This window comes from Capricornis sumatraensis, chromosome 12 (genome assembly GCF_032405125.1).
Source record: "Capricornis sumatraensis isolate serow.1 chromosome 12, serow.2, whole genome shotgun sequence".
Classification (NCBI taxonomy): Eukaryota; Metazoa; Chordata; class Mammalia; order Artiodactyla; family Bovidae; genus Capricornis; species Capricornis sumatraensis.
In genome coordinates this window covers 33,805,169-34,093,526 of record NC_091080.1, presented here as the reverse complement: position 1 = coordinate 34,093,526, position 288,358 = coordinate 33,805,169, and the positions used below count along the sequence as shown (strand labels likewise).

General features: G+C 37.6%; 2 protein-coding genes across 14 annotated transcripts; both read right to left on the bottom strand.

Annotated features, from left to right (window-relative positions):
* Positions 1-13,818: 13,818 nt before the first annotated feature.
* POSTN (periostin) lies at positions 13,819-48,605 on the bottom strand. Of its 8 annotated transcripts, XM_068984321.1 has the most exons (23): positions 48,469-48,605; positions 47,086-47,184; positions 43,888-43,952; positions 41,681-41,838; positions 38,855-39,019; positions 37,832-37,978; positions 37,154-37,295; positions 35,809-36,021; positions 34,852-34,986; positions 33,219-33,367; positions 31,045-31,181; positions 30,347-30,477; positions 29,701-29,831; positions 29,499-29,601; positions 29,324-29,391; positions 28,287-28,332; positions 25,337-25,417; positions 22,646-22,735; positions 21,871-21,960; positions 20,964-21,041; positions 20,496-20,579; positions 15,787-15,828; positions 13,819-14,581 (listed from the first exon to the last, which is right to left on the bottom strand). In XM_068984321.1, the coding sequence occupies exons 1-23, from the start codon at positions 48,585-48,587 to the stop codon at positions 14,544-14,546; spliced, it is 2,511 nt and encodes an 836-aa protein (XP_068840422.1). In that variant the 5' UTR covers positions 48,588-48,605; the 3' UTR covers positions 13,819-14,543. The 8 variants fall into 8 exon arrangements, with proteins under 8 accessions (XP_068840422.1, XP_068840425.1, XP_068840426.1 ...); XM_068984324.1 differs by lacking the exon at positions 20,496-20,579; XM_068984325.1 differs by lacking the exon at positions 22,646-22,735.
* A 47,672-nt stretch (positions 48,606-96,277) lies between these two features.
* On the bottom strand, positions 96,278-239,832 carry TRPC4 (transient receptor potential cation channel subfamily C member 4). Of its 6 annotated transcripts, XM_068984288.1 has the most exons (11): positions 239,455-239,832; positions 199,981-200,499; positions 149,719-150,055; positions 128,717-128,856; positions 118,258-118,571; positions 110,918-111,113; positions 107,991-108,185; positions 98,920-98,961; positions 98,707-98,796; positions 96,865-97,006; positions 96,278-96,609 (listed from the first exon to the last, which is right to left on the bottom strand). In XM_068984288.1, exons 1-11 carry the CDS (start codon positions 239,830-239,832, stop codon positions 96,278-96,280), a joined length of 2,685 nt encoding a protein of 894 aa, XP_068840389.1. The 6 variants fall into 6 exon arrangements, with proteins under 6 accessions (XP_068840389.1, XP_068840387.1, XP_068840388.1 ...); XM_068984286.1 differs by having other exon boundaries at positions 96,278-97,006; positions 107,976-108,185; XM_068984287.1 differs by having other exon boundaries at positions 96,278-97,006.
* Between the last annotated feature and the right edge of the window lie 48,526 nt (positions 239,833-288,358).

The following is a 288,358-nucleotide window of genomic DNA, read 5'->3' as shown; positions in this document are numbered from 1 at the left end:
CAAAATGTATTTTAAAACCATCATCTTCTCTTAACGTTCATTACCACTACCTTTGTTCAAGCCACCAGGATTTCTAATCCGAATTGCCTCAGTAGCTTTCTGACTGGTTCATTTTCCCTTTTACAGTATTGTAGATTGTATGCCAGATGTTCTTGCCTCGACTCTATCCACAGAAAGCCTTAATGAATCTTTGCCCCCATGGTCTGCTTTTATAAGGACTTCTCTTGTGGCTCAGACATTAAAAGAATCTGCCTGCAGTGCAGGAAACCCAGGTTTGATCCCTGGGTCTGGAAGAGCCCCTGGAGAAGGGAATGGCTACCCACAGCAGTATTTTCGCCCAGGAAATCCCATGGACAGAGGAACTTGGTGGGCCACAGTCCATGGGATTGCAGAATCAGACACGACTGAGTGACTAACACACACACACACACACACACACACACACACACACACACACACACACACTGTACTTGTCTTCAAAATAGAAATAGTACCTGCTTTTCTTGTACCTTCCTTTTTGTTAGTTGGAAGAAATATTCCCTAACTGTCTTTACTTCTGCCTTCAAAAGCATCACCAATCATTCTTTCATACTTGGATGGAGTACATGTAAATATATTAGAAAATGAAATTAAATAGCTAAAAATATGCCTTATAGTAAAAATTTTGTAACATAAAAGTATAATTTTATAACTAAAGGTAATTATTTTAAAGATATTTTCAAAAGTTTTATTTTTGCCTCAGTTCAGTTCAGTTCAGTCGCTCAGTCGTGTCCGACTCTGCAACCCCATGAATCGCAGCACTCCAGGCCTCCCTGTCCATCACCAACTCCTGGAGTTCACTCATCGCATCCATTGAGTCAGTGATGCCATCTAGCCATCTCATCCTCTGTTGTCCCTTTCTTCTCCTGCCCTCAATCCCTTCCAGCATCAAAGTTTTTTCCAATGAGTCAACTCTTCACATGAGGTGGCCAAAGTACTGGAGCTTCAGCTTTAGCATCATTCCTTCCAAAGAAATCCCAGGGCTGATCTCCTTCAGAATGGACTGGTTGGATCTCCTTGCAGTCCAAGGGACTCTCAAGAGTCTTCTCCAACACCACAGTTCAAAAGCATCAATTCTTCGGCGCTCATCCTACTTTACAGTCCAACTCTCACATCCATACATGACTACGGGAAAAACCATAGCCTTGACTAGATGGACCTTTGTTGGCAAAGTAATGTCTCTGCTTTTGAATATACTGTCTAGGTTGGTCATAACTTTTCTTCCAAGGAGTAAGCGTCTTTTAATTTCATGGCTGCAAATTTTACTCAAATGGATCCCTGCTGTATATTATTTGTAGTAACCTGTTGTGTAACAGATTATTCTATCGTTTTTCTGATCATTCTTCCAGTTTCTTCAAAAAAATTGTATCAAAACCTCATTTGCCTGGATATTATTCTAATAGCCATAATTTAACTGTTCTCTTGAAGTCTGAAGTGAAGGTTATTTCCTCTATATTACTATAATATATATCTATAATATTATAAATGAACCTGTACCAAACATTTTAACAAGTGTTTAGTATTGTTCTCTGATTATTTTCATCAAATAAATTATTGCAGGCTGAATTACTGGGCCAAAGTATTGGGATGGTTCTAACTCAAAATGATCCCTAGGAAAGCTGGTCCTATTTATGCTTTTACCACCAGAATATGAGGGCACCCAGGTGAACTGTCATGATACAAGTGAGAGAAAACAACCCAGTAAAACCATCTTGCACAGAATGTTAACATGGTTATAAAATAATTTGTGACTTCTGTAATAGAATTAACCTAGTTATCAGAAAATTAGCTATTGTGTTAGGTATGTGGTGACCATAAGCCATAGGTTTCAGTGCTAATTTTTAGGGAAAAAGTCTAAAACTCATTAGAAGCAATAATATCCTATCAAGCAGATACTTGCTGAAGTGAGTCGCAACTTGTGACATAATACAGATTTGGTAGTTCTTCGGAAATTCACCTCTGGTCAATAAGGTAAATTTCATGTTTTTGATGATGAGGGTTGAAAATAAATTCCAACAAGTATTTTCTAAACTAGAAGAGATCGTTTCCTCTTGAAACTACATGATATAATCTATTAAAATATCTTATAGCTGGAAGGATAAAAGAAGTTGATAGTAATTTTTTTTAGATCACCTGGGTATAAATAAAGAACCCCTAGGTATGAAAAGGACTCAATAAGGCCTTGATGATTTTTCATAATTAATGTATGTTTTCATGTGGTTCTTATATTTGGAGGGGTGATTTATGTTCTAAAAGATTAAATTTTGCTTTAGAAGATATGAAGCATAATTCTTAAATGAATGTGAGAATGAAGAAAAAGTTCCGTGGCTCACATTTCCTTCCCTGAATCAAGGAAGCCTGTTTAGAAAAAAACAATGAAGGCAGGTACAAAGCATGTCAGGTAAAGAGGCTGTTGCTGTATAGGATAGGGGCAAACTCTACAGGGACAAATGGGGGAGGAACTATGGAAACCTCCAGCATATTTCATCTCCTCCTTTGAGAGAACTTTGAATTATCATTAATCCTTTCCAATTTTACCTAACCATATGAGTTAAAAGGGTACCACACTATCAAGCTCCCTTGTTGCTCATCCAAACCTCATCCTCTCTGCGAAGCGTGGACTGTCCTGATTACTCCCCTGTGTTGCCCTGCTCTTTCTCTGTGACTTTAGCCCCAAAGTCCCCAACATGTTGCACACTGTTGTCACTGTGGGAGCTTTTTGTTGGGAGAAGTTATGTGCATTCTTCTTCCCACATTGTCCTGCCCACAGGGACTGGTCCAAAGAGTGAGCACCTCTCATGGAAGATCAGTTGGTCTCCTTCCTAGGCACTGAAATATAAAACCATTCTTTCTTCTGCAGCTTCTAGAGTAATATTATCAGTAACCATGTTCCATACCATGGGTACAACCAGAAGCAAAAACAAAAATCCAGTACAAGCTGGAGCTTATTCACGTTGAGTTTCTTATTCCAGTTCCTAAGGTTTTGGTCTGAAACTCTTTCTTTTTGAAACTTGCAGGCTATTTATTTATATTTACTAGTATATAAACTAATAATTTTATTATAAATGGTCTTTCTGTTGTTTATAAGCTAGTAAATCTTGAATAATATACACATGAAAATTAAAAAACGCTTACTCCTTGGAAGAAAAGTTATGACCAACTTAGATAGCATATTCAAAAGCAGAGACATTACTTTGCCGACTAAGGTCCGTCTAGTCAAGGCTATGGTTTTTCCTGTGGTCATGTATGGATGTGAGAGTTGGACTGTGAAGAAGGCTGAGCACCAAAGAATTGATGCTTTTGAACTGTGGTGTTGGAGAAGACTCTTGAGAGTCCCTTGGACTGCAAGGAGATCCAACCAGTCCATTCTGAAGGAGATCAGCCCTGGGATTTCTTTGGAAGGAATGATGCTAAAGCTGAAGCTCCAGTACTTTGGCCACCTCATGTGAAGAGTTGACTCATTGGAAAAGACTCTGATGCCGGGAGGGATTGGGGGCAGGAGGAGAAGGGGACGGGGGAGGATGAGATAGCTGGATGACATCACTGACTTGATGGACGTGAGTCTGAGTGAACTGTGGGAGTTGGTGATGGACAGGGAGGCCTGGCGTGCTGTGATTCATGGGGTCGCAAAGAGTTGGACACGACTGAGCGACTGAACTGAACTGAACTGAAAAAAACTAAAAAATTTAGTTTAAAAGTAATATAAAATATTCAATTAGAAAATGTGAGGGCATAACATTTAATTTTTTTCCTAACTCCAATTTGTAGTGATCTATAATATTGAAAGAAATGGCATACTGCATTAAACTTAATATCATTTTGAATTCTGTGTTCATGCATTTGTATGTACTCTATCCACAAACCAATCTAGTATTTACTCTCAGGAATAAATAACAACTGCAGTATTTTAAAACTAAAATTTTACAAACTTCAGAATTGTCAGGAGCTCGTGTTTGTGATTGGGTCTGTGTTAGTGACATATGTTTCATAACAGGGCCATCATTTTTGCCAAATGTAATTGTTCACTAACAATACACTATTAAAAAACAAATAATCTCTCAAAACCCCCAAATGGTAATTTCAAAGTAATATTTTTGTGTAAACTTTTCTTTTTTCTGAAGGAAAAAACATAGGCCATCTGGAGTTCCCAAAACTGGGTTCAATCTGACATTGATCATGAATTTTTTCACTCTATCAACAGAAAAATGAGGAATAAGATTCGGCGGGAAGCCAAGGTCTTGTACATGGGAAGAACTAGTATACACAGGATCCCATGATGGTTTGACTAATATAGAGAGACTATGAAGGAGAACCTAAATAAAACTTGTAAACTCAGATATTTTCCTATGACTAATAATGACCAACAGATGTGTGCAGATGAACAGCAGCTTGGAAAGATTCTGAGACCACTTCTTCCCTCCAGATGTCTTGTTTACAGCCTTAATTGTCTAAAAATGGCTATTAAAGATGGAGAGAAATTGGACTAATTCACAACTGGAAGCACTATAACTTTGATTTAGTGGAAATTGTTGACAAGTATTCAGTAAAATTTTGAGCAAATAAATACATTTATTTCAATCATCATTCATTAAATATAACCTATGAGAAATCCACCTACGGAAAAAAAGTAGCACTTTCTCTAAAATCTGAAGTTTTGTAGGAAAGTTGGCACAAATATGTAGCTTTATGTTTGCTGAATGAATGAATGCAGGAGAGATACAAGGTTGGCTATAACATGACAAAAGAGAGATTCCATCAAAGTCATATAGGAAATCAGAACAGGAAGAGAAATTTTGCTGGGCAAATCAAGAGGGGTGCCATGGACAGTAGAGGACTCAAGCTGAGCCTTCAACATGAGGAGGAAAGAAACATAAATATTTAGGAGTAGTACAGTCAAGTTGGTATATCTAGTGTTTGTCAAGGCTAGTGTGAGGTTAGGTTAATTTGAAGGGCATTGTGTATGCCTGCATGAAAGTTTAGACTTCCATAGTTAATGAAAGTGCTCAAAGTTGCTAAGCAATGGAGTGATGCTGTCAGAGTTGAGTTTTAGGAATAAAAACATTTAAAAATTTTAAATATGAACTAAGACAAAAAATGCTAGCAGTAGGATGCCCAGTTGAACAACTAATGGTGTTCAAGACCAGATTCAGGGAAAACTAAGAAGAGAGATTCAGTCTATCAAATCATTTAGAGCTCAGACTATAAAGCCATACTATGTGGACTCAAATTCTATTTCTGCTTCTTGCTAATCTGAGCAAATTATTTAAACTCTCTGTGATCCAATGTCCTCTTCTCTAAAATATGGAAAACAATTATATCTCCCTCCTAGAATTGTCAGGAGTATTTGTACAAAATGCTGAACAGGTTCTGTCATATAGTAGTGCCAAATAGGTGTTATTTATTTTAAAAATCATTCTTATTATTGTATAACTTCTGGTTTCCAGTAGAAATGTCAGATTGTCTGGGAGGTGGTTGCTTATAAGTATGAAGTAGAAAGTCATAAGAGAGCTGTTGTGAGTTCATTGAGAAAAAATATATATTAAATATAACCAAGTGATGAGCGAGAAAAGTGGAAACATTAGAAGAAAGGCATGAGATGATGACACAACAGTGAAAGAGGCAGTGAGCATATGACCAGAGAGGCCAGAAGAATGAAACAAAGGATTCATTCAGAGCAGATGATGTAAGGCATTTTGGGAAACTAAGTCCGGGAATTAGAGATAGCTACTGACTATCCCCCCTTTAACGTTCATCTCTTGTGCAAGAGCATGTCTATCTTCTTTAAGATCTGCAAAGCTCCTAGTTGAAAATACAGGTAATTAAGGAGAGTACACTTCATCATGACCCGTAATTTTTGCTTTTTTTGGTAATTATATTGTCTATACCAGCCCTTATGTAAGGCAATGATGATATACACGTGGCTAAAACATAGATCTCTTTCTTGATCAGGAAGTGTGAATGGTGTGTGTCATGCAGACTCTGGGATGAGAAATTACAGCATGGAAGTGTGTTGTATGGTATGTGTAGTGTAGGCAGAGGAGGTTGAGTGAAGCAAAAAAAAGCGTGTGTTCAAAGGAAGAAATTAGAAGGATATGTGAAGAGAAGACATTGCAGGTCTAATATGAGGGGAAAAAATGAGAGGAAAGGCAAGAATAACTAAAATCATCACGGACTGTAATCAGTGATAAATAAATGATGCAGTGAGAAGGTCCATAGAAGTCTGAAAAAAAGTTGTCTCTGGCATGTGTAGGGATATGTGACATGTGTTTATTATGTATAGTATGTGTTGTGTATCATGTATAAGGATTTACATGTTCCTTCATTTACATACAAATTCCATTAGCAATGTCTTTTCAATAATGTACACACATATCCATTTAAAAAACATTTTCTGATTATAAAAATCAATGTTAGAAAGTGTATACAGCATAGAAAATGATGAAGGGTTTATAAAATATCTGTAAAACTAATTTTGTTGATATTTTGAGGAATTTGTTCTAAAAATTTTTGCACTTATTGTAAGTAGATTTATTCACAAATTCGCTATTGAAAGCTTAGTATGGGAAAAGCCCAGGTGTAGACATTAAGGACCTAGCTGTGGACAAAACAGATAAGATCCCTACCCTCACGGAGTTTATATTCTAGTGAGGGAAGGGGAATATATAATAAACATTAAATAAAGTATCAATAAATTCTGTAGTATGTTTGAGTCTGATAAATGCTATGGGAGAAAAAAAATACATAGGGTAAAAGAGATGTTAAGTGCTGTTCTTTTCCTACCCCTTGAATTAATTTTTCTAATACAGTTCTTATGTTTGGCAATAAAACTGCTTAGACACAACTGTCATAGAGAAACAAGACCCAGGGATTTTATTTGCTTTTTACACTCATTTTCCTGAAGACGTACTTACACGGTGGCTAAGAAGATGACGAACACCAGAGAGCAGCTTTGGGTCTGCAGAGATGACAATGTAGTAGTTATTTTTGGTTGCAGCAGGTTCTCTGCTGACTTTGATGGCTGTGTACTTGGACCCCAGAAATCTAAGGGTGTGAGAAACGATCATTATATTATAGTAAAAGATAAGCAAATAGAAACTGTGGCACAAATATTTGAAACTCAGATGTTGGTGATACATAATGGACTGAAGAAAAAATTTAATTGAACTCTCCTAGAACAGGATAAATCATGATTTCAGTTTTTTAAAACCAAATGGTGTATTTTTCTGCCGTATAAAGAAAAAAATCCAAATTGTTTTTATAATAGTGACTTAACCTAATAAACAGTTTCTAAAGTTTAACTGAATTAAGTTGGGACTAATGTTCAGGAATAATTAATTGAGGAAGGACTTATTAAAATTCCTTCAACTAAGCTGGATCCTTAATTTACACATTGTTTATTGACCTTGTTTCTGTCCGGTTTTTAAATTCGCATGGAATATATCTTATATTTTCAAGCTAATTATTCATACCAACCCCTTGAAGGTAGTTGTAATTATGGAAATTTTTGATCTATCTTTCCTGAAGTTCCAGAATTATCTTGTACATTTCAGATGTTTTTCTGTGTTTTCAAAACTTTTTCTGAGACCGCATTTAAGTTTAAGAAATCCATTAGTTAATGACTTTATCGCTGTAAATGGAAGTCATCTAACAGCCTTATTCACATATGGTCTAAGTTTTTCAAGTGTTGTTTTTGGAACCTAGGTTGGCTAGAAAATTACTAGTCTTTTCTCATCATATTGCGTAGAAATCTCATCAATGAATATTTAACAGATGTTTTGTAAGACCTTTTGGAGACTCTCAGAAGTGAAGACAATGAGGCTATTTTCAGTTACCCTAAATAAGTGCTTAAAACTTTAAGAAATACTGTTCTCAGTGTTTGTTGCTGTTCAGTCGCTAAGTCATGTCTGACTCTTTGTGACCCCATGAACTGCAACACGCCAGGCTTCCCTGTCCTTTACCATCTCCCTCAGTTGCTCAGACTCATGTGCATTGAGTCAGTGATGAATGAAAAGAAATATATGTTAAGATGAACATAAAAAAGAAATCTCAATAAATAAAATTCAGCTACCATTTTCTCTTAGTTCTTGGTGTGTATGTGTTAGTCACTCAGTCGTGTCTGACTCTTTATGACCCCACAGACTATGGCCCACCAGGCTCTTCTGTGCATGAGATTCTCTAGGCAAGAATGCTGGAGTGGGTTGCCATTTCCTTCTCCGTAGACAGTTCCTTATCAGTGTCTAATATATGAGTGCATATGCATAGCAATGATAGTAGCTATAAGAGATTTCATCTTGAATTCTTTTCCTGTTACTCAGGATAGGTCTGTGTGCATCCTATCAACACATTTCCATCTGGCTCTTCTTATGATTAGCATCTTCCAGTTGGCTGCTCCTATTTAAAGTTATAGTTTATGATTATGAAATAGAATTAATATAACTAAATTAAATTAGAGTAGATCTTATACTTACAGGGGAAAAAACGAAAATTTCCAAAAAATGGTATTCAGGAATGGGGCCTGGGCATCAGGCAACAAATGTCAGTGATGCATCAGAGTCAGGAAACAGGCAAGGTGAGCTCTGTGATTGTTGCAGAGTTCTCTTCTGCAGGTTGCAGTGCAGGAAGGGAGAGCCTACGGGGGAGACTGGCTGAGTCATGGAAGTGATGAGAGGGAGCTGACTGTACAGGGAGACCAAGAAAGCTAGCGTTCACAGGACAGAGGACATAGCTGCACAGAGAGAGAACTTGAGAGAAATGCAGAGGGCTTCCACGAGTATTCAGCAGAGTAATCATCAGCATGTGGTTAGAAATATTAGAAAATTTTTGAAATAATTATTAATTTTAAATAATAATTATTAATCATGGTATATTAGAAAACTAATAGAGACCAGAGGTGAGGAAAACATTTGAAAAGATTAGCAGAAACAGTATCTCACATTCACAAGAGCCTAGAAAAACACCCGTTCCCACCAGCCAGATTGGAAAACCTCATAATTCACTGGGCACCGAGACAGTGCTCAACAGGACCATGGCTACATGACACTGAATAATTAGCCTCAGACTATGTAGATCGGGCACTGCCTAGCAAATCTTAGGAGCAAGACCCAAATAGATTAAACTGTTTCCAAGATGTAACTATATCCTGGAACAATATTCAAGAATATTTGTAAGAATGCAAAATATCTAGCACCCAACAAGAAAACAGTACAGTGTCTGAGAACCACTCAAAGTTTACTAGGCATGCAACAAAGCCAGTATATATGGAAAATAATGAGGACAAAATTCAACCCATTGAAGTGACTCAGAACTGGTGCATTGTTCCAGTAGCAGAGGACTTTGAAACAGTTACTATAATTATATTCCATATGTTCAAAAAGTTATGGAGAGACATGTGAGATATTAAAAAAAAGGCCAAATTGAACTTTAAGAGATGAAAGCTGTAGTTTCTGAAATGAAAAATTCAGGGAATAGATTTAGGGTCAAATTGCACATTGTGAAAGAAAGGGTTAATCAACATGAAGGTATGAAAGTAGAAACTCTCCAAAATAAAAGCACACAGAGAAAAAAAATAATTAAAACATGCAGAACAGTGAACTGTACAACAACTGAAAAGTAGTCTAATACATGTAATTAGAATGCCAGAAAGGAGGGGACAGAATAAAAACATTGATACCGGTTAAAAAAAATAAGGTTTGATAAAAATTCTAAAATCACATATCTAAGAAACTCAATACATCCTAGGAACAAAAACAAGAAAAAACCACCCCAATGCACATCATAATCAAAATTTTCAGAAACACTGGCAAAGAGGGTAAAAAGGGCATGTTACATACAGAGCAAATAAAAAGAAGACAAGCAAGAAAACAGTGAAATAGCATCTTTAAGTCAGACACAACTGAGTGACTGAACTGAAAGCATTATAAATAAAAAACAGTCAGTCTCAAATTGCTTATGTTGCAAAAATAGTTTTCAAAAGCAGAGACAAAATAGTGATTATTTTTAGACAGAAAAATTCAATTTATCACCTGTAGATCTGCACTAAAAGAAATGTTACCAAGGGGAAAATGATACCAGATGGAAATATGGATCTACACAAAGGAACAAAGAACGTAAGAAATCATCACTACACTTGAAAATAAATATTTTTCTTATTACTTCAATTTCTTAAAAAAAAAACTGACCTTTAAAACATACTTAGACAGAAAATTAGAAAGTACTTTGAGTAGAATAAAAATTAAAAAGTGAAATTTTATGAGATATCATTAAGCAGTACTTGGTGGGGGAATTTATACCACTCAGCTATGGTATTAGAAAAATGAAAGTTTCTATGTCAATGACTTCAGCTTCTACCTTAGAAAACTAGAAAATCAAGATCAAAGTAAAATCGGATAAAGGAGAAGAAAGATAGCAATAAAGATAAGAGTGGAAAATAGTGAAATAGAAAATAAAAACACATTACAGACAAACATAGGAAATAGTATTTTAAACCTATTTTAATACAGTCAGTGTGACATTTCAATTAAGATAGGCAAAGATTAATGGAACAGAATAAAAAGAATAGAGAAAATAAACAGAAATATATCCACAAATATATGGATTTTTGACAAAGGCATAAAAGCTGATCAGTAGACAAAGGATAGTTGTTTTTTTTAATTTTTTTCAGAAAATGGTGCTGGAATAATTGGCTTTTTATAGGAAAAAAGAACCTTGATTCAAATCTTGTACCACAAGCAAAAAGTAATTCAAAATGGATAACACATCTCAATGTAAAAGCTTAATCTAATAAAACTTCTGAAAGAAAACATACCAGAAAATTTTCATGACCTTTGGTTAATAAGAGATTTCTTAGATACAACACCGTGAAAGATAATAGGTAGAATCCGTGAAAGCAAAAAAAAAGATAAAAGATAAAGTAGGTGTTGGTATCTTTAGAAACAATGTTAAGAGAGTGAGAAGACAAGTCCCATATGGGGAGAAAATATTTACATATTATATAGCTGATAAAGGACTTGTATCTGTGATATATTAGAAACTCTCAAAACTCGAGTAATTTTTTTATTTTTGTAAATAAAGCAAACCAGTTAAAATTGGCGAGCTCCCCTGGTGGCTCAGTGGTAAAGAATCCGCCTGCCAATGTAGGAGACGGGTGTGACCCCTGATCCAGGAAGGCCTCACATGCTGCAGAGCAATTTAGCCTGTGCGCCATAACTACTGAACTGGCGCTCTAGGGCCCGGAAACCAAAACCACTGAGCTCTGTGCCACAACTTCTGAAGCCAGCACACTTTAGAGCCCATGCTCTGCAACAAGAGAAGCTCCCCACAATGAGAAGCCCGTGAAACACAACTGGAGAGTAGTCCCCGCTTGGCACAACTAGAGAAAAGCCTGTTCAGCAATCAAGACCCAGCACGGCTATAAATAAATAAATAAATTTTTAAAAAGAAAAAAATAATAAAACTGGCAAAAAAGTTGAACAGATACTTCATTGAAGAAGATATATAAATGTTAAATAAGCAGATGAAAAACTTACATCAGGGAAATGCACACTAGAACCACAATGAGATCACTATACCACTCTTAGCATAGAGACAATTAAAAAGATGGGCCATGGCAGGTGTTGGCTAGAGAAATGGGAACTCTCAGATATTTCTGGTGGGAGTGGAAAACAATAGAATGCCTTTGGAGTATGATTTGCCAGTTTCCTAAAACTTTAACCATACATCTTTCCTATGATCCTACCATTTCACTCCTACATATTAATGTAAGAGAAAGCCAGAAAAGGAAGCCGTGCATACTATATGACTCAGTTTATATAGAGGTCTGGAAAATGCTGTTATCTGTAGTGATGGAAAGTAGATCAGTGGCTGCTTGGATACCATAATCTCAACAGGAATCCCTATAGAGCTTTATTTCTCAAAGTTAGTGTAGAAAACCTTGTACACCAGACTTAACTAGAAAGGGTTATTTTAAAATTCAGCTTAAATTCAATGCTACTTACGCAGAGGATGGTTAGAAAAAGAGCTGAAATCAAGCAGTGCGGAGTAAGCACAATTTCAAAAAACAAGTGTTTTATTTTATTTTATTTTGTTTGTTTTATTCAAGTTGTGCTTGTTGGGTAATGAACATGTGGTAAGCTGAGTGATCGCCTGATGTAAGAGTACAGTGCAAAAGAAATAAGAAAAGTGATACAAAGTCCTTGAGCCTCATGTTTTTCACATAGAACTGGAGATAATACAACTCTTCAGAATTTTTAAAGGAATAAATATTGTATATAAAAGCATATACTATGCTGAAGTTTCCATTTGTAGAAAGTGCCCTGGTAGGATATTTATTCATTATTTATCTATTTTAAATTCTTATTTTGTGGTTTTAAATGATTTACTTTCATACAGTTTAACCTTATGTCATTTTACTTGTATTGTTATTTCTATTTTATCAATAATTTATCTTTAAATTTTATCTTTAAATATATTGACATGTATCAGTTGGCTATCCTTTACCAGAGATATGCTAGATTTTTGTACATATGTTTAGCAAATACTATTTTTATTTCTTCTATGGTACAAAAAAAATTTAAAAAGCAGGGCCTTAGAACTTAAAGGTGCCAGTCTTTAAAAAGACCTCAAGTTCATCTCTACTGTCTATGATGACCATGTTCAAAGGCAAACTCTGCATGCAATACTCAGCTCATTATCAAAAGCAAACCCTGAAGGGAGTGAAATGAATGAATCCACGTACTCTTTGTTCTATGCAGTCAACCTGTGATCTTCCAGAAGGTTAGTTAACAATATGCTGTCTGGTTAGAACTGCCATTTATCTTGATATTAGTTTAGTATATTCCACCAGCGCCACTTTACATAACCACCTCCTTTGAACCATTTTGGTTAAGTCATGGCAATGGTCTGTCCAGCTGAAATCAAAGTCCAAAGATATCTATCTGAGTACTCAGTTGGTAGGACATTTTATTTCTTGGCAAGAGCTCTTAAGTGCTGTGCATAAATCTCACCACTGTCTAAACTAGAAAGCATTCTGGAAAACCCATGCTATCTAGCAATTCTCCAGTCAGTGGCACTGTTAGAACTTAACACCTCACTTCCTTACCTCAACTGCTGCTCAAAGAACCAAAGCTTTTCAGCTACTTCAGATCTCTCCAGGTCCTTTAGTATAGTACTCTAGTACTGAGCCTCTGACCCAAGAGATATCTTTGTTTTGGTTTTCCTCAGTTTTACAGTCTTTTGATTGCTAAATTCAACACATGGTATAATTTATTAAGCTATGAAAAGTTGGTTTCTCAGCAGTATGGATTCTGATCCCTACCTGCTCTTATGTCTGGTCTAAGATAAGGATGACATTTATTGAGATCTGAGTAGATCAAACAAATCTCTTTATCATTCTCAGAAAACAAATAGTTTTCTTCTTCTCTTTTGTCATGAAATGGACTCTTATGTGACTTCAAGTCTTCATTAAAGACATCTCTTTGGCTCCTTCTAAGTTAGCCTAAGCCTAGGAATACTTAATTGAAGTGTTTGTGTAGTGCCGTTGATTCTTCTCTAACAGTCCATGGTACATTGTGGGTTACTGGTTTGTCTTTTTGCCCTTTGAAAACAGTAGTTGTCTCATTCCTCTTTTGAATCCTCACAGCTTAGCACAGTTCAGGGGGTATATTATACACTCAGTTGATGTTTAACTTTTGCTTCACTGTGTAATGGCTATTTATGTATTATAATAGTTTTAAAAATTCAAAAAACACTAAATTCATTCAATCTCCTTTAATGAGTATTTGTTATATATAAAAAAAGAGGTATAAAGTCCTGTTCCCAAGTCCAAACCTCTTATTAACTTAAACCTTGAGTTTTTTTTGAATTACCCATTTGAAATAATTGTCTTTATACCTGAAAAATGGATTTATCAAAATGTTTGAGATAAAAAATATGTATTGCAAGAAGCATAAGACAAACATTTCAAGAGTACAAAATTAGTTGTAGAAATAACATAATTTGCCAGTAAACCCACATTTTATTAGAAATGTGCAAAGCTTTTTGGTGTAAAATTTTGGTTTTTTCATTTTAATACTGAGCACCCATTTTTATTTACCCATTTCCCACAGAGAGGTAACTCCTTGCATGCATTTTATCTCTCCATATGTAAATTCAAGGTTCAATCTTCTCAATGGGATAACAGGTCACAACTCAGAGATTTGAATTGTAATGAATCCAGTGACAAGGATTTTCTCTCATGGATTCCAAAGTCAGCTGGAACTCTTCATGTCAAGATGTAAAAGTCTGTAAGGTGTTACGTTTCCCTCAGATTCTATCCCACAGGAGGCTAAACCCACATCTCCCTCATGTTTCTCATTCAGAAAGAAAAAATAACTGCATTCAGAATTGTTCAACAATTGCTCTTTTGTCTTGGCTCATTTCTTCACATCAAAGTGGCTTTCATATTTTTCCTTTAAGACCGGATTGTTGGTTTAGGGTTGTATAAACTTTGTTGTCTGCTGTCTGGATTTTCACTGAGGACGATCTTCCCTTGATCGTCTTCTAGATGCTGATTAGGAAGAAGGCAGAGAATATAGATTGTAAATAGGATGAAATTATAGTGTTTAACAATATGATATTTGACTCATGTGTATGGGTGCATGCTCAGGGGCTTCAGTCATGTCTACCTCTTTGCAACCCCATGGACTGTAGCCCGCCAGGCTCCTCTGTCCATGGGATTCTCCAGACGAACACTGGAGTGGGTTGCCATGCCCTCCTCCAGGGATCATCTTGCCCCAAGGATCAAACCTGCATCTCCTCTGTTACAGGCAGATTCTTTATCACTGAGCCATCAGCAAAGCCCATTTTATGCATAATTATATCTATAAAAGACTATTATTTCTTATTATAATAAGTGTTAAACTATGTTTTCTTAATAATATTCTGTTTATGATGAAACCAAGTCATCTTTTGATTGAAGGTATATGAACATAATAAAGTTATGCTTTATTTCCTTAGAAAATTTGGATGATTTTTGCATGTTTAAAAGAAATCCATGATAAAGTTTTCACTTAAAAATTATTTGTACAATCGAGTCTTTAGTTTCAAATGTCTATATTGGACTAGATTAAAATCAGATATGCCTATAAATGCATTTTATAGAAAAGCCTTGCAATTTCTTTTGACTATTAGTATGTAATTCTAAGTTCCACAGAGGAAATCTTTGATATTTGATTGTACCAGAATATAAGGTATCCTAAGTGGAAGATGAGAAAATGCACGTAAATGAAGTTATAAAAAAAGTTATAGTGCATAGGTGATATATACATGTATATAACCCACACATTATATCAACATTTTGTACATAGATATATTAATCATTTTCTATAAGTGTGCAGTATATATAGCTTTGAATTTATTTTTGTCTCAAACTGCAGCCTCATCTTAAATTATTTAATAGTTTCACAGAGTTCCAGTGTATCTGCAACTTATTTTTACTCAACTTTGGTATTTAAAGATTTCTTTTCAAATTAACTCTACTTTAATCTATCCCAGTGATTCAATATATTTAACAGTTTACATGAGTATAATTTTCTTTCCATTGATGTTTGCTTTTCTTACATTTTATTAATAGTGAGTAATATGAAAGACTTATTTTCTGATTCATATCAAAATACTTTGCTGAAAATAAAGTGTATTAAAATACTCTCCTTTGTTTTGTCTTAATGTAACAGGTGTGCCACTTATGCAAATCACCATAATCAATATATTTACCTTGAACTCTTTTGTTGGCTTGTATCTTTCTCACAGGTGTGTCTGAAATTAAACAGTTGTAAGTTAAAAATACTTTGAAATTATGACTAACATGAGACAGGAAAACACATTTTAGCAGAAAAGTGTGAAGTTTTAAATAAACATCACTTAAACCTATAGATTTTCTCCTGGAGTAGTGAGACTTTGGCATTGGCCACAGACATTTGTCTTCCTTATATCATAATGAATGTTTACTATTTTTGCAAAACATATTGTTTTATTACGGTATGTGGAGCCCCAGATGGTGTTCCATTTTTGCATGGAGTAAGTGACTTACATGACTTACTTTTCATCCTTTTTATAAAAGGCATCACTTTATGATGAAAGGATGTCTAGCATCCTATGAAGTTTAGCAGAAGTATATTCCCAGAGTTATGCACTCATTTTTTTCCTAGTCATTCCTATTTGTGATATATCAGACTTCTGCCTCTGTAAAATTCTCATTGTAACTTAATTTTGATTAACTTTTAATATGTGAAGCATGCCAATAAGCAATTCAAGAAGTTTGTACCAATTCAATTCCTGAATTGAATTCCAATCCAAAAGACCATTTAAAAATTAAATAGTTAAAAATGATAAGAGCTCATATTTTAGAATTTTAACTGTTCATAACAATGCAGTGTTCATACAATGCTGCTGCTGCTGCTAAGTCGCTTCAGTCGTGTCCGACTCTGTGCGACCCCATGGACGGCAGCCCATCAGGCTCCTCCATCCCTGGGATTCTCCAGGCAAGAACACTGGAGTGGGTTGCCATCTCCTTCTCCAATGCATGAAAGTGAAAAGTGAAAAGGAAGTTGCTCATCATACAATGCAATATTTTGCAAAATATTTCCCAGTTCTCCATTTTTTCTTTTAACTTATTGACAAGACTACTTGGTCAACTGAAATTCACATTTTCATTCTGTGGTTGGACATTTGAGATCAAAGAATAAATATGGTCCCTATAGCGACTTTGCTTCTCTGCTTACCTTCTTTATTTTTTTCTCCAAAGTTTGACTTCTCAATTTTTATATATTATCTGTACTCAACAATGAAATCAAAATTTTTCTGTGATATATAAATATATTTTTTTCAGTTCTCTGAAATCTCATAAAAGTAAGACATGAAACTATGACCAACAGTATTTTTGGCTATATAATGTCAAGAATTAAAAAAAAAAAAAAGAAATATTAAGTATTTTTTGGAGAATTGTGTTTCTGTCTACATAGCACATTTCCAGCATGTCTTTTTATTCTGCCTGGATATAAGTTACATAACCATTTATCATATGCATTAATACTATAGTAAAATGTAGAACTAGGGAAAACCTCCTCAGATTGGATAGTAGGGGAGAGTTTAGGTGAGATAGAAAAGTCTGAATTATGAGTATGCTCCAATTGATATATTTCCCTTAACTTCAGTTTTATTTGGCCACAAAAAAAAATGTCAAGAAAAGATGGAAATATTGTCAAGAAAAGATGGAAATCATTGTATAAAATGGACTTACTAATTCCAAAGAGCACTTATCATGCAACTTAAAACAAGATTTCAACATTACTTTTGAAAACAAGCACTTACACTCAATTTTCTTTTATAAATTTGGCAGCATCTGATTAATGCACATCTAATTACCTAACTTGTTAATTTATCACTATTTGGCTATGACAAAATCAAAATAAGAAATATTCACTGTGGCAAACAAATATCTCTTGAAGAAAAGCTTAATTAAAATGCAGAAAATCAGATTTTCTCTCAGTGGCTCTCTACAATTTCAGACTGAATGACACTTGTATGTTGTGTTTAGAGAAGCAAAAGTGTTAAGGTAAACCAGTCATTGGAATGATCCCACGAAAATGCCCCTCCCCACCATGTTTCCTTAAACACACAAAGTGTTTCCACCCAATTATCTGCAAGATTGTTGTATTTTTACATAGCTATGACTCTGTAAATTTAAAGTAGAGCATAAAATATTACTTTGTTGACCATGTTAGTGTGAATTGACATAATCCTGATAGTAGCTAACATCACTGAGGACATTATTATTATGCAGTGAACATTATTCCAAGTGCTGTCCATATATTGGTTATTTTTATGTAGGTAACATTACCATCCCCTCTTCCCAGGTTAAGAAAAGAAGGCAGAAACACATCAGTTTACTTAAGTTCAAGTTGGAGCCCAGATTGAAAGCCAGACCTAGGACCTGATCCTCTGTTCCGTACAGAGGCCGTAAATCTTCAAATGTTATACTGGCAGATTTATCAAAACCTTCTCAAACAGCTTTTTGTTGTTGTTCCTTTCTCCATAGCCTAATTTTCTGCAATTTTCCCTTAATTACTTCAGTAGTTTCAGTAAATGTAGTTCTATTTAACATAAGAGTGAACAACTGTACACATTTTTGAGAAGAATTTTAGTTAAGGAGTCTGAAGTATTTAAATAACAAATCATAGTATTAGTACCCAATTGACCATTTAGCCAAGTTTATAAACATGAACTAAATGATTGAGGAATACATTCAATTCATCAAAATGTACTGTATGTACCATAAAATGAGCAGTTCAGATAGAAAACTACAAGCTTTGAGATGAAGACCATAGTTTAGCTATAGATCAATATTCTGAAAGAAAAAAAAAGCCTATCTTGCCTGACATAATCTTTATTCACACCAGCTTCACTGGTGTTTCTTGGGATCTAGACAAGAGGACACTTGTTACTCAGTGTTGACCCAATGGTTTTACAGGGCTGGAAAAAAGAAAACTAGAATGTCCAGTTAATGTCCAGGTATTAGTAACTATACCACTTATATTGTCTTCCTTACGAGAAAAGAATCCTTGGAAATGTTTTGATAAAAATTTATGCTGTGGCAAGGATTTACTGTATAGCACATGGGACTCTGTTCAATGTTATGTGGCAGCCTGGATGGGAGGGGAGTTTGGGGGAGAATGGATACAGGTATATGTGTGGCTCAATCATGTATATTTACGGCACAGCTCTGCTGTGTATGCATCCGTAACTATCACAACTTTGTTAACTGGCTATACTCCAATATAAAATATAACATCTTTTAAAAAAACTATTAAATTTATGTTGTGACATTGACAAAATGAATGCTTTATAAGTATGTAGAGAAACCAAACACTGGAAGATTAAGGAGTCAACCTCTGGGATGAACAGAAACCAGAATTAAACAAGGATTCTATTTCTATTGATTAAAATTAGATGATCTTATTCTTGTAACAGGTATTATCTTCTTTTGGCCGAAGTTATTCTTCAAAACTCAGTTCGTTGTTTATAATGGACTTGATAACAGGGGCGTATTGAAGGGGAGGAAAACATACTTACCGGAAGTTTAAGTCTAAATAAATTAAAGCAATATATACAAGTGCAACTACTAGTTGGTTCATTCTCTAAAAAGCACTGCCATTCTACAAAGCTGCTTACTATGGCAAGGACTGAAAAAAAAAGAATTCAACTTAATTTTCACAATATCTGCCTTTCTTCACTCAAATCTCCACCTTTTTTCTAGTAGAGTGTAAGCATTTAGATGTAGGTGAGTAAATTTTGTATTATAGCTTATAGGAAACTGGTTCTACTGTGGCTTTGGGAGTGTCATATACTCCCAGTAGTCTGAAAGGAAGTCTTGTATTTTTCAGACACACATTTTTCTATTGAGGGGAAATTCAATCATTGGTTCAAAAAAATTATTTATTTTTACTATTGCTGAACAGTATCAATATTATGTAAGAGACTCTGCTTATGTAAAAATAAAGAATAATTGCTAAATAGAGATACAGTCCCAAAAGAAATTACAAATTCTTGGACATAGTACTATAATTTTTAAAATTTTAAGCATAAAAGCTAATGGGAACCATACTTTGGATAAACACTAAACTTAAGTTGTGTTTCTTAATTCACAGTATATTTCAAAGAACATATTTGATTTTTCTAGAAAATTTAAATTCTTGTTTCTCTAAAACAATTTAAGTAGTTTTTTGTTAATAAAATGAATTAGAAATTAGTTTAGTCAAACTTCTTTGTGTAATTACCATTGAGAGCTTGTGTAAGATTTTGAATTCTTTTTCTTCTTTCCTTTTAAAAGTAGGTCCTTTTAATGCCATAGAGAACATTCCATATTTTAAAGATTAAAATTAATTTCATATGCAAAATAATTTACAGCTCCAGGTATAGATTATCACTTGAACTGTTAGAAGAAACAGATAACCCATTCCTGAGAATGTAGTTTTGGAAAATAAAATTGCTAAATGCAATTTTTTTTTGCTAGTTCTATGCACTTAAAAAAATTCATAAACATGCCTTTTATTATGGTTGTGGGGGCAGTGAATACATTTTTTAAAATAGAAAAATTATTTCAATTTGGGCTTCTTTTAATAATTACCAATTTTAAAAGCATCCCTCTTTCACATACTAAGAATATCCTTACAGTTGTCTGTATCAGAGCAAAAAAATATTCATTGCTCCCCACTGAACTTTTTAAAGACTGTTTAAGCTAGTAATTCTTTCTTTATATCTCTTACTTTAACCACCATTGACCCAATCAATCTGTTAAGACAGACTTGAAGCTGTTTTTTAACCTAATTAAAAAACAAACAAACCTGAATGGTCAGTCTTTAAAAAGCTGAAGAACTCAGTTATCAGAACCTGTTAAGTGGGTTAGTTGTTTCCCTTTTACTAACCTCCCTGAAGCAGTCTTTTAATTTCTTCATCTTCAAATAAATGACCATCACCACCTTCAATGAATTTGGTGACCTTGGTGACCTCTGAGAGGATACATGTTTACAGCAGAAATTGGTTTATGTAATAAAAGGGCTGGAGATTTGATGCGATACATAATGGCATCTGCCAAACAATAAATTCCAGACCAACACTTGGTTCTTCTTGGTTTTAAGTGCTATTTTTTGATAAGCCAATTTTCTTACAAAGTTGTTGAACAGTATATAACAAATACAGAACAAACCCATCAATATGACTATCATCTGAGTTTCATTCCCTATCTTTGGATTTTTGTCTTGTGTTGGTATGGAACTAGAACAAAGGAGTGAGATAGAGAAGAAAATGTAAAAGGCCTCAAAGATTATATTAGAATTTGATATAAATAGATAGCTTAAGAAAAGTCACATTCTTATTTTTCCAGACATACTGACCTTCTTGCAACAGTTTCTTCAGCGTTTCTTCTGTTTCTCCACCTGTAGTTGAAATCCTAGTGTATTTTATTTCAGGACCTAAAGGAAAGACAGTTTACAAAAATACCTGAAACAAGGGTAGGTACACTTCCTCTGTAACAGTTAGATAGTGAGTAATTTAGACTTTATGGGTCATATGGTTGGTGTTGCAACTATTCAACTTTTCCCTTGTAGTGTGAAAATAGCCATAGACATTGTATAAATGAATGGTCACATCATGTTCCAATAAAACTTTATTTACATAAGTATTAAAAGATGGCATGGGCCATAGGTGCTGACTGCTTGTTTAGACAAATACTTGTAAAATAGCTGAATTCAGAATTTTATGCTAATTCATTGGTGGCAGACTAATACAGAGGTTTACTGAAATTATTTATAAATTGTTTTATACTAACTTGAATATAGTTTGGTGTGTAGACCTTAAGATTAATGGAAAATTCAAAGGAGGGAATGGTTTTTCTTTTAGGATTTAGTAACTCAATAAATAGCAAAGTGAAGAAAATGTATTATATAATACATATGTGTATTCATAATAAAAACACATGCTTATAGATTTGCTCCCAAATTTCCAATTCAGGAGAAAACATAGATTATATATTTAGAGTTAGTATTATTTCTACCAAAAAAGAAATGAATAACTTCAAAACCACCATGAAAATGACTTAAGCTTCTTTAGTAATTCTTATAGAGATATTTTAGGATTAAATGTGATTTGCTCTTTGTAATCCAAGCATAGTTGCCTGGAGCATCCCATGGACAGAGGAACCCGGCAGGCTACAGTCCATAGGGTTGCATTGAATGCACACACACACACACACACACACACACACACACACAGAGTGTTCTATAGTATTGAATTAAAGACTACCTGTAATGATTCGTTCTTCCCTTGTTTCTTTTTCAGTTATTTCCACAGGCACTCCATCAATGATCTTGGTGTATTTTTTAATAATTGGCTCTAAATTGGGGAAGAAAAATGCATTTGATTTGTCCTCGTATGGTGTGTAAATGGCCATAAGCTAGACATTTAATCAAATGTATTAAATGTACATTTGATTAAATGTATTTCTCACAGTAATACCATTTAGAAATCAATCATAATCATTTGGAGAACATATCTCAAATAAATTCAGATAATAGAGGTAGTAGTCATGTCCTGAATCTTGGGTAAAGGAGAGAGCCAACTGTCAAGCTAACACTCCATGTCATACTTGTCTCCTGACTGTGCAATGAGCATTTACAGAGAATCCAAGGAATTGCACATCATTAGAATGGGAACCTTATAAAAAGTCCAGGCTGTGGCTTATTAATCTTATAGAATTTTCATTCTTTCTTCTAGGACCAACATGTTATCTGGTATTGGTGTGATTGTTTTCATTATATTCATAATCATCCTTGCATACGCAGAGTAAAGACGGTTTTGTTGGACCTGGTGATTTAATGGTAAAATCGAATCCAACTAGATCCATTAAAAGGTAAACTATATTTTAATTGATTGGCTAATAAGAATCGATAACTGACAAAAGCTTTTCACCAATGTGTATAAAAGTCAAGAGAAAACATCAGATATTCAACATATTTAAACCAGCACAATTTCAAAATGTTCACAGTGATCCTAAATAGGCTAGGGAAACAGAACGCACCTCCATGGATCACTTCAGTTACCGTTTCACCTTCTTTAATCAGTCTGAATTCAGGATCACCTTCAGTTTTGACCTTTGGTATTGTGCGTCCTGAGGCGTCGTTTTAGGAGACAAATTATCATGTTAATGCAGTCCTTTAAATTTACCAGAACAGGAAATTTATTTCAACACTGGTGTTGCTGAAATGTCAAAGTACTTTGAGGTTTTATGAAATTGGTTTTAAATAGTTCCCATTGTCTTCAGATTGAGTAGTATTTAGGAGAACAAATGACTCCTGGGTCTATTAGTGTGCTACTAAAATGAATTTCATCAGCTTTAGAATTTAAACAAATGTTTAATTGATCCATTTATTCATAGTTATAAATTCTGTTCACACAAAATGTTATATATGACTATACTTTGTGAATCACACAGTATGTACAAATTTCAGTTGCTCTAATGATAGCTAGTGTAGATCTTACTTTACCATACTGATGTCTATTACTTGCTTTTCTTATTACATTTTAAATTTAATTTTTAACTACTCTGTATCTTATATTGTTATCTAATGGGCATAACTGAACATCAAAAAAGCCCAACTTTATGCCTACCTTTAAGATACAATTTTCAGGTTTTATGGGAAAATGGGAGTACTTACCTTTTCTATGTGAATGCTGCAAATATTTACTAATTAATAGTTAAACAGTCCTTCAAATGCAAAAGTTGTGTTACATTTGACTTGCAAAATGATTTTGCTCCAAGAGAAAATCATTTTGAATGTTAGAAAGCTGATTACTACATTACTACATAGTAATTAGATGAGAAGTTCAGTACATTTAACTCATATAGTAACACCCTTTAACAGTTGAATGGAGCTATATTTCCTTATCTTTGAGAAGGTTTATTTGTTTGTCCAGAAATTGTCAATGTACACCATTACCCAGAATTAAATAGTCTAGGAAGATCTAAAATAATGAAACAAGAGTACAGCTGATTCAAACAATAAGTATTTCACACCATAATATTTGATCTATGGGGTCAAGGGACATTGAGTATCAAAACATAAGGCCAAGTTTTTAAGGTGTGGAAACTTCAAAGGGAAAGAACAGCTAAGGAGTTTAAAAGCAGGAAGTGAGTTAATAAAATATCCAAGTAAACATTTCTTTAGAAAAGCCTCAACTAGCATTTGAGAAACATCCTCCACCCTTAAGTTCTATGAAGGCAGGAATTTACTACCAAAAATTTTTTTTTCATATTTACTCTGGTGGGGACCTAGGAAAATACCCAGCACAGGATTGGTACAATAAGTATTTATTGAATTGAATTTCAGTTGATTTATTCCTAATTCTAAAATTTGGTTAAGTACCTTTTCTAAGAAACATCCTAATATATGTAGTAAGAATTCAGGAGTTACCAATGAATCAGCAAAAGTTTAAACAGTGAGAAGGAAATGCCAATAGCAATCCTAGGATGACAAAATTATAGATGGCTGCCAAGGCAAGTATTAATATTTGTCTCCCTCATTATGTTATACAAAGGCAAATTTCCAAATTTTTTAACTTAAGAGTTGTTAATGCACAGGGGACATGATCCCATTTTTCATCTTAGTTCCCTTCATAGGAGGAACCCAAGTAGAGTTGATGCTCCATTGTGTTCCTAATTGAAGAAACAGTAATACAGTAGAATCCTGTTCACAAAGACTGGGAAGATAGATAGGTTGAAAGAAGCTTGAAAGAAAAGAGATGAATCTTGGAAAACAAAAATAGTGCATCTGAATGATTTCTACTGAAGAAGATGTGTGCAAGTGATTATACACAATTTTAGGGAATCTAATTTTAAAAAAATAGTACAAGAATTTTAAAATTAAGGACCATTTTATTTTTTCATTAAAATGATCAAGAAATATTTTCTAAACAAAAATTTCTGTGATTTAACTTCTTAAAGCACCAAATTCTCTCTCTCTTTAAACAACCTAATTTTATTTATTTTAACTTTATTTTTTTGGCCATGCTACATGGCTTGCAGGATCTTAATTCTCCAAACAGGGATAAAGCCTGGGCTACCACAATGAAAACACTGAGCCCTAATCACTGAATATCCAAGGAACATCCATCTTATATATGTATACATATAAGAATATATAATACTATATATAAGAATATATAAAATATACACACACATTCAAGGCTGGAATTAAGGATTCTAAGGTTTGATTCATTGTACCAACTACTTATTTCCTCCGTTCCTAGTGGTTTAATTAAAAATTATATCATGTGTGGATGTACATTTTAAAAGTTTTCTTCAATATACAGCTTCTGTGCTCTCTGAGTCTGTTGAATAAAAAGATATGTGCACTTTTTTGGAGCACCTTCTAACAGTATGAAAGAGATTGATATGGGGAGACTGGAAACACAGCTATAAAGAGTACAGGTGCAGGGAAGAAAGCTCAGTTTAGCGAGTATCTGGGTACTAGTGCTAATGCAATGGCAAATTAAGTTCAAATGAAATCAGATACAAGCAAATGTACTGAAGGTATTAGGAACGCACATTTACTCTTCTAAATAAACTTGCATTCTGCATTCTGCTGTTAAATGAGCATGCCATCGATATGGAGATATTTAGCATGTTAGTTTCAAAAAGAATGTAGATACATTCATAGAAATCAGTCTATTACATGGATTTTTAAGGAACCATGTATACATTGATTTTTACCTTCTGTTTTGATAATAGGCTGAAGACTGCCTTCAATCACTTTAATTTTTGGTTCCACAACTTTGGTTATAATTTTAGTTGCTGAAAGTATAGAAAGTGGAACATAAATGATGCTTACATAAAAACAACCTGAATGAAATTGTCTTTTTTTTCCCCTTTGGTCTTTGTTGGGTACTGAGGTAGCAGATGTGGTAATATGTTCAGGCAGTCATATACAGGAAATAACTCATAGTAATTATCTAGTATCTTCTCTTGTCCAGATGAACTCTGAAGTCCAGTGACTTTGATTTGTTCCAGTGAAATATATACTTTCTATGTGAGGAATTCTACCTAGAAATCTACAAGTTTGAACTGCAGCACTAAAGCTCTTTACCTTCTTTTGTACTTCTTGAAAATACTGGCTGCATAGCAACAAAGACAAATAAACATGATTAATCTCATACAATTCATAGTATCTTAAATTGCATTGTTGGGTTCTTTCTCAATTAGAAGACATTGAAAGAAAAAGACTTGAAATATTTTTCATGCATTTGATGACAGTGATATAGAAAGGAAAATTAAAAAAAAATTAGTTCAGAATACTTAAAAATGGAATTTTTCAGTCAGCCAGCCGTGAGCTCTATGCAACAAATATGATATGATCATATATTTAAATATTTGTTACAGGCTAAAATGACTATAATTTTCATCATCAGTTTTAAACTGAAAGCTAAGTATTTTGAATGTATGTTATCCACTCAACTGAAATAATTATGTGCAAAATATATTTAAAATAGTAGCCAACCATTTGGTCAGCTTTTGATTGCATAGATTAATTGAAAGTGTGCCTATGGAGTCAGATACCAGAGCTACTGACTTTTTATCATTTCTAATTACAGCCTTAAAAGATGGAGTCATTAGATAAGGAACTAAAGCTGTCTGTGCAGTTGTAACAGACTGTGTTGACACACTAGAGGCAAGATGTTAGTACATTTGGATTTCTGTCACATTTTCACTTCAGGTGTTTGAAATTTGTATCTGTGTCAACTCTTTGAATTCATATGGATTCCAGGGCTTAATTGTGACTGTTTCAGTTCTTTCAGATTTAACATGTTGAGATCTCAAATTATGAAACTCTGAAATATATCAAATTGGTGAGCCCAGTTATCCATTCCACAGGTGGTCTGGCCAGAGAGAAACCTTTCCATGAAGGTCTCTGCTGCTACTATCAGAATGGGTTAATTAGCTTTAGCTTAAAAATACACTTCATGTTAAGGAACTTGAAGTTTAGAATATTTATTTGGTTCCTAGTTCTGCTTCAGTTTTGCTTTTCTGAATACTTAAATAGTTTTGACAGGTCAAAGGATGAAGATTAAATACTGATTTTATTCCTCTCCACCTCAAATGTCATATATTTGGCAACATATACTAGAGAGCATTTTTCCCCCATACAATTTAATATGTAAGGTATTTGGGGGACAAGAATAGTACATAATAAGACAAAGAAATTTTAGAGACAGGTCAATAAAGGAACATGAAAATGGAATTTTTGGTTTAATTAGTCTCAACCTTCATCTCAACTATGCTTCCAAGTAACAGCATACACGTCAGAGAGGAGTTAAAGCAATATTCCACATCAGCATGTAAATCTCAGAGCTCTTTCAAGAGCTGTGAGTAGGTAGACAAGATTCATTAGACTTGCATAATTTCATAAAATGTAGATTATTCTCTCTGAGTAGGTATCCAATGTAAGTAAAGGAAAATAAAGGAATTATAATATTTTAGGTCATTGTAAGCAAAATAGTGCATTGATACATAGAGAAAATGGTGAACCTCTCATGGATAAAGTAGGGAACTGCAGTGCAGGCATAATTTTTATGGAGGAAGATGACATAGCATTTCTGATGAATAGAGCTCATAATGTTTTCTGATTTTTTTAAATAAAAAATATCTTTAACAAGACTGTATACTTCCAGACTGGAATTTAAACCATGTGGAAGTATAACTATTTCCAACTAAATCTTTGAAACAGTGCTGATCTGGCCTGATTCTAGGATTGTCCATGTCAATATCACATACTTGAAATCAGTAAGAACAGCAGACATTTTGTTTTGCTCCTTACATCATCTTTATGCCTGTTCCATATCTGGTGTAAATCTTAAGGAAAATTTTCTTAATTGAATAACAGGATGCTCACAGTATAAAATAGAACAATTCTAGCCAAAATAAATGTACAAATGGGTGCAACGCTTTAGCTACTGATATGTTTTGAGTGTTGAACTGTAGAGTCAAAACAAAATGAAAAAGAATTTCTGCTTTGAAAGCTGCAGTGGAAAAGAGGAAAAGACAAAGAAAGAAAAAACTACACTGAATAAGAAATACTATGAGTTAACATTTATGCAAATGAAATACCTTTACCATGGTTAAGAAATAGAGGTTTAATTTTGATAATCTGGTAGAGTCAGGAATAAAAGAAACCTTGGAATCTAGAAACTCTAGGTTTATCACCTGACAATGTTTTTGTTCCTTCATCCAATTTTGAATGGGGAGAGTTTTTTGAACCACCAGCCCATAAACGTTAGAATTCTCTGACAGTCTGCCCTTAAATAGCTGAGGTCTTGAGAGTGGAATGAGCTAGAAATGTTTCAAAAATATTATTTCTATTTCCACACATTTGAATTTTCAAATAGCTCTGGAATTCATCTTAGCTGTCTTTTTCCTATATGTTTGTATGACTTTCTCCCTTGCATGTTTGCCATGCTAACAATTGAATCAAGCTGTGAGTGAAGAAGTGGTTCATTGGAGGTGAAAGGTCTCCTCCAGACTGCAAGCCCTGTTTCAAGTGGGATGAGTTTTGCCATTGTTTGGAATTCTAAATACCAGATTATCAATCATCTCAGTAAACACAAAATTATTTTCTTTTTTTTACATCTTGCCACATATATGTGACAAATATTCATTATGTACTTACTGTAGACAGTTATGGGGATTTCTTTGAAGGTACTGCCACGAACAAACTGAAAATAAATATATTTAGTAACATGAAATGTAGTCGTTGCACTAACATGAAATGTTGTCACTGTATTAACAAAATCGTGGCACCATGATTTTTAATTCTCACTAAAGAAGTGAAACTACCATTACATTTAGTAAAAAATGAAGTCTTCATGTCACCTTCAAATTTCTTGCTATTGGGAAGACGGCAAAAATGGTCGGATTTGTTACTCAGAGTTTTAAAAATTATAAAATAGCAAATCCCAAATTAAATGTTTATTACATAATATTTCATATGTTGTCAGGCACTTTAACCCTACTGATATTCAACCCAGTGTTTATTCCCAAATATTCCTTTGCCTTTAATTATTGTGCTGTGTGCTTAGTCACTCAGTCATGTCCAACTCTTTGCAACCTCATGGACTCTAGCCCACCAGGCTCTTCAGTATATGGGGATTCACCAGGCAAGAATACTGGAGTGGGTTGCCATGTCCTCCTCCAGGGGATCTTTCCAACCCAGGTCTCCTGCATTGCAGGCAGATTCTTTACCATCTCAGCAGCTAAGGAGACCCTAACTATTGTAATTAGTGGCTATCTCTTACAAGTAAATATCTTTCCCTTATATTCTGTAGCAAAAATATTTGATGATAGAAAAATTATTGCTTTTATCTACATGTCCTATCTTCCCTACTGGATTGTAAAGTATTGAAGAAATGATCCCAATGGTGTATAATCAACAGAGAGCAATGTAGTCAGGGTATACTTACTTATTAATGTATACATTTCTAGTTTTTTATGTTAAACCTGCAATATCTGTTAAGCACATTAGAAACATATGCAATAGCCAGGCTCCTCTGCCCATGGAATTCTCTAGGCAAGAATACTGGAGTGGGTTGCTATTTCCTTCTCCAGGAGATCTTTCTGACCCAGGAATCAAACCCAGTTTTCCTGCATTGCAGGCAGATTCTTTACCAACTGAGCTACAAGGAGAGCACTATGCAATGACATCTGTACCTTAATTTGGATGTATTTGATCAGTTTATTAAGTATTTCTAGCAGCTGATCATTTCCAACAGGTGTGTCTGCGAAGAGGAATATAAAATGAATATTGTGAGAATCAATGAAATAAAAATCTAGGTTTCTATTGAAAAAGATTTATTTTTCATTAATCAGTTCAATAATTACCAACCTGCTGGATAGAGGAGTTTATCTACGACATGAATGACGCCATTTGTTGTCATGATGTCAGATTCTTTTGATTTCAGTTCATTTACCAGAAGTGTATCATTTACCTGTTAAAACAGGGGATAATGTCAATGGGAAATTTAATGAACATTAGGATAACTGAATACTGGATTAACACTCTCATAGATATATTCTAGAGAACTTACTCCTTTCAGATAGATTTTACTTCCTTGTGTGGTCTTTAAAATGTTAGTAACGCCAGGTTCAAAACCTTTTCCAATGAAAACTCCTGGTGTCAGGTGATAAAGGATGATGTTTTGAAGAGCATTTTTGTCCCCTAGGAGAAAAATATATATATTTATTTAATAATATGTCATATATTTTGACATTTTGATATTATGACGACTAAGGGGAAAATATTTCTTTGTAATGATTTTTTTCCACTCTGTAATTTCTCATAATGTCATTGTTCTCTCAAGGCAGTAACAATGCTATGTCAAAACATAGTCTCTTCAGTCAGTTCAATCAAAATATTATCCAACTTACTGGAGGAAAAAAAATCAAATTATTTTTTTGAAATTGTGACTATTTCCTTCTCTGTCACCTCACTGTGTGGCCTTTAATAGAGATGACATAAGTGATTATCTAGCCCCACAACATGACAGTAAGGAGTTATTTGAGAACGCTGATGAGGGAACCTCTACATAGTCTAAGTGGAATAAGAAGAGGAAGGCTAGCCATGAATATGAAAGAGGGAACTGTGGGGGGCCGACATCTAGGTAGGAACACTTGAGGAAGAAATGAGATCATGAAATCAAGGGGCAAATATATCTGGTGTTCACTTCTACTCACGAATCAGAATTTCCTTTTCTTCATTAGTCATTCCCTTAAAGGCATCATTGGTTGGTACAAATAAAGTCCAATCTCCAGGCTGTGTTAGGAGCTCTTTCAAGTCTGCAGCTTCAAGTAGACTGAGGAAGATGCTAGGCAGGAAGGACATGTGTTTATTAGATTTAGTCTAGGTAAGCCTACAGACCATGCCTGAAATACAGCAGAATCCCTTTACGTGGAAAAATAAGAAAATGACTCATACACTTTCATATGTTTCAAATGCAATTTACTGTTAAAGGTTTATCATGGGGAAATTATTTAAATATGTGTATGATTTTTAAATTTCCAAACCTCTGTTTTTCTCCTGTAACACTTGATGAAGTCATATTTGGTAACACAATAGAAGCATTTGTTCATTTAATATTCTGCAAAATAGTCTTTGCTAATACATACTACCATTTTTAAAAAACATAATTATAAAAAATTTGCAAGGAGTAGTTCAGTCTATTAGATTGGTTTTTGTTTGTTTTTTACTCACCAAATCATATTATGGAAGAAAACTAGTGTTAAGAATATATTTTAATTTTGAAACACTTGTATAAGCTTCTTATTCTAAATTGCATTCTCAGCAATACTGAATACTGAATGCATTTTGGAATACTTACTGTGAAATAAAACTATGTCAAAAGGTCTTATTCTCTTGTGGAGGTGAAGCTTACCTGAAGCGCTTATCCTGTTTCAGTTTTTCATGGAGGGATTTCTCTGCTGGTTTGATGATCTCTCGGAATATGTGAATGGCACCATTTCTTCCTTGCTTGCTTCCTCTCACCATGCATGAATTTTCAATGCAGACAGCCTAGCAAAGGAAAGAAAGATGCAACTGTGCATTTCCTTATTTGAAATTCCCTATGTGGAAGAAGCTCCCTAATAAAATTTCTGGATGGTTTCTTCTGAAAGGTCTCTAGGCTTATGATGCCAGAGGAAACGGTTTCTCTCCTCTGTTTTTAATGACTTGTACCATCTGATCTGGGCTTCCCTGGTAGCTCAGCTGGTTAAGAATCTGCCTGCAATGCGGGAGACCCTGGTTCTATTCCTGGGTGGAGAAAAGATCAGCTACCCGCTCTAGTATTCATGGACTTCCTTGGTGGCTCAGATGGTAAAGAATTTGCCTGCAGTATGGGAGACCTGGGTTCGGTCCCTGAGTTCGGTAGATTCTCTGCAGGATGGCATGGCAACCCACTCCAGTATTCTTGCCTGGAGAATCCCTATGGACAGAGGAGCCTAGTGGTCTGCAGACCATGGGGTTGCAAAAAGTCGGACTCAGCTAAGTGACTAAGCATAGCACACCATCTGACCTCACTCATCTTATTCAACCAGGTTTTCTACTACTAGGCAAGCTACTATATGTGTAGGAAAGGTAGTGTTGTCGATTATTGTTGTTCAGGTGCTAAGTTGTGTCTGACTCTTTGCAACCCCATGGACTGCAGCACGCCAGGCTTCCCTGTCCTTCACTATCTCCAGGATATTGCTCAAACTCATGTCTATTGAGTCAGTGATGCCAAAGCAATTCCATATAATTCTATTTCTGTATTTTCTGTCATTCCTCTCCAGGTTCTACTCATTCTTTCAGACCCTTTCTAGTAAATTTCTTTAATCATGAAGTTCAGTGACTTCACTGCCTCTTGTGATCTTTACTATATATTACTATGGTGTGGCATGTGTGTGCATGATTAGTTGTGACCAACTCTTTACTACCCCATGAACTGAAGTCCACCAAGCTTGTCCGTCCATGGAATTTTCCAGGCAAGAATACTGGAGTGGGTTGCCATTTCCTACTCCAGAGGATCGTCCCAACCCGGGGATCAAAAACGCAGTTCTTGTGTCTCCTGCAATGGCAGGCAAATTACCAGTGGCACGACTTGGGAAGCCCATATATTTCCATATATTGCTGTATTTTCTATGCAAATATTTACTATATTGATAGTAAAACCCTATCAAGTATAAGCTAAGTTATTGGTTAAGTTATAGCACTTTGAACAAAACTAATCTTTGTATATGTATCATTTAGAATGCAGCACATTTTCTGTTTTGTTTTTGGGTTTTTTTGGCCTGTACCACATAACACGTGGGATCTCAATTTCCTCATCAGAGACTGAACCCACGCCCCCTGTGTTGGAAGCACAGAGTCTTAACTACTGAACCACCAGAGAAGTCCTTTCCGTATCATTTAAAAAGTGTCTTGACCTTGTGGACCTATGGTATGAAAACGCTGTGAGTCATGTTTGGTTCCAGGTCATCTTTGACTTCTCATGAATTCTTTTTACCTGTAACTGCAAGGTTGCCTGGAAAGAAACTGAATAGCACCACTTGTCAAACTGTAATTTTGATAAGCAATATCTTCTAGAAACTTTTCCTCAGATAAGGCACATTAGAACCATTTTATAGAGATCTTTATGTGCCTATAAAAGTTTACCATGAAACTCATTCAAAAGAGATTTAGTTGCTGAATGTTGACGGTACAGTTGAAGATCATCCTAAATATTTGACTCAGTATAAAAATTACCATGTAAACAGTAAAGTTCAGTACTCTATGAAACGAAAAGCTTATTTGAAAGGGGTTTTAGTTATTTATGGGATTGAAACAATGCTTTAAAAAAGTTATTGAGGATGAAACAAATGCAAATTATCAGAATTATTAATGCATAGCACTTTTGTATACTTTCCTCATGGTCTTTTCAAATATGCTACTCACTTCTCTGATCTTCCTATGAACTATTAAAATCATATTAGTAAAATTCTGAGGGACATTTGTTATAAGGACAGTCTTTGACAAGGGCGTATCTTTGGACATGTAGGCCAGTGTGGATATTTTATCTCGTTCTGGTGCACTTACTGTACGGTACACGAAGACTCTGAGCTGTTTGCCTCCAATGGTCTCAAGTTTCTGTCCATTGTAAAGCTCATTAAGGCCAACTTTTACTTTCAATATATGATTCTGTAGAATTAATTTAAGAAGGCGCTGATCCATGCTCAGTGTATCATCTATAAGTAAATTCATTACAAAAGAATGTTATTTTATTTAGAAAGCACTACAGTTTCCCCTGTAAGAGAAAATCATGAAAATGGAAAATCCCTAATATTATCGATCTTAAGGATCCTACACTTATATATGAGTTGACTAAATACTGAAGGCTAGAAACTCTATGCATCATGAGCTATTTCATCAAATGATTTCATGAGTCCAAGCAGTCCAGACAATAGGTTACATCTCAGTGAGGGGCTACATGGTTTCATGTGGTTATTGATAAAGGTTAAACTTTAAACTCTAAGGCTGGCCAAGTCTGATGTCCATTAGTCACATGAAAAACAACTAGTGAATCATTTGTAAATTTACTTTAATTTCTGGAGAGAGAGTTGGCGAATCATGCAGCCTCTTTAAAGTTGGCTTGATGTCAACAAGTTACAGACCTTATTATTACAAAAAGGAAAAACAGCATTTTTTAGAATTTGAATTTTCTTATTAATAACTTTCTATGTTACAATCTAGTATTTGGAAAAACATCAAAAATAATGATGATTATTTTTTCATTGTTAAATTTTGCCTAACAATTCACATATGTCTTTGTCATTTTTTCTGGAAAAGAAAGTAAGGTTGTATTAATCTAACCATAGTCTTTTAATAGCAGTATAAGGTCAAATACTTGTAATAATAGTTTACATCCTAATATAGAAGTATATCATATTCTCCTGTTTTTATTTTCTCATAATTTGATACCTTACTTTCAAATCCTGAGTTGCAAAATGCACCTATGTATAATGCTGGTGTTAAACAAATCAAATTTATTTTTCTTAAGATCTGTTAATGGACTCAGAGGGAGAGGGAGAGGGTGGGATGATTTGGGAGAATGGCATTCTATCATGTATACTATCATGTAAGAATTGAATCGCCAGTCTATGTCTGACGCAGGATACAGCATGCTTGGGGCTGGTGCATGGGGATGACCCACAGAGATGTTATGGGGAGGGAAGTGGGAGGGGGGTTCATGTTTGGGAACACATGTAAGAATTAAAGATTTTAAAATTAAAAAAAAATAAAAATAAAAAAAGTCCAAAAAAAAAAAAAAAGAAAGAAAACTAGATCCCACATTCTGCATGGTGTGGCAAAATAAACAAATTCTTACTATAGTCCTACAAAGTAAAAAAAATAAATAAAATAAAATAAAATAAAAAAGATCTGTTAATATATCCATTATGTGTGCTGGGAATATGATCAGGTTCACAGAGAAACTGAAGACCCTTATCACAAAATTTCATTTCCTGTAGGCCATTACCTATTATAATGAAATGTTTTGAAATAAAGGGCTTTTTAATAAAAACAGTACTAATTCATTGTATATGTAGCCAGTGAAGAAACTAATCAACACCTCATAAAAGATCTATTATTTATTAGCAGACAGTCACAGTGCAGGAAAAAAAAAAGGTGTGTAGGGGTGGGAAGAGCTGGAATGGCAGTGGCCGATACATACCAGAAAATGCGTTATTCACAGGTGCCAGCAAAGTGTATTCTCCATCTGGCCTCAGAGCAGATGCCAAGCCTAACTGGGCCACAAGGTCTGTGAAAGTGGTTTGCTGATTTCCAGCCAGCTCAATAACTTGTTTGGCTGTAAGATAAACCACGACCATTCAAACAATGTCATCGTTGTTACTACTATCATCATGAAATTAGTAAATCAGTCCTTGGCTGTTTCCATAAGCTATTTGCTGTACTAGCAATGTGATAAGAAGTCCTGCCTTTCCCTAGTAAGAAAGTTCTAGCTCCCCTTTTGTTTTGGCAGCGGGAGGTGGGAGGGTGGAGGGGTTAATAACCAAAGAATTTCAGAAGGAAAATATCTTTCTAATTTCATGCTTTGCAGTTTTATTCAGTTCTCTATTGCTCATCCCTTGTCTCTCTGCTCTTGTGAGGGCCATAGCTCTTTCATTTATCCAAAAGTAACCATTTGGTTTTATCTTTCCTTCCATTTTCAAGAAAAACTCTTGCACTGTAAGAATCTTTGATGATATTAGATATTAGGAACTCTGGAAAGCCAGAGTCTATTGCACTGGAATGACCATGACTACACAAGCTACCTATTTAGGACTCAACTCACTGTTAGTTGTTGTTATTTTTTTTTTTTAATATTTTATTGAGGGAAACATCAAACATATACAAAAGTAGACAGAATAGAATGGTAAACTCTTATGTAGCCATGACCCAGCTACAGGAATGCCCATTTGACCAGGGGTCAGCAAGTTATCACCTAAGAGCCAAGTCCAGCCCACTACTTGTTTTTATAAATAAAGTTTTATTGGACCACATCCCTGTTAGCTTTGTTTGTGCTTCACATGGGACTCCTCATACTGCACATTTATTTCCCATAGGCCTATACTTTAGAATCATGATTGATAAACAGCACTAGGTAGAAGAATGGGAAACTGTTGCTCACCAGAATCAGGAACCAGGACCTGATCAATCAAATGGATGACACCGTTATTTGTCACAATATCTTTTTTGTTCACCATTTTTATTCCATTCACTGTTATGCTGTCACCATCACATCCTATCTCAATGGTGTTTCCTTCCAGGGTCTCAAAGACTGCTCCTCCCATGATAGCCTCTGAACACTGCAGAGTGTTTAGAATGTGGTACTTCATGAGAGCTAGAGGATGAAGGAGAAAGAACATGCTTTCAGATCAAGGAAAATAGCATTTGACCCTTAACAGATGTCTTTCACTGTGGAACCAAGTATTCCTCAGAAATAGAATGCATATATAAGACCTAAGTACTGACCTAAGGGTTTAAAATTTTGTTTGTTCTCAGAATGGTTTTTTCTCATCAATTCTCCAGTAAAATTAACTCAGTTTGGTAAGAAATAAGCAGAAAAGAAGATCAACTGCATGAAATTATTTGTACAGTTCTAGACAATGTGTTAGATCAAGTTCCATTTATGATAAGAAAATAATTTCTGATGGAAACTCAAGAATAATTTCTCCTTTCAGAAAGCCTTCAAAGTTATTTGTTAGTGATACCTGTTGCAAACACCTAAGTAGTATCTTGCTTTAACTACTCATGACAGAACAGCTGAACAGGCATACTTTATTTTATTGAGCTTCACTTTTGTGTACTTTACAGATAGTGTGCTTTTTTCAAATTGGAGGTTTGTGGCAGCCCTAAAGACAACATCTAGAAAGTAACCAAAGCAAAGATGGTTTCTTGGAAGACTTCAGAAGTGATCTGTGCCTAAACTCTATTATGTCTATATTTTCACCAAAATATCTCATCATAAATTGGTTAAGCATGTTTACAGTAGGCTGCATAAGAGAAATGTGCTAGTCACAATTTAAAATCTAGTTGAAACTATCAATAAACAGGGAGTCTGGAAAGAAGCCAAATTCTGTGTATGAATAAGTAGTGACCAAATTTTCTCCCCTAACTTCAGTGTAAATTTAGAATTAAAACCATTGAATAATATATATATAATATTAAACTTGGATGTTCTAATATTTCAACACTTTCTAATTCTTTTTAATGCCTGCTACTTATTTACTTGAAAGCAGTGCAGAAACATGTGATCTTTAGTGTACCCCGAGTACTTAATTACTTGGATTATTAAATTAATTATTTAATTACTTTGTCTACTCTTTCAAAGATTTTTATCGTCTGCCTCAAAATAAAAGTTTTTCTTTGCCTTTGCTTATCAAAAATAATAGCATTGGCAGGACTTAATCTCTTTTTCATTTCCTTTTCTTGGAATCCTGGGAGGCTTCTCATAGACAAAGACACTTAAGTACCTTCTGAGGCCACTTTATCTCCCATGATCCTTTCTAGAACTCCTCGTGGAAGTTTCTCAAAAGCTTCATTGGTAGGAGCAAAGAGTGTGAAGTGACCATCTCTCCCAAGTGCCTCCAATATATCAGATGTGATGGCAGCTGCCTGAAACACAAATGTGCTTTTCAGAGGCTTGTATGTTGCAAATTCAGAAAAAAAGTTACAAGACACTCAGTCTAGGCTGACACCAGAGAGTTGACCCTATAGAAAGCTGTAGAAATTATATCTTACTCTTGTTAGATCTTTAAAAAAAATTATTTTTTTTGCACAAACAGCCATGTTATTTCAAACTTTCTACAAACTGTATTTTAGATGGGAAATTCTGCTAATGCCTGTGTGACTGAAGCAATATCCAGCAGTTAGTGTAATAACTGATAGACACATTCTAAATGTGTTCAGTATACTTCAGTCACATAGCTCATCATTCTTTATTATGTCCACATAAATATTATTCTTTCATATGAGAAGATGAGTTCTTCTGTGTAAAATGAAAACCTTTTCAAGAAATATACTGCTTATGTGTCTGTTAGAATTGACAGTCTTTTGTTAATTAATAGCTTTTTATTATTTTTTTAGAATCTGATGGAGAAGAGGAGAATTTCAGTGGTCCAAAACAATCTGCTGTTACTTCTTGGACATACCCTAAAAGATGAGAGCTCATCTTCTGCTTCAATGAAGTCCTGAATTGAGGTACCAATTTGTGTAAGGACACGGTCAATGACATGCACAACGCCATTTGTTGCAATCTGGTTCCCATGGATGATTCGAGCACAGTTCACAGTGACAACCTGCAATTATTTGGGAAAATCAAATTGCAGAAATCACAGCTGTCTGTTGATCATTGAGACTGCAAGCCCATTTCCCATGTCTCAAGTTTATTGGTAAATGTAACATGAAAGAACTGACATTCTGAATACAAATGCTGAGGATGGAGACTTACAAATTACTGTGTCTAAAAAAAAAAAAAAAAACAAACCCAAAACTAAGAGAAAATGGAACCAGTTGAGAACCCAATTGTACTTAACATGTCTAGAAACATAAGGCAAAAACATTTTTTGAACTATTGTTTTTATTGCTCACTTTCTTTTATAGAGATAGTCATACACTATTTCTAATGTAGGCCAAGTTCTGAGACAGAAACAATTATTACATAAATGTAATCAGTTCTATTTCAGTGATTTCCTGAATATTGCTTCATCACTGATCCTTTCTGTCCCTGGAAATCTGACTACTGGAAGAGCCCCATGACCTTGCTGGAAGTTTCCCACAATGACTTTATCAAAACATGCTTATCAAAACCCACAAAAATCTAAATTAGTGTAGTCGCAAGGGGACGAATAAAAGAATTCTCATTCTCTGATTATTCTTTGATAAATTCTTATTCTTTATTTTTCTCTTATTATTAATTATTCAAACACATCAGCTAATAAAATTTCCCTTTGTAGAACATCTAAGTCTACTGTCAACAAACTGTCAATTTAATTTCTTCCTTGCCAACACTCATTGGTAGAAATCAGTCACTGAATTGGAAATTCACATGCTTTACATGTAAGGAAAAGTTTATTCACCGACATTTTATTATTTCTGTAAACCTTATATAAATGTCATAGAAAAAATTAGGGGCAGTGTTATTGATCAATGTACTTTTTATTACATAAACTTACCCCATTAGGATAATGGTTAATGAAGAGCCCCAAGTTGTTATACATTGAAGGGATAATCATGCCATTTTTCAAGTCCTTGGTCAACATTCTCTTATTAACCATGTGGCTATGTAAAGCATTCAGTAATTCAACATTCACATTGCTCTCCAGACCTCTCCGGATATCCTAGGAAAAATTGAAATGGCAGAAGTTTATTTTATTATAGTTAATTATTAAAATGCCTGTAATCACACTGTTTCTACTCTCTTATTATTGTCTCATTGAATTACCCAGATGGTCAAAACAAGTTGAAATAAATAACTTAAAATTATATTATTTCAACTGATTAAGAAATTTTATAAGTACAGGTACTCAGTAAAGTCTTTCTGATCTTACAGAGTATTTGGACATTTTTAGAGTCAAAACAAAAATTTTAATGAATGTATTGATGAGGAGATGCTCTTGCTGTCAAGGCTTAGGCGGTATGAAATGATCAGATATTTAAAATTTTAGGGTGGAAAAAATTTTAAATGGCATTATATTTGCATACATACAGTATTGTAATTTTAATGTGTTTTATGTTTATTCTATAACATTCAAGAATTCAACCATTCTGTACCTTTCATTTATTCAATATCATATCATACTGTACTTGGTGTTATGAGAAATACAATGATAAGTAAGGTGAAATCTTGATCTTTGAGGTACTTATCCTATGTGTGTGCATGTTAAGTCACTTCAGTTGTGTCTGACTCTTTGAGACCCTATGGACTGTAGCCCACTAGGCTACTCTGTCCATGGGATTCTCCAGGCAAGTGGGTTGCCATGCCCTCCCCCAGGGGATCTTCCTGACCAAGGGATTAAACCTGTGTCTCTTGCATCTTCTGGATTGGCAAGCAGGTTCTTTACCACTAGCTCCACCTGGGAAGCCCACGGATGCTATAGCAGCTGGTAAATATAAGCATGATTAGATAAAGGACAGACGGAGGAAAAAATGCTTTCTAGGTCAAATGAAAATGGCCAGCAATTCAAAGTTTGGAGACAGGTCTTGCAGGATAGGTAGATAGGGTAGGAATGTTGTAGTGATCTTTCTAAGTCCAACTGCTGGCAAAGAAAACAGAAGTTGTCCAGTGTGGTTTTATGTTTCTCAGATAATAGGGAGAAATTTTAGAAAAGTGCATGGGACAATGACATAGAAGACTTTAATTCCCAAGCAAAGAGTAAATTAAACTGGCAATAGAGAGCCACTAAGCCCCTTTTGCGGCATTAGAATACAACGATTCGCCCGGGCTTTAAGAAGGTTAATCTGGTGGCAATGTGTAACAGAAGGAGAGTATTACGAGGATGAAAAACGAGCTGTGGATGACTAATAGTAGTTTCTAAGAACTGAAGAGGGGAGAAGTAAGGATGACTCATAATTTTAAAGTTTGAACTCTGAGATTGGGGTTGCCAGTTATGGAAACAGCAGAAAAGCAGTTTTTGATGGGGAGAAAGTGGCATCTGTTTTGGATAACAGTTTGCTTAAAGATATAGACGGTGTATCCAAGGAGAAATATTAAGACAGGTGTTAGAAATATTCTCCTGGGGATCCAGAAACACAGACTTCATGGTTCTGTGCATTAAGTGAAAGCTGAAGCCATCTGAAGTGCATATGAACTGCAGAGTAGAGTTCCTAGAAGAGGCTTTAATAAAACCCATTCTTAAGACGAGGAAGAAGAGGAGTCTGCAAAAAGGGCCAGCAAGATGGTTAGAGATTTGATCAAAGACAACCAGAAGAGGGACAGTTCTGTATTTGTAAGCAAGTAACCTCACAGTTAATGTATCAAGGTAAAATCCCAAAGAATCTACCTAAGTTTTACTAAATACTATATGACTCATGAGTTTGAGTAAGCTCCAGGAGTTGGTGATGGACAGGGAAGCCTGGTATGCTGCAGTCCATGGGGTTGCAAAAAGGTGGACATGACTGAGTGACTGAACTGAACTGACATGACTCTAGTAGTAATTTTCAGTTCATCTTCATATCAAGTAGAAAGTAGGAATATATTTCTATACCAGTTATATAGATCTGGATATTGAGTCATAACTTAGTGTGCTATAGATCAGACTATGCATAGAAAAACCTGAAAATTAAATGCATAATTTACAACCCTTCATTTAAATATCCATACACACTTATGTCAGTCTTTAAACAGTCATATGCATTTATATACAATTAAAATGATAAATATATATCTAATAGAGCTTATTAAAAATAACATTTCAAGAGGCTTCTTAACTTGCCTTTCTACAAGATACATCATCTAAAATTACCTATAATTCTCCACAACCAAAAGGGAAAGAGAAAAGGCGTAAAATGGAATAATAATAAGTGCTTGTTCAATCTACTGTTGGTTTGCCTTTTTTGTTATTAGTCCATGAGCCTGCTGGGCTGTTATTCCATTCACAGAGGTACTAAAATGATTTGCTCCATTTTTGTTTGTTTTTTGCATGTTCATTCATGTCCAACTCTTTGCGACCTCATGGCCTGTAGCCCGCCAGGGTCCTCTGTCTTTGGGAATTTTCCAGGCAAGAATACTGGAATGGGTTGCCACTTCCTTCTCCAGGGGATCTGCCCAATGCAGGGATCGAACCCGCATCTCCTGCACTGGCAGGCGTATTCTTTACCACTGAGCCACTTTTTCCTTACCCTCAATTAAGGAGCATCCTTAATACCCTCATCCTTTTATGTATCATCATATATGCACAACAAAAAGATATACAATTTCTATTAATTTCTAAGTTAATAAATCAATTGAAATAATGTAACAATAACAGAAAAAGTTATATTCATTAAAAATAATGAATTACAGAATCCAGGTTGTCCCAAGCTTCGTTACTCGGTGCGAAGTAAGTGAATGATCCCTTTCCTTCAATCTCCTCCCTCAGTTTTGAGACATCAGAATAGTGCTGTGTGGTGGTAGCTCCCACAATGCCCAGGGTTCCATAAACATGGTCAATAGGCATCACTGAAATAATCAAGAGATGAATAAGTACTTAGGAGAAAATGTCAAAAATGTTATTTTACAATTATTTAACCTTTACAAGAAGTCCCTCAAGATATTTAACTGATGATTTTAGCAACACAAGTCTGTGAATCATCAGTTTTCTATGAAAGTTGCCTTTTGAACGTCAAATGATAAAGTACTATTGTTGTTGCTGTTGTTTGATCACTCAGTCCTGTCCGACTCTTTGTGACTCCAATGAATTGCAGCATGCCAGACTTCCTTGTCCTTCACTATCTTCCAGAGTTTTCTCAAACTCATGTCCATTGATTTAGTGATGCTATCTAACCATCTCATCCTTTGCCATCCCCATTTTGTTTTGCCTTCAATCTTTCCCAGTGTTAGGGTCTTCCAGGCTCCTCTGTCCATGGAATTTTGTAGGCAAGAGTATTGGCATGGGTTGCCATTTCATACTCCAGGGGATCTTCCCAACTTAGGGACTGAACCTGCATCTCTTGTGTCTCCTTCATTGGCAAGCAGATTCTTTACCACTGGTGCCATCTGGGAAGCCCCAAAATACTTATCCTTCATGTTGAAGGTCAAATAATTTTAAATTATTATCCTAGTTTAATGTTTTATCTATTTAGTTGTCAAATCTGCTATGTCTATAAGGGTTCAATCACAATTATCACTAAGTATGTTTGATCATTTCATTGAAAAAAATTTCCTCACTTCTCTCTGAGAGTGGCCAAGGTAATAATTTTTTTCATGTTGGCTTAAAGCTCCTAAGTAGTATAATACTTGTAGGCATAAGGACCATAATTATACAGATTTGGATCCCTGAAAGAAATATGTAGACCTACTTCTTTTCATCATAATTTCAGGAAGAAAATAGATTAAAATATCTAACACTTCCAGAATATATCTCCTGAACTTCAGAATGAAAATTAATATGTGAATGTTAGCCTTTAGGTTGCGTACAGCCAACTTACTCTTCATGACCTTATTTGAAGTTTAGTATGACTTGGATCATATCACAGGAGAGATGATTCTCATCTTTGTGACAATAGAAAGAACAGGTATGCAATTAGTATTAATTTACTAATTATTAATTTACTAATTATTTGTAATTTAATTATTACAAAATCAGGATTTAAAGACACCCCAACAGAATGGGGAAAATGAGTCCAAATTTACAGGTTAAATGCCACAAACAAATTCCTGTGGAAGACTTGATTCGATAGTATTCATATAAAACAGACCACTAATCTGTATTAATTAATTAAAAATTCAACATGAGCTAATGGCATAACACGGTTACCAATGACATCAACAAAAGTTCAGGAGCTCCCTACACTGACATATTTGTCTTAATATTCTCTCCACTGCCTGGTCACACATGGGTTGTAGACACCAGTTTTGGATCCCAATTAAAAAAAAAAAAATGACTGGATTAGAGGTTTTCCATGGGTTGCTGTCCATGACAGTAAGGGCTCCAAAGTCTAGATCCCATTCAAACTGTGGGTGATGAGCCCACAGAAAGGAAGATTCTACTGGGGAAGAGAGAGTAGCTGGAGGAAGGGTGTGATGACTTGTGTTAAATATTTGAATGGCTGTCATCTCAAAGAGGAAATAGATTAACTATTTTTTCTCAAGTTGGCGAGTTACAGGAAACCAACTTTCAGTATGAAGAATCTTATAAAATCAGAGCTGTTGAGCGGTTAAATCAGAAAAGATTTGCCAAGGTTGCCAAGTAGTCAACCCACGTTTCTAGACAAGTTCAAAGAAAGGCATTTTGTAGTGAGGATCTTTGTCTTGAAGGAATGTTGAACTAATTTAAATTTGGAATATGCGTCTGTTGTCCAGCATCCAGTGTACAAGATGTATGTTATCATGCTTTACTGCCATGATAAACTAGTGATTAAGATATGGAGAATATATCTTGGATTTATCATGGTGCTAAACACACACACACACACACACACACACACATTGGCTTCTCTAAAAGCTAATTCAACTCTTTTTCCTCACACAAGACAAAATTTTCATTTAATTCTATAATTGATACATTACCTGCTGGGCAGCCTTTCATTCCTTCCATCCTCATATAACCAGGGCAGCATTCATATAACACAGTCCTATACATTGGAAGAAAATTAATATTAAAATGGAGGCACTGCATAGGATACATTTTGACTAAGTTAGCAAAACATATCATTTATTGCCATGACTTATTGATAATTTAGATATCAAGTTTGTTGTTCTTCTGTTTGTTTATGACATTGTTGTTTAGTTGCTAAGTTGTGTCTGACTCTTTGCAATCCCATGAAGCAGCAGGCCCGGCTTCCCTGTCCTTCACCATCTCCCTAAGTTTGCTCAAACTCAAGTCCATTGAGTGGGTGATGCTACCCAACCATCTCATCCTCTGTTGTCCCCTTCTCTTCCTGCCTTCAACCTTTCCCAGTATCAGGATTTTTCCTAGTGAGTTGGCTTTTCACATCAGGTAGCCAAAGTATTAGAGCTTCAGCATCAATCCTTCCAATGAATATTCAGGATTGATTTCCTTTAGGATGGACTGGTTTGATCTCCTTGCTGTCCAAGGAAATTTAACGAGTTTTATCCAGCACCACAATTCAAAAGCATCAGTTCTTCTGCGCTTAGCCTTCTGGATGGTCCAACTCTCACATCCGCACATGATTACTGGAAAAACCATATCTTTGACATTTTTTGACATTAAGGTAGTTATATGAGTTTCATTTCTCATTAGCCTCATGGCATGGTGGAAAAGTTCTAGGATCGTGAAGCCAGGAGAATGAAGTTTGGTTCCCAGTTCTACTGCCTAGTAGATGTGTGACCTTGAGCAAATCATTTACTATATTTCTGTCAACTGATACATAAGTTCTTAAAGATGACTTTGGAATTTTTAGCAGCTGCCAGCAGATGGCAAATCAGGCATTCTTCCTGTCAATATTATTGATTTCTTTGGTTATTTAAAACTAGCTACTAGCATTTACATTTATTCCAGAGCACAGATGTCAATGTGTTTGTGAAAATGAAGTTAACAGAAATAAACTAATATAATTAATCAAAGAAGACATGTTATATTTCTGATAAAAAGCCAGACTTCAAAGCAGGAATTTTTTTTAATGGAAAGCAAGAAGGATTCTTGGCATATGCCTTGTACAAGACTTGGCATCTCTAATATATTTAGAGGATTAAAGCAAGATTATATCAGATTTCCTTAACTTCCAGGAAGGGTGTAATAAAGACTTCCCTTAAATGTTTCAGAAAGCAGGTCCTTTCTTATGTAGTTAGTGTGCATTCCAAATAAGCTTCATGGTAATCAAGAATATAAAGAACAAAGGGAGAAGAATCCAGAGCTTTGGCATTCCCAGCTGGGGCCTGACCTAAATCATGGCCAGGATCCTTGTAACCACTGACTTACATTGCAGTTGTGTCAATGACTAACAAGTCTAGCAGATGTCTGCAAACTAATAGGAATAATGTCCTGGTCAAGAAGTAACATTAGTTACAATTATATTAAGCCAATGTGTGGGAGCAGGCAGCAGTGTCCTGTGGGGTACTAAACTTGATTACTATGGAGAGTCCAGCTAAGGCTGTATGTTTTGAATACATGATTCTTAGTAGAAATAAAGATAACCCTACTCATTTTAAATAGTATCTGTTCATACCTCCTTTTCCCACCAGTGTATATCCAATTTGCTTAAAATAATTTAAACTTAAGGATGACTAATATTATGAATTAGAGTTATTTAATTTCACATTTGTTCATTCATTTTACCTTCAGAGCTTCCCTGGTGGCTCAGACGGTAAAGCGTCTGCCTACAATGCAGGAGACCGGGGTTCAATCCCTGGGCCGGGAAGATCTCCTGGAGAAGGAAATGGCAACCCACTCCAGTATTCTTGCCTGGAAAATCCCATGGGTGGAGGACCCTGGTAGGCTACAGTCCATGGGGTCGCAAAGAGTTGGGCACGACTGAGTGACTTCAATTTCTTTCACTTTCTTTACCTTCAGAAAATGAATTAAATTCACATTTCTTAGGTAAAGCATTGAAGACTCCAAAAGGTGATGTGATTTAGTATTTGTAACCAATATTATTAAGTTAGGAATATATTTTTAACAATACCCTAATGCTTTCACCTATTTAGGGCATCTGAAGTTTAACAATGATGTGTCTCCCATATTGTGGTTCTCAGGGTATCCTTCACTGAAGGTGGGGTCCAAATTAATAGGAAGCAGGCAGGAGCCATTTCCACTGTTTTCTTGACCAAGGATGACATCTCTGACCTTTTTGATCTAATAATTTGTTCTGTCTAGAACTCAGCTCCTCCATCTTAAAATGAAGAACTTGCCAATATGTATTAATTGATTAAACCAATAAGCTATCAAGTAATAAAATATGTTTTCCAATTTTAAGTTAATCAGTGAAACAGATCACTAAATTGGGGAGTAATCATCTTTTTTGGTTATTGAAATAGTAGATATAGTGGTGGGCTTCCATTATCACCTTTGGAGACTCTGAGAATCTGACAGTTTGGGATGGAGTGACTGGATTAAATGAAAAGATGAAACTTGAATCTTTTCCAACTTTAATCTTTGATGAAAACTCTGGGGTAAAGTGAAGTATTTTAGATAATTTCTAAATGACTGGAGGCAAACAATCTTACCTTAAAATCCTGATTTTTCAGATCAATCTGTTCCTCTGGCCCACTTTTTAATAAAATGAGAAAACTGAGATAATGAGGTTAATTGACTTCCCCAAGATAAAAAAAGCCAAACCAGGAGGAGAAATGACATAGTCAAACCCTCAGTGATTCCATTCAAATTCTCTGTGATTCTATACCAAGTCACATGGCCAGTGGCCATTTCCTTTTCCAGGGATCTTCCTGACCCAGGGATTGAACGTAGGTCTCCTGGATCACAAGCAGATTCTTTACCAACTGAGCCACCAGGAAGCCCCAAGATAAAAGAGGCCTAACCAGGAGTAGAAATGATATAGCCAAACTATTACAGTGATTCTATAGCAGGTCACAGGGCCAGTGCCATAGAGTCAAGGAAAAAGTTAGTTTTATGAGTACAGGGAGAAATGCAGGGGAAATTTCTTTATTCACAGTGATCCTTTTTTTTTTTAAGCTACCAATTTTGGAGAGTATTTTCAAAAGAACAGTGTCTGTTTCTGTCCAAAGAAAGCCATGGGCATTGCAGTGTTGTCTTTGGAACTGGCACATTAAAGAAAAGATGAGACTTACGTTTTTTTTCCACAGATGGCACCTTGATACCAGTTCCTGCAGGTACTGAAGTATTTCTTTTTGGTGCCCAAAATCTGTTGAAGGGCACAGACATTTGGACTGGAAGACAGAAGTAAGGAAAGAACATTAATGTCATAACATTAACAAATAGTTTTTCATATCTGTAGGTCAGGCAGTTAAAAACAAAGAAAGAAAAAGAGAAAGTTAATATGTGGCTTAGATTTTCAAAGATGTGACTCCAGTCATGGGCAGATCTCATTCTTGATCCAATCCTACTGAGTCATTAGAAAAACTAACTGTGAGAGACAGAGAGGAAATTGTACACTTCTGGGAATACAATGCCAGTATTTCAGAAGTTAATCTAATAGATTTTAACAATATGTTTCTTATTACTTTTAACAGTAGGTAATGCCCTGACCCTTTTAAACCAAACGTGTACTCACGTAGGGCATGGGAGTGGCTCCAGGGCCCTGGAACAATGACAGATCAGACAGCAAAATAGACAAGTTTTACTAAGTCCCAAGATACTGTACTCTGTAATTTTCTAGGTAAGCAATCACAGAAGTAAATGAATGCTAAGATTAACTTAAATAATATGGCTGCCCAAAGAAAAATTTATTTCTTTGCCTGGAAGTAATTAGATTAAAACATTCTCTGCCAGAATTTTAAGTGTTTTTCTCCCTTAAAGAGATGCGAGTCTTGTTTGCTCTGTAAGGCAAGGGAACTTGGAAGCATGATGAAAAATTCCTCTGAGACATAGGCAGCAGTGCCAAGATCCATTTCAAAAATTAATACTAAATGCTTGGTTAAGTTACTAAATTGTCTGATAACTTTAAGAAACTCTCAATAGTAGTTTTTTCTATGAAATCAAGTTATTGCAAATTTTACAGAATGCAAAATTTAAAAGCATTCTTAAATACTTCAAAAAACTTCAGAAAACTTGTTACATTATCTATTGTGTAATTTTCATACATAAATGAAATTTTCCCTAAGATAATGTGAGATATTTCAAAGTTATTTATGTAATGAGAGCCTCTAGCTACAGATTCTTTAATTTTGAAAACCTCATTCCGGAAATTTAGAAGGAAATAAAACACAAATAAACTGAATCATAAAGAAATGCCCCATTAAATGTTGCTAACTAGACTAAAATCTTGCAATGTTTCATAAAAAGCAATTATACACAAATTATTTGACAGTAATTCTGAAAGTTTAAGACATGTACATAAACCACAGATTACTCATTTGTTCCTTTTTCTTATTACAAATAAGTAGAAATAAAACCCTGAGGTATAAATAAGAAACTTTATGTAGAACTATACATACAACAAGCTAAGGGGGTGGGGGTAGGGAAAGGTTTATAAAATCAAACCACTGACTTACCCCTGATCCCGGCCCCTGATACGGCTGTGAGCCAAGATCTTGTCATAGTGACCATTGGCATTTGCAGGGTTAACAACCAGCAGCAGGAACAGAGAAAATACTGGTAAGAAAGGAATCATCTTTAGTCTCTCCGCTGCAGTTAGCTCACGAAGAGAACTGGCAGTGGGCTTTGGAGAGCTCAGAGCTTATATACATGTCAGAGTTCTGGGAGGGAGCTCTGTATCAACCTGGGAATCTGAACTCTCTCCAAAAGGCATCAGCAACTTCAAGTTGCCAGCTAAAATCCGCTTTTGTCAGTTGTGTTAACTGAGCAAACTGAGCCTCCTTTTTCTTCTCACTCTCCAAAAGATATTTATTTTTGTATGATTTATTTTTCTCTTTATTTTACTTCCTGACTCATTTCAGGTTCATAGTTCCATCTTATTCATTTGTAATTTAGAGGGCTTTTATGGGAAATGATTTCATTTAGACGTTAAGGATCATTCTGTAATCCATACCTTTCAGAGTCCCTGTCCCCATGCTCAATGAGAGCATGATTGGATCTTATCACATCTTGTCATACTCAGTTCACAGCCGAACTGAAAGGTTATTATTTTTCACCAGTAAGCAAAGGTAAATGTAAGTCTGATAATCACAAGGCAGTAACGACTGCTGATTAAAAACAAATGTTGTCTAGATACAAACTTTCACAGAGTATGAGATTAGAATTTTAACTTGATGGTGAAACATGTAGGAGGGATCATATTTTCACTAAACTGGGGGGATACGTCCCATTTCACTTCTCCTTTCAGATGTCAAGGCATAGATGGAGTTAACACACATCCAGTTCTGGCAAGTTGCCCTAACTTTTGAAATGAAGCAGCAAAGGAAAACCATGTGTGCTTTGTTGTTTTTTCCTTACATACAGGGCATGATGTTGACCATTTCTGGAGAGCACATCTATTGGTAACCACAGGGCAAAAGCATGCCCTTTTGGAAACCACTATTACCAATCTAACTGAAAGGGAATAATGCAATATGTGTTAAGAAACAAGGGCATTGCCGGAATTCTGCTTCTTCTCTTTTACAAAGAGTAACTAAAGTCTCAATGTTACGCAGTGCATTTCCTAGCCAAGAGAATATCCACCCTCACCACCCCATATATGATACAGGAAATGTTCAGAACGCTTTGGATGAAAGAAATCTGAACATCAGAAGTCAAAAATTACCTGCAATAACTGCAGTCTCCCTGGATAAACAAGTCACACATTATCTTAAAGTAAAAGTGTAATTCAAATACATTCTTGTTGCAAAGTATTCCCACTATAATGGTCCATCAGAGTTGATTTCCCACTGGCAATGTAGAGAAATCTGAAAATGAAACTGTGTTGCCCAATTGGATAGACTTTTAAGGGGGACTGGAATGGGCCAGAGAGGATTCCAAGGACCAGGAGAGTTATATTAAGCTTGCTATAGGATTTTGTCTTGGGGCACTGAAATAATTCTGCAATGTGCTGCTAGTTTATTAAGAAAGCATACAATAAAATAATAAATTCTAAAATATGTTTAGAGGCTTCTTTTCAATTTGAAAACCTTGATATTAAGGTATAGAAAATGCAAGAGCAGTTCAGAAGGAGAACTGGAGAGAAGATGGTTAGAAGTAAATTATATGCTTTCCCTGGTCCCTTGTGGGAAGGAGAATTAATCTATCACTTATGTTCCTCTGAATGGAATTATTTTAATTTTAATGTCACTGATTTGCTTTACACAGTAGGTTTAAATAGTAGGTGATCAGTAATTGTTTATTGAATAGGATGGAAAAGCTTTTATGAAAACAAGTTCTAATATCAATATATTAGCTATCAGATTATTAATAACATAGTTATATAAAAGTCTTCAATTCTAGACTGGTGAGGCATTATAATGTAGATTGAGTATCTTAAGATATAATGGTGGAGTTTTGGAATTATAGAGAAACAGATCAAACTCAAAATACAGAAACCTCTCCAACATCATCACTGTAAATATTAGTAGTCATCACTATTTACTGAGATGTTCTCTGCGATTAATACAACCCTTTTCATTTTAGACAGCTGTAACTGTTAATAAGCACTTTTGTGATGAAGCTGAAATCTACTCATATCCAGTGGGGTTGGACTGGAGAAGAAGGACTGAGGTGTTCAGTGGAAGATATAAACTTGGTTAATATGTATCAAGAGTAAAAGAGTTCTTTAAATCTGGTTCAGGATGATAACACATAGACTTATGAAGATAGGTGTGAAAGCAAAATTAATAATATTCTGTTGTTACCTACTTTCTTAACAGTGCCTATAAATGGAAAATATATTGATTATTTTCAAGAACAATTTTGAAGTATTTGTTCCTGTGACCACAATTTTATCCGTGGGAATCAATGGCTTCCATTCATCCTGATTCCTTCAGTGGCACAAATGGACAAATAATTGCATGAAAAAAGTCGTGAAAATGGAAAGGCATTTGTATTTCAAAAGGCGACTGTTCTCTTCTGAAAGGAGTTAGAGATTTACTTTTTTGTAAGAAGCATGGTATATGTTCATATTTTAAAAAGAGGGTTCTTAAATCTTTCTTTTCAGAGTTTTGAATAATTGAGTCTTAAATGTAGCCATCCTGAGCATTATATTTGGAACTTGTAAAAGTCCCATGGACGTCAACACATGTTAGCTCTCAACAAATATTTACATTCAGGATGAGTAATGCCATCAAAGAGGATCTTGAAAATGAGGACCAGATTGTACATCTAAATTACATGTAAATTTAGAGGTTGGAGAACATTCCAAGAGAAGGAACATTTAGGGTAAAAAAAAAGCACTGCAATTTAAAATGCTGAGCTTATCCCAGAAGTGTGATATTGTAAGACATTATATAGTGGGAGGAAGTCCAAGCAACTACTTTATCCAGCATCCTGGCTTTAAGGAAGCTAATAATGGAACTGTGGTCCATCAACAACTTGGTGTAGGGTGAGGGAAGGAAATAGTTTCAGAGAATGGGAAGAAAACACTGTCCAAGCTGTAGAGAAAAGATTTTAAAATCTTGAGAGCAACACAATTCTCTCCTTTCAGAGAAGTCACTAAGGGTTAATCTCTTGCTTTCTCTCCACACAGGAACCTTATTCTTCTGTTTCATGAAAAGATCCTGCCCCTGTGTTGGCTACATAATTTTATTAGCAGTCTGGAGGAAGATTGAAACCTTGGCAATTGTCTGACTTTCAGGGTTGCAGAGTTTGACCTGGAAATGTAAGTCATTACTGAAAAAGAAATGATTTACAACCAAAGAAAAATAATGTGTCTGAAGGAGATGTTTGTTTCTATCAGGATGCTAATTTACTGGCAGTTTGCAAATCATCAGGTGGGTCATTGTAGAGGCCTTGTAACCTCTGGAGACTGTGATGTGATTAAAGTATTGTGCTTATTATCACCAGCATGTGAAAAGTGTTAGTCGCTCAGTCGTGTTCTACTCTTGGCGACCCCATGGACTGTGGCCCGCCAGACTTCTCTGTCTTTGGAATTCTCCTGGCAAGAGTACTGGAGTAGATTGCTATTCCCTTCTCCAGGGAATTTTCCCAACCCAGGGATGGAACCTGGGTCTCTCACTGCAGGTCGAATCTTTACTGTCTGAGACACTAAGGAAGCCCTATCACCAGCCTGTAACCAACATTAAACTTATTCTGCACGCTCTAGTATTGGACATGGCCTATGGATTCAACAAACCTAGACACTCAAGCCAAGAGCAGGTTTTTAAAAAACAGAATATCCTTGGTATTGCATGATCTGGAGTGATCCAATAATTGAATCGAATTATCCAATAATTTAAAATCTCATCTTGTTTTCTTTTTGTGTGTGTGTGTGTGTGTGTGGAATCTTGATGTTTCTTTAGTACTGCTTTTCTTTCCTATTGGCTCATTTGTAAAATACCAGTAATAGAACTTACTTGTAAAACACCTTAAGGCTTTGAAGCACCTTAGCTTAAAAGGACTTTCTTGGGGACCTAATTCTCAGTGTCCAAGCACATTCACCACTGACGGGTACAGCCTTCCTTGGTACCTGGGTTTGCAGCCTTGTAAACTGAAGTTCTGACAAAGACCCCAGAGATGTTACTTCCCTCAAATGAGAGAAAACATTTTCTGAAAGTGATTAGATTATGCTGAACTCAGTAGAAGGAATTCAAATTAAGCCCCAAATTAAATTTTGAAATTTTTTCCTCATTAAAACACTCACACGACCAAAATAAAATTGAACATTAATGGCCAACTTAAAAGAGGTCAGAAGGGCAGTATTATAGATTCAGATATTGATGGCTAACACCTTGTAAAGCCTATAAGAAAGGTCACCTCCCCAGCCATCCACCCATTGGGTTTCTTCCAGTGGATTTCTTCCTCTACAGATCTTTGCCCATAGATCTTCAGGCATGCCCTGGCCAAACATTTTTAAGATAATGAAATCATATTCCAAGAAAGATATGACTTAACCGGATCCCAAAGAAAGCATTAAATGACCTCTCTTTTAATGTTAATTCATCTAGAAATCAGTTGGCTTTCTGTGGTAAATGTGGACAGTGTGCTATCTTTTTATAAAAATGTACTTAGACCTTCATTTCCTTTAAAAATCTGTCAGTGACAGATTTTGCTCCTATACTAAGTAACCATTGTTTCACTATTTGTCCTTATTTAAGCTCCAAACTTTTGGAAATTTTAAAATGGGAGTGTATTAGCAACACTTCTTATTACCAGTATTTACTTGTATTTCTCTGGAGACATCTAGTGGAGAAAGTGCAGTATATGTTTCCAGAAGCACAGATACATTTTGATTAAAATAATAATTAATATGAACTGGACATAAAAAAAATCTTAAACATTTTATGTGCATTTCAGAATGCCAGGCAACTAAAGATTAGCAATGATCTCTTACATAAAATATTTTCAAGCTGATTTAGATTGACTGGAATAAATGATGTCAAATCCAGATAAAAAGGGAAAAATTTGGTCTTGTGTTTGTATGTATATGTCTGAAGAATGAATCACTTCATTGTTTTTTTAATCTGAGTTTTTGTTGTTGTGCTACAGTGACATAGACTAGTGACAAGGATAAGAAATTGTGATGGACTTTTCTATGTCAGGTAACTGATTGGAAATGATCGATTCTGCAGTTTATTTTCAACTGTTGGTTCCTCCTCATGTTTCTTGCCTGCTTGATGCTGTTGACAGGTGCCTTTGATCTTTTCTCTCACTGAGATTTGAACTAAGTCCTCATTTCAGAGATAGTTAAGACTCTAGTCATCATCTGTCTCCCACTTACAGATAACTTCTAATATCCTTTTAGACCAGATTGTGAGATGGAGGGATGGATAACTGCTGCTGTTGAAAGAACTCTGTATACATCCATCACTTAAAGTGCTAGAATTTCAATGTCCTGTCTGGCATATGTGTTCTCCTAAAAGAATGGTCTGAATTACGCTAACACCATCATTCACGATAATCTGTTTATCACCTCCTTTTGTCCCTCTGAAACAGAAATATTTTCAGGCCTCATATTTAGCCCTCTGTCTGCTGATATCTCCTCCATTTATTTGTCCATGTTGACATTGTCCTCAAGTCCTCAACTTCTGTGTCCAGTGTTTGTAACACATTGCCTATATTCTCTCCCTCTCTCCATACCTGAGAAGTTTCTCGTACTTCTACCAGGAAAACAACCAAAGTTGAGTTACTTCTCACATCCCTTTCTCTTTCTGTCTTTTTTAACGTATTTATTTGTTTGTTTGGCTGTGTCACGTCTTAGCTGCAGCAAGTGGGGTCTTCGTTGGGTCATGCAGGATCTTGCACTGTGGCGCTTGGGCTCTCCAGTTGTGGCACGTGGACTTTCCAGTCATGGTGCGTGGGCTCAGTTGCTCTGAGGCATATGGAATTTTAGTTATGCAACAGGGACTGGACCTGAGCCCCCTGCATTGCAAGCAGAATTCTTAACCATTGGATCATGAAGGAAGCCCCTACTTCTCATTTTTCTTTTTTTATTTTTATTTTTATTTTTACTTTATTTTACTTTACAATACTGTATTGGTTTTGCCATACATTGACATGAATCCACCACGGGTGTACATGCGATCCCAAACATGAACCCCCCTCCCACCTCCCTCCCCACAACATCCCTCTGGGTCATCCCTGTGCACCAGCCCCAAGCATGCTGTATCTTGCATTGGACATAGACTGGTGATTCGATTCTTACATGATAGTATACACATTTCAATGCCATTCTCCCAAATCATCCCACCCTCTCCCTCTCCCTCTGAGTCCAAAAGTCCGCTATACACATCTGTGTCTTTTTTGCTGTCTTGCATACAAGGTCATCATTGCCATCTTTCTAAATTCCATATATATGTGTTAGTATACTGTATGGTGTTTTTCTTTCTGGCTTACTTCACTCTGTATAATCGGCTCCAGTTTCATCCATCTCAACAGAACTGATTCAAATGTATTCTTCTTAATGGCTGAGTAATACTCCATTGTGTATATGTACCACAGCTTTCTTATCCATTCATCTGCGGATGGACATCTAGGTTGTTTCCATGTCCTGGCTATTATAAACAGTGCTGCGATGAACATTGGGGTACATGTGTCTCTTTCAATTCTGGTTTCCTCGGTGTGTATGCCCAGCAGTGGGATTGCTGGGTCATATGGCAGTTCTATTTGCAATTTTTAAAGGAATCTCCACACTGTTCTCCAAAGTGGCTGTACTAGTTTGCATCCCCACGAACAGTGTAGGAGGGTTCCCTTTTCTCCACACCCTCTCCAGCATTTATTGCTTGCAGATTTTTGGATCGCAGCCATTCTGACTAGTGTGAAGTGGTACCTCATTGCGGTTTTGATTTGCATTTCTCTAATAATGAGTGATGTTGAGCATCTTCTCATGGGTTTGTTAGCTATCCATATGTCTTCTTTGGAGAAATGTCTATTTAGTTCTTTGGCCCATTTTTTGATTGGGTCATTTATTTTTCTGGAATTGAGCTGCATAAGTTGCTTGTATTTCAGTTGTTTCATTTGCTATTATTTTCTCCCATTCAGAAGGCTGTCTTTTCACCTTGCTTATATTTTCCTTTGTTGTGCAGAAGCTTTTATTTTTTTTTTTTTTTTTTTTTTTTTTTTTTTTTTTTTTTTTTTTTTTTTTTTTTTTTTTTTTTGGGTTTTTTGTTTTTTTTTTTTATTAAATTTTAAAGTCTTTAATTCTTACATGTGTTCCCAAACATGAAACCCCCTCCCACCTCCCTCCCCATAACATCTCTGTGGGTGATCCCCATGCACCAGCCCCAATCATGCTGTATCCTGCGTCAGACATAGACTGGCGATTCAATTCTGACATGATAGTATACATGATAGAATGCCATTCTCCCAAATCATCCCGCCCTCTCCCTCTCTCTCTGAGTCCAAAAGTCCGTTATACACAGCTGTGTCTTTTTTCCTGTCTTGCATACAGGGTCGTCATTGCCATCTTTCTAAATTCCATATATATGTGTTAGTATACTGTATTGGTGTTTTTCTTTCTGGCTTACTTCACTCTGTATAATCGGCTCCAGTTTCATCCATCTCATCAGAACTGATTCAAATGAATTCTTTTTAACGGCTGAGTAATACTCCATCGTGTATATGTACCAAAGCTTCCTTATCCATTCATCTGCTGATGGACATCTAGGTTGTTTCCATGTCCTGGCTATTATAAACAGTGCTGCGATGAACATTGGGGTACATGTGTCTCTTTCAATTCTGGTTTCCTCGGTGTGTATACCCAGCAGTGGGATTGCTGGGTCATAAGGTAGTTCTATTTGCAATTTTTTAAGGAATCTCCACACTGTTCTCCATAGTGGCTGTACTAGTTTGCATTCCCACCAACAGTGTAGGAGGGTTCCCTTTTCTCCACACCCTCTCCAGCATTTGTTGCTTGCAGATTTTTGGATCGCAGCCATTCTGACTGGTGTGAAGTGGTACCTCATTGTGGTTTTGATTTGCATTTCTCTGATAATGAGTGATGTTGAGCATCTTTTCATGTGTTTGTTAGCCATCCGTATGTCTTCTTTGGAGAAATGTCTATTTAGTTCTTTGGCCCATTTTTTGATTGGGTCGTTTATTTTTCTGGAATTGAGCTGCATAAGTTGCTTGTATATTTTTGAGATTAGTTGTTTGTCAGTTGCTTCATTTGCTATTATTTTCTCCCATTCAGAAGGCTGTCTTTTCACCTTGCTTATAGTTTCCTTTGTTGTGCAGAAGCTTTTAATTTTAATTAGATCCCATTTGTTTATTTTTGCTTTTATTTCCAGAATTCTGGGAGGTGGATCATAGAGGATCCTGCTGTGATTTATGTCTGAGAGTGTTTTGCCTATATTCTCCTCTAGGAGTTTTATAGTTTCTGGTCTTACATTTAGATCTTTAATCCATTTTGAGTTTATTTTTGTGTGCGGTGTTAGAAAGTGATCTAGTTTCATTCTTTTACAAGTGGTTGACCAGTTTTCCCAGCACCACTTGTTAAAGAGATTGTCTTTACTCCATTGTATATTCTTGCCTCCTTTGTCAAAGATAAGGTGTCCATATGTGTGTGGATTTATCTCTGGGCTTTCTATTTTGTTCCATTGATCTATATGTCTGTCTTTGTGCCAGTACCATACTGTTTTGATGACTGTGGCTTTGTAGTAGAGCCTGAAGTCAGGCAAGTTGATTCCTCCAGTTCCATTCTTCTTTCTCAAGATTGCTTTGGCTATTCGAGGTTTTTTGTATTTCCATACAAATCTTGAAATTATTTGTTCTAGTTCTGTGAAAAATATGGCTGGTAGCTTGATAGGGATTGCGTTGAATTTGTAAATTGCTTTGGGTAGTATACTCATTTTCACTATATTGATTCTTCCAATCCATGAACATGGTATATTTCTCCATCTATTAGTGTCCTCTTTGATTTCTTTCATCAGTGTTTTATAGTTTTCTATATATAGGTCTTTAGTTTCTTTGGGTAGATATATTCCTAAGTATTTTATTCTTTTTGTTGCAATGGTGAATGGAATTGTTTCCTTAATTTCTTTTTCTACTTTCTCATTATTAGTGTATAGGAATGCAAGGGATTTCTGTGTGTTGATTTTATATCCTGCAACTTTACTATATTCATTGATGAGCTCTAGTAATTTTCTGGTGGAGTCTTTAGGGTTTTCCATGTAGAGGATCATGTCATCTGCAAACAGTGAGAGTTTTACTTCTTCTTTTCCAATTTGGATTCCTTTTATTTCTTTTTCTGCTCTGATTGCTGTGGCCAAAACTTCCAGAACTATGTTGAATAGTAGCGGTGAAAGTGGACACCCTTGTCTTGTTCCTGACTTTAGGGGAAATGCTTTCAATTTTTCACCATTAAGGATAATGTTTGCTGTGGGTTTGTCATATATAGCTTTTATTATGTTGAGGTATGTTCCTTCTATTCCTGCTTTCTGGAGAGTTTTTATCATAAATGGATGTTGAATTTTGTCAAAGGCCTTCTCTGCATCTATTAAGATAATCATATGGTTTTTATTTTTCAATTTGTTAATGTGGTGAATTACATTGATTGATTTGCGGATATTGAAGAATCCTTGCATCCCTGGGATAAAGCCCACTTGGTCATGGTGTATGATCTTTTTAATATGTTGTTGGATTCTGATTGCTAGAATTTTGTTGAGGATTTTTGCATCTATGTTCATCAGTGATATTGGCCTGTAGTTTTCTTTTTTTGTGACATCTTTGTCAGGTTTTGGTATTAGGGTGATGGTGGCCTCATAGAATGAGTTTGGAAGTTTACCTTCCTCTGCAATTTTCTGGAAGAGTTTGAGTAGGATAGGTGTTAGCTCTTCTCGAAATTTTTGGTAGAATTCAGCTGTGAAGCCGTCTGGACCTGGGCTTTTGTTTGCTGGAAGATTTCTGATTACAGTTTCAATTTCCGTGCTGGTGATGGGTCTGTTAAGATTTTCTATTTCTTCCTGGTTCAGTTTTGGAAAATTGTACTTTTCTAAGAATTTGTCCATTTCTTCCACATTGTCCATTTTATTGGCATACAACTGCTGATAGTAGTCTCTTATGATCTTTTGTATTTCTGTGTCGTCTGTTGTGATCTCTCCATTTTCATTTCTAATTTTATTGATTTGATTTTTCTCTCTTTGCTTCTTGATGAGTCTGGCTAGTGGTTTGTCAATTTTATTTATCCTTTCAAAGAACCAGCTTTTGGCCTTGTTGATTTTTGCTATGGTCTCTTTTGTTTCTTTAGCATTTATTTCTGCCCTAATTTTTAAGATTTCTTTCCTTCTACTAACTCTGGGGTTCTCCAATTCTTCCTTTTCTAGTTGCTTTAGTTGTAGAGTTAGGTTATTTATTTGACTTTTTTCTTGTTTCTTGAGGTATGCCTGTATTGCTATGAACTTTCCTCTTAGCACTGCTTTTATAGTGTCCCACAGGTTTTGGGTTGTTGTGTTTTCATTTTCATTAGTTTCTATGCATATTTTGATTTCTTTTTTGATTTCTTCTGTGATTTGTTGGTTATTCAGAAGTGTGTTGTTCAACCTCCATATGTTGGAATTTTTAGTAGTTTTTCTCCTGTAATTGAGATCTAATCTTAATGCATTATGGTCAGAAAAGATGCTTGGAATGATTTCGATTTTTTTGAATTTATCAAGTTTAGATTTATGGCCCAGGATGTGATCTATCCTGGAGAAGGTTCCATGAGCACTTGAAAAAAAGGTGAAATTCATTGTTTTGGGGTGAAATGTCCTATAGATATCAATTAGGTCTAATTGATCTAATGTATCATTTAAAGTTTGCGTTTCTTTGTTAATTTTCTGTTTAGTTGATCTGTCCATAGGTGTGAGTGGGGTATTAAAGTCTCCCACTATTATTGTGTTATTGTTGATTTCCCCTTTCATACTTGTTAGCATTTGTCTTACATATTGCGGTGCTCCTATATTGGGTGCATATATATTTATAATTGTTATATCTTCTTCTTGGATTGATCCTTTGATCATTATGTAGTGGCCTTCTTTGTCTCTTTTCACAGCCTTTGTTTTAAAGTCTATTTTATCAGATATGAGTATTGCCACTCCTGCTTTCTTTTGGTCTCTATTTGCGTGGTATATCTTATTCCAGCCCTTCACTTTCAGTCTATATGTGTCCCTTGTTTTGAGGTGGGTCTCTTGTAAGCAACATATAGAGGGGTCTTGTTTTTGTATCCATTCGGCCAGTCTTTGCCTTTTGGTTGGGGCGTTCAACCCATTTACGTTTAAGGTAATTATTGATAAGTATGATCCCGTTACCATTTACTTTATTGTTTTGGGTTCGGGTTTATACACCCTTTTCAGTTTCCTGTCTAGAGAATATCCTTTAGAATTTGTTGGAGAGCTGGTTTGGTGGTGCTGAATTCTCTCAGCTTTTGCTTGTCTGTAAAGCTTTTGATTTCTCCTTCGTATTTGAATGAGATCCTTGCTGGGTACAGTAATCTGGGCTGTAGGTTATTGTCTTTCATCACTTTAAGTATGTCTTGCCATTCCCTCCTGGCCTGAAGAGTTTCTATTGAAAGATCAGCTGTTATCCTTATGGGAATCCCCTTGTGTGTTATTTGTTGTTTTTCCCTTGCTGCTTTTAATATTTGTTCTTTGTGTTTGACCTTTGTTAATTTAATTAATATGTGTCTTGGGGTGTTTCGCCTTGGGTTTATCCTATTTGGAACTCTCTGTGTTTCTTGGACTTGGGTGATTATTTCCTTCCCCATTTTAGGGAAGTTTTCAACTATTATCTCCTCAAGGATTTTCTCATGATCTTTCTTTCTGTCTTCTTCTTCTGGGACTCCTATAATTCGAATGTTGGAGCGTTTCATATTGTCCTGGAGGTCTCTGAGATTGTCCTCGTTTCTTTTAATTCGTATTTCTTGTTTCCTCTCTGATTCATTTATTTCTACCATTCTATCTTCTATTTCACTAATCCTATCTTCTGCCTCCGTTATTCTACTATTTGTTGCCTCCAGAGTGTTTCTGATCTCATTTATTGCATTATTCATTATATTTTGACTCTTTTTTATTTCTTCTAGGTCCTTGTTAAACCTTTCTTGCATCTTCTCAATCCTTGTCTCTAGGCTATTTATCTGTGATTCCATTTTGATTTCAAGATTTTGGATCATTTTCACTATCAATATTCGGAATTCCTTCTCAGGTAGATTCCCTACTTCTTCCTCTTTCGTTTGGTTTGGTGGGCAACTCTCCTGTTCCTTTACCTGCTGAGTATTCCTCTGTCTCTTCATCTTGGTTATATTGCTGCGTTTGGGGTGGTCTTTTTATATTCTGGTGATTTGTGGAGTTCTCTTTATTATGGAGCTTCCTCACTGTGGGTGGGGTTCTATCAGTGGCTTGTCAAGGTTTCCTGGTTAGGGAGGCTTATCTTGGAGTTCCGGTGGGTGGAGCTGGGTTTCTTCTCTCTGGAGTGCAGTGGAGTGACCAGTGATGGGTTATGAGACATCAAAGGTTTTGGAATAATTTTGAGCTGCCTGTGTATTCAAGCTCAGGGGAGTGTTCCTGTGTTGCTGGAGAATTTGAGTGATATGTCTTGTTTTGGAACTTGTTGGCCCTTGGGTGGAGCTTGGTTTCAGTGTAAGTATGAAGGCATTTGATGAGCTCCTATTGCTTAATGTTCCCTGAATTCAAGAGTTCTCTAATGTTTTCAGGTTTTGTATTTAAGCCTCCTGCTTCTGGTCTTCAGTTTTTACAGTAGCCTCTAGACTTCTCCATCTATACAGCACCGATGATAAAACATCTAGGATAAAGATGAAAAGTTTCTCCACATTGAGGGACACTCAGAGAGGTTCACTGAGTTACAAGGAGAAGAGAAGATGGAGGGGGTAGTTAGAGGTAACTGGAATGAGATGCGGTGAGATCAAAAGAGGAGAGAGCAAGCTAGGCAGTAGTCACTTCCTTATGTGCGCTCTATAGTCTGGCCCGCTCAGGTATTTACGGAGTTATACAGGGAAGAGGAGAGGGAGGAAGTAGACAGAGGTGACCAGGAGGATAAGAGAGAGGAATGAGAAGGAGAGAGACAAATCCTGCCAGTAACCAGTTCCTTAGGTGTTCTCCACTGTCTGGAACACACAGAGATTCACAGAGTTGGATAGAGAAGAGATGGGGGAGAAAAGAGGCAGAGGCCACCTGGTGGAGAAAAAGGAGAGTCTATAGGAGAAGAGAGTGGTCAAGCCAGTAATCTCGCTCTCAGGTAAACTTGGGTCGTGAAGTTTGGGTTTTTAAATGAACATAATTGACAACAAAAACCTAAGAGCAAAGGTTGAAAATCTGTTTTTGAAGACAATGGTCTGCTTTTCTGGTTGCCTGCTGTCCTCTGCCAGCCTACAGAGGTTGTTTTGTGGAGTTTGCTCAGCGTTGAAATGTTCTTTTGAGGAATTAGTGAGGGAGAGAGTGGTCTTCCCGTCCTATTCCTCCGCCATCTTTATGAAGTCTGTGTGCAGAAGCTTTTAATTTTAATTAGATCCCATTTGTTTATGTTTGCTTTTATTTCCAGAATTCTGGGAGGTGGATCATAGAGGATCCTGCTGTGATTTATGTCGGAGAGTGTTTTGCCTATGTTCTCCTCTAGGAGTTTTATAGTTTCTGGTCTTACATTTAGATCTTTAATCCATTTTGAGTTTATTTTTGTGTGCGGTGTTAGAAAGTGATCTAGTTTCATTCTTTTACAAGTGGTTGACCAGTTTTCCCAGCACCACTTGTTAAAGAGATTGTCTTTATTCCATTGTATATTCTTGCCTCCTTTGTCAAAGATAAGGTGTCCATATGTGTGTGGATTTATCTCTGGGCTTTCTATTTTGTTCCATTGATCTATATTTCTGTCTTTGTGCCAGTACCATACTGTCTTGATGACTGTGGCTTTGTAGTAGAGCCTGAAGTCAGGCAAGTTGATTCCTCCAGTTCCATTCTTCTTTCTCAAGATTGCTTTGGCAATTCGAGGTTTTTTGTATTTCCATACAAATCTTGAAATTATTTGTTGTAGTTCTGTGAAAAATATCACTGGTAGCTTGATAGGGATTGCATTGAATTTGTAAATTGCTTTGGGTAGTATACTCATTTTCACTATATTGATTCTTCTGATCCATGAACACGGTATATTTCTCCATCTATTAGTGTCCTTACTTCTCATTTTTCAACTAACATCTGTCTGCTAGCCTCAAAGATTGAGGCTGCTTTAAAATAAACTGATTTTCTCCACTTCTCCAGATATCAGTCTTATATAATAACTTTCCAGTTGCAGAGACTGAGCATTTTTACTATTGGAGATTCTTCTTTCTCTCCCCCTATATCATGAGATTTCCCAATTTCCTTGTTCAAATTTCCTCAAAAATGTCACTTCTCTAAATGCATGCATTGCAGAAGGTTTTTACTTGCTATAACTTTCTTATGTGCAAACTAATCTTGAGGTACTGCGTTAGCACTGTAGGGGAACAGAAATGAAAAGACCTCCTATTCTCCTTGTTTAACAAATGCCATTTTTATTCTTGTTCCCAGAGATAACCTGTAGTTGTGGAAAAAATGGAATTAGACAAGTCTTAGGACCCAAGATTATATCTACATGTACAACTTACACAAGGGTTTGGACATAATAGTCTCCCAGGATATAACGAACTGCAAAAAATGACCTTATTAGAATGAGTTCTGGAGGGAAAAGTCATTCGAGTGTTATAGAGACTAATTCTATGGTTCTTATTCAGATTTAAAAAAATAAGGCTTATAGTAGTTGATGGCAGCTTTTACCTTAAATGAGAAAAGAATTTTTTATTAAGTCTGCTTTTCATTTTCATAGACACACTCATAATTGCATATTTTTTACCTGTAGCAAGTCATTTTCAGTTTAAGTAAGTGTGAGTGCTCAGTAGTGTCCAGAACCCATGGACTATAGCCCACCAGGCTCCTAGTCCATGGACTTTTCCAGAAAGTCTTAAATATGCATGTGTGTGTGCATGTGTGTGTGTGTGCACATGCATGCTCACACTCAGTTGCTCAGTTGTGTCCTACTCTTTGTGGCCCCATGGACTGTAGCCCACCAGGCGCCTCTGTCCATGGGATTCTCCAGGCAAGAATACAGCAGTGGGTTGCCATTCCTTCTCCAAGGGATCTTAAAAATAACAATAGTAGCTATTTATTATAATGAATATATTGATGTACATTGGCAGTGTTTGGAATTCACACACAAAGTAAAATGTGGGAGAGAAACTTTACTTGGGTGGGAGTTGATAGTGCTGGTACAGTAAGAAACTTTAATAGCCAAGCAGTAAAAAAAAAAAAAAAAATAGAGGCTGTAAATTAATATTTCTTCAGTCAGAGTATTTCAGTCAGTTCAGTTCTGTAACTCAGTTGTGTCCAACTCCTTGCGACCCTATGGACTGCAGTACGCCTAACCTCCCTGTCCATCATCAACTCCTAGAGTTTACTCAAACTCATGTCCATTGAGTTGGTGATGCCATCCAATCATCTCATCCTCTGTCATCCCCTTCTCCTCCTGCCTTCAATCTTTCCCAGCATCAGGGTCTTTTCAGATGTCAGTTCTTTGCATCAGAAGTCTCAAAGTTTTGGAGTTTCACCTTCAACATCAGTCCTTCCAAAGAATATTCAGGACTAATTTCCTTTAGGATGGACTGGTTGGATCTCCTTGCAGTCCAAGGGAGTCTCAAGAGTCTTCTCCATCACCACAGTTCAAAAGCACCAATTCTTTGGCACTCAGCTTTCTTTATAGTCCAACTCTCACATCTATACAGTATTTGGGGAATTTCAATTTTAAGACAGATTATGTTTTCAATTGTATTTAAACCCCTATCAGCACATATTTTTACCATGCAGCAGTGACTTTTGTGCCAGTGATTTTTTTTTTTTTACACCTTTTCTCCCCTTAATCTTACAAGCTTTATACCCAAAGGTTAATGGGTATAATGAAAGAACAAATCATTTGCCCAAATTGACCCACATTTTGGACATTTCTGCTTTGGCAAAACCCCAATTGAAGGGAGGGAGCTCAGTTAATTTCTCTGGGAGTTCCAGTTATCTAGCTCTGCCTAACACACCATTCTGAGCTTGCTGCTGCTAAGTCGCTTCAGTCGTGTCCGACTTTGTGCGACCCCATAGGCGGGAATAGCAGTGGATTTCTCTGGGTCTGGGAATTCTCACAGTGCACAGTGAAGATCCATCCTGCTGTGCTGTTGGCAGTTTCAGCTGAGGAGGCCAGAATGGCTGGTCAGTGGCTACCAGCCGCCACCCGGAACACCTTGTACTGAAGGAGGCTCTATTGCCAAGATGGTGTCTTCACTTGGAGGTCAAGCACTTTGGCAAGGTGGGCTGGAAGGCTGAGCTCAGCTGGCACTGTCAGCTGGAGCATCTCCCCATGGCCTCTCCAGTTTGTGGTGGCCTCAGAGTAGTTAGACTTTGTACATGATAGCTGTATGATCCAACTAACACGCATGTTTTTTAATGAGCTGACTCTGAGCACACACGATGTTCAGTCACAGTAATAATCACTGAAAGTGTCACAAGTCAGTCCAAACGTCAGAAGACGGCTCATAGACAACACCCTTCAATGACAAGAGGATAAAAATACTTGTGGTAATGGGAGAATAGCATTAGGCCCCGGGACTTCTGGTAGACCTAGAAATGCCTACAGAGTCCTCTAAACAGTAGTGAAATCAGATCATGTATGTGGAAGAACTATATACCTAATAGCTTTATTTCCTATTTTATTTTTTGAAAATCATCATGCCGATCGTGCTTTAACTTTCCATACTCCTGGATTACAGTTCTCTTTAGAATTTTGAAGCTTGGACTAAATAGCTTGTAAAACACCTATCCACCGAGGAAGGAAATGGCTTTGAACTTTTGAAAGGACGTGGGTTTTAATGATGGAAGAAAATTTAGAAAGTATTTTTGAAATCAGGATATGGAATTCTAAACTGGGTAACTTTAGTGTTCATGTATCATATTGCAGATTTAACTGCCTGACCCCTAGTGGTTGCAACCACTTTTTGCAACTGTAAAGGAGATAAATTTCCTTCAGAGTTTGTTCAGCCTTGACTAATTCCTTTGAGATTTTATTGGCAAAATAACAAATCCAGGAGGTAGCAGATGAAAATATTTTGGCTATAATAACTAAAGTCCTAAAAACTGACTTTTAGCTTAACTATATATTCAGTGCTGACCCTTTAAAAATGTGAGGGTTTTATAATTATATAGGGAAAAAATATTGTGACCATTCCCCAGCTAACTTGGGCTCTAAAGTACTGTTATATGAAATGTCTAGATTAATGCTTGTTGACTCTAACTGTACATTAGAATGACCTGAAGAGCTTTTTAAAAGTTCAGGTAGCCAGACCACCACCCTAGAAAATAAATAAATGAATAAATACTTTCCCAAGAAATAATAATAAACAGCCAGGATTGGCAGCCACTGGTTCAGATGTTCTGACACAAAGTGTACTAGTTGGGTTTTGTTGTTGTTCCTTTTAAGTTAATCAAAGAAATGCTTTCAGCTTCTAATTAAGTTAGCATATACAAATCACTTGAAGAGATGAAATATTTAGAAATCAATATTTTTTTAGATGAGTTCAAAATAAAGCAATTAGATGATTTTTAGGATTGCATTTGATTCAGATAATGTTATATCAACACACACGGTTAAAATGGGGGAAGGTGAGATGGATCATGTCTGGGGTTTGACTATGGACTGGAAGTGATCCAAACTATCAAATTTAAGGCAGAGAAGAGAATCTGAAAGGCTGAGTAGGAAAATTCTTGCTGGATATGTTCTCAGAGATGAGCAGAGACACTCTTTCCTTCTCTTCCAAATTCTTCATCCTGCTAAAGTCATCCACTGTCTGATACAGCCTGAAACTTTACATATATGAAAGTTTTTTTTTTTTTTTTAACAAATTCATCTGTTAAGATACAGCTCTGAGAAACAGGAGTAAAACTTTGATCGATCATCTTCTAAATGTAAAAATGAGTTTATTTCTGCTGATTTCAGATCTTGGTAAGAAAAATTAAGGAAAGCTGTAAAGAAACTTATGACTGGCACCATGTTGACCCCTTAGCAAAGATTTCTTATTTTTCGTCTTTTATTCCTTTCCATAACTTTTGCATTGGATCTTTCTTCTTTCATGGAAACTTATACATTACTGTTAAAATTTAAAAGGAGATTTAAATATTAATGAAAGTAAAAAGACAGAGTAAAGAAATTAAAAACTTAGAGATGAGACAAAGAGAGAGACACTGCTGTATATATACTTTAAAGAGGCTGCTACTTGGGAGTCAGATGGCCAGGGTGGAACCCTTTGTTATCTCGTCTTCAGCAATGAGATCATTGGAAAATTGCTTAGCATCTTTGTGCCTCAGTGTCCTTAGCTGACTAATCAGCTAATAATATCTGTCCTTTCCCCCCTCAGAAATATTTTAGGAGTTATTTTTAAAGTAAGAGAGAGTTTTAAGGTAAATGTTCAAATAGAGTAAATTCTGTGCCTTTTCAAGGTTGATGGAAGTGAATAATACTCAAAAATGCCAATTCTGTTTTTACGTCTAGTGAGACCTTCAAGAGACAGTTGAATTGAATTGAATTGAAGTCTCTCAGTCGTGTCCGACTCTTTGCGACCCCATAGACTGTAGCCTATCAGGCTCCTCTGTCCATGGGATTTTCCAGGCAAGAGTGCTGGAGTGGATTGCCATTTCCTTCTCCAGGGGATCTTCCCAACCCAGGGGTCGAACCCAGGTCTCCTGCATTGCGGGCAGACGCTTTACCATCTGAGCCACCAAGACAGTAAGAGACAATTTTTTTTTTTCAGCCTTGATAGGCATGGTGATTGAGCTCAAGGAACTATTTTGCTGTAGCAGCAAAAATATCAATGAAAATGCCCAGAGTTATTTTTGAAGTGGGATTGTGTGTATTGGTATGATTTTATATTGTACAGCAGGTGAGGAGGATTTAGAGTCAGAGGAATAAGACACTTCTTGGGGGGAGAAAAATACACAGAAGCACCTACTCAGCCTACTCAGATAGTCAACTCAGGGGACATAGAGGAAGAGCCCAGGTATGGAGGAGAAAGTACAGGTCAAATGCACAAAAGACAAAGTACTAGATGCATAAGTTCTCTGTTAGGGTTGTATGATCCTGGCATGATGACAGTGGGATGCTCAACTGACACGTTTTCAAAATGCAAAGTGTCCACATTAAAAAGAAGAAGAAAAAAATATATATTTATACACATTTAAGAGGGCTTTCCTGGTGGCTCAGTGGTAAAGAATCTCCCTGTCAATGCAGGAGACGTGGGTTCGATCTCTGAGTCAGGAAGATCCCCTGGAGAAGGAAAAGGCAACTGACTCCAGGATTCTTGCCTGGGAAATCCCATGGACACAGGAGCCACGGAGTCACAAAGAGTCAGACACGACTAAGCGACTAACACTTTCCAGTATTCTTGCCTGGGAAATCCCCATGGACAGAGGATTCTGATGGGCTTAGTCCAAGGTGTTGCAAAGAGGCTGACACAACTTAGCGACTGAACAACAACCACAATATACACATAGAAATACAGTTCAGTAATGCATCGGAAATTATACAATAATTTACATATTTGCTTGTCAATAAATGTAAGTTGAATTTTAAAGAATCCTTTTTAGTATTTTGTCTAAAAAGATCCAAGATATTTATCTGTGGATACATGGTTTGGTTTTTGGCTGCCAGGAGACATAAATAGTTGAGAATAACTGAAAAGTAAGGTGTACCTGACAGGATTACTATTCTGCTGATGTGCCCAGAAAAAGCAGCTATGCTTTGTATCCCTTTGTAACATGTGAAATGCACAGTCCAAGAAGGAACTTCTGATTGTTTGGTACCATGACTTTGAGGGTAACGCTTTATACAACCTCATTATGACAGTTGCCTTCCATCGTAGCTTAAGAATTCTGTTTAAAGTCTTTGCAGGACTTATCTATATGCCACTGTATTATATCAAGAGAAAATGAATCCTGAGAGTGTGTCAAGATCTCTGTTGCTATTTCTGTTGGGGATCATGTTACCATAGAAATATATTCCCTGTGGCTTATAAAAGACTTATTTTGCTTAAGTGCTATTTTTATTTTATTCAAAATGAAATAGAGATAAAAATTATAAAAATATTTCTCTTTAGCCTTCAGCCTTAATGGTAATTTCAGTTAAAAGGATAAAAGTAATCAATGCATATCTCTTTCTGGCAATTTTCTTTTACCACGTGTTGGCTCCTTGGGCCAGCATCATCATTAAAAGGATCAGAAGAACGGAAGTTAGTACCGGTGTGTCTTTTGTCTTCCTTTTTAATTTGTGGCTTCCTGAGTAGCAGCAGGATCAATTCCACTACTCACATTTGGTCTAGAGTTCAAGACTGATGATTCCACACATGCACAAGAGGATATAAAGACATTTATTACTTATGTAAGAAGGCTTTCTCTGGAAAGTAGGGCTGGCTCCCCACAAGGCTCAAAAGTGATTTGAGAGTAGGAAAGGGAGACTGCTATTTTTTTAAAACCAGAAAGTCATTATAATTATATATTTCAAATTTTTCCACCTTGAAATTTTTTAATTTAAAAAAGTTTATTATTGGAGTATGATTGCATTACAATGTTGTGTTAGTTTCTTCTAAAGTTCCTCCCATGTTCTGTTTTATTATTTTCTTTTTTTGAAAAAACCCATCCCACATAGTGTTCCTCTATTATAGAAACTCAATTCATTGCTAATATATGTGTGTGGCAGGAAAAATGTACAGTGTTTTGTTCTATTTTATGTACGTACACATTACAAATTTACACAAATAGTACTTTCCTACAGAGAGTGAAAGTGAAGTCGCTCAGTCATGTCCGACTGTTTGCGACCCCATGGACTGTAGCCTACCAGGCTCCTCCGTCCATGGGATTTTCCAGGCAAGAGTACTGGAGTGGGTTGCCATTTCCTTCTCCAGGGAATCTTCCCGACTCAGGGAGTGAACCCGAGTCTCCCGCATTGCAGGCAGATACTTTACCGTCTGAGCCACCAGGAAAGCCCAAGGGCAAAAGGCTTCTTCAGAACATGTCTGAGAGGGTGGAAGTTTTAATTTTTTGCCAGGAAAAAGTGTGAAAAGGGGGAGAAGACGGTTCTTACAAATTGTAAAGCAATCAAGAATTTTGTGTGTTCAGATTTCCTACAGATGTGTATTTTTCACTCAATAACATGTTTTAAAATCAATCCATGTAGCTCTGTGTATATTTAGCTTGTTACTTCTGACAGACATGTAACATTCAATCTTATAGGATATCACAGACACCCATTCCCTTAGTGACAATATCTAGAAATCTATTCTTCAGCCAATCTTTTTTTATAGAAATAATTTCTGTTCGTTTATTCTCGGCTGTGCTGGGGCTTCAGTGCTGCATGGGCTCCTCGTTAGCTGTGGTGCTTCGAGCTGTTGTGCTCTACAACAAGAGACGCTGTTAAGGGGCACAGGCTCTGTAGTTGTGGCACGTGGGCTTAGCTGATCCATGGCACATGGGATCTTCCCAGATCAGGGCCGAACCCATGTCTCCAGGATTGACAGGCAGATTCTTTACCGCTGAGCTGCCAGGGAAGCCCCTACACTCTATTTATAACGTCCTAGGCTACCACTCTGTCCCCAAACCCTCAGTTGAAAATAAACATGTTTTGTTCCCCAAGGATCTATCAGTGTGTATGTGTAAGAGAAAGAGAGAGAGAGAGAGAGAGATTTTGTCATCTTTCAACCTCTTTCTTGCTTCTGGGGCATCTGTAAGTTGAGTTCAGGCAAGATCCACCAGGCTATGTCCATTTATCATTTCTGCAACTCAAAGAACTTTCAAGCACTTTACCTCACTTGATGCTGGTAAGTCTGTAAGTCAAGTGCTATGATTAACTCTACTTTATTGTTAAGGCAACTAGCTCTTGGTGAATGTAAGTTAGAATAAGACTTAAATGATGGAGTTTGAAGTGATAGTTCAAGTCTTCTGACTTTGCACACTATTTTAGATGAGCCAGAATAAACCACTACCAACCAAATTGTGATTAGTGGGCCCCAGGTTGTGATAAACTTTTCACTAGATCCCTGGTGTTTAGTAACACCCAGAACAAATTCTACAAAGAGATGAAATATGATGAGTTATTGCCTGTTGGTTGGTTGGTGCTGGTGCTCAGTCATGTTCAACCCTTTGCAAAGCTGTAGCCCACCAGGCTCTTCTGTCCATGGATTTTCCAGGCAAGAATACTGAAGCAGGTTGCCATTTCCTTCTCCAGGGACTTAGGGATCATTTCCTTCATTTCCGTTTTGACTTAGAGATCAAACCCGTGTCTCGTGCATCTCCTGCATTGGCAGGTGGATTCTTTACCACTAGCGCCTCCTGGGCAGAATATGAATTCATTCTTAAACTTTCTGAATTTGACTTGGTGTAAATGTCATGCCAATCATACATGCTATGATCTAAGGGTGATTTTAAAATTAGAGCTATGAGCTCTTAGCCAACTACAATGTCACCTCAGGTTCTGAGAAACCCCAATCAGGTCTCATATACAGCAAGTTCTAAAATATAACATGCAATAAGTATTAGGTTCTAGTCATATAATTCTTCAAGGCTGGTCGTGTAGATGGGACTTAAGATGCTGGCTTAGGAAACTGGAAACTTGCATTCCAGAGTTGTTTCCATCTCTAACTTGCTGTGTAACCTTGTGAATGTAATTTCACTTCACAAAAACTCAGTTAAAATTAGAGTGCTGGAGAGGATTTGAAAGTTTCCCTCCAACTTGGAAATTCTCCAGCTAATACATTGTTAACTTAGGTGAGATACCAACCCTTACATATTCCTCTGAATAGGGAATTCCAAACAATAATTTGTATCTTCCTATATGTTGGTACAAGTCAGAAGTGTGATGCTACTTTATGTTTTTGACAATGAATTTTTATAAATGTCAACATCTTCATGGAAGCTGGAGGTGATGAAGTGTCATCTGCTTCTTCATACGAGTCTGAGATTCCTTTCACCAGCAGCAACCTCACATTTAAGCTCTGGGTTCCCATCAGCTACCATGGACAAAAGAAAGCAGGGATGAGAAGCTCAAAGCAGGTAGGATGTAAAAGAAGCATGGCTAAGCATTTGTTTTTAAGAGTAGAGAATGGATGATGCTCTTCTATAACATCGAGCAGTTATTAATATGAATTCTACCAGGTCTGTGACACTGGCAACTGTTTAACCTTTTACCCCTCAGTTTCATCACCTTTACATATCTAAGTGTATTATTTGGATGCAGTTATTTACACTTGTTTATTTATTTATTTGGCTGCACTGGATCTCAGTTGGGGCATGCAGGATCTTTCACTGCCACACACTGGCTGGGTAGTTGTAGGGCACGGGCTTATTCACTTTGCAATTCATGGGATCTTAGTTCCTCAACCAGGGGTTGAACCTACGTCCCCCGCAATGGAAGGTGGATTCTTAGCCACTGGACCACCAGGGAATTCCCTGGGTATATTTGATGTGAGCATTTTTGAAAGATCTGCAGAGTCTGAATCACATTTTTTGCTTTTGTTATATTTAGTATTACTATTTGCATACAGGGAATTTCATGATACTGATGATCAAAGAGAATGGAAAACTTTTTTTATTTAAAAAATTTTTATTTTTACTTTATTTTGCTTTACAATAGTGTATTGGTTTTGCCATACATTGACATGAATCAGCCACGGGTGTACACGAGTTCCCAATCCTGAAACCCCCTCCCACCTCCCACCCCATATCATCTCTCTGGATCATCCTCATGCACCAGCCCCAAGCATCCTGTATCCTGTATCAAACATAGACTGGCGATTCGTTATTACATGACAGTATACATGTTTCAATGCCATTCTCCCAAATCATCCCACACTCTCCCTCTCTTTAAAACTCTTTAAAAGACTGCTGCACTGAACTTACGAGTTTGTAGCCATTGCCGAACATTTCCCCATTGGGAAGAATTACCTCTGATCATCTCCCCTGAGCTGGGAGCCAGGCTGTGGGTACTCCCTGCCTGTGTCACAGACATGCATATATCAGTGTACAAACTCACACTCAAATACATGTTCCAAGGTCAGTATCAGTTTGAAGTCATCCTTGGACCACTCTCTTTGTGATTGGAGTTCACAGTCCCCCTCTCCCTGCCAGTCCCTCAGAAGCAAAACGTTTAGGACCTGGACACAACATATTATGTCTCTTCTGTAAAAATTCCCTCAGAGATGCCCCTGCTTCTTGACAGGGAGTGAGAGGTTGGAAATAAACAGGTTTCTATTGTAATAACCTGTGTTAGAAGAGTTAGAACTTGTGATGATTGCCATTATTTCTCTACTTGAGTCCAGTCAATAGAGCCTTCTTATATGAGAAAGGCCATCATTTATCCTGAGAACTAGCAGGCTGAGTAGGTAAGAGGATGCTGGGTAAGAGCAGAGAGGCATAAACAAAGGGCATCTGTGCCTCTATTTGTTCTCTTCCAACCAGCCAACAACCAGTTCTCTTCAGTAGCTGAAATCTTCCTGCAGAAGGTATGGCACGAATACAACAGTCACTGTATTTTAGATTCAGGTAAAGGCTGTGTGTCAAAAATTTCATGACAGAAATCTTGAAAATACAGCACTTCAAAAATGCAAACAAAAGCAGCATTTCTTAACTTTGCTCTCAAATCAAATGTTTACAATAACCCTTTGTAAGACATCATGTTATGACAATAGACTCTCCCTGACTTTGTGGTGAGGCACAGTGTCTCTCTTTTATTTTTTTGTACACAGAGCTGATTTTGCCTTCTGTAACTGTTGACTTTTCATCTGCTGCTATTATATTCATCATTACACAATAATCAGTTGACTGAAATCTTTATCAGAGTCTACAGTTATTATTGTTAGTGGTGACATGAATCCATGAGATCCATGAATCCATGAATCCATGGGAGCTCAAGAAAAAAGACAGAACAAATATGAAAAGTTAGGGTAGGCATAGCTTGTTAAAAATCCCTGTGCATTATTAATGGAAAATGCAGTCATCCTTATGCATCTTTATTGAAAAGTGTACTTAATGCCACACCACCCTCCATTTTTTTATTGCATAAATCACTTCTGGGGCTTATTTCTGGGAGCATTTCTCTAGACTCATGTGGTGAATCTGCAAGTCTACATTCTGTGGAGGCAGAAAGCAAAGGAAAAAAATCTTTCTTCTTCTTTGTGTTTCTATAGTGGTTCTGTGACAGGTTATCCAATGTGAGAGGAAACAATTACCATGATGGTGATCATATGTGTATGGGATAATAGCTTACTAATCATAATTTCCTCATAACTTTATTTTTAGTATAATGTTCACATATAAATGCAAACAACGTAACTCCAGCTAACAGAAGCATGGAGACTTGTAAATAAGAAGGAACACCTTCTCCCTCATTTACCATGACTGTAAGAATCAGCCCAAATACAGTTTTCCAAAAATCTGCCTTTCTTTTTACTGTCAAAAATAGTGATAGAATCAGAAGAGCATTGGCTTTGGGTTTACAAATAACTGAGTTCAAATCTCAACTCCACTACCTTTTAGTTATGAATCACATGGAAAGATCATAAAAACTCTGTGATCATCAATTTTTGAGTAATATTATGGGAACGGAGTTTATCACATCTGGTTATTGTGACAATGATAAGATGAAGTGTTTATCCCATGAAATATTGATTTTTCTTCAACTTTCACCTCCTCTTCCTCCCCTTCCTTTGCTGCCTCCTCTTCCTCCTCTTTCTCTTTGAAATAAGGTGCATATGTTAGAATATTCCCCAAATACGCATTTGACGCAAAGTGCTAAACTTTCTCAATCTCTTCTTCCTGCAAAACTTATTCATTAACAACCTTTATGAGTTACATTAAAGGAAATAGGTGTGAAAATGTCTTGGTATAAGTAGTGTCCCAAAATAGATTTCTTTTCTTACTTTCATTTCTTTGTTAAATTGCACAGCATGGGAACAGTGGCTGTGTGGTGCGGGAGTGACTGTGAAGAGATACCCTATGTCCAAGAACAAAGTAGAAGCTCCAGAAGATGGTAGGAGGGGCAAAATCGTGTTTAGAATCAAGACCCATACCTGCCAGAGATGCTCAGAGGGCTCAAACAAACCTTCTGTGCACCAGGACCCAGAGGCCCACAGCGACTGAGACAGAACTGTGTCTGAGTGTCTCCTGTGGAGGTGCAGGTCAGCAGTGGTCTGCTGCAGGGACAGGGGCTCTGGGTGCAGCAGACCTGGATACGGCATAAGCCCTCTTGGAGGAGGTCACCATTAATCCCACCGTAGAGCCGCCAGAACTTACACAGACTGGGAAAACAAACTTGCTGGGCACAAAGAGACCCTTGTGTGCACCAGGACCAGGAGAAAGGAGCAATGACCCCACAAGAGACTGACCCAGACTTGCCCGTGAGTGTCCAGGAGTCTCCAATGGAGGCTGAGTTGGTGGTGGCCTGCTGTGGGGCTGGGGGCACTGAGTGTAGCAGTGTGTGCATAGGACTTTTTGTAGGAGGTCACCATTATCTTCATTACCTCCACCATAGTTTGCTTGAGTGTGTGAGTGAAGTCGCTCAGTCGTGTCCGACTCTGCGACCCCATGGACTGTAGCCTGCCAGGCTCCTCCGTCCATGGGATTCTCCAGGCAAGAATACTGGAGTGGGTTGCCATTGCCTTCTCCAGGGGATCTTCCCAACCCAGGGATCAAACCTGGGTCTCCTGCATTGGAGGCAGACACTTTAACCTCTGAGCCACCATAGTTTGGTCCCAGTAAAATAATAGGGAGGGAACACAGCCCCATCCATTGACAGAAAATTGGATTAAAGATTTACCCAACATGGCCCTGCCCATCAGAACAAGACCCAGTTTCCCTCCAGTCAGTCTCTCCCATCAGGAAGCGTCCATAAGCCTCCATGAGAAGGCAGGCAGACTGAAACCCACAATCACAGGAAACTAACCAACCTGATCACATGGACCACAGCCTTGTCTAACTCAATGAAAACTATGAGCCATGCCGTATAGGGACACTCAAGATGGACGGGTCATGGTAGAGAGCTCTGACAAAACGTGGTCCACTGGAGAAGGGAATGGCAAACCACTCCAGTATTCTTGCCTTGAGAACCCCATGAACAGTATGAAAAGGCAAAAAGATAAGACACTGAAAGATGAATTTCCCAGGTTGGTTGGTGCCCGATATGCTATTGGAGAGCAGTGGAGAAATAACTCCAGAAAGAATGAAGGAATGGAGCCAAAGCAAAAACAACACCCAGTTGTGGATGTGACTGGTGACGGAAGTAAAGTCTGATGCTGTAAAGAGCAATATTGCATAGGAACCTGGAAAATTAGGTCCATGAATCAAGGCAAATTGGAAATGGGCAAACAGGAGATGGTAAGAGTAAGCATCAACATTTTAGGAATAAGCAAACTAAAATGGACTGGAATGGGTGAATTTAACTCAGATGACCATTATATCTACTACTGTGGGTAAGAATCCCTTAGAAGAAATGGAGTAGCCATCATAGTCAACAAAAGAGTCCAAAATGCAGTACTTGGATGCAGGCTCAAAAATGACACAATGATCTCTGTTCATTTCCAAGGCAAACCATTTAATATCACAGTAATCCAAGTCTATGCCCCACCAGTAATGCTAAAGAAGCTGAAGTTGAATGGTACTATAAAGACTCACAAGACATTCTAGAACTAACACCCTAAAAAGATGTTCTTTTCATTATAGGGTACTGGAATGCAAAAGTAGGAAGTCAAGAAACACATGGAGTAACAGGCAAATTTGGCCTTGGAGTACAGAATGAAGCAGGGCAAAGGCTAATAGAGTTTTGCCAAGAGAACACACTTGTCATAGCAAACACTATCTTCCAACAACAGAAGAGAAGACTCTACACATGGACATTCACAGATGGTCGATACCAAAATCAGATTGATTATATTCCTTGCAGCCAAAGATGTAGAAGTTCTATACAGTCAGCAAAACAAGACCAGGAGCTGACTGTGGCACAGACCATGAACTCCTTATTGCCAAATTAAGACTTAAATTGAAGAAAGTAGGGAAAACCACTACACCATTCAGGTATGAAGGTCAACTCCCTATGATTATACTGTGGAAATGAGAAATAGATTCAAGGGATTAGATCTGATAGAGTACCTGATGAACTATGGATGGAGGTTTGTGGACATTGTACAAGAGGCAGGGATCAACACCATCCCCAAGGGAAAAAAAATGCAAAAAGGCAAAATGGTTGTCTGCGGAGGCCTTACAAACAGCTGTGAATAGAAGAGAAGCAAAAGGCAAAGGAGAAAGGGAAAAATATACCCATTTGAATGCAGAGTTCCAAAGAATAACAAAGAGAGACAAGAAAGCTTTCCTCACAGATCAATGCAAAGAAATAGAGGAAAAACAATAGAATGGGAAAGTCTAGAGATCTCTTCAAGAAAATTAGAGATACCAAGGGAACATTTCATGCAAAGATGAGCACAATAAAGGACAGAAATGGTATGGACCTCACAGAAGCAGAAGATATTAAGAAGAGGTGGCAAGGATACACAGAAAAACTATACAAAACAGATCTTCACAACCCAGATAATCATGATGGTATGATCACCAGCCTAGAGTGAGACATCCTGGAATGTGAAGTCAAGTGGGCTTCAGAAGCATCACTATGAACAAATCTAGTGGAGGTGATGGAATTCCAGTTGAACTATTTCAAATTCTAAAAGATGATGCTGTGAAAGTGTTGCACTCAACATGCCAGCAAATTTGGAAAATTCAGCAGTGGCCACAGGACTGGAAAAGGTCAGTTTTCATTCCAATCCCAAAGAAAGGCAATGCCAAAGAATGCTCAAACTACTGCACAATTGCACTCATCTCACACGCTAGTGAAGTATGCTCAAAATCCTCCAAGTCAGGCTTCAACAGTATGTGAACCGTAAACTTCCAGATGTTCAAGCTGGTTTTAGAAAAGGCAGAGGAACCAGAGGCCAAATTGCCAACATGCATTGGATCATCGAAAAAGCAAGAGTGTTCCAGAAAAACGTCTACTTCTGCTTTATTGACTAAGCTAAAGCCTTTGACTGTGTGGATCACAACAAACTGTGGAAAATTCTGAAAGAGATGGGAATACCAGACCACCTGACCTGCCTCTTGAGAAATCATATGCAGGTCAGAAAGCAACAGTTAGAACTGGACATGGAACAACAGACTGGTTCCAAACAGGAAAAGGAGTACATCAAGACTGTATATTGTCACCTGCTTATTTAACTTATATGCAGCGTACATCATAAGAAACCCTGGGCTGGAAGAAGCACAAGCTGGAATCAAGATTGCCAGAATTATCAATAACCTCAGATATGCAGATGACAACACCCTTATGGCAGAAAGCAAAGAGGAACTAGAAAGCCTCTTGAATGTGATAGAGGATAGTGAGAAGAGTTGGCTTAAAACTAAATGTTCAGAAAACTAAGGTCATGGCATCCAGTCCCATCACTTCATGGGAAATAGATGGGGAAACAGTGACAGACTTCAATTTTGGGGGCTCCAAAATCACTGCAGATGGTGATTGCAGCCATGAAAGTAAAATACCCTTGCTCCTTGGAAGAAAAGTTATGACCAACCTAGACAACATATTAAAAAGTAGAGACATTACTTTGCCAACAAATGTGCGTCTAGTCAAAGCTATGGTTTTTCCAGTAGTCATGTATGTTTGTGAGAGTTGGGCTATAAAGAAAGCTGAGTGCTGAAGAACTGATGCTTCTGAACTGTGGTATTGGGGAAGACTCTTGAGAGTCCCTTGGACTGCAAGGAGATCCAACCAGTCCATCCTAAAGGAAATCAGTCCTGAATATTCATAGCAAGGACTGATGCTGAAGGTGAATCTGCAATACTTGGGCTCCCTGATGCAAAGAACTGACTCATTTGAAAAGACCCTGATCGTGGAAAGATTGAAGGCAGGAGGAGAAGTGTACGACAGAGGATGAAATGGTTGGATGGCATCACCGACTCAATGGAGGTGAATTTGAGTAAACTCTGGGAGTTGATGATGGACTGGGAGGCTTGGCATGCTGCAGTCCATGGGGTCACAAATAGTTGGACACTACTGAGCAACGGAACTGAACTGAACTGATTGTAAAAATGGTGATTTTCGAAAACCATTGAGTGTTTATGCATTTGACCATTTCTAATTCTTTGACTTATTGATAGAGAAAATTGGGGTGGTTGGTAAACTTGGCAGTATGAAGGAATATTTCAAACTTTATTATACAATATTTATTAGGTATATTCAAATATCCTAAACACTATTCTAGGCACCAGAAATAGAGTGAACCAGATGGATAAATCTCCTGCCTTATGGAGTGGAATTTTAGAGACAATGAGGCAGAAAACACACCGAGAAGCAACACATAAATTAATGGCTAGGAAAAAGTTTAGATAGTCTAGTGATTTTTTTAAAGTATTATAAAAATTGAGAGCTGGAAAATACCGTCTTATAAAAGTTGCACTGGATCCATTAATACCTTTTGAATAATCTTATGTCACTGTCTTAATGAATCTTTTTTTCTTTCCTAGTTTTTAGCAATAATTTTTAAGGCACTACAAATGATGATTTCAGTTAATGTTTTCACTCAACAAATGAATAAATCTAGTACTCTTGCCTGGAAAATCCCACGGACAGGGGAGCCTGGTGGACTTCAGTCCATGGGGTCGCAAAGAGTCGAACACGACTGAGTGACTTCACTTCACTCACTTCACACTTTATCACTGGAGAAGGAAATGGCACCCCACTCCAGTATTCTTGCTTGGAGAATCCCATGGACAGAGGAGCCTGGCGGGCCATGGTCCATGGGTTGCAGAGAGTTGGACATGACTAAAGTGACTGAGCACGCACTACTATTTAGGACTCCTGGTTAGATTCCTTAAAATTTTTTTTTATTAAAAAATATTTTTAATTGCTGCTGCTAAGTCATGTCAGTCGTGTCCGACTCTGTGCAACCCCATAGACGGCAGCCCATCAGGCTCCCCCGTACCTGGGATTCTCCAGGCAAGAACACTGGAGTGGGTTGCTATTTCCCTCTCCAACGCATGAAAGTGAAAAGTGAAAGTGAGGTTGCTCAGTCGTGTCCAACTCTTTACAACCCCATGGACTATAGCCCACCAGGCTCCTCTGTCCATGAGATTGTCCAGGCAAGAATACTGGAATGGGTTGCCATTTCCTTCTCCAATAGTTAATTTAGTTAATACAATGTTGTGCTAGTTTCAAGGGAACAGCAAAGTGATTCAGTTATACATATAGACTCTTAATAAAACCTATTACATGCCTGCTCACTTGAGCTCAGTTTCTCTCAGAAACACAACTAATCAAAGAGGAGTCTGGTTTTTCCCAGGAGGTATAGTAATTTGAGTAATGTCTCCACTTTCTTCCCAAATCCACCAGGAACTTAGAAAAATCTGTTATTTAAGGAAAGATTTCAACACACTGGAGCCACCCTATTTTTCAATCCTTGTTATAGAGTTAACTTCCTTTTATGTTTTTCTTTCCAGTCATCTTTTCTCTCCCATAATTTCTCCCTCAAGCTTTTCTATTTTAAATTCTGGAGCAAATATTTCTTCATTTATTTCATGGGGAATAAATGAGTTTAAAATAATCACCCACTACTTTAAACATAATGTCCACTAATTTTCACCTCCTGAATCCTTGGTTCTCACCTGAGGAAACCACTTCCCTGTGTAGCCCTGTCATGCAGATATGAGTCATACTCAAACATTCCATGTCTCTTGAGAGCAGGAAGCTGGGAGTATGAATCGTTTTCAATTTTTAATGCACCTTTCAGAGTATTTCTCCTCTACTCCGTGAAACTCATGTTAACTTGCTTCACGTTCTCTATTCTTCACCCCTGTTCTTTATGTTGCTTGACCCCTTGAAGATTTGACAATGACTTTACACTGTCTTTCTGGCTATGACCTTTAGGTTGTTCAGTTTTCTCTTTATTCTGTTCGTCCCTTGAACTGTTCATCTGCCTAGGCCAGAGATGTGAGCATGCTTCTTGAATTCTTCATGTTTCTCATCACCAGTTTGGGTTGGTCTTTAAAAACCAAACCAAACCAACCAACGAATAAACAAAAACAGGGTAGATATAGGTTTTGTTGGCATATACATTTTGTTCTATTTCAGCAAAGTCTGGTCTAAGCCCAAGTGGATAACATCTGTGATCCTTTTACTTTCTTTGTTTAGTAACTTAGGTCTTCAATGTAATGTGTAAAATGAGATTTGGCAATAATAATAATAACCATGGGTAATAGAATAGTAAATGTGCCCGGTGATACAGACAAAATATGCACCTGGGAAAGACGAGCTGGGTGTCTTCCACCAGGAGATCTCTCAAGCTGGCCTCACTTTTAACTGTTGCTGTTGTTCAGTCGATGTCACGTCTGATCCTTTGCCATCCTATGGACTGCAGCACACCAGGCTTGCCTGTCCTTCACTAGCTCCTGTAATTTTCTCAAACTCATATCCATTGAGTCAGTGATGCTGTCATTTTAATTAATTTGTCATAATTCAGTATCTGGCTCTTTTTCGACAGTGTCTGAAATCTAATTTTGTCTGCAACTATAGCTGTAGTCCCAGTTCTCACAGACTCAAGTTCAGGAGTTTGCTTTCTAAAATCAAGGTGCCCATTCTTATTTGCGTGGTTATAGCTGTCACATAAACTGGACACAGGGTTCAATGTTGGTAGTGCATTTGCTCCATGATTAAAGCCACAAGAGGACATCACTAGGATTGGAAAGAAAAGTGTGGGGCTTGGTATCAGAGGCATAGGAAACATAACTTCTTTCATGTATCCCCAAACTAGATCAGCTTTATCCTTGGGACCTGAATGATCTCAGTCAATGGACTAAGATTCTCTCTTTTCCAGGGTGATATGTGATGGGAAATGCCAGACAGGCTGCTCTGACGCTCCTTTCTCTTCTCTATGGCATTTCTCCAGATAGAGCCCCTTAGACCCACTCCGGCAAACACTCCTTTATTTTGCCAAGTTAATAAATTAGACCAGGTTGCAATGAAATCTTCTTGGCCTGCAGCTCTTCCTTAGGGTGTTACATAGTTTTACTTTGATCTAAGTCATATGACAGGAAACTTATATACCACTTAGTCCTCAATCCTTTGGGATTCCTTAGTGTTACCCTTATGTAATGAAAAGAAAATCATGCACACAGAGCTTCTTATACTTGATAAAATTCTTTTCATTTCTTTTTCCAGTTTTTAAATCATAATGATAACTTGAGCTTGGTTCAGAATAAGTTGTTATTTTCTCATTTTACAAATGAGTCAGTAAAGACATTAGGATAAAGTGGGAAATTGAACTTGCTTTCAAGTGTAATAGCCAAAGCAGAGAATTCTGGCCAACTGATTTGACTGGAGGATGGGTTTGGCTATCTTCATTTGTTAAACATGATTATAAGCAGATTCCCACTCAGTTTAGTGCGTGTCTGTACACACACACACACACACACACACACACACACACACACATCTTTTTCCTCCTTAATTGTCCTTGATAGAGACAGAAAGAGCAGATAAAGGCCAGTGTATGAGGTGCTGTCAGGAGCAGAGTTGTGGATGTGAAGTTTTGCTTGTTGTGGTCTCCATTCTCATGTTTTTTTTTTCATCTACAGTGAAATCTTAATCTTCAGATATCTTGGATCTAGTTTTCTGATGCAGCCACTCATCTTTTTCTTTTCATATCATTTTTTTCAACTCACCACTTAGTTCGGTTATGGCCTCATCTAAGGAAGTAATATGGACACAAATCCTTCCAAGCAGCTACATCTTCTTTTTGTTCTATATAATAAGATGAACATAATCTCTGGTAAAATTTATAGATATACTTTCCATATTAGACAAAAAACCCCATTATTAAGCATATAATAAAATTACAAATATTAAAAATAGTAAAGTCTTTTAATGTACTTTTCCACTCTTCATTTCTCATTATCAGTAAGATTATGATTGTACACCCATAAATGGCCTATATGGTTACTTAGTCTATATTAGCGTCAACAAACTTCAGTGTACACATACATACCAGTGTATACATATATACCAGTTTGAAACTTCCTTCTAAAAATGAAAAATGGGGAGTTTGTGTTTATTTTATGGAATGGTGAGATGGATCACATGCTAGGCTTAGGTGTAAGTACAAACACGTCATTCACACAGGTAACGACACTGAAATTTAAAGTGACAAAAGTTATGTAGATACTACACAAGGTGATTAAAATGAGACATGAGGAGGATTTCTGAATAAGTACAGAGAATCCTGTGCTTAAATACGTAATATATTTTATTCTTGGCTTTTATATATGCCACCTTTGAATCAATTTGAGCAGTTAAATGGCTTTATTAATCAAAGAGATTGGATTCTCAGAGATTGCATCATATTTAGCAAAAAGTTTCTAAGTTAACAGAGGACAGAAATTTCACTTTATGTAGTATTTTATAACACTGATGAACTTTTATGTATTTGTGTATCAGTAATTTCTGACTTTTGAGAATCTTAAAAGATACTTATAATTTCATTTATAATAGCATCATAAAAAATAAAATACTTAGGAATAAATTCAGAAAAAGAAATACAAAACTTCTACTCTGAAAATTATAAAACATTGTTGATAAAAATTTTTTAATCTAAATAATTGAGAAAACATACGCTGTTCATGGATCAGATGATATAACCTTCCTTAAATTTTAATAATCCATAAACTATCCCACAGAATCAATAAAATCCCTATCAGAATCTCACTAGCTTCCTAGTGGAAATTGAAAAGTTGATTCTAAAATTCATATGGATTTTCAAGGGACCCAAAATAGCCAAAAGTATGCTAAAAAAGAAGAATCAAGTAAGAGACTTCAAAATTACTATAAGGTAACAGTAATCAAGTGGTGTGGTAACAGTGTAAGGATAAACATATATCTCAGTGAAATAGAGCTGAAAGTTAAGAAATAAGTCCACGCATACATCAAAATTCTCCAAGCCAAGCTTCAGCAATATGTGAACCATGAACTTCCAGATGTTCAAGCTGGTTTTAGAAAAGGCAGAGGAACCAGAGTTCAAATTGCCAACATCTGCTGGATCATCAAAAAAGCAAGAAAGTTCCAGAAAAACATATATTTCCGCTTTATTGACCATGCCAAAGCCTTTGACTGTGTTGATCACAATAAACTGTGGAAACTTCTAAAAGATACGGGAATACCAGACCACCTGACCTGCCTCTTGTGAAGCCTGTACGCAGGTCAGGAAGCAACAGGTAGAACTGGACATGGAACAACAGACTGGTTCCAAATAGGAAAAGGAGTGCATCAAGGCTGTATGTTGTCACCCTGTTTATTCAACTTATATGCAGAGTATATCATGAGAAACGCTGGACTGGAAGAAGCACAAGCTGGAATCAAGATTGCTGGGGGAAATATCAATAACCTCAGATATGCAGATAACACCACCCTTATGGCAGAAAGTGAAGAGGAACTAAAGAGCCTCTTCATGAAAGTGAAAGAGGAGAGTGAAAAAGTTGGCTTAAAGCTCAACATCCAGAAAATGAAGATCATGGCATCTGGTCCCATCACTTCATGGGAAATAGATGGGGAAACAGTGTCAGATTTTATTTTGGGGGGCTCCAAAATCACTGCAGATGGTGATTGCAGCCATGAAATTAAAAGGCACTTATTCCTTGGAAGGAAAGTTATGATCAACCTAGACAGCATATTAAAAAGCAGAGACATTACTTTGTCAACAAATGTTTATCTAGTCAAAGCTATGGTTTTTCCAGTAGTCATGTATGGATATGAGAGCTGAACTATAAAGAAAGCTGAATGCTGAAGAATTGATGCTTTTGAACTATGGTGTTGGAGAACTCTTGAGAGTCCCTTGGACTGCAAGGAGATCCAAACAGCCCATCCTAAAGGAGATCAGTCCTGGATGTTCATTGGAAGGACTGATGTTGAAGCCAAAACTCCAATACTTTGGCTACCTGATGTGAAGAGCTGACTCATTTGAAAAGACCCTGATGCTGGGAAAGATTGAGAGCAGGAGGAGAAGGGGATGACAGAGGATGGGATGGTTGGATGGCATCACTGACTAAATGGACATGGATTTGAGTGAACTCCAGCAGTTGGTGATGGACAGGGAGGCCTGGCGTACTGCAGTTCATGGGGTCACAAAGAGTCGGACACGACTGAGCAACTGAACTGAACTGAACTGAATACATCTGTGGTCAACTGATTTCTGATAAGGGTACCATGACCTTTTGATGAGGAAAGAAAAGCATTTCAACAAACCATGCAGAGGTAACTGGTTAGTCTCTTACCAACCAGAATAACATTGGACCCTTATCTCATTGCATATTTAAAAATTAACTCCAAATGGATCACTGACCTAAATGTGAGAGCTAAAACTATAAAAATTTTGTGAGGAATCATGTGGCTAAATATTCATGACATGTTCACCAGATTCCTAGATATGACACCAAAAGCATAAACTGCAAAAGAAAAATAGATAAATTGGACTTCATCAAAATTAAAAATTTTGTGTTTCATAAGACACCATCAATAAAATGAAAATATAACCAATAGAGAGGTTGAAAATATTTGCAAATCATATATATGATAAGGGATTTGTATGTACAAATTGTATACACAATTAAAAACCCTTAAGATTCAATAATAAAAGATAATAATCCAGTTAAGAATGAGCAAGGAATCTGAATTGACATTTCTCCAAGGAAGTTATACAAATAGCAAAGAAGCACATGAAAAAAAGTCTCAATACCATTAGTTATCAGTGCAAGTCAAAACTACATAAGATACTACTTCACACCCAGTAGGATGGCTAGAATAAAAATCTGGAGAGAAAGTATGTTGACGAAGAAGCAGAGAATGAGAATTCTCATACATTGTAGGTGGGGATGTAAAATGGTGCAGCTACTGTCAAAAACAATCTGGCAGTTCCTCAATCAATTATATGCAGTCACCATAGGACCTAGGAATTCCACTCCTAGATAACTATTGGGGGAAAAAAATGAAAACGTATGTCCACACAAACCTTAAATATGAAGTTTATAGCATCATTATTTATAATAGCTGAATGTGAAGTTACTGAGTCGTGTCCAACTCTTTACGACCCCATGAACTAACTGTTGCCTACCAGGCTCCTCCGTCCATGGGATTTTCCAGGCAAGAGTACTGGAGTGGGTTGCCATTTCCTTCTCCAGGGGAATAATAGCTAAAAGGTGGAAACAAATCAATGTCCATCAGCAAACAAATGAATAAAAACCAAATGTATATGTATACAATGGAATGTTACTTAGCAGTACAAAGAAATGAAGTTCTGATACATGCCATGAGCCTTGAAAACATTATGCCAGCTGAAAGAAGTCAGTCACCAAACACCAACTACATGATCAAATTCATATGAATTTCCAGACTAGGAAATTTATAGGACCAGAAAGGAAATTAGTGGTTTGCTTAGGGCTGGAGATGAGTGGGGTTGGAAGATAGGTTGGTGATAGCTAAAAGGTACGGTTTCTTTTAGAAGTGATGAAAATTTTCTAAAATTGACTGTGGCAACAGTTGTACATTTCTGTGGATATACTAAAAACCATTGAATTTTATACTTTAAATGAATGATTGTATGGAATGTGCTTTTATATCTCAATAAAACTCTCAAAAAAGATAATTACTCAGTGATTAAGAATGGCCCCCAAATTTATTATAATTGAACACAAACCATATTCAGCTTTTTAAAAGATACAATATAAAACTAATTAGAATTACATTGACTTGTTTGGTTTTAGAAAACTTGAAGAAAAATGACCCATTTATCACCTGCAGATAGGAGATTAGGCTATTTAAAACAATTAAGTGAAATCCTAAAAGAAATCCTTCTACAGAATTGAAAGGACTCACTTCCCTTTAATTTTGTAGTGCAAAATCTGGTGACTTTCACATCTCTTTCCATCTCTACAGCAAGAGAATTTTGTCATAACAAATCCTATAGGAAATTCTTAAATGACTTTCAGTTGTGCCCAGAATAAAAACCAACTTCTGAATAACTATTACTCACCTCTGAGAACTGACATAGACAACCCTTGTCCTCTCTACCCATACTGGGCTTGATGCTCTCCCTAAATGCTCTCCAGAGACACCGTCATGCTCATCAGAACGAATTGTTATTTCCAGAAGATTAACTTTTTTTTTAGTTCGGTGACTCTTGGTTTATTATTTTATTCTTAGTGTGTATTGCAATGTCTGTCACAAAATGTGTGCTTAATCAATGTTTTTGAATGAAGGAATAATTGTGACAAAAGGCCACAATATGATGATGCTATTTGATCAGCATATCACCAATTAAATAATTTTTAGGCATAGAATTAAAAACCGTGTCTCTTCAGTATTTCTTATTACAGTTCTACCACGAAGAAAACTAAAATACATACCTCATTTAACAAAAATGTCTTTTCACATGACTTGCTGAATGTTGAATAAGAAATCCAGTCTATAAACCCCGACTGCTAACCACCAGCTGTGTGAAGAACAGTAAAGTTACTAATATCTTACAATGTAAAATGTAAGTGAGATTTTCCAGACTTGATATTGTGAGCTCCTCTGGAAAGTGCACGTCATCTTTTTATCCCTGTTGTCTGCCACAGGGCTGAATCTCTAATGGTGTGGAGGGGGGATAGGAAATGATAAAAAGTAAAAGCAAAATTAAAGATCTATTAATATATCACTCAATATCACTCAATATGAATTGAGTTACAGTTTCTGACTTTGCTTTTGTAAAGCAGAAACTATGAATTTTATTGGAGGATTCCAATTGTTTCCCTGTTTATGTGATTCAGTTACTTGCAGTATTTCCTTTAGTGCGTGTGCGTGCGCACTTAGCTGTGTCCAGCTCTTTGTGATCCCATGGACTGTAGCCCGCCAGGCTTCTCTGTTCATGGAATTTTTCAGGCAAGAATCCTGTAGTGAGTTGCCATTTCCTTCTCCAGAGGATCTTCTCGACCCAGGAATAGAACCTGCAACTCCAGCGTCTCCTGAACTGGCAAGTGAATTCTTTACCACTGTGCCACCTGAGGGTCCCATATTTGCTCAGGCTTGCATTAGAAAGAAAAATTGTGATTTAGCCAAAATTCTGGTCCATATTTTTATAGTTATTAGTAATTTTTCTTCCTAATGCAAGTCTGAGAAATGACTTTAATTAACATGAGAATTGTATACCACACTCAATCATTGAATCATTATTTTTTGTGTGCACTCAATTGCCTTGTTTAACGGGTCATATATATTCTCATGTACTTTTAATTTCATGATTCAAATTTTCCTAAATGTACATTAATGAATCACCTTACTTTTTTATAATCAAATACTCTTTTTTGTTGTGGTGGTGCTCAATTAAAGCCCAAAAGAAGCATTAAAAAAAAAGATTGGTAATTTTAATGGTACATACATACTAGCTTCAAATTTAGTGATTGTTTTTCAGAAAATAGAGGGTCAGGTAATATTTCAGAAACCCCAGCCTTTTTCAAACAACAATTGGATTTCATGAATGAATGCATTTGAAAAATTCTCATGTTTCTAGTTTTCAATTTCATCACAGCAGTTTTTCTCATTCCTTATTGCTTCTTCATCTGATTCAGGAAGTTGGAAGAAATGCAATGAAACTGAAATAATTTGAGTTTTGTCTTTTCAAACTTCAGAAAAGATTGGCTGTAGTTTCTGAGTAACTAAGTCAGTTGTTATGTCATAAAAATGATGACAAAAAAACTTTCTTTTTGTCACCTCAATTTCACTACCACCTGCAGGTTTACCTTCTGCAATCCTTTTCTTCCTTTCTTCTCTATGTGATTGCATTCCTCAAGATGATTTCTTTTCCATAAATCTGAATATATGCTAAAGTACTTGGAAAAAATTAAGAAAGATAGTTTTTTTAAATATGAAACATAATTTAAAACATAACAGGATAAAGATTTAGGGGAAAAAAACTGGAGAAGATCTTCATGATCTAGGCCTGCACAAAGGCTTCTTACAACTGCCATAAAACATAAGGCTGAAAAGTTGAACTTGATAAAAATTTTAAATTTTGCTCTGCAAAAAGCCCCTGTTACGAGGGTTAAAAGATGACTTACAGATTGGGAGAAAATTTTTGCAAAACATATATCTGTCAATAGAATGGCATCTAGCATATAAAAAGAACTCTGAAAAACATCAGCAGTTAAAAAAAAAAGCACAAATAATTTCATTAGAAAACATACAAAAAAACATATAGAAGCTTCACTAAGATGACATACACATGGCAGATAATCACAAGGAAAGTTGCTCAACACATTGGTCATCAGGGGAGTGCAAATTAAAACCACAATGAGATGTCATAGCACAACTATCAGAATGCATAGAATAAAAAATGGTGAAAACACCAAATACTAGCAAAAATGTGGAGAAACTGACCCACTCCTACATTGCTGGTGAGTACGGAAAACGGTATGGCCAAACAAGGATACAGGTTGGCTGTTTCTTATAGATTAAGCACGCAACTGCCATGCTACTCAGCAGTCACAGTCCTGGTCACACCAAAATCCGTTCATGAATGTTCATCACAACTTTTTATTTGTAATAGAAAAAAACTAGAAACAGCCCAGATGCCTTTCAGTGGGTAAAATGCTAAACAAATTGTGGTACATCCACATCATGGAGTAAGACTCAGCAATAAAAAAGGAGCAAATTACTAATAGTGTAACAACTTGAATGAATCTTCAGAGAATTATGTTGAGTGAAATACACTAATCCCCAAAAGTTGCATATCATATGATTCCACATATATAACCATCTTGAAATGACACAATTATAAAAATGGAGAACAAGTTAGACTGTCAGGATTTGGAATTGAGAGGAGTTAGAATGTGGATGTGGTTAAACACAGGTGATACCAGACATCCTTGTAGCCATGAAAATGTTTTTAATCTTGACTATGGCTGTGGCTACAGAAACATATATGTGAGATAAAATTGTACAAAACTAAGTGCACACACAAGTCCACCTTCACAAGTACAACTGCAAAAATCTGAGCAAGACTGGGGGATTATATCTATGTCAATATTATGCAGTATTAGACTACAGATTTGAAAGAAGTTTTTGTTAAAAGGAAAATGGATAATTTGTACATGAAATTTCTCTGTATTATTAATATTTCTGACAACTGCAGATGAATCAATAATGATCTAAAATATTTTTAAGCTTAATTAAAAATAACCATTTTTAATGAAGAAATAGCCATTCACTGAACATTTTATGGTGTCTTTATTTTTTTTCCACATTTCCACTTTCCTATTTATTTGGTACTTAGAACTTTAGAAAGAGGATTTAGCATTATTTGATATTTTAGGGATTGTTAGGAACATTTTCATCCAGAAACTTCAAATATCAGCAGATGAAGTCTGAATGAGTGAAATACACAACTTGTCACTTCACAGTGGCTATGAAAAAATACCAACTTCTTGCCTTCTTCCAGGCCACAGGGCAGTTTGTATTGTGAATGGTGAAGCAACTCTGTGAGTTATTTCCTGGGAGTAAATTAAACCTCTCTAAATTAGTTAATGGCCTGAAAGGAAGTCAGTGCAGATAAACTCTTACTCCCAGAGTGGAGAAGCTGAATCATTATCTGCAGACTCAGGAAAAAGATCATCCTTAAGGAAAAAGACATTTGATAAAACAATTAGACCTAAAGGAAACCATAAAAATGATAGAATTATTTAAAATCCTATATTAAAGAAAATTCTTTAATAATGTTTTTAGTCCAATTATTATCCAAACCTAGAAGAACAGTATTTGGAAATGTTGGAGAAAGAGAAATATTAAGTCTTAAAGAATGAAACAAAGTCCAGGATGGATGAAGTTTAGGGAGTAGGAAAGAATGATGTTGAGAAATGATGCTGGTACCACCAAGTGGGGCCACTTTACGAAGGTCTAGCTGTGGAATCTGCACTTAAACACCAGGAAGACAGCTCTGCAAGACTGAACAGAGGAGAGAAATGAGCATATTTGCCTTTCAAAACTCACCATCCTCATCTCTCAAGTACTCCTCAAAATTTCACATTTGACCCAATAAGTAGCTCTTCTAAAGAGCCTTTAGAATAGCCTATGAATGTATTTCAGTAGGTAAAGCAACTACTGAGGGGCTTTCTTTGAATGGATTCAAATAGCTGTTATATTAAATGACTCTAGAAAAGGCATCCATGATACCCTGTTTGATGAAAAACAAAGTCATAAGCTATAGGTATAGTATAATCCCATTCTTCAGAAAAACAATTAAAAAACATAATATGTACATATTTGTATGTTAATATCTTTGCAACAGCAAGGGAAAACATATAAAGAAGAAGTAATCAGCAGTGATTCCAATTAGGATACTGGGAATCAAGAAGGCATGACAGACTTTAATCCAGCCATATCAAAATTTCTGAGTACTCGAATACATAAACTTTACCTATGAAATTCAATTGAGGCAAACAAATGAATTGAGTGAATCAAATAGCACTACGGTCCAAAAGAACTGTAGTGCAAACTACAAATGCGAGCCACACAGGTATTTCTAAATCTTCTGGTAGCTCCATTAAAAACGTAAAATTAAAACTAACTTCATTAGTACATTTTAACTCAATGCATCCAAAATATTATTTCAACATGTGACCAATATAAATATTAATCTTTTGCATTATTTTATATTAAGGCTTTGAAATCTGGTATGTGTTTTACACCTATAGCCACATTTCAAGTACTTAATAACTATAGGTGGCTAGTCGCTACCGTATTGGACAGGCTAGCTCTAATGGAAACTAATGGTTTTGCTGCTGGTGAATTTTACTGGCATTGATGTGACAGCTTCACTGTTCTGTCAGCTCGGTGAATTCATGGTCATGTCTAGCCCTGGTCCCATGGTCTTGATCTTGATTCCCCTTCATGTTTCCCAGCTCCATCATTTTTCCGTTAATATTAATTGATACACTTTATTATTAATATTACCAGTGTGCATATAGAATTGTCACATAATCTACAGGTTGAAATGAAAGTACTGAACAGTTTATTTTTGAAAAACAGTAAGAAATCAGTTTTTTAAAAAAATCTGTGACTACAGTTCTGTAGGGATAGAAGTGTAATATGATATTAACTCAAAATTTTAGTCATAGAAAATTTGAACAACTACAAATATTTCCTACTGAAGGAGAGGGCAAAGAAAACCAAATTCCACAAAAATAAAGATGCATTCATACATTTATGACTTCTCAGAATGTCTAGATGCAGGGTTTTTTCTTGAAGTTCCAACTTAGCCACTGAGTAACTTGGTAAATTTGGAAAATTGCCATAAATGTCCCGAGTTTCTCCAGTTATATATTGAGATATTATTTAACACGGTTTTCAATTTTTTAAACTATATAAGCTATATAAACAAAATACATTTTAACATATTGTAAAATAATTAGGATAACATTTTTTGGAGTTCAGTTTGAGGAGACTGACAGCTATATTAAACTTCTAAATTCTGCAGTTACTAGAAGTTCTTAATTTTGGAGATTATAAGAAAAAAACACAATAAAGCTAAACTGAAAAAAATAACTTTCAACGTGGTGAAATATACAAGTAAATTAGGCTTTTTAAAAATTTGAGTCATTTTGAACATGTTTATAAAGATACATGGGTAGTTTTTGCTAGGTTGGGGTTGTTACCGAAACTGTTAAAACTGGCAGGTGTCTAAAATGTAGAAGATTCTGCTGCAGACACAATGCATAAATAACTGAGAATGAACATATTTCAGTGCTTGATGTCTGGTCTTCAATAGTCATGAGACTGCACAATCACTCAATTAATTTACACAATTATTAAGGATTATTGAATAGTAGAAGAGAGCATTTTTAGGTTACCTATATTTTAGGTTATCTATATTCCTTAACACATTAACTGAAAATTTGACTGCTTCTTTCAGAATAATATGATGTTTACCAACCTTAACTCGTCATCAAATTTTTCTTTGCACTACTACAGTTAATCAAGAAATTTCATTGTTTGAAGTGTGTTGGGTTGCTGTCCAGGTCAAGGCAAGAAAATGAGTATGCTTTTGCAGTATTTTAATTGCCAGCCCATAAATAAAATATCTAAGAAATTTTGATATACAAATATCCAAGTTATGAAACAGTTACATTTTGGGGAGGATTATCACTTTGAAAAATAATTCATCATTTTACAAAATAATTCACCACCGTTATCTTTTTTTTTCCACAGTCAGTTCCCTACCAAAGTTAATATAGATTTATTTACACAGATATTTTTGAGAATACATCTATCACAAACAGTGAGGTTCATCTTTATAGCATTCTTTCTTGTAAGGGGTTTTTTACAAACATATCTATGGTAGGTGAAGTCGTATGAATTGAACCAAATTCTACTAAAGTTCTGTTGAATTTTCTAGGTCCTCTTTCACCCAGCCCTGCCAATAAATAAATAAATGAAGGTGAGCAATAAGAGGATCCAGAGGGCATGAAATACAAGAAACGTTGTTTTACACAAATTAAAGTGTGATGTCAAACCTCTCTCTGGTGTTTAGAAGTTTGTTGGTAGAAATATGAATAGAAATCAAAAGAAACCACAAATTACTCACTTAAAAAAAAACCCTCAAAAATACATCATCCCTTTACTTTGAAATCCTATTTTTCTCTGATCATTTCTTATTCTTTCCCTACTGTTCCTGCTTATTAATGCCACCTAATATTGCTACATATTTAGAATAATCTCCAATTCTAGGATAACCAGTACAAGCAATATCCAGTATTTTGTTTAAACCCATAAATACCTCTGTCAGTGACATCTGGGAGTTGTTAGAAACCATGATTTTTGGAACACTGAAAAGCAAGGTGTTATGTGCTCTGAAGGTCCTCTGTTATCACCATGTTCACCTGTAAAACATCAGCCCCCTAACCTCTGATATAAATAAGCTACTGGGAAAAATTTTTGGTCACTTTTATTGTTGGTGGTGTTACCAGAAGGAAGAGAGGAAATTTGAACTTAAATTTCCGGTGAAGACTGTATCATAGTGATACATACATATATGATCTTAACGGTCGAGGGAACACACACACACAAAACAGAGACAGCAGAAAAGGAATCACTGAAAAATATCACAAGTATAGAGACTAGTACTATGATTCCCCTACTACTCTATGTCTGACTTCGAACATTCAAGCATTCCACTATCTCCCAGGGCTTATTCTGAGTTCTAACCTACTTGAGCTAAAGGTGTTGTTGAAGTAGTCAGAACATTCATTAGGCTTATTGTGTCACTCTAAAGCTCCCTGACCCATTCCTCAGTCCCTCAGACGAAATCCAGATTTAGGAATGTTCAGCATCTTAGTGCCTCTTGCTTTGCTATAAACTAAAATCTAATATTGCAGGTTGAATTCTGACAGCCCCTAAGAAATCGATTTTTAAAAAATCTACTGTCTTCCATCATGTAATTGTCAAAGAGTCAAATCAATTTCACCTTTAAATTTGTAACTTCCTTTGGCTTTACAAAAGGGACACACATTTATGGAGTTTATTTAGCTCATTCGCTCCCAAACTTCAGCATTTCAGAAGTGGCCACAGTAAACTCCGTGTGTGCACATCATTTTGCTTGGCCTTTGTTAGTGTTCTGAGAGGCAGTGTGGTAAAACAGTTAAGGGCATGACCTTCAAGGACTCCTCAGAGCTTCATTTCTGGCTGTGAACTTCAGCTTAGTTATTGCCCGCCTCAATTTCCTCATCTAAAGAAGTGGGGATCAGAATAGCAGCTATTTCAGGGGTTGTCATGAGCAGTACATGTGTTTCAATACACGCATAGCACACAAAACAGTGGCTGACGTTGCTATTTGCTGTTAGTTCTTATTTTGATGTGCAGGGATCAGAAACTGGGTTTTGTCATACTATGAAGTTTTTATATGTATGTGTTAATTGCTCAGTCATGTCCGACTCTTTGTAGCCTCATGGACTGTAGCCCGCCAGGCTCCTTTAGCCATGGAATTCTCCAGGCAAGAATACTGGAATGGGTTGCCATTCCCTTCTCCTGGGATCTTCCTGACCCAGGGATCGAACCTAGGTTTCCCGCATTGCAAGCATATTCTTTATCATCTGAGCTACCTGCTTTTGGTCAATGCTAAATCATATATGATTTATCTAGTTCATGGAGGTAATTTTTGATGAAACAAACTCAGCATGTTTCTGTTGATTTGAAATAAATGCTAACTGCATGTGGTGAGGAAACGTCTATTTCCATGGTGGCTTAGATAGACACAAGTTATATAATCTAAACTTAAAGAAATTGCCAGCACCTTTTTTGGTATCAGGTAAAAACACTTCTCTTTCAGTAGCTCAGTAAATGAGGATGCTGCTGCTGCTGCTGCTAAGTTGCTTCAGTCGTGTCTGACTCTGTGCGACCCCATAGACGGCAGCCCACTAGGCTCCTCTGTCCCTGGGATTCTCCAGGCAAGAACACTGGAGTGGGTAGTAAATGAGGATAATATAAGCTAAATTACCTTGGAAACAATAGAAGAAATACTTAATTAAGAGTGGTCGCTGTAGGGAAAACCATATATCTATTCCTACTGCTAAAATTAATAGTAATTTTAGAGTGATTTTAATTTTAAAGAAATACTAGTCACTGGGGGAAAGTAGAGGGAACTACTAGGTTTTTGTACCTCTTTTGAATTATGTTGCACTGGTTAAAAATAAGATGTAACTTTGCTTAGGTTTAGATTATTAGAACAAATTCATTTTCACCTGAATGTTATGAACCTGCAATCACCTTGCTTTGTTTAAGATGTTGTACTTTATTGTTATTCTTTTCTAGCACTGAGATCTTTTGCCACATTCTTGAAATTCTCTTTATTCACAAAGCCTCATGCTTATATAATTTGCAGGTGAGACTGAAAAAGGTCATTAAAAAACAAACTTAAGAATTATTTTCTGACAAAACATTAAAAATCATCAACATGTATTAAGGACAAACATTTCTTTTACTTACTGAGAGCAAAAACTGGACACCGTCTAGAACGTATACCTGACTTTCATTTTAAGAGCTCGATCTTGATTCCATGAGGAGACTTGTTTACTTAAACTATGCATGATATTTACATGTTCTTAAGAAATAATTGGATAATATTTGTGTTTTAAAGCCAAACTTTCTGGCTTGGTGAAAAGTCCTTGATGAGTAACCATCTCTAGGGACCCTGAAAAATTATGAAAAGCTCTACTATTTCAGCTACATTTTTTTGCATATAAAAATATCCTATTATAGGAGTCAGCTACCACCTGTAGTAACTTGCTTTTGTTTAAATTGAAAAAGAGCTAAAAATTTCCTGCGGGTTATCGCAACAGTACAAGAATACAAGGTGGATTTATTTATTAACAACAACAACAACAAAAATTGTAAAACAAATTGTGAAAGCAAAAGCGGGTAACAAAACAAGGGTTTGGGATAGCCTTTGCCTTATTTAAACATGACACGGTTAATATGCCCCAGTTGATAAATGCTGTAAAGTGTAAGTTAGCATTGGCTAATTCACTGATAAACATCTCCCCCCACCACCCAGCTCACTATGGAAAATGTGCGTTACGGATGAGAAACGCTTTCTCAGGTCAAGTATCACAACCTTGTGGTCACATAGTCTTCGTGGGTGACGGTGTCTGTGAGGTTGGCATCATAGTCTACACTCGAGTCCTCCTCTTTCGCGTGTTTCTTCTCCTTTGGTATGATGGGAACCGTGTCCTCCACCACCACCTTCTCTGACTTGAATGAACACACTCTCTTGCTCACCTGTACACCCAGGGAGTCTGTATTTCTTTCTCGATGATCTACCAATATACACTGTTCGCTGAGCCCCGGGATGTTCAAGTCACCCCGTGAAACTAGAGCTCGGGACTCCAGCTGGATGCTCCTCTCCAGGGGTCCTTCAGCTTGTTGACGGGCCACCCCTTCTGAAACGGAGAAGATCTGGTTTGCGTTTTGCTCGGCGGCGGCGTGTTGTTTCGATCGTCTGTGAAACAACCCAAAGTGTCTGATATCCGTCACAAAATTCACTTTTCTCTGCTTCTCCCTCGGGGGCTCCTGCACCACGAGGGCGGAGCCGTTGCTGATGGTGTGTCGTTCGGCGGCAATTGCCGCCGACCGCGGGTGAATGAGGGTGGTCAGGTCGAAGAGGCTGAAGTTCTTTTTCTTGTCCTTGCTGCTACCCTCGTTATCACTCTTTTCATCCGAGTCTGCGGAGTTAGAAGACTCCTTCGTGCCCTGGGCAGACTGGACCGTGGGGAGTTTGCTTCCTCTTAATAACCCCAGGACTTCAAAGCGGAAGCTAGAAATGTCTTGCTTGAGTTCCTAAGTGAAAAGGAAAATGATGAAATTAGTTCGTGACCTAAACAAATAAACGTTTCTGCTGCTGCTGCTGCTAGGTCGCTTCAATCGTGTCCGACTCTGTGCGACCCCATAGACGGCAGCCAAGAAGCTGTTATTTGCTCATTTCACATATGGATCCAACACGTCTTCACTCGTTTCTGAGAGCTAGGAGTCCCCTCGGCTGTGGTTCCATTTAGAATGGTCAGTTCTCTCCACTGCACTTGTATCTATTTGATGTCTCCTAATTCTCCTATCACAGTTCTGTAGAAAGGAGGAGACTTCCTAAGGTTGATGTAAAAGAAAAGGTAAGAGTTTTCTTTCCCATTGCTCTGTAATGGGGGATGCTGGGTCTCTTTGGGACTACAGTTTCAAATACTTTCTCTCCAAAATATGCATCTGCTTTCAGGTCATCTCACATTCTCTCAGGGATGTAGGGGTTTGTTTGTTTTTTCGAGATTTTTAATATTGGAACATTTTGGTGTCCACAGGGATATCTAAAACTAAATAATTAAAGTGGAGTCTACCCTTCCAAGAGTTGGCAGTTACTTTCAATCGTTTATTACCCTGGAGCTGATTTTTTCTCAACATCTGGGTCAGCCACTAAATCCTGGGAACTGGTGAATAGACAGCATTTCCTAGATTCATCCCTTCATCTTTTTGGACAACCGAATTCTCAGTCCTAACCTACTGGTGGGCTTTGGGGTGGCCTCCTGCCTCCAACCCATCACTCTAAGTGTCAGGAATCATTTAATTCCAAAATTTGGGTGTTGTGGCTACACAGAACATTTTGGATCCTAGTCAACTTTTAACCTGTGCTTTGTTTTGCAATTTATCTCTCTTCTTACCTAATTGGCTGCTTATATTTATTCCCGTCAAGCCTACTGTTTTTCTTTGTCATGGTCTCCAATAGGGTTTTTTATATGTTTCTTTTGTCTTTGCCTATAAGATCTCATTGACTTTTAGTCAGTTGTCCAAAAATCCCTGGAGCTTCCTTGGTGGCTCAGACAGTAAAGAATTTGCCTGCAATGCAGGAGACCCAGGTTCTATCCCTGGGTCTGGAAGATCCCCTGGAGAAGGGAATCATTACTCACTCCAGTACTCTTGTCTGGAGACTTCCTAACAACCCACGCAGAGTAACAAAGGCATTTTATACCATGAGATAAGAACTACGTATTTCACGTATTCTACCTTTTTGACTCTGGTAGAATTAAAAAACAACAACAACAACTCGGAGAAAAACTACATTTGTGAGCTCCAATCAAGCTCAAACCTTAAATTTTCCTCTAGCAAAGCCGTGCAGAACACAAAGAAGGTTTTTTGTTGTGTTCAGACCATTGGTTACTAAATGTTTCAGGGTTAGAAATCAAATCAAAGTTTCAAAAAACCTGTGGCTGAGATCAGTAATCAGAATGCCACAAGGCACTAGGATTTTCTCTGTCCAAATAAGTCTCCTCGATCTTTCAGATTAAGTCTGTTTGAATGCAGTGTATTTTGAAAAGAAATTTTACCACTTAAAAAAAATGATTCAGTAGGGCTTGAATAAAAAAAAAAAGAAAAAGAAGAAGGCAGAAAGGCTTGCTCAGAACACACGACCCCCATTTCCAGCTCTGAGTTAAAATGGGCTGCCCTGCTTCCACACTCTGTAGAATCCACCTCTTAGTGACAAAGATGAAAGTGGTTACCTTAAAGTTCTCCTCTGTCAGACCTTCCTCAGTTTTGGCATCTCTAATCATTGCGGCAACGTATCGCTTTACCAGGTTCCGCATAACTTCCTGAGGCATTAGAAAATGAGAGAATTGCTCTTCAGTGCATAAATATGATCTCTCTAGAGTCAGTTCAAAAGAGGGGATTGTGCTTTATTTTAGTGTAAGTTTCAAGATATAAAAGTAACTTACTTGATATTGGTGATGTCTTCTCAAATTATCAGCAGCTCGCCTCTAAAAAAGAAGGGGACAGTTACCTTTCAGTTACAGTCATATTTTACCATTCTGTAAAGTAATTCCTGGTTCTTTTAATTAAGGATATCATTCCCCTCATTTCTGCAAAGTGGGAATTTTACTGGGCAAGGGACAACAGCTAGAGAGACAGCCTTACTCGAATCAAAAGAATGAATGAACCAAAACAACAAAGTGCAAGGTTATAATTCCTGTGGTACTTAATATATAGAATAATTAAACAATGATGGCAAGATTGTTCTTTTAATATAAGATTAGGAGAATTAGGTCATCATAGTTGGTGTGTACTCCATTTGAAACGATGCTAAGAAACACAGGTTGGAGGTATCAAACACAAATTAAATGTCAAGTAATTAAAATTTGATAGACTGAAAAGGTAGTGTTATAACAATCTGAAGGTCAACATAGTCACATTAAGAATTTAGCCATGATATACAATGTGTAATCAGAAACACTGTTAGACAATGAATTCCCCAACACTTAATTTCAAGCAGATATACATTAAGAGGAAATTGCTATTTGAATTAGATGGTTGAATTTATCAAAATAAAACATTCTGCTCAAAGATAGGGTTCATTAATTTTTTAAAATAAATGTAAGTCCCTGCTATCATTCTGAACGGATCAGAATGTTTTGGGAGCAGAGCTTGGGTTAGCATGGTGCAATGATTATGGAGTACAAAACAGAGAAAGATGTTTAATGACTAAAAATGTCTATTGTAAATTGAGTTAAATAATAAATGATAAAGTATATATTTTCAGGTTTCACTAGTATTCTAAAGATACTAGAAAAAAAACTAATACAATCTTAATTGTATGCGTGTCAAATATCAGCATTGATTCTTAAGGAAGAAAACTGGCCAAAGTAATGTAAAAACAAGTATACTTCTGTTACAAAGAAGTGAATTTGGTAAATTGTGAGAAAGCAAAAGAGATAATGTATCTTGGGTTTAAATAAGTCTTTTGATCTTGTTCCCTAGTAAATACTTAATCAGAGGCTGATAAAATGGAATTTTGAAAAGAGTTGTGCATACATCACTGTGAAATGATACTAGAAAAAAAAATCAGACAATTTAAAAGAAACTCTTTTTCTCTCTTTAAGGTAAATAGGGGAAGTTGGCATTTTTGTTGGCCATTAGAATGGATTTGTGTTTCATGACTGTTAGTGACTTTCAGAAACATATGAGACAATGCTTCACTTTGTAAAGGCCACTAATGATTGGAAAACCATTCAATTTTACATGACTCTTAGGAAACAGATTTTCAAATGATTATGGTATTAATGATAGGACTGGGAAATTTGAAACTTCATACAAAATTAGAACATCTTCAAAAAAAAATGTGGGAACTTTATGAATGGGCCACAAGATGGAGGTATGTGACTCCTGTTGAGACACAGATCAGCTGAAATCTAAGGAAAAAAGCACTTCTGGGAGGAAACATGCCTTCCAGATCTCCTTGACTTTAAGTGAACACAAAGACTTTGAGTGTGAATGCAGCTGTACACTAACTTCTTTAGCACTCTCATTGGAAACATTGTACAGGAGATCATATTCTATGATTTAAGTAAATAGAAACACTGAATTTAGTACAGAATTTAGTAGACTCAATTTTTATTATCTTGGGGCTCTATAACATTTCTCTAGTTTAGTCGTTAAAAAGCCAATTAAAATAGTCAGAAAGTAGTTTGAAGTCATGATTTAACTTTAAATTTTCTCAAAGTAAAACTAAAACTAAGGATGACAGAATCAGAGAATTATGAGTAATAAGTGAAAACTATCATGATGCCTGGGCTTCCTTGGTGGCTCAGATAGTAAAGAATCTTCCTGCAATGAGAGAGACACGGGTTCAATCCCTGGGTTGGGAAGATCTCCTGGAGAAGGGAAAGGCTACCCACTTCAGTATTCTGGCCTGGAGAATTTCATGGATAGAGGAATCTGGTAGGCTACAGTTCATGGGATCACAAAGAGTCAAACACCACTGAGTGACTTTCACTTTTCACCTTATTTTAATATTAAAAAAAGCACAACTGTCTTCCCTTCTGTAGAAACTTACTCATATAGGAAATTTAAAATTTTAATTCAAATACAAAAAGATCAAAGATCATACTTTAAAAGATAATTCCAGATTTATTTTTCTGGAAAAATTATTTTTTTAATTTTAAGCAAAATAGTCTGGCAGAAAGAAAGAACATAAAAAATTTTACTGTGATAACTATCAGGAGTTATTCAGTATCATAACCCAAGTTTACAGTTAATTGTTTTTGCCAACCAATCTGTTTCCACACCTAGATGGTCATACTATAAAACAGTCTTTAGTCTTGTGAGATTATATCAGCCAATTGAACTTCAGTAACCTAGGAAGATAGGAAGGGATGCAGTCAACCATCTTCTGAACACTAAAAACAAAATGAATGAAATGAATTCACCAATACTTATTGACCATTAATTACTATTACGAGATTAGGAGTTCCAAATATCTTATTTTCAAAGACACAAGACTTCAATCCATAATGTAGGCATTCTTTGCCATAAACATAATGATAATTTTTGGAAACTGGTGACATCATTTAATGCTTATAAAATAGAGCTGCCACCAACGATACCATGTTTGCAACCCCTTTGTTGGGTAAAGTTCAGCTGAACTTCAAAAGGATTTACTCTATTATCACTGGAAATGACCAAGAATAGAATGGACCAATTTGTGTTTATAAAAGCAGTATAACAAAGGACATTTCATTTAAAAAGTACCTAAGTGCGTAAGAGGTAGTGAATTTTTTTTAAGCTAGTCATGTTAAACTTTGATAAAGTGATCTGCAATGACTAACGGTTCTCTATTTTTTATAAAAGAAAACTAATGACTAGGTAGAATGACAGCATGGTAGACCTGTTGGGAATAAAGAAATTTTCTGCGAATGAGTTCATGTTTACCATGTTACTGAGAAATTTCAGTGGTAAAGAATCTGCCTGCAGTGCAGGAGACTGGGGAGACATAGGTTCCATCCCTGGGTTAGGAAGATCCCCTAGAGAAGGAAATGGCAACCCACTCCAGTACCCTTGCCTGGGAAATCTCATGGACAGAGGAGCCTGGTGGGCTACAGTCCATGGCGTCGCAAAAGAGTCGGACACAACTAAAACAACAATGAAAAATCTGTGGAATTGCATTTGGCAGCTTTTTCTAAAATAAATTAAGTTGATTTGCTGTTATGTTGAAGATAAGAAAAATGGGCCATATGATGGATCAGGAATCTTCCTTCCTTGACTGGATGTCTAGGAAAAATATTTTCAAGAGAGATGTGCACTTTAAGATGGGAGTTTTCTTGGCAAATTCCACCCAAAGTCTGGCAAGGTGTAGAGAATGTTCCTTGGCAGGATGGCTTTCTATGCAAGTGCCCAGGACACACCGGCTGCCATCTTGGCAGACCTCTTCCTTTCCAAGTTCCTCCTGATTTGTTAGGACAAGACAATGGCAGTATTTGGATCACAGAGATAATGATAAAGGAAAGGATCAGCTAGTGAGAAAAAACCTTTGCTACCCAGAGATAACTCTGATTTCAACAGAAGTGTCAGGTTGCTTTAGAGCAAGCAGAGCTTTGCAGCTCTGAAAGAAAGGGCTCGAGGGAATTCGTGGTAACATTTTCTCACTCTCTATCTCTGCTTCTCTCCGGGTCCACACAGTGGAACGTCAGGCTCGCTTCACCAAGCTCGGTTCCCTACGGTCCATTGTCAGTGCTGTTTTCTCTCATTCCCACTCTAGTTTGGCCCTATCACTGATTTTAAGCCCATGAATTATGCCTTTTATTCTCTGTTTTGCTCAGTGAATCCCTAAAGAGGGGCAACTGTCTGTACTCTTATTACAAAAAAAAAAGTGAAAAAGCAAGGGGTCACTGCAGGCTATGATCTCTCTGTAGAGATGGCAGTGTGGTTCATTTCCTGATGGGTCTACATATTGTTCTCCATAAACACACTTTCTAAGCATATAAAAGCAAATGATATAAAATGCTGAAGGTTGCCTTGTCCCAGCAAGTATTCAGGATCTCACTCTTGAAATACTGAGAAGAAATTCAGTCCTCTAGATTCCCACTTGGGAAAGAACATTTAATTAAAATGTCTTGGCAAATCTTACCACAGTAGATTAGGAATTCACAGGTACCCGTGGGTGAACACGGTCATATCTGTATCATTTGTTGGTAGGCATACAGAAAGTCATGAAGATTAAGGGGAAATACATTTTAATGATTCTCATTTTTAAAAAAAATGAGTTCTGAAAAGCAAGGGCTATTAGCCTTTTTCCTTTAGTAATGATAGGTGTATTAATCTAGTCACTTGTCCAGATTCCCAAGCAGTGACTTAACTGAATATATTTCTGTGGCAACTGGTCAGGCATGAGGAAACCATCTGCAGTCCCAGAGCTGAGTGATGCTAAGTGACCCTAACAGAGATGGTGTTTCATGTTCTCCTCACTAGCTGCCCCAGAGAAAACGAGAAAGTGGAAAACACAGACCTAAAGAGGTTAAGATCATTTTTTAATGATTTGGTTAAAAAGACCTAGTATTTTTTTGGTTCAATACATTGCCAACTTAAGTATTCTGTTTGGAAACCTGTCTATAGCATGAAAATTGTTTCATATTAATTAAACCCTGGAGAAGTCTTATTGCTCCAATATCTTTTTGCTTGAATTAAGTAATCTAGACCTCTTGGACAACCAATGCAAACAATGGCTTTTAGTTTAAAAAGCTGAGCTAGATGCCAGTGCCTTTTTAAACAGGAATTTCTAATTAAAGTTACAAGCTGGAAGTGCTTGTTAAAATGGAAATTTCTGATGATTCTAGGACACACTAAAGTTTGAGAACCAGTGTTTTAACACCGAGAAGGGTATTTGCTGATAAAATGTGTTAAAATTCGACTGGTAAGAGAAAAACCTATACTATAAATCCAGAAGCTATAAAATGTTGCTTAATTTATGATTATACTTTCAATAGGCTGCCACCTTGGTGGGATTTTCATGATTTCCCAGAAACAAGGCATCTCTCCTTCCTGGGCTTGCTTCCCAAAAGTGTTGCTCAATGAAGCATTTCTGCTTCATTCCTGCTTTCTCCCATAAAACATTCCAAATGAAAGGCTAATTTACCTGGAATTCCTAGTCACCCATAAAAGGAAGTCCAAAGATAAAAAAAAAAAAGTTAATGTGTTTTCAGGGCTAGTCTAATATCAGCATTACCCAGAGGCCATACAAGATAAGATCACCAATGATGGACTCCTAGACCATGGCCAATCAGTAGCCCTCAGAGCATGCAGGGGCTTCATGCCTGAAGGGAAGGAGCAGCCGCATGACATTCAGGTGGCTGCTGGTTACAAAAGTATGCAACTCACAAGTGGGACGGTTTAGAGAAAATGCCTCTGAGAATGCATAAACTCTACCACCCAGTCAGCTTCAAAATTCTGATTCAAAAATCTGAATCAAGAAATAAGAGCAGAAGATAGTCCAGCTTGTAAACCAAGGGCTTTGGGAGAGGGGAATCTAAAAGACAAACAGTGGTGGGATCTGCAAAAGCTGTTGAGAGAAATCAAAAGATGGACATGCATGGAAGGTATTGTGGAAGGTCATCAGCGTTCCCAGGAAAGCAAGAGAGGGTGATGGAAAGCTTGTGGGAACAGGAACACTAAGACCCAATTTTTTCCCCCCCTCTCTGTCACCTAAAACACTGCCCAAGGTAAAAGAGCTCTTTTTCCTAAAAGGAAATAGTTGAGCTAATTGATTTCTAAGGTCCCTCTGAAATGTCAAGCAATCTTCTAAGCTTTGATACACAAAGTGACTGCCAACAGTACTTCAAAGTCACCTTTCAGTTAATGGATGTGTCTATCTCCTCATCTTCGTCTGTCTACACAATGGACTATCAGGTGGATTAACCAAACTGAAATGAATTCACAGCACTCCCTTTCGGAATTACTTTCTCATTTAGCTCTGTGCTGTGCTCAGTCGCTTCTGACTCTTTGCGACCCCATGGATTGTAGCCCACCAGGCTCCCCTGTCCATGGGATTTTCTAGGCAAGAGTACTGGAGCGGGTTGCCATTTCCTTCTCCAGGGGATCTTCCTGACCCAGGGATGGAACCCAGGTCTCCTGCACTGCAGGTGGACTCTTTACCATTAACTCCTCCACTAATATCATAACTTTATTAATTTTTATTTACCTTATGGTTTTCTTTACAAATAATACATATGATCTATTTCCATCTAATATCTAAATGTATAAAACTCAACTAAGAGTACAAAAACCAAGATACGCCCTTCTCCTTCTGGAAGTGCAGTCTAGACAAAAGTAAATGTATAGCATTGAGTTTGATTAGGTTGGTGCTTGTCCAAAGCATCAGCTTAGCAGAGAAGAGGCAGGACTGAGGACAGGATGAGAATGGAGAAAAGAGAGACAACTCCCAATATGGGTGCCGTTTTGCCATAAATTCCCAAAGCACAGGATATCCATTACCAAAAGTTAGGAAACTACATGGCTAGGGAAAAGGGAATGGTTTGAGGTCACAATTAATTGTGAATTACCTTGTTGTGCATCAACTTGGATCAAAATATTCACATTTAGAGATAGAGACAGAAATAGAAATGAGCTTTTCTGACCAGGAATGTATAGAGAAGAACGTTCTTTAACTTATGCCATTTACCTTTTGAATCACTGCTTTCATAGGAAAGCCCAAGTCAATGTTAAGCTCCTCTTTGCATCTAAGAAATGATGGTGATGTAGTCCTAAAAATATGTCAACAGTGGGAGGATTCTGGGGGACGGGAGAGAGAGCTGGAAGTCAAATTCTTAGAGTGGTCCTCCATTATTTTGGTGGCTGCACAGATGGATCTCTTAAAATATTAGAGCAGGGCCCTGTATTCTGTTGCAAGTTCCATGGCATCTTAAAACCCAAGATTCCTTCTGCTATAGCCTAAAGTTAAAATATTAAAGACAAATTTCTTTTGTGTATGGCTTTTATTTTGGGTCCCAGAAAGTCTTCTTCAGTTGAAATACTGCTATGAGAGAAAGCATAATAAGGCAGTACTAATAATTAATATATTTTGGAGGACTGATTAAATCAATTTCTTACCAGTTTTAAGAATAACATGAGAAAAAGGACAAGTCTATTTTGACATGGAAGGGAGGCAGCCAGAGTTTGGCATCTCTGAAATCTTTTTCTGTTTTTCTCAGGGAAAACATGACTTACTTCCCGTGCTGTTCTCATGACATCTTGGATATAACTACACGGTCATGTTAAAAACGTCATGTAACACATATTATAGTAAGATATTCTCATATTGTCTCTCACATTAAAATTGAGGCCCTCAAGAATGGAAACCCTACCTTCGTATACCTCTGCCCACCTCTAGTTCCTAACTCATCTCCTGGTATGTGGAAAATGTACAGTAATTGCTTGTTCAATCCAAATCATTATATTTATTTTACAACCATATTTTTCAATAAATTCAACTTATTTTTAAGAGAAAAATTAAAAAATCAGTGATAAAATCTATGAATTAGTATGAGGATTGAAAGATAAGGCTTCATCATCATCTGACTTCCATTTCCAAGGTCAGACAGATGCCCAAATTCCAAGTTCATGGAGTGATGGTTTCTAGGAAAGACTATAACTGCCTCTCCTAACTACCCGTTTGCTTTACTTCCCTGCCTGTCAATTTCCCTTTGGAATTAGAGATGACAGGACAATCGATGCCACTTTCAGGAGAGAAAGAACCGCTCAGTGCTGAGAACACTGCCTGGTAGGCAATGAAGTTCATCAGTAAGAAGGATCACTAAGGGCATAACTAGCAGTCACAAACTCAGTGAAATAAAATTAAAAATGAGTTAATTCTTTAATTAAATAACTGACATCACTTGATAATTCTAACAGAAGGGCATATTAGAATACTTCCAAGGCAATTTCTCTGAGAATACCCAAGTGACTTCTGAATGCTACAGTATCAGTTTCTAAAACATCACTATGAGAACTTTGAAAATGAGGGAACTTGAGTGAGAAAGAAATGAAGAATGACTTATGTCAGTGGTTTGGTTGGAAAAGTTTAAATCCACGGCTTTTCTATTGGAGTTGTTTGAGCTCTTGCTTTCCAATATGAAAGAAATGTCCTTAGGGAAGTATAATATTCCAGAATAACAGAGGCATGGCTCTGCATAGTCCTATATTTTTTTACAAACACAACTTCTTGGTATTGAATATAACTGGGGGTGGAAGCAAAATGTTGAGCAGCTGAATAGATTCTGAAATCACTGCGCTTGAATATGGGACAGCATTTTTAAGTTATAATAGTTGTTCAGTCACTGAAATGAGAACTTTTTGTCAAGCATTCTGTGTTCTGTGCAGGGGTGTCTGTTAGGCAGTGAGAATATGAGGTGATTGAAACAGACAATTCCCTTACAATCCAGAGAAACAAACAATGAATCAGTCATGCTGAAAGTAACCCGAGGTTATAATTCTGAATAGAACTAGAAATTAATGGGCTAGTTTCCCGAACCTTGAGTGCTGGGTCTAGGAAATGTACAATGTGGTTCATATTAAAGTAACAGTGACCACCCTCAGTGGAGGAACCGGGTTTGTTAAACCATAGTGAACCACAGTTAATCAGGCAGTTTTTGAGACATAATGTTGTTATTTTTAGTCACTCAGTCATGTCCAACTCTTTGTGACCCCACGGACTGTAGCCTGTGAGGCTCCTCTGTCCGTGGGATTTCCCAGGCAAGAATACTGGAGTGGGTTGTCATTTCCTACTCAGGGGATCTTCCCTGACCCAGGGATTGTGTCCCTGTGTCTCCTGTATTGCAGGCAGATTCTTTACTGCTGAGCCACCAGGGAAGCCCCTTAGACACAATAACTGTGGAATAGATGTTCACTGAATGCAACCAATGAGAACAAAAAGGCTAAAATGCAGACATATTCAGTAAAGAATGCAAACATACTCAAGCGCACACACAAAAAAAACAGCAATACCAACAGCCTGTGGTCTTACCCCTATCGTTCCAAAACTTTCTGGCTTTCTTCTCATCTTTTTCTTGCACAGGTGTGTCCATATCCATTTGATCAGGTACCAGAGAGACTTGGGGCTCGGGATGACATTGAAGGGGGTAGGAAGGGTACCTCCTTCTTCAAAATAACTCATCCAAAGCTTTGTTCTAGCAAATTTCCATTCTATATCCGCATGGTCCTGAACAGGAGAAAATGACAAGCGCTGACAGGTTTCTTAATAAGGTGAGATAAAACTCACAGAGAGACTGTAGCCTGACTTTGGAGTGGCTCTTGGAACGTTAATACTTTAGACAATGGCTTAGCCTAAAAAGGACTCACAACTCTCTTGTCACTTTTCATCCTTTCCTCTTCTAGGAAACAGAAAGCTCAAATAATTCCATGTTAAAGAGACTGGAGATGAATGACCTGAAGATGAATCTTCATTTCTCATGCATGTAGGCTTACATTAGTTCAGTTTCATTAGATTCTAGCCTCAAGCAGGGCTTTATGTCTTCCCAAGGCCTTGACACCTTGCCTAGGTAGATGCCCACGGCTCATACTTCTGTTGTTTTCAGGAAAATTCTTACTTGATATGTTTCCATTTGAATAAACCTTGTCCACCTTTAAGCAACAGGCATAAACTCAGCAGTTCCTCAAATATACAACAGGCCTTTGACACAGCATTGAACCTTGACATAACCTTGGCCAAACAGTACCAGATAAGAGTATGTCTAGTGACCACCCACAAGCCTGAGGTATTCTCCCTGATTGTTTATTAATGATTTCACTTTGTTAATTGCCTGGAGAAACTTAGGAACATTTGTGGCAATTAGATATGGGGCAGTCAGTCTCCTCTTAAATTAGCCACAAATCTTATTTAAGCAGAAAATCTGGAAAGTAGGAGGTGGCAGAAACTGGGCATACATACAAATTCAAAATAGATCATCTTAACCCATTAATATTGGGTTGGCCAGAAAGTTTGCTAGGGTTTTCTCGCATGATGCTATGGAAGAATCCGAACGAACTTTTTGGCCAATCCAATATTATTTTTAAAACCCTCGAGTTTTAGAGTAGGAAAAATTAGACTATACTTCATTCTAATATTTCTAAATTGCTGTTTGCTGATGAGTGCATACATTGTTTGCATACATTTCTCCTCTGAATAATGTGGATTTTAGTCTAAACGCTGGACAGAGTGTGCTTTCAACGGGCTTCACCATGTCTAGAAAATGCATGGTCTTCATTGTTTCTTAGCCGACATCTGATTGGATGAATGGATAGATAGATCCTCAGAAGCTGTAGCTTCCCTCCCTTTGTCTCTTCTCTCCCATTCCTATCTCCTTCCCTATCTTTCTAAACAAGCATTAATGAAGGGAAGTAGATACTGTTTGCTGTAGCCGTGGAGAATGGAAATGAGTAAAATTGGCTTCAGGTCAAAAAAGGCAGTCACACAAGTGAAATGTCGGCCTGTGAGTAGTTTCTGCTCCTTCTCATTCCCAGGGAGTCACAAGTTAAGGATTATCCCGACTTCATTATGTTCTGTTACTACGGTCACAAAGCAGACTCTTCCTTAGTTCAAGGCTTGGGATTCTGAAACGGTCTGTAACAATATTAAACCATCTAGTGATTGGAAAAACTGAAGGTAGAAAGTTCCAGGCTAGTGATGACTAAAGTCATCACTGCTGCTCATCTTGCCATTGTTGTTGCTTAGTCACTAAGTTGTGTCTGACTGTCTGCAACCGCATGGACTACAGCCCTCCAGGCTCCTCTGTCCACTGGATTTCCCCGGCAAGAATACTGGAGTTGCCATATCCTTCTCCCAGGGGTCTTCCCAACCCAGGGTTCAAACACACTTCTCCTGCATCTCCTCCAATGGCAGGTGGATTCTTTACCACTGTACCACCTGGAAAGCCCTGGGCCTAAGTATATCCAGTGGGAATACTTCAGTCTGGGAATTCGTAAATAAAATTCATTTATTCTTAATGTCTTAGGCAGTTTTTCATCTGTGACAGGCGTCTTGCTTCCATAAAGAGAGTTTAATTAAAATTAGGAGTGCTGTTTCTCAAAATAACAATAATGACATCCCAGAGAACTAGCAATAGATTCAAAGATGCAATATAATTGCAGTTATTTATGGAGTAAATGGGCAACCTATAATTATTCTTATAAGATGCTACTTGTCTAAAGTATACATATGAAAGTCTTAAGATATATATTTAAGTCTTAAGATATATATTCCAATACAGATTTGTTCTATCACTGTTTCTAATGGCCACAGACACAGATCACTAGTATGCAAGTTCAAAGGGATAAAGGGCTTTGTTGTTCTTATTCATTGCAATATTTCTAGTTCCTAGGACCATCCCTGGCAACAGAATAAGAGCTTAATAAGATTTTATTGAATGAATGAATAAATAAGCTAAGCTGTTTGCACTCTAGAGTTTCAAATAAACACGTATGGTATTGTATATTCTGCTGCAGCATTCAGTGTTACTCCTCAATGACTTTTTTCTGGGCTTTAAGAAACAAAATCCTGTGCTTTTCCACTCAGACTCCTCTCTGGGCTAGCACTTGTACATTGCAAAGCTGGTATGAGTTTGCTTTTATGAAGATTGTAGATTAGACGGTGAGAGACAATGCAAAACCCAAAGGACATTATATAGAGATGAGTTGCCTGTTCATAGCCCATACCTCACCTATTGCTTGCCATAGCCAATGATTGCCTCGCAGGTTAGATTTAGTATAATCACATGTAATATGAAAAATTAAATTAGTATATAGCCAAGTGTGGTAAGAGTGCTTATAAATATCACATTGTCCATTTATAATTCTGATTTATTTCATTCATAGCAGTTACAGATTGTATTACCAATTATAATAGGGTGGAGTATAACTAACAACACATTCTAGGAGGGGAGTGATTCAACTTACAGCAATAAGTTGGTAAGAATTATTCATCATAGCTATTAACATGTTAAGCAGGACAACCAGAGAGATGACGTTGTATGTCCCAAACATGGTGGCCCCAACAAACTCGGTGAATTCGTGCTGTGCTTTGACATTGGTCACATATAAGTTGATGAGCCCAAATATTGACCAAAACAGGGACTGGAGTGTCTCAAATAACCTGGAATAAACATAAAATGACACTAATAACTATATTAATAGAACCATTATACAGTAAGATTGAATGATAGAATATGATTACTATTAGGTTATATTTGATTAATTTAAAATAAGCTTAATAAAAAGAATCCAATAATACTGTTTCCTTATTCTGCACAAATGTGTACCTAACTTTCCCTAGAGCTTTGAAAGCTATTTAGTTTCCTGGACTAGCGATGACAAATCAGACCTGTAGCCTGTTTCTATATGGCCTTGAGTTAATTGTTTTTACTTTTTCAAATGGTAAGAAAAAAATCAAAAGAAGAGTGATATTTCATGACATGTGAAAATTTTAAATGAATTCACATTTCAATGTGCATAAAGTTTTATTGAAGCACACCCATACCAACTCATTTATCTACTGTCTACAGTTTCTTTTCTGTTACGATGGCAGAGGTGACTAATTGCAACAGAGAACAGATGGCCTACAAAGCCTAAAATATGTACTCTCTCCTTTTCATAACAAGTTTGCAAACCTCTGTCCCAAGGCACTGAGTGACAGTTGACAAATTAGAGATCCTTAGGCTTAGTCTTTGAAAAATATAAGTACTTTTACCTGATTTTTCCTTTTTGATTATAAAAGGACTAAAAGGATTTCCACATTTACAATTAAAGTTGCACAGAGTAAATCCTGTAAGATGACAAGATGTCTCTGAATGCTCAGATAATCAAATTTGCTGTTTTTTAATATTTCAGGGAGCATTAAAAATTTTTTTTAATTTACTCCCAAAATGGAAAAAGATGAAGAGTGTCTGAACTCAAATGAAGGATTGTTTCAGTAGGATCATTATAACACCTTAATATAATAAAAGACAACAGGATTAAGAGTCTTTTGAGAAATGGTCAAAACAAGACTGTAGTTACATTGTGAAAACAAAAGCTGCTGCTGCTGCTGCTAAGTCGCTTCAGTCGTGTCTGACTCTGTGCGACCCCACAGACGGCAGCCCACCAGGCTCCACCGTCCCTGGAATTCTCCAGGCAAGAATACTGGAGTGGGCTGCCATTTCCTTCTCCAGAAAACAAAAGCAAAAAGTATCTTATGCCTGGCATGGTGACTAAGGAGGCAGGATTTCAGTGGCCAAGTGCTCCAAGGAGAGCAAATTCACGTGAGGCCAGTGGTATGGGTTGACATGGAAAGATGAGTTTAAACTATCAGATCTCCTCTCTGTGAACGTTTTATAGCAAGAGAATGAGGTAGGTGTTAGACCTTGTTTTGTCAGCTGGGATGTACACTGGGAAGAGTTCACCATATAGAATTTTTTTTAATTTTTGAAAATGTATCATTTATTATAAGTCCATCCTATTTTTAAACTGCATATGTAATTGTTTAATACAGTTGACACTTAAGATTTATTCACAGATTTTGTGATTCATTTTTGTACCATTTCTTTTTTTATTTATTTTAACTGGAGGATAATTTCTTTACAATATTATACTGGTTTCTGCCATACTTTTAAAGGACAATCAGATGTCAGATTCTAACAATATCAGGGAAAGTTTAATATAATTCATTGGCCTCAGACAAAGGCCACTAGAAGTTATTCTTTGAAAACTTTCAGAATTGACCCAAGGCCAGAGTTCTTTATTGCCAGTAGCTTTAAGGACAGATTCTAAGATTAATGACAGAGTCATTGGCTTCAATGCAAAATGATGTTGTTCTTCCTAAATAGTGTACATTCTCACTATGAATATAAAGAATAATTCAACTGGTTTTTTCCTAACCTCAATAGCAGTTCAGAGAAAAGTTACATGAATGATATAATTAATTGTATAAAATGTTGCCACATAAATCTCATAGCAGTTACTTTTCTAAATATTCAAATAAAAAAGGGATATAGAGTAAATGGATTGTAATGGTTAAATAATTCTGATTTTCTTCTACCTAAATAAGAACTCAGAGAAGGCAATGGCAACCCACTCCAGTACGCTTGCCTGGAGAGTCCCAGGGACAGAGGAGCCTGGTGGGCTGCCGTCTATGGGGTTGCTAGGAGTCGGGCATGACTGAGAGACTTCACTTTCACTTTTCACTTTCATGCATTGGAGAAGGCCATGGCAACCCACTCCAGTACTCTTGCCTGGAGAGTCCCAGGGACAGAGGAGCCTGGTGGGCTGCCGTCTATGGGGTCGCACAGAGTCGGACACGACTGAAGCAACTTAGCAGCAGCAGCAGCAAATAAGAACTATTCATCCTTAGGATATTAGCAGACTCTTTGGCAAACATTTATTTACATATTTAATTAAAATTTGAAAACAAGAAAATTCAAAATAAGATGACATTTTACGGTTAATTCTGAATTTCATTCTTATTTTTATTTTCACTTTTTCAGTTGAACGAATCAGAAGTAAGATGTGCAGAATAGTTCCACTTAACCAAAATATATGTACTTTTAGATGAATCAAGACCCTGGTATCAGAACACTGGTATCTCTTAGTTAATTCTCGTATTGCATGGATTAAAAAATCAATCTAAGTTAATATTTCAAAACCATTGTTTCTAAAACTGCTTTCATAATTATTGATAACAACATTGCCCATAAAATGATGAGCCATTAGCTACATCACATTTCAGATTGCCATTATGGGACAATATTTTCCTAATTCTATGGAAAGATAAGCACAGAAAGCCCAGGATAATGCCACACTTAATCAAAGCACAGTTAGCATGACATCTTGGTTAAAGACTAAAATCTGGCAACTTCTATAGCATTTCCATCCTAAAGGTAATATTTTGTCTCTTGCTTCTTGAGGCTATCTTTCAATTCCTGAAAAAAGCTTGCTCCCCAGTTAAATACTTATAACAAGAGAAAGAAAACAAGTGGGGGGCGGGGGGGGGGGAGTTATGTATTCCACAGCTGAATTTTCCTCTATTCTTTGAGATGAAACCAATGACGAAATATAAATTAATACAAGACATCTGACTTGTTTCATTCCTAGTTTATAAGAAATAAAATATATTAGAACAAAGTATGACCTCAGTTGGCCAGTTCCAGTTATCAGGAATGCAGCTCCAATCAACATTAATGGCTTTTTTCTTAGTGAGAAAATATCTGTCATGAAGTCCATGCCTCTGTATTCATAAGAAAGCGAGCCTCTTACCCAGAGACTATTGATTTAAAATTGTATGCAGATTACTTTCAGCAACTAAACATTTGGTGTCTTTTAGCAACATGTAGTTCTATCCACATCAGAGAGAAAACAAGCTGGAACCATTAAAGGAGTAGAAGGGGCCCCCTGCTGGTGGGCAAATGCATGGAGAGACACAGAAGGCAGATCACAGCCCGTTCCCACTGGGAGCTCACAGTCAGGAGGGGATCAGAAAGGCATCCGGAAAAGGTACATCTGAGATGGGTTTTGGAATCCAGAATAAAACTTCGCCAAGTAAGAGGGCAGAACAAGAGCATTCTGAGATGAGAGAATAGTATGACCTTTTTAGGGACAGCTTAACCCATTAGAAAATGTTGAAAAGTAATGTGTTATTGGGGAATCGAGAAAAGATGAAGCTAAAAAAGGAAGCCAGGGGCAGACCTCTGAGGACTCAGTATGTCAAGCTAAGAAATCTGACTGAATCCAATAAGGAACAAGAAACTACTGAGATATTTGAAATACAGGAGCGTCAAGATTTTGGTTTAGAAGATCATGCAGGCAACGGGACAGAAGACATGTCAAGGAAGGCAGGGACCAGGGGCCAGGGAACTTGGATTTAGGCAGAGGGAGTGAGTAAGGGAAGAGGGCCCGAGACGAAAAAGAGCAGGAGTAGACATTTGCAGACTGACTGTGCGTGGCAGGGGTGTGGGGACGGGGGGGGATCTAGTTTTTGATTTAAGTATCTGGATGGGTTGTGGTAGCATTGACTAAGAAAAGGAGTTGAGGAGGAGGAAGAAAAATGTTTTGAGAGACTCTCATGAGTTTTCTTTGATTGGGTTTCGATGTTTAGGACATTTGCATGAAGAGCTGTGCAAAAGACAGTTGGACTTACAGATCTTAGGGAGAAAGGTCTGTGCTAGTGGTGTAAACTGAATACAGAAGTTGTCTCTTAGACACATAAGGCCAAATCTATCAGATGAGTTTTTGCGGAGATGCAGAACAGGGCTGAAGGATAGTTAGTAAGGCAGATTAATATTGAAAAGCAATCATTGTGGGACTTCCCTGGTGGTCCAGAGGTTAAGAATCCATCTTACAAAGCAGGGGACTTGGGTTCAGTCTCTGGTTGGGAAGCTATGATCATGCATGCCATGAAGCATGGCCAAAATAAAAAGAAATCATACTAGTTACTCTTTGTAACTTTGAACAAAAATAATTTGTTGCTCGCAGATTTACCATCTTCTCTCTGGGGAAAAATTCAGGTAGAACACCTGATTTACTGGTGTTGAATGATTTGAACCTATAATATTTGAGTGATATGCCCTTATTGGTTGCTTTTCATGGTAATAGAGAAAAGTCATTGGTCAGTATATGCTAAAATAATGCATAAGCCAAGTTATTCAACATGTTTGATTTTAGAAGAAAATTTATATTAAATATTTTACATCAGATTCTCTAGCCATATTCTCCTAGACACATATTTAAATGAGCTCACAATATGTAAACGTTTGGGGCTTCCCACGTGGCAGAGCGGTAAAGCATCTGTCGATGCAGGACATGAAGGAGACGCAAGTTTGATCCTTGGGTCGGGAAGATACTCTGGAGAAGGAAATGGCAACCCACTTCAGTATTCTTGCCTGGAAAGTTCCATGGATAGAGGAGCCTGGTGGGTTATAGTCCATGGGGTCACAGAGAGTCACACACAACCGAATGACTAAACACAAGCACACACAACACAGATTAGCATTTACCACAAAACCAGTAACAGAGCAAGCAGATTTCTGAGAATCTCGTGGATCATAAATTAGGATGGGATTAGGTAGAAGCCTTGTTAACTGCAGATGAATAAGATGTCTGAAAATGGGTTGGGTCTTGGAACCACAGATGTTCCCTGAATTAAACAAGACCTGAGGAGGAAACTCAGTTCTAAGGGCTGTGTGGAAGTTTTTTCTGGAAGACAAAGCATGGATTCAGAAGGATGTGACTGCAAATATCAACAGGGTGGCCTTAGCAAACAGTCTGTATTGGAGCACACAGCACAGAGTAACTAGGGAGTTGTGAAAGATAGAGCATGGAAGAAGGATCTCTCTTTCCATCAGAAATCCAGGAGGTCAATCAGTAGGCAGACAACATCCAGGAACTTTGTTACAGGCAGCATTTGAGCCTAAGAAGCAGAGAGGTTGGTAGGATCTACAACTGTGAATTCCTTATCCTTGTTGCCAGGGGCAGATTGCCAAGTCTAGGATCATAAGTGAGTGGAGAAAGACAAGTTTTGATATTAAAACTGAGACACAGTCCAAAGCCATTCATCACCGAGATGTTGCTGCAGGGGGTTTCAATGAATCGCTGCTGAACTGGTGAGAAAAGAGCAAGACGAAGAAGACAAAGCAGGGCAAGCTGGGTGGACGGGAGAAACTGCTTAAGCTCAGGAGAATAAAGAGGCTGGAGCCAGTGATGAAGTGACAAGGTGGAACTGCGATGACTTTTTGTTTTCTTTATGATTCGTGGTTTGTATCAGATCTATCTCTGAATGGATTTGAGGCAGCTAAGACTGCAATGAAAACTTATGTGCAAATAATCAGATGTTGATGGATTAGAGTGAGGTTTTAAATACTGGGATCACAGATAAAACAAATACAGAACTGAGCCAAAAAGACTATTTTCAACCAAAAGTAATTTAGTTTATGGGACGTTACTGATTTCCTCCCACTGGAGAAATTACTGCACTCTTTTAGATTACATAAAATTCTAGAATGGCCAATGAAGGGCCATTTGACTTTCAAAGGCATCTACCAAATGACCATGTGTTCATGTGATTACTGTGGAGAGGAAGACCACCTAACTTCCCAATTCATCTGCTAATTCAGTTTATCACTGAAGGAAGTAGACACAGGAACGTATTAGGGCTATGTGAGCCTGAAATGCCGTGGCCATGAACGTGTGCTGTCAGCAAGCCTGATTGTGAGAATTACAGAAGCTTGACACCAGACAAGATGCTCATCAGCTGTAAGGACACAGAGTTTTATGCGCATCAGAATCATGGCCTAGGTTATGAGGTCTCTAGTTTGAATTATTTCCCCATGTTTAAACTTTGTGTTAGGGAACCTGGGAATAACAGAGACACGTGAAGGGACTTCAGTATCTGGAAAACACCTGAGCAAAGATTGAAAAGCATTTGGATTTTCTTCCATGACTGGTTTTCCATAAATTCTATCTGTTAACATGCTTGTACGCTGTCACTAGACACAGGTTCTTTTCTACTCCACATTTTATATTTTTAAAATATATTTCTCCATTTATTTGAAGTGAAAGGGAAAGTCACTCAGTTGTGTCCGAATCTTTGAGACCTCATGGACTATACAGGAATTCTCCAGGCCAGGATACTGGAGTGGGTAGCCTTTCCCTTCTCCAGGGGATCTTCCCAACCCAGGGATCGAACCCAGGTCTCCCATGTTGCAAGCAGATTCTTTAGCAGCTGAGCCACAAGGGAAGCCCCAAAATACTAGAGTGGGTAGCCTATCCCTTCTCCAGGGGATCTTCCCAACCCAGGAATCAAACGTGGGTCTCCTACATTGCAGGTGAATTCTTCACTAACTGAGGTATCAGGGAAGCCCCTCCATTTATTTAGGTCTTCTCTAATTTCTCTCAGCAATGTTTTTGTTGCTGCTGTTGTTGTTGGTTGTTTTTTTTTTTTTTTGGTGGTGCCATACGACATGTGGTATTTTAGTTCTCTGTCCAGGGATCGAAGCCATGGCCCCTTGCTATGGAAGTATGGAGCCCTAACCACTGAACCACCAGGGAATTTTGCTCTGTTCCACCTTATAAAACAGTATACATAGCTATCTTTTATATGAGCTCATTTAAAAGAAAAGACCATTTTACTAAAACTTAGATGTAGTAGATATCTCTGTTTTCCCCACTGAGCACAGTGTTTCCTTGCAACCACTTGTCATGGTTCAATTTCAAAATGTAAATACCCTTTAAATTCTACCGACATTTCCAAGGGAAGAGTCCATGAGACTTACGTTGAAAAGGCGTTATTCTGCTTTTCACATCGTATGCCTTTGCAGCTTAACCCTTTTGTTTCTTCATAATAGAAGTACAACTGGTTTAGGCCATTGGCAAATGCTAGCAGCACAAGGCAGTAGATGAACAGAAACTTCAAGATGTCCAGGAGCATTCTTCCCAGAGATATTTGCAGAGGTCCCAGGTGAGAATTTGCCGTGAACAGTGAGATCAGACGCAGGGAACTGAATATATTTGCAATAGCAAACAAAGCTTCAGCCACCAGTGTGGGGTGCCACATGTCCCAAGATTCACGTGGATTAAGAGCACTGTACTGGAGAAAAGAGAGAAACAAGGAGAAAATAAAATATGAAACAAACACATACAGACAAATCTGTCAAGCCCAGGCCAGGATGATTTTTTTCAGGTAGCTTCAGCACTATGACCTATTGGCAGGAAGCTGATGTATTCCATGAGGGTGGCAGCACTTCTAATCTACACAAAAATAAGAAATTTACTAAAGGAACTTATAAAGGGTGAGCTTTAATCAAAGCGACCTTCCTAGTCTGTCCTTGTCATTTGCAGTCTTTGCTAATCTGTGAATTACATCTGTCCTTGATCTTTGCAATAGAACTATTAAAAAAAGAAAAGGAAAATGTTATATAGGAAAAAAACCACAACAGTTTGATTTTATATTGGGAAAAATAGAGATATCATAATAAAAAAGAAAACTACCTTATAAAGGAAAACTGCTACTCTTTGAACAAAATCAATGACTTCACTTACCATATTTGACACATTTGTCTATTCTAGAGGCATCCATGTTGGACTCAAATGACCTATAAATGAGTGGAAGTAGTGGCCGTGGACGTAGTAATGATGAATGTGGGCATCACCATTAATATTTTGTATCTGTTATAGCCTAAATGTACATAAAACCTAAGTTGGCAATCACTCAGGCAGTCAATGGATTGCTGCTTTTAATATTTCACGTGTAGAAAGTGTGATATTTGTCTGAACATTCCCTAATGAGATAAAACATTTGATTTGAGAAAAATATTTGCTACATTAAACTTTGACCAGCAATTATTTTTAAGGTATGATTAAAATGTCAGCTTTGAACAATTTTGATATCAGGCTGTAGAAAGAGTGCATTGAAATTTATCCCTTGTAATCTTAAAGTAGATTTGTATTCTTATCAAGAAAAGGTCAAATACATGTTGAAATGCTACATTATGAACATCTATTGTTTTACCTTTATAAGAACTGAACAATAAGTTACATTCTCTTTTTCATATACATCACTAAAAATGTCTAGACAACTGCATTTTTTTCTCTAATGATCATGTAGGAAAAAAAATTACTACTCTATGAGTACCATCAGAATATTTCTATTCTTTTTATATTGCATTTTATACCAAAGACCTTTACAAATGTTAATTAATTCTCTTGAAAGTAATAGATAGTATTTTTTTAAATCTCCTTGGGGAGAAAATACAGCAGAAGTTCTTGATTTTGTTCAACACTCAGATGCCTGCTTGAGTGACAATTTAAAACAATCAAGTTTGAACTAGAAGGAAATTATTTTCTATTTTTAAATCCTGATAACTCTTCTTAAGCATTTCCACACATGGCTTCAGCATAAAATAGCTAAAGACTGAGATACAGAAAAAAGAAAATAAGATTTTTGATTCATTGTAATGAGTATTAGAGTAACAGTTTGCAGTATCAAACCTCACCTAATTCTCTCCAGTTCCTTCCCGCCACCCTGTATTTTATACCACCTTTTCCTTCAAAGACTAAGATAACATTAACCCTCCTTTTCTCATTCTCTTGAAAGATACACATATTTTAGTAGAGAATATCCACCCTTCTGTTGATGGCTAATCATCTCTCTCTCTTTTAACTTATATGGCTGAGGACCATACCTCAAAATGTACAAAATACTAAACAATAAGCATTCTTAAAGATGTAACTGTTTTCTTGGAATTTCTCACCACATTTAACACTGCAGGTCCTAGGTGCTCAAGAGACGTTTTATCCCATCAAGTATTCATGCATGGAAAAATGAGGATGAAAGGAACAGATAATTATAATAAAAATGCTCTGACAGATGAACACTAACTGCTGTGGGAACAGAGAAGAGAAAGTGACGCATTCTATCTGGCGCTGAGACTGGCAATGAATAGAGATTATATGTTGTTCAAGCTCGAAGGATCTTTGATGTTACTGAATCTAGTGGAGATGCCATTCCTTGTTCTAGGCATCATAGCCCTTTTGAGCTAGTAGGATGTAAAATCCATCATCTCATGGTCACTGACTCCAGCTCTGCTATTGACTTACTGTACTTTAGAACCCTTCTTAGCAAATTCTGTCAGCTGGGGCTTGCAAAATCATAAGAGGATGGTTTCCATTTTGCAAATGAGATGCTAGCTTCTGCCCCTATATAATTATCCAGGAGTGTTTCAGGGTCCAGCACTCCAGATAAATGATGAGAAACAATGCTATGTGAATATGTTCATGTTTATACCTGGTCGGGGCATCTTGAGAAAAATATTGCTGGTATTTGGGTTAAAGGAGGGCTTCCCTGGTGGCTCAGAAGGTAAAGAATCCTCCTGCAATGCGGGAGACCTGGATTCGATCCCTGCGTTGGGAAGATTCCCCTGGAGGACGGCGTGGCAACCCACTCCAGTGTTCTTGCCTGGAGAATCCCCTGTGGACAGAGGAGCCTGATAGTCTACAGTCCATGAGGTTGCAAAGAGTCAGACACAATTCAACGACTAAGCACAGGGTTAAAGGATGTTTGAATGAAGACTTGGAAATTAAAGAGAGAGACTTCCTGAGAGACTGAGAAATATCTCCCCGGAACCATGTGCTTACAGTCTAAGGATAATAATCCAGGGGGACCTTTGCCTCCCCAGAGAGAACTTGTTCACTTTAGAAGGTTAAGGTCTTTCTCTTTCCGTCTCCAGGGGGAATATGGGCAGCAGGCACAGCTGTACTACATAAGCTCTGAGATGCATTATTCCCCCATTGCTGTCCTGTGATACAAACTCATGTATGTGGAGGACACATCTGGCTTCTCTTCTGTTGCCCTGTGTGAGCTTGGAGCACGGGGGACCAATGTGAAGACTGTAAGTAAAGAATTTATCTGTTCTCTGACCCAGAAACCTTGTTTCCTGTTAGCAATAAACCGAGATACAAAATTTTAGGAATTCTCTCTTGATTTCATTTTTTAAACTTTACTCTTTTTCTTCTGCCATTCACATCTATGTACATTTCACTTTGGTTTTAAAGAAGGGCATTATTTTATGAAGCAATTTTAAAATTTCTTTCAAACCAAGCTATTCTGTAGCTGTGTACAGAGAAGTGGTTAAACATATTTTCCACACCTACTCTTAGGAATGAAAAGATTAACTTGAATTTTAAAGTTTCCTTTGGCTTTATTTTCTAAAAATTATTCACAAGGTCTATACTCATGTTTCATCTTTGTATGTTTGCCTCCAGCCAGAGTGATGGCTCTCGTCAATCTTCTTAGCAGGCTCTGCTTCTTCACTTGCACCTTAAATATCGAGTTCACTTCTCAGACCCCTTCTCTTCTTATTCTTTCTACTCTCCCTGGAAATTTCCTGTGATTTCAGTTGTCACTTATATGCTAATAACTCCCAATTCCTCATCTCCAGCCCAGAAGTTGCACTTCCATTCATATTTTATATTCTCTTGCCTCTTGACATTTCCTCTTAAATATCTCATGGGGGTCTCAAACTCACAGGTCAGAATTGAAACTCGTCCTCTTTTCATCCTCAAACACCTTCACAATTCATGCTTTTTCATCTCAGTGGATGGCAGCAAATTACCTAAGGCAGCATTTGAGGTTGATCCTAGAGTCCTTCCTAGCAACTCCCGGCCTTTGAAACCAAAGTCTTATATATGTCCTTACTCCTCTACATTGGTATCCTCACTGTGAAAAAAGTTTCCTACAAAAGGAACTTTTGTAGGAAATTTACTTCGGTAGGAAATCTATTCCCTACAAAAATGATTATAATAGCCTTCTAACTCTTGTCTCTGCCTTGAATCTTGTCCCTACAATCATTTATTTCCTCCAGATCATCTTTTAAAAGGACCAATCAGGCAATCTGGCTTAATGTTCTTGAATGATGCCAATGTCCTCATGATGCAATTCCATTTCCCAACATGTCACGTGAAGCCTCTGGAATCTGAGACTTGACTTCCTTTTGAGATTGACTTTCCATTTGTACCCAATTAGGTGCTTACTGCTCTGGCTCAAACCTTCAGTTCTGGCCATTCTCCAAACTACCCTCACATTCTCACCAAAATGCCTTTCTATGAATCCTGGACCCTTTGTCTAAAAAAAATGGGTTTAAATTCTAATTATTTTGATTCTTTGGCTACGAATCACTTATCAAATATGTGTTGAGTGCATACTCTGTGTCAGGCAATATCTTCAGGGTTCACAGTGGTAATCAAACAAGCTATAACTCATGCCATGCAGGCTTACAATACAGTGAAGAAGACAGATATTAAATAGGCAGTGCTTGTCTTTCCTTTGAGAAGGTCTCTTGTACTACAGATGAGTGGACACTAGGGTCCTGCTGACCAGAGCTGGCAATTCCATGTTAGAGAGAAATCAAGAGATATGTACACACCTTTAGCTCTTTGAGGACCGGAAATTCCTGCTTTCCTTTTTCTCTCATGGATTTGCTTATAAATTATAAACCTACCATAGTTTGACTTTGCCTTAAGCCTCAATTTGTATTTAGATTCTTTGTAAGGAACTTGCTCCTATGCAGACCCAGAAAACGAATATTTACCTTTGAGTTCCTTGTCAGATTTCCATTTCGGGAGCTTTGTCTAATGTGTTTTTGGTCCTGGACATCTAATAGAGTGTTTTATATGTGACAGAAGTTCAAAAAGCATTTTCGGGTGGAGAATCGTAGACATATTCTAAAGTATGATTGTTAGAAAAGATGGATCATTTGTAGAAATGTGAGCATCTTAATATAGCTGGGTTGCAGAGGCTTTGGGAATAGTGAGAAGAGAAAGCTGAAGCCAGATCATGAACACCTTAGCAGAAGTGTTAGGAGAGGAAGACGGATTGCATCATAATAGTGGGTCCTAAGTTCCTTGAATATAGGAAAAGTTCATCTTTATATTCTCTAGAGCCTGATGCATACTCATAAAAGTCAAGTATTCAAAATGAATAATAAGTTGAGGCAAAGTGAAAACATTTGTCCTACAAAATTAAATAGAAAATGTTTGCTGGTATTAATGCTTGATTTATAAGGTGAAAACATTTCCCCTCCTACAAATTGGTTAGATAATTAAGAAGTGGAAGACAATAGGAAGGCGTATGATTTTCTCCTGTGGTAGATAATACTATACAACTCATATTTAAATATCTACAGCTCTCTGTCATAAAACTAAAGAACATTTAGAAAAATTCATGATTTGGAGAATTCATTACAGTTGTAACATTTGTGAAATGGAAACATTAGCCTTCTTTCTAGCTGAAAAGAAGAGGGACAAATGAGGTAAATACTATTTAGAAGAATGGTGCTATGAAAAATTCCAGCAAGATCATTGAAAGAAATGTTCTTATTCCTAATTATTTTGATTTCTGAAAATATTATTTACACAGTGGATGAGGCATAGGATTGCAATCATTTCTGCAAAATGACAGAAGATAGACATAAGAGACAAGTTATACATAGGAAAAGGGACTAGGTAATATTTAGGAGAAAATGATTCCTAATGAAGATAAACTAACATTTTCCAAGGGTGTCCAGGCATCAACAAGCTCTAGATTGACTTAACATTTTATACATGGTGAGAACAAGAAATGATTGACAAACCTTCTCCTTCAAAAATTAAAAGCAAATTTTAAAAAGCTACAATCCCTAAGCTGTGAAATGCTAATGAATCAAGGCATTTAAGGCAGAACCACAAAGCCTTGTGGGGAAGGAGAATCCTAAAGTCACGTTAATTTCAGTGTTCTCTTTGTATAATCTAATGTTGTTTCATTTTAATCAAAATAAAAAACAACTGAGTGCTTATATTAAACTCAGTTATATGGCATTAAATGTGTTTATTAATGAGATCCTCTCGAAACATTGTCTGGAATTTGATTATTCCTGTCATCTTACAGAGAAGAATGGTGGGTGAGGCATAGGTTCAGTTCAGTTCAGTTCAGTCGCTCAGTCATGTCCGACTCTTTGTGACCCCATGAATTACAGGGCGCCAGGCCTCCCTGTCCATCACCAGCTCCTGGAGTTCACTCAAACTAATGTCCTTCGAGTCGGTGATGCCATCCAACCATCTCATTCTCAGTCGTCCCCTTCTCCTCCTGCCCCCAGTCCTTCCCAGCAGCAGAGTCTTTTCCAATGAGTCAACTCTTCGCATGAGGTGGCCAAAGTATTGGCGTTTCAGCTTCAGCATCAGTCCTTCCAAAGAACATCCAGGACTGATCTCTTTTAGAATGGACTGGTTGGATCTCCTTGCAGTCCAAGGGACTCTCAAGAGTCTTCTCCAACACCACAGTTCAAAAGCATCAATTCTTTGGCGCTCAGCTTTCTTCACAGTCCAACTCTCACATCCATACATGACCACTGGAAATACCATAGCCTTGGCTAGACGGACCTTAGTCAGCAAAGTAATGTCTCTGCTTTTGAATATGCTATCTAGGTTGGTCATAAACTTGTCCCAAATCACACTGGTAGAAAGTGGTACAGGCAGTAGTCATACCAAGTACGAATCAGAGCCCAGATCACAGCTTTGGCGAAAAGGACCCTTTTGTATGTTAAAAAAAAATCACCAGGAGGATAAATTGCAAAACAATGAACCAAATAAGAATGGCCCTTCTGCTAGACCATGAGGTTCTCTCCCTACAGACCAGTTACAGAAGGATCTCCCTCTTGAAGGATTGATGGTTCATTTGTTCTGGATCCATCACTTGACCCAGATGACCAAGGGTTAGATTTTTGCTACCATTTATGCACCCATATCAGAAGACAGAACCTGGGCAATTCCACGTTATAACCCCTTGGTCATCTTGCCTGCACCATCAGAAGTGAACTATTTACTGGGAAGCAGTGTCAAGACCATCCTGGGATCCCACCTATGATCCTAGCCTTCATAATAACAAATCACGTGTCTTGTGGATCTTACCTCCTAATTTTTTTTTTTTTCCTAAAGCCAACCTTCTATTAACTTCTCCTGTGTCCACTGCTCTACTTCAGGTAATCATCATCATTTGACTCATTCTGTTTCAGCATCATTAATGGTTCCTCTTTATCTTAGGATTCAAACCATATAGGATGATCTAGAAAGTCCTTCCCATCCTCACCCTGCCCCAGTTCCCTGGAGCATCCCTCTGAATTAGTGACCTCCTTTATACTCTCAGACTCATGCATATTGTGTCACTTCTCCCACGGACATTTATGAATGTTCATGGACACAATACATGCTCACTCACTCTGTCCTCTAAATCATTTCAAGACACTGCCAGCCAAATTTAGTTCCTTCCATGATGCCACCAAGGTCCCTGTGGTAGACCTATCACACTGTAAGGTCTTCATGTGCATTTCTCTTTCCTTTCTGTGAACTGCTTGAAGGCAGGGGCTGTATCACCAGTGTCTTTGCATTCTCAACAAATAGATGGAAAGCCAGTTTCTTAATGTGACTCCATAAATTCTCATTGCTTGATTCACAAAATGACTGTTTGCCTCATTTATGGCAGTCTATTTTTGTGCAGAAATAACGCTTCTTTTCCTGAAATCGTAAATTATGTTATTAAAAATCAGCATGAGAAAATGAATGATAGAACAAAAGATGATAAAGAAGGCTGAGTCGCCAAATCAGCATGACATCACAGCCTCCCAAAGTCAGTGCTTTTTTGCTATTATCATCATTTAAAAGAGAATACAATTGAGGCCCACATGAAACATCTTGCCCCAAATCAGACAGTTTGCAAGTGGTAAAGGCAAGTGTGAATTCATACATGAAACTCTTTTTCAACTAAAATAAAGCAAATGACACAATAAAGACATTGCAAGAGGCAAGTCCAGTGGACTCAGGGTACATGAAGTAGGAGGAAACAGCAGTAGAAGAGAAAGGAGAGAACTAATCATGCATGGTTACCAGCATTTTAAATACATTGATCGACTCATGTTTTTCTCATATTAATGGTGTAAGGCAGAAATTCCTTCTTTATAGGTGAAGCACAGAGAGGTGAAAAAACAGGTCCAAGTTCACATAACTAGTAAGTGATGGGAGAAAACTGAGCCCAGGAAACCCAGGCCTAAAGTGCAGCCATTTAAAAACTATCCAGGAAATCAGGTTTGGGGCACACAAATTAGTCATTCAGAAATAACTTCTCATCATTTATGTTTATAATCCTAGCTGAACTCCTATGACCAAAGTGCATAAGCAATCCATATATTTTCCAAAGAGTTCATCTGAGGTTATTTCTATGTACTTTTCCATCTTTTTTTCCTTTTCTTTTCTTTCTTCTTCATCACTTGGGATGAGCTGATTTTTTTTTTTTTTTCTTTTAGCCATGTGAAGCATGCAGGATCTTAGTTTCCCTGTCAGAGATTGAACTCATGCCCCCTGCTTTGGAAGTGTGGAGTCTTAATCACTGGACCACCAGGGTAGTCCCTTGTTGAATTTTTAACATAAATTTTCCCATTTACAGTATAAGGAACAATGTTTATATTTTAGTATGAAAACAGATATTCCACATAAAGAATTTACCTCATTTTATGAAAATTCAAATCCAGTTATCTGAAACCACTGAGGCCCCAAATACACAGGTGTTCATTAATTTATATAATTGTATGTAGTATATACCAGAGTTCTTATATATAAAATATATATGTATTATAAGTGAATACCATATAAATGAGATCTATAAAATGTTTCTTAATATAAATATTATATGATAGAGGTTCCTTTTGGCATCAAACCCATATTTCTTTGAGCTGCTAAATAGAATTTTTCAGCCTAGGGCTATTCATGATGTCTTCTTTAGACCATTTACTTCAAAATTAGCTGATGAATTTGCAATAAATGCAAATTTAGGCCCCTGCTTAATACTCCTGATCCATGGGAATTGAGAAAAGGGATCTGTTTTAGCAAGCTCTTCAGGTGATTCTTAGTACCTGAAAGTATGAGAAGAATTGATATGTAGAACTAGAATTTTATAACTGTACGTGGTCACAAAAAAACAGATATATTACTTTTTGGGAGAAAGATGTCCAAAACCACTTTATAGATATACTTAAGCATCATGACAGAGGAAAGAAGAATTGGGAAGATATGCACTTCAAAATGGATATCCATCTCCTACACAGACGCAAAACTTCCTTGGTTAACACAATATTTTCTGTCATCTTCAGAAAGTCCCAAGGTAATTCGTTCTTAATGCAGATAGAAAAAAATTATCAAATCATTTCCATTCTTAAAAAATAGCTAGTTTTCCATGAAATTGGCAGAAAACATTTTTTTTCTGAATGTTTTGTTGAGTGCTGGAAACATTTTAATTGAACAATTTAGGAAATGACTTTGGGCAATTTTGACCCTGTTACAGCTGAATGTTTCAGGAGCTGACTTAGAACAAAACTAAATGAATGAGAGTTCACTTTTGTTTTAGCATTTCCTAGCTCAGATCATTAGATCGCATGAATTATTCATGTACAGTCCAATTAAACACTTTATGTTTTCCTAATTCACTCATCATTTTGACACATATTTTTTAAAAAGGAAGAGAAAAGGAAGGAGTGAATGGAAAGGCAGGAAGGAGGACACGATCATACTTTGGTTTAAAAAACATCCCCCAAAGTACAAAATAATCTCAGTTGTCACTGCAGAACAAAAATGTTTTATGTAAATTATGTGGTTTGGGATGAGATTGATGCTGTATGAAATGCGGGGGAGGAAGGGGTGTGTGAGATTTCAGCACTGTCATGTTGAATGGGGTGAGGAGAAAGAATTATATTCTGCTCCAATTATATCAAGCTATATTAGTTTAAACTGAAATGATAATTTCAATGCTTTAAGAGAGTAATATTTTGATCTGTCTGTGTAATTTTATCAGTTAGTTATAACTGATAAAAATAGATTCTCGTTGCAAAAGTTTGAACAGTGTTTGAGGTAGAATTTCATTAGAAATGGAAAAGATTAGAATTGAGAGCAGCTATTGTGAATCACTTTTAGGCATCATTCAATTTAGATACCAGAAAATTGGGTGACAATTTCTAAATGTCTATTAAAATTTGTTTTACAACTATAAGCTGTGCATTATCTATGTATTTTATTCCTATGTCTCAGGAAAGTCGTGAGATGATGAATTTCACATACAGGTAATGCCCTAGGCAGCATTGTTAATAAAAGTAATAACAATGGAATATCATCAATACTTAACATAACTTTTGCTTTACCAATAACGTAAATTATAGTTACCTTTACAAATGCAACGATTTTCAAGGAGATTGTTGCTAGGTATAAGGAGTTCATCACAAAATCCATTAAATTCCACCAGTCATGGATGTAATCTTGAAGTCCACCATCCCACATTTGTTTAATCTCTCCCCATATAAAACCTGCAGTTATAGAAAGATTCATGTAAGAGTGGTTTTTCAATCAAATCATTATAAACAGAGATACATAATTAGGAATTAGAGAATCTTGGAACTTCAGGAGACTGTATAATCACTCTAATACAACACCTATTTTTATAGGTAATAATAATTGAGTCCCAGTCAGATTATAAAACTTTCAGGATTCTTAGCTAATTTGTAGAGAATTCTCTTGAGGCAGCTTCACTTTCTTTTTATTCATTAGATAAATTCAGAAAGTTGTGAAAATTTGAATCAAACTGGGATTGCTCTTTACCTCTATATCTTTCTCATGGAAAATATAATGGTCATTTGTAAACAGATACTTAAAGACATTTTTCCTCCCAAGCCAAAATTACTCAAAGATTTGTGAAAAAACTGTTTCTAGTGAATGTATGTGTGCTCGGCCGGTCTGCCTCTTTGCAGTCCTGTGGATTGCCACCAGACTCTTCTGTTCATAGGATTTCACAAGGAAACTCCGGGGAGACTCTCAAACCCAGGGGCTGAACTTGCATCTCTTATATCTACTGAACATAACTGGCTTAATACCATTGACCAGGGTACTTTGTTGTGCTTTTGTAAGCAGTTAGCACCTGCAGAGATCTGATTTCAATTCTGTTCAAAAAGCGATGATAACATTCATACTTCTAACAATAGCTCTAAAGCTATATCCAGAGAAAATAAAAATCCCTTTCTTTTGATTATGGTCATGTTTTTAATAGGAAATATTTTATTTTCAAATATTATAAGTTACTTATATCACTGTATATCTTTATTCTATTTCCAGAATATTATTAAAATTTTATAAATCTATTTTTAGAGCCTAATAATGAGAAGGGAAAATATGAAGATATCTAGAATCAGGAAATATGAAAAGGATAAATATGATTTTAAAACTACATTAAAACAAGAAAACAACTAGACTCTTTTATGATAATGATAGTTTGATCCAAATGTGGGTAGCACAGAGTTTTATATCTGTCCTACACTAAAAGTAAGAAAGTCATATAAATATAGAATCATATTTTTTCATGAATCTGTCAGAGAGGTGAGAAACCAGGGAGCCTATATTTCAAAGAAAACAGTTGCTGCAAAGAGAGTGACAAGGAGAGCATTAGCTTCCCTGGGTCAGGTGGCAGGGTGAGAGACACTGGCAGCATATCCACACAAGAGATTAAGACAAGTTCAGAAAACCTTCTTAAACAAATTTCTAAAAGCTGAGCATGAGCTACTGAGAGAGGACAGAATCCCTGGGACACAGATACGAGGAGAGTGTCCACTCAGTTGTAAGCTAATTTCCATAGATCCTGACACTGCTCAAGAACCTGGTTCTGGGAGGAAGCACAAAGCTTTATCTAGGCTCCTGCACCCCAAGAAGCAGAACACATCGGTCCTCTGGGAGAAGCAGGAAATAGAACTGGGACTAAGATTTATACCAATATCCTTAGATGCTTCCTACCAATGGGGGAAGGTTGGGACCACCATGACAAGGAAGGTTTGGATCATTGAGATGCTCCCTGATGCCCAGGTATAGGCTTACCTAAGTCTGACCCTAGATCTGGAAAACAGACAGGCTTTCTGCTTCACATCACCAGGCTGATAACCACCAGTAAGTAGCAGAAGCTGACAACCACTACACACACACAGAAGTCGCTCAGTTATGTCCAACTCTTTGCGACCCCATGGATTGTAGCCCACCAGGCTCCTCAGTCCATGGGATTTTCCAGGCATGAATATTGGAGTGGGTTGCCGTTTCCTTCTCCAGGGGATCTTCCTGACCTAGGGATCATACCCAGGCCTCTTGTGTTAGCAGGCAGATTATTTACCACTGAGCCACCTGGGAAGCCCATGAATTGGAGAGAGGGGTACAAAGACTTGCAGTGGTGGCCTGAAACTGATTGCAGCAACAATGAAACACAAATCCAGCTCAGCTTCTGACTCTACCGCCTCAAATTCCTGCACTGATGTCCTAACAGAAGAGGCATATCCATTTTCAGGCATAAATGCTATACACTTCTGTCCAGCCTTCTACATAGGTATAAATAAATACCCTAACAAAATACACGCACATGTACACACACATACAAGCACATGCACACTGTGATACAGCATACTCAACCTGTTCAAAAAAAAGATAGAGAAAAAATATTAAAGGCATCAGGGAAAGGGATTTGGTGGAAATAAAGGACACATTGCATATAAAGGAAAAAATATAGGACTGATATCAAATGGATCATCTGAAACCACACAGAATGACATCATTAAAGTGCTGAAAAGAAAAAGAAGTCAATCCAGAATTCTACACACAGCACAGATACCTCTAATAAATAAAGGAGAATGAAAAACTTGTTTCAGACAATCAGAAATTCAGACAGAGACCCATGCTCCAAGAAATGCTAAAGAGTTATTTTTTAAAGCATAACATAACTGATTGATAGACATTTAGGCTTATAAAAAGAAATGAAGGTCTCTACTCAGAAATTACTAAAATGAAAATCAATGTAAAAGATGTTTTTCTTATTTTGAATTGCTCTAACAGATAATTGACTGCTCAAGGCAAAACAAAAATCGTAGCACTGTGCTGTGGTTTATGACATAGGTAAAACACATGACAATAGTGCAGAAGACAAGAAAGAGGAGTGAGAAACACAGAAGCACAAGGTTCTGATACTACATGTAAACCAAAATATTATTTGAAGTTAGTAAGTAAGTAAGTAAATGAAATTGCTCAGTCGTGTCCAACTCTTTGTGACCCCATGGACTGTAGCCTACCAGGCATCTCCGTCCATGGGATTCTCCAGGCAAGAATACTGGAGTGGGTTACAATTTCCTTCTCCAGGGGATCTTCCCAACCCAGGGATCAAACCCGACTCTCCCGCATTGGAGGCAGATGCTTTAACCTCTGAGCCACCAGGGAGGATTTGAAGTTAGACTGTAACAAATTAAATTTTATGTTGTAAATCCTATTGCATTCTCTCAAAATATGTTTAAATGCATAAATGCAGAGTCAAAAATATAAATAAATATGGTGTTATAAAATGCAATCCAAGAACAGGCAGAAGAAAAAAAGGAAAAGTACAACAGATGGGGCAAATAGGAAAAACAATGGGGTAGATTTAAAATCTACCAATATTAAAAACTGCATTGAATGAAAGATAAAGTCTAAACATGCTTTTAAAAGAGATGGATGAATAGGATAAAAGTGCAAAACATAACTGCATGACAATCCTTCAATAGGCCAAACAGAAATGAATAACAATGATACCATGGAATGCTAATCAAGAAAGCTTAAATGGCTATATTAATTAACTAGATATATTTCAGAAGAAGTATTACTATGTATTACAGGAATAAAACATAAGGATAAAAAGGTCAAATCTCTGAGAGGATAGATCAGTCCTAAATATAAGTGCAGCTGACAAAATAACCTGATAATGCAAGATGCCATAGAACTTAAATATAAATAGAGAAAGGTGCAATTATAGTTAACTATTCCTCTGTAAAAGCACACGAACCAGTAGGAAGAAGTTTAGTAAGAATATAGAAGTTCCAGAAAGCTGGTACTGATGAACCAATTTGCAAGGCAGGAATAGAGACGCAGAGGTAGGAATGGATTCGTGGACACAGCAGTGGGGAGGCAAAGGTGGGATGAATTGGGAGAGTAGCATAGACATATAAACACATTTGCCATGTGTAAAACAGATAGCTAGTGGGAAGCTGCTGTATAGCACAGGGGAGTTGAGCTGAGTGCTCTGTGCTGACCTAGAGGTTGGGATGGGGGTGGGGCTTACAAAGGAAGGGATATATGTATACACGTGACTGATTCATGTTGTTGTACAGCAGAAACTAGTACAACATCGCAAAACTATTATATCCAGCTAAAAAATAAATTAAAGAAAGAATATAGAAATTCTGAACAACACTGCTGCTGCTGCTGCTGCTAAGTCGCTTCAGTCGTGTCCGACTCTGTGCGACCCCATAGACGGCAGCCCACCAGGCTCCCCCGTCCCTGGGATTCTTGAGGCAAAAACACTGGAGTGGGTTGCCATTTCCTTCTCCACTGAACAACACTATCAACAGTCTAATAGCAGAAGTCACATTTTTTTTTTCCAAGTGCACACAGAACATTCACCAAGACAGACGATATAACTTCAACATATTTATATATTTGCAATGTTTAAATATTTACTGTTTATAAGAGATGGACGAATAGGATAAAAGTGCAAAAAACAGCTGCATGACAATCCTTTGACAGGCCATAGTAAAGAACAAATCAATAATAAATTGTATCTTGAATCCAAATATTCTGCAGCTAAATAATATGCTCTGATAACTTTTGTTCAAAGGGAAATTTACAGAATGATTAGAAAATATTTTGAAATGATTACAAATGAAAATACAACTAAAAATTCTGTGATGCAGTTAACACAGTACTTAGAGTAGAATGCTTAATTAGAGAACAGTAAAGGTCTCAAATCAATGATCTCAGCTTTTACTGTGACACTATGAAAAGAAGAGCAAATTAAACCCAAATCAGGCAGAAGGAAGAACATTAAAAAATAATAATAATAAGAGCAGAAATCAATACTTTTTAAAATATAAAACGAGAAAAATCAATGAAAACAGAATCTAGTTCTTTGAAATGGTCAATAAAATTGAAAAAATTCTAGCTAGAATTGATCAAGAAAAAAGAGAGAAGAGATGATCAATATAAGAAATGAAAGATGGGAATGAATATAGATCTTACCGACTTTATAAGGATAACAAGTGAATAAAGGGAATAAATTGATACTCATAAATTTCACAACATTAATGAATTGGACATTTTCCCTCAAAGACAAAACCTACCTAACTCACAAAAGAGGACATAGAGTAACCTGAGTTGTCCTATATTCATTAAAGAAAATGAATTCACAGTTAAAAACCTTCCAACAAAGAAAAATTCAGGTCTAGTTTTTCATGGTGATTCTACCAAATATTTGAGAAAGAAATAATGCCAGTACTAATGAAATACAAAATTACAAGGAAAAAGATGTTTAAAGTATGTATTATTCTGATAAAAATATATGCAAAGAAAACTATACACTAATAATCCTTATGAATATGTACAAAATCCTCAACAAATATTAGTAAATTAAATATAGTAACATATAAAACTGATAACAAGTCATGACCAAATGCATTTTTCCTAAAAATGCAAGGTTGTTTCAATATTTAAGAATCAATCAATGTAATTTATCACATCAATAGATTTTTGGGGAAAAATATTTTCATTAGATGCAATAAATCTTTACAATAGGTACAGTAAATTCATTTGACCAAATTCAACATTCATTCATGGCAAAAGGTTTCTGTAAAGTATGACTAGAAGGAAATTGTCTTGATTTGATAAAGTACATCCATAACAATCTAAACTACCATCATACTTTGTAAAGAGTCAGAAAATAAATTATTTAGGCTTTGCAGTGGTTGGATAGCATTACCGACATGAACTTGGGCAACTTCCGGGAGTTAATGAAGGATGGGGAAGCCTGGTGTGCTGTTCATGGAGTTGCAAAGAGTCAGACAAAACTTAGCAACTGAGCAACAGCAACAATAAATGAATTTGTGTGGCTTTGTTATAATGAAACTATTTATAAAAACTAGCAAAGGGCCAAATTTGGCTTGCTGGGCCATACTTTGTCCTATATGGTGATTGTGCTGGTACTATATGAGTGTATGTGTTTGTCAACGTTTTATATATCTGTGCCCTAAGAGGAGAAAAAAAAAAAACTGACATGAAGTAGTGGTACAATTTAATGTGAAGGCAACAAAAATTATGAGAGATTGATTAAAAATAAAGAAATTGTGATATATTGCTGATAGATGTGTTTGTGAGAATTTTTACAATGAAACTTTGAAAGAAAAGTATATTAGACTTGATGCTCATAAATTACTTAGTGAAAACTTGCAATATTTTAGTATTACTAATAAAGTTTTATTGTTAAATTTTGTCACATTTAAATTAAGAACCCAGATAAGAATTGATTTCAATTAATTACAGAGTGCATTTTAGAATCTGCTGTAAACCTTTGCTTTATTCTAGATTTGTTGTTTATATCTTCCTTTTGAGGTTTCTTTCATAAATAAATCTCTCTTGAGAACTAGATATGGTTGAGCATAACTGGGGAGGTGATAATGATCACATCCTCCTTCTGAAGAAAGGAATGTATCATATCTGAAAACAATGTGATGCACACACTGATTTTAGAGCTTGTGGGAAACTTACAATTTATATTATCCAATGAGGAAATGAGGAAAAATGCTCAGTACCCATGGAAAAACTCTCCCTTCCCACATTCGTGGTGCTTTTTCCTACTAAACCCAAGTACAGTCTGAGAATCCAGCATGCAACTGCAAAGTACCTAAGAGAACCAAGACCCCAAAAGGCCATGTGACTAAAGCTACTTAATGGGAAAACTAGAACTGGACCTGTCTCCTTAGGCAGTGCTTGTAGAGTTTTCACAAAGGAGTTTCTTTGTTTTGCTTTGTTCAAAACTTTGCCAGTTCCCAGAGATGAGGCCATATAAGCATTGCAATCTTTGAACAAATACATTTAAGTTAACTTTCCTCAGAAGCGCAATGATATTAATAGGTGAGTGAAGCTCAGCTCAACTAGTGATCAGCTTTGTAATCTTAGCCAGAAACTCCATATCTCTAGATTTCAGTTATCTCACTTCTAAAAATGAAAGGTTTGGATTATCACAGAATTCTACGGACAGAATCCTACATGAAGTATAATTCTACCTTAATGGTATAAATAAGCCAGACTCTACTCTTCCTGTTTGAATTATCAAAATCCTATGAAAATCAGTCATCATAATAGACGCTATGAGAGATGAAAAACTGTCCTGCACACACGTGCTTTGGTCTGCTCCAGAAAGCAAAAGTTGGATTTATGATATGAAAGATATAGAAAGGAATCTTCTTGCCCAATGTAAGGGGGGTTTTCTGGCAATCAGAATTGTCCCAAACACCTTTCAGGGTTAAGATTCCAACCAATCATACTCCAGGGAAATTTAAGCAATGATCCTGACCTAGGCATAGAACCTGGGTCTCCCATATTGTGGGCAGATTCTTTACCATCTGAGCCACCAGGAAAGCCCCAAGAATACTGGAGTGGGTTGCCATTTCCTTCTCTAGAGGATCTTCCAGACCCAGGGATTGAACCTAGGTCTCCTGTGCTGCAGGTGGATTCTTTACCAACTGAGCCAGCAGGGAAGCCCCCAGCAATCAGTTGTACTCCAGGGAATTTCTAGCAATAAGTGGAGACCTGTTTTGCTGGACCTCTAAAGGTCACTCCAGGTTTATGAATTTGTGATTCTGGTGTTTTCAAATTATGTATGTATTTTAAAATAAAATATACTAAAAGACCTGCAAACCAACAAAATGGTTTATATTTTATTTCCCTTTATAAATAAATCATATTTCTTGTTTTGCTTCTACCCAACTGGAAAGCCAAATGGGATTATTAACAGTCACCAAAATAGATAATTTCAAATACTTTATGGATAATTATGTAAAAGAGTAAAGACACCAGGACTCACTGGTAACTAATCAGCAGTGAGTCTTGGTGAGGACAGGAGGAGGACCACCAGGAAGGAGTGTTGAAGCAGCAGTTAGCAGCTCAATAGAAAGCACCATTTTAACCTGGAGCTCCATAATATCAAGCAGACTCTGTTCTTATTAGCTGGATTCAAGAGCAAGACACTTTAATTGAAAGTTTGAACTAGATGACCTCGAAGATTTCCTAAGAAGACTCAAAACAAAAACTCACAATTCAGATATATTACAGTTCCTCAAAGTTCAGCAGATAGACATTAAATATCTAACTCTCTGAATCACACAAAAAATGACTGAACTACTGACTTTGAAAAGGCACAACTGTATGAAAAAAAACAGAGATCCTGATGAAATTGAGGACTCAGCCCATCTTTTTTTTTTTTTTAGCCTGAGCCGTAAATAAGACTGTCAATTAGTGCTTCTTGACTAATGGTTTTGGGATCTTCTGTTTTCAAAGCACCAGATTCGAGAATCACTTCACATAGCTGTTTAGATCACTTCCTCCATCACCACATACCTGTTTGAGGACTACCGGTTTCTATTTGTCACGAGCACATTAGTGACATATCAAGTTTCTTCTATTCTGGCAACATTCACTGAAATTTCAGAAGAAACAAGCCTTGAGAAAAACTAGAGGGTGCTATTAACTGGCTGGAAAACACATCCAGATAGTCAACGATTCACGCTAACTAAAAGAGACTGCAGAGAACAAAGCTTGAGGGAGCGTCTGTCAGAAAATGTTTGTGCTGTTCCCACAATGGGAACATTTCAAAATTGTTCTCCGCTGTTTATAAACAGATGACATGATTTCTCAGCATGGTGGTGGAGGTCTAATTACAAGCATTGATGTAAGACTGTGGGGACCAACAACGGAAAGATCACAGTGCAAATGAGTCAGAGAACTTCCTTTTGAAAATATTTGTGGATGCCTGGAAGTTTTGACTATTTTTTTCTACCTTTCCCATAACAGTTTTCATCAAGGCTGAGTGTTCTCTTACATCCCATCACGTGAAGCTAGCTGTGGGGGATGAGATGCAGCAGGCGGCCCTCCAGTGCTGTAATTAACCAGCCTCGATTTCCTGTTAAAAAATGTGTAATTCTGCAAAACAGACGTCTTGCCTCTCCTTTCTCACTGTCAGTACTTACACAAGGAGGAAATAACCCCAAGCAAAAGAGCAAGTCACCTTTTCACCTAGGACACTCCAAGGGCTTGTTAAGGCAGCCCCAAAGCTAGCTGGGGGGTCTGACCTTGGAAGTCTCTTGACGGAACACTGAATTCCAGGCTGTGACACCAAGTCAATGAATATAGAGAGAACAAAAAGATTTTATCTTCACTGGAGGGTTTTCACCCCCCTCCATAAGTTGGGGGCCCAAGAAATAGTCTCTGGTCAAAATTCTGGTTTTGTTCAAAAAGAAATCTAAACGCAGTGATTTCATTTGGTAGAGACTCATCTTATGCCAGACCCATAGAAGGCACTAGGCCTACCCAAATGGTGCAATGATAAAGAATCTGCCTGCCAGTGCAGAAGATGTGGGTTTGATCTCTGCATCTGAAAGATTCTTGGGAGTATGAAATGGCAACCTACTTTAGCATTCTTGCCTGGAGAATCCCATGGGCAGAGGAGCCTGGTGGGCTACAGTCCACGGGGTCACAAAAGAACTGGCCATGACTGAGCATGCACACAGCACAAGAGGTATGAGGACCATGTCTTCCAGCAGTCACCTGCCACTCCTGCCCACGCCTGCACAAAGAGAACACTGGGAACAAGGGACCAGTGAGCCATAAACTCAGGGCACTCCAGTTGGGGGCCAGTTAGGAAAGCCAGAGGAAGAGATGGGAGTGGTCTCATCAGCGCCACCCCCTTCCTCAGTCAAGTGCGGGACATTCCAAGACAACCCCTCATAAAGATGGGGGATTTCTAAAAGGAGAAGATGGCATCTTAATCCCTGCTGGGGCATCTTCCCAAACCCTTGGCTTGCTCATCTCTCCCTGGGTCTAGGACTTCAGGGAAAACAGACAAACAATAGGATTCATCAGTTGGGCAGCTGGCAGCAGCCTGACCTCCTACCAGGAGAGGGAGTGGGGTTTGGAATCTCCCGGGTAGCCGGCACGCACCGCTGGAAGAAACCAGGCTTTCACCATCTTGCTCTCCTGTCCTTGTTAGGGTCACAGGACTCCTAAAGGGGCCAAGGGCTGGCTACGAGAGTTTACAGACTGGAAGATGTCAGGAAGAGCTGGATCTTGGAGAACTATGTATACAGGCCATCTGAGGAATGCTCATGGCCCCATCAGGAGAGTCAGAGGGTCAAGACCTGTCATATAGGCTACTCAGGATCAGCTAGAGATGCGGACAACAACAAGGAAAGAGCTGTGACCAGGGTACCAGGGAGGCAAAGAAGACATTGAACAAACACTTTTGGCCATCCTTCTCACCTGCAGAAACCAAGGCATGGGGAGAATAGAAAAAGCCTAGGTCCCTCCTTCGATTCCAATGTTGGGCTTGAAGGACAAGCAAAAGATCAGTGTTTTCAGGTCCTTTGAGCCCTGTGTTAAGCCTTTGTTGGGAAGAGGAGAACTTTAAACTGATGGTAAGATTCATGTTTTAAAGTGAACTGGGACTGCTTTTTAATAACTCAGAATTTCAGGAAATTGATGAATATCGCCTAGACATATGGTTAAGGGAGACAGAAAAGATATTTAATGTAGGGTGGTTGGGGAGAGTGGTTGAAAGAAGTAAAACCATAGGTGTTTAGAATCTAATGAGTCTCAATTCCTCCCTAAAACTGAAATCTGACATTTTAAAGTCTAGACTCCTAGAATTGTGCCTTAATTGTTTTGTGTTTAAAGACCTCTGAAATTTCTGAATCAGTCAACAGAGGGGAGAATTCAAAATCTGAACTTTTCATAAAAATCCATCCATTACAATTATAGTCAGCACACTACACTTCAAAAAAATACTGATTTAAAAGGACAGTCAATAATTAAATATGCTTAGTTTGAAGGCATCTGAAAATGCTTAAATTAGTATAGTTTTGATATCATCAGTTCAATATTTAGATTAAAAAATCAGGAATATATAATTAAGGAAGTATATGTTTTGAAACTGTGCCAAAGAACAATAACATGTTAGTTTCAGATTAAGATGTAAAAAATGTAGAACTTTAGAATTCTAGCTTGTCTGTTTATGACACAAATGTAGTAACTTAAAAGTCAAGTAAAATGTTTCTGTCAATGCAGTATTAGATTTCTGTTTAATTTATAATTTTTCATGATGACTAAGGCATTAGATACTTATGTAGCTGGAAAAACAATAAATATTCCTCGTCACCTTTTCAATGAGTGACAGTAGTCACTTAATAAATATTTTCTAATGAGTGGTTACTGATTTTTTCACTATGAAAATGGCCACTTTTCACCTACAGTAAAGTTCTGACTATTTTAAAAACAATTATGTACAAAAGAAATCTATATCTTTACATTTCCTGAAAACTCCCTACACACACATACATACATACATACACCAATGAAAGATTTAAAAATAGATAACTAATGAGACCCTATTGCAAAGCACAGGAAGCTCTACTCAATGCTGTGTAGCAATCTAAATGGGAAGGAAATCCAAAACAGGGGGGGGGAGCTATATATACATATAGCTGATAGTTGATTCACTTTGTGTATGGCAGGAAATAACACAACATTGTAAAGCAACTGAACTCCAACAAAAATTTTTTAAAAATTAAAGATATCCCTGGAAGCTAGGAAATTTAACTTCAGGACTTAGCAAGTGAACATGGAAACTAAAAAAGAAACAGCGCAAGGCCACAGCAAAGGACTTTGTTCTTTCTTTCCAGAATAGATTGCTTCGGTCAGTGCTAGGGAACCACTTATAATGCACAGGTTTTAGAATAGTGGTGGGCTGTGGAGATGGAAATACAGGTAATGCTGATGCGATAGTGATACATTTGCTATATTAACAAGCATAACTTTCAATAGTGAATTATATCAAGTGTATATCTTAAACAGTGTGGCCTCTGTAAAAGATCAGAAACATGGTCCTCTCAGATTTGACCTGTGTAAAGACTCAAGTTAGCAAACAGAGGCAGAGAAAGTAGGGGAAAATGTCTATATTTGGAAACTTGAGTTCCTGGACTATTTTTGACTCTTTGAATTCTACTTCTGATACTCTAGTGGCTCAGGTGGTAAAGAATCCGCCTGCAATGTGGGAGACCTGGGTTTGATCCCTGGGTTGGGAAGATCCCATGGAGAAGGGAATGGCTACCCATTCCATTATTCTGGCTTGGAGAATTCCATGGACTGTATAGTCCACGGGGTCGCCAAGAGTCTGAGACAACTGAGAGACTTTCACTTTCACTTTCTCACACTCCAAGGGCAGAGGAAGATAAAGAGGATAAAGAAAGCTCTGGAGTTAGACTACCTAGAGTTAGGTGGCAAGAATACACAGAAGAACTGTACAAAAAAGATCTTCACGACCCGGATAATCACAATGGTGTGATCACTCATCTAGAGTCAGACATCCTGGAATGTGAAGTCAAGTGCGCCTTAGAAAGCATCACTATGAACAAAGCTAGTGGAGGTGATGGAATTCCAGTGGAGCTATTTCAAATCCTGAAAGATGATTCTGTAAAAGTGCTGCACTCAATATGCCAGCAAATTTGGAAAACTCAGCAGTGGCCACAGGACTGGAAAAGGTCTGTTTTCATTCCAATCCCAAAGAAAGGCAATGCCAAAGAAGGCTCAAACTACCAAACAATTGCACTCATCTCACACCCTAGTAAAGTAATGCTCAAAATTCTCCAAGCTAGGCTTCAACAATATGTGAACTGTGAACTTCCTGATGTTCAAGCTGGTTTTCGAAAAGGCAGAGGAACCAGAGATCAAATTGCCAACATCCGCTGGATCATCAAAAAAGCAAGAGAGTTCCAGAAAAACATCTATTTCTGCTTTATTGACTATGCCAAAGCCTTTGACTGTGTGGATCACAAAAACTGTGGAAAATTCTGAGAGAGATGGGAATATCAGACCACCTGACCTGCCTCTTGAGAAATCTGTATGCAGGTCAGGAAGCAACAGTTAGAACTGGACATGGAACAACAGACTGGTTCCAAATCAGAAAAGGAGTACGTCAAGGCTGTGTCTTGTCACCCTGCTTATTTAACTTCTATGCAGAGTACATCATGAGAAATGCTGGGCTGGAAGAAACACAAGCTGGAATCAAGATTGCCGGCAGAAATATCAATAACCTCAGATATGCAGATGACACCACCCTTATGGCAGAAAGTGAAGAGGAACTAAAAAGTCTCTTGATGAAAGTGAAACAGGAGAATGAAAAAGTTGGCTTAAAGCTCAACATTCAGAAAATGAAGATCGTGGCATCCGGTCCCATCACTTCATGGGAAATAGATGGGGAAACAGTGGAAACAGTGTCAGACTTTATGTTTTTGGGCTCCAAAATCACTGCAGATGGTGACTTCAGCCATGAAATTAAAAGACACTTACTCCTTGGAAGAAAAGTTATGACCAACCTAGAGAGCATATTCAAAAGCAGAGACATTACTTTGCCGACTAAGGTCTGTGTAGTCAAGGCTATGGTTTTTCCTGCAGTCACGTATGGACGTGAGAGTTGGACTTTGAAGAAGGCTGAGCACCGAAGAATTGATGCTTTTGAACTGTGGTGTTGGAGAAGACTCCTGAGAGTCCCTTGGACTGCAAGGAGATCCAACCAGTCCATTCTGAAGGAGATCAGTCCTGGGATTACTTTGGAGGGAATGATGCTGAAGCTGAAACTCCAGTACTTTGGCCACCTCATGCGAAGAGTTGACTCATTGGAAAATTCTCTGATGCTGGGAAGGATTGGGGGCAGGAGGAGAAGGGGACGACAGAGGATGAGGTGGCTGGATGGCATCACTGACTCCATGGACGTGAGTCTGAGTGAACTCCGGGAGTTGGTGATGGACAGGGAGGCCTGGTGTGCTGCGATTCATGGGGTCGCAAAGAGTTGGACATGACTGAGCGACTGAACTGATGCTGCTCAGTGGCTTCAGTTGTGTCCGATTCTTTGCAAGCCCATGGACTGTAGCACACCAGGCTCCTCTGTCCATGGGATTCTCCAGACAAGAATACTGGAGTGAGTGGCCATGCCCTCCTCCAGGGGATCTTCCCGACCCAGGGATTGAAGCTGCATCTCCTGCAGCTCCTCCATCAAAAGCAGATTCTTTACTACTAAGCCACAGGGGCAGCCCAGAGTTCGAATGTAGTATCTACTATAGGTCAGCTCCTTGATCCTGGGAAAGTGATCTAACATTTCTAAACCAATTTCCTCTCTGAGAAATGAGATACTCTTAATAACATCATTCATAATTACTAAATGAAGTGGAGTGACTATGAAGTTCAAATGAGATCTTACATTTTAATCACTTAGCACAGTGCCTAATTTTTTGGTTTCTACTGTTATTACCACCATTACTACTGTTACTATTATATTACCATTATTCTGAACTAATTGAAACCACTTACACCTTCCCTGTAGTCTTTTACTCTGACCCTCATTCATTTCCAAGTACTCTTCTTTTTCCATCTTTTCCTTTCTTTCCTTGAACCATCAGAACCATGTTGTCAAACATTCTCCCAAGTCCTATAGATTTCACCTGTTGGTGCATCAAATTTCTATTGCATGAGTGACCCACAGGACTTAATTTTCTCTCCAATAAAGAAGTCATTTGGTCAGCAATAGAATGTACACAAATAACAATTTACACATATGTGAATATTTTGTTTGAGATTTTACTGTGTTACTGTTGATAAATCTTGGTAAAGGTGACCTTAAAATTTCTTCCTCACAGTTAAACAGGAAAATGAGGATTCTATGTCCTACTGCAATGAATATCTGGTTTTCCTGAAAATTAAAATATCCCTTTAAATGAATGAACAGATGTTCTCCAGCTGTGTTTGAGTGTCTCTCTGTGTCTGCAGCTAGTTTGATGAGGTGGTTAGAGTACGTTGTGAAGGGACAGAGTGGGGAAAGACTCTAGTCTTGTTCCTTATAATTCTGGATTTGGGGGGCTTTTTGAGCAGATAGATAATTCAGGGGTGAGGCTGAAAATATGAGTATCTGAAGCCATGTGATCTTAATGCCTATTAGAAGATGAAGAAATGGTCATCAGTAATAAAGTATACAGGATTGTTTGTCTCTATGAGTCTTTATCTAGATGCAAATGTGATCACCACTTTTCACATTTTCAATTTCTCAGGCCTTGTTGAAATGTTCAGATTTTTAAATATCAACACTTTAAAAGATAAAAATATAAAGTAAATGAGGGAAATAAGAGGCCAATTCTGTTGCAGAAAAATTGTTAAATAAGTATGTATTATAGGCAAGATGTATAATCTGGATATTATGAGCAATCCTTAATTTACGCTTAGAAATTCACTAGAAGCTATTTTTAACAGAGCTCAGATTACTTCCCCTGATATAACTTTTCCTTGGTTCACCCTTCTCATCAAGCTCAGTGTGCACAGATTTGTGTGCTACATAATTATGGCATATTCTTAAGCATACACATAATAATAAGTCACTTCAGCAGCCATTTCTATTTTCTCATTGGAAACAAGGCACTTCCTGCTTTATTAATATGATAGCTTTCATTAACATTCTACTTCTTTTGTGAAAAATGTTATCAATCTCATAATTTTACTTTGCTAAGAGATAACATATGTCTACATCTGGATATTTCATATATATGCATGCTTTTTTTTGCAGGGGGATAAGCTATGGCAGAAATTTGATTGTTACAAATTAGTTATAATGGATTCTGTGAAAAAATTCAAACTAGTTTTGGGAAGACTTTAAAAATTAGCATTCAATTTTTTTTCACATTTTACTCCATATTATCTCCAGAAACAAGTGACATCTGAGTTAAAACTTCTGCTATAACTTAGATGAATTCTCAAAATATGTATTCTACATATAATATGCTATATTTACCTTGCATTTAAATTCTGTGTAAAAATGACTTTCCCATATGAATATTATATTCATTCCCTTTCCCTAGTATTATTAATACATTGTTAAAATCAAACTCTTAATAAAGTAAGATCCTTGGGATTATGATACAACAGAAAATAGAAGTAGCCGTGTCTTTAATCTGACCCCAGGCTTCTTTTAATCCATCACGGTCTTCCCAGTGATACTTTCTCTCTAGACAGTTGAAAAGCATAGCTCTGTTATCAGGCCATATGCATGCAGGATGAAGCTTGTTTTACATTTTACTGTAGCTCAAATGGGTCATTTGACAATCTGAGAAATATACTGGTGTCTATCTGTCTATAATTTACCTTTTTATTGAGAGAGTTCTAGCTGAATTATCTGATTAGTTTTCTCTATTGCTTAAAACTGTATATCTCAAGATGACCAGAATCTTAAGGTTTAGTCTGTATTAGGCTTTTAAATTTCTTTGCTTTATATGCTAAAGTTCTTCCTGCAGGAACCATGTGTGAGAAGATCTCTAGAGGTTATTTGACAAGAGAAAAGAAGTGTTGATACAAGAATGTCTGAAGGAAAAACAATTTGAAAAATGTTGCAGGAAATGAGCTTCAATTGATCAGTGACACCACAGTGAAAGGACAGAAGGACCATTGTAGATTGTCTTCCAAAGATATCAAACTCAATAGACTTCAATTTAAATAGTCAAAAAGATGTTGAACTTCAACAGGAAAGACAGTGAAAATGACACAGAAACATTATTCTGCCATGCTACTAAATCACAAGATATCTGGATCTATAACATTGTGTAAGTTCTTACCGTTGAAACACAGCAGAGTATATCAAATAGAAATTCCTAAGCAAAAACCATACTTCTTCATCCCTTTAAGGATGGATTTGGGAGGATAAACTTTAAAGTTAGAAAATTTTTCTATTTAGAAAAAATGAAAATTTATGATATAAATATATAGAAACAAGTAAAGCAAAAGTCTTTTTTGTCAGGATAAGTGAAACGAAAGGTATCAAACTCATCATTTCCTTTAAACTACTGTATCATAGGTCTGGGAAACACCTGAAAATGGAAGGAAAGAATAGTAAAATAAAAAATGTTTCTTTACAAAGCAAATAGCTCACAGAGGCGACATCAGTTGAAAACCTAAGTTGGTTCAGGAAGACTTGAGAAATTGAAGTGTAGAGCTTCAATCAGTCATTGGGAATATTAACATGGTGAGGGAAACAGTTACAAGCCACAGTCTTATAAGTAAGTCCCTCAGTCTTGTTATTAGAAACGTAGAGCCTTACAATTTAGGGACCATGCAATATATAGTCAGTTACTCAATTTATCAAACAGCAGGACTGAGCAAGGCAATACGAAACGTTCATTAGCATAGTCATCAAATTAAACCATGCCTTTTGTGTTTACCACACTTTTGGTAAAAAGTTAAAGGATCCCTATGCTGCTGTCTTTAGTCCTCCTCTCTCTATTCTCCCCCTCTCCCCACCAAAGAAAAGATCAATCTTCTCTGCGCTAATAATGATAGGTCCCCAGCACAGGATAGTAGGACAAAATGGGACTTAAAAGTTATCACTGTGAATCTTTCATCTTATTGGTGAAAATACAAAACCCTGAGAGATTGTGACCACCCATAATTTTGTAGTCTCTTAGTGACAGAACTTGGACATGTATTCAAATCCAGTGCTTTTTCTTCTACAGTGAAATAACATGGAGAATATGCCTTATACTCATGAAGCTAGCAAAACCTTAGAACTCAGTCTCAGATACGAGGCACTCAGAATTCACCAGGCTTGATGAATGATATAACTGTTTTGACAGATCTATTTGAAACAGAAGCATTCTTTTTCTCATGCTCTGCTATTTAAGCAAGATGATCATTCATATGTATTTCTCTTTTATTCTAGAACATCTCTTTTCATCCTAAAAATTCCATATAAATTAACTCACTGCAGTCAGGATATCTTAAGAAAAGGCTGCCGTTAGCAGCTATTTCTTTTGCTGGAATTTTAATTCTCACAATTAAATTTGTACCTTGTTTAACCATTCAGCTGTAATTTGGAGATGATTTCTTCTAGCCAATTTTCATGGAAAATTCTGTTACAAGTTTTGCATGTAGAAGGCAGCCAGTTTTACTTGTATGAATTATTCAAAGTTTGGAGTTTCCACTTTTTATATTATTTACCATTTTCTGATAGTATATACATACATCATTGGTTGTTTACTATCCATTTCTTCAGTAAAAGTTAACCTTTGTAAAGGGAAGGAATATTTTCTTTTCTTACTTAAAAAGTTTTTTTGTTTCACTATTACCTTGCACAGTCCTTACTCCATAGAAAGTACACTACATATTTTCATTGACTCCCTAAAGAAGAGACTAGAAATGCTATATCTACCTATGTTGCATTTTATCTACACCATTTTTCAAAGTGAAGCATTCTGTGTTTCACTTGGGACACCAGGATTTTTAGACATTCAATATGTTACACACAGTGGGAAATTTAACCTCTAAAAGCTTCCCTGCAAATTGTTCCCAAGACATTTTCTTTGAAGGAAACTCAATGAAGAACCTAGATGTCCATCAGCAGATGAATGGATAAGAAAGCTGTGGTACATATACACAACGGAGTATTACTCAGCCATTATAATAGCCAGGACATGGAAACAACCTAGATGTCCATCAGCAGATGAATGGATAAGCAAGCTGTGGTACATATACACAATGGAGTATTACTCAGCCATTAAAAAGAATACATTTGAATCAGTTCTGATGAGATGGATGAAACTAGAGCCGATAATACAGAGTGAAGTAAGCCAGAAAGAAAAACACCAATACAGTATACTAACACATATATGTGGAATTTAGAAAGATGGCAATGATGACCCTGTATGCAAGACAGCAAAAAAGACACAGATGTGTATAGTGGACTTTTGAACTCAGAGGGAGAGGGAGAGGGTGGGATGATTTGGGAGAATGGCATTGTAACATGTATACTATCATGTAAGAATCGAATCGCCAGTCTATGTCTGACGCAGGATACAGCATGCTTGGGGCTGGGGCACGGGGATGACCCAGAGAGATGTTATGGGGAGGGAGGTGGGAGGGGGGTTCATGTTTGGGAATGCATGTACACCCGTGGTGGATTCATGTCAATGTATGGCAAAACCAATACAGTATTGTAAAATAAAATAAAGTAAAAATAAAAAAATAAACAAACAAAAAAAAACATACAAAAAAAAAAAGAATACATTTGAATCAGTTCTAATGAGATGGATGAAACTGGAGCTGATTATACAGAGTGAAGTAAGCCAGGAAGAAAAACACCAATACAGTATACTGACACATACATATGGAATTTAGAAAGATGGTAATGATAACCCTGTATGCGAGACAGCAAAAGAGACACAGATGTATAGAACGGACTTTTGGACTCTGAGGGAGAGGGAGAGGGTGGGATGATTTGGGAGAATGGCACTGAAACATGTATACTATCATGTAAGAAATGAATCGCCAGTCTATGTTCGATACAGGATACAGGATGCTTGGGGCTGGTGCATGGGGACGATCCAGAGAGATGATCTGGGGTGGGAGGGGGGTTCAGGATTGGGAGCTCATGTACACCCGTGGTGGATTCATGTCAATGTATGGCAAAACCAATACAGTATTGTAAAGTAAAATAAAGTAAAAAGAAAAAAAAAGAACATATTCTTACTGTGAGATATTTAATTTAAATGGATACAGGGAGGGTCATTTTATACTTAATATCAATTACTGTGTCAAAATTATTTTTATTCAAAAATACATTTACAGACTATCTAAACCTTCCTTCTAACTTAAGCAAGATCAGACATTATTTCAGATTAAGGCGAATGTACTTAATTTTAAAGTTCACTTTAGAAGGGGTTTTTTATTAGTAATATTTGTAAAACATCAAATCTTGTTCCTAAGAACTTTTGTTATTGTCAGTACTTTCAGTATTTGTAACCTTTAAAAGGCATATCTATGTTGACTCAGACACTTTTTTTCCCTGCCTTTTCCTCATTTTACAGTCTCTCCAGCAATTTTGACAGCTGACCCAAACTGACCTTCTGAGATAGTGAATCGCTAAATTTGTCATGTATTTTCTAATTACTAGTGCTGACATGGATATGATACCAGAGAGGTTTAAAATGATGAGCTAAACTGACGAAAGGCAATTTCTCAGCAAACTATAGTAGGAGAAGAAAGAATAATTAAAATTTAAATTTTAACTATGATTACCATAACAGGAGGAAAGGAAAACAAGGTTTTGGGTTTTGTTTTTGAAGTTTTCTACCTTACTATGATTTGCTGCAGATCCAAAACCAATTTCTTTCTTTTGGAAAGAACAGAGATAGGAAGATGTCCTATTGTTTAATTGCCTATTATTCTGATTTACTATGTAGTTTCAAAGATAAACGTAAAGGGGTGGATTTTTAAAAATGGTTATGGTTCCTTTATGTACAGTTCACAATAATTCTTCAGAGTGATTTGTACTTTTAGAAGGTGTACTTGTTAAGAGGACTTCCCAGGTGGCTCAGCAATAAAGAATCCACCTGCCAATGCAGGCGACTCAGGTTCAATCCCTGGCTCAGGAAGATCCCCTGGAGAAGGAAATGGCAACCCACTCCAGTATTCTTGCCTGGGAAATCCCATGGACAGAGGAACCTGGTAGGCTACAATCTATGGAGTCACAAAAGATCTGGACATGACTTTCTGACTAAACAGCAACAACAAATTTGTTAAGAAAATTAAAACATTAAAATGATTATTTACATAGGGTTAATGAGACATTTTGAAAGTCTTTAGAAGACTCCCTTCTCCAGGGGATCTTCTCAACCCAGCGATTGAACCCCGGTCTCCCACATTGCAGGCGGATTCTTTACCAGCTGAGCCACCACAAGACAAACATCTCAAAAAAAAAAAAAATCTCCAAAACAACCCAGAGAATCAGTCACTTCAGGTTTCAGAATTATTAAAATATATAATTCTCAAACCTAAAGTTATGTTTCATAGGTGGCATTTGGAGGCAGGTCCACCATATCTTGTGAAATCTTCATTTAGCTTTGGGGATTAGACCTTGGCGCTACAATGGTTGGAACCTATTTTAAACATTTCCGCATCCCCAGCTATAATGAATATTCTTTTCTGAGCAACACAATTCCATGGTAGCAACACGCTTGCATTATAGTTTTCTATAGTATCACATTTACCCAGGACCCACGGTAATATCATCCACTCGACGATGGTTGGTGGTGGACCTTGCCTGTTCAAGTCTGACCTGTCGATGTGCTGAGAGGCAAGCAGGAGCAGGAACAGAAAAGTCAAATAGGACGCTGTGTGGCAGATGAACTTGATAAATGGCTTTCGGATGAAGAGTCCGAGGGGGCTTTTGGGAGCTATAAGGTAGCAGACAGAGAAGACGGGGAAAAGGAGTCCTACTATGAAGCACGTCACCATCTTCACGGCCCAGTGTCGTCTCCTCCAGCCGGGGAACTCGTCATACCAGCGAGACGCCAGCAGTTGTTGACAGTTGGGCTGAGCCACGAACTACAGGGAAAAGGAAAGGAAAAAGGGAGAGTCAGGGTTAGGGGCAGGGCTCCAACCCATCAGCAGGAAACCAGTCAAGTCACCAGGTTTGTTCCAAACAATTGTATACTTACACCATCATAAAGAGCTTTAAGCCATTCTGTGGACAAAGCTCACTTACTGAAAATTTTATACCCAAAGCCAAGTGCTGTGTGCTTAGCCAGACACCACAGGGGTCAAAATACTATGGCTACATCTCAGGAAGCAAAAATAGAGCCGAGGACTAATAATGTCCATAGGATGTACTGATAACCGAACAAAACTGTGTACAAAGACACACACACATAGGTGCCTATGTAAGAACTGTCATATATATACATGACATAAAGTATACATTATACTTTTTTCCCCCATTTTTACACTTGGTGTATTTTCAGTATTTTCTATAATGAACACAACTATCAGAAAAAGTAAATATACTTTTAATTAGGTTGAGGCAATAAGTAATGACCAGGATGTAAATCACCATAGCTGAATTGGGAGGAAATAAAGCAAACACCTAAGTACAATCAATTACCACACACAACACATTCCTCAAACATGACACCGTTTTTATCCTGTCAACATGTTTTTATATAGATCTCACTCTATTTTAATGATGAAGATAGAGGGGGTTATAAGAGGTCTGAAAATGTATTCAAGAAGGTTACATATGTATTAATAGTAAATGATGAAATGTGCAGGATAATAGTAAATGATGTAAATTAATAGTAAATGATAAAATGTCCAGGATCTCTTTTTTTCTGCATGCTATCTTTCTCACTGAGACTGACAGCTAAGCATTATATAAATTCAGAGGAAATTTTTTCTTCCAGAAATTCTTTCCAGTGGTCTATGGGCAAATGTGTATAAGCAGAGAAGAAAGGGGAAGGCAAAGCATGGTGGGAGAGAGTGCATAGATGCTTGTGAGAAAGTGTTCAGCATGTTTAAAGGATGCTCTGTGGGCACTCCGCATGGACTGTAGCCCTGCCAGGCCCCTCTGTCCATGGGATTCTCCAGGCAAGAATACTGGAGTGGGTTGCCATGTCCTCCTCCAGGGATCTTCCCAACCCAGGGATTGAACTCATGTCTCTTATGTGTCCTGCATTGGCAGGTGGGTTCTTTACCACTAGCACCACCTGGGAAGTCCACTCTGGATGGTAGTAGAAGCTTTAGTTCCTTGTAAGGGACTCAAGAAAGTTCTGTCGGCATCAAAAATTAGACACACCCTAGAAGCAAAGTGGACACCTGACCCTTTCATAGGACTCTCTTCCTCCCCAATGTTTCTTACTTTTCTTCTTCACGCTTGGACTTTATTGATCTCCTTTAGGAGACCCTTACTTGACCCTGACTTACTCTTCTCTAATGGCAAGCAAGCAAACAGGCGTTAGATACGTAGAAAGTGGCTTGATGATCATAAACCAAAAGCTGTTGAAAGTGAGAGACAGGGTGACTGATTCAGTAGTTGAGATGTACAATATAGACTGGATGCAAAATGAGTGCTCACACAACTGTGTCTCTTCATTTTTTCTTAGATATCGGGTTCATCAAAGGATATAGTGGGTAAAGCAACATATATATAAATTAAATTAAATATATAATAATACATTCAGCAAATACAGCTAAAAAAATAAAAGTGCATTTCTTCAAGACCATGATGCTAGGACTCTTTTCACTACTTTGTAAGCTTCAAGCTCCATAATTAGTACAGTTTAATGTTATAATCCAAAAATAACTTATGTTAACCCATGAAATAGCTGGCTTAAAAACTAAGATCATGGCATCCAGTCCCATCACTTCGTGGAAAACAGAGGGAGAAAAAGTGGAAGCAGCGACAGATTTTATTTTTTGGGGATCCAAAATGATGGCAGCCAGTAACTGAAGCCATGAAATTAAAAGATGCTTGCTCCTTGGGAAAAAAAGCTATGACAAACCTAGACAGCATGTTAAAAAATAAAGACATCACTTTATTGAAAAAGTTTCATATAGCTAAACTATGATTTTTCCAGTAGTTATATACGGATAGGAGGGTTGGACCATAAAGAAGGCTGTACATGGAAGAATTGATGCTTTTGAACCGTGGTGTTGGAGAAGACTCTTGAGAGTCCCTTGAATAGCAAGGAGATCAAACCAGTCAATCCTAAAGGAAATCAACCCTGAATATTCATTGGAGGGACTGATGCTAAAAGCTGAAGCTCCAGTACTTTGGCCCCTGATGTGAAGAGACAACTCATTGGAAAAGACCCTGATGCTGGGAAAGATTGAAGGCAAAAGGAGAAGAGGGCGGCAGAGGGTGAGATGATTAGATATTATCAGTGACTCAATGGACATGGATTATAGCAAACTCCAGGAGGTGGTGAAGGACAGAGGAACCTGGCATGCTGCAGTCCATGGGGTTGAAGAGTTGGACACGACTTAGTGACTGAACAACAACACATTCCTTGTTGATTATTTTGGTCAAAGTCACGTGTTTGAAAGTCAAATAGAGCTTTACTTGAATATCTGCAGAGGCCTGGCAAACAGAGATATAGGTTATTAACAAGTATCACTTTGGGCTAGTTTCCCCTTCCCATCCCGAATACACATACATAATCCTTTGTGTCAGCGTTTTATAGCATAGTCTACCAACTATTTTCCCATATAAACTATTTTCTACAGTGTTGTTCATTAGAATTTAACACAGTTGAAAAACCATGATAGAAGGGAGTTAGTGAAACCTATGGAAAAATGCAAGACATAATGAACAGTTGCTATCACCTCATTAATTCTCAGAAATTGAAGGAACACATAAGGGATTAAGCATGAACAACACGTGTCATACAGGAAGAAAAAGTAAAAGAAAGATATGTACTTTGTTCAACACGGTCTGGTGAATTCTAGGACTCACATATTCTTTCCTTCTTGGCCCAAATTTCATTAGAACATGAGACATCCCAGGGCAATTAAGCAAAATAACTTTATTGGGAGCACTTAAGGTTTGCTTGGATAAATGTTTCATTGCCTAATACATAAAAACAGACCATGTTAAATCACCTAGAAAATGCAAATCATTTAATTTTTTATAGAATACCTGTCATTGTCAGGCGCTGGGTTAGCCTTAATCTTTACTAGTGCTTCTTCTTAAAAGATCTGTGTCTTTAATTGTTGCAAAGTACATATCTGTGCTTAGTAAATGAATAGCGTGCTCAATTTTTTACTAAACACCAAAGCAGTGAGGTTTACAGAGAGGTAAAGAACAGACAGGACATTATAAGAAGAGTAGGAGTGAGTGTGTGTAATCCACATTTCCCAAGATGTGGATGTCATTTGGCTACAAATTTGTTCTAATTTTAGGATTGAAACAACCACAGAAGTATTCCTAAGAATCTCTGTAAATCTAAATATTCTCATAATGATCTGACACCCTCTTTCTTCTACACTTGTTTGTTGCAGGTCTACACTAGGATTTTCCAAATTACACCTAATGTTACCAACTTAAATATTAAGAGAATTAAAATTTTACATCACAAAAATTTTCACTGTATTTAATTGCTAAGTGGATTGAAAGATATCATTTATCTCACACGTCCCCATATGCCTTTCTTCCTTCTTTCCTTCTGTTCTTTGCTTCCTTTCCAGATGCTCCCTTCTTTGCACTTTTTCTTTGTCCCCTCCTTCCTGTCTGTCTTTCTCTCTTTTTCCCCACCCCCTTGTCTCTTGGTTTCCTTGGGTTATTTGAGATGCTCAGCTTTATGCCCCAAGTGGCGCTAGTGGTAAAGAACCTGCCTGTCAGTGCAGGAGACATAGGAGGCCGGGGTTCAATCCCTGGGTGGCGAAGATCCCCTGGAGGAGGGCGTGGCAACCCACCCCACTATTCTTGCCTGGAAAATCCCAGAGACAGAGGACTCTGGTGGGCTTTGGTCCAAAGGGTCACAAAGAGTCAAATACAACTGAAGTGACTTAGCATTACAGCATTATACCAACCCCATTTGAAGGACACTCTCAGAGGTGGCCACTCCATCTCTGGGACACCTGCCATTGGTCCAGTCCAGCAAAGCCTCCCCAGGTGGGCCCTCGCATTGCCTGCCGGGAGTGTACAGATCCTCTTCCTCTACTCCATCTTTCTACTGCACAGTGAGTAACGGGAACCAGCATCTCAGCACCATCCCGGCCGGCGCTGGGGGTGGTAGGGTGTTTTTGAAACCCACAATGTTACAACCCCTTCTCACTCTACAGTTGTTGGCCAAGTCTTAAGCAATTCTATCACATTAAAATTCATATTAAAACAGGATAGATATTCAAATTCATATTTGTGCCATGAATTTATAAAAGACACACTAACAAAGAAAATATCTCCTATCCCTCTCTTGCTATAACTTTAAAAAAAAAAGTTAAAAAAACCTAATCTCATGATTAGTTATAAAATTGTTGAATCATGGTATTTTAAATATTGAAGAAACTGTGAAGATTACTGAATCTTACTTTATTTTTACAAATAAAGTGAATTCCAGTATCAATGATTTTAACAACAGTTCCACAAGGGACTTCCTTGTTGGTCCAGTGGTTAAGACTCTGCACTTCCACTGCAATGAGCAGAGGTTCCATCCCTGGTCAGGGAACTAAGATCCCACATGATGCAAGGCACAGTGCATCCCACTCCCCCCAAAGTAGCCTGTGGCTAAAAGAATAAAAACAACTACTCAAAATAATAAAACACCACAAGCCAAAAAGAAAACAAGTGAAAAATGATGAGAGAAAGAAGACAAAGCTTCACAGACAAACAAACATACAGAAATCCAAACAACCAAGAAATCTCACTATTATTGGAGAAAAAATATTAATTGAGTATGGACAAAATAAACAGAAAAAATTTCAAAAATTAATAGAGCTCTGACCTAGATAGCATATTCAAAAGCAGAGACATTACTTTGCCGACTAAGGTCTGTCTAGTCAAGGCTATGAGAGTTGGACTGTGAAGAAGGCTGAGTGCTGAAGAATTGATGCTTTTGAATTGTGGTGTTGGAGAAGACTCTTGAGAGTCCCTTGGACTGCAAGGAGATCCAACCAGTCCATTCTGAAGGAGATCAGCCCTGGGATTTCTTTGGAAGGAATGATGCTAAAGCTGAAACTCCAATACTTTGGCCACCTCATGGGAAGAGTTGACTCATTGGGAAAGACTCTGATGCTGGGAGGATGTGGGGCCAGGAGGAGAAGGGGATGACAGAGGATGAGATGGCTGGATGGCATCACTGACTCCATGGATGTGAGTCTGAGTGAACTCCGGGAGTTGGTGATGGACAGGGAGGCCTGGCGTGCTTCGATTCATGGGGTCGCAAAGAGTCGGACATGACTGAGTGACTGAACTGAACTGAACTGATAATTAAAATAACTACGCATCTGCTGCTGCTGCTGCTAAGTCGCTTCAGTCGTGTCTGACTCTGTGTGACCCCATAGACGTCAGCCCACCAGGCTCCCCCGTCCCTGGGATTCTCCAGGCAAGAATACTGGAGTGGGTTGCCATTTCCTTCTCCAACTATGCATCAGATTTGCTATTTATTTTTTATCCATCTTTTTGGTTTTTCAACATATTTTTTCATTTTAATATATTGTGTCCAAAGTTCAGACACTGACCCAATTCTCCTAACAAGCAAAATCTAGATTCTGGAAACAACTAACCTAGCAGCTTAATGCATCTTAACTCAGTCAGGTAGCTACATGTGAGTTTCAATTAGCTGTTGGACAATTATAAAGAAAGTTGAAACTTTTGGGTTGAATGAATTACAGCGATTTATGTAAGGGCTTAAAAGGCTCACAGATTCATATACAGGCCAGTTTCCCCTGGGTCTTACAATTTATTTCTTAGAATTTCACAAATAATCTATATCCTTTGGAGTTTTATTTCCTCTGTGGAGAGGAATGTTTTATTTCTTCTGCCCAGGAATATTTTTTGACAACTCATTTTGTAAAGTTGATAACAAGGCTTACAAATGTTTTGTAGGCAGAAAGCTTCAGGAAATTATTTTCTCTATAGTTGAAAACCCTTTCTTTCTTTTACTTCTGGCCTTTATTCCCTTCATAACTGCCGATGACCTTTAAATGTCTGAGTGAACAGTGTCTCTGTTTCTAGAGATAGCTTGAGTTGTGTTCCTAATTAAAACAATTCTCCAGTCTCCCCAAGCATGCTCATAACTAATCACCCTTCTACTTCATTATTCAAAGCATCCTTTTCACCTGGTCCTCCCTAGTGTGAGTCAACCATATTATGCATCATCTATGAGTTGGACATTGGCTAGACAAGTGGGAGAGGACCAAGATCTTTAAGAACCAGACACATCTGTCTTCTAGGATCTCAAAATATGTTGAGGACTGACCATGTGACTGGGTAACATAATACAGAGCATTATATGACTTGTGAGAAAAGAGATTGAATGCATAGGAAGAATTATGTCTAACATGAAATAGGGGAAATTGAAGAACAGAGGTAGAATTGATTAGTCAAGCCTGAGATAATAGATAGAATTTGGTGGGGGGGGGGCAGTTTTCAAAAGATTTATTTAAAATGTAATAGTGCATGGGTTAAAGTCAGGTGGTATCATCTTTTTCTCTTGTACCACTGTGGCTATAGATTTAATTTCATTAACAGATGACTTGCATCCATGAAATTAAAAGATGCTTGCTCCTTGAAAAAACTGTTATGATCAACCTAGACAGCATACTAAAAAGCAGAGACATTACTTTGCCAACAAAGGTCCATCTAGTCAAAGCTTTTGTTTTTTCAGTAGTCACGTATGGATGTCAGAGCTGGACTATAAAGAAAGCTGAGTGCCGAAGAACTGATGTTTTTGAATTGTGGTGGTGGAGAAGACTCGTGAGAGTCCCTTGGACTGCAAGGAGATCCAACCAGTCCATCCTAAAGAAAATGAGTCCTGAATATTCATTGGAAGGATGATGCTGAAGCTGAAACTCCAATACTCTGGCCACCTGATGTGAAGAACTGACTCATTAGAAAAGACTCTGATGCTGGGAAAGACTGAAGGCAGGAGAAGAAGGGGACGACAGAGGATGAGATGGTTGGATGGCATCACCGACTCAATGGACATGAGTTTGAGTAAACTCCGGGAGTTTGTGATGGACAGGGAGGCCTGGTGTGCTGCAGTCCATGGGGTGGCAAAGAGTTGGACATGACTGAGCAACTGAACTAAAGTGAATAGATGACCTCAAAAATCTACTTTTGGGCTCTTCATGAATGTGAAGCTCAAGCCAAGAGGCCCTCCTTGCTTTCTTGATATAACCTGACATCTAGTTTCTAATAATCTGAAGTTTGGTGATAAGTCTTTGTTTTCATGATCCAGATGTTTTTTAATTTGATTCATATTTTACATGAATGAAGAAAATTAAATAAACTATCTAGGTTGAGTTGAGAGAGCAGAAGAGTAAAAAGATGGAAAGATGTGAAAGAAAGATTGTTTTGCAGATTGGCTGTTTCCTTGGAGGTAACCTGGTTGGGCTAACTCCAGGGTACTATGCAAGGTTTAAAAAGCATCAAAGAAACAAAATAGTAGTTGCATAAAGTGGGGCAGTGACTTTTGATAGGCACAGCTTGGTAGGGGGATAATTTTAGTTCAGATTTAGAGAATATCATGTTAAAAACTAGAGGATGGAGATAACTATGTTCAGATGAGCAACCTCATGTTCTAGAAGGTTATATTCAATGATGAATATGCCAGAGATGGAGTACAAAGGATATTTCAGCCATAGTTTAGGATACAGACAAAAATGTTTACTGAAGCAATTTCTCCAGTCTAGGTCCTTGCTGCTCAGTGGAGGCTGAGGACAATAACACGAGAGATAACTGTACAATCACTTATAGTCTTATACACAAATATATGATCTTCATTCAATTTCTTGTATTACAGAGTATTGCAATTATGCCAATTTTTATATGTGCTCATATATATAAACTAAGTTTAATGAATGACAAAATAAGAACTTTTAAAAAAGATTTCTATACAAAACTTATACTCACAAGATAATACTTAAAGCATGCATGCATGCAGGCTGTTGCTTTAGTTGTGTCTGACTTTTTGTGATCCTATGAACCCTAGCCTGCCAGGCTCCTCTATCCATGACATTCTCCAGGCAAGAACATTGGAGTGGGTTGCCATGTCCTCCTCCAGGGAATCTTCCTAACCATGGATTGAACCCACGTCTCTTATGTCTCCTGTATTGGCAGGTGGGTTCTTTACCACTAGGGCCATCTGGGAAGCCCCTAATTCGAGCACAGGGAATGTCAATAAAATAACTAGTTGACTATTTGAATTTTTATCAGCTTCGTTAAAAAAAAATAAAAAAGTCAATGAAGACTTAATTATATCTGAGAAGACATTGGCTAAGAAGCCTGAGATTATTCAACAAGACTGAAAAACTTCAAGCTGTATCCCCCACAGGACACTAGTCAACAGCCTCCTGGCTCTGTCAAGTTCAAAAAAATCTCTCCAGTCATCAAATCACCTGATAATTTGTTTTGCACATGCATGTCAAATTCGGGTTTGCAGATTGGAATTCAATGAATAACTCAGAACATTATTACTAGGGCACCACTTCTGATGTCTACATATCCAGAAGGGAAGATGACAACGACACTCCATCTGACAGTGCTTGTGAGGCGGGGGCAGGATTGAACTCCTTAAATCATTTCTGGGCTGAAATTCAAAATTGATTTGGCAACTGAGCTGGGCTGATGAGTGGGCAATAGCAGGAAGTTGAAAATGCAGAGACAAAGGAAATAAGGTGGGAGGTGATAAACCCAACATTGAGTACATTAAGTTATTGAACTTGACAAACAAACAAAATGAGGTTTTGGTAGTGGGAAGGCAGAATCAAGAGATATTGTTAGTTCTCTGGAAATCACAAAGGGCAGAGGTCAGTAGAAATTCCACCTCTATTCACAGACAACCTCGTCAGGATGCCCAAGAAGAACTGTTTTAAGCTATCTTGGAAAACAGAGGAAAAACTGCCAGTCATTTCTAGCTGGCTACCTAGATGTTTTCATAAAAATGAAGAGAAATGTGGAGGCAAAAAATTAGAGTTATGAAGGGACCACCATTTGCCTGTTGAATCATGCAGGTGAATCATACGTGAGAATGGTTGAATAGAAAACAGAAGAAAGTTAGGTCTTGATCTTGGCCAGCTGTCAACGGGCTGGTTTTCCACTCTAACGAGCCACTGACAGCTTCTGCACAGATGAGCAGCAGCTCAGAAAGAGTGGTCCCTTCTTAATGTCCTGGAGACTAAACTGTTAGCTTACTGGGCACTAAACTGTGCTCTATGATCTTCCAAGAATCCAGGAGGGAAAAAAGTGACATGATGGGAATGAGTACTATTTGTTCTTTTGACATGAAAGGCTACAGTCACTCTTCTTTTCCCTTTTCTATCCTTTACACATAATTTCAAGACCAACTATTTCTTAGGGAAAAAAAAAAAGACTAACCATGATATGTGTTGATAGAAATTTGGAGAAAATGGAGCTCTCATACATTGGCCATCAAAATATAAATGGTCAACCACTTAGAAAAACACTTTGGAAAACAGTTTATTTAAAAAAATAAAAAACAAACATTTACCATATGATCGGTTTATTTCAATACCAGGCATTTCTCCAAGACAGAGGAAGATGTATGGCCACACAAATACTAGCACTCAAGTGTCACAGTAGCTTTGTTTTTTAATAGCCCCAAACAAGAATAACTCAAATTTCCATCAACCAATGGATGGATAAGCAAAATGTGGTATATCCAGGCTGTAATGCACAATGTGATAAATATAGTTCATATGGCTATATGTCATATATGAACGAACACTGGTAAGAGGTAAATCCTAAGAGTTCATATCACAAAAATCTTTTTTATTTCTTAATTTTGTATCTACTTGAGATGACAGAGGCTCCCTAAACTAACTGTGAGCATCGTTTCATGGTGTATGCAAGTCAAATCATTACACCATAAGGGCTTCCCAGGTGACTCAGTGGTAAAGAATCCACCTGCCAATGCAGGAGGTGCAAGGGACGAGGGCTTGATCCCTGGGTTGAGAAGATTCCCCTGGAGTAGGAAATGGGACCCATTCCAGTATTCTTGCCTGGAAAATTCCATGGACAGAGGAGGCTGGCGGGCTACATGCAGCTCATGAGGTCGCAAAGAGTCAGACACGAGAGCATGCATACTTTGCGCTACCCTCATGAGATATTATTGTAACATCAGAAATGGCAACCCACTCCAGTGATCTTGCCTAGAGAATCCCAGGGACAGGGAAGCCTGGTGGGCTGCCATCTCTGGGGTTGCACAGAGTCGGACACGACTAAAGTGACTTAGCAGCAGCAGCAGCAGCAGATATCGTTATTTCAGGCTTACACTAGGAAAAAAAGTGCTCTACTTTTTGCTAAAACCTATTAGCTTCTGAGTTCTTTCTCCATCTAACCTATGTACCATTCTCCTGAGATGATGGGCCTTGCAAAATGCAAATTGAACTGTGTCTCTTTCTCTATTAAAAGTCTATACCGTCATTTCAGTCTCCAGGAAAATGTCTCAGGTTTATGTAAAGCCTGCCAGGCCCTGAGCTCCTTTGCCATAAGGCTGCTTTCCTCCATTCTTGCATATTTATATTGTAGGCACACATTCAAAGTCTTCAGAGTGCTCTGATCATGTCTGGACCTTTCTTCCTGTTTTAGTAGCAATATATGCTGATATTTTGCCTAATATTATCCATTTCCTATTTCTTCACAGTGAATTCCTCATGGGTCTTCCAGCTCAGCTTCTATTCACCTGATCATTCTTATAGTCAACTCTTCTTTTTCTCAGTACTCAGATTGTTCCTTGAGCATACACTTACAATCGCACTTACTCCTCGTATCTCCTGCATTTTAATTATGGGCTGCAGTGAGCTACTTGAGAAGGGTCTGTCATTTTTCATCACTTGACTCTTCGCACCAGTGCCTGGTCCCACAATGTCAATGAACATTTACTCAATTGAATTAAATGCTGAACATAGTTCAGGACTTATGAGTCCATTTAATTAGGCACTAACCACTCATGTAAGTTCCACGGCAAAGCCTGGTTAAAATCATTAGCCTCTTGCTTCTTTTCAGAAATTACAAAATTAGCTGCTTCTCTTTCTTCTGAATATAACATTAATTAGCCCAGGCTGCTCCCTAGGAGATCCATGGTGCTGCTTGAATATAGGATAAGAAACTGCTTCGGTCTAGGTTACATGTCAGTGCTTAGAAGCCATTGAAAATCAAGTTGTTTTGGGAAAATATATCTTTACAAGGAGAAGAGAGGCAGAATATTTCAAGAAGTTTCCAAGGAAATATATTTCAGAGAAATATGATTCAATTCCATGAGTTCAATGAAAGAGAGACAAAAACTTGAAGTGGTGAATGTAGTCTTCAGGGTACTGATCTTAATATTGCTTTAAAAAAGATAATATGTGAAACGAATTGCCAGTCCAGGTTTGATGCATGATACAGGATGCTCGGGGCTGGTGCACTGGGATGACCCAGAGGGATGGTATGGGGAGGGAGGTGGGAGGGGTTTTCAGGATGGGGAACATGTGTACACCCGTGGAGGATTCATGTTGATGTATGGCAAAACCAATACTATATTGTAAAGTAATTAGCCTCCAATTAAAATAAATAAATTTATATTAAAAAATAAAAAAGATAATAATGCTATTCTTTTCTGTACCTTGCTCTTTTGTGTAATCAGAAGTATGCATGTCTGATGAAAATTGTAAAGAAAAAAAGACAAACCAACCTCAACAAACTCATTTTCTTGACTACAAAGCTATCCATGATGTCCAAACATTGGGAATAAATGGCAATGTTGGACTTTTATGCAAGAAAATATTGATGTTAAAAATGCGTACATACAAACTACAAACTTTTAAGAATCATTTTCATCTCTATACAGACGATGTTTATTCTTCACTACTCACATAGAACTGAAGCACCTTAAAAGTAGATTCAAAGTTTTATTCTCCTATTATGAACATTTACCAGACAACATATAGGACAGGTTAAAGCAAATTTCATATTTTGACTTGGACTTCTCAGAACCCACTATCATTCTGTTCCCAGAAGTAAATGTATCCCTAAATTTCATTGCATCAGTTGTAAGCTTTTGTAATACAATCTGTTTGTAAGTTAGGGATTGTCTCTAAAAGATTTTCAGCAGTTATCTTTAACTATCACAAGATGTGAATGTTTCCTATGCCAGCACCAGTATCCATTCCAACCTCCCCTCACCGACCCACCCCGCCACTGATGCTGCCACAGTACAATCCAGCTGGTCCTATGGACGGTCATCCTACAACTCCTAGTCCCTCTGCTAATGTGGGGATGTCCAAAACTGCACATCTACTTTCCCAGCGGCAGAACCAAGACCGTCCCTCTAGTTCTTTATATATTATGTGTGTGTGTCTGTGTGTGTGTTAAGTCGCTTCAGTTTTGTCTCTTTGAGACCCTATGGGCTGTAATCTATCAGGCTCCTCTGTCCAGGGGACTCTCCAGGCAACAATACTGGAGTGGGTTGCCATTTCCTCCTCCAGGGGATCTTGCCAACCCAGGGACCAAACCCTAGTTTCTTCTGTCCCCTGCATTGGCAGGTGGGTTCTTTACCACTAGTGCCTTCTGGGAAGCCCTATATATTCACACTTATGTCTAACTAGCAAGGGTCTGTTTACGAGATGAAAAGAATTCACACACAATGACAGCTAATTGGATTCACCTTAATCTTTCATTTGCATTTAGGAAATGATAAAAGATAGTGAATGGCAGAGATTCGGATCTCAGAACTGAAGGAACCGTGCCTTTACACCCTGGGTTCTCCCCACCATGCTATCTGTGGTCCAAGTCTCCTGGTCTAGACTGACTCTGGGAGAAGGAAGGACGAGCAGTCAGAATGTCTCCAACCTTCAGTACTCGAGTCCTCTCTATTTTATAATAGTGATTAGATTTCTTGGTTCAAACTGACTTGAGAATTTTCCATACTTGTTAGTAAACAGAGTTACAGTCTTGGCAATAATAAAGATGATGATAATTATACTGAATGCCTCATTTTTGTACCTACACTTTTCAGTGGAAATAAGTGAAAACTATGATTACGTTTACAAATGCTCAAGAATTCCTTGTAAAATTCTTCCATAGAGGTGGAAAGTCCATTTGATAGCAAGCAGAACCTATCTGCTTCATATCAACTAGACATATTATTGCCAACTGTGAGAAACTATTTAACCATCTCCAAACATTTATAATGTAATTTTTGGTACATCACACAGATGAAGAAGGTAGTCAAAATATTTACTTATATTTCTGTCAGGATAATTTTACTTTACCTAAAACACTGTTGAAAGCTGAAAACAGTATGAACTTTTGCTAAATTCAGTAAGACTATGACACCTCTTCCGGACACTTCTGTTAGGCACCTTATTCCCTAATCCCAAAAGAATTCAAATGTCACAATAGAAAGTCAAGACAGGAATTTTTTCATACCCATTTCCAGAATTTTTAAAAAAATGAGTAAGGTTCTACAAAGCATAATATTTAAAAGTACTAATTTTTAGGACCTCATTTATTTAGTTAGCAGAGTGTTAAAGTCCCTCCAAATGACAAAGCAACTCCCTTTTTTTCTCTCCATATAAATAAATAGCATCCAAGTAGTCTCAACTTTCTCAGCACACTGAAGATAGGTTTCGCATTTAGCAAAGTGAAAGTGAAAGTCACTCAGTTGTGTCCGACTCTTTGAGACTCCATGGGCTGTAGCTGCCAGGTTACTCTGTTCGTGTTATTCTCTAGGCCAGAATACTGGAGTGGGCGGCCTTCCCTTCTCCAGGAGATCTTCCTAACCCAGGGATCAAACCTGGGTCTCCTGCATTGCAGCAGATTCTTTACCAGCTGAGTCACAAGGGAAGGCCATGAATACTGGAGTGGATAGCCTATCCCTTCTTCCGCAGATCTTCCTGACCCAAGAATTGAACTGAGGTCTCCTGCACTGCACGTCGGTTCTTTACCAACTGAGCTATGAGGAAAGAAACCTTCATGGCTTAATTTCTTGAGATTGACAGTCTCACTACTTCATCTTTAGCACAATATTCTTAATGCTGTGTAAGTTACAAGTTTGTCCAGAGAAGGAAATGTCCTCTTCCAACTGGAGTGAAGTCCAAGGCAAAATTTTCCCGCCGAGGACACTGTGGAGGCAGAAAATGCCCAGCAGGGAAATGTGGGGAGTCTCCCTTGAGACAGTTTTTTACAGTGTCACTGCAGTCTTGGCCTCAAAAAGTACCTAGATGTTTAAAGATTGGGAATATTTTTGAGTTGAAGATTTGGAACATTTATTCATTATCTAAGAGGTGACAATATTTGTTGGTACTAAATGTCAGAGTCCAGATACTGCCTAATACCCAGATTTGAAGAGAATTCAAAACATCCCAAAGATCTGTCATTAACATTGGAAAGAGGTCAGATAAGTGCCCAAATACAAATTGTCTTATCTTTGTGAAGAGTATAAGTACAAATTAACATTTAAAAAATAATACTATTGATAATCAATAATCATTATAGAACTAAATAAGTGAAAAAGACAAAACTTTGTGAAGCAACTAGGAAATAAAAAATTACATCCTCTTTCATCATTCACTTTTCCTCCTTTCAGATACACATTCAAGCTCCAGAAATCTCCTGTTTTAAATCCTCCTCATTCAGCCACTCCAATCATCACCCCATCTTTCCCTCTGGCCAGCTTTTATTTTGAAAAAATGGTCCAGGAGCATTCTTCATAATAGTGGATTTTCTCTCTTTACTTTTATATCAGTACCAATGATAATACATGTATTATAATTAACTCTATATCAAATAGAAATTGGTATATTTATCTCTGTATACCCCAGTGCCAATTTGATAATATTTATTTCTGTATCTATACAGTGTTTTGCAGAGTTTCTGGTACCAAAAAGATTCTTAAGACGTATTTTTAGAATGAATGAGTAAATCTGTGAATGGCAACAATAGGAAGACTGTCTACTGCTTTCAAGATTGTATCTATTATTTTATGGTTTCCATTGCTGCCATGTAGCATGAAAGGAGAGGCTGAGTCTAAACATGGGGCTGAATGCTAAAGAAAAAAGGGCAAATACTATGACATTCCTTCTAAAGGAAGTCAAAGGTCTATAGCACAGTGTATAACTGGCGTTACTATTCTGTTCTAAGTATTAGGAAGAAAATTATTTTCTTAGCAAATAAACATGATCATGATCTATGGAAAAGTAACTACTTACTTTTATTCTGTTACAAATTAATTACTAATTTTTGACTCTTGCTGGATTATGAGATTTCTATTCTGTAGGTTTATGTAAACATTGACATTAAACATTGATCCCCAGCTCACACATTAAGACATGAACGTAAGTGGTGATGGTGACTGTGTTTTAATAGGCAATGCTTGAAGGATAAAGTTAACTAAAAAATGCACAAAACATTTTTTGGCTGCCAGTTGGAGTTTTAGAAGGAGCTTCTTATTTATGTCTTCCAGATTTTGAGAAAATAAGTTACCATCCCTACCACAAAGAAAACAGTAGTTTATACAATTTTCTTCTCCTTATTTTTCAACTATAGTAGAATTAATTTGATAGTTTTGGTATGAAAATTATTTGTTTTAAAATGAAATGGTATGGAAGTTATTTGTTTTCACATAACAGAGAAGGATACGCTTAGAAATATAAATACCAGGTGATTATTTCATAGCCACATAAACCATTCAGTGGATACATTCTGCATATCAATCATGTTATTTATTCCTTCTGTTAGAAAAATCTTTAGCTGATGACTAACCTTCTTTATAGGTCTTGAAATCTGAGGTGTATCTGACACCTGGATACTACTCCCATTTGGACAAGCTGTATTTCAAGTGCTTAACTGCCTCAAGTGGTAGGGAGATTGACAGCACAGGTCTGCGTGCTACGCGCTGCGCTTAGTCACTCAGTCGTCTCTGACTCTTCTCTCAACCCCATGGACTGTAGCCCGCCAGGCTCCTCTGTCCATGGGGATTCTCCAGGCAAGGATATTGGAGTGGGTTGCCATGTCCACCTCCAGGGGATCTTCTCAACCCAGAGGTCAAACCCAGATCTCCAGCATTGCAGGCAGATACTTTACCATCTAAGCCCAAGAATACTGGAGTGGGTAGCCTATCCCTTCTCCAGGGTATCTTCCCAACCTAGGAATTGAACTGGGGTCTCCTGCGTTGCAGGTGGATTATCTACCAGCTGAGCTACCAGGGAAGCCCAACAAAGGTCTAGTGTTTTTCAAACCGTAGACTAATAGATATCTTAAATTAGAAAAAAAAAAAAAAACTTAAAATGGTCACTGAATTCTGAAGACAGATAGCAGTAATCTTGCAGTTTCAGTGACTCTTAGTAAAAAGTCTGTTCTAGAAGAGAGTGACTGTACCTATTCCTCGGACTGCCATTTTCTCCAAAGGTGACAAGCAGATAGTCAATTCCATTTAATGATTCCTTCATATTTTCCCTTCTATCCCCTAGTGCTACATAGTGTAAGGATTTGTACTCCTCTCCCCTCTGTATGGGGCTTCACTGGTGGCTCAGTGGTAAAGAACCCACCTGCCAATACAGGAGACTCAGGAGACATTAATTCAATCCCTGTGGCAGGCAGATCCCCTGGAGAAGAAAATGGTAACCTATTCCAGTATTCTTGCCTGGGAAATCCCATGGACAGAGGAGCCTGGCGGGCTATAGTTCATAGGATTGCAAAAAGTTAGACATGACTGAGTGATTGGGCATGCATACACTCTCCTCTCTATAGTGTCTGTTCCTTGTAGTGCTAAAAAGAGATTGAATAATGAGGATATGCAAGATTTCAGAATTTAGCAACACATCAAAAAGCTCATACACCACAATCAAGTTGGGTATATTCCAGGGATGCAAGGATTCTTCAATATATGCAAATCAATCAATGTGACACACCATATTAATAAGTTGAAAGAAAAAAACCATAGGATAATCTCAATAGATGCAGAAAAAGCCTTTGACAAAATTCAGCATTCCTTTAAGATTAAAATTCTTCAAAAAATGGGCATAGAAGGAACCTACCTCAACATAGTAAAGGCTATATATGATAAGCCTACAACAAACATTATTCTCAATGGTGAAAAACTGAAAGCATTCCCCCTAAGATCAGAAATAAGACAAGGGTGTCCACTTTCACCACTATTATTCAACGTAGTTCTGAAAGTCCTAGCTACAGAAATCAGAGAAGAAAAAGAAATAAAAGGAATCCAGATTGGAAAGAAGTAAAGCTCTCATTGCTTGCAGATGACATAATACTGTACATTGAAAATCCTAAAGATAGTATCAGAAAATTACTAGAGCTAATCAATGAATTTAGCAAAATTGCAGGATACAAATTCAATACACAGAAATCACTTGCATTTCTATATACTAACAATGAAAAATCATAAAGAAATTAAGGAATCAATCCCATTCACCACTGCAATGAAAAGAATTAAATATCTAAGAATAAACTTACCTAAGAAGACAAAAGAACTGTACACAGAAAATTATACGACACTAATGAAAGAAATCAAAGATGACATAAACAGATGGAGAGATATTCCATGTTTTCCAAGATTCCAATATTGTGAAAATGACTACACTACCAAATGCAATCTACAGATTTAACGCAATCCCTATCAAATTACCAATGGCATTTTTCACAGAACTAGAACAAAAAATTTCACAATTCATATGGAAACACAAAAGACCCTGAATAGCCAAAGCAGTCTTGAGAAAGAAGAATGGAGCTGGAGGAATCAAGCTTCCTGACTTCAGATTATACTACAAAGCTACAGTCATCAGGACAGTATGATACTGGCACAAAAACAGAAATATAGACTAATGGAACAAGATAGAAAGTCCATAAACCCATGCACCTATGGATACCTTATTTTTGACAAATGAGGCAAGAATATACAGTGGAGAAAGACAGCCTCTTCAATAAATGGTGCTGGGAAAACTGGACAGCTACATGTAAATGAATGAAATTAGAATACCTCCTAACATCATACACAAAGATAAACTCAAAATGGATTGAAGACCTAAATGTAAGACCAGAAACTATAAAACTCTTAGAGGAAAACATAGGCAGAACACTTGATGACATAAATCAAAGCAAGATCCTCTATGATCTACCTCCTAGAGTAATGGAAATAAAAACAATAGTTAACAATTGGGACCTGATTAAACTTAAAAGCTTTTGCACAGCAAAGGACACTATAAGCAAGGTGAAAAGACACCCTCAGAATGGGAGAAAATAATAGCAAATGAAACAACAGACAAAGGATTAATTTCCAAAATATACAAGCAGCTCATACAACTCAATACCAGAAAAACAAACAAAAAGTGGGGAAAAGACCTAAACAGACATTTCTCCAAAGAAGACATACAGATGGCTAACAAACACATGAAAAGATGCTCAACATCACTCATTATTAGAGAAATTCAAATCAAAACTACAATGAAATATCACCTCACACTGGTCAGAATGGTCATCATCAAAATGTCTACAAACTATAAATGCTGGAGAGGGTGTGGAGAAGAGGGAATACTCTTGCATTGTTGGTGGAAATGTAAATTGATACAGCCACTATGGAAGATGCTTTGGAGACTCATTAAAAAACTAGAAATAAAACCACCATATGACCCAGGAATTCCACTCCTAGGCATATACCCTGAAGAAACCAAAACTGAAAAAGACACATGTATCCTACTGTTCATTGCAGCACTATTTACTATAGTTAGAACATGGGAGCAACCTAGATGCCCATCGACAGATGACTGGATAAAGAAGTTGTGGTACATATACACAGTGGAATATTACTCAGCCATAAAAAGGAACACATTTGAGTCAGTTCTAATGAGTTGGATGAACCTAGAACATATTATACAGAGTGAAGTGAGTCAAAAAGAGAAAGATAAATACCATATTCTAATGCATATATATGGAATCTAGAAAAATACTACTGAAGAATTTATTTACAGGGCAACAATGGAGGAACAAACATAGAGAAGAGACTTATGGACATGGAGAGAGGGGAGGAGAGGGTGAGATGCATGGAAAGAGTAACATGGAAACTTACATTACCATATGTAGAATAGATAGCCAACAGGAATTTGCTGTATGGCTCAGGAAACTCAAACAGGGGCTCTGTAGCAACCTAGTGGGGCGGGATTGGGAGGGAGATGGAAGGGAGTTTCAAAAGGGAGGGGCTATATGTATACCTATGGCTGATTCATGTTGAGGCTTGACAGAAAACAGCAAAATTCTGTAAAGCAATTATTCTTCAATGAAAAATAAAAATTAAAAAAAATATATTTCAGAAGTGTAGTGTCCAGTCACAGACCTCTGTTCTTAGATGTACTTTGCAGGGAAACATCCTCCTTGATAAGATGTACACCAGTGGAGATGGCCTGATGGCTCCCTCTCATTTCTCATGGGCACTCAATCAGTAAACAACCCACTGGTGTCAGTTGCTCCTAATTGAATGTGTAAATAACACTGGGGTAGTTCAGCTTGTCAGTAAGTACCATCTTTGAAGTGTAATGTTTTTGAACAGGAAATCACATAATTTTCTTCCTTGTTAGGATTATCTTGAGGAGCACGGGAGGGCTGCTCAGTTTTGATGTGGGAGCACTTCCTCACTGAACTGGCACTGGGAGAGGTCCTGCCGAAGGGAGATTTGGAGACTCTAACGGCCCGGGAGGAGGCCTTCGAGAGAAGGGAGTGAGGCCCAACTGGATAAGATGCAGGCATATAACAAACATCTCAAGTACCTGGGATCTTAAAACTACAAATGCCTGGCTTATTATTTTTCTGCTTTATTCCTCAAAGGAGAAAGAAATACGTGAGGTTTTTTTTTTTTTTTTTTAAACATTTAGAAGGCACAAGATGGAAAAAGTTGAATAAAAATCAAATACACAGGTTCACACATGCACGCTCTGGGTCAGACATACCAAAATTTGTCTTTCTTAGAAAGTCAGAGTGGAAGGTACTTTAAAAGTCATCAAGCCCCACCTCTTTGCTTTACAAGCAGGAAATTGAGGTCCAGGGAGGTCAGATGAATTTTTCCAGGGCCACAAAACTAGTTAAGAGCAGAGGCAAAGGTAGTTTCCTATCAGAGGTGGTGCTGATTGGGATGTGGGGTGAGGGACAGGCGCTTAGGACTCAAGTCCACCCCCAAATGAAGTCAAAGTTGCAGAGCTATAATCCCAACTCAGTAATTACAGATTTTGGATATTGACGGTAATCACTACCATCACCTTCTCCATTTTTCAATCTTTTCTGTGGACAATGAAAGATATAAAGTCAATAGTACTGGTTTAATCAAGTTCTAAAAATTGAATGAAATAAAAACGAAGCATTCAGTTCCAAAGAGGGCTTTTCTTTCTTTCTTTTTTTTTTAATCTTCTGAGTCCCTGAGATTGTTGTTGATGCCATTTCTCATGCTCTTGATAACTAATAACCTTGAGAAGAAAAAAAAATCCCTTCAAAGAGAAATGAGTATTTCCACGGCACAGCCTCTTAAATCTTACTTGATGTTTTCCGAATGGAATTAAAGGAATTTCTCAAAGTTAAAGGACTGAGGGAGAGGAGTAATTTTATGTGGGATAAGATGTAGTAGTTTGAACATATATAATCAGGAGATAAAAAGAAAAGAAGCCAGACAGAAGAAAGAAAGAAAAAAAAGTCCTTAGTGGCTTGGTTTTGTAGTTTAGTTTAGCTTTTCTCAAACTTTCCAGACAGGACAGAAAAGAGGGTCGGGTAGAAGAATCGCTTATGGATCCCAAGGGTAAACAAAGGGCAATTTTCTCTGCTTAAAAGAGAGATGTGCTGAGAAAGACGAGAAGATGAATTCAGTGACCAAGCAGTGACCACCTTTAATAAGAATCTGTGCATGCTTTACTTTGATTTCAGCTCTTATATAGGACATGTTCCAGTTCATCCCTATACATCCTTTCCCCTTGCTTCATGGATTCAAGCAGTCACTGAGAAGTATGATCTTTTTCCCCTCCGTTTGTGTTTCTCACTCTCTCCTCTTACCACTCAAGCCCAAGTTACCATCATATCTTATCTGAAGCATGTCAATTATCTCCCCCACTCTACACTCTATTCTACACTCAGCACCTAAAGAGATCTCTTCAAATCACACATTTAATCATGGCACTTGCCCGCTTGAAGCCTTTTTAAAAGCTTCTTGCAGTTTTTAGGATGAAAACAATTCTTAATGAGGATATGACTGATCTGGTGCCTGCCTCACCACTCTGCAGGGGTTTGCAAACGACTTGCCTCTCCGTTACTACCGAATTGCCCCCAGATTGTGCTCCCTTTGTCTGCAAAGCTGTCCACACCTCACACCCCGCCCAAGCGCCTCCTGATCCTCTCTATCTCCCATTCCTCATTCAATCTGCATGGATCATCTAGACTAGTTCAGATGCCTGCTGGCATTGTTATGTAGCTCCCAATATTCTGCTTCCTTATACTTTTCCAAGACCACATTCATACACTTACTTGGATATTTTTTTTTTTTTTTTGGCAACATAGCACAATATGCGGATCTTAGTTTTCTGACCAGAAATAGAACCAGTGTTCCCTATAGTGGAAGCACAGAGTCTTAATCACTGGACTGCCAGGGACAACCCAGGTAATGTGTTTTTTATATTATATTATTTTATATTTTTATTTATAGTATATATAATTCTTACTTATGCTGTACTTTTATATCTCTTTCACGCAATGACTGGTTACATAGGGCTGGAACTATATTTGTCAAACTCACCTCTGCATTTCTGATGTCTAACAATGCCTGGACTGTGTAGGTGCACCCATAATATTTGTTGAATGAATGATAACTCATCACATGGATGCATATATGGCCATCCTTGGTGGCTTAGCAGTAAAGAATCTGCCTACAACTTAGGAGATACAGGTTTGATCCCTGCGTCAGGAAGATTCCCTGGAGAAGGGCATGCCAACCCACTCCAGTATTCTTGCCTGGAGAATCCCATGGACATAAGAACCATAGGGTTGCAAGGAGTCGGACATGATTGAAGCAACTGAGCATACAGGCACACATATGTGTGCATAAATAGATGAATAAGAGGAATGGATTCTTATCTCTTCTCCCCTGACATAGTTCAAAGTGTCTCAGTGAATTTACAGCAATCTCCTGGTCTGAACCTGGTCAGACTTGTCCACCTTTTTCCTGGGACTTTCAGCTGAATATGGCTGGATGGTATAGTTTGAATCACCTGAGGTCAAAGCTGAGAGAGACACACTATTTGCAGGCAAGACACGCTATTTGCAGGCTAGACACGTGTATCACCTGTGCCAATATGTAGTCTTACAAGGAAACCAGCAAGATGACTCCTTTTAGCTTACGTTGAATAATTAGCAAATGAATACAGAAATATTCTGTTTCACAAAAAATAATAATATGGTATCATATGATCCGTATAGGTGCCAGAAAGATCTGTCGTTCCAAGGAAGATTACGAAAATAGTGCCATTTTTTTGAAGAATAAAATTATCATAGTTGTTGTTGTTGTTTAGTGATGAAGTTGTGTCTGACTCTTTGCCACCCCATGGATTGTAGCACCCCAGGCTCCTCTGTCCATGGGATTTCTCAGGCAAGAATACTGGAGTGGGGTGCCATTTCCTTCTCCAGGGGATATTCCTGACCCAGGGACTGAACCTGCATCTCCTACATTGGCAGGTGGATTCTTTACCACTGAGCCACCAGGGCAGCCTGTTTATCATGGCACCAGGTGCAAAACTATGATCAGTTCTTTCCTTTCTCCTGTCTTTCCTTCCCCATGCACATATCTGCACTGAGGCATTACACAGCTCAAAGACACAAGTATTTCTATATTCACTTGCAACTCTGCAATGAGCAAAGTGGGTTTCCTAAGTTCAATCATGTGTTTCTTACTCCCGGCATTGCATCTGACCTTATGAGAAATTATTATTCACTGGCTCTTTTGACACACAAGACTCGTGAGAAATCCGCTGACTGAAATGTGATCTTAGGAATCATCCAGAATTGGCAAATATGAAAAACTGTCTATCTTTTTTCTCTTATAACTGTATATGGAGGTTTGACTGTGGCTGGGATTGAATTGCTGATGAGGAACTCATCTTGTCAATCTATAAAAGATACAGCAAATGACTCAGAGGGCCTGTGGGAATGTGACTCAGTGTCCCGAGTCTTCTCAAAAGTCAAAGTCAAGCCTTAAGCTTCCTATAAATTTTTACATATAGGCTGATGGCATGTTCTTAAAAGCCTCTGGATTGAATCAACCTTGGCTAGAATTATGTGTTTATGTGTACTTTTATTAAGACTATCAAGGACATGAAAGCATTTTTTTCTCTTTTAGCTGCAAATTAAAGGCACAGAACAAATACTGTTAAAAACAAATATTTTTTCCAAGAGAAAGTACCTGCTGTGGCTGTTGTGACTTCCTATATAGTCTTCTCGATGGGGTAATTGCTTGAGCTATTACTTTGCCCTAAAGTTCTAAGGAGATTTTTACATATTAAAAATATAAGAATTGTAAGTGGGAAGATGAACAAGTTCATTAAAGAGTGATTGCTTCCTGGTATAGGAGAAAAAGGGATTCCCTGGTAGCTCAAATGCTAGAGTCTGCCTGCAGTGTGGGAGACTTGGGTTTGATCCCTGGGTCGAGAATATTCCCTGGAGAAGGAAATGGCAACCCACTCCAGTATTCTTTCCTGGAGAATCCCATGGACGGAGGAGCCTGGCAAGCTACAGTCCATGGGGTCACAAAGAGTTGGACAAGACTGAGTGACTTCACTTTCCCTTTCTTAGAAGAGGAACTAGAAAGAAGTTAACTGGTGAACATATCTACATCTGCAGGTTTCCTATGGAGTGTAGAGAGACACCTCTATCTTACTATTAAAAATTCCTAGTAAAGTCTCTAAGTACTCAAATTATATTTTCAATTAAACTTTGAATCATAAAATTACAAACCCATTCTCTTCAAGCTCTTCATTTAAATGTACGCTTCATTTCATACCAGCCTTCTTCAAGCAAGGATTTCTTCACCAGACGTTCACCAACAAGGACTGGTTTGTGAACTATGATTATAATTCACTGGCTTTGAGTTTCTAGGCAAGTTTTATACAAGAAAACTTCAAAAGTGAGTTATTCTTTTTCAAATCAAGTTGAACTCTGAACCTACATAGCATATAAAGAAAGTGATTGATATCAACTCTAAATCTATCTAGCATATCCGGGAAGTGGTTAATACTGTGTTGGCGGGGAGGTGGGAGTGGGGTCGGGGTGCCTACTCTGAGGACTTTTAAGACATTACTGGTGAAATATGAATGTTGATTCTTAAATATTTTTGACATGAAATGTCAGATAAACAGATCTTAAAAAAACACAATCTCTCTACTTAAGAGCTATTTTTAATCGTTGCAAGTCTCAACAAGCATGCTATTTTTAAACTAGGAAGCTGGAAAAAAATTATTTTTAAATTGTCCTCTGTGAGTTTATTTTCCTCATAGCTGTTTCTCCTGGGTACATCTGAGTTTTGTGAGGTTCTTCTATGTTCATATAGAAGATTACAGTAAGAGAGAGTGGTAAACTATAGACTGAATATATGTTTATACACACATGTACACTTTAACTCTGACAGGGTGATGTATGGACACAGGACAATAATACACATGAGTGGGAAAAAATGTCAGAACTAGGCTGCCCAGTAGACAGCAGCTTATTTCTATGACATTTCATATTCACCATGCTTTACAGGGAGCTATAGAGAAAGATATGGATTCAAGAACATTTTCCAAAGTTATTAATAGAATTCCTTCCTAATCAGTGAATTTCCAAGATTTAGAGAATTAAGATGGTTTATATTGGAGTCTTTCACAAAATGTGAACAACTAATAGGTGAAGATATCAGAAAATAGTTTTAGAACAGACGTCTATTTAAGTTTTACAAAGCATTTAAAACTACATTTTGAATACTATTGGTTCATTACTATTCTCTTAAAAGATGTCAAGATTTAAGATATTTCACATGATAATGAAATATAAAGCAGTGTCACTAATATAAAGACTCACAAAGGCTTAAAGAAAGGGTTTCTAAACAATACAATGTGTCTTAAAAAGTATAGGTAACATTCTGTACTTTGTTGGTGTTCTTTTTTTTCTGAGTTATTGTTTTCCACTAACATCATTTCAATAAAAGAAAGAATAATGGGAAAGCTAAATAATGTATTCACTCAGATTAATTCAACAAATATGTCTAACCATCTATCAGAATCTAGGCTGTATTCTATACTCTCAGATTTTGCACTGAACAAAAATGAAAACTTGTCTTTGTATCTGGGGGAGATAGGCAACAAACCCAAACTAAAAGGACTCACAACACATACGTATGTAACATAATAAAATAGTGAGAATTGGTTTATGAACTTGGAGAGCACTGTGAAGATTTTGGCTTATATTCAGAGTGAAATTTGAGAGCCACTGGAAAGTTTTAGATCGAGAACAGTAAGCAATGAAATTCACAGCCTGGGACAGACCTGAGAGATATTATGAAGAAAAATTCAACAAAAGTTGGTTATTGGATATGAAGCAATATCCAATATTAATATGGATATTAATGAGAAAAAAACACTCATGTTTGTAATATTGATATTTACTGACTAGGGTAGATTGCATTGGAAATTAACATTATACTAGACATTGTAAATATTGTGAGTGTATTTGAACAAGGATGGAAAATAGCTTTTATCTTGCATGCCAACACAAGTTTATTAGTAAACTGGAACATATACTGGATAGGAGACTGAGACTAAACTACAATGCAGAGGAAATGTGTATCTTGTGTAATATCCCTAATTGCCATGGGTGAGTTTTTCTGGTACGGCTGAAAAATTTCCTTGTCATACTGTTGTAAGCTAACCTGTGTTCAAGCGTCTTAAGATTCATATGTTACAGTCCTAATCTTCGGTAATTCAAAATAAGACTGTTTAGACACTGGGTTTAAAGAAGTAATAAAGTTAAATGAGGTAAGAGGGGAGATCGTGTGAACACAGAATAAGACAGTCACGTGCAAGCCAAGGAGAAAGGTCTCAAAGAGAAAAACCGAAGTTTGTTGTCACTTTCATCTCAGACTTCTAACCTTCAGAGCTTGTGAGAAAATAAATCTGTTTTTACTATCTTTAGTACATTGTTATGGCAGCCCTAGCAGGCTAATAGATAGAACAATCCTCTTGGAAATGAATTACATAACTTCATATAAAATACAATGAAAAACTAGCCAACAGCTCTGAGAAATCAGAAAAAAATACATACAGATTTTGGAAGAGTCAAAATGTGGAAGAAAGGACTAGGAATGTGAGTTTATCTAGCTAGCTAGCATCTATCTTATATTTATCACCACTATGGTATAATATGGAATGGCAAAGACTTTGAAAAATATGACTTATTCTGGTATACAGAAATAATGACAGTGTCTGGGGCAACCAGAGCTAATAAAAAGTGAAGAACAAATTCCAGAAATTAGAGAACCAGAGATTAAGATTCCCAAATTCTGTGTGGATCCTTGCATGTATAGGGCAAACTGCAAACTGCCTGGCTAAAGGGGCTGGAGTAAGAACTGACCTAAGATTTAAGTAAATTGGTTTCGACATTAAAAACAAAATCCACTTAGATGATTATAATAGAATCAAGAGTCTCCACAACATAACTTTTACATTATCCTAGACACAGTGCAAAATTTCTGTATATGAAAAGAACTAGGGAAAGTGAAGAAAGTGAAAATGGCTCAGTCATGTCCAACTCTTTGTGACCCCATGGACTATACAGTTCATGGAATTCTCCAGGCCAGAATACTAGAGTGGATAGCTGTTCCCTTCTGCAGAGGATCTTCCCAACCCAGGGATCAAACCCAGGTCTCCCACATTGCAGGCAAATTCTTTACCAGCTGAGCCACCAGGGAAGCCACCAAGAAGATACAATGCAAAATTTCTCTATATGAAAAGAACAAGGGAAAGTTGACCCATTCTCAAGAGAAAAGACAGTCAGTGAAGACTGATCCCTGGATGAACCACTTGATAAACTAGCAGACAATACTTTGAAGCAGTTACTATTAACTCTGCTCAAGAAGGCAAAGAAATATATGATCAAAATAAATAAACATGAATGAAATCTCAGCAGAGAAACAGAAACTATATAAAAGCCTAGTGGAATGCCTAGAGGTGGAAAATAAAATATCTAAAGTTTAAAAATATTACTGATTGGATGGACATTACAGTAAAATGGAGATGACAGAGGAAAGAGAAGTCAACTTAACAAAAATCAATATAAATTATCCCATCAGAAGAAGAAAAAAAGAAAAACAAAATAAATGAATAGAACCTCAAGAATCTGTGGAATAATATCAAAAGGTATCATTGAAGCAGCAGAAGAATAAAAGAAAGAAGATAAGTCAGGAAAAGGATATTTGAAAATAACAGTCCAAATTTTCCCCAAATAGGTGAAACCAATTTACAGATTTAAGAAGCTCGGAAAACCTCAACCAGGATAAAAATGAAGAAAGCCACGCTAGGGTACATGATATTCAAATTTCTAGAAAGGAAAGAATAATGAGACAATCTTAAAAGATGCCTGAACAAAAAAAAAGGACACATTACATATAGGGAAATGGCAATTAAAATCATTGCTCCCTTTTCATCAGAAATTATGGAGGGCAAAAAGAGTGGTTCAATAAAAATCCTGAAAAAGTATGGTAAAAACTGTCAACCCAAAATTCTATACTCAGCAAAATCCTTCTTCTAGGATGAAGGTGAAACAAGACATTTTCAGATAATAGGAAACTAAGAATATCTGTTGGTAAATATGCTAAAGAGAATTCTGGTTGAAAGGAGATGATTGCAGAATACTACTCAGATCATTCAGCAAGAATGAAAAACATAAAAGGCAAGTAGACAAGACAATTTTTTCTTACGATTTAAAAAATGTATACTCCAACATTTAAAGCAAAAATTAAAACACTGTCTTGTGATGTTTGTAACATATGGAATGTATATGTAACTAGAGCATAAAGGACAGTCATGTGGGGTAAAGGAGTCGGTTCTGGGGTAAAGCTTCTATATTTTACGTGGAATTATACAATATGAACTCTAAATAGACTGTGAAAAAGTAAAGGCATTGTAGTAAACTCAAAAATGGCACCCCAAAGATATCCACTTCTTAAGCCCCGGAACTGGTGAATATGTTATATTTCATGGCAAGAACAAATTAGGTGGCAGATGATATTGATTGCTAACCAGCTCACCTTGCTGCTACTTCTAAGTCACTTCAGTCGTGTCCGACTCTGTGCGACCCCATAGACGGCAGCCCACCAGGCTCCCCCGTCCCTGGGATTCTCCAGGCAAGAACACTGGAGTGGGTTGTCATTTCCTTCTCCAATGCATGCAAGTGAAAAGTGAAAGGGAAGTTGCTCAGTCGTGTCCGACTCCTAGCGACCCCATGGACTGCAGCATACCAGGCTCCTCCAACAATGGGATTTTCCAGGCAAGAGTACTGGAGTGGGTTGCCATTGCCTTCTCCAGCTCACCTTAATCATAAGAAATTATCTGGATTATCAGGGGCAGGGGAGGGAGTGATGAAGTCAGAGGGTCTTTAAAAGATGAAAAATAGAGGCAGAAGAGGAGACCAGTGTGAAACTAAACATTTTGCTATTGCTGACTTTTATTTTTTTTGATGTGGGCCATTTTTAACCTCTTTATTAAATTTGTTACAACATTGCTTCTGGTTAGTTTTGGCTTTTTGGCCATGAGGAATGCAGGATCTCTGACCAGGGATCGAACTCTCACCCTCTGCATTGAAAGAGGGAGTCAACTGCTAGACTGCGGGGGAAGTCCCTTATTGCTGATTTAAAGAGAGAAAAAGAAGTGTGAAGTGCCAAGGAGTGTGAAAAGCCTCTAGAAGCTGGAAAAGGCAAGGAAACTGATTCTCTCCTTGAACTTCCAGAAGGAATTCAGCCTTGCTAATAGCTCATGAGAACTGTGTTGGATTTCTGACATATAGAACTGTAAGATAATACATTTGTGGTGTTTTGAGCTACTATATGATAATTTGTTACAGCAGCAGAAGAAAACTAATAAACATATATCTTGCAAGTCTTAAAGCATTCACTAAAATATAATGCATATATCTACCAAAGACCCTAGAAGGGAAGAGGATTCAAGACGCTTGTCATTCCTGATAGAGAGAAAGCTGATTTTGTTCTTGGCTTTGGGCTTGAGAAGCTGAGCAATAAAGCTGTTATTTTCTTTTTGCTTTCCCTCAGAATTTCTTTTTTAACATTGAACATAGTGTTCTGAGTGTTTAACAAAAACTGATTTTAAATGACATTTTACTTTAGTATCAGACATTTTATGTAGAAATCTTAGCTCAGAGCATAAAATGTATAAATTTAAAATAGGAGTAATTAGTATTTATGAGTTTTACAGATATTTACTTTTTAATCCTTCAGATAAGGACAGATCTACATAATCATTGATTAAACTAATTCTTTGCACTTGTAATGTTAGGCAGTATTTACTCGGGAGTGGATTTATTTTTCCATTTTGCACACATAACTCCCATATTGCTAGTGAGAGTTTTACTTAGGTCCATTCTGAATATACTTCATTTTTAATTATCTAGGGACATATTTTCAATAATATACAGAGATGCAGCTCAGGAAATTTATGCAACCCAACAATTGGTGGAGTCTGGTCTTTAAATGCATGGATATGTCAATGATGTACACAGCAAACACAGAGGCTAGTGTAAAAATATTTGCTGCTGGCTGCCCAGCAAAAGTATTTGTTATGAGTACTTGAAAGAATATGAAGAGAAAGACCATTAGGAAACACATCCTCCAAAAGAAGCCTTCTTCCTAACCTCACAGACTAAACACAGAGGTTTCCAAGAGCCAGACTATGAATAGCTCTAGTCTGTGAAAGAAGGATTTCTTCATTTACAGCCTGCATTTTTTCATTTTTCCTGACTGTTGATAGAGAAAATAGCTGTTCACTGTTAGGACTGAAAAAATACTTCTATAATGTTCTTCTTCCAATAGTGTCCTGAAAGGAAAAGTGGAGCAAATACAATAGCAAACTCAGGTGGTTGTTTTTATCTGTTGATTGATATACCGATCAATCTTTCTAGCATATACTACCGTTCTTAATTTTTTTAACTTGTACAGCAAGTCATTTCTTGAAAGGCTAAAGATTTTAATCAAAACTCCTCCAAAGGGTGTTGTAAAGTGACATTCAAAACATATATTTCGATATAAATGTTAAAATCTGGAGTGAGAGCTTTCAAAGAGAGAACCTTAGAGTTTATACTATGCTATTTTTATTAGAATATTAGAAAGCAATTTCTGGCCATTGTGCTGACCCTACTGTGTATCCATGACCATTATAAAGTATTCCAGAATGAACAGCCAATCAGATAGGTAGATCTGGCTAAGCACTGCAAACCCTATAATTTTACCTTTGAAAATGGAACTAAATGTTCAAAGGTTGTTCAGCTTTAACTGTGAACTGATTCATTTATAAATAACACAGAAGAAATATTTTCCAATTAATTTTATTTGAATAAATTTTAATTTCCTCATTTCATATTTCGATCTTCTATTGTTAGAGCAATGCAATGTGTGGGCTATTTTAATTTATGACTCGAGGCAGAAAGTCCTATTCAAGGATGACTATTATTAACTCTTATTTGGATTTCATGGTGAAAGATTATGAATTATTCTCTTTCCTATAACCATTTCAGACATGTATATAGAGATATATAAAAGGTAATATAAAATTTACCATTTACTGAATTTCTGTCATGCCTCACATGGTTTAGGTGTTATTTATTATCTTTCCAATAACCTTGCAGTATAGATATTATAATATACATTTTACAGAAGAGGAATTTGAGGTCGAAAAGTTAAGTAGTTTTCCCAGTTGTGCATGCATCCATGCTCAGTCGTGAGACCCCATGGACTGTAGGCCGCCAGGATCCTCTGTTCATAGAATTTCCCAGGCAAGAACACTGGAGTGGGTTGCCATTCCCTTTTGCAGGGGAACTTCCCGATCCAGGGATTGAACCTGTGTCTCCCACACTGGCAGGCAGATTCTTTACAATTGAGCCAACAGGGATGCCCATTCATTCTGATATTAGTTAATAAATGAGCACTTGTTATGTGACAATTATTACACAAGAAACAGAAAGTGAACATAGATATACAGAATCCATGCACTTGAGAATCATTCACTGAGGGACCAGAAATACAGGTAAGTAAATATGAAACGTTTGGATGTGAAATTACTGTGATTTGCACAGGGTAATATAGGAACACAAAGGAGGAACAGCTCAAAGGAAAGATTGCTAAAAGAGGGGGTGGGAAGGAAGGGTTCATTCTTAACTGGATTATTTCACTTAGCATAATGTCTTCCAGGTTCATCCCTGTTGTTGCAAATGGCAGGAGTTCCTCCGTTTATTTTAATGGCTGAATAATATCATATATTTAATGAAACCTCTTGACAAACACTAAGGTTGTTTCCATACTTTGGCTACTGTGAAAAATACTACAATAAAAATGGGAAATGCAGACTCTTCTTCGAGGTACCAAATTATTTCCTTTGCATATACACACCAAAGTGGCATTACTGGATCATGTGATAATTCTGTTTTTATTTTTTGAAGAACTTCCATACTGTTTTCCATAATAGCTATTAAACCAGACTCAGAAAGACAAAAACTGTATGATCTCCCTTCTGTGTGAAATCTAAAAGAGCTCATAGAGGCAGAGAGGAGAATAATGATTGCCAGGGACCCTGGGGAGATGGGTGCGAGAAATAAGATTTAAGTCAAAGAGATAAGAATAATACTGCATTTTACTGTATATAATAATATTGTAATAAAATGATAATAACATACTTGAAATTTGTTGAGAGTAGATCTTAAGTGTTCTCATCACACAGACACAAAGGATAACTAAGTGAGGTGATGGATGTGTTAACTAGCTAAATTTCACAACTTACAAGTATATCAAATCATCATATGTACACTTCAAATATATGCAATTTTTCTTAATTAAATCTCACCAAAGTTGGAAAAATAATCCTAAAGCTTTTTGTTTAAAAAAAAAAAATGGGAGCTGTGATATTAGTATTATAAGAGGTCCATTAAAAAAAAAAAAAACAGCGGCACACCTCACTCTCTGTCTCACATACATATACATTCTGAGGTACTGAAAGGATGTTAGGGCTTCGACTTATGAATTTCAGGGAAGAGATGACAGTTCACACCATAAAAACATTCCACCCAATTATTACAGACATTGTTGAAATGTCCTCCCAAATAATATTAAGATAATAGGATTTTAGACATAGACAGGGTCTGCCATACCTTCACTGTGAAAGCAAGATCCACCTAACATGGTAGAAGTAATACACTGAAAGTAAAATAACTTACTAATACCACCAGAGTTAGTGTTCTTACAGATTTATTACTATTATTTCCCCAATTGAAAAAAAAGTACAAATTATTTAACAAATCTTGCAACTGTGTCATTACCATAAAGACCATTATATGCTAAATATTGCTGCTGACAACCCTTCACTGCTTCTCTCCAAATACCTCTAAATTATTTGCTTTTAAAGACCTAACAATTTTTGATTACCTATTATAAAAACAGCTCAAACCCCAGCAATTTCAGTATATTTTGCATTGAAATTTGGTGGAGCATTTTATGATCTATTACAGCAAGAATAAGCATGGCTGCTAGGTGATTTGGTCTACAGTAAGTAATTAAGTTCACTTATTATGATTAGTTAGGAAAAACTCTAGTGTTCTTGCCTGGAGAATCCCAGGGATGGGGGAGCCTGCTGCTGTCTCTGGGGTCGCACAGAGTCGGACACGACTGAAGTAACTTAGCAGCAGCAGCAGCAGCAGCAGGAAAAAACTCTTGCTATATTTGGCTTATAATTAAACTATTTTCTAAATGTTAGCAGCATTTTTCCCATTTGTTCACAATTTCGATACATCTAGTGCCTGGTTAAATTAATTAAAATTTCAATAGTTCCTATGAAGTCTACAGAAATAGCTATACATTGTTTGGATTAATTATATTTTACCTTTCAAAAGGCTTTAACACTTCCATAACATGGTATCTTATTTATTTGTACACACACATACATAAATTCATTTTAAATGCAAGTAATCTGTCAGGCAACTTTGATTCACCTGAAACTCAAGAAAGTAAAAAAGTTTCAAAGAAGTTGAATAATGTCACAGTATTAAGGCCGTAAATCTTATGCATCATATTTATAGAGGTGTCCTCAAGCCCTGACACAGTTCTGCTTATATTTTCCAACACTTTTATCTGGAGTGGTTATTGGGTTGCTTTAGTATGAAACTTAGTATTATTAAAATAAGTAAATATAAAAAGGAGGTCCAATGGTTAATACTTCATCTTCCAAAGCAGCAGGTGTGGATTTGATCCCTGGTCTGGAAACTAAGATTCCCATAAGTCTCAGAGCCCCCTCCCATCCGCCCCCCCCTCAAAAAAAATATATATACATAGCATACAATACTGTAACAAATTCAATAAAGACTTTAAAAATGGTCCACATCAAAAAAATCTTTTTTTCAAAAAGGCAAGTAAATTGGCACTTTCCAGAACCCATAGCTGGGAGTTAGATTCCAAGAAGAGAGACTTCAAAACTATGTGAAGGAGAGATTTCTGCCATACTTTCATACAGGCCTAAACAGCTATTAATATCAACATTTTTAAGAATCCTAAACTGACAACTAGATCACAGAGTACAGTAACTGAACTTCACTCCATAGCTCTGAATTATAAAGAAAAAGTTAATTATGTTCTGTAAATTTTGCTTAAAAAGGAGATAATACATAACATTGCAGATTTTCAGCCAATGATTTTCATATAAACTGACCACATTATAAACAACAACAATAACAAAATGTTGCCACTTAAAATGCAACTATTTGGAATATATCTGCATTTTTATTTTTATATCTCTCCATTCTCTTGTATTCTTGGATAATACATTTTCTTGCACAGTCACTCATTGCCCTTTCTGAAATGGTGGCCAAGATTTTCAGACACTCAATCCACACAGTCACATAGAAGCTAGATTACTGACTTTATCTCAAAGCCAAAGCTGCTTATATATTCTGGGATATTGATTATTTTTTCCTTAACAGAAAAAGCTGCAAAACTCAAAACTCTGCCTCTGGAGTCATATCAGCCAGTAGCCCATGAAGAAATGATAAGACGGTAAGCAAAACCAGAACAGAAAAAAATGAGAAAGTACATAGGAAGGTCAAAAAATAAAAAGGTTCAATGCAACCAGATCTCACTTATATTTTATTAGCTGTTACAGCTTCTGCCACCTAAACTATAATCATATGATCAATGCTCTGTGAGTAATATTGACAATGCTGTTTGTTTGAACAGATAAAAGAGTCACACTGTATAAGGGATAAAGATGGAAATTGATCAATATTATTCAAAGCATTTTATTTTATTAAAATTAATTCTTTAGTTAAAATGATTCAAAGCCAACTCATACACAATTGTATTTTTGAATGTTTGCTAAATATTAAGTAATATCCCTTTATGAAGCAGAGGCTGAACATCTTAAACAAGAGGTAGGATCCAACCTGAGGTAATGGCTGTATTTCAAGGCAATAAAATAACAAGAAAAATTAAAATGGTAATGTTCACAGATCATAGCATAGGTGAGTAAATACTAGCAATCTGGATTTGCTGAGCACACAACAGAAGTCAGGACGGGGTGAGAGACAAGTCTGGGCAGGAAGTCAGCATCCAGATATAATATATTCTGTTGAGGAGACAGGGTTTTATTTTATGGGATCTTCAAAGTAAGAGATAGGGAATCAGGTTATGAGTATTATAATACAGCAGCCTTATTCACAGTAGCCAAAAGGTATGGAAACAGCCCAAATGTCTATGAACAGATTAACATATAAACTGAATGTGGTACATACATTCAGTGGAACATTATTCATTCTTAAATAGGGGTGAAGTTTTGATACAGGCACAACATGCGTAAAGCTTGAAGATACTATGCTGAGTGAAATAAACCAGACACACTGGATGGGTATTGTATGATTCCATTTACATAAGGAATCGAGAGTAATCAAATTCATGGAGACAGAAAGCAGGATGGTGGTTGCCAGGGGCTGGAGGGGGTAGGGGGTATGTGGATTTATTGTTTAAGGGGTATATAGAGTTTCAGTTTGGGGAGATGAAAAAGTCTGGGAGATGGATGGTGGTGATGATTGCACCACAATGTGAATATACTTAAAAAATAAACTTCTTACGGTGGAGAATGTTTACATATTAATATTAAAAATTCTTAAGTGTAGTGTGACTTTGGATGGAGCAAGATTGGAGCTAGGGAAACTGGGTGAGACTCCTTTACAGAGAACAGAAAGAGTAGACAAAGGTAGGAAATAATTTGAGAAGTATTAATGAATATAATTAGCAATAAGATAGGCAGCCTTCAGTGGTTCACAGGAACCTCAATGATCTGTGCTCCAAAACTTAGTGGTTTAAAACAACCTTGTATAATATTTCACAATTGTGTGCATGCCTTTGTTCACATGCTGCTGTAACAAAGTGCTATAGACTGGGTGGCTTAAACAAGACACTTTTACTTCTCACAGTTCTGGAGGCTGGAAAGTCCAAGATCAAGGTGCCACAGATTCGGTGTCTGGTAAGGGTCTGTCTTCTTGATGTACCCTCACATGGTAGAAAGATTAAAGAGCTCTCTGGGTCTCTTGTAAAAGGGCACTGATCCTATTCATGAGGGCTTCACACTCCCGACCTAATCATCTGTCAAAGGCCTCACCTCTAAATATCATCACATTGGAGGTTAGGTTTCAACAGAGGAATTTTAGGGGGACACAAACATTCAGTCCATAATAATGGACTGGGAATTTAGGCAGGGCTTAGTTGGTTGATTCTTCTGTCCATGTGGCATCAACAGAAATTACTCAGCATTATCCAGCTAGAGGGGGCTTTCCAGGTGGCGCTAGTGGTAAAGAACCCACTTGCCAATGTAGGAGACATGAGACCCAGGTTTGATCCCTGAGTTGGGAAGATCCCCTGGAGAAGGGCATAGCAACTCACTCCAGTATAAAAATTCCATGGACAGAGGAGCCTGCTGGGCTACAGTCCTTAGTGTCACAAAGAGTTGGACACAACTGAAGCAACTTAGCATGCATGCACACATCCAGCTAGAGGATGAACTAGTGTGGGTGTGCAGGGAAGTTCACGTTCATTTCTTTTGTCAGTCTTGTCATACGAGTGAAGAGCTGGAAGGCTAGGCTCGGCTGAGACTATCGGCAAGAGTGTGTACCCACTGGCTCTCTGGTATGATGGCCTTGTAGGACATTTAGACTTCTCACACGGCACCTGGGTTGCCAGAGAACACAAGTGGAAGCTGCAAGACTTCTTATGAACAAGTCTTGGGAATTATAGAAATTCATTTCTGTTGCATTGTACTATTCAGGCAGACAGCTAAGGCAGGCTCTGGTAGAGGAGAAGGATATTAGATGCCATCCTTCAATTGTGGCCATCTTTCATCTACCATATCAAAATTTTGGAAGTGATGGATGTAAAATAACCAAGGCTGACTCTCAGATTTCTAGCAAGAGTAATTAGATTGCCTCCTACTTGAACAGAGATGACAGAAGAGCCAGGCTTAGAGAAGATGATGAGCTCATCTTTGGACAACAGAAGTTTGAGAAAATAATAAAGATTATTAGGATTTCTTCCCTGGTGGCTCAGACGGTAGAGTCCACCTGCAATGCAGGAGACCCGGGTTCCATCCCTGGGTTGGGAAGATCCCCTGGATAAGAGACTGGCTAACCACTCCAGTGTTCTTGCCTGGAGAATTCAATGGACAGAGGAGCCTGGTGGGCTATAGTCCATGGGGTCTCAAAGAGGCAGACAATCCTGAGAGACTAACACAAATGTTAATAAGAATTTCTATATTTAAATGATTAAATATCACAGATTTTCTAAAACCATGTTCTTTAGGATTGCTGATTCCAGCCCTGTACAATCTATTCTCTGTCATTTTTCTCTAATCTCAGCCCCTGCCACTCCTCTAATTTATCACCATTTCTTTGGAAGGAATGATGCTAAATCTGAAGCTCCAGTACTTTGGCCACCTCATGTGAAGAGTTGACTCATTGGAAAAGACTCTGATGCTGGGAGGGATTGGGGGCAGGAGGAGAAGGGGACGACAGAGGATGAGATGGCTGAATGGCATCACTAACTCGATGGACGTGAGTCTGAGTGAACTCCGGGAGATGGTGATGGACAGGGAGGCCTGGAGTGCTGCGATTCATGGGTTTGTAAAGAGCCAGACACGACTGAGCAACTGAACTGAACTGATTCAGACTCCTATGTCCTAAGCACTATACCAACCACTGGGCTTTCACTGATAATCAAGTCAGACGAGATAACACTTAGATAAGAAGTGAAAAAAGATAGATAAAAATGTAATTAAACCCACAAATAAACAGAATGATTTTGGATTGTGATAAAAAGCTGTGATATCAACATTGTCACGTAAAGAGAATGTCTGAGAGTAAAGGGTGAAGGAAAGGGAAAGAAAGTGAAGTCGCTCAGTCGTGTCTGACTCTGTGACCCCATGGACTGTAGCCTACCAGGCTCCTCTGTCCATGGGATTCTCCAAGCAATAGTCCTGAAGTGGATTGCCATTTCCTTCTCCATGGGATCTTCCTAACCCAGGGCTTGAACCCAGGTCTCCTGCATTGTAGACACATGCTCTACAGCCTGAGCCACCAGGGAAGCCAAGGGTGAAGGAAGAGGACAGTAACTAGGGTTGGTGTTCTGGGTCTTTACCAAGAAAGTGATAATAATGAGCTGAGGCCTGATAAGAAGCCTTCTACTGCGTCAGGCAGAAGAAAATGCTAAAGCAGAAGCCATGGGGTGGGAATGAGGGTGGAAAGAATGAAGAGATTCTCTAAAACTCTTAGAGGAAAACAGAGGCAGAACACTGACATAAATCACAGCAATACTTTTTGGATCTCCTAGAATAAAGGAAATAAAAGCAAAAATAAACAAAAGGGATCCAATTAAACTTTAAAGCTCTTTTTTTCTTTTTTTGCACAGCAAAGAAATCATAAACAAAACTAAAAGACAACATACGGAATGGGAGAAAATATTTGTAAATGATGTGACCAACATGGGATTATTTCCAAAATATACAAACAGCTCATACATTTCAATGTTAGAAAGACAAACAACTCAATCAAAAATGGGCAGAAGAAGTAAATAGATATTTCTCCAAAGAAGACATACAGATGACCAAGAGACACATGAAAAGATGCTCAACATTGCTAATTATTGGAGAAATGGAAATCAAAACTACAACTAGTTATCACCTCATATGGGTCAGAATGGCCACCATCAAAAACCTACAAATAATAAGTGTTACAAAGGGTGTGGAGACAAAGGGAACCCTCTTACACTGTTGGTAGGAATGTAAATTGGTATAGCCACTATGGAAAAGAGTATTGAGATTCTTCAAAAACAAAAACAGAATTATCATATCATCCAGCAATCCCACTCCTAGAAATATATCCAGAAATGAGGATAACTTTAATTTGAAAAGATACATGTACCCCAATATTCATAGCAGTACTATTTATAAAAATTAAGACATGGAAGCAACTTATATTTTCATTAACAGATGAATGGATAAAGAAGATATATACCTGGACTATTACTTAACCATAAAAAATGAAATCATGCCGTTTGCAGCAACATGGATGGACCTAGAGATTATCATAGTAAGTGAAGCAAGCCAGACAGACAAACACAAATATATGATAACACTTAGTGTGGAACCTAAAAAATGATACAAATGAATGTATTTACAAAACAGAAACAGACTCACAGACTTAAAAAACACATTTATGGTTACCAAAGGGAAAGAGGGGAAAGGATAAATTAGGAGTTTGGGATTAGCAGATTCACTTCCGTTCAGTTCAGTTCAGTCACTCGGTCATGTCGAACTCTTTGTGACCCCATGAACCGAAGCATGCCAGGCCTCCCTGTCCATCACCAACTCCCGGAGTCTATCCAAACCCATGTTCATTGAGTCAGTGATGCCATCCACCCATCTCATCCTCTGTCATCCCCTTCTCCTCCCACCTTCAATCTTTCCCAGCATCACAGTCTTTTCAAATGAGTCAGTTCTTCACATCAGGTGGCCAAAGTATTGGAGTTTCAGCTTCAGCATCTGGCCTTCCAAGAATATTCAGAACAGACTCTGGGAGTTGGTGATGGACAAGGAGTCCTGTCATGCTGCAGTCTATGGGGTCGCAAAGAGTTGGACATAACCGAGCGACTGAACTGAACTGAATAACTTATAATGAAAAAGAGTCTGAAAAAGAACATATATAAACAGAATCATCTTGCTGTATATCTGAAACTAGCAAAAAATTGTCATTCAATTATACTACAATGGAAAAAAAAAAAAGGAATCAGACGGACATTAATTAATAAATAATAATGAAGGGATTCTCCACCTTCTTTTTTGCCTCCTTGCAGTTCTACATGGTGTTTCTTTCCATATTGACTTTTCGTAACTTCTCTGCCTGGATGATTCCTGGGTTTCCACAGAAACTTAAGCAAGCCCTTTTCTGTTCCAGGAAGCCTCCCCTAAGACCCTAAGACCAAATTAGGCAGCATTTTCCTGGGCTCCAGAAGAAGCTCTGCCACAGTCTTTGTGGCCCACATGGTGACAGTTGCGTGGACTTTTCTTCCATCCCTAATACCCTCGTAGTTATCTGAGGACAAGGCTTTTGTCTTTGATTTCAGCATCATCAGCTACTTACTAGTAGCAAACAGAAAAGACTCTCTTACATAAAGTAAGTGAAAATCCGAATAAGGAAGGAGGACAGGGAAGGAAGGAGGGAAGAAAATGAGAAAACATTATCAATGAAGGACATAACATATAAAATGTTCATGCAATATAGCTAAAAATCTATTTTTAGCTTATACCTAGGTTGCTCGGTGGTGAAGAATCTGCCTGTCAATGCAGGAGATGCAGATTCAATCATGGGGTCAGGAAGATCCCCTGGAGGAGGAAATGGCAACCCACTCCAGTATTCTTGCCTGGGAAATCCCATGGACAGAGCAGCCCGGTGGGCTGCAGTACATAGGGTCACAAAGAGTCAGACATGACCTAGTAACTAAACAACAGCAACAGCATTTTCTGCTTAAGTGCTAAAGTACACAAACACACACACACACATACATGGATTTCATTGTACTATCTAAGCAAGAATAAAATTCTAGGCTCTACCTATTTATGATAAGAATTTATTTAAAAAGTAAACTGAATATTGGCAATATTATGTGATTACAGACTTGTCAATATCATATTTATTGATATCACACATTTCTTATAACTGGCATATAATGCCATGTAATCAGAAAAATAATAAATAATAAATGCTGTTTTCTAAACACAGTATTTAAAAGCCCATTCACAATAAGCATTGTGATACTGATACCAGGGGGTTATTTAAGAAGAGGAGTCCGAATAGCAAATGTAAAGTCAGTCTTAGCATTTTGAAATAAAACATTGCTAACCAAAAAAAATTCTAGGCTCTAGGACATTTCTGGAAGAAACCCAAACTTGGCCTGGGACTTGCTGTCTTCTCATTTTGCTGTCCTCTGTCTCCAGCATAGAATACACACCCTGCAATCACGTGTGGACTTGCACTTGGAGAGAGAAAGAGCATTATCTTGACCAGAGCCCCCTAAACCCAACCACTAGGTTCCTCCTATGTTTACTTAATAGCAGCTGCCAATAAGATTTCCAGCTCCCCACTACCCAATATTAGAGGTGAATGTGGCAGAGGAAGAAAAGAGGTTTTGGGCTGCGTGTTCCAGAGCCACCTGGGAAAAATCACTGAGTTTAGGGAATGCCACAGAGCAAAACAACAATGGAGCCTCGCATTTAAAACTGAAGTGGTGGTTTTGGAATGAGGAAAAGCAGGCCTTCTTACAACTCGCAGGGAGCTTGCAAGGGGGCAGATGAAGGTAAAAACCATAAAAAAAAAAGCTTTCAGTATTTCTCCATAGCAGCAGAAGGCACACCACTGAGTGCTCCCTAAAGCCAAATGGAAAAAGGGAACAGAGTGTGCTACAAAGAATAAAAATATAATCCTATGGGATTGGTTTCCCAGTTCTATATTACCGAGAAGCAGTCAATAAACACACAGCTTCAGAATTAAGCTTAAGGCTCATAAATCGCCATATTATAGCACAGGCATTATACATCCTAGAGGGTTTCACTGTACATTTCTTTTCTCAAGACTTGAGACAAAACATAACTAACCTTTATTGAGAAAACCTGTGAATATGCCACATATGGTCAGAGGAAAATAAGGGTATGGAGAAGTGTAAAAGCTCCTTCTCATTGGCATAGTTTATCAAGGACCTCGAGCAGGATTTTACATTGTATCTCAAAGCCACTAGGTTTTCTTGACAAAAATAATACTTTGCCAACCCATTTGGTTTTTGTATTTTACTCCTGTATGTGGGCTGGAATAAGCTGTTAAATTCATGATTTTGAAAAGCAGTAATTCTTAATTTTGTTTTGTGATGAGTGATGGAGAAGATATGAAACATTAAATTATGACCCAAACAAAACCCTCAAACTTAAGTGGGAAGTTTTGTGCAAAAGCAGCAATAAACAGGGTTCTTCACTGCTGACAAATGAAAGGATAGGATCTGAATAGGGGCTGATTTTATTGCTACTCATTTGTCAATTTGGAGAAGGCAATGGCAACCCACTCCAGTGGAGTCAGAAGTCCCAGTTGGATACAGAAAAGTTATTCCTCAGAGAACCAGTAAAACGTGCTAGTAGCTCAGTTGTATCTAACTCTGTCACCCCATGGACTATAGCCTTTGTTCACAGAATTCTCTAGGCAAGAATACTGGAGGGGGTAGCCATGATTCCTTTCTCTAGGGGATCTTCCCGACCCAGTGATTGAACCCTGGTCTCCCACATTGCAGGCAAATTGTTTACCATCTGAGCCACCAGGGAAGCCCCTTGAAGGACCAGAGAGGGTGTCTAATACACAGTGAAATTTTTCAAAGATATTATCATTAACCTAATGTTTTTAGTTGATGTCTACAGCAAATGAAAGTTACGTTGAAAAGAGTTGCTTGTTCTGTGGACACAATGGATTTTTGTTAGGTCAACAAAAGTGTATACCTCTCTGAAAATAAGTCACTTAGTTGTTTCCTTTTTGTATTTATTAAAACAATATCAAGATCCCCTGGAGAAGGTAATGGCAACCCACTCCAGTATTCTTGCCTGGGAAATCCCACAGACAGAGGATTCTGGTAGACTACAGTCCATGGGGTCGCAAAGAGCTGGACATGACTTAGTGACTGAACATCAATGACATCAAATACAAGTCATATTTTATATCTAACTTCAAGTTAAAGCTTGTATTTTATGTTTTGGAAGATATAAATTTATCACATTCCACTCAGTGCTGTTCAAAAGGGTGAATTTATACAATGTTGTAGACATATACCATTTCATATTTCATTGTGGAAGAAACAGAAACAATCACTTTCAGATACGAATTAGGAAAAAGTGGTTTCATGTCATTAATTAGCTGTAAAGAAACACATGGGGATTGAATTCCAAGCTCAGAAAACCTAGTGTTAAATTAAATGCCTAATGACCTGTCATAGTACTGTCAGCTGGGCTCACAAGTCCTGAACAGGCATTTGCTTCATCCACTATCCAGTGGCAGGCGCTGAAATGTTTGGTCCCCAGGAGTGGGTGGGCAGAAGCGTTAGGAAGCTTTTACCGTGTTGCCTTTGCGTAGCAACAGCGGGTGTGTGAACACACTTGGAGGACCAAGACGCAGGGCCCAGAAATCGGTCAGTGAGTGTGCTCCCAAGTACAGAGGAAAAGGAAAGTAAGCTAAAGAAATGCAGGTTTTTTCCCCTTTTATTAATACAAGTCTCTTAATTATTTACATCACTCATTGTAGCTCATGTATTAAAACTCTGCCATATGCCTGGCATTCTTGATAAGTGCTGGTGTGATAAGAGTTCCTGATTCTGTGGTCTAGCAGGCAGCAGTCAGGTTCAAAGGGCATACATAATCAGTGCCTAAAATATATTTAAAAAATGCAAAGCAGGAGGACAAATTAAAATCGAGTGTGTAATACATCTAAGTTACTTTTGAAAGCTTATAATAAATTGAGTATTAATAATTGAGTGTGTAATAATCTAAGTTACTTTTGAAAGCTTATAATGGAAGAACTAGAGCATGGACAACCCTAGGCTCTGGCATAATGTTTACACATTATGCATTTTTGATGAGATTATTGTTTTAAAATAAATAGTTTGGCATACTGATTATAATAATAAACTGTAATGATAAACTTCAAAAAAATTTTTTTAATTTATCATTTATTTTTAGCAGTGTGTATGTGTCAGTTCCAAACTCACAGTTCAAAAGTGCTATGAAACCCATGAGGCCTATATAAATATTCAGTATACATATTAAAACATTTAATGATGAAGTCCACTCTTTTTGCTGCAGGACATTCAATAGAGTGGTATATATCATTTCTCTGCACGCCCTTAGCTTTTTATACTGAGGTTCCATGAAGGGATAACCAAAGCAATTATCATAACAATAATAACTAAATGTAATAGCTACCCTTCCATGGACTTACATGCGAGGAAGTACGCCTACGTCTGGACCTGTATTATCATGCTTCACCTTAACTACTGACCTACGAAGTAGGCCGGAGAAGGCAATGGCCACCCACTCCAGTACTCTTGCCTAGAAAATCCCATGGATGGAGGAGCCTGGTAGGCTGCAGTCCATGGGGTCGCGAAGAGTTGGACACGACTGAAGCGACTTAGCAGCAGCAGCAGCAGCATGAAGTAGGCAGTATTTTCCCATTTTAAAGGTGAGAAAACAAAAACTCAAAAGCTAATTGGTATAACATCACATACATTATTAGGCGTGGGAAAGAGAATTATATCCATTTCATAGGCTTCATACTTTTATAGAATTTTTTTCAACCATCAGAGATGAGTTACTTGAGACCAACAAAAAGCTATCTCCAATAGTTTTTAGATGGCCAGAAATTTACCTGAAAGAAGGTATGGTTAGGTATGCACACTCAGATGGAAAGTTTTCATTCCTCTATCACGTGACAGGAGAATAGTAATGTTTGACCCCTTCCCCTCCATCTTTGCATAGGTTTACTTTCCTTTTTAAAGTAGGATTTTTTTTTTCCTACCTAACTCTTGGATCTTACTTTGCAGATAAATGAAAGCTCTAAGAATCCTGTTAGCAGTGGAATAGACCTTAAGAAGAAAGAAAGGTATCAGGATCAGGGCAACCATAACAGGGTGGGTGATGACATGAGGACGGAGAGATGGGAAGAACTTGAGAGGACTTCTGTGCTATGCCACAAATGCAAGGACTTACTGAAGGGGAATTTCTGCACTTGGGGCTGAGAGAAAGAAAATTCATGAAAGTGAAAGTCACTCAGTTGTGTCCGACTCTTTGCAACCCCATGGACTATACAGTTCCTGGAATTCTCCTGGACAGAATAATGGAGTGGGTAGCCTTTCCCTTCCTTCCGGATCCTCTGGAAGATCTCCAGAGGATCTTCCCAAGCCAGGGATCGAAGCCAGGTCTTCCGCATTGCAGGCAAATTCTTTACCAGCTGAGCCAAAAGGAGAGTTACTTCCAAAAGCTGCTCAGGTGCTTCTGATAACGTTACATTTGGCAACCTCTGTCTTCTCTACTTGAGAAAGTCAAGGAAATCTAAAGAAGTTTTAATTCATGAGTTAAACTTGATATATAATTTCAAGTAGTACTTACTCCCCTTGACAGCACATTAGGATTATCTGGGTAGTCTTTTAAAAAATACCTCTGCATTTCCAGGGCTTTTTGTGTAACTGTCCTGAGCACTGGGATAGAAGCAGCAGTGCAGTGTTTAAAAACAACCTCTCAGGCAATTTTACCGAGATCCGGCAAAACCTGCAACAATGGGCAAGCAACATGAAACAGGACAGAGGTCTTTTTATGTTAAGAGAGACCTGGGTGGAAAGGCCCAACGTAGGAAAGCAGTACAATTAGTGTTTGCATTTGACTGAAATGTGAACTATGAGCAGTGATGGTGAACAATGAAACTAACGATTTAGGCAGAATCCATATGAAGTGAGCTGTGACAATTCAGACTTTATTTGCGAGAGTGAGAAAGACACTGCAATGTTTTACACAGAGCTCACATGCTCAGATTTATGATGACCAAACAGAGGGCTTCTCTAAGACAGGGGGCTTTCAGTGCTATACCTGAAAATCTATCCCTAGATTTACTGTTCCTAAAACACAAAACAAAGACCCTTAGGTGGTGCCGTGGTCAATGGATTGGAGGAGGTAGGACCAGAGGCAAGGTGTTGAATGGAAGAAACCAAAAGTGAAAACAAGCAGGGGGCAAAACAGTACTTGTAATGAAGCAACACTGCTGCCATAGCAAGAGAAACCAATGATGAATTCTGAGTTGAAAACAGGTTAAGGGCATACTTCCAGAGAAAGCGGTTTTTAAGAAGAGATCTGAACACATGAATGTTCCCCAAACAATTCAAAACAGAGAAGAGAGAAAAAAAGAGAGGGACGTGGTAAGTAATACCAAATCAAATTCAAATAACCCATTCTGTGTTAGCTAAGTAAAGCAAACTAAGACAAAGGCATTATCATATTTACTTGGGTGAATAACTCTCAAAGTTATTTCAGCAGGAAAGTCTTAGTTATGGAGGGGAACACTGTACGCAATACCCTTTGCTTACTTTTCTCCCCAGAAGTACTCCCTTTGCCATTCTTCCATAATAGTTGTTTGATGTCCACGAGACAATGTCCCAATAGTATGAGACATTTTTTTCCCTCCAAATTATCCATATTCTGATGTGGAATTTACCAGACACAAGAAAATATGAAAGGTATATTCTAGACATCCTACACTTGAATAAGAGTGAGAAATGAAGAAAATGAAGAATTAAAAGACAGTCGATGCCTAGCAAAGTTGGACTATATGCCTAACAGACTATACACCTAACAGAATTGGACTATAAAGAAAGCTGAGCACCGAAGAATTGAAGCTTTTGAACTGTGGTGTTGGAGAAGACTCTTGAGAGTCCCTTGGACTGCAAGGAGATCCAACCAGTCCATCCTAAAGAAAATCAGTCCTGAATGTTCATTGGAAGGACTGATGTTGAAGCTGAAACTCCAATACTTTGGCCACCTGATGTGAAGAGCTGACTCATTTGAAAAGACCCTGATGCTGGGAAAGATTGAAGGCAGGAGGAGAAGGGGACGACAGAGATGGTTGGATGGCATCACTGACTCAATGGACATGAGTTTGACTAAACTCCGGGAGTTGGTGATGAACAGAGAAGCCTGGCATCCTGCAGTCCACGGGGTCGCAAAGAGTTGGACACAACTGAGCGACTGAACTGAACTTAGTGCCTAACAAAGGTCAGCTCTTCTTGCCCAATTTGTAGCAAATGCAAAACTCATACACAACTGCTGACCAGCCACCAGAATCCAAAGGATCTAAGAGGAGAGAGCCAATGTTCGCCACACAGTCCCAAGTTTCTGATACCACCTGCTATAGAAAGCAGCTGATTGATACAAATCTCTTCATATTGCTCCAGGATAGGATAAACAGGTATGAGTCCAGGGCTGTCCCCATGTTGATTTCTCTCCTTCCTCTTTAACAACTCCCTTAATTTCTAAGAACCCAAATTAGTACCAAGTTGAAAGTTAATGTTGCAAAACTGTTGACTTACCTTCAAGAAAAGGAAAAGTAAATTTAAAAGAACATAAGCTGTTGACCATATAGAGATTATATATATTTTTTTCACTTTAATTTGAAGAGCTATATAGGGATTGCATTGCAACCTTTTCATACAAAAAATATATTTAATTGCTTTCCATTATTAACATAAACACTGCAAATTAATCAGGCAAGGAAACATGCAGGGAGCCTTCCAGAACTAAGAGATTTTGAAACTTTATTCAAATGCATTCATATTGAGCATATTGAGATCAATTCACATGGCGCATCCTTTCTCTATCAGGTACTGAAGTAGGACTGATGAATGAGACAAATGTGTTCCTGACACTGACAGCCTAGAAAAGTGAAGTGAAGTGAAGTGAAGTCTCTCAATTGTGTCCTAGAAAAGGCAAGTAAAATATAGCAATACAGTGCAGCCATTCTGTGTATAATGAAGGCATTTATCCTAAAGGTTGTACGGAAGAATTGTGGGAATAGAGAACTGAGTGAGGTTTTTTTTTTTTTTTTTTTTTTTGAGTGAGGTTTTAAGAGTGAGTAGGACTCAGCCATGTGAACATTAGTGGGAAGGCAATCCTAAAACATCAGAGATGGATGGGTCAAAGACAAACCTCAAACTTTTGTAGACTGAAACAAGGAGAACTTGTGGTTAAAAAGGTATAGAGCAATGTGTTGTTGGATTCGATTTGCTAGTATTTTGTGAGGATTTGTAGCATAGGGAACTCTACTCAATACTCTGTAATGGCCTATATAGAAAAATACTCTAATAAAAGAGTAGATATATGTAATATGTATAATTAACTTTGCTGTACAGCTGAAATTAATACATTACAAATCAACTATACTCCAATAAAACTTTTTCTCAAAAAAGTTTTCCGGTTCAGTCTATGCCCTTTAAAAAAAAAAAGTAAACGGGAAGACATTTATGCTAAAGTAGAGTTTTATTTAACACACATGCTCTTACTAGAAAATCTTATCAAGTATTTTCAGATCAGCAATTTTTGAATAGTTTAGGAGTAAGTTTCATAAAACACAATCTATGATTTCAAAGAATGTATGTAAATGTAAAATCTTATTCTTGATTCTATAAAGCCATTATTAGCCATCCAACATTACTTTGCTCTTGAAAAACTGTCAACTCTAGGGAAATATGCTCTTTGATATTGAATGAGATACTCCAGAACAATTCTGTAAGAATTTTGCTTTTTCCCCCTCCATTGTTATTTCAAAAACTAAAATATAAAATGCAAATGCAGAGTCATTTTAAAAAATGTATCTTTTAAAAGCTATTACTACTTCACATTTTCTTATTACATGTTGTGTGTTTTTAGCCTTCCTTCATCCTGCTGCACTGTTAGGTTCTACCACCCTCCAATTCCATAACTTCACAGAAACAAAAAGTACAAGCATCTTCAAAGAAGTGTTAGAAATTATCAAACGTTTTCTATTGCTTTGCTTCTAACATACCTAACCAAGGACTCAATTTGTGGCTCTTTGTTCAATAAACCTTGAAATTGAGTCTTTTCCTAAAATAAACAAAAGGATCTAAGCAAAGAAAAACCATCTTTAGTCAAGTGAAGTTTTTCATTAATTTCTTCTAGTTGCATATTAAAATTATTCTAATATCTTAGGAAAAAAACAGAATCCTGAGTTCTAAACATAAGACCGTAAAAAAATGAGTTGATTGTATTGACATGGCTCAACCTAGTGCATGTGATTTTAGAGTCAGAGGTAATACACACAAAAGAAGCCATTTCCTTTGCTGTTGAGGGAAAAGATTGTTAATTACTTTTAGGCTCAGTGACAACTGGCCAAAGAACTATAGGATAAACTCAAAGAAGCAAATTCAGGTATCTTGAACCTTAAGTACTTAGTAAGTAGCAACAGATAATGCAGCCAGGGCTACTGTGGAATATTCAGGGCCAACTCAAAAAAAATTAAAAACATTTTTTTCAGAAGCTTCTTTTTCTTTTTCATCTTATATATGTAGTTTTCCAATATTTTTGTTCTAGAATAATTACTATAATTCACCAATGAAAAGAAAACCAATATTTTTTGGAGGTAGAAGTAAGCATATTTTTGAGAACTTACTCAATATCAGTGATAGAAGCAAAAAACAATTACGCTAGGCAATATGTATAATAGATCTGAATTTTCCTCATTTAATATTCAAATTCACAGAAATCTAATGAAAACTGTATTACTCTCCTGCAACTGACTTCTTTAACTTCTCATTCCTGACAAATAAAGAAACTAAGCCAGATGTGAGAGAAGTTTTAGAACTTCCACCTGCTGTTGGACTAAAAGCTTTCTTTTAGTAATAATTTCTAACAATGTATTTTTATTAATATCATACATTATAATTTACTCAGAGCATTCATACATATCCACTCACTTTATACTTCCTTCAAATCTGTGAGAAAAATATTTTATATGTATAAAGAAGTATATATATATAATCAAATATAAATATTAAGTCCATTAAGCAGATGAGAAAACCAAAGCTCAAAGAAATCTGTGTGACCCTCTAAAGGAACAAGACTTATAAATGGCAGAATCAGAACTCTTCATACAGAGTCTAGAATTCATTAGTTTTACCATTTTCACCCCAGTAAATGTGTATATTTTAATACAGATGTCAAAAAACATCACCAATTATTAAACCACTTACTGCCACTCCTAAATGTGTTTCATAATCAGTAATCTGGCCAACATTTCATCCACTTACAGTTAAACAGAAAATACTTTAAGACCCCAACCTAATTTTGGAGTACCAACTTTTCCCCCTTGTGATTAAGTTCTTGTGGCATTTTGATGGATAAAGTCTAGCAACACTCACCTCTTTCTGACGGTACTTAATGGCCAATTTGAGTCTCGCGAGATCGTTTCCACTTTGTTCTTCCAGGAGACTGTTGTCATCACGGTAATTAAGAATGATTTCCAGCTCTCGGGAACTTCTTGTCTGATCCAGTAGGTCCTTAGCAAATTGTTTGCACTGTCGAGACAGCTCCTCATATTCTGACTTGAATTCATTTTCCACCTTACTCAGTTCCTGGAGCTCCCAACTCAACTGAAAGGCTGTGAGAAAAGGGTCTTCACTGGACAGGGCAATGAGAGACGGGCTGGCCAGGGCCTTGTAGATGTTGAGTCTGGAGCGAGAGTGGCGGAGACTGTCCACATCTGAGCTAGATACGCATTCAACGCAGTTACAACGGACCTCGTGGGGTCTGGGCACTGAGACGCCTTTCTGAACCAAAAGTTTTATTATCTCATAATTATTTGTATGGGCTGCCAAAATGATGGGAGTGATGTCTGGAGTGAATTCAGAGAACTGCTTATCAAGGAGTATGGGAGGCACCTAGAAAGAAGAAGAAAGTAGAGGTCACGAGGGATTCATTTGCTCAAGCCTGTGATTTAAGACAGCATGCTACAGCAATGTTGAACAAGATCATACATCTTTAGCCGGTTTTTTTTTTTTCTCTATGACAGATGCAGCTTTTTCCCCTCCAAAGACAAAAAAAAAAAAAAAAAAATTAGATTAAAAGAAAAAAAAAAAACTGCAATAGAATGACACTGTATTCTTTGTTTTATCTGAATTGTGACATTTTATGAAATCTTAAACTCAATGCCTATGAAAACCCTTGATAAAAGTCTTTCTTGCTCCCAACTTCTTTTCTGTCAATCTTTGCTTTCCTTTCCCAGTGATGTGGCCTACCTAAATAATAAGAAAGACACTGAAAAATAGTTAATGATTTGCTTTAAACCCTAGATTTTCCTCTGCGGTGCAAGTTTTTAAATTCCTCACTCAGGTTTTTGGCTTGTTTGTGTTTTATCTTCTGCAGCCCTAAGAGCCAAGCTATGATTAAAGGTGGCAGCCGAACCTGAGAGGTATCTTCTCAGCTTTCTCTTTTCATCTATCCCTTTACAGTGTATCTTCCAGATGACAAGAGATGTTCCCTTGCTAACATTGCTGTTTGTTAGAAAAAAATGCTTCCCAATGAATCAGGTCACCAGTGCACTTACAAACAATTTCCTTATTATTATTTCCTGTTATTCTCTAGGAATGGTGAAGACAAACATAATTTAATAGGCACTATTTAATAAGCCTAAAGCTCTTGAGAGTTCCATGGACTGCCAAGAGATCAAAGTAGTCAATCTTAAAGGGAAATCAGCCCCAAACATTCATTGGAAGGACTGATGCTGAAGCTGAAGCTCCACGACTCTGGCCACCTGATGCAAAGAGCTGACTCATTGGAAAAGAACCTGATGCTGGGAAAGATGGAGGTCAGGAGGAAAAGGGGACAACAGAGGATGAGATGGTTGGATGGCATCACCAACTCAAAGGATGTGAGTCTGAGCAAACTCTAGGAGATAGGAAGGTCAAGGAAGACTGGCAGGCTGCAGTCCCTGGGGTTGCAAAAAGTCAGATTCAACTTAGCAACTTAACAGCAAGAACACTTACTCTAACTATTCATTATTCATACTTTTATAGACATGCTCTCTTGGTGAGTAAGCAGGTATCCTGCTGTTAGAACCAGGCCCATCTGTCTGACACCCAGACCTGTATGTATTGCATTACACCCTGCTGCTTGACAATTTTTTGGTTTAATATTTCTTCCTGCTGCCACAAAGTCATAGAGGCCTCTGTGAAAATAAGTGCTACATAAGGACAAGTTAAACAGGCAGAGAAGAAAAAGTGATGACATAAAAATCACATTAAAATAGGATATTGGTCAAATATGATGGAAACCACAAAAGGATAAAAAGAAAATAATTGAGAGACAAACGAAAGTCACATGAAACTTCAGTTGCACTACTTTTAAGTAGACTGTAGTCTTTACAGGAGAATAATTAAACTCATATGCTTTTAATTCATCTGGTCATTTTGGATATCTATTTCATAAGCTACACACTCTATGTGTGTGTGTGTATATATATATTAACATATTCAGTATTTAATTTTTTAGAAGACAACTTAAGTATATCTCCCACCTCACCCTTTAAGTTAGTGGGACAATTTTCCATAAAAAACCACTTAGAGGAAGCTTTGGTCAAGAATGGAATAAAACAGCAAAAAAAAAAAAAACACCCACCACAAATCACTGCTGCTTCTGAAAAAACATACTTTTACCAGTTATATTCCAACAAAACACACTATATATATATAGAGAGAGTCTGCTGGTACTCTGATCACACAGCCCAGCAGGCACATATGATTGTTTATCCAGGTCCCCGAAGGTAAGCATTGCATTGAAAATAACAATAAAACAAAAACACTTAAATGATTGCTTGTTATTGAGTGCTAATTATGTGCCTACATCAGCTATTACATGGTGTTTGATAATTGAGGGCTTTCTTATTTTATCATCACTTCTGCATTCTTTTATATGTACAATTTGGTCCTCTTCTCCCTTTAATTACTAAGTATTACTCATGGGCCCATGGATTTTTCTTTTATTCTATATATTTTGATTCATTGCAATCATTATTAATTTTGAACTTGTTTTTGAGGTATAGCATACATTAGATCCCTGGGTTGGGAAGATCCCCTGGAGAAGTGAAAGGCCACCCACTCCAGTATTCTGGCCTAGAGTCCATGGAGTCGCAAAGAATCAGACACAACGGAGCGACTTTCACTTTCACTTTCATTCATACAAACAGTAAAATGCACAGTGTACAGCTTGACACCTTTTTAAAATGTGAACATGCTTGTGTGACACAACACAGACAAAAACCTGGAAGAGTGTCTGCATCCCAAGAACCTCCCTCTTGTCCTTTCTTAGTCATTCCATTTCACAATCACAAATCTAACTGCTATCACCACAGATTACTTTCACAAACTTTTAAACTTTATATAAACAAATCAAAGTATGTACTTTTTATGTTTAACTTTCTCTGTTAGTAGCAATCATTTTTGTTATGTCAATTCTGCATAAGATTTTGATTTTTGAAAATGACACAACTTATTTATCAATCTCTTTTTGATGATATCTGTGTGGTTTCCAGTCTATGGCTATTAAGAATATGGTTCCTTTGTACATTTTTGTCCATGTCTGTTGGTCTTGTACCTAGGAATGGAATTTCTGGATCGAATAATATTCTTAAACAGTGATACCAACTTTCATGCCCACTGTAAATTATACTTGGTATTGCTAGTCCTTTATCACTCTATCCACCTTCTTATTTATGGCATTCAACATTTTAAGCAATAATTTTGAATTGTTTTATTTATTATCAGGGTTGGCTATTGAATTTGTCTAAGGCTTGAAAGAATCTGTGGAAATAATCATATAATTATTCTCCTTAGTCCTAAAAGTATGGTTGCACATACACACAAATGCACACACCTACACACACACACACACAGTGTAAATTATGCAAGTGTTTTTGGCATAAATATTTAATAAATTCCCTAAAGAGAGTATAAATAAAGCAATAGGGAAATTAATTTACAGAAGACATTATTTTTACTAGGTAGAATTAGAAAAGGATTTTAGAGGGAATTTACACTTAAGATGGGTTGGAACAAACAACATAGAAAAGTTACCAGAAAATGATAACAAGAAAAAAAACAATAAGAAAGATGGATTCATAGCAAATTCTTTAGAGTATGGGATAAACCACATAGAGATAAATAATTGTAAAATGCTTGAATGCAGATTAGGGCAACATCACTGCAGATGGTGATTGTAGTCATGAAATTAAAAGACGCTTACTCCTTGGAAGAAAAGTTATGACCAACCTAGATAGCATATTCAAAAGCAGAGACATTACTTTGCTGACTAAGGTCCATCTAGTCAAGGCTACGGTTTTTCCAGTGGTCATGTATGGATGTGAGAGTTGGACTGTGAAGAAGGCTGAGCACCGAAGAATTGATGCTTTTGAACTGTGGTGTTGGAGAAGACTCTTGAGAGTCCCTTGGACTGCAAGGAGATCCAACCAGTCCATTCTGAAGGATATCAGCCCTAGGATTTCTTTGGAAGGAATGATGCTAAAGCTGAAACTCCAGTACTTTGGGCACCTCATGCGAAGAGTTGACTCATTGGAAAAGATTCTGATGCTGGGAGGGATTGGGAGCAGGAAAAGAAGGGGACGACAGAGGATGAGATGGCTGGATGGCATCACGGACTCGATGGGCGTGAGTCTGAGTGAACTCTGGGAGTTGGTGATGGACAGGGAGGCCTGGCGTGCTGCGATTCATGGGGTCACAAAGAGTCAGACACAACTGAGCGACTGAACTGAACTGAACAGAGGGAAGGTTTTCCAATAGCCATTGGTGGAGTCATAGAAGAATTTAACCAGGAGAATAATGTAATTCCTACATGCTAATGTCACTGATTATCAGATTGAAAAGTAGAATGGCTGGAGGTAGATGAGGGAGCCTGGTAACCAGTGCAGTCTAAGCTAGAGCTGTAATAATGGAAAAGGGAAGACTGTGATCAGGACCATGATGCAGGAGAGAGAGGCAGAGAGAGGAAACACACGTGTGGAGTAGGAGCAATTCAAAGCAAAGGCATCAGAGTACAAGGGAGCTCCAGTCCAGATGCCCTGATGTATCTTTGAGTTCAGGTTTCAGTTTCAATAATGTCTACTTGTCTCGGAGGGAAAGCTAGTCATAAGCAGAACTAAACAATTCAGAGTTTCATTACAGAATGGCAGTGTTCTAACGGCATATTTGCAAAATCTAGGACTGAAAAGGGATTTTCGGAGAAGTCTTTAATCAAATAAGGGCCAATGACCCTTCTCCTCTCTTTTGCCCACCAGCTGGCCAAGAATAGAAGGTAATGAAAGTCCACTTCTTACTGACTTTATAGGAAAGATGAAAGTATCATCTCAAAGGACCTCTTGGCTTGGAAGATGGTGACATTGGAGCAGAGAAGAGGCCAGCGAAGAGATGCCTGTTTGCTGAGCTCCAGCAGCAGAGACGTTTATCAGTTGATTAGCAACTTTACTATTTACCTGATACTCAGAAATTTAAGGGTTTCCCAGGTGGCTCAGTGGTAAAGAATCTGCCTGCCAATGCAGGAGACGCGGGTTTGATCCCTAAGTTGGGAAGATACCCTGAGAAGGAAATGGCAACTCATTCCAGTATTCTTGCCTGAAAAATCCCATGAACAGAGGATCCTGGCAGGCTACAGTCCCTGGGGTCGCAAGAGTCAGATGTGCCTTTGTGATTAAACAACAGAAATTTAAATAAGTCTAAAACATAAGGCATTGGAACTCAGAAACATTTAGAAAATGCAGAAAATGGGCTTCTCCTTCTTTCATGGTTCACTCACAAGTCTATTTCCTGTCCTTATCCTGTGCTTTGCTTTATTCAGTATCTTCAGTATGCAACTCTCCCTCTTTCTTTTTGTGCTTCCAATGTCATAAGTGAAAAACAGATTTTCTAACAGGAAAATAAATAGTTCACTACAGGTGCTCAGGGGCTATTACCTAAAAATAACGTTGATAGGAATATAATTTTTTTCCTCCAAATTTGACATATTTAAGGACAGAAATGAACATCACAAGAACAACCATGTAGATAAAAATTACACTATGCTTGACTTATTTTAGTCAAAATAAACTCTACAAACATAAAAGCATTACACCCATGCAAACATACCTGTATGAAAATATACTCATGTTACTTATAAGCAACACACTCTCCCATTTAACGAATTTCAACTGATTGAATTATATTGTTGACCCAGAAATCTACAACTAAGAAGAACAGGCAATTAAAAGAGGATCTGAAAACTAAACTCATATCCCTGTTTATTACACTGTATAGCTGGAAATTTGCTTTGGCTTTTTCCCTAAGATTTATGAATATTTGTTCAATGTCTTTTTCTCAATCTTACCATAACATTAGTTACATTATTAACTGAATCATTTTCATCTCACATAGTTTTCAGAGTGACTGACCTACACATAAGCTAAATAACACACATTAATGCTCATGGTAAAGAATGTGCCTGCAATGCAGGACCCTAGGTTTGATCCCTGAGTTGGAAAGATCTCCTGGAGAAGGGAATGGCAACCCAGTCCAATATTCTTGCTTGGAGAATCCTATGGACAGAGGAGGCTGGCAGCTACAGTCCATGGGATTGCAAAGAGTCAGACATGATTGAGCGATTAACAATCAGTTTAACTGATTAATTATTAACTCATAAACTGAAAGCTTTCCTCAAATCCAACCCAATGCTTTTCATGGAAGTAACTTGGCACCAGTCTGAGGCATATACTTTAAAATCTAGAGTGTGACATTTTACCCAAATATAGAAATGTCTCTTTGTCACTAACATATACATTTTTGAACTATTAATGCTGAAGTATACATTTCTAGAGAAAAATTCATCCTGGAGTGACATTCATCCAGTTTCAGAGAATTCATTCCCTTACATTCAGCATTCATTAAACTGGGTTGTATAAACAGAGTAAAAGAAATTTTCTTATATAATAGTAATTGGTATATCCTCAATTATTAAGACCAATATTTTAATTGGGCTTTACTCTGGATTAGTTATATTATCTTGTGAAAGTCCTTTAATATCTCTGTTATGAGAGGTCATTGCTGTAACATGAAATTTCTATGATTCAAAAACCTTTTTTGTACCCTTATTGATAGTAAAATAATTGAAATTTTATGAGAATTTTTTCAAGTACCTCAACAAAAATTTGTTGGAATCTTTAGCTTCATCTTACTTTTAGCTTTAATGTTTTTATCTAATGTACTGAAACCTATATTTTTAAAAACTCAGACTTATGAATATCAAATTTATCTCTCTTAATCACCCAGACAGACCTTTTAATTCAAACCAACGTAAGGAAGTTTCAACTTAAAGTTATATTTTAAAAACTAATTAAACATAATTTATTGAGAACTTGAGAAATTTTCATAAACATGCACATATGCATATACACTCAAACATGAACTTGCACAAAAATCAAGTGGTTGCTATATGAATGAATGAATAAAGTTGATGCCAAAGCCTTTGACTGTGTGGATCACAACAAACCATGGAAAATTCTTAAAGAGATGGGAATACCCCAGACCACTTGACCTGCCTTTTGAGAAATTATATGCAGGTCAGGAAGCAACAGTTAGAACTGGACATGGAACAGTGGACTGGTTCCAAATAGGGAAGGGAGTACATCAAGGCTGTATATTGTCACCCTGCTTATTCAACTTATATGCAGAGTACATCATGAGAAACGCTGCGCTGGAGGAAACACAAGCTGGACTCAAGATTACTGGGAGAAATATCAATAACCCCAGATCTGCAGATGACAACACACTTATGGTAGGAAGTAAAGAACTAAAGAGCCTCTTGATGAAAGTGACAGAGGAGAGTGAAAAAGTTGGCTTAAAGCTCAACATTCAGAAAACTAAGATCATGGCATCCGTCCCATCAGTTCATGGGAAATAGATGGGGAAGCAATGAAAACAGTGACAGACTCTATTTTGGGGGCTCCAAAATCACTGCAGATGGTGACTGCAGCCATGAAATTAAAAGACGCTTGCTCCTTGCAAGAAAAGTTATGACCAACCTAGATAGCATATTAAAAAGCAAAGACATTACTTTGCCAACAAAGATTCGTCTAGTCAAAGCTATGGTTTTTCCAGTAGTCATGTATAGATGTGAGAGTTGGACAATAAAGAAAGCTGAGCGCTGAAGAATTGATGCTTTTGAACTGTGGTGTTGGAGAAAACTCTTGAGAGTCCCTTGGACTATAAGGAGATCCAACCAGTCCATCCTAAAGGAAATCAGTCCTGAATATTCATCAGAAGGACTCATGCTGAAGGTGAAACTCCAATACTTTGGCCACCTGATGTGAAGAACTGATTCATTGGCAAAGATCCTGATTCTGGGAAAGACTGAAAGTGGGAGAAGGGGATGACAGAAGATGAGATGGTTGGGTAGCATCACCTACTCAATGGTCATAAGTTTGAGTAAAGTCAGAGTTGGTGATGGACAGGGAAGCCTGGCGTGCTGCAGTCCATGGGTTGCAAAGAGCCAGACACAACTGAGCAACTGAACTGTACTGAACTGAAGATAAAAAAGTTAAGATATAAGATACCTTATATACCTTATATATCAAAAAAATCCATGTTTTTCTCTATATTTGAAATACAGTTATAAACAAAACTGATTAAATATAGAATTAAAAAGTAGCTATTATAAATTGTGGCAAAATATACTGTACTTATGAAAATATTAAAGAAAAAATAAATAAAATATATAAGAAGAAACAACAAAACATCACAGAGTATAAAATAAGATCCAAGATATGATGAAAATATGTTCTGAATAGAAAGACCTAATATCTTAATTGTGTCAATTGTCTCAAAATAAATATGTGCATTTTGTTCAGGGCCTTCCCTGGTAGCTCAGTTGGTAAAGAATCTGTCTGCAGAGCAGGAGATCCAGGTTCAATCCATGGATCAGGAAGATCCCCTGAAAGGAAGTGGCAACTCACTCCAGTATTCTTGTCTGGAAAATCCTATGGGCTACAGTTCATGGGGTTGCAAGAGTTGGACACTACTTAGCAACTAAACACCATCTTTTTATTCAGAATCTTTTTTATCTGTAACTTGATAAAACTATTAGTTAATAAGGAGAAATATATATCTAAGAATTTCAAAAATTATGAAAGGAAGACCATGATCCAAGAATACAGCAACAAGTACAGATCAGTTGAATAGCTTTTTAACCAGTATTACTTCTTATTATATATGAAGAAGGAAATGGAAATCCATTCCAGTATTCTTGCGTGGGAAATCCCATGGACAGAAGAGCCTGGAGTGCTACAGTCGATGGGGTTGTTAAGAGTCAGAAACGACTTAGCGACTAAACTACCACCACCACTTATTATACATAGGAACTTGATATGTGAAAAAGTAAAATTTCTATTCAATTGGAAAAAGTGATTCATTTATTATATGGCACTGAAACCATTTTCTATCCCCAAAAAACAAAATTAGCCCCTATCTCATTTCATAACAACAAATTAGGGATGGGAAAAATATTTAAACATATAAAGAAAAAGTAACATTTAGAAAAGAATTTCAAAAACTAGTTGTATAGCCAAAGGGTTGGGGAGAACTCTAAAACCAAGACTGGAAACACAGAATGAAGAACTACATATTTTATTTTATATTTCTCAAGTAGAATAACCAAAGATTTTCACAGAAGAAAATCAAAACAAAACAAATTAGCAAACATAACAAAATAGAAACAGAGTCATAGATACAGAGAGTATGAGCAAGTAGTTGCCAGAGGGAAAAGGGTCAGGGAAAGAGTGAAATTGGTGAGGGAAATTATGAAGCACAAAATTCCCGTTAAAACGAAAAAAGTCACAGAAATGAAATTTACAGTATGGAGAATACAGTCAATAATAATATAATATCTTTGTATGGTGACAGATGGTAAATAGACAGATCACGATCATTTTATACTACTAGAAATATTGAATCACTATGTTGTACACCAAGAACTCACATAATGTTGTTATCAATTACACTCAAACAAAAAAACAACAATAAATCTATAGAAAAAAAGATCAGATTTGTGCTTATCAGAGGTAGGGGTTGGGGCTTCCCTGGTGGCTCAGAAGGGAAAGAATCCGCTTGCAATGGGGGGGCCTGGGTTTGACCCCTGGGTTGGGAAGATCCCCTGGAGAAGGAAATGGCAACCCACTCCAGTACTCTTGCCTGGAAAGTCCCACGGACACTGGAGCCTGGCAGGCTACAGTTCATGAGGCCGCAAAGATTTGGATACAACTGAATGACTAAGCACAGAGGTAGGGGTTGCGGGGATCAGGGAAGATGATGAAGGCAGTCAGAAGGTACAAACTTGCAGTTACAAGATAAATAAGTACTAAGGATGTAAAGTACATGATAATATAATTATCACTGTTGCATGTTTTTAAGAGAGTAAACCTTGAGATCTCAGCACAAGGAAACTCTTTTCTTCTTTTATTTTGTGTCTGCATGACACGATGGATATTGTTAAATTTATGGTGGTCATTTCATGATGTATGTAAGTCAAATCATTATGCTTTACACCTTGAATCTACACAGTGCTGTATGTTAATTTTATCTCAGTAAGACTAGAAGAAAAGATCAGAAACATTGAATAATCATTCGCATTAATAGAGAAAGGAAATATAAAAGAATAATGAACTACAGTTATTTTGCCAAAGTTAAGGAGCTGAAGATACTCCTGCCCACATTCGTCAAAAGCAAGAGGAATGCAAATTTTAACAGCCTTGCTTGAAAGAATCTGGCACTTACATAAATTCTAAGAACCAGATCCCTTCCTATAGAAAATCAGGCACCTTGAGACTATGTGTTTATTTCATCATTGTCATGATAGAAATCTGGATAGCACCTGAATGTTTTTTCAAAAAAGAGAGCCTGAACAAATTGTGGAATAACTCTTCATAAAATATTAAGATGCTACTGAATATCTGAACTTGAATGAATGCTGTATGTATCAGTCTGGAGAGATGGATCATAGTTCTTTACAAAAAGGCTCTTGATTTAGATTCTTTAAATATTAGTTATGGTACAGGGAGGGAGGAGGGAGGGGGGTTCAGGATGGGGAACACGTGTATACCTGCGGTAGATTCATGTTGATGTATGGCAAAACCAATACAATACTGTAAAGTAATTAATCTCCAATTACAATAAATAAATTTACATATAAAAAAATATTAGTTAATTTTATATCAGAGACTGTCCTTGGTATTACCTAATTATATCTTAATGAGTTTATTTGATAAGCAAAGACCTCTATAATCACATCCAACCCTGATTATTAAAATATACTTTGTACTCCACCCTGGCAGGGATCCCATGGCCCAATTATTTCAGTGTCAGACTTTCCATTCATAGCTTTCCTGTTAGTGTCTGCCTCTTTCCTCCCACTGGCCAAATTCTACCAAATTTTCAGGATGCAACTCAAACCTTATCATTTCTATGATGCCCTTTAGTAAAAATGAACTGTCATTAACTGGAAATTTTTTGTTTAAATTCAGGCAGGAGAAATGGGAGGTGTTATTATTAGCTTTTTACAAGAAGAGATAAATTTAAAAAAATAAGTTTTTTTTTTAAAAAAAGAGGAGTTTGTGAGAAAAGTGAGGAACGAGAGTGCAGATTATACAATTTACGATTCTCTTATCACCTTTACGTGTTTTCGTACAAACTATTTATAACTTTACCCAAGTTTCAGTCAATGAGACATCCAGTATAAATATAAATAATGTAATGTCCATAACTATTTTTACTCTTTTAAAGTTAACATTCATTTTGAACTGCATTGGCTATCTATTTTCACTATAAAGCCTATTTCAAGTCTACTTTGAATGAAAAATACCAGCAAATAGATATAGTTTGTATTGCTTTGAACAGGTGTAAGAGTAACATAGTAAACATACTTCTGCGATAACTTGGATAACAGATTTATTTTAGAACTATGATAAACACATGAACCAAATGAACAAAGATCTGGCAAAAATCATTTTGACTCGATGATACTATTAACACAAATATGCTTGGGTCTGATTACAATGTCACCAGCAACAGCAAACATATTTGAAGCACTTACCATGTTCCCTGCCCTGGCATAGGAGCTTATCATGCCTTATTTTAGTTAACCATCAAAATCATATTTGGAAGTAGGTGTTATTCAGAACAGGCCTTAGAGAAGTTCAATAGCTTGCTCACGGACACACAGAAACCCACACAGCCTGACTCCAGAGTCTAACTTCTTCATCAATAGATGGTCTTGTAAGTCAGGCTGCCATGAGGTCCTGGAACTAGCTCAGCCATCAAGACTAAGCGTTATATCCCGCCTCAACCATTTTCAGTCGTGTGGAAATGACACATTCAGTTAACTTCTCCGCATTTCCAGTTTCCCATTTTGAAATGTGGACATTTATCCAAGATATTTCTCCTTGTGGAATACAAATCGGAGAAATCTATATCAAAGACTTTCCGAAGTTAAAACTCCCAGGGTTGTAGTGAAGATTAAATGTGAAGGCATGCTGTAACCTATAAATCACAAAATAACAGGAGGGGACCGGTGTTATATGACAAGCCTAAGATTGTGAAGAGAAAGAGCAGAAAACTGTCTTGTTCTGTTTTGCCAGATTGACTCGCTTCTCCTTGCACAAACACAGTCCCAATTATAGTGCTTGATTCACCTGAAAAGTAGAACAATAGTCTCCCAACAGGCCAGTTTCCTAAGTATAGATGTCAAAGCCTGGGACGTGTACTTTTCATGACTGAAAATTTGAACTATGCATTTCCTAATATGGCATGGGCTTTTGTTCCATACCACTGTTGATACACCGTACATAGTAACTATTCAATATTATTTTCATCTTGAATAAAGAACTGGAGAAATTTCAATTCCTAAGATGACATCAAACAAATAGAAACTTTAAATCACCACCGGCTTTGGCTAGGTTTAATCACTAAAATAATGAGAGGATTACTAAGTCACTAATTCCCCGATCATTTGGTTCACAAATACTGCTTTTATTTTTAAAACTCTCTCTCTCTCTTTATGTCTTTTACATTGAAAGAGACTCTGTTAAATGATATCTAAGAGAAATCCTTTATTGGTTGAAAATGTAGCTCACAAGCCAAGTGTATACTTGATTTGATAAGAATTACTCATAAATTCTGGTCAGAGATTCTAATTTTAGTTTCACTTGACAGTGCTTATCACTATGTCTTTTTTGGAAGTCACCAGTCCTTTATAACTGGCCAGTGTATTGGCTCAAACCCTGGCTGTACTAATGGTCTGTGGGAGGCTATTTGGTAACAATTATTGGAAAGCTTTGGAAACATTATTTAAGTCCCCTAAACGTCAATGGAGAATATTATAGTCTTTACCTAATAGGGTTTTTTTTAAAGGATTAAAAAAGTAATAGTGAATAATAATGAATTTAAAAGTGTTTTTTACATAATGTTTGGTAAAACAAAATCTAGTATGATTGTTATAAATATCATCATTACCATCCATTAGCATTTTCTCTGGTTGCTTCTTCTCAGTCTCACTTACTGGGGCCTCTTCTATTTATCCCTTGAACACTGTTTCTTTAGGGATCAAAATTAAGCCCAGTGTTCTTTTCATTATATATATATATATATATATATATATATATATATACACTCCCTGAAAGTTGGCTGTTCTCATGTTAACTATTTCAATGTTTGCCAATTTTTATTCTTCCAACCATTCAATAACACTTTGGGGCACCCATTTTATGCCAGTCACTGTTTAAAGTTTGGGGAATATAGCAGTGAGCAGAAGAGACAAAATCTTTGCCTTTATTCAAACAGCATTCTAGAAAGAGAGAAGGAAAGCCACACCACATGAGTGGACCAGTGGACGAATAAATCCACGAACGACAGAATGTCAAATGGTAAAGGCCATGGAGAAAAGTACAGTGGAGTAAGAGGAAATAAGGAGTGTCAGAGGCAAGGGGAGACTTCTGCCCTATATAGTGTGACACAGAAGTCTTACTGATACGATGACATTTGAAAAAAAGGCTGTAGAAATGTAGATACCAAGCTAAGCTTCTAACTAAGAGGAGAACACTCCTGGAAGAGAGAACAGCAAGTGCAAAGATCCTGAGGCTCGAGTGTGATTACAGTATTTGGCCAACTTGACAGAAGTACAGTTATCTAGATTAATGTTTCATGCCTTGACTTGCATAAAATTTCTAATTAATTATAATAATTTGTAGATTAAACTTAATGTTTATATAAATTAACTGAATGTACTTTTTATTTCTTCTAGTCTTTATATCTTTTATTTTTACTCTTTTTGTTATTTAAAAGAGCCTCTAGTAGAATGTGTATGGAAGAACAATACTGAGAATCTTTATTTTGTTACTGATATTAACAATGTTTTTATTATTTCACTATTCAGAATGATATAAATGTAGGTTTTTGGTAGACACTCAATCATTTTAAGGTAAATATTTTATCTATTTCATTCCTGATTTGCTTAGATTTTTTTTTTCTTATCATGCAAGGATAAAATTGTAGTAATTGCTTATTTTTTTGCACCTAGTGAGATAATAATTTGTTTCCTTCTCCTTTACCTGTTAAAGTAGTGAACTACATTAATAGATTTTTCTAGTATATTGTTTAAGATTTTACACTTAAATTTTTGATAGGTCATAATTTTCCTTTTTCACACTGTTCTTCTTCTGATTTTGATGGCAAGGCTATAAAATTAGAAATGTTTGGGAATACCAGACCACCTGACCTGCCTCCTGAGAAATCTGTATTCAGGTCAAGAGGCAACAGTTAGAACTGGACATGGAACAACAGACTGGCTCCAAATCGGGAAAGGACTAGGCTATATATTGGCTATATCATGGCTATATATTGTCATCCTGCCTATTTACCTTATATACAGAGTACATCATGTGAAATGCCAGGCTGGATGGAGCACAAGCTGGAATCAATATTAAGTGACAACACACTTAAGGCAGAATGTGAAGAACTAAGAGCTTCTTGATGAAAGTGAAAGAGGAGAGTGAAAAAGTTGGCTTAAAACTCAACATTCAGAAAACTAAGATCATGGCATCTGGTCCCAACACTTCATGGCAAATGGATGGGGAAACAATGGAAACAGTGACAGATTTATCTTTTTGGGCTCCAAAATCACTGCAGATGGTGACTGCAGCCATGAAATTAAAAGATGCTTACTCCTTGGAAGAAAAGTTATGACCAACCTAGACAGCATATTAAAAAGCAGAGACATTACTTTGCCAGCAAAGGTCCATCTAGTCAAAGCTATGGTTTTTCCAGTGGTCACGTATGGATGTGAGAGTTGGACTGTGAAGAAAGCTGAGTGCCGAAGAATTGATGCTTTTGAAATGTGGTGTTGAAGAAGGCCCTTGAGAGTCCCTTGGCCTGCAAGGAGATCCAACCAGTCCATCCTAAAGGAAATCAGTCCTGAATATTCATTGAAAGGTTTGATGCTGAAGCTGAAGCTCCACTACTTTGGCCACCTGATGTGAAGAACTGACTCATTGGAAAAGATCCTGATGCTGGGAAAGATTGAAGGCAGGAGGAGAAGGGGACGACAGAGGAGATGCTTGGATGGCATCACCAACTCGATGGACATGAGTTTGAGCAAGCTCTGAGAGTAGGTGATGGACAGGGAAGCCTGGCATGCTGCATTCCATGGGGTTACAAAGAGTTGGACATGACTGAGCAACTGAACTGAACTGATGAAAGATTGGAATAATAGGGTTCTTGAATGGTAGATCTCACCTGTTTTTCTTCATTGTTATTTTAAAACATATTAACCATTTTTCTCTATCATATTTATTTCATATATTTTCCATGTTTTATATAAATTTTTATTATGAAGATTGTTAATGTTATTTTCATCTGAACAAATTTACCAGTCTTTTCCCCCTCATATTGCTCAGTGTTCCCTAGGAATTCTTTCTTCAAATAGATCACCAGTCTTTGAAAGGGAAAGCCATGTGTATAGGGTTTTGCATAGATTAAATATCCACTTTACTTTTAAGCTCATAGAGTCTTGTCCACATGAAAACCCCTTTTAACCCTTGCTAAAGAGATTTAATATTCACATTATGTTTTTAAATTAATTATTAATACAAAAGTGTTTATTTAATTCATATGGAATTCAGTCATTATTTGATATTTACTTATTCCTTGATAGATTTTATTTTATAAATATTATTTTGATACTTGTGAAACATTTAAATTAATAATACACTGTAATTTACTTAATCACCTCTATTTTGAATATATGAAAGAATGAATGACAAACCATGAATAATTTTTTCTTTGGTTTTGCTTTTGCTAACTGTTGCTAAGTTGCTTTTCCAAAAGGATTCAGTTCCAACAAAAATAAAAGGTGCTAGTTTCATTATATAGATAGACCATAAATACAGAAGATTGTATATTTTGCTTGTTGTCCTTTGTTGATTTATCAATGTTAAATAGAATTATTTTATAAATTTTTGTCATGTTTTTAAAATTCCTTACTCTATTTTTTACTTTATAATTTTATTTTAAACACACAAAGGAATACAAACTATTAAATTATTTCATATATTTGAAATAAAACAAATCTGTCAGTTAAAAAAATCACACTAAGTAACTTTCATTTTTTTCTGTTTTATATTTTTTGTATTTTCATAGATTTGTTTAAAGTGTGCAACATATGATTAATGTAGATTTACATGAATAAATAAGAGTTGACATAATTATGTCAAATCCTGTGATTTGAGGTTCAAATGAAGTCTCTGTGGAGCAAAATATATCTGAGTTTATGTTAAATTTAAACAAGTATTACCAAGCTTGCCTGTAATTTTCAAGTGGTCTGAGATTCTTAGTGTGATAGAAATCATAACTCTAGATTTTTGTCCTCCAAATTGGATGGAACATGTTTGGCAGCCATGTAGGGACAAATGACATGAATTCTCAGATTTTAATTCACTGCGACTAACACTCAAAAGATGGGGGATGTGGACAAGGTCTCATCAATCCAGTATGGCAAAAAAATAGTTATTAATAGTTCAATTTCTTTTAAAAGTCTGTGCTTTAGATGGATAACTCAATTTAAGAGCTTTATCTGTCACAGCGATTAGGAAACAAAGAAGATGATAAACTTCCTATGGACCATTTCTGGCAGTGAGCAATGCAGCAGAATTCCACCGGTAGAGTGCTTTAATGAAAAAACCTGCTTGTCCAAAAGAGCAGGATGGGAATCAAAATGGTTCCCATGGATGAGGAGAGGCAGAGTGAAAATACAGAACCGGTAGTTGAAGCAAAAGTGAAAGTGAAAGTCGCTCAGTGGTGTCTGACTCTTTGCGACCCCACGGGCTGTACAGTCCATGGAATTTTCCAAGCCAGAATACTGGAGTGGGTAGCCTTTCCCTTCTCCAGGGGATCTTCCTAACCCAGGGATCGAACCCAGGTCTCCCACATTGCAGGCGGATTCTTTACCAGCTGAGCCACGAGGGAAGCCCAGTTGAAGCAAATAAGATGCAAACAGCTGCAAGTTAGCAAGGTAGTGCTGGGTAGGTAGTTTGAATGTCTGGCTACTATGAATTGGGTGTGAAAAGTGAAAATTGCTCAGTTGTGTCTGACTCTTTGCCACCCCATGGACTGTAGCCCACCAGGCTCTTCTGTGTATGGGATTCTCCAGGCAAGAATACTGGAGTGGCTAGCCGTTCCCTTCTCCAGGGGATCTTCCCAACCCAGGGATTGAACCCGGGTCTCCTGCATTGCAGGTGGATTCTTTACCATTTGAGCCATCAGGGAATCCTCTGAATTGGGTGTGAGATTGGATCAGTTATTAATATATTGAGAAGAGCAGAGGAGATAAGCTAAGGAGTCATGTGACCTTGGCTCATCCACTACCAGTGTGGCCTTCAGCACATCAATCACCAGCTTCACTTTTAGACATAACGTTACCTGTTTACTCACAGGATCAAGTGATCTTAATACGAAGAAAGAGCTTTGATAGAGTTAAAGCAATTTATAAATGAAAAGAGAAAATATTTATATATTAGTAATATATAGTAATAGTATAGTATAGTAATATATAAATATAAAAGCTCAACTAGCCACAGTTGTGTATTTGGATCTTTTAAAACAAAATGGTTTTTCAGTCTGTTATACTGTGATGCCTTTTGTAGTTCAGTTTCTTCTCAAACTTCATCCAACCAGTCCATTCTGAAGGAGATCAACCCTGGGATTTCTTTGGAAGGAATGATGCTAAAGCTGAAGCGCCAGTGCTTTGGCCACCTCATGAGAAGAGTTGACTCATTGGAAAAGACTCTGATGCTGGGAGGGATTGGAGGCAGGAGGAGAAGGGGACGACAGAGGATGAGATGGCTGGATGACACCACAGACTCAATGGACATGAGTCTGAGTGTACTCCGGGAGATGGTGATGGACAGGGAGGCCTGGCATGCTGCAATACATGGGGTCGCAAAGAGTCGGACACGACTGAGCGACTGAACTGAACTGAACTGAACTGAACTGAATAGCATGAGGGGAAAACTAAAGGTAAAAAGTCTTCATTAAGAAGAATGAAATAATGTTGTTTGCAGCAACATGGATGAAGCTGGAGATTATCATACTAAGTGAAGTCAGATAGAGAAAAATAAATATCATATGATACCACTTATATGCAATGCAGAAACTCTAAAAAATGACATAATTGAACTCGTTTATAAAACAGAAACAAATTCACAGACTTAGAGAACAAATTTATGGTTACCAGAGGGGAAGAGCTGGGAAAGGACTAGACTGGGATTTGGAGACTGGCACGTACACACGGCTGTATTTAAAATACAAAACCACACAGAACGGATGCATGTATGTGTATGGCTGAGTCCCTTTGCTGTCCACCTAGAACTATCACAACATTTTTAATCTGCTGTACTGCAATGTAAAATTAAAAGTTTATAAAAATAAAATAACCAACAATCACCTACTGGATAGCACAGGGAACTCTGCCCAATATACTGTAATAACCTAAATGGGAAAATAATTTGAAAAAGAATAGATACATGTGTATGTATAACTGAGGCACTTTGCAGTACACCTACTAAGACCACATTGTTAATCAACTATGCTGCTGCTGCCGCTAAGTCGCTTCAGTCGTGTCCAACTCTGTGCGACCCCATAGACGGCAGCCCACCAGGTTCCCCCATCCCTGGGATTCTCCAGGCAAGAACACTGGAGTGGGTTGCCATAATCAACTATACTCCAATATAAAATTTTTAAAAATTAAAAAGAAAAAGTAACAACAAAAGAAGGATTAGCAAGTTAAAGTAAACGAGGATAGCTGTGCTCCATCACTGTCACATGATGTATTATATTGCTAAGTATTGATGAAAGGCAAGGCCACAAAAACTTGTCTTTTCAGGATTAAAAACATAGCTCCGAAACTAAGGAGTGCTATAGAAATAACTGGTTTTTCAGAACTTCTCCTTTGATTGCACAAAAATAATTAAATTAACACTTGGAAAAATTCTAGGAAATAAAAATGTGAAGCTAATGAGAAGAGACAGGTGCTAAGTCATGTCAGCCTTGTAGCTGGACTTTCTCAGCTAAAGAAAAGCGATGGGCTCCTGGTCCTCTGAATGGAACGATGGCTTTATTTCATCCACAACTAAAGAAAATATTACCTAGGTTTTTAAATGCGTGCTAAGAAATACACAGCTAAAAGGAAAGAATCATATATATATTTTTTTCTTTTCTCCATTGAGTTTCCTTAGCTGTGAACTTGAATCTTCAGCTACAAGAATGAAAGACTTCAGAAATTTATGAGTTCTATTAGCAACCAGCTAAGAGACTTCTTAACCTCCACTTTAATGTGTCAAAAGTACGTATCAGGATAGGTGGAGGGGGAATATGTTACCAAAATAAGAAAACTTTGGGGATTAATTCTTCATCTCTTAAGGCTCAGATAAAATATACAGGAAAAGGCTAAGCTCTAGGAAAAATCCAAACAGATTCTGACTACAGCACTAGTTACAGAATGAAAAATGACTACTCCTGCTCTTGGCCCTCTGGATCAGGGTTGTAAAGAGTGGAATGTATCAGCATTACGGCGACCCCAAAATATCATTTTTCTCATTTTGCTATAGAATTAAGTAAAGAAATCCAAAGAAATATATCATGGTGGTTTATAAATTTTTGTTTACTTTTGGTGGTAATATTTCATCTGAATTAGGTGACCTATAAAACATGCATTTGTACCAGGTAAAAATGCATAAATGTCATGGAAACTTGTGACATTTATGCTGCCTTACAAAATCTCTGCTAATAGGGTGGTGTGAAGCAACGTAATCCATTAAAAAGTAAAGAAAAATAATGTAGTGTGTGACTATTATTTTTGAGTTTGTGCCAGATGTTTAAACTAATACTGATGTATTTTTAAAGGCCTCAGATATTCACCAGGTGGCAGTCTTTTCCTTAAGTGTGGTCAAAACAAACTTGATCTGCTTTATCTCATCTTTATTAAAAGAAACAATGTGATTTATGGAAGGAGATGTTTTGCATTTATTCTCATAATGTTGCATTTAAATGACCTGCCTTCTCTGAACACGTACTCCCTAAAATATCCTTAAAGGAACTTGTTTATTCTCCCATGAGATCATCGCTGATCATTTTCTTTTATCATGATTTTTCTTTTTCTTTCTCTGTTTTCAGAGTGAAACTACATTGTATCTGATAATTAGCAACATATTTTGACTATATTTATTTCGACTTCACTGTAGTTTTTCCAGGTGGCTCAGTGGTAAAGAATCCACCGGCCGAAACAGGAGAAGAGACGTGGGTTCAATCCCTGGGTTGGGAAGATCTCCTGGAGGAAGAAATGGCAACCTACTCCAGTATTCTTGCCTGGAGAATCCCAGGGACAGGGGAGTTTGCCTCCCGAGCTCTGCATCACCTAATCACCATTACTGAGCATTGTGATGGAAATGTCAATCTTTAGACATAAATCAAATTAGCTACTTGGTTCTGAAATGAATGAAGGAATGCTGCTGCTGCTGACAATACTAACTCAAATGTCAATACACTAGGCACTTATTTTACCTGAAAGTATAAATTGCTCAGTTTGTGTGTCCAATTCTTTGCGACCCCCATGGACTATAGCTCTAGCCTGCCAGGCTCTTCTGTTCATGGAATTCTCCATTCTTTTGTCCAGGGGATCTTTCTGACCCAGGGATTGAACCCAGATTTCCCACATTGCAGGCAGATTCTTTACCTTCTGAGCTACCAGGGAAGCTCCACTTTACATGAAGTACTTAAAATTTCTAATTCTTATAATTGTGAGAGGTAGCCATTACCATTTTGCTTGCTTGTTTCAAGTTAAATAATCATCATTATGTCATGCAAGTAGTAAGGGGGTAGAACTAGGACTTGTATTCTTATCTGTCTAAATCCAAACCTGGCCCTCTCCTACCAGGAAACATTTCCTGTTATACAAAATTAAGCCTTGAAACATTTTTTAATTTTTATATTTTTATTTATATTTTTCCTTATTCTACCCAATGTTAAAGGCTGGAATTAAAGTAATGTTTATGATAAATATTTATATTTGATCCTAGACCAAAAAAAGTAAATTTTAATCCTGGCTCAAGAATGAATAATCTCAGTAATCTTGGGCTAGTTTCCTAAACTAGTATAAATTTTATTTTCTTCATACCTGTATAAGGTAATGGTTCTAGGAGTCAGTGTGTGTATGTGTGTGTTGGGGAAGTGGGGGCAAAAGAGGGGGAGAGAGGTGGTATAAGTATGATATCAAAATGCCCTCTGATTTCCCAACGTTCAGTTTGAATCTTTGCTTTTTAGTTGAGATAATCAGGCAGCATAGGCTTGGCTTAAGGAGATCATGGTATAGTGAAGTAAAAGTCATCCAAAACAGGTGCTAGAACACATGATTTAAGAAATATTACTTGCAAGTCAAACATTAAGTTTACGCTGAAAAGCACTGAATAGAATACAGTTTAAGTTTCTTTCCTAAAGCTGGTAGCTTTAGGTCAGACCAGAAGAATCAAAGGTACCTCAGATGATAAAGAAGATGAATGGGCTCTGATACTCTAGAATAAAATATGCAAGAGAACTATGTAAATACAATTGGAAAATCAATATTGTATAAAAAAACAAAATGGATGAGTATACATATTATAAATTATTACTTCTATTTATCTCAAAGTTGCAATTGATTGCTAGATTAGATTCCTTGAGGTCAAGGGCTACTATGTGGTCATATTTTAACATTATCTTGGCCACAGAGGCAGCTAAAGGAATTTTAAAGATAGCAGAATAACCAGAAGAATGGCAGGATTCCTTTACTGACTCTGCTCACCCAGACCATTCTCCTAACTTTGCTGTCTCTTTGAGTTGCTCCACTCCAGTGAACTTGGAGGAGCAAAAGCCAGTGACTTTGTACCAAGAATAATGTAATGATTCCACATTTGCTAGGCCTGTCAGTGTGGATGATGGCATATATACCCAGTTTCTCCAAGATCAATGTGCCTGTACATAACTATACATAGGGCTTCCCTGGTGGCTCAGTGGTAAAGAATCCGTTTGCCAATGCAAAAGACAAGAGTTCGATTCCTGGGTTGGGAGGATTCCCTGGAGAAGGAAACGGCAACCCACTCCAATATTCTTGCCTGGAAAATTCCATGGACAGAGGAGCCTGGTGGGCTACAGTTAATGGGTCACAAAAGAGTTGGACATGACTGAGGGACTAAAACAACAATTAAGATGAATATACACAGAGATATGTATATAGAAGCATATATTTTTCCAATTTGAAAATAATGTATGTTCATTGTAGAGATTTTAGAGAAGACAGAAAAACACAAAAAAGAAAAACATGCACGCTATCCCAATATTCAGAGATAACTAATACTAACATTTTGCTGTGTATCTGTGACTGGCATCCAATGACCCTCACCACCTGATATTCATGCCCTTGTACAAGAAGACCCCTTTCACACTGAATCAGGCTGATCTGTGTGAGCATTAAAATCATTTGAAACTGGAAAAGAGGAATAATATGATTCTATATTACTCGTGCTTGGTGAAAAACATTCTAGGTGATTTTTCCAGATAAACTTTAGAACCTCTTTCAAACGTCAGAAACCACCTATGATTTTTAAGAGAAGCAGTTCCATTATTTTTCTTATGAAGGGGTGTGTATGCATATATGTGTGTGTAGCTGTACATGGATATGTGTGCATCCCTTGGTATCTTTGGGGATGGGTTCTAGGACCTCCACCTTGGATACCTCCACACACACACACACACATGGGCTTCCCCGAGGGCTCAGCAAGTAATGTCTGTCTGCAATGCGGGAGACACAGGAGCCCTGGGTTCAGTCCCTGGATTGTGATGATCCCCTGGAGTAAGACATGGCAACCCACTCCAGTTTCCTTGCTTGAAGAATCCCATGGACAGATGAGTCCCATTGGCTACAGTTCATGGGGCCACAAAGAGTCAGACATGACTGAACAAGCACACACGTGTGCACACACACACACACACACACACACACACATATATATATTATATACACTGTGCTGTGCTAGGACATGACTTAGTGACTAAACAACAACAAAATAATTGATTAAGGTGATCAATGAAAATGAACCCCCAAAAGTTTATCACCAAAGCTCACATTTCAAAGTTTAGTTTCCCCTTGCTCTTGAAGTGAAAGTGAAAGTTGCTCTGTCATGTCTGACTCTTTGTGACCCCATGGACTGTCACCAGTAAATCCTCTGTCCATGGGATTTGCCAGGCAAGAATACTGGAGTGGGTTGCCATTCCTTTCCCCACAGGATATTCCTGACCCAGGGATTGAACCCTGGTCTCCTGCACTACAGACTGCTTCTTTACTGATTGAGCCACCAGTATACCCTCTCTCTTACTTTAACATAAACTCAGTCTTCATACAAGTGCTAAGGCTTCTCAAGGAATTTACTTTGAAGAACTTTTAGCCTCTTCAACACACATAAGCATTTTTAATTAAATTGAATTGAATAAGTATAAAATGCTCAAATGACATCAAGGTGAAGGTGCATGTACTGAGCTCTCTAAATGCCAGCCATATTAGCGTGCTGCTGCTGCTGCTAAGTCGCTTCAGTCGTGTCCGACTCTGTGCGACTCCGTAGGCTATTAGTGTGCTAACCATCTAATCTTTACAACAACATGGTGAGCAGGGACTATTATCCCCTTCTTATTTATGAGAAAGTCAAGGCTCAAACAATTTGCCTAGACGATAAGATAGGATTTACAGCCACATCTTTCTCTCTCGAACCTCTTTACCATCTTTCCCTCCTTCCTTGTCCACAAACAGAAAATAAGGACTCTTTCTTGTATTTTCTTACCATCAGATGGAAATGCCTCAATGCTTGAAGCATTGCTTTATTGGTTGAGATTGTTTTTTATCCTCTTTTTTTCACTTGAGTTTCAGAAGGAGCTGAAAGCTTTTTGCTCTTGTGCATTCCAAACATATTTAATGATGATGCTGATGACTTTTATAATAAGTGTGATATGTTGAGAGGAAGGAACAAGAGAATTCTGGAGGACTGCTTATCTATAATTTGCTGGTCATCAAGAAAAAGAAAATGTCAATGTGTATTATCTTATGAGTCAGAATGACCAGTTAGTTTAAACCACTTTATCATGTTAACAGTGAAACATAGTCCATCTTTTAAAAATTCTTCCATTTAGGGCAGAATCATTCAGATCACTCATGATTGCCATTTGCCAACTGACTAAAGGAAATCTAGGCTCTATCTATGTTGTAACAGCATTTAAATTCCCTGCTGTGGAATAATAGGAATCAATTTAATTTTTAGACTTTGAAAGTACTTATTGGTAAAAATACTTTACGTTGGTTTCTATTTGACATTATAAAGATCATGTTGGGGATAATTTTCAGCTTTTTCATATTAATGGTGGACAATATTATAAACATTTTCTATTGACATTTTCCATCCAGAAATAAAGAAAGGATAATTGATGATGTATCCAGCTATGTTTCACAATAGGATAAGTATTTTGGGAAGTTGTTGTTGTTTAGTCACTAAGTTATGTCCAACTCTGTGACCCCATGGACTGTAGCTCACCAGGCTCCTCTGTCCAAGGAATTCTCCAGGCAGGAATACTAGAGAGGGTTGCCATTCCCTCCTCCAGGGGATCTTCCCAAGCCAGGGATTGAAACCGTGTCTCCTTCATTGCAGGTGGATTTTTTACCATCTGAACCACCAGGAAGGAGAACATCTTTAATACTTTATAATTCTCTCTCTCTTGCCTTCACTCTCTCTCTGAATTTTGATAGTAAATATGATGATGGTATTTAGTTTCACTTACTGTGAATATCCAGAATGTAACAGAAGCAAATCAAAAAGGGTAACCTCAGCTGGTTAACCACTGAGGAAGTGGAAATGTTTTCACTCTGCAAGGGGTAGCTCTAAAGACTAGAACATATAGGCTGCCTTAGCACAGGACATTTAAAAAGGACTATATGAAATTCATGAGTCTGCAGAAGTAAATTACTTGCTCTAAAGTCTAGCAACTAAAATCAAATGAAGACAAGAGATAAAAGTAAACTCTATCTCTTCCCAGTAGCCAGGGATATATTTATTAGCATCGATATCAATTAAAAACGTCCCTTATTTTTAGTCATGGGTTGGATACATATTTACATTAACTTGCCCATGCCAATCTCCTATTTCATCCTTTGATTTCCTGATTACATAATAGGTACTCTTTCTAAAGCCACAAATCGCATTAGCATATCCACAGAAATTATTTTTTGAAATCCCCTAGGAGCACTGAGATAGAAAGGAAAAGGGTAAACAATTAAATTTTCCTGTGCTCTCCCTAAATAGGGTTTCTAGTTCCAATAATTACATTTTTCAAATGAAAAAGAAGGCATGCACTCCAGAAGGTAAATTGCCAGTGCTGAACTTTATCTTTTAGTGTATGTCGTATTATTAGTATATTTGTTTGTCAATAGGAAGACAGAGATTATGACATAATATAGTAATAACAGTATATTATGTTGTTATTACATGTCACCTTGTGAAACACTTTTACAGAACTTTAACACCACCAGACATTAAAGAAGCAAGTACGTTAATTCTATGATTCCAATTAATACCGAGAAAACCAAGGCTCAGAATGATTTTCAGAGGCTTGTCCTGTTAGCAAGTGTTGAACAGGGCTAGAAGTCAGTATTTCTGTCACTCAACTCTACTCTTCCCTGGCATTTCATAGCTTCTAATTACTTCTAATGACTTAGTATCTATTGAGCAACTAAATTATAAACGGTATCATAATAGACAAGATAGAGGCACAGCCTAAGTATGTAATTCTAGAGGCTCTTTCAAATTTATGTAACTCATATCCTAAATAGGATAATTAGCTAATCATTTTAATGATTCTTATCCAAATTGGCACAGTGGCTGGAGCCAGATAGCCTGGTGATGATTTTCCGTGACTCTCGAGTTCCAGCACCGATATTTCCTGGTTCTGTTTTCTGGGATGTGTCACTAATACTTTTTTGTGCTTTCATTTCCTCATCTGTAAATGGGGAGAACAATGGGACCCACCTTCACCAGATAATGTGAAGATGAAATGAGATAATGCAAATAAAATTCTTATCATGAATTACTGGCATGATGACAAGTTCAATGAATATTCATCATTCAGGCTATCGGCAGGTTGGATGCTAGATATTGGTTTATAGATTCTTTAGGTCAGGTTAAATCCCCAATACTTTTCCCTCTTCTATAACACAAAGTGATTGGGTTAGATGATCTCCAAGGTCTCTTGAAATTATAAAATTTGATACTCTTTTTAGTGGGGCTTTCAAATCAAAATTTCTTCAATTGAAATACTCTAGGATCTTAACTACTGAATGGATAAGTAATGTTTAGCAAAGTATTTTTCCCAAAGAAGGGAAAATATAATAAATGCATTAGTGAAATTGGAAAATTATTTTGTACTAAATACCACTTAATCACTAGTATTTAAGATAGTTATTTGAAATCTCCCAAAAGCAAGGTTATCATGGTATAATGCAGCCATACCTAACATGAGGTATACAACTATAGGTATTCTGTAGTTTTCAACATTCTCTAAGTCAGCAGTTCTCAAAGTGTTGTCTCCAGACCAGAAGCATTAGTGTCACTTTCATACTTGGGAGGAACACAAGTCCCAGGGACCCCTTCCAGACCAGCTATATCAGAGACTCTTGGGGCAGGATCCCACAAACTGAAGTAAGAAGCCCTCCCAGAAATGTTGATGGTACTGAAGATTCAGTACTAGTGTCTAAGTGAAGAGTGAAAAAGAAAGTACTGCCTCTGATGAACATTTATTGAAGCAGCTGAAACTGAAATTGAATCTGGCCTTAGAAGACATCAAAGAGAAAGGTCTGCTAGAAATAATTAGAAGTCAAGTAACCAATCAATTGACTGAAAAAAGGGAGCTGAGAAGTCACTGTTGGTTATTCCCTATGGAGAAATACAGCACTAAGGAGGTTAAAGAAAAGTTCAGTAAAATCAGCAGAGAGTATCAGAGTAATGATTCTAGCCAGGAAGCAGTCTCAGTAAGAATACATAATCTCCCATCTCCCTGCCCAGTGTGGAGAATGACAGGTTCTCTGTGCTGTATACTGCATGAAAAGAAATAAAGTATTGCTTTTTTCATTTTTTATAGTAAAAATGAAAACACTAAGGACTCAGTATCTTGATTTATGAAGAAGTACATGAAATAGGGAAGAAAATAATTAATAATCTGTGCCCATCTATTTATCTGGAAAAACCTAAATATCTTCATTAGATGTGGCATTTAGAAAAGTTTTTAACATACTAACCATCATAAACATTTAAACAATATACAAGGGAAAGGACATACAACTAATGTCAAAGTGATTGGAAGACAGGTGACTTTATGCACTTCAAGGTCCTCCCTATCATCTGTATATCAATCCCAAACTCCTTTCTTAAGACTAAAATGTCTGATAATTTCCTAGATGTCAATGTCAATAAAGCGAAAGCTGAGTATATCCAAGCAGGTCTCATATACCTCTTTTAGAGTCTCTACCTCAGCTACTGGAATTAACTTTCCCCAGTTATAAACCAAACATTCATACTCCTCCTTCAGGCCTTTCTCCTGCTCCCCCGATGCCCTCCACCCAGTAAAATTTTGTATTTACCAAGTCTAGTCAGTTTAGTTTCATAATTACCCAAGGATTGATTTCTCTTTTCCATTGTGATTCAGTTCAGTTCAGTTCAGTTCAGTCGCTCAGTCGTGTCCAACTCTTTGTGACCCCATGAATCGAAGCACGCCAGGCCTCCCTGTCCATCACCAACTCCCGGAGTTCACTCAGACTCACGTCCATCGAGTCAGTGATACCACCCAGCCATCTCATCCTTTGTCGTCCCTTTCTCCTCCTGCCCCCAATCCCTCCCAGCATCAGAGTCTTTTCCAATGAGTCAACTCTTCACATGAGGTGGCCAAAGTACTGGAGTTTCAGCTTTAGCATCATTCTTCCAATGAAATCCCAGGGCTGATCGCATTCAGAATGGACTGGTTGGATCTCCTTGCAGTCCAAGGGATTCTCAAGAGTCTTCTCCAACACCATTGTGATTACATTTACTCATATCCCCATGATATTTTTCCTGTCTCTCTTCACAACTAGACTCTAGAAAACAAAAATCATGTCTCCTCCCCAGTGACGGGGCTCAGACCTGGCCCAAAAAGCATATGCAAATTGTAAACTGTTCCCTGGCGAATATACTGGAAGAATAAGCTGAGTAATCTGAAATCTCAAGCCCCCATGATTTCGGGAGGCAGTCATGCCTTGCATCTTATTCCAGAGAAAGAAATTAACACGTGACAAATTAACATTTGTCAACGAAGAGTCTATTTCCTGATCCACATCTGTCACATTTTAGTTCTAAGTAAGCATTCTGATCATTAGATTTGTGTGTTTTAATAATAGATCCTTTTCCTTGATTCATTTTAAGACAAGTTATGCTGATTTTGACCACTTGGATATTATTGTTCTTAGGTTATAACACTGAGCTTCAGTGACCTCAATAAAATTAATGGTAATATGTTCCAGGGTCTTTGAGGGTGGCCTGTAAGACTGCAAATTAGGCAAGCAGAGTAAACACAAAATGGCTTTCATGATCACAAGAATCTTCTAAGGAATTTAATTTATGAGATAAAAAATCCTGTCAAGAATTCGTTTGTTACCTACCAGATGCTGGCTAATGGAAACTTTTATTCCAAATGATGTTGGCCACACTTAAGAGATGCATTGTCTAAGTAAGTCACAGATAAACAGCCAAGCTCTAATGGGGTTCGTCTGCCCCCCTCTCTCCCCCACAAACCCCAGGGACCTCTTTTATGTGCCATACTGTATACATTTCCTGGTGTAACAACTTCTCTTTTATTGTACAAGATACCAGGAACTCTGAGGTAGGTTGGAGTTGCTGTTTCCAAATTACAAAGTTCAAACCAAAAGATACAACTTTTGTTGATTCTCAGTGTCTTTGCTGAAGAGGAATTCTAGAATGTGCAAACAGAAAAGAAAAATTCTTGGCTTATGAACTGATATAAAAGAAATCCTCCAGAAACGCAAGGCCTGGGATATTTCAGACTCCTGACAGATTGCAAACCTTTACTGCCTTTTATTAATGATCAAGGTTCCAGATCAAGTGCCTCTAAGAAGCCAAGACCTACTTGTCACACTAGAGTTTAGCTCAGAAGTTGAACATCTTCCAACAAACAATCTCATAATAGCAGATATCTTCTCCAGACACCAAATTACTTTGGCCAGCACAAATGTCATTGACTAAAGAGACACTGAAATGTTTGGTCACTGTTCTCTAGACAATAAAATTAAGAAGATTATATAGTAATAAGCAGGAAAAACACAATAGCAATTTTGTTCTATAGAACTGTTACAATCTTAAATGATCTAGACACACAGTCCCAAGTCTGTCTCATGGTTGCTCTTATAGATAATAAACGAGGGTATACAATATAAGATCATTGTTATTAAGAAATGCAAATACTTTAGGAGTATGATTGTGCAGGTGTTTCAAATTCACAAGATGACTGGAGAAGGAGCACCTGAACTTACACAGATAAGAACAGATCCCTACTCATTCCTAAGTGTCCGGTGTTTCTCTAGTAGTGGAAAACTGGGATATAACATAATATATGTCTTTAAACATTACTACTACTTGTCCACCCTTGCCAAGGATAGCACAAGTTGGAAAATTCTTGTCTTACAAACAGATACAAGAGAAATCGTCCAGAAATACATGGCCTGGGATATTTCAGACTCCTGCCAGATTTCAAACCTTTGCAAACCTTTACTACCTTTTATTAATAATCAAGATCAATATGGTGGGAAGGTAACCCAAACAACTGGATATGAAACAATTAAAAACCAGTAAAGCAAAAAGCAAAGAAGTATTGTCATTGTGGAGTGTTGTTTTATCAAAGTTTGGAGCCAGGTGAGGGAAAAGGGTGCCTGATGTTGAGACATAGGAATGGGCCAAAAAACACGGACTTTTGGGGAGAACTTTCAGGAGACATCCAGCCTTGAAATTCTTGTCCTAATCATGGCAATGATTCTGATCAAAGTCCTCCAGTAAAGCAAAGATAACGGCATTAATAGCTACAGCAGGTCTTGCTTTAAAAGAATGTAATGTCTCTAAGGTGGCTTAGTTAGTAAAGAAATCTGCCTGCAGTGCAGGAGACCCAGGTTCAATCCCTGGATTGGTAAGATCCCATGGAGAAGGAAATGGCAACCCACTCCAGGATTCTTGCCTGGGAAATACCATGGACAGAGGAGCCTGGTGGGGCTACAGTCCATGGGGTCACAAAGAGTCAGACACAACGTAGTGAGTAAACCACAACAGTGTCTCTAAGAGTCCGTCTGAAGGGTTAATAGGGTAGCAGAGATGTGCCTGCAAATGGGCCCCTCTGCTAGGGCTGGACGTCCTTGCAAATGAGGGGTTCTGCCAAAGAGTCTGGACACAGCCTTGAGTTTAATGGTCCCTTACAAACAGGGAGCATTCCCTTCTTGTGATAAAGAAGGAATAGAGGGTTTTGTACAGACTCTGCACTAGACTAGGATTTTACTCCCCTTTGCTATATAATAACATATATGCACCTGCGCTGTGCTGAAAAGTCTTATTCATGCAGTCTGGAATTCTGCCTAGGGGGCTTTTATAATAAACGGCAATTAGTTTTTTGCCCAGGTCTGTTCCTCTGGCCGGAGTGTGCGTGTCGTCTGTCTCTTGTGTGTCTTGTTCTGTGTCATTTCACTCGTAATCTCCAACATCTGGCACCCAACGTGGGGTTCGAGTGAAACCGAAAGGGTGAGTAACCCCAGGGGGATTTTAAATCCATAGCAGGGGAACTTTCGGGAAAATTATGAGGAATTTCTCACCCTAGCAGAGGGGAGCTTTCAAAAAAATCATGGGGGATTCCTCATCATTATGGGCACAATACATGGAGTTAGTCCAAGGACTTCTCCACTCCATAGGCGTTAAAGCCTTGACTCGTCGGTTGAGTGAGCTCTTTTGCTTAATATTGTCATTGGTTTCAATATCAAACTAAGTTACAGTTAAACTTGAAGGAATGGAAAATAATTCAAAAGGAATTGAGAAAGCAACATCAGAAGGGTAATGTGATCCCTTTGAAGTTATGGACTTCGTGTAGTGCTATAACACAGGCTTTGACCTTGCTCTCTACTGATAATGAAACGAAATCTAATGCTTCAAGGAGGGGAGAAATAATTTATGGGGATGTGTCAGACGTTGGTGGGGCTTCTGCATCACCTGAAGGCAAGGATACAAATGAGCCTCCTCCTGTAAATGGTGAAACATTGGATAGTTCAGAATCAGATTTGGAGGCTTCTTCGGTTTTGTCAGAGGAGGGCAAAGAGATTAAAGAAATGACCCATCTGTTCCAGGAATGGTGGAAATCCCGTAAGGAGGAGAAAAAATCTCCACCCTCTGCTCCTCCTTGTGCTTCTCTTTTCCCCACTGCGGTTCATCGGCCCGATGTGGGCAGGGAACATTGTCGGTTCTCCTTTCCTTTGTCTGTGCTTCATGATGAGGACTTGCCTGCTCCCCCTGGTGGGTTCATCGATCCTCCACAATTGTTTCCCATCCAGAGACAGCAGGATGGCAATGTGATAAATGTTCATTATGCTCCTTTGGAATATAAAGTTTTTAAAGATCTTAAGGCTGCAGTAGCGCAGTACGGTCCTCAGTCTCCCTTTGTTTTGGCTATGCTGGAATCATTGGGGAAAGGCAAATTAATCATTCCGTTAGATTGGGAATCTATTGCCCAAGCTGTCTTGGAGGGCTCTCAATGGTTGCAACTTCGTAGCTGGTGGGAAGAAGAAGCTAGAAAGCAGGCTCAGATTAATGAGGGACAGAATACCCCTGGTCCTCTTGAGGACAAGCTAATGGGAGAGGGCCAATATCAGGCTTTAAGAGAACAGACTCAATACTCTGATCAGGACTTACAACAAATCCGCCAGGTCTTTTTACGAGCATGGCGCCCTGTGGTGCCTACTGGCCACGCCCAGCCCTCCTTTGTTAAAACAATGCAAGGCCCCAATGAGCCATATACTGATTTTCCAGCAAGATTGAGGGTAGCTGTGGAATGGGCTATAGAGAGGGATGAGATTTCAGAGATATTATTACAAACTTTAGCATTTGAAAATGCAAATCCTGAATGCAAGCATATACTGGGACCTTTCAAGGGACAGGGTGCATCTATAGCTGAATATATCAGAGCCTGCTCAGGAGTAGGAGGAACTGAGCATCAGGCTAATGTCTTTGCTACAGCCTTGGCCAAAGCTATGAGACCACAAAAGGGAGGTAACTGCTTCCATTGTGGAAAACCTGGTCATATGAGAAGAGAATGTCAGAAATTAAAAGCTGATCAAGGTGCAATTCCTAAAGACAGATCTCTTGCTGGGAAGAATAAGACTCCTCCTGGACTTTGCCATTGGTGTGGGAAGGGGTTCCATTGGACTAATGAATGCAGATCTAAAACAGACAAAATAGGCAACCTGATACCGGGAAACTATCCTGCGGGCCTAAGTCCTTGGGGCCCAGGAACAATACCAGGGACTTCTCTTCCTTGCCCTCTTCCCCATCCCATCTGCCCCAACCCTATTCTCTCCCAACAACCATTATGAGTCGATGCCCCATTAAAAGGACCTCAGATGATGATTTCGGACTTACGGTCTGCTACTTCAGGGAGTGCTGCTGCTGATTTGCCACTAGCTGATAATGTTCTTTTGTCACCAGGGGAAGGCATTTATAAATTAAAAACAAATGTATTTGGACCACTGCCTAAAGGCACTTTTGACTTGATATTAGGCCATAGCAGTGCAGCTTTGAGAGGTTTAACCATAATTCCTGGGGTAATAGACTCTGATTATGTTGGGGAAATTTTAATTATGGTCTCTACTTCTACCACACTTTCATTGTTAGCTGGGGAATGTATTGCTCAAATACTTCTCCTACCTTATCACCCCTTTTTGGCTCTTCCTAATGAATGAACAGGAGGATTTGGAAGTACTGGGTGACATATATTTTGGGAAATGCTTATCAAAGATTCCCGCCCTGTTCTCGCTTTGATTATACAGGGAAACAACTTTGAAGGACTAGTAGACACAGGGGCGGATGTTTCAGTCATTTCTTCTCAACAATGGCCCCAAGATTGGGAAAAAGAAAAAAGCCCTTTAATGCTGACGGGATTGGGCTCCATGGCAGATGTCTGGAAGAGTACCCATCCCTTACAATGTCAATTCCACAATGGAAGATCAGTGTCTGTTACCTTTTATATTGTAAATATACCTTTTAATATATGCGGAAGAGATCTTCTCTCTCCTCTGGGGGCTTCTGTAACCATTCCATCGGAAAACTAGTGGCCACTGCTCAAATTCCTCGAGCACTCCCATTAAAATGGTGAACTAATACTCCAAAATGGGTTGAGCAGTGGCCATTACCACAAGTGAAGCTCGAGGCGTTAGAACAATTAGTACAAGAACAACTCCAACTTGGTCATATAGAGCCCTCTACCTCCCCCTGGAATTCTCCTGTTTCTGTTATAAAAAAGAAATCTGGAAAATGGAGAATGTTAACTGATTTAAGAGAAGTTAATAAATGTATTGAACCTATGGGACCATTACAATTGGGACTCCCCTCTCCGGCTCTTATTCCTCAGAATTGGTCCTTAATGGTGTTAGATCTTATGGTGTTTTTTTTTTTTTTACCATTCCCCTACAATTGCAAGATAGAGATAAATTTGCTTTTACAGTTCCTGTTCTTAATCATGCTCAGCCTGTTAAGCGTTATCAATGGACAGTCTTACCACAAGGAATGATAAATAGTCCTACCTTGTGCCAAGAATTCGTAGCTCGCTCTTTACAATTCCTCCGTCAAGAATACCCCAATTATAGTCTATATCATTATATGGATGATCTCCTCTTGGCAGCTCCTAGTATTGCTGAACATGATGAATTCTTTTTAAAAGTACAGGAGGCTTTAAGACTATACAATTTGCAAATAGCCCCAGAAAAAATTCAAAAGGACTTTCCTATTTCATATTTAGGGACAATATTGGAACAATATAGAATTAGGCCCTAAAAGTTGCAAATTAGAAGAGACCATCTCAAAACCTTAAATGATTTTCAAAAGTTATTGGGAGATATTAATTGGCTACGCCCGGTACTTGGGATTCCTACTTATCAATTATGACATTTGTTTTCTACTTTAGAAGGAGATACAGCTCTGGATAGCCCCCGGACCTTAACCCCATTGGCTTTACAGGAACTTCAATTTGTTGAGCAACGACTAAATGACGGCTTTTTGACTTACTTACATGCATCTCAACCTATTTCTTTTATAATATTTCATACCCCTTATTCCCTATCTGGTGTAATTGCTCAAGAAAAAGGATTAATAGAATGGGTTTTCTTACCTAACAGTTTTTCCAAAAAATTGACTATATATATGGATAAATTAGCCTTCCTTATACAGAAGGGTCACCATCGTATTTTACAATTATCAGGATGTGAACCACCACAGACTGTTACTGTTAACAACTGCTCAAATATCTTGATGTTTAAAATTTAATGAAAACTGGAAAATTTTCTCTTGCCTCATATCCTGATTCATTTTCTAATCATTATCCATCATCTAAATTGATTGATTTTCTCTGTACTAACACTATATCTCATTCCCCAATTTCAGATGTTCCAGTTAAGGGACCCACTATTTTTTACAGGTGCAAACAAAAATACTGCTGGATATTGGACCCTGGAAAATTCCAAGGTTCTCCCCCACTCATTTTCTTCTGTACAGCCCACTGAATTATGGGCTATCTATTTAGTTTTGCAAGATTTTCCCCAACTTCCTATTAACATTGTTTCAGATTCTCGATATGCTGTTCTCTCTTGCCTACAGCTTCCCCATGTCTCCCTTCCATTGACTCTTAAAACAGCTATTGATAAATTGTTTTACCAAGTACAACAATTGCTCTTGCAGCGTTCAGAGTTAATTTTCTTTACTCACATCCGTGCACATTCTGCCCTTCCTGGACCCTTATCATCCAGAAATGCTACAATTGATGCCTTACTTTATCCTATAGAAGCAGCAAAACAAGAACATCTCTTACAACATACCAACTCCAAAGGGTTACAAAAATCTCATGCTATTACTCGAAAACAAGCTCAAAATATTGTTCGTTCTTGTTCCACATGTGCACCCTTTGCTTTGCCATTTACCCCACCAGGTGTCAACATGAGAGGACAACACGCAAATCAGATATGGCAAATGGATGTAATTTACATTTCTTCCTTCGGACAACAAAAATGTGTCCATCATACTATAGATACTTGCACACGTTTTCAATGGGCCACTGCATTACATTCTGAAAAGGCTGACGCTGTTATTACTCATTTGTTATCTTGTTTTGCAGTTATGGGATTACCAGTTGAATTGAAAACTGATAATGCACCTGCCTACCAATCTGCAAAATTAGCTCACTTTTTATCTCAATACCACATAACTCATACTTTTGGTATTCCTTATAATAGTCAAGGGCAAGCTATCATTGAAAGAGCTAATCGTACCTTGCATGATTATCTTGAAAAAATAAAAAAGGGGGAACAAGAGAGATTTATGAAACCTAAAGACATTCTGAATAAAACCTTACTTACCCTAAATTTTTTGAATGTTTGGAGCAAGGGAAATTTATCAGCAGCAGAGTTGCATTTTCAAGGGAAAGAAGAGGATAAGAAGATCTTGAATACGCCTATTTGGTATAAAGATAAAGAGAAAGGTTGGATCCCAACATCATTAATATATTTGGGACGAGGGTATGCTTTCATTTCTGTTGATAATTACAGGTTTTGGACCCCAGCAAGATTGATCAAAATCAACAATGGCTGATCCCTTTGTTCAAAAATTAGAAGAGCTTACTATACAGAGAAGCCTTACTTCCCATACAAGGGAAGCAACACCTCCTACATGGGGTCAAATGAAGAGGTTGACCCAGGAAGCAGAGAAGACGTTAATGGAGGTGGGGCAACCTCTGAATCTTACCAATCTTTTGCTTGCCACGATGGCGGTGGTGACATGTCAGGTAATCATTGTATCGGCAAGTAATCATACATATTGGGCATATATACCTAATCCCCCAGTAGTAAGAGCAGTTTCCTGGGGGGAACCAGAAGTGCAGGTATGCACTAATGAGACTGCCTTCTTTCCCCTGCCAGCTTGCGGGGGAATAGAACAGCTATCTCATCATAAACAACAATATAATATTAGTAATTTGACCATTGCAGTGGAAGGTATTCCTTTATGTACAGGAGGACACCCCTTTTGTCTGTCCATCAAGGAACATTCTCATCATTCCTATAATACATGGGGGGTAAAATATAATAGTTACCATTTTGCTGCTTTTACTGTGCTTGTTTCCACCCGGGGATTTAGCACCTCGACAGAACTGATAGACATTCATAATGGAAAACACATGTCGCTATGTCCTGTTAACTTTTTTGTTCCTTCTCTAGAATCTTTGGAGTGGGAACGTTGCCAAGGTCATCGACCCTTTAAAGTCATGAATTATTCTGGGGCCATCACTATAGATTGGAATCCAGATCATGGGCAATTCTGAGAAAAATGGTCAAATAAATCTCTTAGGTGGCATCGTGCAAATACCACTTTGATGGGCAATGATAATGAAACAGTTAAATGGCAGCAATTTGCACTTGTCCCTCCTCAATTACAATTGCAAGGATATCCGCACATTCAAGGAGATATTTGGAAACTATGGGCAGTTTCTGGTAATCTCACTATCTGGTTGGGAAACTATACTTTGGACAGTGGTGACTCTTCGGGTCCATTCCATGTTAACTTACATGTTAATAAATCTTATTCTGCAATGGCAGGTGTAAAATATCCTTTTGCATTGTTATATGGGAATTGGACCTGGAATGATACTGTGGGGTCTGTGTCATGTGACTATTGTAATCTAACTCAATGTGTAAATCAGTCTTGGTGGGAAGAATTTGAAAGACGAGCCTATAATTCCAATTTCTCGCTAGTAATTGTTAAGGCTCGGACAGAAGTATGGTTACCTATAAATCTGACTCGGCCGTGGTCAGATTCTTTTGCTGTTTCTCATCTAGTAACCGCTGTACAGACTTTGCTACACCGATCTCGACGTATGCTTGGTGTGGTCATTGCTTCGATTCTAGCAGTCGCATCAGTAACTGCAACAGCGGCGGTGGCAGGTCTTGCGTTACACCAAGGAATTCAAACAGCTGATTTTATTCGGGACTGGCATAAAGACTCATTTGTTATGGCAACAACAGCGAGATTTGGATGCCCACCTTGCTACCGACGTGCTCAATCTTCAACACACCATTTCCTGGCTTGGAGATCAATTGGCTGTTTTATCTACACAAAGTGTGTTGAAATGTGATTGGAATTCTTCTCAGTTTTGTATAACACCAGTACAATTTAACATGAGTGAAGGATGGGATAAAGTAAAACGATCCTTGACTGGGCATCAAAATCTCACTACGGAGATTATGGACCTGGAACGACAAATTTTGTCTACTTTTAGCAGGACTTTACCTGACATTATGGGGTCTGATTTGCTAAAAAGTCTTCAAGAGGGAATGAATAACTTAAATCCATTAGGGCATGTATCCTCACTAATTGGGACTACTTTTGGGAACACTGTGTTTATATTACTTTTATGTTGTGTTGCTTTTCTAGTCTTCCGGCGATGGCGGAAAGGGAAACAACTAAAGCACGAAGCAGAGACGATCCAGACCATGTTACAATTTATAAAAGCAAATAAAAAAGGGGGAGATGAAGGGTTAATAGGATAGCAGAGATGTCCTTGCAAACGAGGCGTTCTGCCAAAGAGTCTGGACACAGCCTTGAGTTTAATGGTCCCTTGCAAACGAGGGAGAATTCCCTTCTTGTGATAAAGAAGGAATAGAGGGCTTTGTACAGACTCTGCACTAGACGAGGATTTTACTCCCCTTTGCTCTACGATAACATGTATGCACGTGCGCTGTGCTGAAAAGGCTTATTCATGCAGTCTGGAATTCTGCCTAGGGGGCTTTTATAATAAACGGCAATTAGTTTTTTGCCCAGTTCTGTTCCTCCGGCCGGAGTGTGCGTGTCATCTGTCTCTTGTGTGTCTTGTTCTGTGTCATTTCACTCGTAATCTCCAACTCCGTCATTTGCAGAAAATATTTACACCTTTATCAAATAGAACAGAAACTGCTAGAGGTGTAAAAACAATTGTTTTTATAAGATTTTACTTGAAAGGACAGATTTTGAGCCGCTGAAATACATGCAATGTCTTCTGCAATTAGTCAATGAGGCTTGATGTGGGGAAGTGAAGAGTTCAACGTGAAAGGATAAAGGATCAAACAGTTCAGATACAGGGCAGTACCAGGGAATAATGTAGACAGACAAAAATAGATTCCTTATTCATTTCTGTCTATGATTTTTCCACTTCCTTAGGGTGAAAAATAGGAAGATAACAGGAATTAAAACCAGATAGTATTTATAATCACGTACCATTTTAGCTTAGTTTCTACTAATGACATTAAGATATAGCTACATTTTGCCAATAGTAAGTGTGATATATTAAATCTACAGTCAGTTATTTTCTAGTAAACTTTTTTGCTTTTTTAAAAAATTTGTCTCCATTTAAAAGAATCCATTAGAGTTTGCTAACAAAACAGTATCAGAGTTAGATGTACAACTCACTTTAGCAATAAGATACAGAATTCCAAAACAGGCAAGAAGGTTAAAAGGAAAAATAGCAAAAGAATTCAGCCTGTTACTGCAGAATGTTCAGAAAATGAAGGACAAGGAGAAAACCCCCACATATACACAGTAGCGCCACCCCCCCCCAAATTTATATACTATTATATAAACATATCCCTAATGTATGAGAAGCCACCATAGGTTACTTAGTTTTGCTTTGGTTCTATTAAAGTCTGATTAGCCAGGATAAGAGGTGCAGGTGATGGTGACTTCTGTAGAGTATAAAATCTGTACTTAGCAGTAGTTTTTCATCATAATAGTTTTTATTTCAGTGCTAATATTTCTTAAAATTGGGGAAGAATTTGACCATCCATAGAAACCTTCTGCGTGTAAAATAAATGAAAACCAGTATTTTCGCAAGTACCTGTTTTTCTCCACTGGGCTTTTTGTGGTTCAGCAACAGCTCGACAGCTCCCACAACTTCTTTCCTGATAGCATGTAATAGGGCGTCTCCAACATAGACGTTAAAGCTTAAGAGGAGTTCGATGAGTTCCAAGTTCTCATTTTCAATTGCAATGAGAAGAGCAGTTCTTCCAAGAGGATCGATGCAATTAATATTGATTTTAAAATAAATTTCAGCTTCTTCTAGGGATTTCTTGACGCTTGCATAATCTCCCTTTTCCACAGCATTTAGGTAGGCTTTCTCGGAGGGTGAGAGTTCAGATTCCGCTCGGACTATCCTGAGAGGGATGCGGTCTCTATAGGGGGCGTTAACATTTCTTTTGTAATAGAACTGCGCCATGTTTATGCCATGCTATGTCTTTGTCTCTGAAAGTACAAACAAAAACCAAAACACACAAGGATTAGAGTTAGCACACTTTTTAATGATTCTGCATCACATTTAACTCACAACGATGCCAATAATAATGATAAAACTTAATTATTAAGAAGTTATTTTCCCTTTAAACCATGGAAGTGAATTCGCTCAGTCGTGTCCGACTCTTTGGTACTGCATGGACAGTAGCCTACCAGGCTCCGCCTTCCATGGGATTTTCCAGGCAAGAATAATGGAGTGGGCTGCCATTTCCTTCTCCAGAGGATCTTCCCAACCCAGGGATCGAACCCGGGTCTCCTGCATTGCAGACAGATGCTTTACTGTCTGAACCACCAGGGAAGCCTTAAACCATGGAAGTAGGTAATAATTATTCAGTGATCTCAAAACGCAGGTTACAAAAGTTCTTATCTAAGAAGAATAAAGAGAGGCTAATATTTGGCAAGTTACTTTTAAAATTTTAAGTCTTTATTGAATTTGTTACGGTATTGTTTCTATTTAATGTTTTGATTTTTTTGGCCATGAGGAATGTGGGATCTTAGCCCCCGCGGCCAGGTATCGAACTTGCACTTCCTGCATTGGAAGATGAAGTCAGAACCACTGAATCACCAGGGAAGTTCGGTAAGAAGTTGCTTTTAAAGATGACTTTAAAACTGACATTTGTCAGGGGTTGCACCTGTAATTTTTAAAAATTATTTACAAAATTTATTATAAACACATATTGTTTTAACAGAGAACCTTGAAAGTCAACTGTACCTTTGAGGTCTGCAAAATGGACCAGAGATTTTCAAGTATGTCATTCACTGTAAGTTTTGCTCATCTTGAAGATGCTGTTGAGGTTATAGAATATCAACATCTCAGCAAAATGTTTTTTTCGGTTTCATTTCTATTTTTAATGTTTGTAATAACTGACATTAAAATTTCTGTGACAGTGATATTAATGTCAATAAAATATAGCAAGCCTGATGAGTATAATTGTATTTTTTTCTTCTTATAAGTAAATTAATTGAGGAAGAAAGAATGTGAACCGATGGTATTATCAAGATGTGTCTAGGCAATTTAATTTCCAAAGGAAACATTTAGAAAGGGATTAAATATATGGTTTATTATGAAAATGCTATTTGTCTTAATTCTTTTACCTCCAAAGCACAGAACAATAAACCACAAGGCAGGAATACATTTATTGTAAAATGTAATATTATTTTGAAGTTACAGTAAAGAAACAGTTCAAGATGAGGAAATTACTTCAAATAAATGAGATTATCATTTCAAAATAGATTAATAAAAAATATCCAATGTCTCTCAAAGTCTTGCTGATATCATAATTATCTTAATGATACAAAGTTTATAAAAATGTATTGCTTTGAGCATAACTTCTTTATTTCTGTTAGTTCCTGATTTTATATGTACGGTCTGAACTATTTTATTATTCTATGTCATTAATATTCAACTCATGTTTATTTACATACATTTGCTTATCAAATTAAAATGAATGGGGCATTCTAGGTACCTGAATATGCATATTTATCTTAATTGACCTTATCATTTTATAACTCAACCAGATTTGAATAATGCATTAACTATAGATTGAATATGCATTGCATTAACAAATGTGATTATATTTAATGTAATGGTCTCAGTTTGAGAAATTATTCATTGTTTGCATGCTGCCTCAATTTAACAGTAATTTCAGTTACCAAGCAGTTAAGTTTTAATTTTTGATGTCCAGATTATTCATCATGACTTCTCAAATATCTGGGTTCAAAGTCTAATATACAATGCTGTACATTCATAATTTGTCCCTTTCTGGCATATTAGATTCAGCATTTTATTAAGGCCTCTTTATAAACTAAGCAAAAAGTGGCAATCTTATAATCCAAAACATTTTTCTCAAATGTTTCCCATCTTAATCAATCTTTTTGTTTTAAATGTATTATGATCAACTGCATAGCATGATATACATTTATTTTCACAATTGGAGACAGAGTGTTGTGAGTTTTTTAAATGGCAATATTACTTTCTTGGAGGAAGATGAAAAGTAATACTGGTTTTCAAATGTATCCATTTTAGATGTTCAAATTTCTTAATTGAACTTGATTATAATTTCAGTATTTGGAAGATGCTTTAAATTACTAGAGTAACAGGAATAAAATTTATATTATCAGATAATTAAGACAATTTAATATTCCTCAGATATAACCAAAGCTTCAATAAATCAACATCATTATGATGTTACATATCATCATTTTAATTTTCTAACCCCAAATGTACCATATATATATCAGCTGATGTTTATTCACTAAGTCGTGTCTGACTCTGTGACCCCATGGATTATAGCCCACCAGGCTCCTCTGTCCATGGGATTTTCCAGGCAGGAATACTAGAGTGAGTTGCCATTTCCTACTCCAGATACGCATCAGCGGTAGCATTAAAATATCTGCCTTAAGAAGGTAATTGTCACCCACTTCCCCAGCACTCCTTGTCTATTCATGTCAGCATCCATAAGATATGTGTGATCAATGATATAGTTTTCACATGGCAGTTTTATCAGGACTACAATATAAATACCTTATGATGATAATAACTGCCATTTCTATTCTATTTCAGCAGTATACATTCTCTATTACCTTACATTTTGTCCTTCATTTTCTAGAGTTGAATCTGAAGTTTCTCAACACAAAATTTTTGCTTAAGACTAATGTTTGATTGTTGCCCAAAATATTAATTAAAATGAAAGAAGGTATGAACATACACATGCACAGCCTATAAGAAATTCATGTGAATAGTGACTCAGTCAGGATTAGGAATCAGTCTCAAAGATGGAAAAATGGAACTTTATTTTATTACATTTGCTTTATTTTATTACTCATGGTATCCAACAGAAATTAGATAGTAAACAGCATTATCCTTTTTAGAGTGCAAGATGTTGGTGACAATGAAGGGATTAGTGGACAACATAGAATATATACAAGAAATCGGGTGAAAAGAGAAGATAGATAATGAGAAATTAGACTTATTAAAATCCATTTCGTTTACTCCAGAGAACTGCCATAAATGTAAACTACACAAGTATGTTTCAAAATAAGTAATACAATATTGAGATAAAGATATATACAGCAGATATTACTTGGCCATAAAAAGGGAATTGAAATTGGGTCATTGTAGAGATGTGAATGGACCTAGAATCTGTAACACAGATTGAAGTAAGTCAGAAATAAAAAAAAAACAAAAACAAATAGTGTACATTAATGCATGTGGAAGATAGAAAAACGATACAGATGAATATACTTGCAGGGTAGGAATAGAGAAACAGATGTGGAGAATGGACAGCTGGACATGGTGGGGAGGGGAAGGGGAGGGTGGGATGACCTGGGAGATTAGTATTGACATATATACACGACCATGCGTAAAACAGCTGGTGGGGCCCTGCTGTATAGCAAAGGAGGCTCAGCTCAGTGCTCTGTGATGCCCTAGAGGGATGGGATGAGGGGAAGGTGGGAGGCTCAAGAGGGAGGGAATATATGTATACATAGAGCTGATTCACTTTGTTGTACAGCAGAAACTAACACAACATTGCAAAGCAATTATATTTCAATAAAAAAAGACATATTCTAGTCCACATCATATTTAAGTTGTGAATTGGCCATGAGACTTTCCATTAGACAACCTGTCTCTCCATCCATAAAGTGAGAAAAACAATACTCATGACAGACAGGTGAGAAGAGTCAGGAGAGTTTGTGCTAAGAAAGCCCATTTATCTGCTATCTTCTTTCAAATGTCCTGGATCAAGTTGGGAAGGTGAGATGGATTGAAAATACATTTAAAATGTAAGTATATAAAATACAAAATTGAGTTATTTATAAAGGAATGAAATTGCTCAGTCGTGTCCGACCCTTTGCGAGCCCATGGACTGTAGCCCACCAGGCTCCTCAATCCATGGAATTTTCCAGGCAAGAGTATTGGAGTGGGTTGCCATTTCCTTCTCCAGGGGATCTTCCCAACCCAGGATTCGAACCCAGGCCTCCCGCACTGCAGCAGACACTTTACCATCTGAGCCACCAGAGAAGCTCAAGGTATTTATAATGGAATAGTAAAATATAGAAGAAATGGAGTAGCCATCGTGGTCAACAAAAGAGTCCGAAATGCAGGACTTGGATGCAATCTCAAAAATGGCACAATGATCTCTGTTCATCTCCAAGGCAAACCATTCAATATTACAGTTATCCAAGTCTATGCCCCAACCAGTAACACTGAAGAAACTGAAGTTGAACGGTTTTATGAAGACCTACAAGACCTTTTAGAACTAACACCCAAAAAAGATGTCCTTTTCATTATAGGGGACTGGAATGCAAAAGTAGGAAGCCAAGAAACACCTAGAGTAACAGGCAAATTTGGCCTTGGAGTGCGGAATGAAGTAGGGCAAAGACTAATAGAGTTTTGCCAAGAGAACACACTCGTCATAGCAAACACCCTCTTCCAACAACACAAGAGAAGACTCTACACAAGGACATCACCAGATGGTCAACACCGAAATCAGATTGATTATATTCTTTGCAGCCAAAGTTGGAAAAGCTCTATACAGTCAAAAAGAACGAGACCAGGAGCTGACTGTGGCTCAGATCATGAACTCCTTATTGCCAAATTCAGACTGAAATTGAAGAAAGTAGGGAAAACCCCTAGACCATTCAGGTATGACCTAAATCAAATCCCTTATGATTATACAGTGGAAGTGAGAAATAGATTTAAGGGCCTAGATCTGATAGATAGAGTGCCTGATGAACTATGGAATGAGGTTCGTGACATTGTACAGGAGACAGGGATCAAGACCATCCCCAGGGAAAAGAAATGCAAAAAAGCAAAATGGCTGTCTGGGGAGGCCTTACAAATAGCTGTGAAAAGAAGAGAGGTGAAAAGCAAAGGAGAAAAGGAAAGATATAAGCATCTGAATGCAGAGTTCCAAAGAATAGCAAGAAGAGATAAGAAAGCCTTCTTCAGCGATCAATGCAAAGAAATAGAGGAAAAGAACAGACTGGGAAAGACTAGAGATCTCTTCAAGAAAATTAGAGATACCAAGGGAACATTTCATGTGAAGATGGGCTCGATAAAGGACAGAAATGGTCTGGAACTAACAGAAGCAGAAGATGTTAAGAAGAGGTGGCAAGAATACATGGAAGAACTGTATAAAAAAGATCTTCACAACCCAGATAATCATGATGATGTGATCACTAATCTACAGCCAGATGTCTTGGAATGTGAAGTCAAGTGGGCCTTAGAAAGCATCACTATGAACAAAGCTAGTGGAGGTGATGGAATTCCAGTTGAGCTGTTTCAAATCCTGAAAGATGATGCTGTGAAAGTGCTGCACTCAATATGCCAGCAAATTTGGAAAATTCAGCAGTGGCGATAGGACTGGAAAAGGTTCATTTTCATTCCAATCCCAAAGAAAGGCAATGCCAAAGAATGCTCAAACTACTGCACAATTGCACTCATCTCACATGCTAGTAAAGCAATGCTCAAAATTCTCCAAGCCAGGCTTCAGCAATATGTGAACCGTGAACTCCCTGATGTTCAAGCTGGTTTTAGAAAAGGCAGAGGAACCAGAGATCAAATTGCCAACATCTGCTGGGTCATGGAAAAAGCAAGAGAATTCCAGAAAAACATCTATTTCTGCTTTATTGACTACACCAAAGCCTTTGACTGTGTGGATCACAATAAACTGGAAAATTCTGAAAGAGATGGGAATACCAGACCACCTAACCTGCCTCTTGAGAAATCTGTATGCAGGTCAGGAAGCAACAGTTAGAACTGGACATGGAACAACAGACTGGTTCCAAATAGGAAAAGGAGTACGTCAAGGCTGTATATTGTCACCCTGCTTATTTAACTTATATGCAGAGTACATCATGAGACACGCTGGACTGGAAGAAACACAAGCTGGAATCAAGACTGCCGGGAGAAATATCAATAACCTCAGATATGCAGATGACACCACCCTTATGGCAGAAAGTGAAGAGGAGCTAAAAAGCCTCTTGATGAAAGTGAAAGAGGAGAGAGAAAAAGTTGGCTTAAAGCTCAACATTCAGAAAACGAAGATCATGGCATCCGGTCACATCACTTCATGGGAAATAGATGGGGAAACAGTGGAAACAGTGTCAGACTTTATTTTTGGGGCTCCAAAATCACTGCAGTTTGTGACTGCAGCCATGAAATTAAAAGACGCTTACTCCTTGGAAGAAAAGTTATGACCAACCTAGATAGCATATTCAAAAGCAGAGACATTACTTTGCCGACTAAGGTCTGCCTAGTCAAGGCTATGGTTTTTCCTGTGGTCATGTATGGATGTGAGAGTTGGACTGTGAAGAAGGGTGAGCGCCGAAGAATTGATGCTTTTGAACTGTGGTGTTGGAAAAGACTGTTTAGAGTCTCCTGGACTGCAAGGAGATCCAACCAGTCCATTCTGAAGGAGATCAGCCGTGGGATTTCTTTGGATGGAATGATGCTAAAGCTGAAACTCCAGTACTTTGCCCACCTCATGTGAAGAGTTGACTCATTGGAAAATACTCTGATGCTGGGAGGGATTGTGGGCAGGAGGAGAAGGGGATGACTGAGGATGAGATGGCTGGATGGCATCATGGACTCGATGGATGTGAGTTTGAGTGAACTCCGGGAGTTGGTGATGGACAGGGAGGCCTGGGATGCTATGATTCATGGGGTCTCAAAGAGTCGGACACGACTGAGCGACTGAACTGAACTGTGTTAAATATAGAGAAAGAGAAAAGGAGAAGGAGAGAAAAGATGGAGCAACTCTGATTGATGACTAAAAACTTTAAAAAGTAAGGAATAGTATATAATTTTTCAGTACGTCGACTTGTCCTTCTGGATTGAGATGCAGTGATACTAACTGAAGGACAAAAATCAAGGTTAACAATTTAAAAATGTGATATATGAATGTAATCGCAAAGAGAAGGTGCTAATAAGGCTGATGGTTCCTGAGCTGACACTCTTATCAGAAACTATGAAATTGCTGCTGCTGCTGCTGCTGCTACGTTGCTTCAGTCGAATTGCTACTGGATAGAAAGTCTGTAAAAGAACATGGGACTCAGTGAAGCAAATATACTGATCTCCAATGTGGAAATAAAAGCCTATTCCTGATCCTGCACTTTCAGAATGAACTTTCTGAGGGGGAAAAATTTTTTCCCCATAAGTTACAAAGTTTAGTAGATCCTTTGATTTCAGTGATCCCTTTATGATGCATAAACTGGAAGTGAAATGGCTGCTTCATCAAGTTATGTTTCAAGGACTTGGAAGAGATATGGAATGTGATGGAGAAAGGCTCAAACCTTGCACGTGAATTTTAAATTATCCAATATTTATTTTTCCTAAATACATTCAGGACTTAAGGAACAAAAATGAGCTTCACCTTGACATCAATCTCAAGAGAAATTAAAAAAAATTGTCCCTAGATATGAAAACTACAGTTATCTAAACATCTTGATGATACACAGAAAAACAAAAGTTCCAGATATTTATAGTGCTCAGAAGGCATATTCCCTAAAGGATGAGCTTAGGCATGTGGTGGAAAGAACAGGGAACTTGAATTCCGAAGAACACAAAGGAAAGAATATACACAGAAATCTCCACTTCTGAGTGAACATTATTAAAAGTAAAATAAAATTTCCCCAAACAACTTCCTTTTTTTTTTCTTTTCACTTTTGATTCCCTAACTGCTAGAAGATAAATCTGTACAGGTGTGAGCTCTTGATACAGCGAGAAATAAAGGCTCTTTTTTTGTTAGGATAGTATGGCACATGTCTAGATTGTATTTGTATTTTTTTTCTGAAATCTGACAGGAAATAACAGTTTCCCAGATGACGTATTCACACTCAAACCTATTTGGATTTTTTTTCTTGCTATTGGTGTAGTACATGAAGGTGAAGTCGCTCAGTTGTGTCTGACTCTTTGTGACCCTGTGGACTGTAGCCTACCAGGCTCCTCCATGCATGGGATTCTCCAGGCAAGAATACTGGAGTGGATTGCCATTTCCTTCCCCAGGGGATCTTCCCGACCCATGGATCAAACCTAGGTCTCCCGCATTGAAGGCAGACGCTTTAACCTCTGAGCCACCAGGGAAGCCCACTGGTGTAGTATATAATATCAGTTCTTTGGCATAATGCATTGTGCACATAAAAGCATAATGCTCTCATTTTTACTATCATTCCTAATTCCAGGCCCTTTTCTTCATCATCTTTCACACGACTATACCAATATCCTTGTAATAATCTCACTGGTATTATCCTTGCTGCTGCTGCTGCTGCTAAGTCGCTTCAGTCGTGTCCGACTCTGTGCGACCCCACTTGCATCCTCCCTATTTAGCCTCCGCAATGCCACATGCATAATATTTCTAAAATATAAATCTGATTCAATCACTCTTGTACTTATAATCCTTAAATGACTTATAACCATTCACAGGGACAATAATAACCTATTATAGAATATGGGACCTGCATGATCTGGCTTCTAATGCTTTCTTAGATGTATCTCCCAAGTCAATCCCTGAAAAATGTAATTTTACACTGACAAGAACCCCAACTACTTGGCCATTACAGCTCTAAGCATTTTCTCATACTGTTCTTTAGAATAGGAATACTGTTCCTCCCCTTGAGCCTTCTGGCAACTCCTGCAAAATTTTAAAACCCCTGTGAACTATCACAGCCTCTGTGGACTTTTCTTCTCTTCCTCTTAAGGCAGAGTTAATGACCTCTTTTACGCATCTTCATAAACCCTGTGGACTGTTTTTTTCTTTTTACTGTGTAAGAGATTGTGACTTATACAGTATTGCATCCCAATCCAAAGCAAGTGGTTACTGCCCCAAATTTTCTCTGTTGTTTGGGGTAAAGGAATAAAATTAACAGAGTAAAATTGCTTTAATCATGTGCTGAAAAATTGTTTAGCCCATTGAATGCCACAATGAATAGCTGGACATCCAGTCAGTGATCATAAATTACTGAATAGCTTGGGAAAAATGCTTTCATTTTTTTTTTTACCTATTTTTATTCTCTACATACCTTACCCATAAGCTTTTTTTTTTTTTTTCCCACAAAGACCTATAACATGTAAATCAACACATCTACAACTCTCACCTTTGGAACATGCTTTCTATCACTACTATCTAAATCATCAGAATGACGTAAGGCTTTAGTCACTTGACTGATACTTCCAGGGAAATGAGAGCACAGAGAGGAGAAAAAAAAGTACAAGACACCCAGGGCTGGCAAACTGAATATCTCATAAAGGGAGAAATCAAGTTTATATACCAGTTAACAGGAGACTAAAATATGTATATTAATATTTACAGAATTATAAACAGGATAGGAGAAAAACTGAGGAATAAGAATTAATCAAGAATAAGAATAAAAAATAACAATTGGAGAGACTGGTAGAATGACCATGAAATGAACCAGCAAATGTAAAGTTCAGATCGTGACATCTTCCCAGTTTGGAAACTGTAAAAGTGAAGAGAAAAAGAGAATAGATGGGTAAGAGCCAGCATCTATAATATAGCAAATGACTGAAGAGAAAATAAATAATGGTGTGTGGGACATATTTTTAGTAGTAATGACCAAGAATTTTCATAATTACATAAGATAAAAGACCTCATATGGAAAGAATCCATAGTGCCATGTAAGACATAGAACAGCTGCTTCATAGATTAAGAAAATTATAAAGGAGGAGAAAAAAAAAAATCCCCTAAGAGAACTGCTACCACTTACAACATAAGGAATAGCTAGGTCAAAATAAATTTTTGTTCTATAAAATGTTTTCTCAGGGGTGATAAGACTGTAAACCAATAAATAATTCAGGATTTCAGTGTTCCCATCAAGAAATTCCTGCATATACCTGAGATAACATCCTGCTCACCTGGGCAAACAGCTTCCTTATCTTTCTTATCAAGACTCTCTCCAGACCCCTCATTTGGCTAAATCTGTTTAGTTGGTAAGTTGTGCCTGACCCTTTGCGACTGCATGGACTAGTAGCCCACCAGGCTCCTCTGTCCATGGATTTCCCAGGCAAGCATACTGGAGTGGGTTGTGACTAAACCACCACCAAGAGTGAAAACTGAGAGACCATCTGCCAATAGACCGAGTGAGTGCCACTCAACAGTCTACCTCATGAAGGAGGAAACATGGAACTCTAGGATTAATAAAGCAAAACTTGGGGACTTCCCTGGTGGTCTCATGGTTAAGATTTTGCCTTCCAACACAGAGGGCATAGGTTTGATCCCTGGTCAGGGAGCTAAGATCCCATGTGCCTTGTGGCCAAAAAACAAAAGCAGAAAAAATACTGTAACAAATTCAATAAAGACTTTTAAAATGGTCCACATTAAAAAAAAAAAAATCTTTAAAAAAAGAATGCAAAATTCAGACTGATGGTGGAATGTAGGTGGAGATTTAAGTGTCTGCTCATATTTTATTGAGCAAAGAGGGATAAGATGGAGATCTACTTTAGGTAGGGTGGTCAGGGGTGGTTTATTAATATTTTATTAGCTCTGATTGAATATATTTCAGGTAATCTTTCTCTAATCCTTTCCCATATTCCTATTTTTCATACCTTTGCAGAAAGTGAAGATTTTAAGGATATATCATTTTGTAACAAGAATGACTGTATATATATTGCTACTACAACACCAGAAACACTTTTACTACTTTCATTGCATCAAAGGTGTCACTAATTGTCCTGTTGACAATGAAAGCATAATTTGCTGTAAAAGAAGCAATATTAAGAAGAAATGTGGAGGGAAGGAGGTACATATTACAAGCAAGTAGTTTACCAGATTACACCAAGAATGACAAAAAAACCTGGTTTCAAAAATGACATATTCAAGAGCAAAATTTATTCAAAAGTTGCCCAGAACAATCAGATCCTGCAGTCCATAGCCAACATTCAGTTTCTGACATTGTGTGTGTGCACAGATGTGTATGTATGAATGGTACTATGGTAACAGTGAGTCCTTTGACCAAAGGAGAAAGAAATAAATCTTGTAGTCATAGCAAAAGTAATATAAAATGCTTAAATCTGTATGTATGCAATAGAATTTTTGATAAATATATGACCCTTAAATGTAAAAAAAAATGTCAATTAGATTATTGCAGAAGTAAAGATGTCACATGGCTTAGAAGTTATTGCTGGTGATGCTGGCGGTGGTAGTGGTGGTGGTAGCAGTGTGTGTGTGCGCGAGAGAGAGAGAGAAGTAACTCAATACATATTTCATAAAAGCATATTATTAGAGAAGCATTAAAAATAAGGGCAGGAAATGGAATGATAATAAGCAATATTGAGACAGTTAAAAGTTTTGGAAATAATTATTTTGGAACACCATGAGAATGATTGAATTGCATTTAAAAGTTGAATATTGAAACAAAATGATGGGAAAGCATCAATAAATGTTAATCAATCCTTTCAGTGGGGAAGAATTTTTTAAGCAAAAAATAGTGGAGAAATGACTATAAGGAAGACTCATGGTATGCATACATAGAATTCAAAAATCCTTAGTATTAAAACATAATGTAGAAAATTAAAAGATAAAATAACTAGGAGAACTATTAAAACTAAATATGACTGAGAAGAGTTTATTAAATAGAAAAGAAAAATCACTAAGAGAAAATAAAAAGAACAGCTTCTTCCAAGAATAGGAAATATAACTGGAAGATATCATTTGAAAATGCATTCTACTTTACTGACCTCTATAATTATGAAGTCTACCAGTAAGACAGACACATTGCATGCCAACTGTGATCATATTATATATAAAAGAATGACCAGTACCAGAAAGGATGCAGTGAAAATATTTCTCTTGTTAAATTGCTGGTGATAGTTGAAAGTGGAAAGGAACTGGAAAAATGTGTACTGGTCTTTTGAAAGGTTCAAGCCCTTTACGCATGAATATCTCTCCCAAGAATCTATCTTAGAGTTGTATTTTATAAAGTTGTATTTTATAAAGCAGGTGATGATGTATACACAAAAGGAAAAATATCTCCCAAAATATTGTTGGGAAAAACTGGAGAGACTTCGAGACTTAAAAACTAGTCATTGTCAGCTCATCAATCAAGAGCTAAATATCTACTTAATAAAAGTGTGCCACTTAAATAAAATAATATGTATTAGAACTTAATATTATGCAAAATAAGCATATTATGATCTGTGCTAATCACGGAAAAATTTTTGAACACAGTAAAATTAATATCTACACCAAGGATAAAACCTATGAGGAGGTAACTATTAATACACTCATAATTAAGAAAGGTCACCGATGGGTAACTGAATGATTTCTGTTCTTGCCTAAATTTTCTAAGTTTTTGATAAGGAGAACACAATATATTTTACTAAAAAAAAACAGCCTCTTAGTCAAAAGGAAATTTTAGTTTATAAAAGAAACAATCAGCTGTCCTTGATAACTAGCAGAACTCTCAAGTTTAAAAGGTATTTGACTCGTTTTTCATGACTCCAAAAGCTAGAACAAAGAGGAATGGGTAGATATGATAGAGAAAACGCTTTCTTCTCATCTAAGAGGTGATCTATTAACAATAATATTTGTTGTCAAGGACTAAATGTTTCTCTTAGAGACTAGTAAACTCTGTTGCTGACAGTATTCAAGGGTGAAAGAGACAACTCAAAGGGAAAAGCTGGAGAGAGAACTCAAGAACTAGACAGATGCCTTAAATTGGATAATCTTTAATGACTGCAGCTATTAGACTCTGATGCTATCAGTCTCTGCTTTTGTCGCTGTCTCTGACAATAAGCCATGTAACTTTAGACACATTACTAACATTGTCGTTCTTTCTATTCCTCTCTTAAAGTTATAATAAATCATCTTCATACTTTCATTTTGTTGTTTAGTCGCTAAATCGTGTCCCACTCTTTTGCGATCCCACAGACTGTAGCCCACCAGGCTTCTCTGTCCATGAAATTTTCCAGGCGAGAATACTGGAGTGGATTGCCATTTCCTCCTCCAAGGGACTTTCTGACCCAGGGATCAAACCCATGTCTTCTGTATTGCAGGTAGATTCTTTGCCACTGAGCCACCAGGGAAAATCTTCATGTTTTCATAAAGCTTGACTTAAATTTTTACAATACTAGATTATTTGTATTCAGTTTTGTTATATGACTTTTTGCTCTTAGTTACAGAAAGGGTATCTCTTCATTATATACAGATGAGGTTTCCAAGAAAATTGTTTCCAAATGTATTAGCTGTTTGGACAAACACAACTGTCAGAATTATTGACATTTATGATAGCTATGAAGAGAAATTAGCTTTTTGAAGATAGAACACGGTTTTCAGAAATTTCCATTGTCGTCTTCACTCTAAATATTTATTATGAAGTTAATTTAGGTATTTTCATTTCTAAAAAATACAATTTTATTAATAAAACTAAAATATATATTTTTACTTGGATAGTGAAGATATATATGTAGTTTTACCATCATGGTGGAATTAAACAGGAGGTTTTTATTAGGGGTATAATTTTTAAAATTCACACATTTATCTTTTTTTGTTTTACTTATAAATAAGACAGTCGACATCAGTTTCTTTTCTCCTAAATGGTAGTTACTATGCGACATTCATTCTCATATAGCCTTTATTTGAAGCATTTGGAGAAAATATAAAAGTAGTAAACAGTGTTCCCTGTACTTATTGATTATATAATTTATCTAGCATTATCAAAAGAGCTCTCCAGCACTGTCAGGACAAAACTGGACTCCCCTGTAATCACTAACATACAGTAACTAATTTTTTTATGTTTAGAGGTTTAATTCATGAATGTTTCACAATCCATTGTTCTCTATATCCCTAAAACAACCTGTCCTGTTATTAAAAAGGAAAAGACAGGGTAGTTCGTTCTGTTTCACCCATTTTCAGTAACTGAAGATAGCGTGCTGAGCCTAGTAGTAAGGTCCTGAAGCTAATTCATTTATGAGTCCTCTGCAATTTCAGGCAAGGAGTCACCTTTGGTGAAGCAAGGCCTTCTCCTCTATTTGAAGGTACATTCTTTAAAAGGAGGTATTCAGACTGAGTGAGAGTGACAGTGGACAACCTCATCTACCAACTTGACCCTGAAGACAAACTAGTTAACTGGGATGCATCTGTTTCCTGTCTGCTTCGTGTCCCCCAGAAATCTTGACTCCTCAATGTGGGCTCCATTCTTCAGCAAAGATTTATTGAGGCTTATTCTATAGCAGACCAGGACTATCTTGAGGGTTGAGGATAAAATGTCAAATAAACCGCAATCCCAGTGGTTGAACTTTTATACAAATTATATCTCGCTATAGCTGTTAAAACAGCAACAAGAATTCTCTGACCTCAGGGAGGACACTATCTAGTAGAGGAGAAGTTTTGTTAATCAGTTCAGTTCAGTTCAGTGCTTCAGTTGTGTTGGGCTCTTTGCGACCCCATGAACTGCAACACGCCAGGCCTCCCTGGCCATTACCAACTCCCGGAGTTTACCCAAACCCATGTCCATTGAGTCAGTGATGCCATCCAACAATCTCATCCTCTGTCATCCCCTTCTCTTCCTGCCCTCAATCTTTCCCAGCATCAGGGTCTTTTCAAATGAGTCAGCTCTTCGCATCAGGTGGCCAAAGTATTGGAGTTTCAGCTTCAACCTCAGTCCTTCCAATGAACATCCAGGACTGATCTCCTTTAGGATGGACTGGTTGGATCTCCTTGCAGTCCAAGGGACTCTCAAGAGTCTTCTCCAACACCACAGTTGAAAAGCATCAATTCTTCAGTGTTCAGCTTTCTTTATAGTCCAACTCTCACATCCATACATGACCTAGACAGCATATTAAAAAGCAGAGACATTACTTTGTCAACCAAGGTCCATCTAGTCAAGGTTATGGTTCTTCCAGTGGTCATGTATGGATGTGAGAGTTTTGTTAATAATCAGTAATAAATGCCACATGGCGAGTTCTCCAGTAGAGATTGGTAAAGTGTTTCTTGGGGATTCCAAAGAGAAAACCATTAATTGTACCTGGAGGGAGAGAAACACTTGCTACGGAAGTATTTAACTACGAGCAGATGTTGCCCAGGGCTTCCCAGGTGGCTCAGTGGTAAAGAATCTACCTGCCAATACAAGGGATGCAGGAGACATGGGTTCGATCCCTGGGTGGGGAAGATCCCCCAGAGGAGGAAATGGAAACCCACTCCAGTGTTGTTGCCAGGAATATCCCACGGACAGAGGAGCCTGGTGGTGTACAGCCCATGAGGTCGCAAAGAGTCAGACACAACTGAGTGACTGAGCATGCACCAGGTGTCTCCTCAGTGACTAGTGGAAGCAAGGCGTTCCAGGAAGAGGAAGCAGAGTTCTTAAAAGGAATGGGGATGAGAAAGAGCTCCTGATTCTATGCTAGTTGCTGTTTCTAGGATCATTGTCATTGTTCAGAAGCAGTTAGACTTTTTACACAATGGCTCTCCTATTACGCCTTTTAGAATTTGGGTTATGCCAAGTATGTTCTAAATTACTTTGTGATCTTTATTATTGCCTACCAAATACTGAACTATTCAATGACAGTATACATTTGGGAATATGAAAGAACTATACAAAGTCACAGGAAAAGACACATTTCTGTGTCTCAGAAAAAATTGTCAACTTCTGCTAGAGCACGCAGCCACTCAGTGTTGCATCCAGAAAATGCAGCCAAAGGGTGAGCAATCAAACCTGGTGGTTTCAGTGAGTAGTCAGAGTCAGACATGGTAAACACCTCAGGCTAAATTCTATTCCACATGCCCAACAAATTTTTGGTCTAGGCAGGTAGGAGTGAAAATTCCATTAGGGCAGCTACTTAATGAGGCCGGTCCCTCCATGTCCCTAGAAATTTGTTCTTTCATTATAGTCTAGACACCCAAAGATGAGTTTATTTTAAAACTGTCCCCTGTAACAACAAAAACAACACTTACAGAACACTAAATATATGCTAGGCACTGTCCTAAATTTTACTTGTATGAACTCAATCTTCAGGAAACCCCCTTGGGGCAATCACTATTATTAGTGACCCATAGGATGGTTAGTGAGATAACTAACTTGACAAGGTCACAAGGGTTTTATAAGTGTGTTCCTTACTCTGAGTCCAATTTTCTTTATCCCCTATTACACATTTTGCTATTCTCTCTGTTAATGAATGGCCATTATGTTTCCCAGTGACTGGGTTTTATCATGTTATCTAATTTTCCAGCGATTGCCTTACCTGTAGTTGGTCTCCTAACTCTGAACCTCAGAGTCCTCATCACTGGCTCTCAGAGAATCCTTTTGACTCTTCAACAACACTGCTGGATCTCGCCTAAACATCAGTCCCTCAGATCTTGGGCAGATTGACTCTTGGCTGCCATATTAACCTGTACTCAACATAATGGAATTTTATTTGTCATTCCCCCACTGGCTTTTCTCTTTGGAGAATATTTTCAGGCTGCAAATAACTTCTAAAAAGACCCATGGCAAGTCAGAGTCCCCTCATCTCCCCTCCCCACTCTCCAGTCACAGCATCTCAAATAATCTGGGTCAATTCACTATGAAGGCAGCTAGGAAAAGAGAACGTAATTTAGTCCTTTGCACCTGTGAGATGTAGCAATTAGTAAATAATTAACTGTGGGTTTCACTCCCAATGTTAAATTAAGCCCAAAGGTTAAAGCTCAGTAGAATTGTGCTGCAAGGCAACGCTCACTTTTTTTGCTGTTTCTGGATGATAATTCAGATTGAATAACATCCTAAAAGCACTATGCAGTTAACAGAAAAGCAGAAGGCATAAATATTATAAAAGGCAATCTCTTCCTTTTGTCTTGAACTTTAAAATCTTTCACTCAATCTTTTCATGTCCTTTCAATTTACCAAGTGAGTTTATTTCTACGCTGAACTCAAACATCAATTATGCAGAGTAAAAACAAATTAGTTTTTTTAAAACCAGAGTGCTTAGAATACTCTTCATAAAAGTTCATTATGCACAAGGAATTCAGCATCTCCTAAATACCTCTAACAAGTATAGTAATTACCATAGCAACTTAAAAGATGACATTTATTTGGCAAAGCAACTTTTCACAGGTTATTTGGTTATTGTCCAAATGTATGATAGATTTGCCTTCCAGAGAATTCTGTTATTCCGTACTGTCATTTGCTCCATGACACTGTGATCTTTTTTTTTAACTATATAAAACTAAATCATGATGTTTAAATACTCATCCTAGAAGTTTATCTTCCCTGTATATTGGCATCGAATGATTTAAGACCACATTTAAAACAGCTTTTATCAGCAGGCATATTAGTATTTTCTTCCAAATTCACTGAGCTCTATGTTTTTGGAAATTTAACAGATATGATAGGATTATTTATGTCAGTGGTATAGTTTATTTTCCATCAAGTCTTCACTTAAACTTTAACTAAATGAAGCTAATTCTCTTTAAGTCAATGTTCTCTTGTTATTCTAAGAGTTGGCCTAAACTAATTTAAGGAATTGATTTAAGAAATGAGAAAGAGCTATGGTTTATTTCATAGGATTCTCCATTCTGACTGGTTCCATTACAAACAGCTCTTAGATCTTTGCTAATTTTCTCTGCTTCCTGGGGACCCAGCTGCCTTAAGGAAATTGAGGAATTAAACTACCAACATCTACTCTAATTCTAACAGATATGATCCCACACCACCTCAGATAAAACAGTTTATTAGTTTTGTAAACATCTGCTGGTTTATTAAAATTATCATGAAAGTAAGGCTGGACGTTGATATTTTAGTTGTCAGTTTACCATTCAAAATTGCAACCCCCCAGTGCCATGATATTAAAAACCTTATAGGTGCTTTGTATGCATTAGTGGACTATTTAGATGAAAAACAAACAAACAAAAATTATCTACCAAATATTTTCTCTACAGAGTATGAGAAATTGGAATACATATAAATTTTATTTTTCTTAAACCAGATGTTTGATATATTGTAATTATAGTCTTCTGCCAAAGAAACCAACATTATTTGGAAGTAAAATAATCATTATTATCATTATTATTCAAATTCTATGACTTTTTTGTATAAATTTTAATGAAGATTAGATATACTAGAAATATATTTTCAATCAGTTCAGTTCAGTTGCTCAGTTGTGTCTGACTCTTTGCAACCCCATGAATCGTAGCACACCAGGCCTCCCTGTCCATCACCAACTCCCGGAGGTCACTCAGACTCACGTCCGTGGAGTCCATGATGCCATCCAGCCATCTCATCCTTGGTCGTCCCCTTCTCCTCCTGCCCCCAATCCCTCCCAGCATCAGAGTCTTTTCCAATGAGTCAACTCTTCGCATGAGGTGGCCAAAGTACTGGAGTTTCAGCTTTAGCATCATTCGTTCGAAAGAAATCCCAGGGCTGATCTCCTTCAGGATGGACTGGTTGGATCTCCTTGCAGTCCAAGGGACTCTCAAGAGTCTTCTCCAACACCACAGCTCAAAAGCATCAATTCTTCGGCACTCAGCCTTCTTCACAGTCCAACTCTCACATCCATACATGACCACAGGAAAAACCATAGCCTTGACTAGATGGACCTTAGTCAGCAAAATAATGTCTCTGCTTTTGAATATGCTATCTAGGTTGGTCATAACTTTCCTTCCAAGGAGTAAGTGTCTTTTAATTTCATGGCTGCAGTCACCATCTGCAGTGATTTTGGAGCCCAAAAAAATAAAGTCTGACACTGTTTCCACTGTTTCCCCATCTATTTGCCATGAAGTGATGGGACTGGATGCCATGATCTTCGTTTTCTGAATGTTGAGCTTGAAGCCAACTTTTTCTCTTCTTCTTTCACTTTCATCAAGAGGCTTTTTAGTTCCTCTTCACTTTCTGCCACAAGGGTGGTGTCATCTGCATATCTGAGGTTATTGATATTTCTCCCGGCAATCTTGATTCCAGCTTGTGCTTCTTCCAGCCCAGCATTTCTCATGATGCATATAAGTTTCTCTGCATATAAGTTAAATAAGCAGGGTGACAATATACAGCCTTGACATACTCCTTTTCCTATTTGGAACCAGTCTGTTGTTCCATGTCCAGTTCTAACTGTTGCTTCCTGACCTGCATATAGGTTTCTCAAGAGGCAGGTCAGGTGGTCTGGTATTCCCATCTCCTTCAGAATTTTCCACAGTAATATATATTTTAGTCAATACTTATTTTAGATCTCCTCTTTAAGTGTTATATAATGGATGACTATAGCAAGTACCATCTTAACAGGAGATAGCTTTCATTATCAATACTTAATCAATGCTATATTTGGGGGATTTAGCAATAGCATAGAGTTTAACTTGATCTTTGATAAATTTCTGCAAAAATCATCTGATTTTTCAAGTTGATAGTTTTTGAAAAATTTCTGTGTATGATGGTTAATTTTATTTGTCAACTTGGCTGGAATGCCCAAATACATGGTTAAACTTTTCTAGGTATGTCTATGGGGTGTTTCCAGAATAGACTAGCATTTGAAATAATGGACTGAGTAAAGCAGAATACCATCCCTAATGTGGGTGGGCTCTCAGTCTTTAGAGAGCCTGAATAGAGAACGAAAAGGTAGAGGAGGAATGAATTCTCTTCTGCCTGACTGCTGAGTTGAGACACAGGTTTCCTGATACTGGACTGGGACTGTGTTCCTGTCCTAGGCCTTCAGACTGAGACTGGAATTTATGCCACCAGCTGCCTTAGTTCTCGGGTTGACAGATGACAGATTGTGGTACTTCTCATCCTCCATAACTGTGTGAGTCAATTCCTTATGCCAAATATCATTTCAATCTGTGTATGTGTGTGTGTATTTATCTATCTCGGCATGCTCAGTCGAGTCGACTCTTTGTGACCCCATGGCCTGTAGCCCTCTAGGTTCCTCTGTCCATGGGATTTTCCAGGCAAGAATACTGGAGTGGGTTGCTGTTTCCTTCTCTAGGGGGTCTTCCTGATCCAAGGATCGAAGCTGCATCTCCTGTGTCTCCTGCATTGGCAAGCAGCTTCTTTACTACTGAGCCACCAAAGCAGCTGCTGATCATCTGTCATCTATCTGTCCATCTCTGTATCTCCTATTGATTCTGTTTCTCTGCTGCTGCTGCTGCTAAGTCGCTTCAGTCGTGTCCGACTCTGTGCGACCCCATAGACGGCAGCCCACCAGGCTCCTCCATCCCTGGGATTCTCCAGGCAAGAACGCTGGAGTGGGTTGCCATTTCCTTCTCCAATGCATGAAAGTGAAAAGTGAAAGTGAAGTCTGTTTCTCTAGGGAACCCTGATACCCTGCCCTTTCAGCTGCCTCTTTTGCAAATTTAGAACTCCTTTTGAGTGTCTGTAGTTTGCCCTTTTAAAAAATATAAGATTTGTACTCAACAACAGCTAGTTTGTACCCCAATACTATGCCTTCAACCAGTCTGGGGTCTACACATAATAACCAATCTTGGAGTTATGTTTTCTCATGTGTGAAATCAAGATAGCACTGACTCAGAATCCTGTGTTAAAAAGTCAAGATAAAATATATTAAGCTTGAATAGTGCTTGAATTCTAGAAGATACACAATAAATGCCTATTCAGTTTCAGCCTTGACCATACTGTACACTGTAATATGGTAACTAAATTTCACAACCCAGAAAGTATTGGTCTGAGAGACCTCAGGTGATTTTACATTTCTTATAAGAATAAAACACTAGAGCCTTAGTACTCCTGCTTCTAAACTGAGAATAGAAGGTGTGTTGGCTTAGGAGCCTAACAGTTGGTTTTTGTAGTCTCCTGACACTTACCTTCAGGGTAGTTATCCCTCTCCTTGGAGACTCTGTCTGGTAGATAATAATGCCCACATGCTGGGTTGTTGCTATGCAAATGTGGTTCAATGTACAAAAGTGGCTGATACACAGATATTCACTGGATGGTGATCATCTTTAGTTTCCTTGAATTTCTAACTGGCAAAATTTCTAGATGTAAACTCATGAAAATAATTTGTCAATATATGTTAAAATTGAGCTTAAATTTCTATAAATTTAAGACACATGTAAATTAGCACACATATTCCATGACACATGTATACAGAATGTAATATCCACTATATAGTTTTTTATGCAAGAAATATTTAAATTAACTTTATAAAATTAACCTCCAGACTATAACATTGATTAACTAAGTTCAAAGTTTATGAGAGGACCTAGTTTTAATAATCTACTACCATCCAATGCATTTAATATTTATCTGTCAGCTTCGGTTTTACAAGATTGGCAAAGTATAACTATGTCATAAAAATAATGGAAATGTGGATGAATACCTGATATTAGAAGCAGTCTCCAAAATGCAACATCTACAGGTGGGTAGATAGATTTAAGAGCTATCAAGATAAAATGCATGCATTTGTAAAGAAATGCATTTTAACTAATCATTTAGTGTATGAATAAAACATAGTGAATAGGACACTAAATAAGAATAATTACTATAATATGAACCAATATAAATCATAAAAGTGATGATACAACACAAAATTATCATTCAACATCGATACTCTGGACTTCGTCATGTAAATTCACATGAATTTCCTGTCTATATTTCAAGTAAAAATTCAACAATAAATCATTCCATTTAATGGCTTGATTTTTCTAAGCTAAAAAGAGAATTCCCTTAACTTCTCTGATTGTTAATATATTGTTTTGTTCAGTCACTATCTTTTTAAAGGAAATAAAAATTTTTGATATTTTAAATTCATTAAGAGAAATAAATACTAATATATCATATGTATAATAATAAGTGAGTCTACCATACTTCAACTAATCAACTATTTTATCACCTGTCTTTTGACAAGAAATAATTGGAAGAATATCTGTCTAAGAATGAAGTCAGTCAGCATCTCATTTGTCCCATACATAAGATAAGAGGCCCTAAGTGTGGCAACATATTTTATTGTTACTGTAGAGAGGAACATAAAAATTGTTCAAAATTGTTTTTCTAGGATGAGGAACACAGCTCCGTATTGGCAAATATTTTAAAAGTGAGCAAATCACTCCTCTAGCAAAGGATCAAAGTAAGCTAGCCTGAAAAATAGTTTAAAATTCCTCACCAAATAGCCCCAGTGAATGAAAAGATCATGGTAGATGATCACCCTTCACTCCACCCTGCTGGAAAGACAGCTAGAAGCCCTAACTGTGCAGCGGTAAATGCCCTTTTTAAACCGAATTGTAAGGTGATCACTTATATATAAAATGAAATTTGTTATGGGTTCTTGTGAGGTAAGAAAACAAAAAAACACTGTTTAAATAAAGGACAAACACGAATATTTCACTCCAATAACTTATAATGGGATATAATAAACAAGTCAGATACTCAGAACAATCAGTCATTCGTCCTTTCATTTTTTCATCCATGGAAACTTTATCAAACCTTTACATTCTTTGAGTGTTAAATTAAGAATTAAAAAATACAACAATGTGGCTCTTCCTTTTAGAAAACTTGCATTTTTAAATAGTGAGAAAACTAATGTATCAGGTATGATCTCATAAGTGCAAAAATATATTTAGAAAGATTTATAGATACTTGGGAAACTTCACAGAAAAGTTTGAACTGCATTTTGAAGAAGGAAGGATGTGTCAGGTAGGGAAATATGGGTCATATTAGGAAGATGGAAGCCACAAAAGGATGGAATTATAAAAAGTCCACATATAGCGCTGGTGGCCCAGACAGTAAAGAATCTGTGTGTATTGCAGGAGACCTGGGTTCAATCCCTGGATCAGGAAGATTCCTTGGAGAAAGGAATGGCAACCCACTCCAGCATTCTTGCCTAGAGCATTCCATGGACAGAGGAGCCTGGCAGACTACACTCCATGGGGTCACAAAGAGTCAGACATGACTGAGTAACACTTCCACTTTTTTTCACTTTGCCACATGTACTTAGAGGATGGCTCAACAGAAGTTCTGGAATCACATAAAAACCAAGGAAGACACAGTCAAATAGATTAAGTAATTCATTTTAAAAATGTTGTGGAATGCTTAACCTATGCTAGAAAATAGATATAAAATGCTTCTACTAGTTTAACTTTTTATTTTGAAATTATTTTAGATTTACAGAAGAGTTGCAAGGAGAGTACAGAGAATTCCCTTAACTTCTCTTAATGTTAATATCTTATACAAGCATGGTCTTTTATCAAAACTACCATTATCTGAACTGCAGACTTGATTAGACATTCACCATCTTCTTTTACTTGTAATATTCTTATTCTCTTCTAGGATCCATCCCAGAATACCACGTTGCATTTAGTCATCATACCAGTTTGTGACAGTCTCTCAATTTTTGTCTTTCATGAGCTTGACTTGTGAGGAACACTGAGCAGGTATTTTGTAGACTCTTCCTCAGTCTAGGCTTGCCTGCTTTTCGTTAAGATTAGTCTGAAGTTAGGCTTTGGGGAAAGAACGCCATCTCATTGAATCATCCCATGATGCCGACATGGCTTATCACTGATAGTGGTGACTTGATCACTCCATGAGGCCATGCCTGCCAGCCTTCTCCACTCTCCTATTTGGTAGAAACAAATCAACATGTCCACATTCATGTTCAAGGTGAAGAGAATTAAGCTTCCCCTGCAGGGAGGATTATTAAATAGGTTTTGGACATATGTTAAAACCACCAGAATAATTAATACATATCTGAGGGAGATACTTTGGGGTTATGTAAACATCCTTTCTCTCCTTGAAGTTTGCCTACTGATCTTAGCATCCATCTGTGGATCATCCCTGAAGCAATAATTACTATGGTGCTCTAGTGGTGGTTTTTCTATTTCTTTCATTCCTGTAGTTAGCACTTGAACTCTTCTTTATTTATTCAATTAGTTATTTATAGCATTATGGATTTGGAGATCTTTATTTTATTGTTGAATTATTACATAACATTATAATTGCTTTTGCTGTTCCAGCTGTTTCAACTTTGGCCTATTGGGAAGTCTTTCAGGTTGCCACAGGTGTTCTTTTGTGATGCTCATATACTTTTTATTCATTTACGGAGCACTTTGTTGCTTTCTGGGGCTTCCCTGGTAGCTCACATGGTAAAGAATCTGCCTGCAATGCAGGAGATCCGGGTTCGATCACTGGGTCAGGAAGATCCCCCGGAGAAGGAAATGGCAACCCACTCCAGTATTCTTGCTTGGAGAATCTCATGGACAGAGGAGCTCAATGAGGTACTGTCCATGGGGTCTCAGACACAATTGACTAACACTTGCTGCTTTCTACCACTATAAGAAGCACCAGGCTCATCTTCTATCTCCCTTGCCTCAGTCCTAGAAGTAACCGTTTTTCAAAGGAGTCCAGTTTTTTTTTTATTGGAGTGTGATATTGAGAAATTAATATCTGGGTGCTTGCTGTGCTTACTGCTACTGCAGTGTTACTGATGTTCATTCTGGCATTTCCGCTTGCTTACTTGTAACTTCTTTTTCGACAATAAGAAGTTTGGTGTTCTATATTTATAACATATTAACCTGTGAGTGAAACAAATGTTACTTGCCATATCAGTAAACAAAGGATGTTGTTTACAGTATCAAGCCATCACATTACAGCTGACCAGAAGGTGAGCTCTGAGAGAACTCAGGATAGAAACAGGATGCTGCTATGGAGCCACCAGCCACTACAGCCACCCCCAGCAGTGCACCCCACGGAGACTCAGGATGGGAAAACGCAAGATACTGGCCCCAGAGAGCTGCGTGCATACCAAAGGATCAGTGTCAAGGAGCCCAGACTTTTGCAGCTTCCCACACATAAAAAGAGCGCTAACTTCAGTAACTTGAGATATCTGGTTTTCCCTAACAGAAATCTTTTGAAGTTCCTGCTTGGTCTTTGTTGCAAAAGCTCCTATATATGCTGGCTTCCCACTTAGCCCTTTGAGCAATCTCTCAGAGCTATCCGAGAGGCTGCATTCTGGGCCTAAACCTTCAGTTTTGTCCACCAACATAATTCTCTACTTGTAGATTGTGCTTTTAAGTTGAGAAGTCTGTTGCACCCTAGTATACACATGGGCCTCCCTGGTGGCTCAGCAGTAAAGAATCCACTTGCAATGCAGGAGACGTAGGAGACGTAGGTTCAGTCCCCAGGTGAGGAAGATCCCCTGGAGGAGAGCATGACAACCCACTCTAGCATTCTTGGCTAAAGAATCCCACGGACAGAGGAGCCTGGTGGGCTACAGTCAATAGGGTCGCAAAGCATTGGTCACAGCTGAAGCAACTTAGCACGCAAGCAGTATACACATAATAGAGTTTTTGAATTGCTAGACTGCATCCCTGTGAGAAACAGATTTACCAACCAGAGCACAGTGGTTGTATACAGTTCTTTATGTCTCAGCCTTGTAATATTTAGACAAAGCGTTAATTTCCAATATTATTTAGATCATTTCCATTTCTTCCTCACCTTTCCACTGTGTTTTTTGATGTTAACAGTCAAAGGGAGATTGGTTATTAACAAATTACTGTGTGGGATAAAAGATGTAAAGCTTATGCTAGATCCCCTAAAGTGAAGTGAAGAGCCTTTGCTTGTGTTAATAATGTTGAAGAAATACCCCCAAACTCAAATCACAACATGTAAATATTAATGAGTATCCCAGTGCATAATTAATATTTACCATAAAATACCATGAAATCAACATTTGGTAAAATAACAAAATATTTGTTCAATCAAAGACTATTACTGAGATTTTAATATGTATTTGACAAGAGCTAGAAAATTTAAGGCGGATAGGACATGTGGGCATGCATGCTCAGTCACTCAGTTGTGTCCAACTCTTGTGATCCCATGAATTAAGATTGTGCAGTTTTGAGCCCTCCAGACTTCTCTGTCCAAGGGATTTCCTAGGCAAGAATACTGGAGTGGGTTGCCATTGCTTCCACCAGGGGATCTTCTTGACCCAAGGACTGAACCCAGGTCTCCTGAATTGGCAAGTAGATTCTTTATCACTGAGCCACCTGGGAAGCCTGTATAGGGCATGGTCTTTCCTCAAAAAAAAAAACAAAAAAAGGAAAGGAAAAAAAAGAATCTCTTACATGTGAATCAGTGCTATTCCAGGAATATGCACAAAAGGAAGTGGCTGTGAGGTCTATAGTCATGGGGTAACTAATCAATACGTTTGTAAACTCACACAGCCTAGAAAGACTTTTAAGTGTGTGAGCCTTTCAAGTGTCAACAACTTTCATGTAATGGAGTTCTGTTTTCAAGGTAGATTCTATTTGGAAATTGTTCTCTTTCTGCCAAGGATCAGAAACATTAGAATCTTCTCAATATTGAAACAAAACTCAAAAGAAAAGAATGCTCACAATGGCTGCACATAAAATAAAGAGAAAGAGGACCTGAGAAAACAGAAAGTCAGTATCATTAAAAAATGTATTGGCAACTCCAGGATTGTACATTTTTGCTCAACAGCCAGGGCTGTAAGAATACAATTGTTCAACTTGGTTAGCTCCACCTGAATTGAAGAATCAACTTAAGCTTTGCCTACTCTTGAAAGAATTTCCTGACCCTCCTCCCTGCTTGCAACAGGGAGGTTCAGATAGGTGTTTCATTGCCATTCCCGGCAGCTATAGTCTCAAGTTTTGAGCAAATAGATTCTCTGAGCATTTAAAATCTCCATTGTTATTCACTGAGCTTCTTTCAGTCCCACCCTAGCTCCAAATATACATGAAGGGATTTGATAATACAGTACCTCCATACGAGTAAAGACTGTTTCCTGCTCTTTGTATTTCCTCTGCTGCTGCTGCTGCTAAGTCGCTTCAGTCGTGTCCGACTCTGTGCGACCCCAGAGATGGCAGCTCACCAGGCTCCCCCGTCCCTGAGATTCTCCAGGCAGGAACACTGGAGTGGGTTGCCATTTCCTTCTCCAATGCATGAAAGTGAAAAGTACAGTGAAGTCGCTTAGTCGTGTCCGACTCTTAGCGACCCCATGGACTGCAGCCCACCAGGCTCCTCCGTCTATGGGATTTTCTGAGCAAGAGTACTGGAGTGGGGTGCCATTGCCTTAAAGGCAATGGTATTTCCACTACCTACCCTATAATAATCAGTTTTGTTTTGTCACAAAAGTGAATGAATTAAGATTGTGCACTAGAGCTATTTGCAAGAGCAAATGGAGATTAAGTACACCGTTTTCGTTAGCAACCTCTAGACAAAGAAAAGACTGTTCCTCAGCAGGATTGCGTGGAACACTAAAGTGGTAAACAAATGATGATAAATAGATTGTCAAAAGCAGAATGCACACTTTGCCAGGAACCATTACATTTTGTCACATGTATCAAAGGCTTCCTCTATGTTTTTAGTTAAAGGTAACTGAATGTTAAAACCCAGAACATACTTTAGATTTTGTAAGTTTTCATGAAGATATAAGCTATATAATAAACCCATGCATTCCTTTTCCACATTATGAATGTAATGCTTCTCAGCTCATCTTAAAAAAAAAAATCTTTTAGAAAAGCAAAAGAATTTCCTTCAAGCTATATGGGGTGAGACCTATTAGAAAACTGTTACAGCCTAGTATTGGCCAAACACCCAAGTATTTTCTCTTATCAAATAATATCTAACAAAAGCCTTTGCATTTAAGGAAATTATATATCATAGGAGCACATGGAAGAGTAATAAAGTTTTTCTTGTGTGAAGCTTAAAGAACTTCACAGAATAGGAATGAGTACCATTTTGACAAATAGAGAAATGTGGGAAAGGTATTCTAGATATATGAAAATGGCTCTGCCATTTTACTTGAAGTAAATGATTCACTGTTTTTATTTATGCATTCAATAAATATGTATTGCATAGTTCATAGGTGAAAATAGGCTGAAAATACTGTGGTAAGTGAATAAGTCAGATGTGGCCACTGTTCTTATGGAACTTGCAAAATTTAGGATGGGGAGATACAAACACATTTAACAAAAAAATCATGAAAATCATCGGGAAGTGCAGACAAATAAAAACTGGTGATGTGTTACGCAGGGCTCATGTGGCTACTTTAGTTCCGTTAGCGTGGTGGAGGAAGTTTGTGGTAGTCTGAATGACAAGAGGAGTGAGCATGGGAAGATTAAAGAGAACAACATCGGCAGAGAAGGAAATGGAACCAAAACTATAAGGCTAGAAGGAAGCAGACTCCCTGCGCTGGAGCACTGGGAGGTAGTTGTGAGATGCATGCCGAGGTCATTACAAAGGTCATCAAGATACACCTCTTAGTAACATGGGGACTTCCAGATCTTCTAGTTAATGGAATACGGCCCCTGAGGACTACACTCTAGAGGCCACAAAATCATGTGCAAATGCAGAATCGTCTGGAAGGTTAAAGCTAGAGAGTAAGATTCTTGATAGTCCAGATGGTTAAGAAAACTTCTTTGTATTAGGAAGTAGAAACTATCCTGGAGGAAGTAACAAGAAATGGATTAGAAACTTCCATAAAGGACCACAGTAAAGAAAGTTGGCACTCACAGTGTGCTTAGTATGTTCTCGGCTCTCTGCCACATGCTTTATATACATTACCTCATTTAATTCTCACAACAACTCCAAGAGAAAGCAACACTATTATACATACTTTATATGATGAAACTGAAGCACAGAGAAATTAAGATATTTCCTGATGATCATACAACTAGTAAGTAGTAGAACTGAGTATAAACCCAAGGAGTTTGGCTACAGATCACACACTCTTTACTTCTGCGCTATGCTGGCATTTCTATATCAATTGAAAAGAATTACAAAGAATGGATATCAGTTCTTATTAAAAGGAAAAAAAAAGTTATGATTGATTTATAAAGAGTCATTACTTTTATTGAGAAATAGTTTTAACTAAAAAGATTCATGAAGTGTTAGTCGCTCAGTTGTGTCTGACTCTTTGCAACCCCATGGACGGTAGCACACCAGGCTCCCCTGTCCATGGAATTCTCCAGCAAGAATACCGGACTGGGTAGCCATTCCCTTCTCCAGAGGATATTTCTGACCCAAGAATTGAACCCAGGTCTCCTGCATTGACTCTTTTATCATCTGAGTCAAAGCATTCCCTTTAAAAAGATTTTTATGTATTTTAGAATTTTATTAATAATGTCCTCTAATTTCACTTTGTGAATCTATAATAACAATAGAATGCTTGTGTGTTAAAAATAAATAAAAATAAATTTTAAAGTAGCTAAAAATTATCAAGATTACACTTGATAATTTGAAGAACTATAATAGGTAAAGTGATTAACAATTGCAGAGAGAATTTTAGTATATACTTAATGCTTTACTATTTCAAAGTGTTTTCCCCTATATGAAATCAATCTTCCTAACAATCCCAGGAGGGAGTGTATCCATTTTAGAAGTGGGAAAACAGGTTTAGGAGTAATGTATCCAAGTGATTTCACACAAAAGGACACATGAAAGGTAATTAAAATATTTCCACAGGACATGTCTTAACAACTTAAGAACTGCATTAACAAACTGTAGATGATCAATTATATATATATATAGGTTTTGGCAATTTCAAACTTTTTATTTTTATATGGTATAGATTATTATCAATATGTCATAAAAAGATTACAGAATTTTAAATCTGAAAGGTAACTCATGGCTCTTCTCCAATCCCCTTAGAATATTCTATGAAAGAATTCAGATTCCTACTACAGCTCCTACTGAAAATGTTTCATACTATTTTTATTATCTGAAATAATAAATACTGCTGATTAGTATTTCTTGTTTTATAAGGAGGAAGCATTGTCTCTGGATTTTGTATAAATTATTTTTATGAACTCTTGCAATGGAAATATGCTACAGGCAACCCATTATATAATCAAGTAAAGATATATTTACTGCTGCTACCATGTTGTAGATAACTTTGTGTCCCCTGAGTAAAGCCTTCACTGAAGGATTCTTGAATTATTAACCTCTATCAGATGGTAAAGCGTCTGCCTACCATGTGGGAGACCTGGGTTCGATTCCTGGGTTGGGAAGATCTCCTGGAGAAGGAAATGGCAACCCACTCCAGTATTCTTGCCTGGAAAATCCCATGGACAGAGGATCCTGGTAGGATACAGTTCAAGGGGTCGCAAAGAGTCAGACACGTCTGAGCGACTTCACTTCACTTTATTCCTCCAAATATAAACCCATGATTTTCATTTCCTTTTGCAGTAAGGACACCTACATATGGAATGCCTCCTGCAGGTACAAGGTTCTAGTGCTTGGCTGGAGAGAGACTCTTATTTCAACAATATGTGATCCTTAAGTTCTATTCTTTTGTAAGATATGTTTTGTGCCATTTTGGAAGATTATTCTTTTTTAAGCTGGGACTCTAGATAATAGTAAAGTATTAATAGCCTGGGTATTACCAAATACATCCCAAATTCTGAAACTTGTGACTTCAGATTTGCTATCAAGAGCCCTGCATTTTATATTTTACAATGAGCATCATGATAACAAGTCAGAAGAGCCAACCTAATGTAAACGCAAAGGCCCTAAGAATGAAACCTCTCAGTTAACCCCTGTGAGCAGAATTCTTCTTCTTAATATACTTAATTGTGAGAAATATCACTCTTTTAACATTGTCTCATAGAAAAATAAAAATGTATTTCTTGAGATCAAGGCAAATCCATCCTTAAGTAAAACTGAAAAGCCTCAGAAGTGTCACAAGGGTAGAGTAAGAAGATGGTACAAGCAGAGAGAGAGTAAATTCATAGCATAACACTGGGAAAATAGAAGGAAAGTTTGATAGAAAGAATGAGGCCTTGGTTGAGTTTGATGAGCTCAGTTAGAAGCCTATTGGACATTTAGCTGAACAAAAGACCTTCTAAATAGAAAGTATGGAAAGACTCCACAGTAGGTACCAGAGCAGTCCAAAATGTTGCTGGTATATAACATCAAACAATTAAGAATATTGCAGGGACTTCCCTGGCAGTCCAGTGTCTAAGACTTTGTACTCCCAAAGCAGGGGGCCTGGGTTCGATCCCTGGACAGGGAGTTAGATTCCACACATTGCAGCTAAAACTTGGCACAGTCAAATAAATAAACAGAAATTTTAAAAGTATATTGCAACTCAAGAGTTATCAAGTGCCCTTTTCCTCCTCCTTCATCTTTGACACACTGCACTGTCATCAGTAGGAATACGGACAGTGTGATCTCCACATGCTAACTTAATTGTGTGTGCATACTGCCTGCTAAGTCCCTTCAGTCATGTTTGACTCTTTGTGACGCTATGGACTATGGCCCACCAGGCTCTTCCATCCATGGAATTCTGCAGGCAAGAATACTGGAGTGGGTTGCCATGCCCCACTCCAGGGGATCTTCCCAATCCAGGATTCCAATGCCTGTCTCTTATGTCTTCTGCACTGGCAGGCAGATTCTTTACCACTAGCACCACCTGGAAAGCCCAAACTTCAACTGTAACACAAATCAACAGGTGGTGTCTTGATATAACTGTACAGAACAAGGTGATCACTGAATGTGATTAAAAACAAAAGAAAAATAAGCTAAATAGGGGATGAAGTGAAGTGAAGTGAAGTCACTCAGTCGTGTCTGACTCTTTGCCACCCCATGGATTATAACCTACCAGGATCCTCTGTCCATGGGATTTTCCAGGCAAGAATACTGGAGTGGGTTGCCATTTCCTTCTCCAGGAGATCTTCCCAACCCAGGAATCGAACCCAGGTCTCCCACATGGTAGGCAGACGCTTTACCATCTGATAGAGGTTAATAATTCAAGAATCCTTCAGTGAAGGCTTTACTCAGGGGACACAAAGTTATCTACAACATGGTAGCAGCAGTAAATATATCTTTACTTGATTATATAAGTGGACATGGAATTTGCCATCAATGGAAATGGGTTGCCTGTAGCATATTTCCATTGTAAGAGTTCATAAAAATAATTTATACAAAATCCAGAGACAATTTGCTATTATCATTTCCCAGATACCTATTGGTACCTCATCAAACTTTTATTGATATCAAATGGTTCTAGTCGTAAAGACTCTGCCTGCCGATGCAGGAGACATAAGAGACACGTATTCGATCCCTGGGTCAGGAAGATCCCCTGGAGTAGGAAATGGCAGCCCACTCCAGTATTCTTGCCTGGAAAATTCCACAGGCAGGGGAGCCTGGTGGGCTACAGACCGTGGGGTCACAGAGAGTTGGACACGACTGAGTGCCTAACCTGCACCAGCAGCAGATCATATATACAGCTGTAACCGTATATACTGGGAATTTAGTACAAATGATGAAGAATGAATGAATGAATACCTTGGACAACTGCAATAACATCCATTATCTGAGCAGTTCTTTCTTTGCTTCTGTTAAGTTCTAAAGTCAGTGTATCTACCTATGAGAGTGTTGCTGTGTGGTTCTTGCTCTTCCCTGTTTTGTCTGATGGATGCAGGAGGTGGGGAGGAGACTATGTCCTCCTAGAACCACTGCATCTAAACATAAGCCCCTGTGACTTCCTTTCTCACTCCACAGGCTTTGGTTGCTTGGCCCCCTGAGCCTTGCACTGCACCCTGTGAGTGTCTCCTGACCTGGAGCACCAGATGTGCTGAAATTTTAAGTCTTGTTCCCAGAGAACTGTCTAATCAAAACGAACCTTTTGAAGCTCCCTCCCATTCCACCCCTCTAGGTTGATACAGAGTCCCTGTTTGAGTTTCCTGAGCCATACAGCAAATTCCGATCAGCTATCTATTTTACATATGGCAATGTAAATTTCCATGGTACTCTTTCCATACACCTCAAAAGGGAGGAGATATATGTATACCTATGAATGATTCATGTTTTGGTTTGCCAGAAAACAGCAAAATTTCTGTAAAGCAATTACCCTTCAATAAAAAAGAAATTAATTTAAAAAAAAAAAACTCTGACCTTTGTAATGTCTATGAAACAAACTGCAGAAAATTACTGCCACCAGTTTATAGAATAAAGGATTTCTGGGGCATCTTATATATCCAGATGCCTTAAGAAAAAAATGCAATTATTACATATGCCAACTTCTTCCCCTGCTCTTTCTTCATATTTGATGAAAATTTCAGACTGAGTCAAACACCCCCTCTCGCTCCGCCCACCCCCCCCCCCGCTCCACTGTATATATAGAATTTGTCAAATTGCAACAATAATACTTCCCAGACCTCAAACTCTTCCTTCCTGATTGCCACCAAAGCTCATTATGATCTCCATATGCACAGAAGAGCTACTGATTCTTATGACACACTCCATTTGAGCATTTAGATTGGAGACCGATCAAAAGCAAACAGTTTCCTAAAATATGGGTGCTAAAAAGTATCACACTCACTGTTCAGCCTTTATCAGCAACATAATAATTATGATGAAGATGATGATAGCAGTATCGCTGCTATAATTAGGTGAAAATCAAGAAGTCCATGTAATACACCTGAGCAGTAGTCATAAATTCTAGTATTTTTTTTTTAAAGAAAAAACAAATCAGCAATATGAAACAAAGTGAAACATTGCAAACTACTCAAGGACGCCTGTGTTCCTCTCTCTTGTCACACCCATATCATGCAAAAGACTCTGTTCTGGACCTGCTATAAAGTACAAAGGGACTAAGTTAATTTATACTAACCCTGTCAAGCCTATGGTTTTTCCTGTGGTCATGTATGGATGTGAGAGTTGGACTGTGAAGAAAGCTGAGCGCCGAAGAATTGATGCTTTTGAACTGTGGTGTTGGAGAAGATTCTTGAGAGTCCCTTAGACTGCAAGGAGGTCCAGCTAGTCCATTCTAAAGGAGATCAGTCCTGGGATTTCTTTGGAAGGAATGATGCTAAAGCTGAAACTCCAATACTTTGGCCACCCCATGCAAAGAGTTGACTCATTGGAAAAGACTCTGATGCTGGGAGGGATTGGGGGCAAGAGGAGAAGGGAACGACAGAGGATGAGATGGCTGGATGGCATCACCGACTCGATGGAAGTGAGTTTGGGTGAACTCCAGGAGTTGGTGATGGAGAGGGAGGCCTGGCGTGCTGCAATTCATGGGGTCGCAAAGAGTCAGACACAACTGAGCAACTGAACTGAACTGAACTGAAGGGGGTCAGACAGATACCTTGGAGAAGAGCATGGCTACCCACTCCAGTATTCTTGTCTGGAGAATCCCATGGACAGAGGAGCCTGGTGGGCTACAGTCCATGGGGTCACAAAGCATCAGACATGACTCAGTGACCAAGCCACCATCTCCAACCCAATGGATGTCCATTGCAATGCCACATCCAAAGGTAAACAAATAAAAAACTCTTTCATCCTTCCAAGTCAAATCATGACCGCTCTCATTTGTGTCAATTCTGTTTCTGAAACAAATGACAAACTGTTTTAAAGGAGAAAAAAAAAAAAAAAAACACCTAGCTGACCATGATTAATGAAAGGCTTAAAAAGTTCTTTGAAAGGATATTTTGAGATCCTCGATGAAATGTTATAAATTTTGGCTTGCAAATTGTTTATCTACAAATGTGATTTTTACTTATTTTCAAAAGAAGAGTCTGACACCCTTTTGGTCACACGAAGTGTCTGATTCTCTGAGTACAGGCTGCTTTCAATCTGACAGGTGCTAAAAGGCCTACTTCATCTCACATCTATCTCTTTTTCTTCTACTGCTTATTTAGAAGAACATTTCTAAGATTCTGCTCTCTTTCTTAAGAATAAAAAGGAAGACATGAATCTAACTAGGAAGGAAATAATGTCCCATGACTTCAAAGCTATGCTTCTCATTTATTATCTCAGCATTATGTTTAAAAGGTTCACTGACACACTTAAAGCCCATGACCCTTTAAACGGTCTTTAGTGAAATTGAAATGGAAATGAAAATGTTGGCAGGCCTCAGAAAATTACATTTTTGAGTCCTTAAGAGAGGAAGCAATGATACAAAGGCTAACAGAAAAAAGAGGGATGCCCCATATTAACAATTATACAACTCTAGAGAATTTGTTTTACTTCTGCTTTATTGACTATCCCAAACCTTTGACGTAGATCACACAACAAACTGTGGAAAATTCTTCAAGAAATGGGAATACCAGACCACCTGACCTGCCTCCTGAGAAATCTGTATGCAGGATTTGTATCAAGAAGCAACAAGTAGATCCAGACATGGAATAAGAGACATTCCAAATCGGGAAAGGAGTACGTCAAGGCTGTATATTGTCATCCTGCTTACTTACCTTATATGCAGAGTACATCATGCAAAATGCTGGGCTGGATGAACACAAGCTGGAATCAAGATTGCAGGGAGAAATATCAATAACCTCAGATATGCAGATGACACCACCCTTATGGCAGAAAGTGAAGAACTAAAGATCCTCTTGATGAAAGTGAAAGAGGAGAGTGAAAAAGTTGGCTTAAAGCTCAACATTCAGAAAACGAAGATCATGGCATCTGGTCCCATCACTTCATGGCAAACAGATGGGGAAACAAGGGAAACAGTTGAGAGACTTTATTTTCTTGGCCTCCAAAAATCACTGTAGATGGTGACTGCAGCCATGAAATTAAAAGACGCTTGTTCCTTGGAAGAAAAGTTATGACCAACCTAGACAGCATATTAAAAAGCAGAGACATTACTTTGCCAAAAAAGGTCAGTCTAGTCAAAGCTATGGTTTTTCCAGTAGTCATGTATGGAAGTGAGAGTTGGACTATAAAGAAGGCTGAGAGCTGAAGAATTGATGGTTTTGAACGGTGGTGTTGGAGAAGATTCTGTAGAGTCTCTTGGACTGCAAGGAGATCCAACCAGTCCATCCTAAGGGAAATCAGTCCTGAATATTCATTGGAAGGACTGATGCTGAAGGTGAAACTCCAACACTTTGGCCACCTTAATAGAAGAACTGACTCATCTGAAAAGACCCTGATGCTGGGAAAGATTGTAGGCAGGAGAAGGGGATGACAGAGGATGAGATGGTTGGATGGCATCACCGATTCAACGGACATGAGTTTGAGTGAGCTCCGGGAGTTGGTGATGGATAGAGAAGCCCGGCATGCTGCAGTCCATGGGGTCACAAAGAGTCGAACACGACTGAGCGACTAAACTGAACTGAGAGAATTTTTTATAACTGTAGCTAAGAGTTTGGAGAAAACTTTTTGGTGGTACTGTAATATGTCACTCAGATCCCTCTTCACTTAACGCTTGATTGCATCAGTTGCTGCCCATGTGGACAGGAGACAGCTTTCGGCTGCCAGTCCCTTCACCTCACCCAAGGTCACAGCTGTTGGGCTGGTGACACAGCAAGTGATTAATTGATGCAGGCGTAGAAAGTCCAGTCACTGCGTCCCGGGTCAGGTAAATCTGGAGTCAGGCTAAGCTCTGAGCATCCTATGGGATCAGCCAAGGTTACCCTGGGGTTTGCACCAGAACTCAACTTGATGCTCTTGCCAATCCTGCTTCCTAACTTTCTCTTCCAGTCTGTAATAAATACACTGCAGGCTCTCACCTCCATTTCTGAGTCTGAGAACACAACCTGAAATGGCCAGGTCAAACCAGTCAATCCTAAAGGAAATCAGCCCTGAATATTCACTGAAAGGACTGATGCTAAAGCTGAAGCTTCAGTACTTCAGCTACCTGATGCGAAGAACTGACTCACTAGAAAAGGCCCTGATGCTGGGAAAGATTGAAGGCAGGAGGAGGAGGGGAACCACAGAGGATGAGATGGTTGGATGGTATCACCGACTCAATGGACATGAGTTTGAGCAAACTCAGGGAGATAGTGGAGAACAGGGAAGCCTGGCGTGCTACAGTCCGTGGGGTCACAAAGAGTCAGACGCTACTATTGCCTTAACAACAACAACAAGCAGTAAGACTCTCAAAACAATAATATATTCTAGAGTGTTCTTTGTTTTTGTTTCTGTGTTGTTTAAAGTTTTTAAAGCTAAATGATATGCTGTTTTTTAATACTTTAAATCAGATTTGCTCTTAATTGGTTTTAACTGTTTTATAAGTTATTATTTAAAGAAAGCTGCTACTTAGAAAAATCAAAACTTTGCTCATTGAGTTTGTCTTTGAAGATGAATTATGTTACTGATAGTGGGTCAAAAACGATCACGCTGTTTTAAGGAAATCCTTTCCTACAAACCCTATCCCTAAACAATGTCACACTGAAAAGGATTATTTTCCTTATCAGTTTGTCATGAAATTCTAAGATAGGTAGGAATGTGTTCTTATCATATTTCCTGTTAAGGTTTTTGCTTTGGAACTCTCTCTTTGACACAGTTCCTATCATAGAATCTTAGATAAGTACCAAGTGACTGAGCCTACACCCTTATTTCTCCGCCACATCTGGATGAATTCTGGATAAATCCTACTCTCTCCTCTCTCTCTCTCTTTTTTTGGTCTTGTACGTCCTCTCTATTTTGCTGCTAGAATAAAAACAAAGCAAAACAAAAGATACGTGGGAATGCTGGTCGTCATGAAACCCATTTTCTAATGGCTGTTATCTTGTCAAAGTTGCCTTGGTACACAATAGCCCTGCCTACTCCCATCTGGAGCTATCATGGGCTTTCTTTTCTTCCACTTTCCCCCCTCAGAGGGGTCCTCATTCTACTACGAAGTGATGGGAAGGACTATAGCAGAAGCCATTAGTTCTTCACCTCTAAAACTAATCTTTAATCATATCACTCTCCCTCTTTAAAACTTAAACAATATCTTTAGGGTCAAGGGCATTATCTATTTTATAATGCAGGTATATCCAGGGCATCTCCATTAGTGACAGAGAACACGATTTCAATGAAAAAAGTTACAGTCATTTCACTTAGAAACAACCTTTGAGCTTTGATTCAATTTCCATATTGAACCATCAGTAATAAATTATTAGCTGTGATCCCACCACTTAATGAAAGAATATTATGCTCCTGGCCCTGTGACATTTTGTTTTATATACCTTACCAACTGTACTTTTAGCTAGATACTCTTATCCTCAGTTTACAGATGAGAAGCCTGAGGATTAGAAATATTAATTTGTACAAGGTTATTGAATCAGTGGATGTGAAGGTCAGGACTTAAACTGGGGTCTAAATAACCTCAGATCTGAGGCTTCAGTCACTTCAACCCAAATGACTGGGGTGGTTTAGCAAAATTTAAATGGCACACCGTGTGAAAGTAGTGTGTCATCCTGTTAATATCTTTCTCAAATGCTTTTAACTATAACATCCCATCAACTAGAAAATGCCATCTGCCTTGGGTAATTTACTGTAAAAACAATCTGATTTAAGTCTGAGATATGAATCTTTTTATTAGTCAGTTCATCAATAATTAATTTTCAGACATGAATTTTACCTAAAGCAGAATTTTTACAAGCAGAAAGTAATATGCATTTTCTTGTGTTTTTGATGTTTTTGTTTTACACTACAATTTTATGGACAGGTTATGTCAGTGAAAATGCCGGGAAGATAAATCAAATCAAACAAAAGTAAGGTTGATTCCAGAAGAAGCCACATCAATTATTTAATTCTGCCTTTTCATTGTTACTGTTGTCAGGTATTTGTTACTACAGGAAAAAATATTCCCAGCCATTTCTGGCAATCAGTCTTAGAAAGGCAATGCTGCAAATGAAAAGTATTATTAAAAGTTAGAAATCTTTAATATAAATATTATTAAAAGAAGACAAAAGAAGTGTTTACATTTGTGTGTTTCCTAAAAAATTTAAAATGGAACTACCATATGATCCAGAATTCCCGCTTTTGGGTATATAGTCACAGAATATGAAAAGAGGATATCAAAGAGATAGCCACACTCCCATGTTCATTGCAGCATTATTCACAATAGCAAAGACAGGGAAACAGCCCAAATATACATCAATGGATGAATGGATAAAGAACATGTGATGGTCAAAAATTTCCTTTTGGTTGTTCCATAGGATGTTACAGAAAAATCAGAACATACTTTTCGGCCAACCCAACACACACACACACACACACACACTCATTCACACACACGAATATTATTCTACCATGAGAAAGAAGGAAATTCTACCATTTGTAACAACATGATTGAGCCCTGAGGACATTAGACCAAGTGAAATAAGCCAGACCAGAAAGACAAATGCTGTATGGTCTAACTTACATATAGAATCTAAAAAAAATAGTCAAACTCATAGAAAGAGAGTAGAAAAGTGGTTCATAAGAGCCGTGATGCGGGTTTAGGGAAACTAGTGAGAGGTTGCTAAAAGGGTACAAACCTTCAACTATGAGATGAATAAGAGCTGAAGATCTGATGTATAACATGGTGACTATAGTTGAAAAAACTGTATTTTATTGTTGAAATTTGCTAAAAGAGGAGAAGTTAAATGTGTTCATCAAAAAAAAAAAGATAAAGATACGAGATGGTGGATTTTTAACTAGGTGGGAGGAATCCTTTCACCATGCAGACCTGTATCAAATCACTACAATGTCCATTTTAAATATCTTACAATTTATTAGTCAATTACACATCAACAAAGCTAAAAAAATGTGAAGACAGGTTCAATATGAATGTGATTGGTATCTGAAAGTTAATAATTACAAAGATTAACTTTGTAAAAAAATATTTTAATATGATCCTTTAGACATTTTTCTATTGGTATCCTGCTATGAATGATAAGGACCTCCTTCTCATATACTGTCTCTTCCCAATCTTCTGTATTTTCCACCTAATGATGACTGTTATTTTAGTATTGCATGTGTACTAAGTCACTTCAGTCATGTCCAACCCTATGAGACCCTATGGTCCATAACCCACCAGGTTCCTCTGTCAATGGGATTCTCCAGGCAAGAATACTGGAGTGGGATGCCATGCACTCCTCCAGGGGATCTTCCCTGCATTGGTAGGTGGGTTCTTTACCACTAGCACCAGGTTGAATCATATGAAATAGTCATTTTGTATTAAAAAAAATCATCACATATAGGCAGTTTCATATGGTTCAAACTATTTTATATTTTAGAATAATATTCATAAATGTATATTTAAATATGCATTTATAAATCTATATTTAATAATATTCATAAGTTCAAATACCATTCCTAAATAATAATATTCATAAATTTATATTTCACGTTCTGTCCTCATTTTAAATTTCACCTCCAGACTTCTGTGAGCTATTAATTTATTTATATATTTTCAACTTTATAACATTTCCAGTACGGTCTGTCACTAAAGTTGGCCCTCCATCTTTTGAGTATTGGCTTGGGGATCTATCTTCTCTGCAAATCCAGAGTCATTCTTAATGGATTTTTTTTTTTTTTTTTTTTTTTTTTGCTTCTCAAGTAATTAACTCATCTTGAATCTGGAATTCAAGACAGACCCACCTAACTGTAATCACCACAAAGGCAATAAATATTTTATCAGTGGCTGGAGATGACACAGTGTAAGGAAGTTTTGTTGTTGCTCAGTCGCTCAGTCATGTACAACTCTTTGTGACCCCATGGACTGCAGCATGTCTGGCTTGCCTGTCCTTCATTATTGGGAATGATGAAAAATAAAATGAAAAATAGTTCAAATTGTGATTAACTGTATATAAGAACAGATGATTTATAGAAGGTCATGATAAGCATTCATGCATTTAATCAAAAATAGACAAGAAGAAATTTATGGTATACCTGTATGTCAACAGAAATAAGAATGGCCCAGACTGATGGAAACAGTATGACTATATGTATGCATGTCGTATGTGTCAGTCACTCAGTCGTGTCTGACTCTTTGCGATCCCATGGACTGTAGCCCATTAGGCTTCTGAAGCTATAACTAGAAGCAAGAGAGGAAGTTAATAAGCTGGCTTTCTTTGCTGTGGGGATTTGAGTAAATCCCTTGTTTTCTCTATGCTTTTTTTCCTTTTTAAAAAGGTGCTATAAAAGAAAAAAAAAAGATATAAAGGATTTCATCAAAATTAAAACTTTCACCCTGCAAATGATTTAAAAAGATGAAATGACAAGCCATAGATGTGAAAAAAATACTTGCAAATCACATTAGATAAATGACTAGTATATAGATACTTAATTCAGTTCAGTTCAGTTGCTCAGTCGTGTCTAACTCTTTGCAACCCCATGAATCACAGCACGTCAGGCCTCCCTGTCTATCACCAACTCCTGGAGTTCACTCAGATTCACGTCCATTGAATCAGTGATGCCATCCAGCCATCTTATCCTCTGTCGTCCCCTTCTCCTCCTGCCCCCAATCCCTCCCAGCATCAAAGTCTTCTCCAATGAGTCAAATCTCAAACACTGAAAACAAGAACAAAATCACATTAGATAATGTGCCAAATACATATGGAGAGAGGCCCTGGAAGATGATATACAGATGCAAATAAGCACATAAAATAATGCCTGACATCATTAGCCACTGGAGAAATGTAAATGAATGCCACAAAGAGATATCACTACTAGAAGAATGGCTGAATCTTAGAATAAAAAATGATAATGGTGTGAAGGTACAGATGTTACCTTATTCTATGTTCCAATGTCCTTTTATGATAAGGAGGTAGAGAACCTGATCATTCATATATTTTTGCTAAGGCTATAAAGCACTACAATCACGCGGAAAGGTGGTTGTAGCAGTTTCTTAAAAACTAAAAATAAATAAATGTGCAACTAGCATATGACTCAACAATTACACTCTGGGCATGTATCCCAGATAAATGAAGACTTATGTTCACGCAAAAATTGGTACACAAATGTTTATAACGGTATTGTTGGTGATGGTAACAACCTGAAAATAACCCAGACGTTAAGCAGCATATGCTTCATCCACACTATGGGATACTACTCATCAATAAATAAGGAACAAACTATTGAAACACAAAATACTGTGGATCAATCGCAACAGCATTGATAATGAGTGAAAGAAGACAAGGATGATCCAAAGATCAAATACTCTATCATTTCAGTTCTCTTACATTCTCAAAATGACAAAAATACAGTGACGGAAAACAAAGGAATGATTTCTCGTGGTTAGAGATGGTTTATACCAAAAACCACACAGACACACACAAAATATAAATCAAGAGGCAGACCTTGGAACAGTCTTGTTTAAAATAGACTTGAAAAGGCAACCAAAGATAAAGATTGGGTGAGTTTTCCTGAAATTGACATTGATAAATACAGATAAGAACTAAAAAGGAAGGAATAAGGACAGTGTTTTCACAGACATTGTACACTTGGATTTAAATCCAGTCCCTAAAAATCTAACACTTTAGCAAGTGGCTCGGTGGTAAAGAATCTGCCTGCCAAAATAGGAGGCGCAGTTTCTACCCCTGGGTCAGGAAGGACCTATGGAGAAGGAAATGGCAACTCACTCCAGTGTTCTTGCCTGGAAAATCCAATGGGCAGAGGAGCCTAGCAGGCTCCTCCAGTCCACAGGATTGCAAAAGAGTCTGACATGACTTAGTGAGTAAACAACAACAACAACAAATAAAATGTGAAAAGGCTTGGAAACATGATGTCATACATGCTAGGACTAATAAATAAGAAAACTAGCAACTGCTCAGTAATTCATGTGGGTACACTGAGCAAATGTTTCAGATTCCAAGCTTGTATTATCTTCAGGTTTGGGTTTAATTCAGGGCACTACCACATAATAACTATGTGACTTGGGAAAGCTATTTAATCAACCTAAGCCTTTATTTTCTTTATCTGTAAAATGGGAGGTGATGATGGTTGTCCTAAGGCTAACAAGATAATGCAGGGAAACCAAACAGCCTAGGGCCTGCCATTTAATCCCTCATTAAATGTGAACTCATGTTACCTTTGAGCATTCTTTGGCATTGCCTTTCTTTGGGATTGGAATGAAAACTGACCTTTTCCAGTCCTGTGGCCACTGCTGAGTTTTTCAAATTTGCTGGCATATTGACTGTAGCACTGTCACAGCATTCAGGATTTGAAACAGATCAACTGGAATTCCATCACCTCCACTAGCTTTGTTCATAGTGAAGCTTTCTAAGGCCCACTTGACTTCACATTCCAAGATGTCTGGCTCTAGGTTAGTGATCACTGCATCATGATTATCTGGGTCATGAAGATCTTTTTTGTACAGTTCTTCTGTGTATTCTTGCCATCTCTTCTTGATATCTTCTGCTTCTGTTAGGTCCAGACCATTTCTGTCCTTTATTGAGCCCATCTTTGCATGAAATGTTCCCTTGCTATCTCTAATTTTCTTAAAGAGATCTCTAGTCTTTCCCATTTTGTTCTTTTCCTCTATTTCTTTGCATTGGTCGCTGAAGAAGGCTTTCTTATCTCTCCTTGCTATTCTTTGGAACTCTGCATTCAGATGCTTATATCTTTCCTTTTCTCCTTTGCTTTTCGCCTCTCTTCTTTTCACAGCTATTTGTAAGGCCTCCCCAGACAGCCATTTTGCTTTTTTGCATTTCTTTTCCATGGGGATGGTCTTGATCCCTGTCTCCTGTACAATGTCACGAACCTCATTCCATAGTTCATCAGGCACTCTATCTATCAGATCTAGGCCCTTAAATCTATTTCTCACTTCCTCTGTATAATCATAAGGGATTTGATTTAGGTCATACCTGAATGGTCTAGTGGTTTTCCCTATTTTCTTCAATTTGAGTCTGAATTTGGTAATAAGGAGTTCATGATCTGAGCCACAGTCAGATCCTGGTCTCGTTTTTGTTGACTGTATAGAGCTTCTCCAACTTTGGCTGCAAAGAATATAATCAATCTGATTTCGGTGTTGACCATCTGGTGATGTCCATGTGTAGAGTCTTCTCTTCTGTTGTTGGAAGAGGGTGTTTGCTATGACCAGTGCATTTTCTTGGCAAAACTCTATTAGTCTTTGCCCTACTTTATTCTGCATTCCAAGGCCAAATTTGCCTGTTACTCCAGGTGTTTCTTGGCTTCCTACTTTTGCATTCCAGTCCCCTATAATGAAAAGGACATCTTTTTTGGGTGTTAGTTCTAAAAGGTCTTGTAGGTCTTCATAAAACCATTCAACTTCAGTTTCTTCAGCATTACTGGTTGGGGCATAGACTTGGATAACTGTAATATTGAATGGTTTGCCTTGGAGACGAACAGATATCATTCTGTCGTTTTTGAGATTGCAATCAAGTACTGCATTTCGGACTCTTTTGTTTACCATGATGGCTACTCCATTTCTTCTGAGGGATTCCTGCCTGCAGTAGTAGATACAATGGTCATCTGAGTTCACTACCGCACAATTGCACTCATCTCACACGCTAGTAAAGTAATGCTCAAAATTCTCCAAGCAAGGCTTCAGCAATATGTGAACTGTGAACTCCCTGATGTTCAAGTTGGTTTTAGAAAAGGCAGAGGAACCAGAGATCAAATTGCCAACATCCACTGGATCATGGAAAAAGCAAGAGAGTTCCAGAAAAACATCTATTTCTGCTTTATTGACTATGCCAAAGCCTTTGACTATGTGGATCACAATAAACTGTGGAAAATTCTGAAACAGCTGGGAATACCAGACCACCTAACCTGCCTCTTGAGAAATCTGTATGCAGGTCAGGAAGCAACAGTTAGAACTGGACATGGAACAACAGACTGGTTCCAAATAGGAAAAGGAGTACGTCAAGGCTGTATATTGTCACCCTGCTTATTTAACTTCTGTGCAGAGTATATAATGAGAAACGCTGGACTGGAAGAAACACAAGCTGGAATCAAGATTTCTGGGAGAAATATCAATAACCTCAGATATGCAGATGACACCACCCTTATGGCAGAAAGTGAAGAGGAGCCAAAAAGCCTCTTGATGAAAGTAAAAGAGGAGAGCGAAAAAGTTGGCTTCAAGCTCAACATTCAGAAAATGAAGATCATGGCATCCGGTCCCTTCACTTCATGGGAAATAGATGAGGAAACAGTAGAAACAGTGTCAGACTTTATTTCGGGGGGCTCCAAAATCACTGTATATGGTGACTGCAGCCATGAAATTAAAAGACGCTTACTCCTTGGAAGAAAAGTTATGACCAACCTAGATAGCATATTCAAAAGCAGAGATATTACTTTGCCGACTGAGGTCCGTCTAGTCAAGGCTATGGTTTTTCCTGTGGTCCTGTATGCATGTGAGAGTTGGACTGTGAAGAAGGCTGAGCGCCCAAGAATTGATGCTTTTGAACTGTGGTGTTGGAGAAGACTCTTGAGAGTCCCTTGGACTGCAAGGAGATCCAACGAGTCCATTCTGAAGGAGATCAGCCCTGGGATTTCTTTGGAAGGAATGATGCTAAAGCTGAAGCTCCAGTACTTTGGCCACCTCATGTGAAGAGTTGACTCATTGGAAAAGACTCTGATGCTGGAAGGGATTGGGGGCAGGAAGAGAAGGGGACGACCAACGATGAGATGGCTGGATGGCATCACGGACTTGATGGATGTGAGTCTGAGTGAACTCCGGGAGATGGGGATGGACAGGGAGGCCTGGCGTGCTGCAGTTCATGGGGTCGCAAAGAGTTGGACACGACTGAGCGACTGAACTGAACTGAACATGTTACCTTTATTGCTATTTTCAGAAGAAAAGAATTGGAAAACTTCATTCTAGCCACTATCAGAGCACCATAAACTTCCTATACTCTTAGCTGGTCCCAAAATTTATGAATAGCCAGCTAGTTATTTAGTATGATAATTGTGTATTTGGGGAACTACGTGTGACTTTATGCTCCAATGTGATACCACAAAGCAAGAGACTAGAAGATTTCAAGAAAAATTGCATTAGATGTGACTTTTCACAAAACACTCAAGAAAATGGAACCCATTATGGTTAAAGTCTGAGTGACTTAATGGCTCAAAGAGGATTTCAGTCTTGAAAGTTTTTCAATTTTGCAGTTAAAGAATTGTGTCTCAAATTGATGTTTGTAAAAAAAAAATGTACAGTATAAATTTTTTGATCATCAGAAAACTTTGGTAGAAAAGACTTTAACATACAAACTGCAACCAGGACAGCATGTGTGGAACATCAAGGCAGACAGAGACAGCAGACAAGGAGGGCAGGGGACACAGGATTATATGGAGGGGAAAGATATTCAGGTTCCTGAGTTCTTCCTTAGTCTACACCATTCCTGTCTGTCAGAGCATGTGGTCTACTATTGTGCATGTCAAGACATACAGCAATGGATGGGACTTGAGGTCTCCACTGAGAAGACCAGAAGTAGATAGAACATGGAGTGTGCATGCTCAGCTGTGTCCAACTCTGTGACCCCATGGACTGTAGCTCCTGAGACTCCTTTGCCCATGGAATTTTCCAGGCAAGAATACTGGAATGGGTTGCCATTTCCTCCTCCAGAGGCACTTCCTGACCCAGGGATCGAACCTGTGTCTCTTTCATCTTCTGCATTCACAGGCAGATTCCTTACCATGCACCAACTGATAGACCCCTCCACTTTTACATCCCACTCACATCCCATTATCTAGGTAAATGCAGATCCAGTTAGGAGACAACTGAATGTTTCTTGAAGTCATCCAAGAAAGCCTTCGGGTCCATGATAAGACACTCTTGGTCATTAGTACTAATAAGAGAATAGTGGCATGATGGCTTTCTCGCAAATCCAAATGGGGTGTGGAAACTAAAATAAGTCGTATTGAGGTCACACAAAATTAAGGACTAAATTATTTGTTTTTTTAGGTCTTTGGAAAAGAAATGAAATAGCCTTCTAGGTCAGGTTTGAAAGACCCTGAACATATACTCTTTCCTCAAGGACCATCTTGGGTAAAGGTTATAACCCCAAAGTGCTCCCGATGGCACCCCACAATTACAGGGAAAGAGCCTGGCTACCTCCCTCCAGATATATCAGAAGAGGGACTGAAGTTCCATCACAGCCCCATTGCATGGGCCTTGATTCCCACAGTTAGACGAACTCTATGGGCTTCCTGGTGAGAAGACTGGGTGTGTAGCTACAAAGGCTTGGATAGGAAGGCAGCCTTGTGGGCAAGTGAGCTCAGCTGCTCTCCAGCTTGTCCATGGTGTTCTCCCAAGTGTTAATGAAAGTTGGCCATCCACATTGAGGAACACTACTAAGGAATTTAAAGGAACAAGCTATTGATACCCACAACTAGGATGAATCCTGGGCTTGGTGGCCATGATGTTCCACTGGAAGGGAAGTCTGGCTTTATGGTAGGTGCTCCTGAAGGCTTCCTTGGTGGCTCAGATGGTAATGCATCTGCTTGCAATGCAGAAGACCCCAGGGTTCAACCCCTGCGTCAAGAAGATCCCCTGGAGAAGGGAACGGCTACCACTCCAGTACTCTTGCCTGGAGAATTCCATGGCTAGAGAAGCTTGGTGGGATACAATCTACAGGGTCACAAAGCATTGGATATGAAAGAGGAAAGCAAAAAAGTTGGCTTAAAGCTCAACATTCAGAAAACGAAGATCATGGCATCTGGTCCGATCACTTCATGGCAAATAGATGGGGAAACAGTGGAAACAGTGTCAGACTTTATTTCGGGGGGCTCCAAAATCACTGCAGATGGTGACTGCAGCCATGAAAGTAAAAGACGCTTACTCCTTGGAAGAAAAGTTATGACCAACCTAGATAGCATATTCAAAAGCAGAGACATTACTTTGCCGACTAAGGTCCGTCTAGTCAAGGCTAGACGGTTTTTCCTGTGGTCATGTATGGATGTGAGAGTTGGACTGTGAAGAAGGCTGAGCACTGAAGAATTGATGCTTTTGAACTGTGGTGTTGGAGAAGACTCTTGAGAGTCCCTTGCACTGCAAGGAGATCCAACGAGTCCATTCTGAAGGAGATCAGCCCTGGGATTTCTTTGGAAGGAATGATGCTAAAGCTGAAACTCCAGTACTTTGGCCAACTCATGTGAAGAGTTGACTCATTGGAAAAGATTCTGATTCTGGGAGGGATTGGGGGCAGGAGGAGAAGGGGATGACAGAGGATGAGATGGCTGGATGGCATCACGGACTCAATGAACGTGGTTCTGAGTGAACTCCGGGAGTTGGTGATGGACAGGGAGGCCTGGTGTGCTGCGATTCATGGGGTCGCAAAGAGTTGGACACGACTGAGCGACTGAACTGAACTGAACTGAGTGACTAACACTTTCACTTTCACACCTGAAGCTTGGAGATGGTGCATGTGTTGTTGACCATGTGATGAACTGTTTTCCATGGATATAGATGTAGTCTTCAGGACCATGGTCACAGCCATGGCGGCAGACTGTGGGCTGAGGGACAGGTTAGGACTGTCATCTCAAAAGACAAATATGCAACTCATTTCTGGGTCAGGACCAACCAGCACTGAGCATAGAATTTAATCGAACTCCTCACTCTCTTCTGGGGAAATGTAACTGATCTTTTACCCAGAGCCTTTCCACTTAGGCTTCATCATACTTAAAGCCAGTTATTAACCTGTAAGAGGCTGTGGGGAAAATGTAAGATTCTGCAGCCCCATAAGGTTCAGTGCTGACAACCTAACTCACTCATCAGGGTGGAACTGAGGCCATGCTGTGCTGGGTCCAGTGATGGATCTAGACTGTCGGCCCTGGGAAGAGAGCATCCTCCCCGTCTACTCCTGAATCCATTTTGTACAAAAGAAAACCACAGTACATATTTTTTCGAAAAAGACAATGCACATCTTCAGGCAAACAAAGACCGATTTGGATCATATGAACACAAC

Bases quoted from the DNA above. Each gene is read 5' to 3' on its own strand.
- POSTN (XM_068984321.1), bottom strand. From the start codon at position 48,587: ATGATTCCTTTCTTACCAGTATTTTCTCTGTTCCTGCTGCTGGTTGTT. The intron at 39,020-41,680 runs GTAATTCATTAT...AATTTTTCCTAG, and splicing joins CTTGGGACAACCTGGATTCT to GATATCCGGAGAGGTCTGGA. The intron at 28,333-29,323 runs GTACAGATGTCA...ATTTATTTTCAG, and splicing joins TCAAATACATCCAAATTAAG to TTTGTTCGTGGCAGTACCTT.
- TRPC4 (XM_068984286.1), bottom strand. From the start codon at position 239,832: ATGGCGCAGTTCTATTACAAAAGAAATGTTAACGCCCCCTATAGAGAC. The intron at 200,500-239,454 runs GTACTTGCGAAA...TCTTCTTTCTAG, and splicing joins AGCCCAGTGGAGAAAAACAG to GTGCCTCCCATACTCCTTGA. The intron at 128,857-149,718 runs GTAAATGTGATA...CTATAACTGCAG, and splicing joins GATATTACCGTGGGTCCTGG to GTTTTATATGGGGAGAGATT.